The sequence below is a fragment of the Choloepus didactylus genome, chromosome 7, assembly GCF_015220235.1.
Source record: "Choloepus didactylus isolate mChoDid1 chromosome 7, mChoDid1.pri, whole genome shotgun sequence".
Lineage (NCBI taxonomy): Eukaryota > Metazoa > Chordata > Mammalia > Pilosa > Megalonychidae > Choloepus > Choloepus didactylus.
Genome location: NC_051313.1, coordinates 141184315 through 141472672, shown reverse-complemented (window position 1 = coordinate 141472672; position 288358 = coordinate 141184315). Strand labels below are relative to the sequence as shown.

At 38.8% G+C, this 288358-nt stretch overlaps 1 protein-coding gene across 5 annotated transcripts; it reads left to right on the top strand.

The window, feature by feature from the left end:
• The first annotated feature begins 114713 nt into the window (after positions 1 to 114713).
• Positions 114714 to 261566, top strand: HIVEP1 (HIVEP zinc finger 1). Of its 5 annotated transcripts, none has more exons than XM_037842273.1 (10): positions 118313 to 118352; positions 118708 to 118858; positions 121829 to 121971; positions 197812 to 197865; positions 229187 to 235146; positions 239870 to 240003; positions 240717 to 240892; positions 245502 to 245603; positions 257791 to 258302; positions 259856 to 261566. In XM_037842273.1, exons 3-10 carry the CDS (start codon positions 121932 to 121934, stop codon positions 261032 to 261034), a joined length of 8157 nt encoding a protein of 2718 aa, XP_037698201.1. In that variant the 5' UTR covers positions 118313 to 118352; positions 118708 to 118858; positions 121829 to 121931; the 3' UTR covers positions 261035 to 261566. The 5 variants fall into 5 exon arrangements, with proteins under 5 accessions (XP_037698199.1, XP_037698200.1, XP_037698201.1 ...); XM_037842275.1 differs by lacking the exons at positions 118313 to 118352; positions 118708 to 118858 and adding exons at positions 118869 to 119100; positions 119882 to 119931; XM_037842271.1 differs by lacking the exons at positions 118313 to 118352; positions 118708 to 118858 and adding an exon at positions 114714 to 115168.
• The last annotated feature ends 26792 nt before the right edge of the window (positions 261567 to 288358 follow it).

The following is a 288358-nucleotide window of genomic DNA, read 5'->3' as shown; positions in this document are numbered from 1 at the left end:
GCGAGGTCGAAGGCAGGCCCCATTTCCTCACCCAAAATACCACCGGTGGGGGAGGCTTGCCGGAGGAAACCGCCTTTCTCCCAACCGCCCTTTCCTCACTTCCTTATCTTGCCCACACACTCCCTTGTGCCAAGGCCACTCCTGCCACCGCCAGCGCGCATGCACCGTGGCCAGAACAACCCCCGCCCGCTGCAACGGCTCCTGCGTCCTCTCAGAACCAATCCTAGCCCCTCTTCCTTCAGTATTGCCATTTAAGGCTACTTCACCTCCTTTCCAGCCCTGCCCTTCTTACCAGCCTATATAACCTGTGATCACCCCTGAATAAAGCCTCTTTGGCGCATACTCCTACTGGATGAAGAGTGTATTGTCCTTATCGCCGCCCTCCACACCTTGCACGCCTCCCGCCGAGGACCCGGCCAAGTCCTCCGCCTCCCCCTCGCCTCCGGGAAAGAGCCCCCGCCGCCGGTACCCTTTAAGCAGCCCCGAGAGCTGAGGGCTCAGCTACCGGCTGCCCCTCCCCCCAGAAGCAGTAACCCCGACCGCAACTGGTGCCCCGTGTGAGGAGCGTCTCCACACAACAGTTCGGCAGGTCGCCCGCTCGCCCGGACGCCTCTCCAGCTTCCCGTTTCCTCGCCTGCAAGGTAAGGGCCGCCTCTCCTTCGCCGCTTCCGGAGCCGTGTGAGGTTCACTGCTCCGAAGCCGCTCCTCCCTTCCCCCACGCTCTCTTCGTCCTCTTGTATGCGCACTTCTATGACCCCCGTTCCTCCTAACGCTCTCCCTCTTCCCCTCCATTACTTTGCTGTAGTTCTTTGTATCTTTATTTCCTCATTTGGCGCCGTGTGCCTCTTTGCAACCGCCCCCCCTGACTGCTCCCGTTGCCAAAGGGCACTGCTTTCCGCTCTCGCCGTCTCCTTCGGCCTCGCGGCCACGGTTTATCTCATTCTCTCTGCTCGGTAAACAACTCCCCCTCCTCTCCCCTCAGCTATGGGTAATCGTCTATCTACATGCCAGGCACCTCAAGTTCGTGCTCTAGCGGGTCTCCTAGACACGCATCGCTGTAAAGTGTCTGTCCGGCAGCTGCAGATATACTGGGACCTCCTGCTGCCCTTTAACCCATGGCTCACCACTTGCCATCTTTGGGACCCTGTTATTTATGATCATCTTATTGATCGAGTCACCAACGCCATGGAACATGAGAGCAAGTGCTTCCCTCCCGGCTTGCTCCCCACCTTGATAACCATCCGCTCCTGCCTTCAAGGCTTCCTCCCCCCTGATCGAGGCCCCGTTAAATCCAAGGAGGCCCTATCAACCCAGCCAACAGATTCAGATAGCGATATTAATTCAAATCATGACTCGGACACGGAGTCCTTAGTCGAGCAGATTAACAACGCGCTCGAGGTGACTCCCAAAAAGCAAAATAACACTGCGCCACGCCAAGATGGCGAACTTCCTCCTTCTTCTTCCATCGAGGGGAGGAAATGCTCCGGCGATGACATCAGCCCTAAGCTGGGCCGGAAACCGCATACGCTTTACCCCGCCCTTCCACAGGGCGGAGCTAGTCCACCATCTTATGCCTTGGGCCCCGCCCTTTCACAGGGCGGGGCTGATCCACCATCTTGTGTCTTAGCCACGCCTACCGCGCCGCCATCTTGCGACGCTTGGGGCCTCCCACTCCCGCCTCCCCCTTCGGCGAGCTCCCCCTCGGAGCCGCTACCGGCAGCTGCCGCCGCTCCTCCCACCCTGCCAACTAACAACCCCTGGCTGCCTTCTACACCTCAAGGCAACCCTTGGGGCAACGCTCCCCCTACCCCCACTCCCGCGCCAAGCCCTCTACAAGCGCGTCCTCCTTTCTCTCGTGCTTTTCGCTGCTTTCCTCTTAACCTTGCCCCCACCCCACAGAAACCGTACGATTGGTATCCCATTGACTCAGATACTATCAAGCAGCTTCGCAGGGCCGTCAAGGAGGACGGGTTAGGTAGCCCATACGCTTCCCAAATACTGCAGGATCTCGGCATGGACTATTGCATCCCCCAAGACTGGGCCTCGCTTGCCCGTTCCATTCTTAACCCCGGTCAGTTTGTTGACTGGCGTGCTCACTTCCAGGCAGAAGCAGCTAAGCAAAGTGAGCAAGACGCAGCCCTTGGAGTCTATCATCCCCCCGAAGCCTATATGGGCACTGGAGCGTTTCTAAATGCGTCTGCTTATATTAATGTCCCTGCCACCTTCTGGACTGTCCTCAGAGGCATCACCTTACGCGCGTTTGCCAATTGCTCTGCCTGTCGGCCTAATAAATTCACCAAGCTCTTCCAGGAGCCGAGTAAGCCTTTCGCCACCTTTGTCTCCAGAGTCGAAGAAACCTGCGCTCAAAAGGTAAGTGATCCCCAGGCCCAATATTACATGTGCCCATCCTCAAATCCTGGAAAATCGTACTGTAATTCCCCCAACGAGTACTACTGTGCATACTGGGGGTGTGAAACATTAGCCACTGGCTGGAAACCTTCTGTCCCTGACAAATTTCTAAACCTCGCAGTAATCCCGTATACTTGCCAAAATTCAGGCTATCGCTATTTCAACAGGTACCTTTGTCCTAAAAGACTAATGCTCACCATACAAAACCCTGCCGATACGTCTTGGCTCTTAGGTAAAACTTGGGGCTTCCGAATTTGGCTATCGGGGTTCGATCGGGGAACCCTTATATTCATAAGAAAGGAGGCTTTAAACCAACCAAAGAAAAATACTGTTATAAAAAAGCCCTTTAACATTGGTCCCAATAAAGTCATTAACCCCCTTTTTCCACAGCTCTCCAGCCGCACCTTAGTTCCAACTAAACGCACTTCAACTACATCTCAAACACCACCACCCCAGCTTCCTCTGCCCCCTTCTCGTTATTCCTCTCCCCTCCTCAGCCTCATCCAAGCCGCCTTTGCCTCAGTAAACTCCTCCAACCCCAATTTTACCTCATCCTGCTGGCTCTGCCTCTCTACCTCTTCCTCACTGTACGAGCCCGTTGCCTCCAACCTCTCCTTTTCAGAAAGCACAGAAAACAGCCCCTTAGAATGCAATTAGAATACCTCTGCCGTCCCCCTGACCTTTCATTCAGTCTCCTATACGGAAAAGTGCGTCCGCCCTCGCTCCAGTAACTCTCCCGACCTCACTGCCTGTGCCAGCTACTCATTTCCCAGCAGCTCGGCAAAATTTCTCATTCCTCATAACTCCTCCCAATGGCTCTGCTCCTCTACAGGACTTACCCCCTGTCTCAGCACGAATATCATCAGTGAATATAAAGAAACTTGCCTCCTAATTGTCCTTATCCCTAGGGTCTTATACCACAGCGAAGAAGACTTCTTCCTCCGTCTGGAAAAAACTGCAGCTCCTGTCCTTCTGCAAAAGCGAGAGCCCATCACCGTCCTCACAATTGCCTCCCTCCTAGGTCTTGCCGGCACTGGCACCGGAATCGCTGCACTAGCCAGTCAAGGCTCCGCCCTAACTCACCTCAGGGCGGCTGTTAACGAGGACATTCGTCACTTACAAAACGCTATTTACCATCTAAAAAATTCTGTCAATTCCCTCTCTGAGGTAGTGCTCCAAAACCGCCGAGGTCTTGACCTTCTCCTCCTCAAAGAAGGAGGCCTCTGCGCCGCCCTAGGAGAAGAGTGCTGTGTATATGCCAATTCCACAGGTCTCGCCGAGGACAGCCTGAAAAGGGTCCGAGAGGGACTGGAAAAGCGTAAAAGAGATCGTGAAGCCACCAGTTATTGGTCCAGTTTTTTCACTCCCATCCTCCCATATATCCTTCCTTTTCTTGGCCCCCTATTAATAATTATTCTAGCTCTCATCTTAGAACCCTGCCTCATCCACAAAATTGTCCAGCTTGTAAGGAAACAAATGGATGCCATTTTTTCCTCGTTCGTGCAAATCCAGTATCAGCGACTCGCCACCTCTGACGCCCCCCACTCCAAGATGACAGCCAACCCTCCGCGACCTCAACGCCACCGGTCAACCCGCCGACCGTGAGGCCCTTCTCAATCACCTGAACATCGCTCTCGCCTCGAGTTCCAGCTTCTTTGAACCCCTGAACTTTAAACCCCTCACCTTCGCCCAGCCCGCTGCAGCGAAGCCATTGTCAAGCGCCCAGGCACCACACCAACACTGAGCTCCAGCCTCACCGAGCCACCGTCAACCCCTTTTTCCCTTCCCTGACCTCCCCCTTCCCTCACCCTTAGCAGACTTCTCCGGTAAACCTCTTCCTTTAAATTAGAAAAGAAAGGGGAATTGCGGGTTACTGAGCATATACCTCGACTTACCAGGTCTGGGCTAGGGGACCTGCGCAACCCCTAGGGAGGGTAGTGGGTACGGGCGGTCAGTGTCCTCCACAGCCCCCCGGACCTAAGGAAGCGAGGTCGAAGGCAGGCCCCATTTCCTCACCCAAAATACCACCGGTGGGGGAGGCTTGCCGGAGGAAACCGCCTTTCTCCCAACCGCCCTTTCCTCACTTCCTTATCTTGCCCACACACTCCCTTGTGCCAAGGCCACTCCTGCCACCGCCAGCGCGCATGCACCGTGGCCAGAACAACCCCCGCCCGCTGCAACGGCTCCTGCGTCCTCTCAGAACCAATCCTAGCCCCTCTTCCTTCAGTATTGCCATTTAAGGCTACTTCACCTCCTTTCCAGCCCTGCCCTTCTTACCAGCCTATATAACCTGTGATCACCCCTGAATAAAGCCTCTTTGGCGCATACTCCTACTGGATGAAGAGTGTCTTGTCCTTATCGCCGCCCTCCACACCTTGCACGCCTCCCGCCGAGGACCCGGCCAAGTCCTCCGCCTCCCCCTCGCCTCCGGGAAAGAGCCCCCGCTGCCGGTACCCTTTAAGCAGCCCCGAGAGCTGAGGGCTCAGCTTCCGGCCGCCCCTCCCCCCAGAAGCAGTAACCCCGACCGCAGTATTATCTATATAGTGCATAAGAATGTCCACCAGAGTGACCTCTCGACTCCATTTGAAATCTCTCAGCCACTGCAACTTTATTTTGTTTCATTTTGCATCCCCCTTTTGGTCAAGAAAATGTTCTCGATCCCACGATGCCGGGTCCAGATTCATCCCTGGGAGTTATATCCCACGTTGCCAGGGAGATTTACACCCCTGAGAGTCGGGTCCCATGTAGGGGGGAGGGCAGTGAGTTTACCTGCCCAGGTGGTGCTTAAGCCAATTTTGAGTAGGTGTTTTGTCGGTTGCCTCACTTACGCTGCCTAAAAATATCCGGAGTTGTATTTAATTTTGCCTTCCTGCTTGCCTTTGGCAAATAGGGAAAAAAAAAGTTTGTTTACTGTTTCTCTGTATCTCTTCTAACCAATTTACACTCACTATACTTATTTGCATTATTTCCTTCGTTCTTGTATCCCCTATCCTACCTTCCTAGCTATAACTAGGTGGGGTTTTTTTTGTTTTTATTTTTGTTTTTTTTCTTTCTCACTGTAAATCTTTGAGAGTGAGCTTCAGGCAGTTATCTGAAGCCTACTAAGGACAGGTGAGGAATTATGTGTAAGCCTGCTTATTGAAAAGAAAAGAAAGCATGCTAATGTCCTTTTCACATGTTCTAAATGGTTCTTAACCAAGTCTTCAGAAAATCCGCCAAAGAGGGGAATGTATGATTCAGTTTGTGGGGGGCCTATACCTCTGTCAGTATTTGCAAAGTGTGGTTCGTGATATGTTTGCATCAGAACACCACAGAGTGCATGTCGCAAAAACAGATTGGTAGGTGTTTTCCTAGCCTTAAAATCCTAATCTCTAGGAGCATGGCCTGGTAATCTCTGTTTTAATAAATTTCCCAGGTGACTTCTATGCACAGTAAAGTTTGGGAACTCCTACCCTGGGTTTACCCTGTCAGTGTGGAAAGAGGAAAATTCCCTAGTTAATAGTTTTCTCTCACTGTGAAAATCCATTCCCCTAATTTACAGATTATATAGCTGCTTTCAAATGTGAAAGTTATGTGAATAACAGTCATGGGAGGATTTTAACGAGGTGGAGTTGGGTGAGATATAGAGAAAACTGAAAGAATTTTAAAATGCTTTGCACCTGATCGCTCATTATGAAGGTCTCTGTCTACGTCAATTGTTCTTAACCTCGGCTTCATGTTACTTTTTTAAAATGCTGATGTCTAGACCACACTCTAGAAGGATGAATTCAGAATCTCATTGTGAGCCAGGATTGGGGGAGCTCTGGGGGGTGCTGGGGAGGGGGGCCCAAACATCAGTGTTGGGAACTGTGGATGGTCTATGGATAGGAGTTGGTTAAACAAAGACTATAGAGAAGATTATTTTCAAGATTGTAGAGGCAAAGTTAATTATTAAGAAACCACTAGAGCTGAAAATAACACAAAAGAGTAAAAAAAAAAATCTATTGAGCTAGAGATCCTGGTATAGTTGCCTCACCGTAATCCCTAGCATTATCTCCAAAATATCTCTTTTCTCCTAGCAAACCTTTTAAAATCACGTTTTTCTAAGATCTTAAATCATATTTCATACATACTAATTAATATATCCTAATGTCTCAAAGCCATAATCACACAGAAACAAGTTTTATATTTTTTGTGAATATTCTCATTCAATTACATTCATGTCACAGAAATATATTTTTAATTCACTAAACCCACATTAGCGGACAGAAATCAGAGGCAAAGAGTCGGCCTCTCCCAAATCCTTTGCAAGAGGCTGAGGATGTTAGATGGACAAATTCTTGCTGAGGACCCAGTGCCATTAGTGAGTTCATCAGTGTAAAACTACATAGGCAAAAAGACAGCAGAAAATTCACAAGTAGCTCCTGTTCCCAGTGTCGGAATGTCACAGCACTGCAGCTGAGCTGTGGCTCGATTAATTGATTCAGAATATTCCTGTTGAGTAATTGTCTTCTCTAAGGGAATGCCAAAGCTATCTGCAAGTAACTGTCACTTTACATCAAGTATAAATTATGCTGTATAATGGGTTCAGGTGCTCATATAAATTGATTGTCATAAAATCCTCATGTGTGATAATTCAGTGAAATCATGCTGATCAGATGATGAAAACAAAGAGGCAGAAGAGTGACAAGAGACTGAAGGCGATAACCTCCGCAGTGCTGATGAGGAAAACAATGTCAAATAACCGCCACTGATTTATTGCTCACCCAGAGCGGTAATTAGAAGCACCCCAAAAATATTCTCAGGCTCAGCAATGATGTTATGAGAAAACACAAGATAGAAAACCTTCATGTCCTGTTAGTGTAAACTGATTACAACCAATGGTTGATGTGTATCAAAACATGGACCAGGATGTGATAGTGTGTGTACCCTTTGACCCTGTGATTTCCACTTTTAGGAATGTATCCTAAGGAGGTTATAATACAAGCACAGGGGTTGCATGTACACAAGTGTTCATGATACTACTGTTAAGATTAGTAAAACCTGAGAAACATAACAAATATTCACAGCAGAAGGCTGTGGCTACAATAGGTATAATGATATTATGAAAACCTTAAAAATGATGATGCAAATTTATATGCATACATTGATAGTATTGTTAAGATTAGTAAAACCTGAGAAACCTAACAAATATTGACAGCAGAGGGCTGTGGCTAGAACAGGTATAATGATATTATGAAAACCTTAAAAACGATGCGAATTTATATGCATACATTGACATGGAAAGATGGTCAATGCATATAACTGATTGCAAAAAATTTGTAGAGTAGAATATAATGTTATGCTACATTTACTCAAAATTAGATGCATCTACATGTGTATATCTATAGTGTATATTTATGTGTTGTGTGCATATAAATATTTAATGTGTATATGTGTATATAAATATAAAAATGTGTATATATGTGTATGTGTGTAAATAAATATATAATTTATGTGTGTATATAACTATTAAAACGTCTGGAAGAACAGTCATTGGAATTTTAATTATCGTTATCACTGAGTGGTAGGATCTGGGGGATTTTTACTCTCTTCATTGTACTTTTCCATGTTTCTTGAATTTTTACAATGAATATTCAGCATTTTTACAAAAGCAATAAAGCTATTTGAAAAGGAAAAAAAATCATAGGAAATTTTATGCGAGGACAGATGAGGCTGAGGAATTTGAAAAGAGTTTTTATGATTACACCTCCATTCAAAGATGATGATAATGGTGATGATGGAGGAATTGCATAATAATCATGTATGAGAGCAAAACCATTAATTTACAATTTAATGGGAGCAGCAATATGTACCATGCGCTGTAGAAACAATAGTCCTGGAGCTTTCTGTGAGGAGCAGACTTGAAACAAATTAAATAAACAAACATGAAATCATTTGCAAGCAGCCCACTTTGGGGGGATTAAGGCCACTTTTCTGGAGGAAATAGTCTGTGGCCACTGAGAGCTGCAATGTCAGAAGAGCAGGCAGGGTTGAACACTACTCAGGAGAGCTTATCTTGGCCTAGGAAGAGCTTTCCAGAGGAAATGAATGTGAGAGGTGAATTTAAAAGCGTGAGGTAGACAGCTTGTTGGAGGGGAGGCCAAACAGAATATTTCACAAAGCCTAAAGGAAGGAAGAAGAATATTTTTGCCTCAGGATTTCCAAAGGAGAAATGTGAAATGTGTCTCTATTCTGTAGTGACTGCCAAAGTCTGCAGCTTAGCTCTGTCAGGCAGTCATGCGTTCCTTAAAATGCTTTGGCAGGTACATTGTGTAGAAACTACTATTGAGAGCAATCACCCCCAGAAAAATCACATAAGCAAATCCTTCAGGAGTCCTGTGTTATCTCTTTCAGACCTCAGAGATATTTCCAAATGCAGAGCAGAAGCTCTAAAGGAATGGTTTGCATTTGGTACATCGGCCTAACTCCTAGCTACTTAAATGATGTTATTTTGAGGGTATCAAGCAGTTCTTCTCTTCCTAAAATATTCCCCACCAGTCCAATGCTAGAATCTGAATTCCTTTAACTATTCAGTTTTTTGGGGCTATATTGTTACTTCTCTAAACAAGGGTCAACAAAATAGCTTAGGTCCCTTTATCGGAGAATAGAAAGCACTGAGATACAAGACTGTTATTTTGGTGGAATTGTCTGGTAATGGCCAGTCCTTTGGGGGCTGCCTGGCTAGGCCTGTTGTACCACTCACTATGGGATGTAGGTGCAGCCAAGACTATTCTTACTGGCTTTTGCCAATCAAATGCAGAGAAGTGATGTCATGCCAGTTCTGAGCCCGTAAGAGACTCAGAAGCTTCCCCTTCCGTGCTCCCTGGGGAAGCCAGTTGCCATCCTGAAAAGGATACTAGATGCTGAGCTGTCCTGTGGAGAGAAAGAGGCCACACAGAGCAGCACCAACGTCCAGAGGTGTGACGGGAGTCCTTGGGGGCCTTCCAGCCCACGAGCTGCCAGCTGACTATGATGGAGCAGAGGCCCAAGACCCCAGGAACTGAAAAACACCCAGCTGGTCCCTGCCCAGCTTTCTGACCTACAAGATCATGAGAAATAATAAGGAGTTGTCTCACAGAGCCACTGGGGCAGTTTCTTAGGCGGCATAGATATCTGATACATGCACCAGCTCTGACCTGCTTTGCCAGGGGCAAAGCAAGCTTCAATGTCCAGACAAAGCCTGTGACAGGGAAACACAGGTTCTGGCAGATGAAGTCGGGCTAGTGTGCAAAGCCTGGTGAGAGCACGGGGATGTGGGTACACAGCCTCTGTAGCACCTGAGGAACCTCATTTCCTCCCAAGCCTCCCAGCCCAGACCTACTGACAATCTGCATCTCTGACCTTACCTCTCAGCCCACTACTTTCTTGTTCAAATTTAATCCTTCTGACTGGCCAACTCGGATCTCAGGTTTCCAAGGCAAATTCCCGCTTCCCTAGAGATTAAAATCTGGCTTCTCCCTATTCCTGACCCTTTGAAGCTTCTTAATTGCACACTTCTTTCCTGAAACAGTTGACATTTCTATGCCAACAGATATAAGGAATAATGACTCCAACTCAGTATAAAGCAGTGTATCGAGTAATGTGAAATGTGAGTGTGTGGGGTGTGAGTGTGTGCAAGTACTGTGTGAGTGGGTGTATGTGTGACTGTGTGTGAAAATGTGTGCATGAGTGTGTGTGAGTATTGTGACTGTGGGTGTGAGAGCATGTGTGTAAGCTTGAGTATATGAGTACACGGGACGGTGAAAGAGTGTGTGGCTGTGACTGTGTGAGTGTGACTCTGTGTGTGTGTGTGTGTGTTTGTTGGCAGAACAGAGAGTTCCAAAGAAAAGAAGACATTCTCTTTTCTCCAGTGGTTCGAAGTCTACAAAGAGGGAGCCAGAAGCCAACCAAGACACAGTTACCATCCAGCAACATTATCAAGGTAAAATTGTTCTGTAAATGTGCTGTCTTGATGTATTAAAAGTAATGCTCCATCTAAGATGGAATGTCTGCAATTTTCTTTGCTTTTCTTTTGGTGGTGATTAGGTCACCCAGAGAACCCAATCTCTCCCCAGTTGCCCTGGTGATCAAATGCATGTAATTAAAAGCTGGCTGGAGAGAGAAATGAGGGTGGTTCTGTGGCCCCAAAACAGTTGTTTTCTTAAGCAACGCTCATTAGACATTAAATTCACAATAGTTTTATGTTTACGAAGTGCACACACTGGCAGGGCCTTTTAACCAGAGAATTCCCTAAAGGTGAGAGGAGCCTGAAATGTGAGGCCTATGGGAGGTTTAGGGACCCCCAGGAGAGGATTATGGCCAGAGGAACTGATGAGGCCACGTTGGAAATTACCTATTACTGAATCACATTCTTGATTAGATGACCAAGCCCTGTCACAGTCAATTTAGTATTTTCTGTCATCTACACAGCTAGTTCAGGTCACTGGGCCAAAGGATAGGATATATGTGAATTTTTTAAAAAAACAGCTCTGACAAGGTAGAAACAACACAAGTGTCTATCAACAGTTGAGTGGATGAACAAAATGTGGTATAGTATTCACTCACAAAAAGAAGAGACATTCTGATATAGGCTACAAGGTGAAAGAAGCTTGAAGACATTGGCCAAATAAGCCAGACCAAAAGGACAGATACTGTACTATTAGATGAAATGTCAAGAATGGGCAAATTCATAGAGCCTGAACATAGATCAGAGGTTACCGGGAGCTGAGGGAAGGGGAGAATGGGGAGTTTTAGTTTAAGGGGTACAGAGTTTCTGTTTGGGGTGATGAAAATGCTTTGGTAATGGATGGTGGTGGTGACGATGGCACGGCATCATAAATGTAATTGATGCCACCGAATTGAACATCAGGAACGGATGAAATGGCAAATTTTGTTATATACATCTTCCACAATTTTAAAAAATGGCTCTGAAATGCACATCCTGTGTGTGTGTGTGTGTGTATGTGTTGAAGATAATTATGAGGGAGAAAGAAGCTGTGTAAATTTCACATGCCTTTAAAGCAGTGGATCCAGACTCATGTTTTAACCAGACTTTGGAGTCTCCTGAATCTTCCTAAACACTCAGGGAACTAAAGCCCTCATACAGCCACTGGCTTTTTCCCCTCACCAGACGTTCAGCTCACAGGCAAGAAAAGAGGTTGGCGTGTGGGCAGAACAGATACTGCAACCTGCTCTCTCTAGCACAGACAGCCATGGTAGACCTACCAAGGGCTTGGGGTGGATTCCCCAGGGTGACGGGAAGAACCTGGCTTCGTGCCGCCTTGGGATTGAAGCTCAGTTCCACCCACTGAGAGCTGCATGATTTTGAGCAGGTCAGTCTCTAAGCCTCCACGTTCTCACCTGAATAAAGGGGACAATCCCCAGTCCCCCACCCCCACCCCCCGCCACACACACACACACACAAAGGTGTTGCCATGTCAAGTTCTAAAGACGGTGCCTGCAACGTCGCGATCTCTCATTTACCGTCATCGCTATTAGCAGCCTGCACAAGTAGTTGGAAGAATCAGCACCGTCCTGTGCGTTGAGAGGTCCTGGGAAATTTCGCCTCAGTCAGAGGAGGACCCGATCAGTCTGTTCCTCATTAGGGAACTTCTCTGATTTCTCAGGAATTGTCCTTGATGAAAAAAATAAATAAATAAATACAGCATGGCCTCTCCAGCAGTGACCTGTAGTGCTCCCCACCCCACAGAAGAACGTATTGTGTGTGCTCCAAGACATGCTCCAGTCTGATCTGAATCCTGGGGTTCTTTGTGACATACACTTCACTCTTAGGGTGTGTGTGCATGTGCATTATAGTGGGGTGCAAACTTCCTGTATGTATGGATGTATAGCATGGTGTCATGCAGGGATATTTAACTTGTGCATGCAAAAAAACAGGGCTTCTAGAGCTCTCTAAGTCCACTGGAGTTAGTCACAAAATTGTCTTGGTGCATACGTACATATTTGGGGCCAGAAGAGCCATAGCTTGGTTGGCGTCTCAAGAGACTAGAATTAAAGGGACAGCAACCTGGGCCCCACCTTCCACAACCTCTTTCTAGCGTAGTAGGTTTGCTGGAGGCCTGGAGAGATCTTGGGTGTGTCCCATCTTGGGGACCAGGAGAAGCCCTGGGTGGAGAAGCAAAGCCTGAGATCAGTAATAGTCAGAAAACACCCAGGGCTGGGAGTACTGAAGTCTCAGTGTGTGAAAGGTGCCAAATCAAACTTTGCTGACTCACACTTTGCCTCTGGAAGCTGCTCTGGGGTGAACATGCTATCAGAGAATAAACAGTAACTTTGAAGTGCATGGCCTGGTGTGACAGTGAAGCTCAGGGGACTCTGCCCTGGGGTAATCCTGGACAGTAAGGGGCTGCTTTCCAGGCCCAGCTCTCTTTTTCATTTTACAAACCAGGAGATTAGAAGATTAGAGGTTCCTTAGTTGCTTCCAATTCTAAAATGAAATAATTCTAATGATTTCTCAAGTTTTCGTCATTCCCCTTGCACAAGAGGAAAACCTGGTGGAGCCAGGGTTTTGGGGGGGCTTGAAGCTTATATGTTTTGGAGATAGTGTTGCCAGATGATAAAATACAGGATGCCCAGTTAAATTTGAATTTCAGACAAACAATAGACAATTTTTTAGTATAAGTATGTCCCCCAAATTGAATGGGACATACTTATACTAAAAAAAATTTAACTAATTTAACTGATAGTCTTGTATTTCGATTTGCTAAATCTGGCAACTCCCAAGAGCACTCTAAGTAAAAGAACACAAAATTTTGAATACAAAATTAAATACAAATGTGAGGATTTGTTAGAATAAGAAAAGAAATCACAGCAAATTAGCGGAGACTTGAAGATGTATGTACCTTTCTTTGGAGACCTATTTTGGCAACTGAATATCCTACATCAAGTAAATTCACCAAGTAATTCTGGGCAAATAAATCCATGAAGCCTAGGCATCTTGGGAAAATCAGATCTGCTGGGATGTTTACCTCTTTTCCAAAGTTTTCTCTATTTATTTCCCTTTTGAATTTTTTTTACTCTCTTTACTCCGTTCTGGAGTTTGGATTTTTAGCACTTCAGGTTCATGTCAAAACAGATCTTAAATAATGTTTATAAGACAGTATAAGCTTTTCAGATTAAAACAAGTTTAGAAACATCATATTATTCTATTAATTACATGGGTTACTTTGGTAAGTTTCTAGTTTGTACATTTTATGAAGTCTGAAAGGAGAAACAAGGAATAACGCATTTTTCTTTCACATAAATAAAGCTTTTATAGAAGTATTTAATTTTGACTGTAGCCTATAATATATAAAAACATGTGCATATACACACACTTATCTGTATGTATTTAATATATTTCTGAATACCATGCAGAATTATCTTAAAAGCACAACCAATTTTGCTAAATAAAATGACTAGTGGGAAATCAGTCAATTTAGAAAAAATTGTTCTGTCATAAACAAATAAGAAATGTCTGTGGGATAAGACATATGTATATTTAAAATATTTTCCATGATGGGTGCCTGAAACACATTTCTTTGTTCTTCATTTTGAACTTAAATCAGTAGGCTTGACCTTTTTTTTTAATCAAAAGAAGGTATTTTTGAGAATTATTACATGATTTCACATTAGTATATCAGATGTTTTTGGCCTTAAAAATCCTTAAAACTCTTCCTGATGGCACTAGAAATCAACTTAAAATATAACATTGTAGGAAATAAAAATGATTATAGAAGAAAATGGAAGTATTTTAAGATGGCTAATATGAGCAATAGGATGGGGGATGAGGCAGGAGAAGTCAAGTGGACCATGGGTTAAGTATCCAAGAATGAAATCTTCCAAGGGCTGTTAGATTTCGGTTGAGGTGTCCATCTATTTAACCATTTTTGGAAAATGGTTTAAAATGAATTGTGTAATATATTATTAAAGGGTGCACAGTGATCATTGAATCAAGTAATTTGCCATTCTGGAGATTCCAATCATATAATGTCATAATTTGTGCAGCTATTTACTTGCTTTTTCCCTCCAAAATATTTGAGATATTACATTGGCTTCTGTGTGTGTGTGTGTGTGTGTGTGTGTGTGTGTGTGTGTGTGTAGTGATAGTGGTAGGGTTGGTGTGGATACCACATAACTGCTGTAACAACCTTTAGGATATTCATCTTGCTTTTTATTGTATGAATTAACACCAACAATTATGAATTACTAATACTTTCTTTCACTGAAATATTTAACAAGGAATAGAATTATATTGCTGTTTAATAATAGTTATAATTAAATTATAATTATGGCTTTATTAATATGCCATAATTTAACTCTGCCTTTCTTTTTGAAAATGCAAATAATTAAATGCCCAGTAGTTATTTACACTATTTTAAGGTTCTTACTCCTTTTTGCTTTAAATTGGCTTATTTCTTGTGCAGATAATTATGCAGGTATCTTCTATACATGTACATTTAATGCTTTCAGTGATTTTTTTTCTTTAATTTGAATATGCAGCTATGCACATTATCCATGTGAATAGCTTCAGCTAGAGGAAAAAGAAAATAACAAATATTGCCTTACCAATGATTCCTTATTTTCTGACACCATTATTTTACAGCCTAAAACCAATGATAATGGCCTCCTTTTCTTTTAGGAATGTTATCTCTTCACTTGCTATGCTGCTGACAGAGATTTGTTCTTTCTCTAATTGCAACTGTCCCAAGTTTGGTTGTCACTCCATAGCCATTTGTTGTGGTGCAAGGTCATTGTATTTTTAAAACCCTTCTTAATTACAATTATCCAAATTTCCATATAGCAGATTCCTGCTGTATTCTCCAACTTTGCATGATATATCCTACCTTAAATTAGCTGCAGTAAATGATGCTTCACACAAAGGCTTGTATGCAAATTTAGCTGAAGACAAGAATGCCAGAATACATTTTTCCCATCATTTGGAAGTATGAAAAAGTCTAATTGGAAAGTAACTTTTTACACCCACAAAGACTTGTTATTTCAATAATTGGTCTATAAAAAGAATACATTATATAGAATTCAAACACTAAAATGAAACTTATGTTTAGCAATGAGAGAAAGTGTGTATCAGTCTTGAAAACAGGCAAGCTTCATGTTTTGTTTGTTTTCAGAGACAGAGAAATTTATAAATTTATAAATGAATGAAAGCTGCTTAAAGGAGCAGGAAAAAAAATAGTTAAAGAATATGGCAAATTTCATATTCTTCAAATTGGTAAAAACGTTGAAGTGTGACCATCCTAAGTTTAAGAGGACTTTCATACATTGTTGGTGGTGGTAAACCAGAAAAATTACTTTAGAGATACTGTGACAATATTGAGTCATGTTTAAGATGCTCATCATATCCTTTGACCCGGTCATAGTACCTCTTGAAATATGCCCTAGAGAAACTCAAGTCTAAGCACACATGGAGATATGTACCAGAATGGTCATTATAGAATTGTATAAATAGAAAAATACTGCAATGGGTGTTGAACATAAGTGTATAAAAACATTTTAGTATATTCATGTAATGGAATATTATACAGAAGTTAAAATGAAAAAAATGCATGGGTTAATATAGATCAATATTAGAAATACAATATTGAGAAAAGTAAGTTACAGACAGCTATGCTCAACGTGATTCCATTTACATAAAGTCTAAAGCAAGAAAAAAAACAATATTGCATCGGATAGAGATGCTCAGAGCTTCTGTGGCCAGGACTCAGGCATTGTCAAAAGAGAATAAAAACCGCCAGGGACAGTGTTGACCAAGGGCAACGGAGAGATCCGCAGCCATTTGGGTTAAAGCAGGAATTTCCCGGGTGTGGTGGTTCTTTATTTGTAAGGGAAATTCCGAGGTTAATATTCTTATTTAAAAATACATAAGGCTTTTGAGAGTTTTATGTTATTGAAGTTAGAGTTGTGACATTTAGTACTGTTGTTAAAAATAATAATCCAGTCTAAGTATAAGAATAATTTGAAATGGTTTTTATATCTAGAAGTAAATGTTAAAAATCAAAGGAATTATTTTTTTTTCAACCTAAGCTTTAAAATAAAAATGGGCAAATGTGGTCATTAACTGTAAAGATAGAAGAATGTTCAAAACTTCCAAATATAAGGAAAATATCATAATTCTCATCTGGAATATTAGAATGTACCTATTTCGATTGGTTTGTCCCCACGAGAAAGTGAATTAGTCTTTAAATGTCCAGAGAGTTGCAATGAAAGGTCAGCAACACCACTGGAGAACGGCTGGCCGCATCGCAATGCCGAGGTTTAGCACAGCCATAGTCAGAATTGCATGTGGTGTCTGTCAGTGCTGACCGCCAGGCAACCGCACATAGTGCAAAGGCCCAAGTTCCAGAGAACTCCAAGGGGAGTCACGGTGCTCACGTGGCCCGATTATCACAAGTCGCCTTAAACAGAGGACACACGTGAGACTGGCCTGACACTGAGAAACTTTTTTTAAATCAGAAAGACACAACAAAGAGATATATGCACAAGTATAGAGAGAAGAAGCAAATTATCCAAGAACAACAGCAGAACAAGTTACTTCAGTAGAGAATAAGCTATATTTTCCCTTGAGCCATTCTGCTTCTATCACGGAAATGCATTTTTCACAATATCGTAAGCTGCGGCATTACCCCACACACACCCCTCCCCAAAGCACCCCATCTGTTCTCACCCAGTCTATACCTTAGTCACAAGGTCAATGACAGATTTCTTTTACCCCTTTACACAATCTTCAGTGAAGACTCAATAAGGGATGCTCATCCACATCTGACAGCCATTTGACAAGCTAAATCCAGCTGTTATTCCATGACACAACATTCCCTGGAATTACTCAAAACTGCCCACTTCCCAAAGTGAACCATGTCCCAAGATAGTCAGCTGTGTTCACACATTCTACCATCATTTCTACCAATTCCTAGATTCCTTCTTTTATTCCCAGAAGGTGCAAATTCCCATGTAGTTCTGAAGAATAAACTTGATCTCAAATTCAGAACTCATGGAAGTTACTTAGCATGCAAAGATTTGCAAAAGAAGACTCTGTATCTGCATGTAGCTTCAACAACGTGTTTCTTTTCTATAATTCAGAAGAGTAGTATTCAGAACCACTGTTGGTAAGTTTTGTCCACAAAGAAAAACACTCCATTATACTTACACATAAAATCCTGTCCTCGCAGGAAACAAGAAGCCAGATGAGCAGTTCTCAAAGTGCGGTCTGCCAAGGATCCCAGGTCTTTTTCAGGGAATCCACAAGCTTAAAACGGTTTTGCTAATAATACCAAGATGTTATCTGACTTTTTCACTTTCATTGTCTCATGAGTGTACAGTGATGTTTTCCAAAGGCGTGTGATATGGCAACAGACTGGATAAACAAAATGCAGAAGCAGATATGAGAATCTAGCTTCTTTTAAGCCAGACATTAAAGAGGTTTGTAAAAATTGAATATAATGCTACTTTTCTCATTCATTATTTTTGTCTGGGAAAAATACAAGTATTTTCCATTAAAGTACATTATTTATGTTAATGTCATGGTGAGTTATTGTTATTTTAAGTGAATTAATAAATAATTTTTAAAATTTCTCTGTATTAATTTCTAAGAGAGTAAATAGTGATAGATGTATTCTACCTTCAAAATGATTTGGGGGGTCTTCAATCATTTTTAAAAGCGTAGGCTTCCTGAGTCAAAATTTCCAAGGATTTGCTGAACTGCACAAATATTTAAGTACCATATAGTCATCTAGGAAATGTTTTCCCCTTAAAAAAAGGTTTTTCAAAAACATTGTTTCAAAAAGATGGGAGGGGGGTTTCCACATAGACGTCTCTTGATTGACTTTCAGTTAGTTGTACCCGAGCTACTTTTCACCAGCCTCATCTACAGCATCTTCTCTAGCTCACTTTCTGCAAACAAAGCCAAAGCTGAGTGAGGGCCTTCAGGCCAACTATATATTATCCTTGAAAAAGGCTTGCCCTGGGTCCCAGGTCACCTCCAAGTGTGGCAATTTAAGCAACTGCATCCAAACATCTCCCTTCTGTGGTCCTATCTTCTCTGCCTACTGATTGAAATTTCATCATATTTGAGTTCTTCTTGGAGTAAGAGCAGCCATTCCAAATACGTGTCTGGTTTCTGATTGCATAAGAATTACCTGGGACCCTTTATCAATGTAAAAGTTCCCAGGCTTCACCCCAGATGCAAGGAATCAACAGTGCACAGGGCTGAATGGAGGGTGTCCTCTTTTACAAGGTTCGGCCATGATCCCTGTCCCCAAAAGGCCACCGGAAGAGAAAGAAGGGCCTGGAGATAACTCTCCTTCCACATAGGAGCACAGATTAGCTAAACTGTGCCTCAAGATACAGAGAAGTGATTGGCTGGGGCACCACCAAGCTCCTATGGGTGAAGTCAGGCCTGGGGCAGTGACTTCAGGGAAGCCAAGCACACAGGAGCCAGGGCCAGGCCAGTGGGTCAGGTGCTGTAACTTTTGGTTAGGAATGGTGACTGGTAGAAGGGAAAAGAGAGATGGTGATAAAGAGAGAAGGTGATAAAGTAGCGGAAATATGTCAAAAAGGAGGTCCCAGAAGTGCTTAACTATCAACATTTCCCAAGTACAATTTTGCTTAAAGCCAGTTCTCGTTGTGTAGTCAAGATCTAATGTAAACTTTTTAGTATCTAAGAGCCCAGCTCTGATCAAGACTCTCCAAAAAATAGAGATTATTATAAAAGCCAGAAGGAGTGATCGCATAAATAAGACCTAGAAAGATCACTTATATAAGCTATGAAGGTGGCCATGGAAAAAATCAGGTAAAGATCTAAATCAACTACATTTTCACCTACAGATGGTGTTTGGGAGAAGAAACATTATGTTTGCATATTCTCCTGGCCTGGTGGAACAGGGAACCAGAGGGAGAATGCTGGTTATTCCACCATTACCCATTGTTGGGGACCTCATAAAACACCCTGTCAGAAATAATGCCAAAAGTGTTTATAGCACATATTAACCTTTTCTTGGATGTGGATGTCATTGGATTAGAAGTCATTGGAGCTTTAATGCAAAATAGTTTAAGGCATAGCCTGGAGTGAAATCCTCACCCTCTCCCAATCCTTTTAATTATCCTCAAATGCAAGTTGCTTTCAAAGAATGGGCTGACCTGATACCTCCTCCTTTGGTTCCTTCTGTTCTTGAGCACTCTATGAACATGTAGGTCACTCACATATTGATGGTTTTTGAAATAAAACTATTGCATTTCAGCAAGGGGCTAATGAATTTGGGAAAGATGGTGAACAGGGCAAAATCTGCCTTATTGAGATGATTTGTGGTTGCCAGAATATTTTCAACCTTCACTAATTTTTATTGCACAAACAAGATTGAACTGCTCTAGCAAGTCTTACCTGGGTTTTGCAACATATTTACAAGTTGAAATCTGCATGGCAAAGAGCACTTTTTCTACTGAGGGCATCTTGGATAATGAGCAGAGGTAGGAGAAACTCAATTTAGCCCCAGCTGTAGTGCATTTATGAAGTTTCTTACACTCTCTGCCTTGATTTTCCTCATTTTTAGAGATAAGATAGGTGAAGAAAGGAAAAGCAAAATATATTTAACGTATATGGGCCTTTCAGAAGAGGGTCTGCAGGTATAGAATGCCTAATGAGATGTACGATTCCTTTCTCACTGACCTGCTGCTAGGAAGACAGTCCATTGCTCATTTTTGGAAGATATAAGATGCTTTCAATACATCGGGTCTACTTAAGAAATGACCTTTCAGTGTTTTTAGTAGAAGATACTCTGAAAGCCTTCTGAGATGTGTTCAATGAATAATTTTTTTTCAAAGTCAGTTATTAATACACCATGCAGATTTGTAAGACATCACTAGTTTCATAAAAGTATGCATTATCAATGATCCAGTTAGTTAGAACCATCAATACCTCACTCTAGGGTGAGGTATTTTTTATCCCTCTCAGACAATTAAACAATCTTTCACGAGGTGGGTACTCATCAAGTAGCAGATGAAGAAATGTTTACCAGTGCTCTATATTTCCCCCTAATTGGGCTTGACCTGGAAATGAAGTCTTCCAAGTTATTCAACAAGCTCTCCCCAGATTTTACTTCATGTGCTCAAGGCAGGTGAAGTCCTCATTCTATCAGGGACCCCAACCCACATATTAATGTGGAGAGGGTAGAGTGGGATCCCATGGGATGGTGAAATGGACTGCACCCCAGAACCACGTAGCCCAATGGCATTGCGGGGCAAGGCTCCAGTGCAGAACCTGAGAAGTGGATTACCTATCTCTCTTCAGATCATTCTGAAATTAAATTTTTAATTGATTCTTCAAAAATTTAAAAATCTTTCTCCAGAGTTTTTTAAATATTTATTTATTTATTTTTAATTATGGTGAAATATACATAATATAAAAATCATTTTAACCATTTTAAGTGGGCCATTCTTTGACATTAAGTACATTGGCAATACAGTGTAAATTTCCACTGTCTACTTCCAGACTATTATCATCATCATCCCATGCCAAAACTCTTACTCATTTAGCAGTAATTCATATTTCCATCTCCATTTACCCTTGGTAAACACTGTTCTGTTTTCTGCCTCTCTGAATTTGCTTATTCTCAGTATTTCATGCAGGAGAAATCATATATTATTTGTCCTTTTGAATCTGGCTTATTTCACTCAACATGATGTCATCAAGAGTCATCCATGTTAAATTTTTATTTTCTATAGCATGCTATATAATTTAACTTGTATGGTCAGTTTACTCAAACACCACAATAACATGGAACCTTGAATAGGGACTTTGATCTGGTTTGTTTGTACAGGTTAGTGTGAAGCCCTGATACATCCCAGAGTAATTTGGGCAGAGAATAAAAATTATTTGCAAAGCCTCCCCCCACGGGACTGGGGAGAAATGTGGAAACATTAAACTTCCCCACCTGGGGAATTCCTGATGTTCTACCAAGTATTGGGGACTGCCAGTTTGGTAGGCCAAACCCTCGATCTTGGGGCTTGCCCTTATGAAACTTGTTACTGTGAAGGAGAGGCTAAACCTACTTATAACTGTGCCTGAGAGTAATGCCCAGAGAACCTCTTTTGTTGCTCAGATGTGGCCTCTCTCTCTAAGCCAACTTGCAGGTGAACTCACTGCCCTCCCCCCTACAAGGGACCTGACTTCCAGGGGTAAAAATCTCCCTGGCAACATGGACATGACTCCCAGGAATGAGCCTGGACCCAGCATCGTAGGATTGAGAAAGCCTTATTGACCAAAAAGGGGAAGAGAAATGAAACAAAGTGAAGTTTCAGGGGCTGAGAGATTTCAAATGGAGTCAAGAGGTCATTCTGGAGGTTATTCTTATTCATTATATAGATATCCCTTTATAGTTTTTAGTGTATTGGAATGGCTAGAAGGAAATACCTGAAACTGTTGAACTGCAACCCAGTAGCCTTGTTTCTTGAAGACGAGTGTATAAGTATATAGCTTATGTGGTGTTACCACGTTATTGCAGAAAACCTTGTGGCTCACACTCTCTTTATCCAGTGTATGGACAGATGAGTAGAAAAATAGGGATAAAAAAAGTAAATGAATAATAGGGGAGGAGGGAAGATAGGTTGTTTTGGGTGTTCTTTTTTACATTTATTTTTATTCTTATTTTTATTTTTTATTTTTTTTGGAGTAATGAAAATGTTCAAAAATTGTGGTGATGAATGCACAACTATATGACGATACTGTGAACAATTGATTGTACACTTTGGATGATTGCGTAGTATGTCACTATAGCTCAATGAAATTGCAAGGGAAAGAAAAGATTCATCCATGTTGAAGCATGTACCACCACTCACTTCTTCCCAAATTCTAACATTCTGTTCCTGAAATTTTATTTATTTTTTATTATTTATATTTTTATTTTATTTTTTATTATTTTCCAGCCAGACATTCATTCAGTCAGCCAGTCACTCAACAAATATCTAGTGATTATCAACTCAACTTTGGGATGGGAGCACAGTTAATTTCCTCTTTTTATATGCAATTTTATTGAGATATGTTCACATAACATACAATCCTTCAAAGTGTACAATCAGTTGTTCATAGTTGTGCATTGAGAACCACAATCAATCTTTGAACATTTTCATTACTCCCAAAAAATAAAATAAAAATTGGAATAAAAAAGAACATCCAAAACATTCCATTCCCCTCCTCCCCCATTGTTCATTTACTCTTTTCTTTCACACTCACTCATTGTTTTTTTTAACTTTATCAAAAAATTAAAAAAACAAACAAACAATAAAAAAACATTTCAAACAAGACCAAACAAAGGAATCATAAAAATCAAATAACCTAAAGTAACTACATTGCTTCCAGCATGCTCCTACCCTGTCCCAAGAAAGTAGACAGACTATAACCCAACAAAGGAATAAGAAAGACAAATAACCTAAAATAACTACAATTCTGTGAACTTGTTCCTACCATACCCACCAGAAATTAACAAACCATAGTCATTCCTGAGCATTTCCAGAACATTAAGTTTACCCTCCATAACTTATCTGTTCTTATTAGATTATCGTTCCCCCTTCACTATTTGCTGTCTATCACTAGGCCCCCTACATTCTACAGTATAAGCCATTTATTTTACATTTTTCACAGTGTTCACATTAGTGGGAACATACAATATTTCTCTTTTTGTGCCTGGCTTATTTCACTCAGCATTATGTCTTCAAGGTCTTTCTCCATGTTGTCACGTTTCATGACATCATTCTTTCTTACTGCAGCGTAGTAGTCCATCGTGGGTATATACCACATTTTGTTTATCTACTCATCTGTTGACAAACATTTGGGTTGTTTCCATCTATTGGCAGTTGTGAATATTGCTACTATGAACATTGGCGTGCAGATATCTGTTCGTGTCACTGCTTTCAGATCTTCTGAGTCTATACCAAGAAGTGAAAATGCTGGATCGAAGGGTAACTCTATATCTAGTTTTCAGAGGAACTGCCAGACTGTCTTCCAGAGTGGCTGTGCCATTATACAGTCCCACCAACAATGAATAAGAGTTCCAATTTCTCCACATCTTCTCCAGCATTTGTAGTTTTCTGTTTGTTTAATGGCAGCCATTCTAATTGGTGTAAGATGGTATCTCATTATGGTCTTAATTTGCATCTCCCTAATAGCTAGTGAAGCTGAACATTTTTTGATGTGTTTTTTGGCCATTTCTATTTCCTCTTCAGAGAACTGTCTTTTCGTATCTTTTGCCCACTTTATAATTGGACTGTCTGTACTGTTATCATTGAGTTGTAGGATTTCTTAATATATGCATGTATATTACGCATGTATATATATGCATGTAATATATGCATGTATATTTTGTCAGATACATGGTTTCCAAATATTTTTTCTCACTGAGTTGGCTGCCTCTTCACCTTTTTGACAAATTCCTTTGAGGTACAGAAGCTTTTAAGTTTGAGGAGTTCCCATTTATCTGTTTTTTCTTTTGTTGCTTGTGCTTTGGGTGTAAGATCTAGGAAGTGACCTCCTAATACAAGGTTTTGAAGATTTTTTTCCTACATTATCTTCTAGGAGTTTTATGGTACTGTCTCTTATATTGAGGTCTCTAATCCATTTTGAGTTAATTTTTGTGTAGGGTGGGAGGTAAGGGTCCTCTTTCACTCTTTCGGATATGGATATTCAGCTCTCCCGGCCCCATTTGTTGAATAGACTGTTATGTCCCAGTTCAGTGGTTTTGGGGGCCTTATCAAAGACCAGTCAACTGTAGATCTGGGGGTCTCTCTCCGAATTCTCAATTTGATTCCATGCAGTTAATTTCTTAACAGCTAAAGTATATGATTGATTTGTGTGGGATTCTGGACCTTATGTTTATATCTATGCATGTGCTTACTTATTTGTTTGCATATTTGGTTAAACACATGTGAATCATAATTTACTCGAGGGCAGGAACTGTGTTTTACTTATCTTTTACTTTGCCCATAGCCTTGTATAGGTCTTGTAGATAGGAGTTGCTCAATAAATGTTTAAATAATGTTAAACAAATTACATCAACTATCATAATGGAATTGAGGCAAATTATAATTAAAACATATATCCTATCAGTATAAAATTCAAAGTAACAGGAAAATTCTTATAGAAGAAATGAGGAAGGGCATTAACATACAGTTAAGGCAAATTAAACTGCAAATCAGGCTCTGAGCTTCCTGATAGCCAGGATAAAAGGAATATTTGCCAAAGTACATTGGAAATAAGGATTATTGATTCAAAGATGTTGGGTTCTGGCTTTTAAGAAATACCACAAAATATTTTATTATTTATTACATTACAGATCTTTTCTAATTGTAATTACACATTTTTATTGGGATAACTAATATTGATTCCAAAGACAAATTGCATCCTTGTTTTTACATACACTGCATACATGGAGAAAATGGAAAACATATCAATCTTACAAAAAAATAAAAGTTAATCTCTACAAAGTGAAAATTCCTTAGCTTTTTTTCATTTAGAAATCATCAGAGGACTTATTTTACTGTGTTTGAGATTGTGAAATCTACACATAAAATATGCCCCAAACACACCAAAACCCTCCGGAATGGCTTTCAGTTTGTTTACTCAATTCCTAAGACCAAGATCAAAATACCTTGGAGTGAGGAAGAAATGTGAGCATTATGTGTGAAACCCTCCACCTCCACAAGTGGTGCTATAGAATAATTCCTAAGTAAGTAGAGCCATTTGAGAACACTTAAAGGGGGAAATATCTAAGTATTTCAATGAAATAAGAGCTCTGATTGCTAATTGAGGCTGTTTTTCCTATTTCTTTGAACCTCTTGCACATTTACTTGGAGTTGAAGACCTGAGCTCCAACATGGCCAAGTGACTCTAGAGAAGCCACTAACCCACTCCAAGCCTCAGTTTCTTAACCTGCAAAATGAAGATCATAACACCTACCTCATGAGATGGTCATAGAATCGATGCAAATAAATGAGATTACATATGTGGACAAACTTTATAAACATTAAAGATAAAATTTTGGTCCTATTGATTCCAGCATTAACATCAGTTTGTTTCTGAATTGGCAAGTAGGTTGATTTCTTACAACTATGCAGGAGTGATTAGCCAGATTCATATAAGCACAGCTAATTTTACCTGCTGCTGAAGTCCGCTTAATACTTTTTGCTTCATAAATGTGTACCATTTTTTAAAAATTCATTGCGTTCAATGGGTCAAATAATCTGAATTGTAATACTTATTACAGAACTTAATTTTATATTGTAAAAGCTCTCCTATGAGAGACAGTTTGCTGGTTCCTCAGAAAGTCAGGTAAATAATTACCATATGACCTGGCAATTCCACTTCTAGGAACAAACCCAACAGAATTAAAAGCAGGTACTTTTAATTATTAGTATACCCATGTTCATGGTGGCATTATGCACACGTGCCAAAAAATGGAAGCAACACAAGTTTCCAACAGCTGATAAATGGATAAATAATGTGGTATATACATGCAATGGAGTATTATCCAGCTGTAAAAAGGAATGAAGTCCTGATACATGTGACAACATAGGTGAACATTGAAGACATCATATTGAGAGAAATAAGACAGATACAAAAAGACAAATATTATATGATCTCACTGATATGAAATAATTAGAATAAGAAACTCATACAGTCAGAATCTAGAATATAGGTTACCAGGGGCTGGGTTGGAGGGTAGGGAATAGGAAGTCAAGGCTTCAATTGTACAGGAGTTTCTATTGGGTTGATTGTAAAGTTTTGGCAATGCATCGATGGTGGTGATGGCAGCACATTTTTGTGAGTGTAATTAACAGCACTGAATTATATATATGAATGTGGTTAAAAGAGGTAATTTAAGGTTGTACATATGTTACTAGAATAAATTTTTTTTTAAAAAAAGTTCTCCTATACGAAGCATGAATTCACAGGACCTATCTATAGATTTAATACATATGTATGTGACATCATTATGCAGGATAGTTTCACGTGTGAAGAAGTTCTACTTTTTTCCTGAATATTCTTTTCTTGACTTTATTTACACTTTGCCTGGATAAGTGTATTTAGATAGCTTAATAGTTTCATATGATGATATCATACTTCTGAGGTTTTATGAGGAAAACAGAGTATATAATTATTCTTTTAAGTTAACTGGTTTAACCACCCTCAAAACAAAACAAACCAAAATCTCGGAGTCTCACTCTTTTGTAATAGCTGCATCAGCATGTCTAGAAGCTATCAATCAGCAACAATCACATCTCAGATAAACCTCAAGACTAAGATGCAACCAAGGTAATTGGAAGGAAATAATCAGCCTCAGTGGGTATGCAAAAGCAAACCTTTTAAGTGAAGGTAAAGATCACAGAGCTGCCCCCATCCATTTCCTTGGGCTATGTAGCACAAAGTAATGCATGCAGAGCCCAAATTTCCTTTCCAGGCTGGAAGGGGCAAGGCAGCAATCACCTGTGTGATGGAGGCATAATTGTGATAGGGTGCAAAGGACCGAAGGAGGGTGCCCAATGGCAAGAAGGCAGGTGTGGTATTTTGGAACTGTTATGTATCCCAGAAAAGGCCCTGATCTTTTAATCCATTCCTGTGGGTGTAGTCTATTGTTGGTGGGACCTTTTGATTAGGTTATTTCAATTGAGATGTGACTCAGCCCATTCAAGGTGGGTCTTAATCCCCTTACTAGACTCCTTTATAAGAGAATAAAACACATACAGAAGCTAAGAGATGAAATTCAGAGAAGCTCACAGAAAAAGACACAGAAGCTGAGAAAGGAAGCCACAGACGGAGGAGCCAGAAGCTGAAACAATGAAACCCGGGAGAGAAGAACCAGCAGATGTTGCCATGTGCCCGGCCATGTGACAGAGGAGTTGGGTAGTCAGCAGCCTGTCTACAGAGAAGGTATCGTCCTGTTGATGCCTTAATTTGGACATTTTCATGGCTTTAGAACTGTAAGTTGTAATTTAATAAATCCCCATTGTAAAAGCCAACCCATTTCTGGTATATTGCATTTTGTCAGCTTTAGCAAACCAAAGCAGCAGGAGAATGGGGAATTGCCTCAGCCTGATGAGTTCTAAATGGACACCACACCACAGGTAGAACAAGAACAGCCGTAGTGGCTACAGACTTTGTGTGTGGCTCTTTCCCCCACCCATTGATTCTCTTCTTTTGACAATTCCTTCTACAGGGCAGTGGGAAGAGGGTTCTACACTCTACTAAGCCCTCATTTCACTCCTTTGTTCTTTTCCAACTAGGCAGTAATAGCTTGGATTGGAAAGACTTCTTTTTTGTGGCATTTGTTTTTCTTTAACCTACATGCTTGTGGTCAACATATACAAAAAAGCCAACATACATAGTATCTCTTCTAGTATATATGTGTGACTTCTGAAGTGGGTTCCATTCACATGTATAAAGAAAGCAGAGATTAATCATAGTGCTTAAACATCTTACAGCTGGTGCCACGGTGTTTGTATTCAGATTTTTGTATTTCTTAATTGGAATTATTAATCTTGTTGCACGAAGTTTTTCTTTGGCAATAGCAAAAGAAAAAATCATTTATGCTGTTTCACATAATCCCAGTCCCACCACTTACAAGGATCACAAATTCATGAATGCTAATAGAGGTTGCTAAGAAATCATTTTATCAGTAATGCTTATCTCCCACTCTTCAACAATATTGAAGATGGGGTTATATATTTTAGGTTCCAGAAATCACTAAAGATCTGGTCTGAGGGGCCTAAAACTTTATCAATATATTAGTATGGATGAAATATTCATGCTCGTGAATAATCTGTTTGTTCTTATAAGTTTGGCCTCCTTGCAGTTAAGCAGGGCCATGTAACTGTTTTCAGTCAATGCATGTGAGTGTGCCACTTCCAGGAAAAGGCTTACAAAGGCTGTGAACCATACTTCAGCCTCTCCAAAACTACAGGGTTGAGGGAGGTGTATGAGATGGTGAAGAGTTGAGATTGAAGCAGCCTACACTGCAGATCACCACATTGAGCAGAGCCTCTCAGACCCATAGCACATGACATGAGGGAGAAATCAACTTTGATGTGCTAAAACACTGAGATCTTGGAGATGCTTATTACTGCAGCATATCCTAGCTTGCCCTGACTAATACAGATAGTAAGAATCAATTTTTAGTTTTGAGAGCTAAATAAAAATCTACAGGTACACTGTTATACATTTCAGCCTTTTAATTAAAAGCTATGTTTGCTGATCACTGTGACATGCTATGTGCTGTTAAATGTAGTAATGACAAATACTTTGTGTTTTTTCAAACACATTTCACTGGTTAATTGACAATGATACAAGTGACTTTTTAAAAAGCTCTTAGGCTTATATTTTATGTAGAGAGATCAATTTGTCAATTCCCTTGACAAGATATAAATTTTAAGTATTGAAGAGACCAATTAAATGAAAAACTATGTTCATAATTTAAAAAAATAAGTAAACCTTTGTAATGCACATTTACAATTCAGTATTATTGCTCAAATTTCTACTTTTCCATATCACTGATTGATGCCTAGGGTGAGAAAATTAGATTTGATTTACATGCTTTAAGTTATTTCTTGAGATGGTTATTAAAGCTCATGACTGATGAAACAATTATTCCTTAGACTCTGAATCTAGACATCTACAAGAATTTATTGATGATAAAACCAACATTTCTTTGACAGGTATTGGAACCCTAAAATGTGGAAAAGTATGCAGGTGAGCAGTCAAATAGGTTCAGAGGAAGAAAGAAGCGCCAAGATCTAACAAGAGTGGCCTTGGAGGAAGAGGTATCCAAGCTGGCCTTAAAGGGTGGCCAGGGTTTAGCTAGACCAGTAGGAGAGCATCTGATCTGAGCAAAAGTAGAGAATGGTGTATGTTTTGGGGTGGAGGGAGACCAGCCTGATTTGAAGAAGAAGAGAAATGTAGGGGAATAACAGGAGTTATAACTGCAAAGAGTAGTTGGAACAGATATGAAGGACCTTGACTATCAGCCTTAGAAGAGTTCTGGTTACATTCGTGAGCCATGGGTTTCTGAGCAAATAGCATAATCAAAGCTGTGTGGAGTAATAACTAAATAAATAGGCCAATGGATCGATGAGAAATTATCACAAAAGTCAACCACTGAAAAAAAGAGGCGGTGGGTAGTGTGGCAGCATAGTGGGACAGAATTGGAGAGTCAGGACTGGTTCAAAAGAATTTTGATAGGTCTCAATAATTGTAATTATGAGACACCGGAAACCACGAAGGAGAAAATGATAACTTTGCAATATGAAGAGTGAAGGAAAAGAAGTAGGAGGCAGACATAAACGAAAGGAAGGAAGGAAGGAAGGGAGAGAGAGAGAGAGGGAGGGAGAGAGGAAGAAGGAAGAGAAGGAAGGAAGGTCAAAATTCTAGCTAGTTACTATTACAGTGCAGAAGAATTCATTAGTTCTACTTGTATTAGTCAGCATAGGATATGATATCCATGGTTACACATAAACCCTCAAATTTCAGTAGCTTAGTATAACAAAGATGTATTTCTGGCTCATGCTACATATCCAGTACTCACTGGAGGGGTCTCTGTTCCACAGAATCATTGCGGTGTTCCGGCTAACGAATCTACCTTCCTGGGATACTGCTGTCTCAACCGGCGAGCCTCAGCAGGGGAAGAAAGAAAACAGAGAACTCAAAACTCTTCACAGCCTCCAGCGCATTTGCCAGAACCAGCCACATATCTCCAACCCAAATGCAAAGGAGATTGGAAAAGGCAGGGAAGCCCATGGAATATCTGTTCAGCACTACCTCTACTGTGCTATTTTCCCTTCTATTTCAAAAACTAAATTGTTATCCATGAGTTTCTGTCCTGATTTTGTCCCGTCATAAGTTGAATCTATTTCTTTCCACGTTTCCACCAAAATGGAAATGTTCATACGTTCTCAACCATACCCCGGCAAAGAGCTTCACCTCCATAATCATCTGGACAACAGAAATGGAGACAAACAGAATATCTAAATTAGCAATGGTTTTTCCTTGCTGCCCACTGTGAGATTAAGCAATAACATGCATTTGTCATTTCTGCTTTCCTGATGCTGCCGATGGTGTAATCACTGATAGAGGCAGGTGTGACTGAAAATACCAACATGCAACCAGAAAGACATGGTTATGTAGCAGGACATTAAACGTACATTTTCCTAACGTACGTTTTCCTATCTCGGGTTTAAACAGAGACCCCAAAGGCGGAGAATGAGGCAATCATTGCAAATATCCATGTGCTAAGAAAAGGTGCTAGATCACATGAGCAGCCAAATTAAGAGATTGTGAAACTGGTTCTTCCAGCGTTAGTCTACCAACCACCTCCAGGCTATATGAGCCGGCCAAGAATTCACTCCCTCGTTGAAGAGACCAATAGTGAAGTTTCCTTTGGAGAGAGTTGTTGGGGTGCTCTGTGTTTCCCTCCTCCTAATGGGTCAAGGGAGAAGGACATTTCTCTTTACCTCAAGCCAAGTAGGGGGAGGGAACCTTAAAGAAAACCACATGAAAAGCTTGATGTGGGTCTCCTGGAGTTTGGCAGAGTCAGGGCATTTGTCTCGTGCCCTGAAATGTCTGAAGGAAAGAGATGATGGCCAAAGAGGGGAGCTCAGAGTTATCAGAGTAAACAGGACTGCAGAGGAGGGGTTTTCTTAGAGAAGTGTGTGTGTGCATGTGTGTGTATGTGTGTGTGGGTGTGTGTGTGTGTTCCCATAGGTAGAGGACCAGACCACGGTTCATCTTTCAAAGGACTCTACCTCAGGGAATGTTTTGTCAGGGATAAGATGACATTGGCATGAAATGCAGAACCATCAGATGCAGAAGCTCAGAGAAGGGATTGGTTGTTAAGAAGCCAATTAGGGAATCCATCACCCAGTCTATGGACAGGTGAGTAGTCCTCAGGGATGGAGGGGAGGCAGAGAGTTTCCCAAAACCCCAGAAAAGAACCCCCAAGAGAAAGACGCAGCGTTTGGAATCTATGCACCCAAAGGTTGCTCACCCAGGTTAAAACAGTACTAAGCAAGTACTACTTTCATACTCCTTCCTCTCTCTGCACTAATCCTGGGGTGGGGGTGGGGGGTGGGGAGGGTGGGAGAGAAATAGCAGCCAGCTGGGGAGATAGGAGGTGAAAAGCAAAATGAGAAGAAACTGACATGTTTCCTCTGCAATGCAGCTCTGACTACTTTACACCCAAACTGGGAAAGGAAGAGAGACTTTAAATTGCTTGAGAACTTGGTATTTTGGCATCGCACTGGCTTGGACTTCCTATCACCTGAAAGAGACAGAGGACTTGTTATTTATCTGAGACAAATGGCAAAAGCTCTATGACTTGCCAATTCTTTACTCAGGAGTAGGAAGACAAATAAGTCCACAGAGCAAGGTATGCAGAAGCAGTAGTTGGAAAAAGTAAAATTTCTTTCTACTTGCACCTTACTAAGTCCATCTTGCTCCATAAAACTGTAGATACAAACACATCTGTGACACTAATATATATGTCATGGATTGACAAATAATCTCATATTGTCAAAAATTCTAATAGTCTGATGCATCTTTGTAAATTGTTTTCGCTGGTGCTCGGCGTGATGGGTGACTGTGTGTTTAGGAATTTAAAGTGCATGTAATCAGTAATCCATTCATTTGAAAGTATTTAATTGAGTACCTACCAGTGAGCATTTAGCGGTACCCACGAGCTGCAGTAGCATATACAGAAGGCCCCCCCTACTTTTTCAAGGCTATTGCATATTAGTGAAAGAAGCAGACAAATAAATCATCTTAAGGCAGTGTAGTAAGTGCTATAAGAGAAGAATGTCGAGGGTAATACAAGAGCAGAGAATAAGGGCACTTTGCCTATTTTAAAGGATCTAGAAAGCTTCCCTCGAAGGTGATATTTAATCTGGTGTTTGATCTGTTTATTTAACCATTAATCAGAATGGGTTGAAAAGGAGTGGTGGTTATTCTTGGAGGCAAAACAACTTACGCAAAGACATGCAGCAGGAGAGCCTAATTTGCTCAGCTGAAAATTCGTCAGCTTGGTTACATAGCAAATATCATCAGGAGGTGGTGGGGAATGAGTACAGAAATAACTCAGAGCCCAGTTTCACAATAGGCCTTGAGTGTCCCAGTAAGGAATTGGGAGTTATCGCTTAAGCCATGGAGAAGGGTTAAAAGATTTTTCTATTTTTATGTTTATATATGTGCTTTTAAAAATACAGACATTTTAAAAATTAGCTATAATTTCACCATCCAGAGACAGCTACTAAACGTATTTTGCTGTATTTTCTTCCATTATGTACATACTAATAAAATTTTTTATCTTTCGGTAATTTTGTATCCTCCATTTTTTTTTACTTGATGCTATACCATGAGCATCTTCCAAGTCATTACATAATTTTTGAAAATATTTTTTATAAATGCAATTTTAATGTGATATATGCAAACACCATATAATCCATCCAAAGTATATAATCAGTGGCTCACAATATTATCATATAGTTGTGCATTCTTTGCCACAATCAATTTTAGAACATTTTCATTATTCCAAAAATAAAATAAAATAAAAATAATAAGTGAAAATAAAAAAGAACACCCAAAATATCTCATACCCCTTATTATCCCCTATTATTTGTATATTTTTTTGTCTTTATTACTCACTTGCCCATATAATGAAAAAAGGGAGTGTCAGTCACAAGGTTTTCACAATCACACGGTCACATGATAAAAACTATATAGTTATACAGTTATCAGCAAGAATCAAGGCTACTGGATTGCAGTTCAACAGTTTCAGGTATTTCCTTCTAGCTATTCCAATACACTAGAAACTCAAAGGAATAACTAGATAATGCATAATAATAACCTCCAGAATGAACTCTCTGCTCTATTTGAAATCTCTCAGCCACTGAAACTTTATTTTGTTTCATTTCTCTTCCCCCTTTTGGTCAAGAAGGCTTTCTCAATCTCATGATGCCAGGGCCAGGCTCATCCCTGGGAGTCCTGTCCCACATTGCCAGGGAGACTTACACCCCTGGGAGTCATGTCCCACATAGGGGGAAGGGCAGTGAGTTAATTTGCAGTTGACTTAGAGATACAGGTCACATCTGAGCAACAAAAGAGATTCTCTGGGGGTGACTCTTAGGTCTAGTTATAAGTAAGCTTAGCTTCACCTTTGAAGAGAGAAATTTTATAAGGGCAAGCCTCTAGATTGAGGGCTTGGCTTATTAAATTGGGAGCCCTATTGCTTAAGAGAATAGCAGGAATTCTACAGGTGGGGAAGTCTAATAGTTCCACATCATCCCCTAGTCCCTCAAGGGGACTTTGCAAATACCTTTTTATTTTCTGCCCAAAATATTCTAGGATATATTGGGGTATAATATTAGCCTGTACAAAATAACAAGATCTCATTCCCTATTCTCGGTTCCATGTAATTACATTGTTTAAATAAACTGACCAGACAGGTTAAAATAGATAGTGTGCTATAGAAAATATAAATTTTGTACTAAATAAACCTCACTTCCTTTGGTCTAACACAGAAGTTGAAGTTTTAAAATACAGCCAGTATCATCCTTTACCCTGTATTCTAATTTACCTTTGTCGTAACCAAGTCCTAAAGACATGATTTTTAATGAGTGACTAGTATTACACCAATTGAACCCATCATTGTTTTTAAGCCATTCCTTTCCCTACTGACATTTGGGTTGTTCCAAATGCTTTGCAATAAACATCCATGTGCATGAATCTTTGAGTGCATTTTTTATACCTTTAAGAGAGATCCCAATCAATTGAATTGCTAGATCAAAAAGAATAAACTATTTTGAAGCTTTTCATAAACATTTCTAAATTTTTTTTCACAAAATTTATGCTAATTTATACCTTCTTCTCTTGCCTCAGTAGCAGTGTAAACCATTCTCTTTTTCTGTATACGCTTATCAGCACAAAGAATTATTTGCTTTTAAAAACAACCTTCACTGGTTTTTTTTTTTTAATAAAAGTAAACTTTCAAAAAATTGTTTAAAAACTTTTGTTAAATTGTTTATAAAAGTATAGTTTAACAAAAATCCACTCAAGAAATATTGGAGAATATAGAAAAACACAAAGAAGAAAAAAAATAACTTAATCCTACTTCCTGTAACTAAGGACTGTTTGCATCTTGGTATATCTTTCTAGCTCCTTAAACTCTCTCTCTAAATATATTTGACAAAATTAAGACCATATTTATTTATATATGTATATTCTGCCTTTTTATATAATACTGTACTGCAAGGTCATTATTAGTCTTCAAAACATGGCTTGTAAGATCTGTGTGGCATTCACTTATATTAATGGACCATTATAAATAACCATTCTTGTATTACTGGAGAGTTAAATTGCTTCTAATTTTTCATCTTCACATGAACATCCTGTATATACATCTTTGTGCATTCCTCTACTTAATTCCTGAAGATAAACTGGTAAAAGTGGAAAGGTTGTACTTTTTAGGTTCTAAAGAATTGGGGTAGCTGGTGGTGGATACCTGAAACTATCAAACTACAACCCAGAACCCATGAATCTCAAAGACAGTTGTATAAAAATGTAGCTTATGAGGGGTGACAATGGGATTGGGAAAGCCATAAGGACCACACTCCACTTTGTCTAGTTTATGGATGGATGAGTAGAAAAATAGGGGAAGGAAACAAACAGACAAAGGTACCCAGTGTTCTTTTTTACTTCAATTGCTCTTTTTCACTCTAATTATTATTCTTGTTATTTTTGTGTGTGTACTAATGAAGGTGTCAGGGATTGATTTAGGTGATGAATGTACAACTATGTAATGGTACTGTAAACAATCGAAAGTACGATTTGTTTTGTATGACTGCGTGGTATGTGAATATATCTCAATAAAATGAAGATAAAAAAAAAGTGGAAAGGTTGTGTAAAAAGATTTGAATATTTTTATGACTTTTAACTTGCATTGCAAAATTGTTTTCCAAAAACAAAAGTACCCATGAATAGTGAATGAAGAGTTTGCTTCACAGCATTGAGAGACTACCAATAAGTTATTTTTCCTATTTGATATATGAAATTTTATTCTTATTTGACTTTCTTTGATTATTTATAATGGTTTATATTATTTTATGTATTTATATGCCATGTTTATCTTGTCTGTTTTTGAGGATTTGGTGTTATTCTGGTTGATATTCAAAGACTCTTGAAACCATTAAGAATATTAACAATTTATCTGTACTCTCTATTCATTCAGTCCTTTTGTACCTTGTATTTATCTGTACTCTCTATTCATTCAGTCCTTTTGTACCTTGTATTCCCTATTTCTAAGTTATTAGATTTCATTCATGTCTTAATTGGCTTTAACATATCTTTGAATACATTTCTCCAGAAGCGTACAAGGATGTGTTTGAAGCCCTTGCATATCTAAAAAAATCCTGTTGCCATCACATGTGAATGACATCTTCTTTGATATAGAATTCTTAGACCACAATCTTCTCCTTCATATATCTGTAACTATTGCCATCCAACGTAGTGGAGAAAAAGTCCAAGTCTAGCCATTGTATATTACCTGTTTGTTTTTTAATCCTTCAGTGCTTATAGAATTTGTTTTCTGTATCTGTAAAATTTTAAAATGTTACCATTATACATCTAGGCAGAAGTCTTTTTTAATCCTTCCGTGCTTATAGAATTTGTTTTCTTTATCTGTAAAATTTTAAAATGTTACCATTATACATCTAGGCAGAAGTCTTTTTCAGTGATTCTGTTTGGAACACAAGATGGCCCAAAGGGTTGGGAAGGTGGAGGAAATCCTACCCGATAGATGCTCTTTCTGTGTAGTATAGGGCTAGGAAGTCCATCTAATCGGAGAAAAGAGGAAGGTGGTGATGCTTCTAAATTCTGCAAGTCAGTACACAACCCTGCTCTCCGTGCCTGTCAACACAATCTGGGCCTGGGGTTGATTATACGACTCCTATACTCTTTGCTTAGTATAGCCCTTCCAGTGCTTTGCTTCAAATATGACTTAGGTCCAACTCCTCAATCCAAACCTCCTCTACTTAATTCCTTAAGATAAGTAGTCCTTTGCATTTAGAAATTAGTTATTGTTATTTTTCCACATATTTAAGTCTTCCTTTCCCAGACTTGAGCCCAGGAATTCTCTTATGTGCACCTTTCACCTGGTAGATTTTTTATGATATTCATTCTCTGTGTTAAATAGAAAAGACCAACAAATATGATTCACACTGCCAAAATACACCATTGTTTACATTTAAAAATCTCTACCTTCTTTAGATTACTGGTGATAATAATCAAGATAAACTCTTGTTTTAGACTGACCATCATTCTTTGCCTTTAAAAAAACAGTATATATACATAAATGTATATATGTACATATATATGTGTGTATACATAGAAATTTTGGATTTGTTATAGACAAGGAAACCACAAACATAAAAATCTTATTGGAAAATGTGCCTATTCTATTGTAAATATTTTCCAAGAGATTTCATCAGGGATGTAGGGGAGCATACACTTAGTTCTTTGCTGGTAAAATTCCATAGTTGAAGATTTCTGCATGTTACTTGCCTACAACTTTGCTCAATGATAAATATTTAATAAAACCTACTATGTGTCAGGCATTGTGGTATGTGAAATTTGTCAATAGTGGTATCCATATAGATTTTTTTAATTCAATTTTATTGAGGTATATTCACATACCATGCAGTCATCCAAAGTGTACAATCAATTGTTCACCGTACCATCATATAGTTGTGCATTCATCACCCCAATCTATTTTTTGAACATTTTCCTTGTATCAGAAAAAGTGAAAATAAGAATAAAAAATAAAAGTAAAAAAGAATACCCAACTCACCCCATCCCCCACCCTATTTTTCATTTAGATTTTTGTCCCCATTCTTCTACTCATCCATCCATACACTGGATAAAGGGAGTGTGATCCACAGGGTTTTCACAATCACACTGTCACCCCTTGTACACTACGTTGCTATACAATTGTCTTCAAGAGTCAAGGCTACTGGGCTGCAGTTTGACAGTTTCAGGTATTTACTTCTAGCTATTTCAATGCATTAAAACCTAAAAAGGGTTATCTATATAGTGCACAAGAATGCCCATCAGAGTGACCTCTCGACTCCATTTGAAATCTCTCAGCCACTGAAACTTCATTTTGTTTCATTTTGCATCCCCCTTTTGGTCAAGAAGATGTTCTCAATCCCACAATGTCAGGTCCAGGTTCATCCCCGGGAGTCATATCCTGCGTTGCCAGGGAGATTTACACCCCTGGGAGTCAGGTCCCACATAGCGGGGAGGGCAGTGAGTTCACCTGCCGAGGTGGCTCAGTTAGAGAGAGAGAGGGCCACATCTGAGCAACAAAGAGGTACTCCGGGGGAGACTCTTAGGCACAATTATAAGCAGGTTTAGCCTCTCCTTTGCAGTAACAAGCTTCATAAGAGCAAGTCCCATGATAGAGGGCTCAGCACATCAAACTGCCAGTCCTCAATGTTTGTGAGAACATCAGCAACAATCCAGGTAAGGAAGCCCAACACCTCTGCATTTTCCCCCAGCTCCTCACAGGGGCCCTGCATATATATTTTTATTTTCTGCCCAAATTACTTTGCGATGTGTCACTATTTCACACTAACCTATGCAAACCTGCCAGGTCTCACTTCCTATTAAAAGTTCTGTGTAATTATGGTATTTGAACAAACTGTACGAGTTAAATTGTTTAGGAAATATAGATCTCGCACCAACTAAACATCTTTCCCCTTGGTCTCACATGGAATTTGAAGTTTTAAAATGCAATCAGTGTTGTCCTTTACTCTTTGGCCTGATTTGCCCTAGGGCTAACAACTTCTGGTTCATTCATATCTCTAGCTGAAGTCTAGACTCTTTTTCAGCATTTTTAACAGTGGCTGTATGTGCTAATACTGACATCCATATCTGCGAGTTCTATCTCTGAGTTTCAGGTGTCACACAGATACCCAAAGTTCCAGGGATCGATCAGGTTATACACAAAGGGATCAGCATCTCAGAATCTGGAGATAGCCATTACAATTCAGGAATAGATGTGACTGCTGCAAGAGCTTACAATCTAGGGACCGTTACAATAAGGATTCCCCTGATCAGCTGTGCTCCAAGGTTCAATTCTGAGTTTACACATTGTAGTTAGTCCATATTGGTGAGGCATTATAGTGTTTGCCTTTGTTTTTTGCATAGTTCACTCAAAATGCTGCCTACAATTTCCATACACCTTGTTGCATGTCTCACAGCTTCACTCCTTATTGTAGCTGCTCAATATTCCATTGTATGCACACACAACAGTTCACCATTCTTTTCCTCAGTTGATGTACCCTTAAGCCACATCCCCCCATTGCATCCATATAGATCTTTAAGTCAGGACACAAAAGTATGCTACCTATACAATATATAATATAAACCACATACTCATGAACTTAATGTCATGTTCTGTCAGCTGCAATAAAATACTGCCGTATATGAATGATACAATGCTTCATGATTATTACTAGATACTTCAGGGGCTACAACTAATAAAACTCATATTCATCCAAACCACATTTTAGTTTATCTCTTCTCATTGTGTTAAGGTTTTTTTTGCATATTCATTTATTTCATATTATGTACAGCTAATCCATAGGCAGGTGTATGCACACACCCACACGTATCCATGCTTCCTGGAAAAAAAAAAACTGAAGTCCTACATAATTGCATAGCAATCAGAATCCTAGGAGCTCTTTTTACCCACAATGCCTTATGTCTCAGGGATGTCAGTTTTTGTGTTTCCTCATATTTACCCAGCTTATTTTTGTCTATCTAATTCCCACCCCACACCCAAAGGTCTTTAAACAGCATCCAGTTGTTTCCCACCCACTTCATGTTATTCAATCATTTATTCAGTCACTCAACCCGTCAACAAATATTTCCCACATGTCATGAACCAGAGCACTGAGCCTAGAAAGACAAATAAGGCTTTTCTCTCAAGAACATCACAACTCAGTCCAATCCAGGACAGGACAGCTATTTTCCAGTGTCCTGGACATCAATGGTCTTAAGGAAATGGCTGATCTGATCCCTGGAAAACTGCCTCTGGTGACTTCAGCAATAAATCCATGCTATGTAGAGAGAAGGAGAAATAAGAGATGAGCAATAATGGGTTTTATATCTCTGGAATCTGAATCTTAAGAAAGGAGGAAGGAAAGAGTGTAAAAAGGGGATGGTCCAGTATGCCTTGCCATTACCAAAAGTAGTTCCCAAATACCCAGGTCCCTATCTAAGATTCTATAAAAGATTAACTGTTTTATTACATGGAACTTTGACTAGGAAGTGAGATACGGTAGGTTAGTATAGGTTAGAGTGAAATAGTGACACATCCCAGAGTAATTTGGGCAGAGAAAAAAAAATATATTTACAGCCTCCCCAACCTGAGGAGCTGGGGGAAGGGGCAGAAGTGTTGGATTTCCTCACCTGGACTGGTGTTGATGTTGTCACAAACATTGGGACCAGCAGTTTGATGTGCTGAGCCCTGTAATGTGGGACTTGCCCTTATGAAACTCATTACTGCAAAGGAGAGACTAAACTTGCATATAATTGTGCCTAAGAGTCTCCCCCTGAGTACCTCTTTGTTGCTCAGATGTGGCCCTCTCTCTCTCTAACTGAGCCACTTTGGCAGGTGAACTCACTGCCCTCCCCCCTACGTGGGATCCAACTCCTAGGGGTGTAAATCTCCCTGGCTACGCAGGACATGACTCCTGGGAATGAATCTGGACCTGACATCATGGGATTGAGAACATCTTCTTGACCAAAAGGGGGATGCAAAATGAAACAAAATAAAGCTACAGTGGCTGAGAGATTTCAAATGGAGTTGAGAGGTCACTCTGGTGCACTATATAGAAAACACTTTTTAAGTTTTAATGTATTGGAATAGCTGGAAGTAAATACCTGAAACTACCAAACTCCAACCCAGTAGTCTGGACTCTTGAAGACAATTGTATAATAATGTAGATTACAAGGGATGACAGTGTGATTGTGAAAACCTTGTGGATCACACTCCCTTTATCTAGTGTATGGATGGATGAGTAGAAAAATGGGGACAAAAACTAAATGAAAAATAGGGTGGGATGGGGGGAATGGTTTGGGTGTTCTTTTTTACTTTTATTTTTTATTCTTATTCTGATTCTTTCTGATGTAAGAAAAATGTTCAGAAATAGATTGTGGTGATGAACGCGTAACTATATGATCATACTGTGAATAGTTGATTGTATACCATGGATGATTGTATGGTATGTGACTATATTTCAATAAAACTGAATTTAATTTAAAAAAAAAGATTAACTGTTTTATCTTTCAGAAACTTAAATCCACCAGAGTGTTCCTAAGCCAGACAAGTCCTAAAACCGAGAGGCAACAGTCCCTTTAAGATTAACAATCAGATGCAGCCCCCTTCCCCACGCTGTTGACACCCCCTTTCAATATGAACAAGTCAGGGTGCTCACTGCCTAGACACCCCTGAAGATGGAGAAAGAGATTAACTGAGAGGAAGGGGTAGCAACAAACAAGATAAGATTTAACAAATGTCATGAGTACTGAAACTTCATATAATTATATATGTATTTTTGGATGCTGGGGTGTTGGAAAGGCTGGAAGGAGGTAAATGACATGGTGGAACTGTAGCCTACAGCATCGTTTGGGATTTGCTCTATAGCTGCTAGTTGAATTGTGCCTTGAAGGGCTTCACCTTTCTGTATATACCTTGTATTGCATAATAGGGAAGGGACTGAGACTGTGGAATTGTAACCCATAACAATTTTTGAAATTACCTGCTTGTTGAGCTGCATGTACATCAAGAGTTGACACCTTGCTGAATGTATGTTAAATTTTACAATAATGGAAATGGCTGAAGTTGTGGAACTGTGAACCATGACATTCTTTGAAATTTGCTCTCTAACTTCTTGTTAAATCGTGCTTTGAAAATTATCACTGTTATGTACGTATGTTAAAGTTCACAATAAAAAATGCTTTAAAAATAAGGGGGAGGAGAGATGGGCTTCCCTGTGCTTGGAAAGAGAGGCAGAAGAGGTAGGAAAAAGATGGCAGTTCAGGAAGATTCCTCGAGGTTTAGGCAGTCTGAAGCCTGAGGCTGGGACTAAAAAATAAACAAACAGTAAGGAGAGTGGCACCTCAACAATGAAGTCCTTCCTGTTAAGGCTTTCAATAAATCCAGCTGGACCAGCCTCAGGGATTTTCTTCCAGAGAAAGCAAGGGCAGAGCTGGATATGCAAATAAGCACCATTTCATCTGACACGGTGCTCTCTAAATCTTCCCATTATAAGCTGGAGTGGTATGATTCCAGGGATAACAGAGGATAAAACAAACCAGCTGCCACAGTCACCAGGGCTGCTATGACAAATACCATACAATGCATTGGCTTAAACAATGGGAATTTATTGTCTCACAGTTTTGGAAGCTAGAAGTTCAAAATCAAAGTCTCGATAGACCATGCTTTTGCCTGGAGTCTTTGGGGTTCCTTGGCCATGGCTTCTTCAAAGACTCTAGGAAAGAACCCTTCCTTGCCTTGTCCAGCTTTTGATGGCTTGGAGCAATCCTTGGTGCACCTTGGTTTGTAGCTGCATCACTCCAATCTCTGTCCCCATCTTCTCCTCTGTCTCCTCTCTGGCTCTGTTTCCAAATCTCCCCCTCCTTTCTCATATACACAGAAGTTATCAGATTTAGGGCCTTCCTAAATCCGGGATGATCTCATCTCAACTTGACGACATCTGCGAAGACCCTATTTCTAAAAAGGTCACAGTCACAGATACCTGGAGGTTAGAACTTCACATCTTTTTGGGGGACACAACTCAACCCATTGCACTGGGTCAGAAATATTTGGGCTCACATCTAGCTCTGGACACTTATTGAAAATATTGCTAAAGAGGGTATCTAATTCTTCACCAAAATTTATTTCTTTAACTGCATTACTCTTAGTTTTCTTACAGTAACTTCAAGTTTGCACAAAAATAATGTTTGGTTATTTTAATAGTGCCCAGCAGTCAAAATAACAAAGTATCTTAAGCTTTCCGCCTCACAGATAAATTTGTGAGCAGCCTCCCACATACCCTAATTCATTGAAATCCCAAATGTAAAACTTCGCATGATTTTATAGAACATTTTACTTCAAAAAAGCTTTTGTGGTCACTGACCAGATATCCCCGAAGTTTGGGAAAGTGATTAAACTAGAGGAAGGGGCAGCAACAGACAAGATGGAATTTAACAAAGGATTATGAATACTGAATCTCTATATAGTTTTCTTTTTCTTAGTTACTAGGCTATTAGAATAGCTAAAAGGAAAGAATTGAAATGGTGGAACTGTAACCCATAGCATCCTTTGAAATTTCTTCTATAGCTACTTTTTAAATTGTAATTTGAAAGTTATCACCTTTTGGTATATATGTTATATTTCACAATAAGGAAATGGCTGAAACTGTGGTGCTGTGACTCATAATGTTTTTGGAAATTTCTTATATAATTACTTGTTAAATCATACTTTAAAAGATATTATATTTTTATATATATGCTGTATTTCACAATAAGGAAATAACTGAAATTGTGGAACTGCAACCCATAACATTCTTTGAAATTTACTCTCGACTTGTTAAATTCCACAAGAAAGTTATCACTTCTATGTATATATATTATATTCTACAATAAAAAATATGATTTTAAAAAAGTTTTTGATGAAGTTTCCAATGCCATTATTGATGAATATGAAAACTTAAAACTATAACTACACCTGCTTATATTCTCCAATATTCACTTAGACACTGTGGTCCAAGAATGCCCTGAGATATAAGATAACTTATTTTCCTACCTCCTCCCACCAACCCTGCCCTCAAGCATGTGAGATAAATGTAGCACAGTGGAGAGGTCTTGGTTTCCTAGGTAGGAATGTTTGTTGAGGATCTCTAGAAAAACTCATGATAAGAATGCATGTGCACTTTAACTTCTTGTCCCCAGTCAAATAGTTTCTTGAGCCAACATATCCAATGGGATGTCGATCCTCATTGGATGTTATAAGAAGACCGTAGTTGTCTTGATTCTATGTTATCTTTTGTGGACTTCTGTGATTGATCAGCCCATACAGAGTCTGGGATCCTCCAAAGGTAACTTACTGAATAAAGACTTGTGCTGTTACCTGCGGCTCAATCCAGTTAGGAGTAGAAGCTGTTCAGTTCTATGATGTGAGTGGAAGGTGAAGTTCAGCCTAACATGGACCAAAATTGCTGGGAAACCAAATGAAACAAAATCTAGTGAGGGCAAATCGTCAGGCTGCCTAAATAAGGAAAAATAAAGTGTTTGTCAAACTTAATATACAAAGTCCTTTAAAAAAGTTCTCACACATCAATATATACTTGAATTCTTTTCATAAAGCTATCTAAATATGTACAGACATAAAAGTGACAACAAACCTTAAGGTTTATTTATTGAATCCATCTATATAAAACCAGGAAAATTAGTAATTAAATACAAACAAAAATACAAAATTAATAAAATTTCATATATGATTATAATATATATAAATATAAAAATACATATTATATAATACATTGCATGTTAGATAATAAGATTATATAAGCTTATATTTTCTTACACAAATTAAATTATACTTTATATAATAAAATATTTATTTTTAAAATTTCAGTTTTTAAAAATTATAAAATACCAAAGGGCATAAAATGAACTAAAGTTATCCAAATATCTAATGCTTAGAAATCAGCAGACTTTAGCATATTTCTTTCTTCTCTGTTTGAATGCAAAACAAATGTGGAGGAAGGAAATGGGAGAAGCAAGTCAATGCGTAGATGAACTTTTACATAACACCCCACATTTTGCCTGGGAATGTGGGGCTCCCTGAGAAGTGGGACTTCCAAGGCTAAAAGTAAGACAAAGTCACAGCAAACTCAGATGGTTGATCATCCTACTTTCAGTCCCACATCTTATATCCAGCCTTCTCCAAATCCAAATCTCCTGTACTTTTTGAAAAAAACTTTTAATTGTAGTAACCCTATACAACTCAGAATTTCCCATTTTAACCACTTTCAAGAGTACAATTCAGTGGTGATAACTGTATTCACAATATTATGCTACTATAGCCAACTAGGCTGGAACTTCTTTTGATTTCTTTCATCCATCAACACTTGTCATCCAATTTTCCAAAATTTGTTGAAATATTTTAATCTTCGATGTTGCCCCTCTTGTTCTCCTTACTGTCGAAGGTTGAGAACAATGCTTTATTTAAATTCCTTTACTGTCATTTTAATGGGTCTTGGGAAGGAGACAAGACAAACAAGGTGTGCTTTGTCCACCGTTTTGAACCAAAGCTGCCTGGATCTTTTGCCTTTCACATGCCACTATTCCCATGGGTGGAGTGATGATCCAGTCCAATCCTCATGTCTCAAGGAACTGTCCCTGGTACACGTTGGACTTCACTTGTCCTGAACTTATCATCTGCCTCTATTCAGTTTTCTTTAGTTTTTAACAAAGTAGAATGAATTGGCTCCAATATAATCCTAAATACAAACACACACACTGAGTTCACATATGGCATTTGGTTATAAAAATGTTATCCAAATGATATTGAATAGTCATCTTTTTAGATAAACATTAAAATGAAACACATGTAAAATCTGATGCTCATGGGATACTCTTAAAACCCCAGGAATATATCTGCAGATTCAAGAATTCTCAAAGATCATTTTATCCCTGCATGTTCATTCATATTTGTGAGTGCATTGTTTTAAAATATGGAAAATGTTATGATCGTGAGTTGAATTTTATTTCAACTCTGCTAGAATCTTGGCAAGTCCTTTTTAGTATAAATCGTATAAGATTTAATCAGCTGTATTTCAGAGAACAATTTTCCAAGAAATGTTCTAAACAATATGTGATTTTAAAAAAAGTAGAATTTTCACCTGACATCTCATCCCCAGAATCTTAATTCCTAGGCCAAATTTTTTTTTCTTTTGGGATTTGAAATATTATCCACATTCTCCTCCTGAAAATTTTCAATAAATTTTAACAAATTAAATATTTATACCTCTCAGGCATAGCTTTTCCAAGAGCCTTTGCTTACCATTGACAGGCAGACTGTTTTCACAAATGTTTTTACCATAACAATTTCTTGTTTCAAATGTGAAATGGATCAAAAATGAGATTAGTAATGCATTTATAGAATCCATTTCAGCATGTCATTTAGACACGCTGGGGACTATTCTTTTCTCACCATGAGGTCCGTTGATGTTAATAGGAGTTCGGGGAACAATTTAAGCAGGCTGAGTCCCTGTATATTTAGAGAAACTTCCTCATTATGACAGACTTGAAAAGGGCACACAAATAAAAATGTGATCTATTTGGAGGATAATTTTCTGCTCATTCTATTATTATTGCAAATGCGTGTGTTTGAATCAGTTCTTCACCACCTCTCACAATTCCTCTTGGTTGATTCTTCAGAATAATGGTATCTGTTTTTTTCTCTCAAATAGATTTACTTTTTTTATAAACTGTTTCACTTTGTCGGATTGAAAGAAAGAAAAGAAGTGCTATGACAATTTTTTTTTGGGGGGGGGGGCATGGATAAATAAGAAAAAGCATTCAGTAAAATTCCAACCATAAAAAATTAATATATTTTCTGCAACAGATTTATTGTAATGTCTCATGCAAAATGAGCACCCTCTTTAAGAAGGCCACCACTTATTCAGAAGTAAGAATTTTTATTTCAGGATTATTCAAGCAATAAACCCTTCAATGCTTCATGAGATGGCGATTTTATAGCTTTCCTTTTCAATCAAATAACTTGGAAATCATTTCTAGTTCCTTACATAATACAAGGCAAGAGCACATTTCCCACGTCTCTAATTTTAATGTCCACAAATTTCTTGAATCAGGGTAAAGGAGTGTGACTAATTCATATCCCCAGAGGGTGGTTTTGATTACAATCATTCTATATACTCATCCCCATTTAAATATTTGATTATAGACGGCATGAAGTTAAAATACATAACCAAGTGCAAATCGAAGGACAAAAAAAGTCAAAGGGCAGCTGTGCAGTTAAACTGGGGAGTGGCCCCAGCTCTTCACTTTGAAGATAATGAAGGAGAGCTGTGAAATGACTGAGGATGTGTGAGCCTTACGTCTTTTTAACTTCACTTGAGTTAGCGAAGTTCTTCTCCCCCACAGAAGGAGAATCGAGGCCTAACTCCAGCTTTGAAGAGCTCATCAAAGCCCAAAGCAATGGCATATTTGGCCGTTTCCTAGGGCTAGTTCTACCCAAAAGCAAGGATGAAATCTGTCAAAAGTATGAATTAAGACTTAGGAATTAATAAACCACAATTCTCATCAATTCTATCCTACTGTGCACACAAGAATTCAACAGGTAACACCGACTTAAAAAATGAGTTGAGTTCAAAATTACATAGGCAAGTTAATTGCTTGGAAGTATTTCCCATAGAATCTGAGAATCATAGAATGTGGAATTTAGGTTTTCAAATGAGTCCTTTAACCCAAAACATACATACATCATGTTACTAAGAGACCTTAGACCCTGACCATCATTTGTCACATTGTTTTGAAGAAAAACAAACATCATGTTTCAATTTCTAGATGCCAGGGACATTTCCTTCCTCACTGCCATTTTGACAATAAGAGTGAAAGAAAACTCCCCTTCCTCTCCAGTCTAGCATGGAATCCCACGAAGAAAATCAAGATCTTGAGGCATCATTAAAACAGAGATAGCATAGAAAAGACAAAATCCTAAAGGGGCTTAACAATCAGGTTTCCAACACATGAAATAAAATTACCAATTTTCAGTTTCAAAACTTAAATGGATTCCCAGGAAACTTAATATTCTGTTCATCTCAACTTCAGTAATTTCAGTCTCTGTGACTACTCACAAAAGACAGGATGTTAACACTATTTATGAGAGAAAGAAGAAATAAAACACTTCCGCTGTTTCTACTTCACATAACAAGTTCCATAAACTTTAATGACCTCTGGATTTGACTATATCCATAATTGTGGGAATTAGACACAATAATGATGCACTTGGTTCTTGCAATTTCCGGATGATGTCTTAACACCAAATGAATAGGATGTCCAATTTTTCTGGCCTTTGGCCATATTGTATACACAAGACATGCCGACCAAATGCTTTAGGTTTGGCCAGAATGGTCTCACTTGTACAACAACAGTGGTGAAAATATGAAACAATGCCTCTTCTTAGCAGTGACCTGACATCACATTTCCTGTCCTTTCTAAACTCTCCTATGAAATATACACAATATTGAAATTTAGAAGCCTGACATTTATAAATTCTTTCTTCTAGTAATTTGCTTCTTCCCTTTGGCAACTTAATCACTGTGGGCCTGGATTTTCTCATTTGTAAAATGGGAGAAGTGTACCAAATAACAGCCAAGGCTTTTCCAACTGAAAAATTCTGTAAGTTACTACGTATGTTTGCACTAGGATTGATCAAGTAAGTAAATACATTGTGGGTCATGAGACCAGGTATTTCACTTTTGGAGAAAAAAGTTACCAATAAGGAAATGGAGGAGCATAGAATTAAACTGTGGTATTGGATTGAAATTATAGGGATTTCTATGAATTTGTGGTTTTTAATATAGATACACATGGGTAGACACAGAAATAAAGATGTGTGTGCATACGTGGGCTAATATACACACACACATATCTCATAGCTCTGTCTGCTGAGAAGGCTTGGAAGCAAGGACAAATCAGTAGCAATTATTGCACCTGGAGTCCAGATATCGGTTCTGTAAACTGAGGGCCATTCTTCAATATAACTGACCAGTATTCTTCAAAAGCATCAAGGTCATGAAAATAAAGAAAGTCTGAGGAATTGTCATGGGTTGAAGGAGATTACAGAGGCATGACAACTAAATGCCATGTGGGTTCCAGGCTTGGGTCCCTGGACTCAAGAAAAAGGACTCTAGTTGGAAAACTAGTGAATATTTGAATATTGTTTGTAAAGTGGTAATAGTAGTGTGTGCCTGTTTTCATGCATTATGTCCCCCAAAACATCATGTTCTTTGATGCAATATTGTGGGGGCAGATGTATTAGTGTTGATTAGGTTGGAATCCTTTGATTGAGTGTTTCCATGGAGATGTGACTCAATCAACTGTGAGTGGACCTTTTGATTGGATTATTTCTATGGAGATATGGGCCCCGCCCATTCAGGGTGGGTCTTTATTAAATCACTGGAGTCCTATAAAAAGAGTTCACAAACAGAAGGACCTCAGAGCAACTGAAACTGGCATTTTGGAGAGGAGATGCAGCCAAGAGAAACATTTTGAAGACGACCATTGAAAGCAGACTTTCGCTACTCCACCTAGAGAGAAATGTCTGGGAGAAAGCCATTTTGAAACGCAACCTGGGAGCAAGCAGACACCAGCATGTGCCTTCTGAGCTAGCAGAGGTTTTCCGGACACCATCGGCGTTCTTCAGTGAAGGTACACTACTGTTGATGCCTTTGTTTGGACATTTTCATGTTATAAGACTGTAACTTTGCAACCAAATAAACCCCCTTTATAAAAACCAATCCATTTCTGGTATTATGCATAACAGCCACATTAGCAAACAGGAACACATGGTATTGACCATTGATTTTCTCCTTTCACTAATTGCACTATGGTTATGAAAGATACTCACATAAGTGGAAGCTGGATCAAAGTAAACAGGAATTCTATGAATTATTTTTGCAACTTTTCTGTAAGCCTAAAATTTTTCCAATATTAAAAGCTAAAAAAGGCTATAGTTGTAATTATTTATGCTTTCAATTATGGCATTCATCTAACAAATGCTTATCGAATAATTTCTATTTGACAGGCACCTTGTTAAAAAATATCTAAGAAGGCCCAAAGACTGTTACACGCACATTTCCAGTTATTTTAAATAACCCTAATCAATAATGTTAAGTGAGAATTCTTATTTTTCCAGAAATGAGGATGAAACAACTCTTATTGTAATGATGGCATCATGAAAAAGAGCAATAAAGAATAAGCATATTTCAAATTAATCTATAGATTCTGTGTATTTCCGATTTTTAAAAATCCTGACAAGAATTCTCTAGCATTTCATAAGTTAATTCTAAAGTTCATTCAGAAGATAAAATATAAAAGAATATCCATGGAATTTTTAATAACTCACTCTAGCAAATATAAACACATACTTTATAGTAATCAAAGTGGGGGTGATAAGACACAAGAAGAGATCAATGGAACACGATTAAAGGGCCAGAAACAGACTCATCTATATATGAGAATTTAGTACAGATTATTAATGATATTTTATTCTAGCGAAGAAACAGATTTACCATTCAATAAATTGTGGTGGGATACTTTGAATCCATCTGGGGAAAAAAATAAGTTTATTTGATACCTACATGTTCTAGAAACAGGAACTAGCTCATTAACCCAAACCATGGGCAAAAGTGATTTCCAAAGCAATAAAGAGCTAAATAGTTTTTTAATCTATAAAAATTATAGAATAAAATATAGACTATTTTTTATAATCTCAGGGCAGGGAAGGCCTTTCTACACAGGGTAGAAAATCTAGAAGCCATAATAAAAAATAAAAAAAAAAAGATTTAATTTCATAAAAACTATATATTTTTTGTAGTATAAGATACCATTAACAAATGAAAAGATGTGGGACAGGCTGAACAACATTTTAATGTGTATAAAAGACCATGAATTAAAGTACATGTAGAGCTCCCATAAATACATAAGAAGACAACTAAACAAAAATATGGGTAAAGAATATGAACAGGTAATTCATGAAAAAAGACAATGGCACACATGTATGCTTAACCCATTAATAAAGAAGGAAATACAAATTGAAACAATGAGATATTTTTACCAATTGGCAAAAAAAAAAATTGAAGGCTATTAATATTCAATGTTGAAGGTTGTATGGGAAGACAAGTGCTTACATACATTGTTGTTATAATGAAATGTATCTCTCTTTTGACCCAATAATTTCGTTTCCATGAATCTACCAAAAATACTCAAATGTGTACCCTAGAAGCATATAGAGGAAAGATCATTGTGATTGTTATAACAGCAAAATATTGGAAACAACTTCATCATCCTTTAAAAGGGGAACAGTTAAAAAATTATAGGACATTCAGACACATTAAAAGAGAATGAGGTAGTGCTATACGCATAAATTTAGAAAGATCTTCAAGACATTTTCCTATATGTAACAAGCAGGTTGCATATCAATCGATATCATATGATTACATATATATTTGCATGCATATGTATATGTAGACTGAAGGAGAATTAACATATTTTATTCTGTATTTTTTCCATATAATTCTTGGTTTGAATTTTTATACCAGGAATCTATTCATCTACAACATATGTAGCTAAAAAAAAAAGTGAAAAAAAATAAGCTTCCATATGATAGAGAACAGTTCTGTGTAAACATAGTTATTTTGTCCAACTTTTAAGGTCAAACTTAAAAGGGAAACAAATGGGCTAAAAGTAGACTGTGCAACCAAATATATATATTCCTTAAATTAAACTAAGCAATAGATTTTCTTAGTAAAGTTGGAAAATGTGAATGATTTACTCCTAAACACAGCTCACTGAGCTGTAGGTCAGATGAATTGTTGGCAGGAATATCTTCTCAAGTTTATATTTGGAGGGGAAAGGAAAGAGGGGAGAGATGCTGGGGATCTACCCAACTCCCCACAGTAGCCTAGCCATTCATATAGTATGTACTGATGACCAGTGCAACTGACTCCTGGAGTTCACCAAATCAGAACGCTAACTGCAAAACTAATTTACCCATTTGAATGAATTCCTTGTACATAATGGAAATGAATGTTAGACTAAAGGGAGAAGAAAAAAGATATCCTTTTTCTACAAAGCCAGAAGTAAGGAAACTTTGGACATTAAGACAGTAAAAGAGTAAGACCAATGAAGTAACACAAAGCTAGAGGAGATACTTGAGAAGCAATCAATGGATGACAAAGCTATGGTTCTCACCGTTTTAAAGCAAGCATTTGAATTCTGATCACAGAAGTAACACATGGAGAAAATCTAGCAATATACAATTTTCCAGCCACTGACCAGTTGCTCAAACCAGAAAACTGGGGATCATTTTTGATATTTCCCTTCCCTCACCTCCACATCCAGTCCACCACTGCAGGAAAAAACGATTCTGTCAATGCAACTTCCAACATGTCTCTCCACTCTTTCTACTTGGTTCCACCTTAAGGCCACCATCCTGGTCTTGCCACATCACAGATCACCAGGACAGCTGCAATGGCCTCTTTATCAGTTTCCCCAACCTTTACTCCTTCCACCTCCCACCCATCCACATAGCAACCAGGGTGAGCTGCTAAAAATGGAAATAAGCCTTTCCCCTTCTATTTATGACTCCTTACCATCCAGAACTGCCCTGCCGTGACTTTCGAGGCCTAGCAGGGTCTTGCCACCTCCCCAGCCCCTACACCCCTCCATCTTCATCCTACATCCCTCTCCCTGTTCACTAAGCCCCAGCCTTGCTCCCTTTTGCTCCCTGCACCCCTCCACAGAGCCTTCATTGAAGCTCTCTTCCCCAACATTTTGTCTGATTGATTCCTTATTATCATTCAGTTCTCAGATTAAACAGATGCTTTCTTAACCATACGCTCAATCTAAAATGGAACCCGTGGTTCACAAGGCTGTGTGATCTGGGCCCTGCCTCTCTCCAGCCGCGCGGGGCACCCCTTTCGCCGGTGCCCCGCTTGTGTCAACTCACTCCTGTGCTTTCAGATCCTTGAATCTGACAAGCTGCCTCCTCTCTCCGAGACTTTCTAAGCCTGCTCTATCAGCCTGGGATATACTCTTCCGATGCTTCACAAGAACAACTCTTGCCATTTTCTAGATTTCTGCTTATTTATTGAAGATACCCTCCTTAACCATTCTTTTTAAATCCCTCCTCCCTTCCCACCCTACCCCTCTGCCTTCAATCTGAGCCTCTTTTTGGATTTCCTTCCAGCACTGACCATGACTTGTAATCATTTGGGCTATTTTTCCAATTTACTTCTTTTGCACCTATCACTCCCACTAGAATGAAAGCTTTGTGAGAGCAGGGATTCTCTCTTTTGTTTACTCTGAGCCTTCAGAATCTAGACTAGAATCTGACAAATAACAGGTACTAAATAAGTGAGTTGAATGCCTGAATGGTGAATAAAGGAATGTATGTATAAGGTAGAGAAACAATTGAGTTTGGCAGCTCGTTGCAAGTAACTGGATTTGAATCAGTCCCAGAGCTGCATTTTGCTCTGCAAAATGGTCTGCATTTTGCTCTTGCATTTTTTTAAATTAAATTCAGTTTAATTGAGATTTATTCACATAGCATACAATCATCCACAGTGTACAATCATCACAGTGCCATCATATAGTCATGCATTCATCACCCCAATCTATTTTTGAACATTTTCCTTACATCAGAAAGAATCAGAATAAGAATAAAAATAAAAGTATAAAAGAACACCCAAATCATCCCCCCCATCCCACCCTATTTTTCATTTAGTTTTTGTCCCCATTTTCTACTCATCCATCCATAGACTATATAAAGGGAGTCTGATCCACAGGTTTTCACAATCACACTGTCACCCCTTGTAATAATCTACATAGTTATATAATCGTCTTTGGGAGTCCAGACTTCTGGGTTGGAGTTTGATAGTTTCAGATATTTACTTCTAGCTATTCCAATACATTAAAACCTAAGAGGTGTTATCTATATAGTGCGTAAGAATGTCCACCACACTGACCTCTCAACTCCATTTGAAATCTCTCAGCCACTGAAGCTTTATTTTGTTTCATTTTGCATCCCCTTTTGGTCAAGAAGATATTCTCAATCCCAAAATGCCGGGTCCAGATTCATCCCCAGGAGTCATATCCTGCGTTGCCAGGGAGATTTACATCCCTGGGAGTCAAGTCCCATGTAGGGGGGGTGGGCAGTGAGTTCACCTGCCGAGGTGGCTCAGTTAGAGAGAGAGAGAGGGCCACATCTGAGCAACAAAGAGGTACTCAGGGGGAGAGTCTTAGGCACAATTATATGCAAGTTTAGCCTCTCCTTTGCAGTAACAAGCTTCATAAGGGCAAGTCCAATGATAGAGGGCTCAGCACATCAAACCACCAGTCCCCAATGTTTGTGACAACATCAGCATCAGTCCAGGTGAGGAAGTCCAACACTACTGCATTTTCCCCCAGTTCCTCAGGAGGGCCCTGCAAATATATTTTTATTCTCTGCCCAAATTACTTTGGGATGTGTCACTATTTCACTCTAACCTATACTAACCTACCATATCTCACTTCCTATTCAAAGTTCCATGAAATTGTGGTGTTTGAACAAACTGACTGTAGAGTTACACTGTTTAGAAAATACAGATCCTGCACCAAATAGACATCTCTTCCCTTGGTCTCACATGGAAGTTGAAGTTTTAAAACACAGTCAGTTTTGATCTTTACCCTTTGGCCCAGTTTGCCCTAGTCTTAATCAGATCTGCTTCATTCATATCACTGATTTTAGTCTGGGCTCTTTTTCAGCTTTTTTTGTTTGTTTGTTTAACAGTTGCTATATGTGCTAATACTGACATTCATATCTGCCAAGTTCTAGCTCTGAGTTTCAGGTGTCACAGAGATACCCAATGTTCTAGAGACCAATCAGCTTATACACTAAGGGATCAGTATCTCAAAGTTTGGAGATAGCCATTACAATTCATGAATAGATTTGACTGCTGTATAAGAGCTTACAATCTAGGGACCATTACAATAATCGTTCCCCTCTTAGACTGTGTTCTGAGGTTCAATTCTGAGTTTACACATTGTTGTTAGTCTATATTGGTGAAGCATTATAGTGTTTGCCTTTATTTATGGCGTACTTCACTCAAAATGCTGTGTTCAGGATCCATTCACCTCATTGAGTATCTCACAGCTTCACTCCTTCTCATAGTTGCTCAATATTCCATTGTATGCACACATAACAGTTCACAATTCTGTTCCTCAGTCTGTGTTCCCTTAGGCCACCTCCACCCATTGCAAATCATGAATACTGCCTCCATGAACAACAGTGTTTTGCTCTTGCATTTTGCAAGTCTCTGACTTGCCTGGGCTGGGGTCTGCTTCACTTAGTGTTGCCTGGATACGGAACAGCCCACTTCAGAGCTGTGGATTAGGGTCTGACATGGCCCAAGGATGTATGGCTGAGTCTCAAAGTCTCACAAAGTCTGTGAACTCTGCAGGTCTGGGCTACACAATTCCTCTAAGCATTAAATATGAAACCCCAAAGCCTTCCCAGAACTCAGCATGAATTCAGCTACTTCTATTCAAGTTGCTGAGAGAAGATGTGGAGTTGGGTGGCTTAACAAACTGCAGGCCTTATCTTTGAAGGGAGTTATCAAATTGAATCACTGGCCACAATGTCATTGTAGCCAAGAGTTCAATGTAGATCCCTAGTTTTTAAAGGAAATAGGATTTTGTCATTCTCGTCTTAAAATTCTCTGGAGCTTGATTACTCTCAGCATAAGTTTCCAGCTCTCTGCTGTGATTGAAAGGCTCAGCTTGATACAACCTCATCTCCTGCCGCCCTTGAGTGTGACTTTTCTCCAGCCACAGGGTCCTTCTTTCAGTACCCTGGACATACCAAACTCTTCCCTGCCTCAAAGACCTTGCAATGCTCATCCCTCCACCTGGAATGTCTTGTCTTTAACCATCTCTATGGCTAACTCATTCTAAAAGTCAGGTCTCAGCTTATGTGTTCCCTCCTTAGAGAAGCTTTCGTTGACCCTTCTACAAAGAGTGCCTCCCTTGTAACTTTCGATCCTACTACCTGTACATGGTTTAGATCGGTGGAAACTACTTGTATCACCACCCATGTGTTTCAGCTCGGGACATTAACAAATTCCAGCCAGTAACCTATACACCCTACAGGCCACTTAAATTAAGGATGCACAAAGCTTGGAGCACAGCCACTTTGTCACCTCCTGTACCTGAGCAGGTTTTAGGTTGAGTGACCAGGAGCTAGACACCTAACCTTAGTGCATTGTGCCAGTTTGAAACTACTATATATCCCAGGAAAGACTATGTTCTTGAATGCAATCTTGTGAGGGCAGACTTATTATGGGCGGAACACTTTGATTAGGTTGCTTCCATGGAAGTGTGGCCCCACCCATTCAGGGTGGGTCTTAATTAGATCACTGGACCCTTAAGAGAGCTGAGGGCCGACACAGACACAGATACTTGGAGATGCTAGGAGATGCAGACAGAAGGATGTCTGGAGATGCTAAGCTAAGAGATGAAGCCCAGAGCTTTCCCTGGAGAAGCTAAGAGAGAACTGTCAGATGCTTAGAGAGAAACACCCCAGGAGAACCAAACAGAGAGCTGAGAGAAGCTATGAGACTGAAGCCCAGAGACATTTTGGAGAAAGCCATTTTGAAATGCAACCCAGGAGCAAAGGACCAGCAGATGCTAACAGAGGTGTTCCGGATGCCATCAGCCTTTCTTCAGGGCAGGTATCTTCTTGTTGATGCCTTAGTTTAGACACTTTCATTCCTTTAGAACTGTAAATGTGTAACCTTATAAATCCCCTTTATTGTTTTTGGTATTTTGCGTAGAGGCAGCTTTAGCAGACTGGAACACGCATAAAGCCCCCTCTGATAAGAAAGTCTGGCCAGTGGAGCCTCCCTGGGGCTGAGGGACCTGGCAGAGGGGTGTGCTGAAACCAAGCTGCAGTTGAATCAAGAAAGTAAAGAGAGGACAATGTTATGCAGGGGGGAGGAGGGCAAAGGGAGAAGATTTACTGGACAAGGATATTTGAATAGAGGTGATCAAAAGAAGAAATGAGCCAGAATAAGCCAAGAGAATTAGAAAATCTTGGAGACGAAAATATTTTTTGACTACCTACTATGTGCCAGACACTCTTCTGGGTGTTTGAAAAATATCAGTGAACAAACCAATTAGGAGCCCTCATGGAGCTTACATCCTAGGAAGGGGAGATAGACAGTAAAAAGGAAACAATAAAGAACTGAATTATTTAGTAAGTTAGAAGATAGGTGTTAAATTAAAAAATTAAAATAGAGCAAGGTAAAGGGGATCAGGATACAGGAGGCAGACAGTTTGCAGGGTCCAAAATGTTGGTCAAGGAAGGCCACACTGAGACAGTGACATTTGAGCAAAGACTTGAAGAAGAGAGAGTGAGCCATGGGGATACCAGGGGAGAGCATTCCAAGCAGAGAGAATGACTAATACAGAGACCTTATGGAGGCATGATTGAGCATCAGCAAGGTCAGGGAGGCTGGGTGGAGTGAGCTAGGGGGAGACTGGTAGCAAAGGAGGAGAGAGGGGCTGGTAGATTGTGAAGATCCTTGCAGGCCAGTGTAAGGACTTTGGTTTTGACTCTGAGTGAAAGGGAGAGGGGCATTGCAGCATTCTGAGCAGAGGGAAAATATGATCCAGCCTGATTTGTAAAGGATCACTCTAGCTGCTAAGTTGAGAAAAGACTGCAGGGAGGCAAAAGGAAAAGCAGAAAGACCAGTTGGAAGCTATTGGGATGATTCAGGCAAGACTGGAGGATGCCTCAGCTTGGGTGGTAGCAATGAAGGTGGCGAGAAGTGGTCAGGAGCTGGACATCTTTTGAAGATAGAGCCAAAAATTTTCCTGCCCAATTAGATGTGGGGAGTGGAAGAAGAAATGGAATTTATAGTCAACTAACCCGGGGAAGGCTGAAGGTAGGTAAGCAGGTTTTGTAAGGAAGATCAGGAGTTCCTGTTTGGACATGTTGATTTTGAAGTGTGTGGTGGGTTGAATAAAGAAACATGTGTTCTTAATCTTAACCCAAGTTCCTGTGGGAATGAATCCCCTGTAAATAGGACCTCTTGAAGGTATTATTTTTAGTTAAGTTGTGGCCCCTCTGAACAAGTAATTGCGATTACTGGCTCCACAGGAAGGAGCTAGAAACAGGAAATCAGAGGGGAACCAGGAGAGAAAGGAGAGGACTTTGTCATGGGTCAGGAAAGCCAAGGAACCCCAAGGATTGCCAGAAAGCCAGCACCAGAATACCGCAGTCTTTGGGGAGAAAGGGAGCCTTGCCAATATCTAGATTTTGGACTTCTTCTTGGCTCAATTCCATTGAATGGAATTTATCATAGAACCTCAGGCAAACTAAGACAAAGTGCTTATCTGACATCCAAGTAGCAATGTCAAATAGGCATCTCTTATAACGATTGGAGTAGATTGAGTTGTGTAATCTAGTTTGGACATGTTCTTGGTCTTTGTCCACTTTCTGGTGGATGTGGACCCAATGTAAGTAAGCACTGTTCAAGATTTCACTTCAGTTAAGGTGTGTACTCACTGCATCAAGTTGGGCTTTAATCCAGATTACTAGAGCCCTTTATTAGAAGAGTAAAAGGCAGATGGAGAGAGAAGACATGGGGAGCAGCCGGAAGCTGGAAGTCAATAGAACTCAAAAGAGAAAGGAAAAGATGCCAACACATTATGGAGAACCCAAGGAACCCCAAAGATTGCTTGCCAGGCAGAAACTACCAACACTGGGAGGAAGGAAACCTTCTAACATCTGAAACCAAGAGCCAATAAATTCCTGTTGTCAAGCTTACCCACTGCATGGTTTTAGCAGGTAAGAAACTAAAACAAGGGCTCTCTGGAAATACGCATTTGGGAAGCCAGCGATGTGGAACCATCTCCTGAGCCATGAGATAGAATGAGGTCAAACAAGAGAGTGACAAGCATGGAGCCCTGGGGCATGCCAACAGGAGGAGGTCTGGAGAAGAGAAGGGACCCGCAGAGAAGAGGGATTGGGAACAACCAGTGGGGTGAAAAAAGAAACAAGAGAATGTGGAGTCCTGGAAAGTAAGGGAGGAGTTCATCTCATGGATGGAGTGATGGTCGGTGCCAAATATTGCTGGGAAATCAAAAAAGTAAAGCCTGAGAATTGACCATTGCTCAATAAATAAATAAGATTTTTTAAAAGTTTCATGTTTACAGGCACATTTATTTAAAAATGAATGAATTAGAAGACATTAAATAATGCTAAAACATGCCAGGAAAGGATTTAAGCAAGGAAAGTCACATTATTTCACCACAAAAATTCAAGACCACAGATGGAGGTTAACCGCAAGCCAAAACTTGAGCTCTTCTGCTAATTTTCCTAGATCTGGAGAGTTATTATGGTGGAACTTTCTTTATGGTACTTAGCTAGAATAAATAGACAGTAATTGAGGAATTTTACTCTGTGACCCCAACTGTCACATTAAAAAGAAAACACTAATTTAACAAGCCTGATGAATGAAGGCAGGGGGAGCAAAAATCCAAAGCAGCTTGATAATGCTGAGGATCCTATTGACATATTAAGGTGAATTTTTAAAAGTTTTAAATAAAAGACTATCAATTTTGCTCTAGCTGAATTGGAATTCGTATAGTTACAAGGTTAAAACTTCAATGATGACTGTGACAAGAGCAGTTTCAGTGGGGTCATTGGGTGAAGGCCTGGTTGGGTGGGTTAAAGGGGAGTAATTGAAGGCAGAGAGTAATGGCAACTCATTTAAAGAGTTCTTCTGCAAGGGGAGCAAACAAATGGGGCAATAGATGGTTTTTGTAAGGCACGTGAAATAATTCCAGAATAATCCAGTAGAAGGAGGAAAAAGATGACCTGTTTTCTTGGACACTAAACCCCATCTGCTCTGATAGGATTTAGTGTCCAAGAAAAAGGGTCATCTTTACCTCAGAGCTTGGAAAGGTCATGGATGGTAAAGGTCAGTAACCACATGGAGGGATGTAACATGTCTGTAACATTCAACACATTCCCTGTGATGTAGATTATGGAAAGACTGACTGCCTTTCTGCAGTTAGGAGCAAATGTTGTTATGGGAATTTTTCCTTGGAAATAGCAAATGCTCCTTTTTTTAATGTGTTCAGGAATATGTTATCTAGGTGACCTTTTCCTTCATGAGAAGGTGATGGGAACACGTGTTTCTGCCTCCACTCCCCAAGACAGACAGACAGACACCCAGGGACACTGAAGCAATCACTCAGGACCATCTCTGCATGTGGTTTCCATTCCATATCCAAGCTACCAACCTCCTGCTTGGCATCTTCAATCTCAGACTTCAGTCCTTTGGGCCCCTTAGAATTGGCACTTGGGTTCTGGTTCCTGGTTGGATTTCAGTGCTCCTCTCTCCGGCTAGGACTCATCCCCTTAGCCCTTGGCTCCTCAAGCTGCACATCTGCTATTTCCAGCTCCTTAAGGCCTAGCCCCCGATTCCGACTTGCTTAGCTAATGCCCTGGCTGGACCTTCTCCATCATTCTTCAAAAAGAAGTTGATATGTTTAGCAACATCTGGTATTTTGTGGTGAAACACAAATTCCAAATAGCAAAGTGAATTACCACTGAAATATATATACACATATATATATGTAGATGTGGATAATTATTTGGCATAATGTAGCCCAGGCTCATAAATCATTAATAACTAAAAGCCTCCTACTGAGGAGACAAATCACATAGGATGCTGTGGTAGGCAGAATTCCAAGAGTCTCCCCCAGATTTCCAGCTTACCCCATTCCCATCCCACCCCACCTGTGTACACTTCCTGTATACTCATAAACTGTGAGTATGATACTCCCATGATTAAGTTATGTTATATGGCACAGTTGACTTTAAGAAAGGGAGACTATCGAGGTGGGCCTGACCTGATCAGGGGTCCTTTAGAAGCAGACTTTTCTCTGGCTAATTGCAGAAAGGGTCAGAAATTCAAAATACAGGAAGGATTCAACATGCTGGTGCTGGCTTGAACATGAAGGGGCTGTGTGTTTGCAATGCAGGTGGCCTTAGGAGCTGAGGGTGGCCCCTGGCTGACAGCCAGGAAGAAAACAGGGACCTTGGTCCTACAACTGCAAGAAACTGAATTCTGCCAACAATGTGAATGAGTCTGGAAGTAGATTTTTTCCCTGACCCTCCAGACGAGAATGCAGTCTTGCTGCCATCATGAGTTTAGCATTGCAAGACCCCGAGCAGAGAACCCAGCTGTGCTGTGCCAGACTACGGACCTATGTAACTGTGAGCTCATAAATGGGAATTACTTTAATCCTCTAAGTTTGTGATAATTCATTACACAGCAATAGAAAATAAATACAGATGCCATTGACTATACAGTCAAAATGTGGTAGCCCTGACATGCTGAGACCTCTGTCTTGGGACTTGCCCCTGTGAAGCTTGTTACTGCAAAGAAGAGGCAAAACCTGCTTATAATTGTGCATAAGAGTCTCCCCCTGAGTACCTCTTTGTTTCTCAGATGTGACCCTCTCTCTCTCTAACTAAGCCACCTTGGCGGGTGATCTCACTGCCCTCCCACTATGTGGGACCTGACTCCCAGAGATGTTAATCTCCCTGGCAATGCAGGACACGACTCCCAGGGATGAACCTGGACCTGGAATCGTGGGATTGAGAACATCTTCTTGACCAAAAGGGGGATGCAAAATGAAACAAAATAAAGCTTCAATGGCTGAGAGATTTCAAATGGAGTTGAGAGGTCACTCTGGTGGACATTCTTATGCACTGTATAGATAACACTTTTTAGAATGCATTGGAATAGCTAGTAGTAAATACCTGAAACAAACTCCAACCCAGTAGCCTTGACTCTTGAAGACGATTGTATAACAATGTAGATTACAAGGGGTGACAGTGTGATTGTGCAAGCCTTGTGGATCATACTCCCTTTAGCCAGTGTATGGATGGATGAGTAGGAAAATGGAGACAAAAACTAAATAAAAAATAGGGTGGAATTGGGCGGGGGGTGATTTGGGTGTTCTTTTTTATTTTTATTTTTTTTCTTATTCTGATTGTTTCTGGTATAAGAAAAATGTTCAAAAATAGATTGGGGTGATGAATGCACAACTATATGATGGTACTGTGAACAGCTGACTGTACACCATGGATGACTGTATGGTATGTGAATATATTTCAATAAAATTGAATTTTAAAAAAATGTGGTAGCCATGGGTTCTTGGAGATTGGGCCCTGGAACTCCCTCCCAGACAGAGTAGGTACAGTACCTACAGAATGTTGCTACAGCCTCTGAGAAGGGCAGATTCCACCAAATTTTATCCTCTACTCCAAACCCTCAGTCCCCGTTATCTCAGTTTGCTTGTGACCACTCTCCTCAATAACTTAGTTCACCTAACTAGGATGGACATTTTATGTGTTTTGGCTTTGGCTTCTCACATAGATGTTGCTATCCCTTGGATGATCCTTAATTCACACTTTTCACACAAGGACCAGTCTAGCCCCTTGCCCATAACCACCCTCTTTTCCCCTTTCTCCACTCCAGGGCCAGGCTGATGCTCCTTGAACTCAACTCCAGTCCGGATCCAACACACTGGGCTCCTGTTTGTCTGGGGAGAATGGGTGGGGGTTAATGGTTGAGACTGGCCCAAAGTTTACTTTTATGGAAGAAAAACACTGCATATTGCAATAACCTCACAAGACCTGGAACTTCTGCTTCGGTTTTTGCATTAAGCTCACCTCTTCCTTACTTTGACAGAAATTGATACCAACTGCATTGAACTGAAAGTCTAAGATGATGGCACTAGATGTTCCAAATTCATATTTTTTTCTTTCTTCTTTGTGTATCTGATGTTTTAAAATGACATAGAAATTCCTGAATTTCCATATCTAGAAATAGATCATTAGATATTCATAAAACCCTAAAATTGTAGGGTCTTTTTCAATCCCATTGGGCTATGCTAGAATCAGGCCTACTTGAGATGAAAAGGTTCTGGAGACTGTAGGTCAGCTGTTGATAGCGCTATTCGGTGGCAATGAGCACAGCAATAAGCTGGCTACGACCCATCAGTCAGGTACCAAAAGGGACAATCAGTGCTTGGGTGGTCTTAGTTTGCCTGAGCTGCTATAACAAATACCACACCATGGGTTGGCTTTAACAGCAAACCTTTATCCTCTCATGGTTTTGAAGTTTAGATGTCCAAAATCAAGACATTGATAAGGCCAGGCTTTCTCCCAGAATCTGTGGCATTCTGTTGCTGGCTTTCCATAACCCTTGGGGATCCTTGGCTTGCTTCCTTGCTTCCCATCATGTGGCAATGTCCTTAATCTCCTCCTGTGTTTCTCTGACAGCTAGCTTGTTATAAAGCTTCCAGGCATGCAGATTAAGGCCCACCCTGATTCAGCTGGGCCAAATCTAAACAGGATCTTAGAAGACCCTATTCACAAATGAGTCCACACCTTAAATGATAATGTACCCCATTTATAAATGGGTTCACACCAATGGGAATGGCAGATTAAGATTAAGAACATGTCTCCTGAGAGGGTACATAATCCAATGTACCACAGGCAGGAAACACTTGAAACACTCCAAAGTCACTGAGGGAACAGGGCGAGATGACTTCATAGTCTCTTAGATCTCACATTCTATGAGTTGGTTGAAGGCTGAGCAAGGGAATGAGAATATGCATGGCATGCCAAATTGGGATCCCATGCTAAGAGCTACTGAGTTGGCTCATCAGGATCAAACAATAAATGGACTAGAGAGCTAGGAGGGCTGGACACCATGGGACAATTGAGGAAAGCCACTGGAAGTTACAGTGGATAAGGGGACAGGAACTCATAGTTGAATGCCTATCAAGCATTGTCACAAGTTCTTTAGTCCTTTTCCTCTCAACCTCTACATTTTACAGATGCAAAAACTGAGGCTCATAGTGGATAAATAACTCATCTTCCATACATACCTAGTAAGTGACAGAACTGGCTTCTACTGACATCATTCTGTCATGCTGTTTCCTGATGGCTCCTCCCTGGTTTAACAGAAGTACTTCTGAGTCCATCACAAGCTATACTAATTCCATCCAGTGACAATTTCTTGAGTACGTACTACATCCCAGGCACTATACAAGATGCTATGAATATCTACCTCTCTTTGTTCCACAGTTCACGTTCTAGTGGAAACTTACTCTAGAGTGGCACTAATGGTGAACAGGGATTTTTGTGAGCTCTGTGAATAGGATCAAGACAGACACTTCAGGCACACTAAAAGCCTACCATGCTTCAGCAGTGTGTTAAATGCCAGCAATGTCATAGGTAGAAAAGCCATCCTCTTATTCCACAGCTGTGCCAATTTCCTAGCTGTTTCTTCTCTGCGGGAAAGCCTTGGAAAACTTGAAGAATGGTCTCAAATGGTCTCATGAACTTTAATGAGGTATCCCAAGGACTTGGAAAAATATGTTCTCTTCTGAAAGCAAAAGCAGAACAGTCAACCTGGGCAGAATCAACTATCAGCAGAAATAAGCCAAGAGATTTCCAGTAAATACATCGCTGGAGAGTTTGAGCAAAATACAAGCTCAAAAGGCCCGTCTTGGAATCATCTAAAGGAGGCATGGAGGGAGAGAATACAAGTGTAACTGTGAAAGCTGGAGCCTAATCAATGTATCCCGTGTGGGCAAAGGTGTTAGAAGATGATCCAAAGAGAGCTTTAAAGGGGGGATATTATAGTTTAGATCAAGAATTTGTTAGTGGTAACCCAATGTTGTCAAATGAAGCCAGAAATTCAACTCATTAGTGAGGTATAAACACTGGGAGACAAGGATGATTATTTTCCTGATCCATATGAAATCACTCTTAAAATTACCCCCATTCTCTTTATTTCTTATTCCAAGTACATCAGCAATCTTCTGGTTAATTTTCAACTTTAGTATCAGAAATCAGGGCCTGATTCCAGACAAGTTATTAAATTGGAAGTCTCATTCACACATCTATCTTTTATAAGTTTTATTAACATAAGTCAGTTGCAGAGAAGCGCCACGGTCCCTTAGGAAAGATCTTACCAGATGGTAATATATGAACATGGCCCACATTTCCCAGGGTCTGGTCTTGGTTTTGCAGGTACAGAAACTGGATTTTGAAGCTAAGGACCAGACCCCCAGAAATGGGGACCGTGCCCGGGTTTTACCATATCAAGCGACCCTTTCTGAGAGATTGCTCTACCTCTTTCTATCTTCGTGACTTCGCTAATTGCAAACTACCCTAAGAGACAATTCTTTGTAAGTGAGATTACTGACAGTAATGGGCCATGACTAAAATTGATTTCTGTCTTAGCCACTTAAGTGTTCTAAAGTTATCACAAAGCATCTCATCCTGCAACCTCCGGGTAGGATACAACCCCTTAGACTTCACTACCTGTGACTGCTTTTACACTCTTGGATTATATTCTGATTTATTTTTTATGATGTGTTCTTCCTTCCAATGGCCTTTCTTCTTAAAGAATTGGCTTTCTACAACCTGAATTTGCAATCAGAAAAATTAATCTACCTCCAATGAAGCTGAAACCAGTATTTGATTTGCAAAGCCTCTCAAATATGTTTTTCTTGCATCCTCCTGGCCCTATTGGATGCCTGCTATTTAGATTTGAAACAACTGCTTCCATTCCTGTGGCAGGGAATGAAGCTCACACTGTGTGGGGTCTTCTCTTGGGTATCCAAAATGAATCATTTAAGTGGCATTTGGGGGGACATGGAGTCCACACATAAGGGTGATTCAGATTTAAATGTTGAAGAACATGACCACAATAAAAAGCAATGGCTTCAGCAGACTGTGGATTCTGTTTGATAAATACTGTGTCTAAACAATGACTGATGGCACTTATTAACAACCTGCTTGTACTAGTAATACCAGTTCCTCAACTGTGCATCCCTTCAGTCAAGAAAGAGCAGTTGGCTTTATGTCAACACGATAATGAGTGACACTTACTTCAAAGTGCCATTCAGAGTGCTAAGCTCTCTGCTGGTCCTCATACACCAATGAGAGGCAGGTATCATGAAGATCTCCATGTTATGGAAGAGGACACAGGACCAGAGTTCAATAACTAGCTTAAGGTCATGCAAGCATAAATGTTGAAGTGGGAATTCACACCCAGGAAGTCAGATCCCTGAGCCTATGCTCTGTAGAGACTCAATCACACTGCCTCTCACCAGTCTCCTTAATTTATCAGGGATGCTCTGCTCTTCTCCTCTGAATCTCTCTTTTATTTCTTCCAGACAGAATTGATGTTTCTCAGACTAGAGCCCTCAGAAAGCTGACATCAAATTTTGCAATTCTCTTCAACACAGTCCTCATCAGAACAAGTCCTACCCAGGGGTCTGCAGGGAAACTTGAAGCAGTTGGTGTGGCGGATGCTGTGAGTGCCTGGCTATATCCTCGATGCTCCCGAGCTCACCTGCCTTGTAGGATACAAGTCCTGGGAAAACTCTCAGCTCCTCTCTCTTGGTGCTCTGCCTGGGGCTTTTTCAGATGCCCAAACTATGCCAGCTAGCCTGTGAGCATGCTGAGCTGCTGGGAACAGCAGGGATGGACTAGCCCTTCCTGGGGACAGTGTGCCACCAGCAAAGGATGGGAGGTGATGGATAAATTTCCTAACCACTCTGGACATTGCTCCCTTACTGACATTCTCCTTTCCCCATGTCCTCATCTGTCCCTCCTGGAACGACTCGGTAAACTCCCTACTAAGATTTCATGTCTGTTAGCAAACATGATCTTGGAATTCCAATGCGATTTTAACAGAATCGCATCCTTCAGACCAGATGTTTTTTGGAGTATCAAGACGTGTCCAGTGTGGGAAGGTGGGTCTCTGGGCTAACTCCCTAATTGCATGGCTAGCAAACAAGTTGAGGAATCCAAGAGGGACTGGCCAGCCTTGTACAACAGCTCCCTGGCAAATATTACAGATACTGTGTCATTTAAACAACAAAACTGAACAGAATTAGTTTAAACTGAATGCAAGTGTCATTGTTGGCTCTTAGAATAAATGAAATGCAAGTTGAGCAAATCTGCAAGGCAAATCATTTCCTGTCTTTCAGGGGAAGCCACCTGTGGGCCTCTGTTCAATGCTACTGAGCCCTGTCCTCAGAGCTCTTTAAGTAGCAGCACGCAGGTCTCCACATACTTCCCCTTTATACCACCACTGAGATAAATCAAGCGTTCGAGAGCAAAGGAAAGAGTAAATAGATGCTACAAGTGGACTTTGTGAAAGAGGCATTTCACTTCATCAAAAAGAGAAGCAGCCACATTGAACTCATCAGAAAATGATGGAAACATCAGTTGGTCACAGTCCTACACAGCTGGCTTGGGTCTAAGTCATAGACAATCGAGCAAGGACCTTGTTTGACACTTACCTTTAGTAAGCAGAAGTTTGCAGGCACATGGCACCCAAAACTTCACATAGGATGAGGGGGGAGATACTTTCATGTCTGAGGAGTCCTGTATATAAACCGAGCGATATGCAAGAAATTGGCTCAAGAAACTCACAAAGCTAACATCAAGCCCTCAAACCAAATACAATAAAGTGATTCCAAGATGAAAATTAGTGCTTTCAATTTCTCAGAGTAAGTTGGTTTCCAGGGACATGTGTGAACAATAGAAATGAAGACAAAGGAAAATTAAAACAGGGGATGGTTCCAAGTGATAAAGAATGTAAAAAAGAAAGAGTCAAACTCAGCTGAAAAATCAACATGATATCACTTGCACGTAGATTATTTCCCTTAATCTCCTCCTGCCGAGAAAACAATGGAAGGAAAGGAGTGATGGAGGAAAAATGGTCTTAGTCAAAAGGTGAAAACAAAATAGATTAGTCTCTTCCCTTCAATAATAGAAAGAAAAACAAGGAGTCATTGAGAAATGAAAGAAAGAAAAGAAGAAAGAGAGGAGACGGAAGGGAGGGAGGGAGGAAAACAAAAGGAAGGAGAGAAGAAAGCTAGGTGTTTCTTAGTTTAGTTTGGAATGTTACCATTGGAATGAAATCAGAAATACTCATTTTGTTTGTCTACATTTTTATCTATCTCTAGGCGTGTCAGACATCTATTTTTAGGATAGAAGATTCTTGAGGATGAGGATTATGATTTATTTCTATGTAACGCAGGTAATTTGATGGATAAATCTAGAAACAATTCTCTTTGTATTAATCTGAGAAGTTATTGGTTAATTCTTACCCTCTTATAAAGAGCACTGTGTAATTATTTGAATGAATACATTTGAAGACATGAGTGCTGTGAACATATCCCAACTAACGAGGTTTGGATGATGCTATGAAGTGTTATCTGTCAGTGAGTATGTCCATCTGGCTGTACCACAGCTCCAGAGTGACCCAGAAGGAGCACCGTGGAACTTTTCAATGCACAATCAATAGGGAACATAGATAATACACATACTTAAACATGCCAGTTTTCTCCAACTTTAAGTATTAACATTTTAAATCCTTGCCTTTTTGAAAAAAACCTAACTCTGTATATAGGAGTGGAGAGGGGATATATGGGAACTCTCTGTAACTCCTGCACAATTTTTCTGTAAACCTAAAACTGCTCTTAAAAATTCTATTAAAAATATAAACATAGAAATGAAAAGGAATATTGGGTTTTTTTAAAGGAAGAAGAAACATAACATGAAAATGTTTGAATGCTGAAATAGATTGTGTGGTACATAATTAAACCTTTTTAGGCTGTGTAAGTATTATCTCAACTCCCAAAACATGCATTGCTTTTTGTGCGAGGCAGTAGACGAAGCACTGGATGTACGAAAATGAAGGAAGGTTTTTCTCGGAGAACTTACAGCCTGACGCAGAAGACATATTATCAATTTTTTATAAGAAAGTAATAGATGAAGATTACATGTATGTGTGTATGTGTGTATATATATATGTATATAAACACACACAAACACACATATATATATATATTTCTATGAGAGCACAAATAAAAAGATTCAGTAGTGTCTTCCTAAAGGAGATAATACCTGAGCCCAAAGCGGAAAGGTGAGTGATTATATTAGCCAAATGGAGAAAGGTAAGATGTGTTCCAGACACAGGGAAGAGCATGGGCCACCCAGCCTGGGATGTGAGGAGTGACTTTATCCTGACTGGCAATACCAAAGAGAAAAGTGGTGATAACAGAGCTAGAGGGATAGAGAGGGTCAGCCTTATCTGCCCAGCCCAGGGTCTCAGTTCCCTCTGTAGAATGAGCTTAGGTTCAGAACGGGATTTAAATTTTGGATGGTTGTGTCAGTTAGAGCTCTTTGGTCACAAGCAACAGAGATTCCAAGTAATTAGAGCAAAAATAAATGAGTGTGTTGGACAGATTTCAGACAGCTCACAAAATTGAAAGAAAAGTTGAAGAACCAGGTTTGGGTCAGATAATAGCAGAGAAGCTCCAGAGATCCAGATGGTGGGAGGGTATGAAAATTCTCCTCAGGGACCAGCCAGTTACAATTGTGTGCCTTCATTTTTTTTAAAAAAGTATTTATATCAAATAACAAGTATACAGGTATACATAGTTTAAAAAGACAAATGGTATAACCAAGATTGTAACAGCCATAAGAAACTATTATCAACTCTGATTCTTGCTCCACAGAGACTTCTCTTTTCAACTATATTCATGGAGTATTTTTTTCCTGGAATTTACCTTTTTATCTCTAAATAACATGATTATATTGCTTTTCTAGATTTTTCAGTTTGGATGCTATATGTTGACTTTCCACTATAAATGAGGTCAATTTAGCATTACACACACACACACACAAACACACAAACACACACACACACACACACACACACCCGTTCTCTTCCCACATCTTTTTAGCCATCCTTCCAATAGGTTTTAATACAATTTAGGATTATCATAAATATAAATAGCATAATGAATAAATATTATTAATTATAAAATAATATTAATAGATAATATAATAAATCCTATCTTATACTGTTATAAATGCGTGAATGGCTGTTCACAGCCAAGTCCCCGGTGAGGTATGATTGATTACATTTTCATCCTTGTACAACTTTTCATTTCGCCCTGAGTTAATAATTGCTTTCCATAATAGTATGAAACTAACACTTCTCAATAAGGTCAATATATCAAATAGTCTATCCATTCAATTTTCTTCTTTGGTTCCTGTGCCAGTTTGAATGCATTGTGTCCCCCCAAACGCCATTATCTTTGATGCAATCTTGTGTGGGCAGATGTATTACTGTTGATTAGATTGTAATTCTTTGAGTGTTTCCGTGGAGATGTGACCCACACAACTGTAGGTGATAACTCTGATTAGATAACTTCCATGAAAGAGTGGCCCCGCCCACTCAGCATGGGCCTTGATTAGTTCACTGTAGCCCTATAAAAGCTCACACAGAAGGAGCAAGCTTGCTACAGCCAAGAGGGACACTCTGAAGAATGCACAGGAGCTGAGGGAGGAACTGCAGTTTACAGAGACATTTTGGAGACAGCCTTTGAAAGCAGACTTTTGCTCCGGAGAAGCTAAGAGAGGACAAATACCCCAAGAGCAACTGAGAGTGACATTTTGGAGAGAAGCTGAATCCTAGAGAGGAACATCCTGGGAGAAAGCCAGCCACGTGTCTTCCCAGCTAACAGGTTTTCCGGACACCATTGGCCATCCTCCAGTGAAGGTACCCGATTGCTGATGTGTTACCTTGGATACTTCAAGGCCTTAAGACTGTAACTGTGTAACCAAATAAACCCCCTTTATAAAAGCCAATCCATTTCTGGTATTTTGCATTCTTGTAGCACTAGCAAACTAGAACAGTTCCTCTCTCCTGATAGAGTCTGGGGCTCAGTTCTCTAGGACAACTACATCATCATCACCTTAGAACTTCCCATCTCCTTTACTTCTGTCCTTCCTCCAGATCCTGTTTCCTGGACACCAAATCTTTGCTTTATTCCTTTGTTTTGGTTGCACTTGTCCTCTGGGAGCTTTCTGAGAAAGAGTACATGGCAAAGAAAGTTTTTAAAGAGTTTGCCGACCCAAAGATGCTTTTATTCTAGCTCATACCTAATAAAAAGTTTATCTGGGAATAGAATTCTCATCAGAAATAATTTTTTCTTAGAATTTGAGGACATTTTTCCCTTGCCTTCTAGTGTACAACATTGCTGATGAGAATAGCATTCTAATCCATAGTTCTTTGTCTTCCACCTTTTTTATTCCTATAACTTCTCATTTCCGTGGTGCACTGCAACTTCACAAAGCACAAGAATATCTCTTGTTGAGGGTTTTTTTTTGCTTTCATGCTATTTTCATTCTCAAAAGGAATTTCTTTCCATTTTGGCAAATGTTCTCAAATTACTTCCTTGATAATTTCATTGCTTCCTTTTGGGAGGAAGGAGTTTTCTGTTACTGGAACTCCATTAGTTCAGTAATGAACCTTGGGCCCTCTAAGTCTCTCTCTCTCTCTCTCTCTCTCTCTCTCTCTCTCTCATATATTATATACATAATTTTTTAATCATTCTTCTCTTTTCCATCTTGTTCTACTTTCTGAGAGTGTCCTTTAGCTTTTTCTTTCAAACATTCTATTGAATGTTTTACTTCTGCTCTCAGATCTTTCATTTCAAAAAGCTCTTATTCTCTGACTATTTTTTATTTGGAGCAATATGCATTATTTATCTTTTAACGGACACTGAATCTGTAGTTCAGTGCAGGTGGCTGTTTGGCCCTTGCAGCACGAAGCAGCTGTTGTAACTTCCCTCTCCTGGTGAAAGGTTGTCATCTTCTCTGTGGTTACAGTTCTGCCTGTTTATGCCTCCTTTGACACATTTAATTTGTTTCTAGAGTTAAAATAACCATGTACCTCTTTGGCTCTCTACTGACATTTTTTTCCATTCACCTGTTTCTTGCCAAATCCTTATAGTTTCTTGGCTTCCAAGCTAACAACCAGACCAGTAGAAAGTGGCCTTTCAGCAACGTCGCCACCAATCACATTTTCCTCCTCTTTTCTGAGGCAAAGGCCTGTAGCAGCTGCAGCTGGGCTATCACTTCCACTCAGCAGGTTGTGGGAACCTGAGTGTTCAAGCCACTGTTTCCTTGCCTCTGGAGAGGGCAGGCTGCATGATTTTTGTCCTGGCCACTTCCAATTTCAGTCATATCACAAGTCTCAAGTTTTCAAATGCTTTGACTTCAGAAAACCACAGTTTTATTACTTGTTGCTTTTGAGCTTGATGTTTTTACTGAAGGCAAGCATGTTCACATATATCACGTTTTGTTTTTTGACCTTTGTTTCTGCTAAGAAGTTCTTGAAATGATGATTCTTCATGCCATAACAAATCTGGAAAATTCTCAGATTGGTTTCATATTATGAAGAGAATCATGTGCCATGCTCAAGAGATTGGACTATTTTTGAAGGCAAGGAAAATCCAAGAAGGATCTGGGTAGAGAATGACAGACATCTTTCCTTTTCCAGGCCAGGATAAAAGAAGCCAGTTTAAGAAATTTTACCCTAAAGGGGAACAGGAGATGCTCTGGTTGCCATTATTTCTCTCCAAGTGGCTTCGGTGAGCCTCTGGATTCTAAAGCAGTCATGGGGATGCTTATGCTAGGTGATAGTAAGACAAGCTCCAAATTGGTTTCTTTGCTTCATCCAATCCAGTTCATTCCCTGAGTCTGCTATGATTATCCATTTCTCTGCATTCCTGCTATTTCTACTTCCTGTTTGCCCTACTCTCTCCAAGTGGACATGTGGCATTATTCTTTTACCACTCAGCTCAATGATGGCCCTGTGAGAAGAATGATCACTTCCCTCATCTGAGTTGTCTTATATTTAATTAGTTCTCTCCATGAAGACATCATGGTTACTGTATGAGGTCACCACATCTTCAGGGTCCTTTGCTCTGTGCCTCCCCAAGAAAATAGCATGGGACCTGACATTTCTTAGATGCCATAAGCATTTATTGAATAGAATGGAACTAATTGAACTAAATGAGTATAATCTGGCTGTCCATTTTTCTTTCTTCAAGCATTTAAATCCCCTCTGGGGTAAAGAGATAGTGTCAGCATCATCAGGTCAGAGGTGATTGTGGACAATGAAATATCAGAGAAGCATACTCCAACACCCTCAATTTCAGCATTAGTATGCTATACAATACTTCGTAAAATATGGTAACAAGAGAAAACCAGGGAAAGAACCAGTGACTTCCACAAAGCAAAAATCAGGAGAAGCAATAACTTAAATACTGAAGAAAGAAAAAAGAGAAGCATTCCCTACATGCTACCCGTTACCCTGACTCAGTTCCTATCCTTTTCCAAAATTTGCCCTGTATTTTCCCCACCCCCAATGGCATTCTTTTATTTTTTTTTAATCATGGTAATACATATATCACAAAATTTCCCATTTTGACTATTTTTAGGTGTACATTTCAGCGGTATTAATTGTGTTCACAATGTTGTGCTACTGTCAACACCATCCATTACCAAGAATTTTTCAAGACCCAAAGAGAAACTCTCTGCCTCTTGAGCAATAACTCCCCATTCCCCCCTCTTCCCTGCCCCTGATAACCTCTTGTCTACTTTGTCTCTATGAATTTGCTTATTCTAGATATCATAAAGTAGAATCCTGCAATATTTGTCCTTTTGTAGTCTGGCTTATTTCATGCAACATCATGTTTTCAAGATGCTCCCATGTCGCAGCGTCGAACAGACTGTTGCATAAGGCTCTTTCTCATGCACATCACGGCCAACCTTTGGTGAGGCCTGTCTCTTGTCCTGCTGGCAGAAATGCCATTCTTGCCCAAGCCTGGATGCACAGAATTATTCGTTTGGTTGGTGTAAACCTGTTCTTCCTTCACTTCCTGCCTCTGATCCTCTTTTTCTGCATGTTTCTAAGATTCGTTTTCTCTCTTTCATTCTCTGACTTTGTCAGTTTTTCCCTTTCTTTTGATATGCAGTCTTCCATATGATATTGGCTTTCTGTGTGTCAAACTGATTAGTTGGAAAACTCAGCATTTTATATATATCTCATCTTTGCATAATGGGTTCAAATACAATTACAGCAGGTTTAAAATTACCTTATACATGTTAATTAAGAAAAATGTAAATTAGCAACTTAATTTCTCAAGTAGTTCTAAACTTTCAAAGGCAACCATAACTTAGCTCTTCTTTAATTTTTTGATAAATAATTGTAATCCATTGTGGTACCAGAAGGTCTTTTTGAAATTCTTATGTTTGTCATTAGTTCATTTTAAAAAATAAAGATCAAACTGGAGAACAAGAGCAAGGTATGAAATTAGAAAACTCTATATGTAGCAATTGTCTATTTTTCTATTGATGTAATTTCTTCTGGATTATATTATCTATATTCAATATTATATTGTTGATACTAATTATTATTTGTCATATATGGGGCAAAAAAACTTTCCCCATTTGTCACTTGCATTCTAGCTATAAATGACATATTTAAGTTGCAGTTGCTTAAATACTTAGGTTGTTTAATTGATCAATATTGTCCTTCACTGGTTGCCTTTATGTCTTGTATGAGGCAGAAGGATTTACTAAGAAGCTTTCAGCTCCAGGGTCCTTCACTTGCATGGATCCTTTACAGAGTCCTGGGAAAGTCCTAGTAAAGTCTTCACATACTTATAAAAATTTTCAAAAGTAAGGTATTTTAACCACAATCGGTCTCTTTACTATCACCTCCCCTCTGTTACACTAAACTTCTTTAACCAAATGGTGTCAGAGAGACTACAGGCATTTACAGTTTCTAGCGAAGGGAAACTGAGTCCAGAACGCATGTAATTTGAGTTTAGGGGATGTGTTTGAGTGGTTTGCTCTCACGTCTGGGTATACTTCATTTATTACTAGCCATGCGCCTGGCAGTCTCTGCTGCTAATGCATAAAAATCATTAAAACTCGATGATGCGGTGCATTTAACTTTAAATGATTTACCATAAAATTATCTGTTGTATATTTCTATATGATACCAATAGAAAGTATTCTTATATTAAGAAGCAAATTGTAACAAAAACTGAGATTATACTGAAATCCTAATTCACTAAAAGAAAGAGATGCATTTCAAAAAGAGGTAGTGAGTAAGCTTGTGCTGGTTTGAATGTATTATGTCCCCCAGAAAAAGCCATATTCTTTGATGCAATCTTGTGGGGCAGACATAACAGTGGGGATTAAGTTGGAATGTTTGGATTAGGTTGTTTGCATGGAGATGTGCCCCACCCAAATGTAGATGATAACTGATGGGATATTTCCATGGAGGCGTGGCCCCACCCATTCAGGGTGGGCCTTGATCAGTGGAGCCATATAAACGTGCTGACTCAAAGAGAAGGAATTCAGTGCAGCTGTGAGTGATGTTTTGAAGAGGAACAAGCTTGCTAGAGAGGAACATCCTGGGAGAAAGCCATTTTGAAACCAGAACTTTGGAGCAGATGCCAGCCACGTGCCTTCCCAGCTAACAGACGTTTTCCGGATGCCATTGGCCTTCCTCCAGTGAAGGTACCCAATTACTGATGTGTTACCTTGGACACTTTATGCCCTCAAGACTGTAACTGTGTAGCCAAATAAACCCCCTTTTTATAAAAGCCAATCCATCTTTGGTGTTTTGCATTCCACAGCATTAGCAAACTAGAACAGATTTTGGTACCAGGAGTGGAGTGCTTTTGCTGCTGAGTTTGCAAATACCAAACATGTTGGAATGGCTTTTTAAATGCTTATGGGGAAGATTCCAGAAGAATTGTGAGGAGCTTGATAGAAAAGGCCTAAACTGCTTTGAAGAAACTGTTTGTGGAAATATGGACTCTAAAGATACTTCTTACAAGGTCTTGAACAGAAATGATGACTGTGTTGTTGAGAACTGGAAGAAAGGTGATCCTTGTTTTAAAGTGGCGGAGAATTTGGCAAAATTGAGTCCTGGCATCAGATGGAAGGAAGAATTTGAAAGCGACAACCTGGAATACACAGCTGAGGAGATCTCCAGACTACATGTGGAGGATGTACCATGGCTTCTCCTTGCAGCTTATAGTAAAATGCAAGCAGAAAGAGATAAACTTAGAACTGAACTCTTGGATACAAAGAAACCAGAAACTGATGGTTTGGAAAATTCCAGGCTTGCAGGGGGTGGATCCCCAGAAGCTACAGCCCAACATGAGGATGTTACCAAAATGGAACCCAGCCACCATTTCAGTACAAGCCAAGATTGGAGATGGAGTTATCCAGAAAGGATCTGTGGAAAGTCCTATTGTCTGATGGCTTTGAACCCTGTGTGCTTCATGCAAAGCCAACACAATTTTTGCGAGATCTTTATAGACAGAGCCATTGCCAGTCTGGACTGGAGGAGAAAGACAAGGAACAAATTGAAGGAAAAATTTCTTCAAAGACAGAGCCATGGAGGTTGAGGTCTGGAGTCAAGAGGCCTTGGGCTGGGAGAGTGGAGCAGCCCACACGCAAGGAAAGGGTGAGTTTGCCCTGGAGGTCGAGGGTAGGCATTCCACCTCGATGCTCTGGAAGAGTTTTGCCACCCGAGGTCCCAAAGAGGGTGGTGCACATTCCCAGGGAATTGGGGAGAGCCTGGCTGCCACCACAACTGTTGTGAAGGGGTTGAGGGTGTGCCCCAGAGATGGAAGGGAATCCGGGAGCTGCCCCAATGTTTGAGGAGGGTGGGGCCAAGAAGGTGGTCTCTCCAATGTATGGATATGTTGGAGCACTCACCTAAGCATTTGGGGAGGAAACGGCCACCGAAAAGGCCCTTAGGAAGGGTTAGGTTCCTGCTCTCTCAAGCCCCAAGGATGCAACATTGTTCTGTAAATGACTCTCAGACTTTGAAATCTAATGGAGTTTGTCCTGCAGGTTTTAGGAACTGTTTTGGTCCTGTTAACCCTGTTTTCCTTACTGTTTCTCCTTATGGCAATGGAAATGTTTATCCTATGAATGTCCCTCATTTGTGTATTGGAAGCATATAACTTGTTCTAAGTCCACAGATCCAAAGCTAAAGGAAAAGTATGCCTTAGGACTGACCACGCCTATATTTGATTTTGATGGGATCTTGTACTTAACTATTGTTACTGAAATGATTTAAGTTTCTGTGGTATTGTAAGATGAATGTATTTTATATTTGGAAAGAATATGTTTTTCTGGGGTCCAGGGGGTGGAATGTGCTGGTTTGAATGTATTATGTCCCCCAGAAAAAGCCATATTCTTTGATGCAATCTTGTGGGGCAGACATAATAGTGGGGATTAAGTTGGAATGTTTGGATTAGGTTGTTTGCATGGAGATTCGCCCCACCCAACTGTAGATGATAACTGATGGGATATCTCCATGGAGGCGTGGCCCCACCCATTCAGGGTGGGCCTTGATCAGTGGAGTCATATAAACATGCTGACTCAAAGAGAAGGAACTCAGTGTAGCTGTGAGTGATGTTTTGAAGAGGAGCAAGCTTGCTAGAGAGGACCATCCTGGGAGAAAGCCATTTTGAAACCAGAACTTTGGAGCAGATGCCAGCCACGTGCCTTCCCAACTAACAGAGGTTTTCTGGATGCCATTGGCCTTCCTCCAGTGAAGGTACCATCTCTGGTGTTTTGCATTCCGCAGCATTAATAAACTAGAACAAAGCTCTAGGACCGTTTGATTTTCCAATTCATGAGAGGAGTGTATCCTATTAGCCAATTAGAAAAGGATTACATTTTTTCCTGATTTGTCTGGATAGACTGATGTCAACACTGGAACACTAACCATAATGTCAAGGACAATTTGTTAAAAGGATTTTAAGAAGACACCCTGCAAAAGAAAACTTGAAATGTCCCAAGGTCTTCCAGCTCATATATGAAAGAAACTTGTAAGAGGTTTTCCCAAATTCAGCAACAATATTAAAAATTTACATGATATCATTCATAATGTGTTATGAAGCTGTAAGAAGCTTTTCTAATCTATGAATTTCAAGAAAGTGCTTTAAATTGATCAACCATGCCAGGAAAGACTGAATTATCTTTTTATTCTCTCTGTAGACAATGATATTTAAAAAATCATTGGCCTATAAAGAAACAGTCAAAGAAAATATAGCCAAAAATTGTAGGAGGAAAGTGTTATAGAGGATGTTAAGAAGTTATTTAATAGAAATATTATTCTGTTATTTTGTTGGATTTTGTAAAGCTTATCATATTTATCAGCTTTCTTTTCTCATTCTAAACAGATATTAATTTTGTTCCTAATTTTGCATTCATATTTTCACACAATTTTACTTAATAAGGGCTCTAAAACGGATTAAGCTTGGGTCTCACAAACCTGGATCTAATTTTTGTCTCATGCTTAGATAATTCTTCCTGACTACAAACATGACAGATTTTTTATATCCAAAATCTTTAATCGATCTAGAATTTAATTTCAATTTTAGTACAGGGTGGGAAACTTGCCTTTTTTTTTCTAAAATGACTAGCTAATTGTTCCAACACCATTTATTAAATAATATATTTTTTACTATTGTTTATAAAGGTCACTTTAGCATATATTGAATTCTTAAATATGCTTGGAATGCTTCTGGGATTTTTATTCTGGTTCATTGTTCAATTTCAGTACTACTATTTTAATTATTATATTTTGATAAAATATTTCAAAAACTATTAGAGCAAACCTCTTACTCTTAGTTTCTCAAAAATCTCTTAATCACAATTTGTTTATTTTTATAATTGAATTTTGAAATTACTGTCTGGTGTCATAAAAAATAACACTAGAATTCTGGTAAATTTGTAATTAATTTAGCAAGAATTGATATCTTAACTATATTGAGCCTTCTTATCTGTTAAACATCATGTAGTTTTTCTTTTTTTGGTGGTTGTCAACTGTGTCCCTTGGTAAAATTGTTGTCAGTTGTTTCATGGGGATCCGGTACATTTCCAATTAAGTCTATGTCTATGTATTTTACATTTCTGCTACTGTGAAGAGCTCTCTGCTTGATTATTTCTGGTTATTGGAGTCTGTTTTACATATTAATGTGTGTGTGTGTGTGTGTGTGTGTGTGTTGTAACTGGCCATTTTACTGAACTTTTTTATTTCAAGAGTTTTTCAGTTGCAAATATTGATACTCTTCTCTCCTCCTTCTGAATATTTTACAACTTTTTAAGCTTTTCTCCATATATTGGATAAGATGCCAACATTACAAAATAGTAGTAACTGTTTACATCTACATAGTATTTGTGATTTCATTAGGAACACCTCTGAAACCAAGAGATTAGATAGATGATAGATAGATAAATAGATGATAGATCCATCCATCCATACATACATGGATATATATGTGTCTGTCTATCTATCTACTTATCTATGTGCGTATATACACATGAAATGTTGAAAAAACTTTCTTCCTATTGTCCTTAAATGCTTTATCAAGCACAGATGTTGAAATAAATGAGGTACTATTGAGGGGCATCTAATTAGTATGATCATGTTTTTTATCATTTGTGTTGGCATCATAAATTGCATTAATAGATTTATTTATGCTAAACCATCTTTGACTTCAGGAATAAATCTTAGCTATGATAGTAATTTGTTGCTTTATAAATACATCTGAGATGGTGATATTTTACTTAAGATTTTTTTCTCCTCTAGAATCACAAGTGGAATTTAGCTGTAGTTGTCTTTCATTGTGATAATTTTATCGAGTTTTGGTATAAGGTTAAAATAAACTGGGAAGATTTCCATCTTTCTTCATGTGCTGGAATATTTTAAGTTGCAAAAGAAATCTATAATTTCAGTGTTTAAAATAACATCCATAAAATCTTCTGGTTTTGGCAAATTTGGAGGGATAATTATAATCTTTCCAGTTTTATTCATGGTGGATCTTTTACACATTGAGCCAATTTTGGTTATTTACATATTCCATGCAGACCATCTATTTCATCAAGATATTCTAATTCAGTTGCATAAAGTTTTATACGGAAGTTTTTCCCAATGTTTTGACCTTGCATCCCATCAATTAAAAATGTCCAAGTAACCACTCCAGTTTAATTATTAAATAGCAGTATATATTTATTACACTAGCCATGGATTAGATTAATCATAAAACAAATTGATAGTGGCAAAATTTAAAGGATGAGATAAGGATGAAATAAACTCTTTTAAAATCATTTTCCATTTTTAGTTTTTTAATGGAACAAAAACCTTGTCATTCCTCTAAAATAATCTTAATATTAATATTTTCCTGAGTCATGTGATTAAATAGGCTTTATAAGTTTTTAAAATCTGACTTAGGAGGCGGGGCAAGATGGCAGACTGGTGAGCTGTATGTTTTAGTTACTCCTCCAGGAAAGTAGGTAAAAAGCCAGGAACTGCGTGGACTGGACACCACAGAGCAATCTGTCTTTGGGCATACTTCATACAACACTCATGAAAACGTGGAACTGCTGAGATCAGCGAAATCTGTAAGTTTTTGTGGCCAGGGGACCCGCGCCCCTCCCTGCCAGGCTCAGTCCCGGGGGAGGAGGGGCTGTCAGCTCCAGGAAGGAGAAGGGAGAATTGCAGTGGCTGCTCTTATCGGAAACTCATTCTACTGATTCAAACTCCAACCACAGATAGACTGAGGCCAGACACCAGAGACTCTGAGAGCAGCCAGCCCAGCAGAGAGGAGACAGGCATAGAAAAAAAACAACACGAAAAACTCCAAAATAAAAGCAGAGGATTTTTGGAGTTCTGGTGAACACAGAAAGGGGAAGGGCGGAGATCAGGCCTTGAGGCACATATGCAAATCCCGAAGCAAGGCTGATCTCTCTGCCCTGGGCACCTTTCCTTAATGGCCCTGGTTGCTTTGTCTATTAGCATTTCAATAACCCATTAGATCTCTGAGGAGGGCCGTTTTTTTTTTTGTTTGTTTGTTTGTTTGTTTTTTTTTTTTTTTAAATCCTTTTTGCTTTTTCTAAAACAATTACTCTAAGAAGCTCAATACAGAAAGCTTCAAAGAATTGAAATTTGGGCACCTCAAGTCAAGAGCAGAACTAAGAGAGCTCTGAGACAAAAGGCAATAATCCAGTGGCTGAGAAAATTCACTAAACAACACAACTTCCCAAGAAAAGGGGGGTGTCCGCTCACAGCCACCATCCTGGTGGACAGGAAACACTCCTGCCCATCGCCAGCCCCATAGCCCAGAGCTGCCCCAGACAACCCAGTGTGACGGAAGTGCTTCAAATAACAGGCACACACCACAAAACTGGGCGTGGACATTAGCCTTCCCTGCAACCTCAGCTGAATGTCCCAGAGCTGGGAAGGGGGAGCAGTGTGAATTAACAGAGCCCCATTCAGCCATCATTTGAGCAGACTGGGAGCCTCCCAACACAGCCCAGCAGCCCAGAACTGCCCTGGGGGGACGGCACTCACCTGCGACATAGCACAGTCATCCCTCAACAGAGGACCCGGGGTGCACAGCCTGGAAGAGGGGCCCACTTGCAAGTCTCAGGAGCCATACGCCAATACCAAAGACTTGTGGGTCAGTGGCAGAGACAAACTGTGGCAGGACTGAACTGAAGGATTAGACTATTGCAGTCCTTCACGGTTTTAACGTTGAATGTAAATGGATTAAACTCCCCAATTAAAAGATATAGATTCGCAGAATGGATCAAAAAAAATGAACCATCAATATGTTGCATACAAGAGACTCATCTTAGACACAGGGACACAAAGAAACTGAAAGTGAAAGGATGGAAAAAAATATTTCATGCAAGCTACAGCCAAAAGAAAGCAGGTGTAGCAATATTAATCTCAGATAAAATAGACTTCAAATGCAGGGATGTTTTGAGAGACAAAGAAGGCCACTACATACTAATAAAAGGGGCAATTCAGCAAGAAGAAATAACAATCGTAAATGTCTATGCACCCAATCAAGGTGCCACAAAATACATGAGAGAAACACTGGCAAAACTAAAGGAAGCAATTGATGTTTCCACAATAATTGTGGGAGACTTCAACACATCACTCTCTCCTATAGATAGATCAACCAGACAGAAGACCAATAAGGAAATTGAAAACCTAAACAATCTGATAAATGAATTAGATTTAACAGACATCTACAGGACATTACATCCCAAATCAACAGGATACACATACTTTTCTAGTGCTCACGGAACTTTCTCCAGAATAGATCATATGCTGGGACATAAAACAAGCCTCAATAAATTTAAAAAGATTGAAATTATTCAAAGCACATTCTCTGACCACAATGGAATACAATTAGAAGTCAATAACCATCAGAGACTTAGAAAATTCACAAATACCTGGAGGTTAAACAACACACTCCTAAACAATCAGTGGGTTAAAGAAGAAATAGCAAGAGAAATTGCTAAATATATAGAGACGAATGAAAATGAGAACACAACATACCAAAACCTATGGGATGCAGCAAAAGCAGTGCTAAGGGGGAAATTTATAGCACTAAACGCATATATTAAAAAGGAAGAAAGAGCCAAAATCAAAGAACTAATGGATCAACTGAAGAAGCTAGAAAATGAACAGCAAACCAATCCTAAACCAAGTATAAGAAAAGAAATAACAAGGATTAAAGCAGAAATAAATGACATAGAGAACAAAAAAACAATAGAAAGGATAAATATCACCAAAAGTTGGTTCTTTGAGAAGATCAACAAGATTGACAAGCCCCTAGCTAGACTGACAAAATCAAAAAGAGAGAAGACCCATATAAACAAAATAATGAATGAAAAAGGTGACATAACTGCAGATCCTGAAGAAATTAAAAAAATTATAAGAGGATATTATGAACAACTGTATGGCAACAAACTGGATAATGTAGAAGAAATGGACAATTTCCTGGAAACATATGAACAACCTAGACTGACCAGAGAAGAAATAGAAGACCTCAACCAACCCATCACAAGCAAAGAGATCCAATCAGTCATCAAAAATCTTCCCACAAATAAATGCCCAGGGCCAGATGGCTTCACAGGGGAATTCTACCAAACTTTCCAGAAAGAACTGACACCAATCTTACTCAAACTCTTTCAAAACATTGAAAAAAATGGAACACTACCTAACTCATTTTATGAAGCTAACATCAATCTAATACCAAAACCAGGCAAAGATGCTACAAAAAAGGAAAACTACCGGCCAATCTCCCTAATGAATATAGATGCAAAAATCCTCAACAAAATACTTGCAAATCGAATCCAAAGACACATTAAAAAAATCATACACCATGACCAAGTGGGGTTCATCCCAGGCATGCAAGGATGGTTCAACATAAGAAAAACAATCAATGTATTACAACACATTAAAAACTCGAAAGGGAAAAATCAATTGATCATCTCAATAGATGCTGAAAAAGCATTTGACAAAATCCAACATCCGTTTTTGATAAAAACACTTCAAAAGGTAGGAATTGAAGGAAACTTCCTCAACATGATAAAGAGCATATATGAAAAACCCACAGCCAGCATAGTACTCAATGGTGAGAGACTGAAAGCCTTCCCTCTAAGATCAGGAACAAGACAAGGATGCCCGCTGTCACCACTGTTATTCAACATTGTGCTGGAAGTGCTAGCCAGGGCAATCCGGCAAGACAAAGAAATAAAAGGCATCCAAATTGGAAAAGAAGAAGTAAAACTGTCATTGTTTGCAGATGATATGATCTTATATCTAGAAAACCCTGAGAAATCAACGATACACCTACTAGAGCTAATAAACAAATTTAGCAAAGTAGCGGGATACAAGATTAATGCACATAAGTCAGTAATGTTTCTATATGCTAGAAATGAACAAACTGAAGAGACACTCAAGAAAAAGATACCATTTTCAATAGCAACTAAAAAAATCAAGTACCTAGGAATAAACTTAACCAAAGATGTAAAAGACCTATACAAAGAAAACTACATAACTCTACTAAAAGAAATAGAAGGGGACCTTAAAAGATGGAAAAATATTCCATGTTCATGGATAGGAAGGCTAAATGTCATTAAGATGTCAATTCTACCCAAACTCATCTACAGATTCAATGCAATCCCAATCAAAATTCCAACAACCTACTTTGCAGACTTGGAAAAGCTAGTTATCAAATTTATTTGGAAAGGGAAGATGCCTCGAATTGCTAAAGACACTCTAAAAAAGAAAAACGAAGTGGGAGGACTTACACTCCCTGACTTTGAAGCTTATTATAAAGCCACAGTTGCCAAAACAGCATGGTACTGGCACAAAGATAGACATATAGATCAATGGAATCGAATTGAGAATTCAGAGATAGACCCTCAGATCTATGGCCGACTGATCTTTGATAAGGCCCCCAAAGTCACCGAACTGAGCCATAATGGTCTTTTCAACAAATGGGGCTGGGAGAGTTGGATATCCATATCCAAAAGAATGAAAGAGGACCCCTACCTCACCCCCTACACAAAAATTAATTCAAAATGGACCAAAGATCTCAATATAAAAGAAAGTACCATAAAACTCCTAGAAGATAATGTAGGAAAACATCTTCAAGACCTTGTATTAGGAGGCCACTTCCTAGACTTTACACCCAAAGCACAAGCAACAAAAGAGAAAATAGATAAATGGGAACTCCTCAAGCTTAGAAGTTTCTGCACCTCAAAGGAATTTCTCAAAAAGGTAAAGAGGCAGCCAACTCAATGGGAAAAAATTTTTGGAAACCATGTATCTGACAAAAGACTGATATCTTGCATATACAAAGAAATCCTACAACTCAATGACAATAGTACAGACACCCCAATTATAAAATGGGCAAAAGATATGAAAAGACAGTTCTCTGAAGAGGAAATACAAATGGCCAAGAAACACATGAAAAAATGTTCAGCTTCACTAGCTATTAGAGAGATGCAAATTAAGACCACAATGAGATACCATCTAACACCGGTTAGAATGGCTGCCATTAAACAAACAGGAAACTACAAATGCTGGAGGGGATGTGGAGAAATTGGAACTCTTATTCATTGTTGGTGGGACTGTATAATGGTTCAGCCACTCTGGAAGTCAGTCTGGCAGTTCCTTAGAAAACTAGAGATAGAGCTACCATTCGATCCAGCGATTGCACTTCTCGGGATATACCCGGAAGATCGGAAAGCAGTGACACGAACAGATATCTGCACGCCAATGTTCATAGCAGCATTATTCACAATTGCCAAGAGATGGAAACAACCCAAATGTCCTTCAACAGATGAGTGGATAAATAAAATGTGGTATATACACACGATGGAATACTACGCGGCAGTAAGAAGGAACGATCTGGTGAAACATATGACAACATGGATGAACCTTGAAGACATAATGCTGAGCGAAATAAGCCAGGCACAAAAAGAGAAATATTATATGCTACCACTAATGTGAACTTTGAAAAATGTAAAACAAATGGTTTATAATGTAGAATGTAGGGGAACTAGCAGTAGAGAGCAATTAAGGAAGGGGGAACAATAATCCAAGAAGAACAGATAAGCTATTTAACGTTCTGGGGATGCCCAGAAATGACTATGGTCTGTTAATTTCTGATGGATGTAGTAGGAACAAGTTCACTGAAATGTTGCTATAGTATGTAACTTTCTTGGGGTAAAGTAGGAACATGTTGGAAGTTAAGCAGTTATCTTAGGTTAGTTGTCTTTTTCTTACTCCCTTGCTATGGTCTCTTTGAAATGTTCTTTTATTGTATGTTTGTTTTCTTTTTAACTTTTTTTTTTCATACAGTTGATTTGAAAAAAGAAGGGAAAGTTAAAAAAAAAAAAAAAAGAAAAGAAAAAAGACAAACAAGGAAAAAAAAAAAAAAAAGATGTGGTGCCCCCTTGAGGGGCCTGTGGAGAGTGCGGGGGTGTTCGCCTGCCCCACCTCCATGGTTGCTGGCGTGGCCACAGACATGGGGGACTGGTGGTTTGATGGGTTGAGCCCTCTACCATAAGTTTTACCCTTGGGAAGACGGTTGCTGCAAAGGAGAGGCTAGGCCTCCCTGTATTTGTGCCTAAGAGTCTCCTCCTGAATGCCTCTTTGTTGCTCAGATGTGGCCCTCTCTCTCTGGCTAAGCCAACTTGAAAGGTGAAATCACTGCCCTCCCCCCTACGTGGGATCAGACACCCAGGGAAGTGAATCTCCCTGGCAACGTGGAATATGACTCCCGGGGAGGAATGTAGACCCGGCATCGTGGGATGGAGAACATCTTCTTGACCAAAAGGGGGATGTGAAAGGAAATGAAATAAGCTTCAGTGGCAGAGAGATTCCAAAACGAGCCGAGAGATCACTCTGGTGGGCACTCTTACGCACACTTTAGACAACCTTTTTTAGGTTCTAAAGAATTGGGGTAGCTGGTGGTGGATACCTGAAACTATTAAACTACAACCCAGAACCCATGAATCTCGAAGACAGTTGTATAAAAATGTAGCTTATGAGGGGTGACAGTGGGATTGGGAATGCCATAAGGACCAAACTCCACTTTGTCTAGTTTATGGATCGATGTGTAGAAAAGTAGGGGAAGCAAACAAACAGACAAAGGTACCTAGTGTTCTTTTTTACTTCAATTGCTCTTTTTCACTCTAATTATTATTCTTGTTATTTTTGTGTGTGTGCTAATGAAGGTGTCAGGGATTGATTTAGGTGATGAATGTACAACTATGTAATGGTACTGTAAACAATCGAAAGTACAATTTGTTTTGTATGACTGCGTGGTATGTGAATATATCTCAATAAAATGATGATTAAAAAAAAAAAAAAATCTGACTTAGCACTTTGTGATACAGCAAAGATCATTTTTCTAAATTCTAAATTTATTTTGTTATTTATTTTTAAAAGCTGTCCTAGCTGTACAGATACCTCACAAATACACATAGGTCCAAATTGGAAAAAATAAATGTGCCACTGGCAACTTTACTAAATCATTAACATTCATTTTTTTTCAGTCCCACTCAACAATTATGTAGATTTTCATTGAAATACAAATGTTCACCTTCCCTGATGCCAATCAGTTGGTCTTTTAATATAATAAGAAGTTGCTGAATTTCTATATTTTAACAGATGAGTTTCAATACCACAGCAGATGAATACTTGGAATATTTTGAAAACAGGTTAGATCCTTTTGTGTCCAGGTTTTTAGAGTATGCTAAGATACAAGAAATTTTGTAAGTGACAAGTACTGTTTTTAGTGACAAAATCACATAATAATACAAACATTTCCAAACACTGGTTTTCAAAATGTTGTCTCATAGCAAAAGTTTTTTTCAAAAGCAGTTACTTTCTAACTCCTTGTAAAAAGTCGTCTTTACTTATAAGTGGCAGCTAAGTGTGTTAATATTTTTTTCAGTGACTACTGGGTTGATAAACGTGACAACCATCATCTTTCACAGAAATGGTCAGCAATTTGGAGTACTTGTCTCTTCATAAAGAAAACATGCATAACTCACCACAAAAGCTTAACTCAGTGGTCCTCAAATTTAAATATCAGACATCCTCTAAGAGGAAATGAAATCCCATGTACTTCTTCATTGATTTTTATGTTGGCATCTAAAAGTTTTCATCAAAAGTTTATAAACTTGCAAACATGTAATTTATGGAATATGGAAATTATCGACATTTAAAAACTGAAACTTAAATTACATCATATCCAATGGCATCCCAATACCATAGCAAATTGATAGCTACCACATCTATTTTTAAAAATAAATGAATCAGATTGTACTTTATTTTTCCTTTTTCTCTTTGAATTTGTACTTCCATCCCACTTCTTCCCCCTCCCAGAGAATTTATTTTAATGTTTATTTATGAAACCCTATATTAATCAATGATATTTTCTACAATAAAATTTATGCATATAAATTGAAAGTTTAATTTTTTTGAATTACTCATGAACACAAGGCTATGTTAATTGCCTCTTGGATAGAGCCATCATTAAAATTGATAGGAGTACATAATTGGTCAAACCAACATAATTATATTATAGATTTTCATAAATAAATATTAAACAAATTTTTAAACTATTGTAAATAAAACTCTTAATGAGATGAATGGGGTAGGATAATTTTCATGTAGCCATGGATAAATATTACTTATGGCTTGAATGACACAGGGTCCACATCAATTCTATTCATACATTTCATGTTTCTAGGTGTATATGAGAAAGCTTGTTCATATAAATAGATAAGACCAGAAGTTTTGTAATAATAATGCTTGTAAATTTGTTCAAAAACTTATGGATTATATGCCAAAAAGTCACTGTTCCAGTTTGCTAATGCTGCCAGAATGCAAAACACCAGAAATAGACTGGCTTTTATAAAGGGGGTTTATTTGGTTACACAGTTACAGTCTTAAGGCCATAAAGTGTTGAAGATAACACATCAACAATTGGGTACCTTCACTGGAGGATGGCCAACGGCTTCCGGAAAACTTCTGTTAGCTGGGAAGGCAAGTGGCTCGTGTCTGCTCCAAGTTCTGGTTTCAAAATGGCTTTCTCCCAGGATGTTCTTCTCTAGGCCACAGCTCCTCTTCAGAATGTCACTCTCAGTTGCTCTTGGAGTGTTTGTCCTCTCTTAACTTCTCCGGAGCAAGAGTCTGCTTTCAACGGCTGTCTTCAAACTGCCTCTCATCTGCAGCTCCTCTCTCAGCTCCTCTGCGTTCTTTTGAGTGTCCCTCTTGGCTGTAGAAAGCTCACTCCTTCTGTCTGAGCTTTTATAGTGCCCCAGTGAACTAATCAAGGCCCATGCCGAATGGGTGGGGCCACACCTCCATGGAAATTATCCAGTGAAAAATCTTGCCCACAGTTGAGTGATCACATCTCCACAGAAACATCCAATCAAAAGTCTCCAATGCAATCAACACCAATATGTTTCCTGCCCACACAAGCCTGCATCAAAGATAATGGCATTTTGGGGAACATAATATATCCAAACCAGCACAGTCACCCACTAATGAAATTACTTTTAGTAATCTATTTTGACAATTGCAACTCATTCTTCAATTTGTTGAAAGCAAAGCCTTGATATGTTACCCAGTATTAGAGTTTATTCACTTAGGCTTCTTGAGATTTACCAAATAATTATTCTATTAGTCAGCCTTTGCTGGGTAACCAACAAAATTTCATTGGCATATAACCAAAAGCATTAAATTTTCTTCCTGGCAAGTATCAATACAGGGGCAATGCTGCTTCAGGCTGTGGATTAATTCAGTTCTGCTCCATGTATCTCATTCTGGGGTCCAGGACAAAGGAGCACTGGCTACCAAGGCCTGGTCCCCTCATGTCAGAGGTCTTAGCATGAGCTTCCTCTTAAAACCAAAGTTCAGAATTGGCAACCTGCCACTTCTACCCCATTCCATTGGCCAAGAAAGTCAGATGACTCAGGAATGGGATGGAGAAGTGGATGTTTGCTCAAGAATAATCCAATCTATCACACCTACTAGGGATTCTTTTTGTTGTCATGTTGTTTGTTTTTTTAGGGCTTAGTTTTTGCTTCATGGTAATTTGTTCAATACAATATATTAAAAAGCATCAGTAGATTAAGAAGAAGCATGAAGGAAACTTCTGAGATGCTATGTTAGTTTGAAGATATTATGTGTCCCAGAAAAGTCCAATTCTTTTAATCCATTCTTGTGGATTCAGACCTGTTGCAGGTGGGGCCTTGTGATTAGGTTGTTTCAGTTGAGATGTGACCTATCCCATTCAAGGTGGGTCTTAAAACTTTCACTGGAGGCCTTTATGAGAGGATAAAGGAAAGAAAAAGCCAGAGAGCTCAGAGGAGCCCCAGAGAAGCTGAGAGACAAGGACACACCCACAGAAGCTGAGAGAAGCCACTGATGCCAGAAGCTGAAAGCAATGAAATCCAGGAAAGGAGCACCAGCAGACACTCGCCATGTGTCTTCTCATGTAACAGAGTGTCTCACATGCTGATTGCCTTTCTTCAGAGAAGATATCATCTTGTTGATGCCTTAATTGGGACATTTTCATGGCCTTAGAACTGTAAATTTGTAAGGTAATAAATCCCCATTGTAAAATCCAACCCATTTCTGGTATATTGCATTCCAGCAGCTTTTGTAAACTGAAACTGATTCTAGTAATGTTCTACTTTGCATCTGGGTGATAGTTACTCAGGTGGGTTCACCTGGTGATAATCCATTAAGCTCTACATTCATGATTTGTGTATTTTTATGTCTGTATGTTATACTTCAAACAAAAGTTTATTTTTAAAGGAGAGTTGAGAGGCCCCATTCCAATCAAAATGGCGGACTGAGATGCTTCAGGGCTCCATGCCCTCATAGAAGCTTTGAACAATCAGCAAGAATAGCAGAAACTTCTTTCTAAAAGCTCCCCCAAACAGGTAAAGGACTAACACAGTAATGAGGCGATTGTTGAATCAAGAAATAGGCTGCTGAAAAGTGGCAGGCTCTTCAAACTGTAAATTTGTAATGTAATAAATCCCCTTTATTAAAGCCTATCCATTTCTGGTATTTTGCATAATGACAGCTTTAGCAAACTGGAATATGGGTGTTGTAGCATCTATCAGAACTCCTTCCTTTTATGGATAATATTCCATTGTACAACTATACCCCATTTCCTTTATCAACAAATGAATATCTATTGATAGACCCTTGGGCTACTTCCACCTTTTGGCTATCAGGAATAATGCTGCTATGAGTATTTGTGTGCAAGTATCTGAGTCCTGTTTGCAATTCTTTGGGGTATATATGAAGGAGTGGAATTGTTGAGTCGTATGGTAATTTTATGTTTAACTTTGGGGGAACTGCCAAAAGGTTTTCTACAACAGCGCCATCATTTTACATTCCCACCAACAATGCACAGTGGTTATAATTTCTCCACATCCTTGTAAACACTTGTAATTTTCTGTTTTTTTTTATTTTTTTAATCACTGTGCTAGTGGGTATGAAGTGGTATCTCATGATTTTCATTTGCAGTTCCCAGTGGCTAATGATGCTGAACATCTTTGCATGTGTGTTGTCCATTTGCATATCTTCTTTGAAAAAATGTGTATTCATGTCCTTTGCTCATTTGTAAATTATTGGATTATTTATCAAAAAAAAAAAAAAAAGTGGCAGGCTCTCATAGTGCCCTGGTTGATCTCTTCCCCACCCTCCTCAGTTCAGTGCAGAGCTGCCCCACACTCCCAGGGTGGATCCCTGATCCTGGTTACAGAGGGAGCAGAGTAACCCTTGTGCATATACTTGGATTGTCTATATGATTGGCCCAGTCTTTCTGGTGGTGGCCTGAGGGACTCACCATCCCAGAACTTGCCCCACATGTAGAAGGCATCTCACAGAGCTCTCCTACAGAATGTTGTGCTGCCAGGGGCAAGAGATTATCACTGTAGAATACACAGTGTTACAGCCTAGGACCATGAGCAAACTGTTTCCTAAGGAAGAGGGGACAATTGTAACTGTGTAAATGGGGGAATTCCTAGGACCACATGTGCATGCCCAAGACAACAGGCATTTGCAGAAAGAATTGGAGAGGCCCATAAGCTTCAGCCTGGAGCTATTGCCCAAACTCAATGTATAGAATAACCCTGAAGGAAAGCAGTCCCACAGATCAATCTGCAAAGATTGGGAAAGGTATTTTCTTGTTTTCCTTCATTTTTTGTTAGCAATTGGCATTCAAGTAAAGCTCTGTCATAACACTAACATAACTTAAGAAACAGACACCGTGGACTCTATATTCCAGCAATAACACACTAAAATATCAAAATGTCCAGATTTCAACAAAAGATTACAAAACATACAAAGAAACAGGAATTGGCAGCTCAGGCAAAGGAGAAAACTAAAGCATTGGAATCTGTCAGTGAGGAAGATCAGACCTGGGACGTACCAGACATAGACATTGTCTTTAATTCAATTTTATTGTGCTATATTCAATAACCTACAATCAGTTGTTCACAGTACCATCATATAGTTGTACATTTATCACCAAAACCAATTTTAGAACATTTTAAGTACTCCAAAAATAAAATAAAATAAATAAATAATTAAAAAGAATAAAAATACAAGTAAAGAACACCTAAAACATCCTATTCCCCATCCCACTATTATTCATTTACTTTTTGTTCCCATTTTTCTACTCATCTGTTCATATATTGGATAAAGGGAGTGTGAGCCACAAGGGTTTCACAATCACACAGTCACACCATGTAAGCTACATAGTTATACAATCATCTTCAAGAATCAAGGCTACTGGGTTGGAGTTCAATAGCTTCAGGTATTTGCTTCTAGCTATTCCAATACACTGCAAACTAAAAAGGGATATCTATACAGCGCATAAGAATAACCTCCATAATGACCTCTTTATGAAAATCAATTAAGAGAAAACTGTGTAAATTCAATATAATGGATTCATCCACTTTTATAAGTTTAAAGGCAAAAATAAATCTATATACTGTTTCCTATAGGTTAATTTCTAATAATGCAGTGCAACATGTGGATAAAATGGTGTTATTATGAAGGGAAGAGTATGATAAAAACATGGTATTTATTGAATGTGTGTCCATTCATGTACTGGACTTAAACATTTGATTTTTTGGAATAATTAAGTAAAAGTTATTTATAAAAATCTAAGCTTAAATTCATTAATTTTGTTGATAATATGAGCAAATATTTCCTACATGTTTAATGAAAGAAGAGTGTATATACTCCTAAAAAGTTTGCCAAGCAGCTATCATATAACTTTAATTTTTAGCAGGAGACAGAAAATAGCAAACAGTTTAGAAGGTGATATAAATATTTGAAGATATATTTTCATAAAAACAGATTTTAGCCAATAATTGAAGAATACATACCAAATCTATAAAGAAAAGAAATCACATAAACATTTTTACCTGTGGTTTTTATTCAGTGTTACTTGAAAATTCTGGTATTCCTGGAAAACACCCCAGTTACTTGTAAGCAAATGGTATCAATAAACTCTACTGCTTTTTCTTTGAACGTGCTTTTCTTCTCAGTTAATGACCCATCCAAGGGATGAGTATTGAGAGTAGTTGAAGGAAATTGTTTAATTTAAAAACTGAAAGTGAAAAGAAACAACCACTTGTAGCATCAGTATGCCTTACCAACATCCTCTTTGCTTTGCCCACACTAAATTCTCCCTCATATAGCAATGAGTTACTTTGGCAGTCTTGGTGAGAAGTAAGAGGAGGAGTTGTCAAGAAAATTGCCATCACTTCCCTCTCCTTGATATGTCAGATTTCAGAACAATCCACCAAGGACAAAATACTCTCTTTCTAATACACTGCTGTGCCCTTAAAAGAAATATGTATAAGAGGGAAAGACCAGAAGCCCTTTGGACTTTTATTGAACCTTGGATAATCATAAAAGGAGGCTTCTAGATAACATAATTTCCAGAAGACTCTTTGTTTGGTGCCCTGGAGGATCCTTATATTGTGGGGCCATACCCCACCGTGGTAAGATTCAAGGAGGGTAAGGGACAAACCTCTCAGGACAGTCTTCATGATGCTCAGTTAACCTGTCCCGGCTCTCCACCCCCAGGTTCATCATTGGCTTGTGCTTGGCTGGTGCTTGGCTTGTACTTCCCGGGCCCCCATGGCTTGGTGGAGCTAAGGCACTGTTTCCAGCCAATGAGTTGTGAAGTGAATGGTGTATGTCCTTTCCAGGCTGGTGCATTAATTGCCATTGTAACACACTCCAGGGTTCCTTCTATCCTTTGCCATGATGATCAGCAACCTTCCATCCAATGGCTCCCTGGGTTGCAGAGTGAAGGTGACATGATACAAAGACCCAAACCTTCCCAGGCTGAACAAGCAGCATAAGTGAGAAATAAGAGTCTGTGTTTTAAGCCACTGAGATTCTATGGCGGCTTGTTTCCAGGGCATCCAACCATGAAAACTTCCCTTTGTAAAGTGGGAGAAGACCTATTTTGAAAGGGGAGATAGGAAAAAAGAGAACCCACATGATGGGAGGAAAGAGCGTAGCTGAAAGGTGTGCTCTGAAAATTGAGTCCTTTAAACTCGCCATGTTATATACCATTTAACCAGGCTCTACTTGGTCCAATCTGAAAACCACTGGTGTCTCACTTTTCCAGGGCTGCAGAAACAAGTACCGCCTAAAACAATAGCAATGGGTTGTCTCACAGCCCTGGAGGCTAGGAGTTCTTGCAGTGGCTTGCTGGAATTCATGGCATAACTCAGTCCCTGCCTCCCTTCCATGGTCGTCTTCTTTCTCTGTGATCAGTCCTCCACTTCTTTCAATGATACACTTCCTGTTGGATTAGCGCCTGCCCTGATCCAGTTTGGCCTTGTCTTAACTAATATCATCTTCAAAGATCTCATTTCCAAATACGATCATATTCACGAGGCTGAGGTTAGGGCTTGGACATATCTTTTTGGGGGAGAAGGGGTGTGCACAATTCGATCCATAACAACTTGCTTGGAGAAAAGAAAAACTCTTAAATACTTTTCCAAAAGGTAGCTAGTAGATCAATATGGAAAATGAAAGATTTTCATGGTAATTCCCCATCTCATTTCGGAGAATTGTAAAGTGTCTATTCTTTTAAATAACCTGATTTGAATATCATTTGACTAAGCATATATAGTTTGAGTATGTCACAATATAATGTAAGTGAAGAAATATCAAGGGCACCAACCTCAACAGCTCAGCATGGGGAAAACCTGTCTTTCCTCACATACACGTGAGCCTGGCATAAGGATCAAATGAGTGTCCACTGTGAAATCTTAAATTCAGTATTAGGAAAGCTTATTTTAAATTTTTAGATAAAAATCATATGAGGAGATGTTTTAATGTGCATTTTATTTGCCGACTGCTAAGGATCATCCCTTGGGATGTGTCCACATTACTTTAGAGAAAACTAAGAAAGTATTCTTTAACACATTTTAATTAAATCTCTTTTTATTCTGTGGTCAAATATGCATCATCATTCTTAATTTTAGGAATTTGTGACTTTGTTCCTGGTTTTCTTAATGGACCTTGGGAGATATTTATCAATTTTGTTGGATTATTGAAGAAACGGTCTTTTGTACTAATCAATTTTTCTATTCTTCTAATTTATTATTATACTTTTATATTTAGTAATTCTTTTTTCTTCCTTTTCTTAGTTTCTTTTGTGATAGCAGCTTCTTCAGTTAACTACTCAGTTAATTTCATTTCATTCTTTCTGGTTTCATGATAAAAAAACATTCAAGATGATTATGTTCTTTCCTCAGAATATAGCTTGGGTTGTATTGATTAAAAACTGTTTTTCTTATGGTCTAAATACATGTAATTGCAGATTTAATTTCTTTTTTGACTCAAGTGTTATCTGGATGGCATTGTAATATTTCCAAATATTTGGATTTGGGGTAAGAAGGAGGGTTTTTTGTTTTGTTGTGTTGTGTTTTAATCTTCCAATTTTAAATCTGTGTTTGCAATTGCAGCTCTGTGATAAGAAGACCTAACTTACCACTCTTCCTTGGGGGGTTTATTAAGATTTTTCCCAGTGATTAATTTGGGAAATAGATTGGCCTGGGTTCTGTGGGAAGGGTCCTGTTTTTTCAGGTTGAATCACTGGTTCTTTCTCACTAGGTCTAAGAATGGCATAATTCTTAACAACACAATTTTTGTGACCAAATCAAATTAGCTAACCATGGTGTGGGCTCTTCTCTCTCGTGGAAGAGGACAGAATAGCACCTGATTAACTTGCATTTGTCCCTCTGGTTGGAGAGCCAAGAAAAACACAGTACGATGTCTTCCCTTGCATGAGAGCCTGTTCTGTTTTGCTTGGGAGCCAGCGGTGAGTAGGTAGGTAAAGTACAGGTGACTAGCACAATAGAACAGCACGTACTAGTTAGGACGGACACCTGGAGGTTTGTCTTGTCCACCCTGAGGCTGCACCCGCCCCTGGCTGTCAACGGGGTTGGAGTGACCCGGCCTTGGGGGTGGGACGTTGCACAGAGCGGCCGTCAGAAGACACGGATGTTTTCAAAAACAGCTTTGCTCAAGGAAACAAAAATACGGGCTTTACGAAAACACCTGCTCAAAAATCTTGTCAACTAATTATAAAATAATTTAAAAAAAATTTTTTTATTTTTATTTTTTAGGTCTTTTGCACAAGTAAGATAGAGGTAGTTGAGATCATTCCTTATCTAAGACCCTGCCTGGGGGAAAGACCACTGGTTCACAAGCTTAGGATTTCTCTCTTAGCAAGTCATTGAAGTTATGATTTGTGTAAATGGTGATCAATATTATGTAGAAAAGTTGGATTTTGTACATTCCTCTTTGTAAGGGACAAAGTTTTATTTAAATCTGTTAAGTCACCATTAGTAATTATAGGATTACATTCTTTATAGTCACGCTTGTGTTATTGCCTGCCTGATCTGTCAAAGACCAATAGAAGATTTTATTTGAGTTACAACAGTAGTAAAATTCACTGTGAAGGTCAAGTAAGACATCACAGAAAATGAAAACATTGTTGCCCCCATCTGATAGCATTTTCCGCTCCTGAAGTATTAATTTAAAGCTTAGAAATTTTGGCGTGTATTCTTCCAGACATTTCTGCTTTAACAAATGCACACAAATATTGAGTTTTTTAAAAATGGGATCATGCTATAGATATTAATTCTGAAATTTGTTGAGGGAGAAGTTTTCTAATTTTTTATGTATGCTTTATGCAATGCTATGTAGCTTATAAAAGTTTTAAGACTTTAAAAGATTGATTGTATCATTATAAAATAATCTATTTGATTGCCACTTGATGTTTATCATTTTAGATTGATTTTTTACAAAGTTTTGAGACATAATTTACACATAATAAAATTCACCTGTTTTAAGTGTACAATTTAATGGATTTTAGCGTATTTACAGACAGGTGCAACCATCATCAAAATCTAATTTTAAAACATTTCCATCAGCCACATGTATATAATTCCCATCCCCAGCCTTAGGCAACCTCTAATATGCTTTTTGTTTACCTCTGTTTGCCTTTTTCTGGATTTTTCATATAAATGGGATCATACAATATATCTGGCTTCTTTAACTGATCATAATGCTTTAAAGGTTCATCTGTCTTATAGCATGAAATTAGTACTTCATGTCTTTTTTTGTTGCCAAATAGTATCAAATTAACCTTTGCCTAACATATGTTAACCCATTTCTTTATATTTTCCCTTAATATGCTTTAGATGTCTTGTAAAGAGCAAAAGGTTGCATTTTGGTCTTTTATACCCAATTTGGGAATCTTTTTTTTTTCTTTAAACAAGGTGGTTTAATCCATTCACATTTTTATTTTGGTACTAATAAATTTTCAATTCTTTCTGACATCTTGTTTCATGCTTTCTGCTTTATATCCTATATTTGTAAAGAAGATCAGGGTAGCATCCCTGCAAATGCAACCAGCAGAAAGGTCTGACAGTTAAAGGTTTGTAGCCATTCGTTCAGCAAGTTTTATTAAGTGCATAATATTTGTGAATGCTTGTAATAGAGATAAAAATAATCATAATAAATCAGAAATAGGGCATTTCTTCAAAGAGTAGAGTAGTAGGGATGGGAACCATTTGAAAGGTGTTAATAAAATTCCATGGAGAGTGGAATCTGGCAGTGCTTTATCAAAGGGGCATCACCATCTCCAGAGAAAGGTAGAATCTGGAGCAGAGGAGACTGGTGAGGGGTGGGAGGAGATGAGGCTCTTTCAGCCTTCGGTGCACCTTGAACCCGGGCACTAAGGAGGGAAATGCAAGTCAGAACATAGGAATCTTTTATTTAGGAGACAACATGATACTAGAAGTGGATACCTTGCCGTGGGAGCCAAGAAAGTCGCTAAGTTTTGTTCTCCATTTCCTCACCTGTTTAAAGTCTACGATCTCCAAGGTTCATACCAGTTCTAAAAATCCAGTAGGACTTGGAACAAAATACTGTAGTGTTTTAAGTCGTTTAAGAGGGTAATTGTCATAGTTCCATTTTTACAGCACATTGTTGGTCATATCTTTGATTTATTTAATTTATTTGATTTATTGGGAGTGCAATAGCTAATTATAACATTGACGTTTTGGAAAAATAAGATTTGCATTACAACAATGTATTTTGACATTAGCTCCAGGACTTTATACAGTGGAAATATATACAGTGGAAACTTGATAGATATGCTAGAAGAAACAACTCTTGTGTGTGTGTGTATATATATATACACATATATATATATATACACACATACACAAGGATTAAAGGCACTACAAAACTGTACTTATATAGACAGGAAAAAAAAAGGATTTATTTTTTAAAAAATAAGCTATCTCAAGTGTAAAAATGAGAAATATTACAAATAGTGGAATGAGAGAAAGAAATGAGATTTTTGTTGAAATATGTCTGATGGTTCTGTTACGCTGAAAAAAAAAGGAAGTTTCCGAGTTTGGTAATACTCTTTAGTTTTGCCTGAACAAGAATAAAATCAGAAAGAAGTGAAAATTTGAAGTTATACTGAATAAGAACAGAGGCTCACTTGCGTGCCAATTGATTTATATAGCTCACCCTGACTGCAGTAGTCTATAAAATCATAAAAATATATTCAATTATCCTCATTATTCAGGACACATAATTTTAAATCTTTAAAGTGTTTTGATGGTATTTCTGTTACTTCTAAAGGTGTAATTTAAATCTACATTTAAATTAGAGTGAAAAACTTGATGATCTATCTAAAGTAATGATTCATCACTGAGATTTTCTCCAGAGACCATATCCAGGTATATGAAAATATTACCACATCCACATGTATATTAAAGTAAAATGTGTTGTAATTTTACATATTCTCTCACTCCCTCCTGATCTCAGCCCTTCTTTCAAAAGATGAGGAGTCTGTAATTAAGGAATTCTCAAGTTAAGATACTGCCATTTTTCATTAAAATGTAATTTATTGATTTTTCTTATTTCTTTACTCATTGTCACTGACCCATATCCGGACAACAGAAGGAAGGTAAGAGTAATAGAAAAATCTTTCATGTTTGGAAATTCTGTGCTAAAAAAAATGTGTTGACCAACAAGTATTAAGTTAAAGAATAAATTCCTAGTCTGGATAACCTAGCATTTCATTCAGACACAAGTCAAACATTACACAAAGGAGCTGGACTCATTTATTTTTTTTTTAATCAGACATAGAGTTTTTCCTATCCTAAAGCATAATTTGTGTCTGCTGGCAGACAAGTACAGGTAATTGCCTCCAGGTGTTTGCCTGCAGGAAGTCATTGAAATTCAGTGCAAGTAATGGCAGTTTCCTCAGCAGCAAAACTTAACCTGCAGGAACCTCACAGGCACAAGTATATTTTAGAATAGCAATGCTCTACCCAGCAGCTGAAAAGGCACAGATCCAGAATGCCCAGTTTAACAGGGCACAAATTAACTCAATCAAGAACGAGGACACGTTTTTTAACTATTAACAAAAATTTAAGATTTGAAAAAATCTGTTCATGGCTTCTCTAAAAAGTATTTTAAGTTGTTTATTTGTCTTGAAGTTTTACTTGTTTATCGTAAGCGCTAGCAGGCAGTTTTATTTCTTCACAAAGAAAATATTAATTACAGGAATAATTATGCTTTTATTAAAGTTCTGTTGTGGGAGCTCATGTTAAAAAATAATTCATTAATAAACAGTAATCTGCACCCTTTTTTTTAAAACCAGGAATATATACCCGTTGGACATTCAATTAAAGATGGCAGATTAGCCATTGGCCTTTAGCTGTGTTTCTCCATTCAGGGAGATAAGATATTGAAAGCATAAGACAATAAAGGAAACTTTTTTTTTTTTTTTAAAGAAAAAGAACATTTGGGTGAAAAGGAGATTTAAGAAATTAAAAATAGAATAGCAGAAATGAAAACATTCCTTGGAAGAGCTGGAATTTAAATTACAGGGAAATCTTCTAAAAATGGAGCAAAAATGGAAACTAAGGGATAGAAAATAAGACAAATAGAGGATATGTCCAGCAGGTCCAACATCTGTATTATAGGAGTTCTATAAAGAGAGAACTAAGAATACAGAGAAGAGGAAGTCTTCATTGAAATCACTCAAAAATATCTCCCCAAATGCAGGCACATGAGTTTGGTTTTTTTTAATTCAGTTTTACTGAGATGTATTCACATATCATACAATCATCCATGGCGTACAATCAACTGTTCACAGTACCATGATATATTGGAAGCACATGAGTTTTTGGATCAAAATAAATAATAGAGAGTCCAGTACCAGAGATTAAAATTAACCTACACTAAGATACATCCTTGTGAAATTTCAGAACCCTGGGGATAAAGAGAATAAGCTATGAGGTTCTAGGAAAAAAAGATTTCATACAAAGGATTAAGATTCAGATTGGCATCAAATTTCTCAATAGCAACACTGGCAACTAGAAGACAATGAATCAATGTCTTCAAAATTCTGAGGCAAAATATTTCCAACCTAGAATTCTTTATCCAACCAAACTATGAATTAAGTGTGAACATAGAATAAAAATATTCTCAGGCATACCAGAGTCAAATATTTTTTCTTCCATGAGCTCTTTTCTTAGGAAGCCCTTTGAAAATGACCATCACACAGAGAGGAAGGTATGGGGTCCAGGAAATGGTGTGTTCCACGACAAATAGGAGAAGGCAACCCCCAAGATGACAGTGAAGGGATTCCCATGGAAACAGTCAGGTCTAAAGAGTGACTCTTCAGAATACAGGTCAAAAAAGTCAAGGATAGTTTTTAAATAAGACCAAATTAATACTATACTGGAAGAGTTTGAGTGCACTGAGATAATATTTACCCAGCTTAGGTCTGATTAATAAGTGCATGGAAAGCCAAGCAAATGTACAAACTGGGCAATTATGTTCTCTTGGAGAATACAGAAAAGGAAAAATAATCAGAGTCTATTAGGTGTCTTATTATGGCATTCATAATAATGTCTGTAGTCATGGTGATAAAGTATATGTAAACAGTGACTGTTGATCCAACCAAAATTATCTTACATGGGGTGGATGGGGGGGGATTGTAAATGTAACTGTGTGGTGGGGGCTGGAGGGGTGGGGATAGAAGTGTGCTAAGTTAATAGATAACATCTAAAATTGAAAAGTGAAAAGTTAACAGTATGCTTAAGTTATTTAGAGATACAAATGTAAATATTAAAGAATTGGGTAAAAGATTTGAAAATGTTTGCTTCTAGGGAGTGGGAAAAGGTGGGAGTGGTGATGGCAGAGCTTTTTCTCATGACATGCCTATAACCATATGTCTCCTTAAAGTTTGATGGAAAAAAAACCATACTTTAATTTAAAAAAAAAGCTAGGTTAAAATAATAAACTCCTAAAATCTTTGGGCAAATCATTTCAGGTAATATGACTGAGGTGGGTAACTTACCTGACAAAGTTTATACCTCTCATTCATTCATAGTCAATGTATGAATGAACATTTATTAAATGACTACTATACGCAAGGTATCCTGTGAGGCATCATGAAAATGGTAAAGAAGAAAGAATATAACAGGATTTTCTTTCCCATGTTGCTTGCAAAAAAATAGGGAAGATATATAAACATGTCATTACATGTTTAGGTGAATAAATAAAGCAAGGACTAATATAAAGATAGAAAGACTATGTATGAAAATATAAAAGAAACAGGATTAGAAAGTTTTCCTGGTGAATGTAGCAATTTAAATTGAATATTGAAGAAAGAGGTAGACCAATTAGTTGGGACTAACATGGGCAAAATCATAGAATAAAGGAAATGTTTCATCATGTTTGGATGGTTGAGAATCATTCAGTATCGTGGAGGACTAGGTATGAGAATGTTAACTCCAAGAGACCAGGAATGTTTTGTGCCTTCTTCATCTCTGTATTCCATCAACCTATCACAATACCTGGCAGACAATAGACACTCAGTATATATTTGTCCAATGAATGGATGAATGGATGGATATGACTGGAAAGATAAGATAGGGGTTGATAACAGAAGGTCTGGAATGCCATGTTAAGAAATTTAGAATTTAGACTGGAAGTAATAGGCAAATATTTGAGGAGAGAATTGTAGGGTTCTAATTTTGATGGTTGAATTAGGGGTAAATGGTAAAAATGAGAAATGGCAAGTCAGTTGGGGGGAAATGAAAGATAAAGGTCTGAATTAGACCCCTTAGCCACTGACAAAGAAAGAACCATAAGTTATTGTGGAGGCTAGTCACGATTTTATGGAAACCGTACTATACTTGGAGTCAGAAAATCTGGATTTAAATCCTGTCTCTGTTATTTAATGAGTGTGAAAATCTGGAAAAGTCATAGAACCTGTTTTATGAACATCAGTTTCCTCATTAGTAAATCCAGGAATTTTTTTTTTTTTTAATATTCACTTGCCTAAAGGGTATCAGATAGCTTTCAAGAATATATACATATTTTAAGGCAGTGTAGGTTGAAGTAGGGACAAAAGAAGTGAGAGACATGAGAGTAGATAGCTAGGAACGAAGCTAATAATCCGCTATGGTACACAAAAATTAGGTGAAAGCATGTTGTAAACTGTCAAGAGCTATACAAATGTTTGGTATCGTTAACCTACAACATTTCTGATTTCATGGAAGATTGAAAGATGTTGCCTCTGGGTAAGAGGAAAGAGCATTGAGGATGCAGAGGCAATGGATGTAGATGAAGATTTTAAGAAGTTTGGAGGGAAAGAAAAGACCAGAAACCAGATAGTCACTGGGTTGGGGCATTGAGTCTAGGAAAAGCATTTTGAATCCAAGAGGTATTTGGGCAGACTGGTAGCAGGGGAAAGAAGAGTCTATGGGGTAGGAGAGAGAGAGAGTAAGAGAGGAGGAACTTTAATGGGCAAAGACCTTGGAAGAGCTAAAAGGACGTACAGCCTGTGGACAGCAGAAGGAGACAAGTTGGGAAGTGACATAGACATTTTGGAGTATTAGGGAGTTAAGGGACTTCTTTCAATAGCCTTAATTTTCTCAGGAAGATAGTCAAATGCAAGGCAAGAGGGTGGGTCAAGGGACAAGTCAGAAGTTTGAGAAGAACGCCCAAGTCTCCAAATAGTCATTATGGGGTAAACATGCAGAGTCAACCATGAATGAGAAGGATTGTCAGATATAAATTTAACCAAGCTCTCTGGGAGCAAAATTATGTATTAAAAAATTGCAGTTATAGCATAATATAATATGGTGTATAATGCAGCATAACATATAATATAGTATAACATATTGTGCTTTTTAAACCCTTGGTCTTTATATACAATCTGTATATTACAAATAAGGAAATTAAGACTGAGAAAGAAGTAACTTGCCCAAGATCACAGGGCGAGTAGGTTCCTGTCTCACATTATAAGAATTTTAAGAATCATGTTTAGTCATTAGTGGGAGGAAATAATTCTATTTAAGTTATGAAACAGGTATTCTTTCCTGGATTGTTCCTTGGTTGGCAAGGAATTTGAAAAATTAACAGGGCTGGGATAAAGCTAAGATGGTGCAAAATATTGTTTGGGTTAGTATTTATAGCAGGTACATTTTGCAATGAATGAACACAAACTTGGAGTAACTGAAAAAAACTTTAAAAGAGACTATACTAACATAACCAGGTATTAAATATATTTAGAATTACATGTTTGCACAGAAATTTTATTGTCATCTTTCCTACTTTCCAGTGCTTTAATGGGTTAATCCTATCTTGGGGACAGATGTTGAAAGCAGGGGTGTTTATTGTTAGCCTACTCACAATGGACATTTAGTTAAATAGAAGTGAATTTTAGGGAGGCATATTTAAAAAATAAGGAACTATTTCTTGGAGAACAAGAGGCATTTCTGGTTGAAAACACTAGTAGCCAGAAAAATTGAATAAATGTATAAGACAGAGAAAAGTAATGCTCTCTGTCTTTAAAGACATTATATGACAATTGTATTGAGAAGGCAACAGTTTCATAAATGTATATAAAACATTGATTAGAACCCATAGCTTTTTTAAAAATTCAATTTTATTGAGATATATTCACAAACCATCCAATCATCCAAAGTGTACAATCAGTTGTTCACAGTACCATTACATAGTTGTGCATTCAACACCACAATCAATTTTTGAACATTGTCATTATTCCAAAAATAATAAGAAGAATAAGAATTAAAGTAAAAAGGAACACCCAAAATATCTCATATCCCCCATCTCTCCTGTGCCAGTCGGATGTATTATATCTCCCAAAATGCCATGTGCTTTAATGCAATCTTGTGGGGGCAGATGTATTAGTGTTCACTAGGTTGGAATATTTGTATTAAGTTGTTTCCATGGAGATGCGCCCCACCCAACTGTGGATGATAACTCTGATTGGATTATTTCCATGGAGATGTGGCCCAGCTCATTCAGCCTGGGTCTTGATTGAATCACTGGAGTCCTATAAAAGAGCTTACAGAGAGAAGGAGCTCGCTGCTGCAGCTTAAAGAGACATTTTGGAGATAGCCGTTGAAAGCAGACTTTTGCTAGCCCAGAGTTTGCTTGGGAGAAACTAAGAGAACACTCCCAGATGCCTAGAGAGGAACGTCCTGGAAGAAAGCCATTTTGAATGCAGAACCCTGGAGCAGACGCCAGCCACGTGCCTTTGCAGCTGACATAGGTTTACTGGACACCATCGGTGTTCTTCAGTGTAGGTAGCCTATTGTTAATGCCTTTGTTTAGACATGTTTATGGCCTTAGGACTCTAACTTTATAACCAAATAAACCCCCTTTATAAAAGCCAGTCCATTTCTGGTATTTTGCATAAAGGCAACATTAGCAAACCAGAACATCTCCCTGTTATTCATTTACTTTTTGTCCTCATTTTTCTAGTCATCTGTCCATACTGTGGATAAAGGGAGTGTGAGCCAAAATGTTTTCACAATCACATGGTCACACAGTGTAAGCTATATAGTTATACAATCATCTTCAAGAATCAAGGCTACGGTGTTGCAGTTCAACAGTTTCAGGTATTTGCTTCTAGTTATTCTTGTACATTAAAAACTAAAAGGGGTTATCTATGTAATGCATAAGAATAACCTCCAGATTGACTTCTCGACTCCATTTGGAATCTCTCAGCCACTGAAACTTCATTTTGTTTCATTTCTCTTCCCCTTTTTGGTCCAAGAAGGCTTTTTCAATCTGACAATGCCAGGGCCAAGCTCATCCCTGGGAGTCATGTCCCATGTCGCCAGGGAGATTTACACCCTGGGAGAGAACCCATAGTCTTTTTTTTTTTAATTCAGTTTTATTGAGATATATTTCCATACCATACAATCATCCACAGTGTACAATCAATTGTTCATAGTACCATCATATAGTTGTGTATTCATCACAATTTTTGAATATTTTCCTTACTCTAAAAAAAATAATAAGCATAAAAATAAAATAAAAAGTTAAAAAGAACACCTAAAGCATTCCACCCTCCCCCATCCCACTCTATTTTTCATTTAATCATAGCCTTTAATCTACCATTTTTATTGTATCATCTGGCTAATAGTTTTGATTTATTTAATATGTATTTTGAAGAACACTTTCAAAGGTTTAAATAAACATTTAGATTTTAGATTTGTAGTGCTGTTTTTATGCAGGTAATTTCTAGCCAGGATTTCAAAGCAATCATAGAAAATAATTTTTTTTTTTTTGCGTTTTTGTGCTACCTTTTGAAATTTTTCCAATAATCAGATCTCAATATTCCTTAAGAAAAGTAATATAGGAAAAGATTATTTTTTATTTTATTTTATTTTACTGAAATGCAGCAAGGTTTGGGGAAATCAATATATAACGATTGTATGCATAGCACAATCTAGAAGAAATGGGTAAAAGGCACAAATTAATTTTGTTTTCAAATCCATAGTTTAGAATAAGCACCATTACATCAAGCATGTTAGCTAGGATTGAAAAGAGTCTAGAAGATACAATCCGGATTTTGTAACTGAAGGCTTGACTATATTGGAAATAATATGTCTGGTTCTGACAATTCAATGTCAAGTAGGTCATAATGCAAATGGAAAGAATGACGGGTCCCATTGGAGAGAGTGGATTAAAGAAAGTTTAAAAGGTCAGATCCATGACTAAAGTTTACATAATCACAAAGTATCCGATTAGAAAATTCACTAATCTTTGAAACAGAACCAACAAAACCATAAATCTTTACCCTAGAAGGGATTTTGGTGAGCTAGTCCAATATAGTTGCTACAGGTAGGAACAAAAACCCAATAAAGTGTCAATGTTAGCAGAACATCAATAAATGTTCTGCATACAACAACTGGGAGACTTATGGATTTCATTTCCCTGCAAGGATGATTCATGGGTAACATTCTGAGTTGGTAATTAATTAATTCATTAAGGGGGGTGGCTATAAAGAATATTAACAGAGTTGTCTTTTCTAAACAACTTAGACCAGAAGACAAGACAGAGACTTACAAACAGTAAAACAGTAGCACTAAAAACTGCAGTCAACAATTTAAGGTGGAGCATGATTAATTACTTAATTAAGAGCATGCTGGTTTTACATGAGCCTGTCGTATCACTTTATGAAGCAACCAGGAGAAAGCTACAATTCAGCTAGATCTCAGAGAATGGGTAGGGTTTGGATGAGCAAAGAGGAGGATGGCAAGCATTCATGCAATCACAGTGATACAAACAGGAGCATGGGGGAAGTAAAGCACCAAATTTGTTGCAGGGATACTATGTGAAACCATTTAGCTGAAGTGAAGACTTTATTTAGAGAAGGAGCTGAGGATAAATGCTGGAAATTTACAGTTGTATCACATTGCAGTTTGAATGCCAGCTAGGGGATATGGACTTCACCTGGTAGGAAGACAGAAGCTACTTCAATAAGGGAATTACATGATCACAGTCATATTTTTAGATTAATTAGGGTGGTATGCCTGATTAAGAGAAGCTAGAAATGTTTGACCTCTAGCCCTATCATTTGTAAGTTGATGTCATCATGGACAACTGCATTCTTTCTCAGACACCCTTTGCTGTCAATATTTGCAACTCCTGAGAACAATTGGAGTAATCTACTTTTTTGAGCAGCTTTTGTAATAAAGGGTGTACTTGCTTTTTATCTTTAGCAACCTTTTGAAAAGTGAGGAAAAGAAATTTTTAAAATGTATCATGTTGGACCTCTAAGTCTTTGGGTAATAATAATGAAAACCCAAAAATTGTAAGTATGAGAAAAAAAAAAAAGCAGGGAGTTGGAGTTGAGAAGGCAGGCAGAAGAGTGTTGGTTAAGAAAAAACAGAGGGTATTAAAAAATGTGGTTGGAAGCCACACAGAATCATGGGTTATGGGTGACTGTAAAGAGAGAATTCTGATTTTAACCAGTTAGAGGAGAAGCCATTTATATTCAAGAAGACAGGTATCTGGGCAGCACAAACCAGAAGGAAAAAAGAGAGATTGTGTGTAGTATTTTTCATCTAAAGAATTCAATGCACTTGTAAATATTAATAGAAGGCATTGTAGTCAAATTTAAGAGGACAGATGTCCAATTCACAGCTTCCATACAACCTAAATACCATTGCCCTGGGTTTAAGAATAACCTATTTACTTCAAATAAAGAAGCAAAGAAGTGAAAGGAAATAGGTGGAAAGGCAAGTATTTAGTAGTATGGAAATAAATGCTCACATAAAAAGAAATCCAATTCTATATAAGTAAAGATAGAAAGGGGGAGAAAATAAAGAGGCATGGAAGACTAATATAAAGCAGACATTATACATAGTGGAAGACAGGGAAAGGAGCTATTTAGTAAAGTAGTTTTATAGAAGCAGATACCACCAGATTATTTAATCAGCACTCATTGTTCTTCTGTAAAGCATTCCTAGGAGGTAGGTTATCATTATCATCCCATTTTACAGTTGAGGACACTGTAAAATGTTCCTTAGTGCTTTAGCATATTAAACTTAGGTTGCTAATTAGCAATGTATCAAAGCTGCAGTTTGGCCATGATAAGAAACATTAATATTTCTTTTTATTTTCCAAGACCTTTAACCTAGGGAAAATGATGCCTTTGACTTATCTGCTGCACAACTGGTCAACATTCCAGGACTGCTTCTCAATATTGCTGGATATTTTAGATTACCAGAAAAATCAAGCAAGCTTCAAGGAAATTTCAGTAGCAAGAAATCCATACTATTAACATTTCTGTTAATATTTCTGCAGTATCCCCAGAATTTCTCACTCAAGTACGGCCCAACTTTATTCAGGCTTTCCTTATGAATTTGTGACAACAGACACAAATGAAATATTTCATCGTGATGTATTACAGAACGTCAGCTTGGCCTTTCAGGAGTGTGAATCACAGACTACTGTCATCAAATAACTTATGTTGGGGAACTCTTTTGAATAATAATTGGTTTGGGAGGAGACCATTTTTTTCTTAATAAGAAAATCAACATTCATTTGGAGATTTGAATGAAAAAAAAAATTGTGTGAATTAGTCTTAATGACACCTTTAAAATGGATTCAAGATCATCAATAGCTCAGAACAGATACCTAAATGGAATGTTTATCGAGAGAGCAGAAAAATATTCTGGAAGAAATTTCGGAAGCTAACCATCATCCTTCCCTCAATAAAACTTAGATAATTAAAAAACAAAAAACCCTATACTTCTAGAATAAGAAAACTCGGGGAAAGCACTTCTGTTAGAGCAATATCTGATCTAATTTTCTGGAAATCATTTTATTTTGTTCCAGAGGGGTGGACAAGGGAACTTTCTGAGAGAACATGGTTACGAAACTGTTGTGTGATCAGAGCTCAGGAGGGCGGGACTGTTTTGACTTTCTTGTTACTATGTGAGGGATGGAATTTTGCAACCAGAAGGATCCACAGCAGTTGGGAACGACAGTTGAGTAGCTAGCCGAAGATAAAAGCCTGTGTCCTGTTACTCCTGCTCTCTGTACAACATACCACAACGGTGCCAAGATTTCCCACTTACATCAGTATTTTTTATAATTACCAAACCTCACGTTCGTAATCTGTTAACAGCAAAAATCGGACAATAAGCTCTAGGTTGGACGGCCATCTGGCTGGCTTATTCACTATCCACACACACACACACACACACACACACACACACACGATGCCTTATCAGTACTCTTCATTTCCAATCACCTGCTATAAATTAAGTGCCACCTCCTCTTGCTGAAATTAAAATAGCCAAATTTTAAAAAGCACTCAAAGCATGTTATGCTTACCATGAGCTATGCTTGTCCTCTTATTAGCAGCTGAGTCTTTTGCATTCCCTTGTTTGTCTGACTTACTTGCATGTTACTATTACTTTCCTTTTTCCAAAGCATCTGTAAAGTCCATTCTATCTAATGCTCTTTCTCCAACTCTTCCCAAATTGGAAATGGACTCTGGATTCTTAGCTTCCTTGTTATTGGAACCTCTTCCAGTTTGCTAATGCTGCGGGGATGCAAAACACCAGAAATGGATTGGCTTTTATAAAGGGGGTTTATTTGGTTACATAGTTACAGTCTTAAAGCCATAAAGTGTCCAAGGTAACACATCAACAATCAGGTACCTTCACAGGAGGATGGCCAATGGCGTCCAGAAAACCTCTGTTAGCTGGGAAGTCACATGGCCAGCATCTGCACTGGAGTTCTGGTTTCAAAATGGCTTTCTCCCAGGATGTTCCTCTCTAGGCCACAGCTCCTCTTCAAAATGTTACTCTCAGTTGCTCTTGGGGCATTTGTCCTGTCTTAGCTTCTCTGGAACAAAAGTCTGCTTTCAAAGACCATCTTCAAAATGTCTGCCTCAGCTTACAACGGCCATCTTCAAAATGTCTGTCTCAGCTACCGCTTCTCTCTCAGCTCCCGTGCATTCTTCCAAGTGTCCCTCTTGGCTATAGCAGCTCACTCCTTTTGTCTGAGCTTATATAGTGCTCTAGTAAACTAATCAAGTCCCATACTGAATGGGTGGGCCAACACCTCCATGAAAATCATCCAATCAGAGTCATCACCTACAGTTGGGTGGGTCACACCTCCATGGAAACACTCAAAGAATTACAATCTAATCACCACTAATACGTCTGCCCACACAAGATTGCATCAAAGATAATGGCATTTTGGGGGACACAATACATTCAAACTGGCACAGTACCCAAAGACATTTTGGCATAATAGGAACTGCCATGAAAAGAAGATGCCAATAAACTCAAAAACATACATTGAACCATGGGGGAAATGGCATAAAATAGTAGAACAGAGAGTTTAGAGAAGAGAAAAAGTCATGGGTTTAAGAGTTTACCAGAAGCAGCACGGTTCAGTTGCAAAATTCGGTGAGCATCTGAAGAAAACTTAGAACCTCAATACACTTACAAATTCAGAACCTGGGGAGTTTGGGATCTGGTAAGATTTGGGGGTTAACTGAAATATTAGTGTCAGGAGTAGACATTTGGAGTGGAGACATGTTTGCCAAAAAGGGACACTTGTAGACTGACAGGGGGTGGAGTTGTAGAATTGGCAGTTTATTTACAGGAAGGTTGTTTATAACTAATGATCGCAAAGGAAAACTTGAAATACTTTAATGTTGTGTTGAATCCTGTCCTGTCGTCTGATCCTTACACCTAGTGTACCCCTCTGCTGACTTATGGATATAATGCCTATGAAAATGAAAATATGCTAAGGAGGCAACAGTTTGTTGTGAATACCTCCATTTTATATATATGTGTGTATGTATATTTTATACATGCATATGTATATGAATATAGAATAAATATTTTAAATAATTATATAATTTTTTTTACATTAAAAATAATTTTTTAGCCTGAAATCAGATCTTACTAGAGAGGTCATCAAGGTGGGAATTAAATCTCAAAGAGGATAAAGGGAACTTGAAAAAAAACACTATCTACTTCATAACTGTGTATTTAGATTCCATCTGCTAGCCAGGATCCTAGCCTATAGCGGATGAGAACATAAAGGAAAGCTCAGACTTACTGGGAGGTGGGATGGCCCAGGGGTTCAGGACATGGTCTCCTCTGCAGTCAGCAAGTTTCCAGGTGAGGCCATGTCTGGTCGTACTTTAGACATGTTACTTTACCTCTCTAAGCCTGAGTTACTTTAGCCGTAAAAGATGGATAACAAAACAGTACCTGTAGCTGAAGGTAATTATTATTCAAGACAAACTTTTTGCTTTAGAGTAATTTTAAACTTACGGAAAATTTGCAAAGGTAGTACAGAGAGCTCCCATACACCCTTCACCCAGTTTACCGCATTGTTGGCCTCTTATATCACCATAATCCATTTGTCAAAAATAAGAAACTGACATGGGTACATTACCATGAACTAAACTCCAGGCTTTGTTTGGATTGCACCAGTTTTTCCATTAATGGCCTTTCTTTCTGCTCCAGGATCCAATCCTGGGTGCCACACTGCATTCAGTTGTCATGTCACCCGTGTCTCCAAAGAATTATTTCAAGGTTTAAAAGATAATAGATATAAAACACTCTAGGAGTGTGCTCAGCAAGCAGTAATGAATGGGTCAACACGTCTATAGTTCTATGTGACTGGCACTGTCTTAAGCTCTTTAGAAATATCTCATAACAATTCTATGAAGACCCTCATTATGACCACTTCACAGGTGAGAAAAGTGCGGCGCAGGGAAGGTCAAATAACTTCCCGCAGATTATGCAGCTAGCACAGCTTGATTTCAACCCAGGCTTGCCGGCTTCCAAGTCTGTGCTTTTAATCACTGTTGTCGCTCTCTGTAAATGCTTTATGCATGCTGCTTATTATTAGAAGATTCTGGAACTGGTGAATTCACTTCTGGACACCAGGACATTAATAAGTAGTTGTTTTCTTCCTCTAATTCCTTGCCAAGAATATGCCTAAATTTTAACCCTCTTTTATACAATAATTATAAAAACCCAGGGGGAAAAAAAGGTATGGAATGTGGATTGAATTAACTAGGAACACTCACCGGATCACAATTTTACCTATAAATCACCTTTTTTTAACCCTTGCTATGCCTTTTTTTTTTTTTTTACTTTTATACACATTCACACATATTTTTCTTTTTTTTTTTTAACACAACATGCTTAAGCCATGAAACCTCAATCAAACTGTGGCAGAAGACGAACATCTATTTATCTCAGAATGAGGATTAAGAGCCAGCAAAAAGCAATGGAGTTGCTGGTGAGAGTCGGGGGAAGGTATAGACAGAGACGATTTAGTAGCAGGGATAAGAGGAGACGGTAGAAAGGACTGGGAGTTCCCGAGTCCATTGCCACAAGGAGCCAGCTGGGGGACACTGTACAACGCACATGCCCACTCTATATTGCAATCTCCCTGTCTGTAAAATGAGCAGATTCCTTTGAACCCTATTATATAATTTTGAGTCTAGAAATAAAAAAAAAAAAAAGATGTTTCAAGGAAAATGAAAAAGCAAGAAAACAGCCACATTGGTATGAAGTCTTGGGCACTGAACTGGAAAGCAAGTGGGACACAGACTACAAAAAAGCTATTAGCTTGGGACCATTTTGAGGGCAGCTCCCTGCCTAGAGTGAAGCAGGAACTGAAAGGAACTAGCAGTGGGGCGGGCATGTAGTACTTTCATTCATTCATTCATTCGTTCATTCAACAAACATTTACTGTGGGTCCAGTGAGTACCTTACTCCATTCTAGGTGCTGGGGATACAGTGGGGAACAGAACAAGGCCTTTCACTCATGTGCCTCATATTATAGTCGAGGGTTGAGAGAGAATAAACAAGTAAATAAACAAGATAATTCCAGAGCAGTAGATATTATAAAGGACAGTGATAGAATAATGAGCGTAGGGGACAGGGGAGGGAACCCCTGCACTTTAGAAAGGATAGACAGAGAAGGCCTAATTTACATATGCTCAGAATGTGAATACAATGGGGAAAAATCAAGACCCTTGAATCTTTCCTCCATCAATAAAATGGCTTTCTTTATAATGCAGTAAATGTGTATGCCAGAACAATTTTCCTCAGGAGGTTTGAGAACTACTTTACTAGAAATAGAACAGAGTAGGGTATAGAGCAAAGATTTAAGAGTGATTTAAAGCTAATTCTTCCTGCGAATGAGAGAGACTATAAAGGGAAGTCCTTTTGGTCCTCTGAAGCTATGATAAAATCAAGGCAAGCATGGCTCTGTAATATTTTGACTTGGGCAATAGGAAGTTCAGTCTAATTTAGAGCTTTACAATTTCTAATTTTCTTTTGCAACAGCATTAGTAAAATAGTAGTGATATTTCTAATATTGGCTAGTATTTATTGAGCACTCAATCAGTGCCAGGCATTTACATTCAGTAATTCATTTAATCTTCTTTCCATCCCTACTGGGAAGTACTGATCTTTAAAGAGAAGGACTGACCTTACCCCACAATCACACAGCCTCTTCTGACCTTTTCCCAGGTATGTCTGATTCCAAAGCCCTTGCTACTTATTTCACCCGCAGGCACGTGGGAAGCCCCTTTCCTAGATCGATGTTAACTCAGTCTGCAATTCCATGTAAAACATTCCCGCTATGTTAGATTATTACACTTGTTTGTTTACACATTGTGGGGATTATGGATAAATTGGATGATTTTAACTCTTTCTAGGGTTCCCCAGCATCTTACTTCTGGACACTGCTTGCGAGGAATTATTTTAGGAAGTGCAAGTGTCACTTCCACCAACTACTTCCAGTTTTCTTTCACATCTTTAACAGATAGTGCAGCAAAGAATACTCACGAAACATCTCTTATTATTTGGCATTGAATTAGGTGCTCTTCAATGACGTTCAAGATCACACTCCCTCTAAATAGTTTATCCCATCAAGTTAGCAGTATCGACATGAAGCATAAATGTGAATTAAATCAAGCTTCTTAAGGCCAGGCGTGGTTATAACTAACTACATTTTCTCTTCTCCCCCTTAAGCATCAAACATCCCAACTTCCCCATTTTTATGACACAATCTATCAAGTTCTCAAAACCTCGAAAACATGGACACGACAAACTCTCTGAGTTCTTTCTCTTCCTTGCTCCGCAGATGTAGAACATTATAAAGTTGCTGAAATCAGTTTTTCACAAAATATAATCCTTGAGCTTCAAGCATATAAATATTCTCTGTTCACATTATGGATCTACCACTTTCTAGCTGTGTTGCCATAAGAAGATTATTTAGCATTTCTCCATCTCCGTTTTTCACCTATAGTATGGTTTTATGGCGAGGATTAAATGAGTTCACACCGGAAAGTGTTGGGAATAGACTGGCAAGTTAACTGCTAATTACTACCACCACCGCAACTACTACTATTCTACTACTGCTGATATAAATACTTACTGCCATTTTTGTAACCAGTCTCCGTATCTTGTTCTAAATTCATCAGCGACAATAATTTTCCTTAAAAAAATCAATCCCAGTCCTGATGTTTCCAAATGACTACCAGCTGTGGGCAGTATCATGTCTAAATTCCTTCCTAATACTGCCCTAGACTTCTCCCCCATTGTCGCCTCCCCATTCTAACTGTCTTCATGGCTCATTACTAGAGAATCCATTTTTCTCATTTGCCTGGGACAGTCTGGGCGTGTGCCTCCTCGTATGTATACAATTATTAGCAGCGCCCCTTTCACTCTGTAAAGGGTCCTGGTTCAGATGTTACATTTATTTATGGGCTCACCCTATTCATTCCACATTTGCTTAGACTTTCTGCTCTCGACAAGACAACCATCACACACAGTTCTCTTGCTGTCACCTTCAAGCTAAATTTTTCTTGCCTGGAATGCTGATCTCATACCATTGCCAAATCATGAATTTTGTTGCCTGTAAAATTGTCCTCAGAACTCACCCTCAGGAGGGGACTTTCTCTGATAATCCTGTCCTTCACCCAATCCAGAAACATCTCAGCAATCATGTCAATAACTCTGTATAACTTTAATTGGCTCTGTTTATAAGCTTCTTCTTGTATCTTTTTCTCCCTCTAGGTACTTTTCCATGTGTTTATTCTGTTTCCATTAATTTGTTAACTCCCAGAGGACAGGGCCTTAACACAGGTTGGTGTGTTATGGGACCATAATATGCGAGCACAGTTAGGGCTGATGGTGGACCCTGCAGTCTTTATTACTAACCTGTTTAAAAAAAAAAAAAGCATATTTTATTAGTTCTTTGTTAGTGATGGCCCCGAGATTGCTAATCTATGTAAAAATATATCCAGTTTCTGCTAGTGTCCAGATAAATAAAATAAAATCAACAGTTACAAGCTTTCCATAACGTGAGGGGGAGGGAGCAGGGATGTCTGGCTCTATAAGGGACTCTTTGGCATATGTAAGGCATGTTGTTATGGAGTCTATTTTCTTAAAAGGTATATTCTTGTCTCTGCAAGGCTGCAGGACTATCTCAAAAGGGGGAGAAAAAAAAACCAGACTTTCGAAAGTGAGACTTAAAAACCGAACGAAGCCTCAGAAAACATGCAACGCCACCATGTTATAAGTTTGTGCTAAGGGCGGAGGTAAAATGGATCTAATTTGGGAGGCCTCCTTCCATGTGTCCAACAGAAAATACGACAGGATCCAACTATCCCGGATTACTAGATAGGCTGAACATTCGTTTCAATTTAGTGCCTTTCTCTCAGGTAACGATGGGAAACTGGTGCAAACGCTTCCTTCTCACTGCGGGGGTAGGAAGTGGGAACGCTTTACCGTGACCACCTGCTTCCCTCGCTTGGAACAAGCCTAGAAATTGCCAAATATCTCTATCACTCTCGGCGCAGAGCCCACAGCATAAACCAACGGAGGCGGTGCACTAGATAGCATCAAAGCCCCAGGCAGGGGCCCGCAACGGGGGTGGGGGGGCAAAAGCAGCCGAGGGAAAGAAGCGCCTCCCCCTAGCATTTCCTCTCACGCCCACTTCCAACCTAGGAGGCTTTTGGTTTCAGCTTTTGTTGTTTTTAAAATTAAAAGTTAAACCCAGGAAGCTTTGGATCAGACTTTTTTGGGTGGCAGTTCGGGTAAGTTTTTCTCTGGGTTCTTTTGTCTGGCCCCCGGCTGGGGAGAGCCTGGGGCGCGGGGCGGAGTGGGCAGAGTGTTGCGGGGCAGGGTTTGTCGCCGGGCCGCGGGAGGAGGAGGGGATTCGGCCGGTGGCGGGGGAAGCCCGGCGCGCCGCGGAGGGCGGGACGGGCGCGGCAGGACCCGGCGCCCGGCGGGAGGAACCTCCGGGATCTCCGCGTGGCGGCGGCGCTGCGGAGCCGCGCAGGGCGGGGGCCGGGGCCGGGGCCGCGGGGCCGCGCCAGGGGGGAGCCCAAACCTGCCAGGCGGCCGCATGGGAACCCGGGCGCCCGAGGCGCGGGCAGCTGACGGCGGGGCCCAGGGTGCGGGTGGGGGGCGCGGCCGGACCCCGAGTCCCCGCGACGTGGCTCCAGGGGGACTTGCCGCTCTCAATGACACTCCCCTCACTGGTACCCACTCTCCCTAGCAGATCTCAAAGGCGTTCACGCTGCCGTATAGGGCTAGAGCCCAGGGGACGTGGGTCCCTAGGAGAGACCTCCGCCCCCTCCTCCCCCCCACTTTGCCGTGTATGGTCACCCCTCCCCCATTGTTCCCGGATTTTTGACAGTTGAAACCGCAGTTCACCATTCACATTTATCTCCTTTGGCTCAAAATAAGCAGATACAGTTCTTCACCTTCCGTGTACAAGCTACATTTAGAGAAACTATATTTAATTTGTCGCAAATTAAGGCCAAACTATTGGATAACTTAGCAGTATTTCCCTGCGTTCTGATAACCGGGAGGTTAGAATTGTAGGAAGCAGAATTATGACAGGAAATTGCATTTAGAAAATCCAAAAACTTACTAGGAAACAGTTCTACGTTGCATATATTTCAAACAAAAGTTTAATACTGGGTTGCTGCTCAAGAAAGTTAAATTGATTGTGGGTAGTCTAAAAAAAAAGTCCTTTTACAAAAGTTAAATGTCAAAATCTATGATAATTCAAAGTTGCATTTTTATTTTAGTTAGAAAGTTCATACCAATGCTAAATTCTATATAAAAATTGTGTTCACAGTATAGATTCCTGTTGTGCTCAACAACTATTGGGGTAAAAATGTATTCATTCAATTAGTATTTTTGACTTCTTAAGTGACACAAAGCCTTAATAAATATCAAGCTACCTTCATCTTTATGCTCTGACAGATTATTAGATATATCTTCACATTAAAATTCATGTTCACTTTTTAATTCAAATAACCCAATTGGGAAATTATATTACATACCTTTTATGACGGCAACCCATTAGATTTCATTTCATAAAAAAGAGATTATTATATAACATTGAAAATACAGAATGCATTATTCCATTGCTTGGTTGGAAGTATAGTGTGTTAGACGCCATTTCAAATTTAGGCAATTGTTCAGTGATCTTTGCTCTTATGACCAAATTATTTTTTAACGGACATATTTTCCCCTTGTCATTACATGGCATTAGTTTGGATTTTAAAGTCACCACCATTGAGTATTCCATTTAAAAATCATCCCGATTTTGGTGCTTTGAACTTTTCTTAACTCAAATGAGCCAGAGGTAGGATTTCCTTAGGAGATTTTAGGGGTCAACCCTAGCAGGAAAAACCTAGGCGTTTTTGTGGAAGCCCCAGGGAACAAAACAATTCAAGGTTGCGCAGATGGCTGACTGTCTTAGTGGGTGTATGATCGTTGAGCATTTTTATTCCTTAAAAGGGGAAAAGGGTTTAATTCAACCCTAGAACTTTTTCTGCATCAAAATTTGTGGGCTACCTTATTCCTCCCAAGTTGGGCTGGCACCTTAAACCAGTCACTCTTGCCTGCTTCTTTAGGGGTACATGTGGGATTTCTGAGCCCCAAACTCCTACCCTTCCTTAGGTCTAACCCCGAAAGCCTTCTCTGTTACCCAGGTCCAGTTGCTTCTGATTTCTTTTCCATAGATTTCCTCTCCTTGCTTCCTCTGCTGCTTTCTAGCAGCCAGGGTCAAATTCTGGTTTATGGTAATTACTCCGTCTTCCCCTTTTTCTCTTCGCTCGCCAACCAAGAACCGGGTCTGCTGCCAGGCCGGACCCCCATTTCCTGCCCCCGGAGTCCTCCCCTACTCGCCCCAAGCTGTCAGTCGGGCAGGCAGGGGTTAACTGCGCTCGCAGCTACGGCTCTGGGAACCACCAGCGGGCTCTGGAGCGGCCTCTGGAATAACCTTGGCTTTCCTCGCTCTTTTAATAGAACATCCGCCACCAAAAAGTGGTTTCAGTTCAGGGTTAATAATACGTCCCCTTCCACCCTCCAAACCAACACCTCCGCCTCTCCGGTTTGTTTTTTTTTAAGTTGTTTTTCAAAGTTAATGAGTTTCAAGTTTCACAATGACTTTCCCCTTCCCTCTCTGCGTTGCTGAGGAAACCCCCTTGGGGTCCCCCTCCCGCTCTCCGTCCACCCCTCCCCCACCCAACCCTGGGCAGGGGGCGGGGCTGGGAGACCCCATGACGTCAGCGGGCCGGCCCACATCCTGCTTTAGAAAGTAAAGAGACGGTAAAGAGAAACTGCGGCCCCGCCCGTGCCCGCCCCTCTCCCGGGACCAACCGCCCCCAACTGCGCGACCAGGCCAGGCCTCCCCGGGGCCGCGTGACCGGCCGGGCCCGCCCCTCCGCCCCCGCCGGGCGCGATTCCCGAGCAGCCGCGACCCCGGTGCCCGCCCCTCGCTGTCCCTAACCTCGCCCCTCCCCCGCGGGCCGCCTCCTTCCGTCTCCCTCTCCATCGGGTCCTTGCGGCTCCCCTGCGGGGCGGGGCGGGGCGGAGCGGGGCGGACGGGGGCGGCCCCCGCCGGGGAGACCTGGGCGCCCGGCTCCACGCGAGTGGGGCCGGGACACCCAGCGTCCGTGCCCCAGGGAAGGGCCTGCCCCGCTGGGTCCCGGCGCCCCGGGCGTCCCCCCGAAAATCTGCCCCCCCTCCGCTCCGGGGCAGGCCACCCCTCCCTGCCCGGTCTCCGGCGGGGACGCCCCCTCCCCCGCCCGCGCGTCGCCGGCCGCGGCCTCCCCGCCTCCCGCCCCCGGGGATCCCCTGCCGCCCCGCCCACCCGCGGGAAAGCCTCCGACCTCCGGCCTCCCTCCCCAGGCCGCCCGGCCCGCGCTCCTCCCGCCGTCCCTAAGACGCTAAACGTGCACTACTCTGCCCTGGGGAGAGGTAAAGCCCACTGCCTCCGCGCCGCCCTCCGCTCCGGCCCCGGGCCACCCGCCCGCTGCGGTGCGCGCCCCTTGCCCCCCGGCCCCTTGCCCCCTCCCCGGGCGGTGACCATGCCGGGGCTCCGGACGCCAGCTGGCGGCGAGCGAGCGCCCCCCACCCCCTCGGCGCCCCGGCCGCGCCGCTCACCCCCCGCCCCCCGGCCCGCTCCCCTGTTTAATATTTCAGCTGGATGGTTCGGTGCCAGTCGCCGGCCTTTGGTGAAGCTGCTGCTGGGGCGGCGGCGGCGGAGGGCGGCGGGCCGGGGCCGGGGGAGCGGGAAGAGGAGGAGGTGGAGGAGGTTATGTTTGTGTTTGAGGTTGTCAAGTGAAGGAAGGATCCCGGCGCCGCCGCCGCCGCCGCCGCCGCGCGGGGGTCGCGGAGACTCCGAGCTGCGGCCGCCGCCGCCATCAGCAGCGCAGCGCCGGGGCCGGCTGCTGCGGCCGCCACTCCGGGCGTCCTGGCCGCAGGTTCGACGCGGGCTCGGCGGCGGGGGCGCTGCAGCTGGGGCGGGAGGGGGGAGGCGCCGGGAGGGGCAGGACCACATCCCCTCGGCGGGCGGGGGCCGGGGGTGTGCGGCTCGCGTGTGTGTGTGTGTGCGTGCAACCGCCGACCTTGCAGAGGGGATGGCTGCGTGCGAGGGACACTGCCCACTTTTGGGCGCCCTAGCGTCGCGCGAGCGGCCCGAGCCGCGGTCTTGCGAGCGGAGCAGGTACGGAGGGAGCCGGCCTCCCCGCCCGCGCGTTCCAGCCGCGGACGCCTTTTGCAAAAGGGTGGGGGGTGAGCGAGACCAGGCCTCGGCTTCCCAACCTCGGGCTTTGTCGCTTTCTTTTTCTTTCGTTCTTTGCTCCAAGCGCCTTTTTACCCCTGGGCACCTGGGTAGTTTCTTTCCGGGTTGGGAGTGAGCGCCTGCAGCAGTTGGGAGGGGGGCGGTGGGGCTGGGCACCCGAGGGCTGGGGCTCGCCTTCGGGGTCAGGCTGGGGAGGGAGTTGCTGGCTGGAGAGGGGAGGGGGCTGCTGCGGCGCTGGCGGCGAGGAGGAGTCTCCGGACTGCCGCGCTCTCCTCATCTCGTCGTCGTCCTCCTCCTGCTCTCCGCATCCACTCCAGGCTCCTTCCTGAGCTGGCACTTCCATTCCCCCCTCCTCCTGGCATGCGAAGCGCTTTGTTCAGTGCAGCGTTGCAGAGGGGTTTTCCCAGGCTCCGCCCTCCGCATTCATTCATGTTTTTTCTCCTTGCAACTGTCTTTACGCTTTTTGATCGTGTCATGTTTTTGCTCCATGTAGTATTTATTTCTTTCCTGTAAAGGACGGCTTATCACTCGTCCTAGTCGCTACAATGCTTGGAAAATACCCACTTCCTCCCGTAAGGATTTAAACATGGGCTGGACAGCGGGTAGGCAGTGAATGGGGTAACAGAAAGCTATTACCGATTGGGAATTTGCATATTTTACATTTATGCTTCGGATTGCATGGGATAACATGATTGAATTATAGCTGGACTTCATGTTTTAAAAACTTCCAAATATCGTGACTATTTTTAAACGGTAAGTTTAACAAGGAACGTAGTTAATTAAGCATTCACAAAATTTATTTGGCCCTAACATCTCTGAATTCTCTATTGAAACAGAAGCCTCCTAACTCCGATGGTAGATGCTTTTTTAGTGCAGGAGTTGAGAAACCATATCTTTAATAGATCATTTAGCACAGTGCTGGATGACATATATAGTTTTGGACCATCAGATTTCATTTTCTTTCTCATTCAGTTAAAAAACCAATTGCAAATATTTTTGTGCAGTGTCAACATGCAGGTTTACCAGAAATGAAATACTAAAGTTAACTGTAGCCTTCCTTTCCCTCTGCCCCTTCCCTGCTATAATAAAACCATACATTTCTAAAATCTCATACCAGGATATTAGACATATTCCTTCCTATATAAGTTTTTGTAAGGAGAATTAATATTTGGACATCTTTGCATGTCAGGCAGTGGGCAAAACGTATGCATTGTTTAGTCCTTAAAACAACCCAATGAAGTGGATACTATTATTTCTTAGTTTAACAATTGGGAAATCTGATCTTTAGAGAAATTAAGTAACTTGAGCCTGCTCCCAGCAGTAAAGGGTAAAGCCTGGCTTTGAACACAGTCTTGTTTGACACCAAAACATGTCATCATGACTTGCTCTACAGCCTCTTGACAAAAATCTGAGTGTAGGTATTATTATGTCCACTGAGGGAATAAATGCTGGGAGCAGTTGAGTGGATAGGTGCCACATTCTTTAGTTACTAAACTTGGGCCAGCTGCTTAGCCTCTCCATGCCTTAGTTTCCTTATCTATATAGAATGGATAAATGACAGCGACTTTACAGTTCTTGTTAGGATTAAATTAGGTGATGCGCAGAAAGTACATAGGCACACAGTACATGCTCAGTAAGTATTCTGTTGTTTCGTCTACAGTACCAGCTCTGACAAAGGTTTCAAACAAAGCATTCTTAATCTATTCTTAGGTCATTGTTTAGTGATTAAACGTTACTTTATGTTTGCAGTTGTCATTGTGGGCTTTGCTTCTCAGCTTTACAATGGAAAGTTAAAACTAGGACTTTAATTCTAGGGTCCTTGAGAATCTTGTGGAAGACAAAAATGAGATGGTGGATTTAGGAAGATGGGTAGTTAGGTTAGATTATTACAGCTTTAGCTTGTTGTTCTTGAGACAACTTTTTTTTTTTTAAATGTGCAAGTCAGGACAGACCAGGTGATGCTGCAGTAACAAATAACTCCCAAATGTTAGTGATTTAAAACAACAAAGGTCATTTTCTTGTTTATGTTGCATGACCATGGTGGGTTAGTGGGAGCTCAGCTGTGTGTTGTCACACTCACTGCAGCAGTGCCGGTCCCCTTGGCAGAGGGAAAAGAGAGCTCAGGAGGATCTTCCTTTGATAATTAAATGCTCCACCCTGGAAGTGATGTCTTTTTCTTCCACCCACAGATCAACCAGAAGTAGTCAAACAGTTCAGCTAAACACAAGGTGGCCAAAAGTGCAATCCTGCTGTGAGTCTAGAAGGGAATATTTGGGAAGCAGCATTCATAACAACCACATATAAATGATATGTATAATTAACTCTGTCAGTTCAAGATGAATGAGTCACAAACCTTGTCCTCAAAGAGCTTTGAATGGACAGACATGTACTACTTACAGTATAACCCTTTTATAGCCTGATGTACTTTAATTGTACCTGGTAATGTTATTTTAAAACACAATTCAGTGGCAAGGCTCAAATACTGGCAAAACAATCTGTCCTATGTTTAATTAACAGTAAAGTAACGTACTGTAGCAATGCCCAACTCGGTTACCTTACCTTGAGTTTAGGTTAATGCTGTACTGTCATAACTTCTGAAGAATCTTTTTGGAGGTAGTAAAATGTGGCTTTTGATTTTTCTCCTTTTCAGCGCGTGGATTAATTGATGTACCTTGAGTTTATGGAGCTACCTTTTTGTGACCTGCTTTTTCTTCAGTTTCTAAGAGGAAAACAGTGCCCCTGAATAGAAGAAGATGCCTCGTACTAAACAGATTCATCCCAGAAACCTAAGAGGTAAGGCTCTCCATTTTTCTTTTATTTCTTAAAAGGAAAAAAAAAATCATTAAGTTGTAATAAAGTATCTCTTTGTTGACTGGGATGGCAGGACTTCAACCCCACTTCAGAGCAAACCCCAGGAGCATCAGATCCGTTTCTCCCTTGTTCACATCCACTTGTCCTGCACAATTCCCGTCTCTGAGGAGATGCTTAATAAAAATTTGTTGAATGGATTAATTGAATTTGACAGGATTACAATGCCTTCCCAGCCATTAGCTGTGGGTACCAAAGGACAAGATGTACTTTCTCTCAACAGGAGCCATATTTGGGTCACGGCATCTGAAGTGAACCCAAGGGTAAAGGGTTCTTTGCCGTCTGTGTCACCATCGATTAGATACTTATTTTTCTCACCCCTCCCCCATACATCTTTTAGGATTTATTTCTGTGCTGCTCTGTAAGTTAGGTTAACAAGTTAAGAGGTGAAGAGTTGTTGTTGATGTTTACTCAGACAATTATTTGCAGAACTCGGGGGAAAGTGACCTTTTTTTCCAGAGGAATCAGTGAATCAAAAATATGTATATACTATACATTTCACACAAAAGTTTGAAAATGAGTGTTTTCCCTCTAACCAGGAACTGATATTTTGTTATTAGAAAAGTGAGCTTATTTTAGCTTACTTATTTTGTTTTAAACAATTTGTTTTGTTTTAATGTGTGTTACCAGCTGGGAATTGCAATCTTTTACATTTAACATTAGCGGATAAGAGGGTAGCAATTTTAAGTAATGAATTGGTAAGGCAAATAACTGCAAGCTGAATAAAGTATTTTGTATTTAGCATTACAAGAAAAAAAATTCTCAAATACATACAAGAAATCACCTAAGACCCAAATAGAGTAATTGAAAATGTTCCTTTGTTGAGATAAATTTGATCAGTCCCCTTAGGTGATATCTGAAAATGTGATCAATTTTGTGACCTATTCATATCTGAAAGCAGTTTTTTATTTCCTGCTAAAAGAGAGTACGAGAATTCTCTGCTGGCGTAGGTGGACGCCTGGGCCCAAGATCAAATCGACGATTAAGTGTTGTGTGTTAGTCTGATTTTTCAGAGTCCTATAGAAAATGATGAAAATTGAATGCATTTGCATGTCTCCCTCACTAGAATCTGACCTCCCTAGAGACTTTGTGTCCTTCAGTGCTGTATGCAGAGCCTCCAGACCCAAGGGTGCCAGCCCAGGTGGGTGCTTGGAGCCCTGGCCCCTGCCCTGTAATTCACCTGTCTGGAAGGGACTGTTATTCTGATTTACACGGAGGCACCAGATAGGTTGGCAGCTGCTGTGGCCCTAGCCTAGTTTCTGGCAGCTAATAACAGATATTGTTGAAGGAATGAACATGAGTGAGCTGAAACTGTTATCACTAGGTCATAAATGTTAAACATTTTTCATATTTAAACTATGTTTTTTCTGATAGTCTAGATAACATGACTATCCTGAGAAATAGAATTTGTAGACCATAAATGCTTTTCCTTTCTGTATCAAATAAATGTTCAACTCAACAGATACTTGTTGAACACCTTCATGTGCCACTGTACTAGGTGTTAGAAGTAAAATGGTTGTAAAAACACGCATCCTGAAAGCTTTATGGAGTCGAGGGGTGATAGTTGGGCAAACAGAGGTTTGGAAATAGTGGAGGTGGGCATTGTAGTGTGTTCTGGTTGTGGGGGACGGTGTGGAGTACAGTGGGGGGTGATTTAGGAAGATAAAGTAATACCTGAACTTGGCTTTTAAGGCTGAGACATTACCCAAGAAGCTGACCAGACAGAGTAAGGACATCTGTCTCATCCTGGGGTAGGAGCTTATGAAATAACTTGGGGAGTCATGGCTACTCTAAGTTATTTCCATTGGAGCATAAGAAGTTAGATTCTGGGGTAAAGGAGGGAAGGAGAGAGAAGTAGAGATTGCAGCTGGTGAATTAGGAGGATTTATCATGAAGGCCCATCAAATTTAAGTGTAAATGTTATATGTAGAGTCAAAAGTCTTAATAGGAAAACCTGCTTGGTTTCTGAAAGTAAAATGTTTTCAGAGTGTTCCAAGAGAACTTCAAATACATTGGATTCTGGCCCATCAGCCAGAGTCTAGAAAGTTCCCTGAGTAAGGCATGTGAACTCTCAGCCACTAAAGAAAAGATTGACATGGACCAGCACAAGACAGCATCCTAATGTGGTGTTGGTGGGACCACCAGACTCAGCAGGCGCGGGGAGCAGAGTGACGTCTGTCTGGGAGTGGAGGAGGACCTCACGGAAGAGGTGGTACTTGAGCCATGTGAGCACACTCAGCTGAGATGGGGGAAGGTGAAGTTGTGCCACCTGGGAAAAATGGAGGAAGCAAAAGCAGGAAAGTGCTAACGTGTAACAATCTGTTCTATTTTGCTAATGCTGCTGGGATGCAAAACACCAGAAATGGACTGGCTTTTATAGAAGGGGGTTTATTTGGTTACACAGTTACAGTCTTAAGGCCATAAAGTGTCCAAGGTAACACATCAGCAGTCAGATACCTTCACTGGAGGATGGCCAATGGCGTCCGGAAAACCTCTGTTAGCTGGGAAAGCACGTGGCTGGCGTCTGCTCAAAGTTCTGGTTTCAAAATGGCTTTCTCCCAGGACGTTCCTCTCTAGGCTGCAGTTCCTCAAAAATGTCACTCTTTAGTTGCAGTTGGGGTATTTGTCCTCTCTTAGCTTCTCTAGAGCAAGAGTCTGCTTTCAACGGCCATCTTCAAACTGTCTCTCATCTGCAGCTCCTATGCTTTCTTCAAAGTGTCCCTCTTGGCTGTAGCTCCTCTTCAAAACGTCACTCATAGCTGCACTGAGTTCTCTCTACCCCTCAGCTCATTTATATGACTCCACTGATCAAGGCCCACCCTGAATGGGTGGGGCCACACCTCCATGGAAATATGTCATCAGAGTTATCACCCACAGTTGGGTGGGGCACAAAGAATTACAATCTAATCAACACTGATAACGTCTGCCCATACAAGATTACATCAAAGATAATGGCGTTTGGGGGACAGAATATGTTCAAACTGGCACACCACCTTTAGAATTCCCACTTTCCTTCGAAAAATGTATTTGAAGAGTCTATCCTGAGGGACAATTTTGTGGTTAAAGTAAGCAAATAAATATTGGCTACTGAACTTATTATTTTTTAGCATTTATTTTATATTTGTGCTGATTTGGAATATCATCTTTGTTTCGCTGTGCCTGTCTGCACAGAAGACATATCTAATAAAATGGATGAAACACGGAGATAAGAAATCAGAAAACCAGAAAGGGAGTCACAACCCAGCTTGCTGCAAAGAGCGCAGTGCTCAGACCATTTCCTCTGTCAGGCTCGGGGTTTTCTTAAGCCTAGCACCTCTTTTTAGGCTTCTTTGGAAAATTGTTTGTGATCTATTTGTCTTGTATTTGGTAATTAAGTCAACATTAAAAGATTTATACTTTAAAAAAAACTCAAATTATATGTTAATTATGCTTTCATGGCAGTGTTAACTCTTCTAATATAGCTGTCTTTGATTTATCCTTGGATCTTCTGCAAGGGTGGGCATATCCCTGTGGCTATCCAAAGCCGCAGAAGAAACACAGTGTGGCTTTCTGGAATGTGAATTTTACTTGGGGGAAAATACATCCACACACATATATATATGTGAGGGTCTGGCTATATGCGTATGTACATATACACATGTTGAAGTATTATACGAGAATTAAAAAGTACAATACAGGGATCTATCATGGAGGAGTATGCAGAATTGGCATGAATTTTAAGGTGAGGTTATTAGCCCAGGCTACAATCTCCTAAGGAGACAGAATTTATACTTCTCGGCTATTAGGAATTCTTTGGTAGAAAAGTGTGAGAAGGACTGATATGTCATATGCAGGGAATAAATTTGGGGCCTAATGAAGAGAGTTAGACCTGGAAGAGTGCCCTGTACAGTCTGTCAGTCTGTAGGACTGGGGTTTTGTGGGGTTTTGTGTCTTTGGTGCCTGTCTCTCGTTTGTGGAACCCAGGTGGGTATTGCTTAGTACTGACAGATCCTTTGTGCAGTTGAATAAAAATGTCTGACAGGATTTGAGCACAGCCCTTGGTGTCAAGAAGAAAAGCTTGGGGTTGTCGGTTTGCCACCCTATGCAGGACCCCAGGGCCACTGCCCGCTGCCTCCTTGGTTCCCTGCTGCCACTCTTGGGCAACATGGAGTGGAGGCTTGCGGGGCTCCATGTCAGTCCTCTAAAGGTAGCGGGCGTCTTTGCGCTGTGCTGGTCATCATTGTGAATTTGCTTCAGAGCTTTTGTGAAAAAGAAGTAAGTTGCCTACTTTAATTGTACGTGGGCCTAAGGTTTCAAAGACTTATTGTTGTCTACTTTAAGACTGGAAATGAGTGTGGAAAATATTAAGTAGTAACCTTTTGCAAAAGCTATTACGAGAATTTGGTGTAGCCGTTTATTCTTTTTTTTGGTGGAGTGCATTTGGCTCTGACACACGGCAAAAAAAGAACTTTTTTCCCCTCTGAGAGCCAGCTTTATTATAATGGAAAGTGGTGGTTAGGAAGGAGATCAGATCACAGCTACTGTCTTAGTTCCCTCAGGCTGCTATAACAAAGTATCACAAACTGGGTGGCTTAAAACTACAGAAAGTTCTGTCTGGTGGTTGCAGAGGCTAGAAGTCCTGGTCGAAACTATCAGCAGGGCCTCGTTCCCTCAGAAACCTGTAGGGGACTGTCCTTTCTTGCCTCTTGCTAGCGTCTGGTGTTTTCTGGTAATTCTTGCTGTTCCTTGGCTTGCAGCTGCAGCATTTCAATTCTGCCTCTGCATTGTATGTCCTTCTGCCCCATGTCTGTCCCTTTTCTTTTAAAGACACCACTCATGTTGGATTAAGGACCTCCAGTATGACCTCATCTTAACTCATCACATCCTCAGAGGCCCTCTTTCCAAATTAGGTCACATTCTTGGCACCAGGGCTCAGGACTTGAATATATCTTTTTTGGGGACACAGTCCAACCCATAATAGCCACAACTGACACATGTGGTCTGGGGTCCAAAGTCTCGAGTGTGGCCAAGGAAGCTTTCCAATTTGGCTGCCTTCTTTCTCTACAGTATCTGATGAGTAGTCGCTGGCCTTTTCACTTACCTGAGCTCAGCATGGAAATCCAGCCTTTCTGGGCTTGTTCTTCTTTCTGGAAGGTCTCCCCAAACTCCACCCCATCCACCTCCCACCATCCCAATTTCTACTCTCCAAAGAAGGTGTCTTCTTCTCTCTTCTCCCCCTGTCAGATCCACCCCGTTGAGTTGGAAACGCTTCTTCAGTTATTTGGTAGCTGCTTGTTAAGAAACCCATTACAATGTAAAATTTTAATTGCCTGAACAGATAAGTCAAGTGGTGATTATTAACTTTTGTTTTACCTGAGGTTTCAGCATAGAATTCCTCGAGTTGATTCCTCTGCCACGTTTAATTACTCGTTTAATTACTCGAAGGGTAAAGAGCTCCGGCTCAAGCTATCACGCTCCGGCTCAAGCTGTCGCGCTCCGGCTCAAGCTATCACTGACTAGTTGTGTAGTCTCCGGCAAACTGCAAGCGCTGGTTTCCTCATCTGTAAAATGGAGATAATGTGTGAAGATGAGATGACGTGATCCATGGAAAGCACTTGGCATAAGGCCTGACGCAGAGTAAACACTCAATGCAGAGGCTATCGCTTTTCATAAAAAGCTGGTCTATATTGAACTCGTGTGTTGCATGTGCTTTGTAAACAGAGGAATACCTGTATTAACAGTTGCATTTGGATGCTGCGCAAAGGAAGCTGCCTCTGTGCTCCGTGTTGATAGCTGACACATGCTGTTCTTGGAATTGGGATTTGGGAGCGAGAGGCTCGTGCAGAAAATAATAAACTGGGAAAGAAAATTCTTACCCAATGGCTGCCTCCTTTACATGTAGCCTCACTCAGACCTCACCCGGTTTTTTTTGACGTTGTTGAATGAATTTGTTCTGTTTTCATCTAGATCTCAGGAAACTGAGATCTTCTGTTTTGTTACAATTGAACTGCTTTTAAAAATGTTGACGTCATGGACCATGAAGGGTTGAAGTGAAGTGCTCTTGTCATCACTTATGTTTTAGGATCTGAAATGGGTACCATCTCTCCATCCCCTGCTCCCTACCTCTGGGAGACCAGAAGAAACACAGTCGGGGTTGCGGGATTAATCTGATTGAGATGAATATTTTCATTTGCTTATCAATGTGTGGGCTCACTCTAGTGATTATTTTGTAAACTCATCTAACATGAATAATGTTATGTAGGGAATGTCTTGGTAAGCTTATATGTAGAATAGGTTCAATTTTGGTGATTTCCAGTTGGAATTCCAGCTGTTTATGCAGGGATTTTCAAATTTGAATGTTAGGTCAGCATTTCCACACTGACAGCCTTCAAATTTGAGGAGTCAAAAATCTTGAAGGGAAAACAACCCTGTATCTTATTAAAAAAAACAAATCTGTATATGACTGTAGCTAGAAGGGAAATAAGTAATACCTTTAAAAAAAGCTTTTGCTGATATAGGTGATAAAGCCATTGTAGTTATTAGGAGCTATCATGTTCACATTATTTAGTTTGACAAGTATAAAAATATGAGAGTAGATTTAATATAGCAAGCTCCCCTTCCTTTTTTTTTTTCCGCAGATAATTATTTTCCAGCTCATGTTGAGAGCTTATTTGATGCTTCTTGAATGCTTATTAACACTAACCAAACCTTTATCTTTTTAAAAGAAAATACAAAATGTAATAATATGATTAATCAGAGTAATTATTTTATTTTAGAACGTCTCTGTGCAAAATATGTTCTGATGAAGTATAATTTTATCTTGCCATAGAATAGAAAAATATGTAATGTGCATAAAATTGCCTGTCATACACAAATATTTTTAAGCTCTACATTTAGAATGCAATGTAATTTGAACAAGCCTGGGCTAAAGTCGATTCTTATGTTATGTGGGAAAATACTGTATGAATAAATTAAGTGCTTTATTTTTTCTAATTACATATTTAATTCTTCAAAGACATTTTAGTAAAACTCTTTTGCATAAGTGATTGTTTACCAATTACAAATGATGCTAAAGTATTTTTAAATAGTTTTATTGAGGTATATTCACATACCCTACAATCATCCACAGTGTACAGTCAACTATTCACAGTACCATCACCAGAATCAACTTTTGAACATTTTCCTTACTCCAAAAATAAATAAATAAATAAATAAATAAATAAATAAATAAATGTAAAAAGGAACACTTAAAAACATTTCATCTCCCCCCCATCCCATCCATTTTTCATTTAGTTTTTGTCCCCGTTTTTCTACTCATCTGTCCATACATTGGACTAAGGGAGTGTGAGTCACAAGATTTTCACAAATACACAGTTACACCATGTAAGCTACATAGTTATGCAATTATCTTCAAGAATCAAGGGTATTGCATTGCAGTTTTACTGTTTCAGGTATTTCCCTCTAGCTATTCCAAATACACCAAAAACTAAAAAAGGATATCTATATAGCACATAAGAATCCCCCCAAGTGACCTCAACTCCATTCGAAATCTCTCAGCCACTGAAACCCTACTTTGCTTCACTTCGCTTCCCCCTTTTGGTCAAGAAGATATTCTCAATCCCACGATGCTGGGTCCAGGCTTATCCCCGGGAGTCGTGTCCCACATTGCTAAGGAGATTTATACCCCTGGGAGTCAGGTCCCGCGTAAGGGGGAGGGCAGTGAATTCACCTGCAGAGTGGGCTTAGAGAGAGAGAGGGCCACATCTGAGCAATGAAGAGGTTCTCTGGGGGAGACTCTTAGGCACAATTATAAGTAGGCTCAGCCTTTCCTTTGCAGCAGCAAGCCTCATAATGGCATGCCCCACGATCAAGGGCTCATCCTACCAAATTGTTAGTCCTCAGTGTTTTTGAGAATATCAGTAATAACCCAGGTGGGGAAGTCCAACAATTCTGCATTTCCCCCCAGTTCCCCAGAGGGAATCTGCAAATATATCCTCATTCTCTGCCCAAATTACTTTTGGGATGTATCAGAATTTCACACTAACCTGTACAAACCTACCAGATCTCACTTCCTGTTCAAAGTTTCATGTAATTACAGTGTTTGAATAAACTGACCATACAAGTTAAATTATTTAGTGTGCTGCAGAAAATATAGACCCTGCACCAAATAAACATCTCTTCCCTTGGTCTTACACGGAAGTTGAAGTTTCAAAACATAGTCAATATCCTCCTTTACTCTTTGGCCTGATTTGTCTTAGTCCTAACCAGATCTGTTTCATTCATACCTCTAATTGAGGTCTGAACTCCTTTTCAGCTTTTTTAACAGTTGTTGTATGAGGTAATACTGACATCCATATCTGCTGAGCTCTAGTTCTGAGTTTCAGGTGTCACACAGATACCCAAAGTTCCAGAGACCTACCAGGTTATATACAAGGAGCTCAGCATCTCAGAATTTAGATATAACCATTACAACTCAGGAGTAGATGTGACTGCTGGTTAAGAGCTTACAATCTAGGGACCATTACAATAAGCCTTCCCCTGATAAGCTGTGCTCTAAGATTCAGTTCTCAGAGTTTACACATTATAGTTAGTCCATATTAGTGAGGTATTATAATATTTGTCTTTTTGTTTCTGGCATACTTCACTCAAAATGCTATCCTCAAGATCCAGTCACCTAGTTGCATGTCTCAGTTTCATTCCTTCTTGCAGCTGCTCAGTATTGTATGCATACACCACAGTTCATAATTCAGTTCATCAGTCAATGTACCTTTAGGCCACCTCTGTCCATTGCAACTCATGAATACGGTGGTCATAAACACCAGTGTGCAAATGTCCATTCGTGTCCCTGCTCTCAGATCTTCCACATAAATACCCCATAATGAGGTTGCAGGACCTTATGGCACGCACATACTTAGCTTCTTGTGGAGCCACTACACTGTCCTCCAGATAGATTACACAATTCTACTTCCCCACCAACAGTAAATAGGTACATCCCTCTCTCCATGTTTTCTCAAGCACTTGTTTCCCTCTGTTTATATTTTTCCCTGCAATTTTATAGAGATATATTTACTTACCATAATCATCCACAGTATACAATTAGTTGTTCATAGTATTATCATATAGTTTTGCATTCAACACCCAATCAGTACTTGAACATATTCATTACTTTAGAGAATTTTTAAAAAGAATAATACAAAAGATTAAAAAATATTAAAATATCATACAATACAATATAATAAGGTCAGACAACAATACCACTGCCAAGAATCCCATTCCCCTCCTGTATCCCCTGCTCATATACATTTAGCTTTGGTATATTACCTTTACTACATTTAATGAAAGCATATTACAGTGTTACTGTTAACCATGGACTCTAGTTTGCTTTGATTATATTTTTCCCCAGTACCATCCCTTTTTCAACACCTTGCAAGGCTGACATTCATTTGTTTTCCCACATGTAACATTTTTATATTTGTACATTTAGTCACCATCATTGACCACTCTAGGTTTCACTAAGTTATACAGCCCCCATTTTTATCATCTGTCTTTCCTTCTGTTGTTATACTTGCCCTAGCACTCCTCTTTCAGCTGTACTCATAGACATCTTTGTTCAGTGTACTTACAATATTGTGCTACCATCACACAGTATTATGCTGTCTATTTCTGCATCTACACAGTCAATCCCGCTGAACATTCTGTGCTCCTTCAGCATCAAATGCCTGATCTCTACCCTCTTTCTATCTCCTGATAACCTGTCTTTTGAGCTTTCGACTCTCAAAGTTTGCTCATTAATGTTAGTTCATATTAGTGAGACCATACAGTATTTGTCTTTTTGTTTCTGGCTGACTTCGCTCAACATAACGTCCTCAAGGTTCATCCACGTTATTGTATGTTCTGTGACTTTGTTTTGTCTTACAGCTGTGTAATATTCCATTGTGTGTATGTAACACAGTTTATCCACTTGTCCATTGATGAACATTTGGGCTGTTTCCATCTTTTGGCAATTGTGAATAATGCTGCTATAAACATTGTTTTACAAATGTGATTACATAGCAATTATGTGCCAATTACAAAAGATGCGAAGTATTCTTATTAAGCACTTTTTTAACATTGTTAGCCATTATTCACTATCGCATTAAAATTATAGTCAAATAATGCCCTTTCTTCTCAGTACTCAAGTCATTCTTTCACAAGGAAGGTATTTTTGGTCCTTAAGGCTTATATTTGGTACAGGATTGCATTAATTTTGACTTTTATTAAAAAAATAATGAAAAGTTCTCTGAAGTTCTTACAGAGTTCCTAAGATCAGTTTCATGCTACAAAATGTTTTAAGGCTGTTCTGCTGTGCAAAGGTATTTTAAAAATGTATCGCAATCACAAAACAGTTGGCTGCCCTGTAGTTAACTAGAATAGCAGTTACTGAGTATGAAACGGAACCATAGTAGTCTGAGAGTTATAAGGACTTAATTGACGGGAAGCTTGATTTTTATGGTACTTGGGTGCTCGCGTGCCTGTAATATTTCTGTGTGCTTACATAGTGTATGAATTTTACCCAAACATAGCTATTGTTTTGCACTTTGAAGTGTGCTTATGTATGTCTATCTCCCAACTCTTTCAGATTCGCCAGTGTAGAAAAAGATAAAATCAGCATATAACTGCTTAATAGTTACAGTATCCAAACAGGTTATACATATGATCGGGGCAGTGTTTGATATCTTAAAAATAAATAAAGAAAAATGAGCTGAGCTGATACTCAGGTACCTGGAAGTTGTGGCGGCTAAATGGGGCCAGGGGTTCCCCTTTGGGCGGCTCTTTCCTCCAATGCCCTCGGTGAGGATGGTGAGGATGAGTGAGTGTTGCAGCTAGAAGGGGTTGGCCTTGGATGTCCTTGAATTCAGTCTCCTCATTTTACAGGTCAGAAATAAAGGTGCCCTGAGAAAGTTAAATAAATCAACTTAGAGCAGCTCATTTATGTCTAGGTGGCAGAGTTGAAATGATACTTGCGGAATGTTCTTTCAGTTTATTTATTTATTTATTTGGCATCAGACTGCTTCCGGGAGTTATGTATGATTTGTTGTGGGCTGGTGGCAAGAGGGAGGTTGATTTATATCGTTTTAATGATCAAAAACGCTAACCTCTCCACAGGCCTGAAGTTGGCTCTATTCACAGTACTTTCTATATGTTCACTCATTTAATCCTTACAACCACGTGAGGTAGCCACTGTTATTATCTGCATTTTATAGACGTGGGAGTGCAACACGGAGAGTGTCTCAGCTGCCCAGGGTCACACAGCAAGGCGTCTCCAGAGCCTTTGCGTTTAACCTTCGTGCTTATACTTGCTAATGTTGGCAACAAAAAAATCTTTTCCTGGTTACTAAGAGTTTGGAAATGCTGTCCATCCCAGTTACGAAAAAAAGCTTGTTAAGTCCTAGCACATAGAAGCCGAGGTTACTCAGGAGGTCAGAATTTGAAGGATTTTTTTTTCCTCCTGTAAGTCCATAATTGTTGAAAATTCATCTCAGAGTTGTGTGTGTATGTATTGCTAAGTTGGAATTACTATCACAGAGAGTCGGGGAATTTCCAAGCACTTCAAGAGAGAAGAATAATTTTTCCATCAAAGGTGCTTGCTCACATGCTTTGCTTAGTTGAAAGTAGAACTGTCTTACTTAGAATGGGGAACAGCAGCATTTCAATGGGAGTTTCAGTGTAACGGTAAAAATTTCAGACATGAAGACTTAGAAAATGTTGCTGGGAAAACTCCTGTAAAAACATTAAAATTCTGAGTTAAATCTGGAAGAAAACAGTCTATAATTTTTCTTCCATGCAGTAAGTGTAGAAAACATAACAGTATTTTATCTCCACTTGCAGCTATAGAGAAAGGGGAAATGGAGAATAGCTTTTAAGGGATCAGAATTAAGAAATTTTGTTCATCTTCTGTTTTAATCCTAAGAACAGCGAAAATGTTAGTAGACTATGCTTAGAAATAAAGCCTTGTACCTGCCCTCTAAGAGATTACAATCTAATATGCCCCATGAAATACACATGGAAAAAATCTAAGAGCAATATAAAGCAGCAGATAAATCATTTCAGATTAATATGGTACATATGCCCTATGGCCTCCCCAGAGGGAAAATTTAGCAAAAAAAATGATCTGAATAGGATAAAATCAATCAGGATGAGTTAATGTTTTTCTCCATGAAAACTAGAATGAGGAGTATGGGGATCGGTTTTGACGGAAGGGTAGATTGGCCAAGGAAAGAAGTTGTTTTGAGCCTTTGGCAGAAGAAAGAATGAGGGAACAATCATACAGAATTAGTTGTCAGTCCAGTTTGTTTGCTTAGACTGTACGTCTCATCTTGATAAACTCGAAAACCTATAGAGAAAGAAAAGGAAAGGAGACTTTTAAAACTTGATATGTGTAGTTTCTATTTTTTGTGATTATAAGATTACCAAGTTAATTTATTTTATACTACCAGGTGGGTGTATAAAGTATTTGAGGATCTCTCAGAAGCCCAGGACTATCTTACAATACTTTGGAGTTGAAAAACAGCCTCCATCTAGGGTCAGGGTGATTTGTTGGCATCCAGGAAATAGGATGGTAGGTTAAAGGATTTCGGCAGTCTCACCCTCCCCACCCCTCCCCAAAACTCTTCTTTATGCATATCAACAAACCAGCAAAAGAGTAATGTGTAATTGTGAGCAAATAACCCTTAAATTAGTTTCTTTGTGGAGAATAAGACATGGGAGTGGGCAGGACTGAGGGGAAGATGCTGATATATAATTTCCTTTGTAGCTCTAACTAGCTGTTATTCTAGGGCAGGGGTCCACAGACTACAGACTTAGGGCCAAATCCAGTACGCCACCTGTTTTTGTGAATAAAGTTTTATTGGAACACAGCCATGCCCATTTGTTTACATATTGACTGTGGCAGAGTTGAGTAGTTGCATATGGTTCACAAAGCCTGAAATATCCTGGGACCAAGCCATGTAAGTGATACTTCCTATTGACACATTGTTTTATAATTTGTACTTACATCTTTGGGAACTTGATTGAACTCCTGGTATGTCTGAATTCTCAATATTCCTGGCAGCATTTTGTTTACTATCCTAATATTATTAGGATGTTATTTCTGGTGGTGTTGGGGTAATGGAAGAAGAGTGATTAGAAAAAATGATACTTTTCCATTCCGGTTTTGTTTTACTTTATATTGAAGTTTAAGTACTCTATGATGAAGGGTAGTCTTGAGTTGACAGTAGCCAAGTCGTTGGAGAACTCCTTTTGAAAGCAGTGTTCCTTCTCCACAGGCAGGCTGAAACATTAGCCTCTTTATTGTGGGACATGCTGCTGTCAACATGGGGCTCAAAAATAGTATGAACATCAATAACTGTTTCCACATTTCCTTTCAGGGTGAAAGGAAGAGCCTGTAGTGGTCATGAAGTAAGGTGAAAGCAAAGGGCCAACTTGGCGCTATCACTTAGCACCTCTGTCAGAACTTCTCTGGGCTCTGCTGTCATGTGTTGGACATGACATGGATTTAAACAGCCCTGTCCCTATCTTCTAGGAAATTTATAATTTGGGACAAACTGCCCTGGTTTACATGTGAAAGTCTGGACAGCTGTGCAGACATTTGACAGGTGAACATATGAGTAAACGTTCAATTACTCTATATAAGCAGATGTATGACTGCATAGCACGGGGGTTAAATGCATTATTTGGCTTTCTCTGTGTTGATGGTTAAAGTCGATCTGCTTTGTTTTTTTTTTTTTTTTTTTTTTATCTTCATTTTATTGAGATATATTCACATACCAAACAGTCATACAAAACAAATCATACTTTCGATTGTTTACAGTACCATTACATAGTTGTACATTCATCACCTAAATCAATGCCTGATACCTTCATTAGCACACACACAAAAATAACAAGAATAATAATTAGAGTGAAAAAGAGCAATTGAAGTAAAAAAGAACACTGGGTACCTTTGTCTGTTTGTTTCCTTCCCCTATTTTTCTACTCATCCATCCATAAACTAGACAAAGTGGAGTGTGGTCCTTATGGCTTTCCCAATCCCATTGTCACCCCTCATAAGCTACATTTTTATACAACTGTCTTTGAGATTCATGGGTTCTGGGTTGTAGTTTGATAGTTTCAGGTATCCACCACCAGCTACCCCAATTCTTTGGAACCTAAAAAGGGTTGTCTAAAGTGTGCGTAAGAGTGCCCACCAGAGTGACCTCTCGGCTCCTTTTGGAATCTCTCTGCCACTGAAGCTTATTTCATTTCCTTTCACATCCCCCTTTTGGTCAAGAAGATGTTCTCCGTCCCACGATGCCGGGTCTACATTCCTCCCCGGGAGTCATATTCCATGTTGCCAGGGAGATTCACTCCCCTGGGTGTCTGATCCCACGTAGTGGGGAGGGCAGTGATTTCACCTTTCAAGTTGGCTTAGCCAGAGAGAGAGGGCCACATCTGAGCAACAAAGAGGCATTCGGGAGGAGGCTCTTAGGCACAACCATAGGGAGGCCTAGCCGCTCCTTTGCAGCAACCGTCTTCCCAAGGGTAAAACTTATGGTAGAGGGCTCAACCCATCAAACCACCAGTCCCCTATGTCTGTGGTCACGTTAGCAACCATTGAGGTGGGGTAGGCGAATACCCCTGCATTCTCCACAGGCTCCTCAAGGGGGCACTACATCTTTTTTTTTCCTTGTTTTTCTTTTTTATTTTTAACTTTCCCTTGTTTTTTAAATCAACTGTATGAAAAAAAAGTTAAAAAGAAAACAAACATACAATAAAAGAACATTTCAAAGAGACCATAACAAGGGAGTAAGAAAAAGACAACTAACCTAAGATAACTGCTTAACTTCCAACATGTTCCTACTTTACCCCAAGAAAGTTACATAATATAGCAACATTTCTGTGAACTTGTTCCTGCTATATCCATCAGAAATTAACAGACCATAGTCATTCCTGGGCATCCCCAGAACGTTAAATAGCTTATCTGTTCTTCTTGGATTATTGTTCCCCCTTCCTTAATTGCTCTCTATTGCTAGTTCCCCTACATTCTACATTAGAAACCATTCGTTTTACATTTTTGAAAGTTCACATTAGTGGTAGCATATAATATTTCTCTTTTTGTGCCTGGCTTATTTCGCTCAGCATTATGTCTTCAAGGTTCATCCATGTTGTCATATGTTTCACGAGATCGTTCCTTCTTATTGCCGCGTAGTATTCCATTGTGTGTATAATCTGCTTTGTTTTAATGGAATTAATGACACACGTGTGATGAGTAACATGCTCAGTAACATGCTCAGCATTTGCTCTAACATCTCGGACAAGCAGGAGTTTGCAGTAAGTTTATTTGGTGATATGATCTTTCATGGGAAGATTATCTTTTCCAGTCTCCAGACATTAGTTTATTGCCTACTCAGCCAAACCACTGCACAATGTGTTTTTTTTTTTTTTTCTTCACAGCTTTATTAAGATACGATCAACATACCATAAAATCTACCATTGCAAGGGTGTAATTCAGTGGTTTGGGTAAACCTGGAGAATCGTGCAAACTTGACCACAATCCAGTTCTAGAACGTGTCTATTACCCCCCAAATTCCCTCGGCCAGTTTGCAATCGGTCTCTGTTCCCACCTCAGCCTCAGGCAACTATTGATCTACTTTCTGCCTTTTCTTGACATTTAGTATAAATGGAATCATGCAGTATATAGTCTTTTACGTATAGCTCCTTTCACTTAGCGCAGTGTTCGTAAGATTTATCGTAGCATGTATCAGAGTTTTTGTTACCTTTTATTGCTAAATGATATTCTCTTATATGGCTATGCCACGTTTTGTTTATCATTTCACCAGCCGATGGACATTTGGATTGTTTTCAGTGTTTGGCAATTATGGACAATGTTCCAGTTGGCAGTTGTGTACAGTTATGAATAATGTTCTTATAAGCAATTGTGTACTTCCAGTCTGCATTTGGGTGGAGTGTTCTATAAACGTTGGGTCAGTTGGTTGTTAACATTTATTTTATCTGATATCATTATAGAGATGCTAGCTCTTTTGTGGTTACTGTTTACATGGTACCTCTTTTTTCATCCTTTTACTTTGAATTTGTTTGTTTCTTTGAACCTATGGTGTGTCTCTTATAGACAGCATGTAGTTGGATCTTGCTTTTTTTAATCCAGTCTGACTATCTACTTTGGGAGCAGGGTATACATTCAGGTGATTATTGTAATTGTTGATTTATGTCTGCCATTATGCTATTTCTTTTCTATCTGCCTTGTTTTTTTCCTCTCCGAACCTCCTTCACTGCAGCCTTTTGTGTTAAATATTTTTTTAGTGTATCATTTTAATTTCTCTCTCTCTTTTAACTATACTTCTGAGTCTAGTTACTGAGTTTTTTCTTTGTGGTTGCTCTAGAGATTATAATGTGCAACTTAACATATCACAATCTGCTTCAGAATAATACCGAATTCTGGCAAATATGGAAACCTTGCTCTAATATATCTCTTTGTTTTTCCTCTTCCTTTATGCTATTTTTGTCTTATATAATTTATCTTTATATGGTATAATCCCAACTATACAGTGTTGAAATTATTGCTTCATAAAATTTTGTCTTTTAAAGAATTTAGGAGAAGAAATGAGAAAAATATTAATATAATTTTGTATATTCCTATATATTTACCATTTCTAGCACTCTTCATTTCTACCTATGGATTCAAGTTACCATCTTGTATTACCTCCATTCAGCCAGAAAGACTTTGTAGAGTATTTCTTGTAAAGCAGGTTGGTTAACAATGAATTCTCTGGTTTGCTGGTTTCCCCCCTTTCTTTTAAATCAAGGGGGGATTTATTCTTCCTTCAGTTTGAAGGATAGTTTTCTGGAGATAGAACCCTTGGTTGACAGTTGTCTCATTTTTCTTCTTTTCTCAGCAGTTTGAATATTCCACTGCCTTCTCGCATCCATTGCTTTGGATGAGAAGTCAGCTATTCATTATCATTGTTCCCCTATATGCAATGAGTTGTTTTTCTCTTGCTGCTTTCAAGTTTTTTTCTCTTTCAACATTTTTACTATGGTGTGCCTAGGAGTGTATCTCTTTGTGTTTACCATACTTGTGGGTTTGTTGAACTTCCTCTGTTTTGGTATTTTTGGTTGTGCTTTTGCTTTTTTAATTAAATCTGGGAAGTTTTCAGCCATTATTTCTTCAAAAAATTTTTCCACCCCTTCTTATCTCATTTCCTTTATTGGGATTTGCATTACACATATTTTGGTATTGATGTTATTTCACGGGTCCCTGAGGCCCTGTTCAGTTTCTCTCAATCTTTTTCTCTCTCTTTCTCAGACTGGACATCTACTAAGCTATCTTCAGGTTTATTAAGTCTTTCTTCTGCCAGCTCAAATTTTCTGTTAAGCCCCTCTACTGAATTTTTCCTTTTCATTTACTGTTCTTGTCAACTGATTTCCATTTGGTCTTTTTTAAAAAAAAAAAAATTTCTCGATCATTATTGAGGTTCTCTGTTTGTTGAGTATTATTACCATATTTTTTTTAAACATGGTTTTTTTCAGTTCTTTGAACGTGTATATACATATAATCATTACTTTGGAGTCTTAGCCTGTTCAGTCTAACATATGGGGACATTAGGGGAAGTTTTTTTTCCCGATTGTGGGTCACACCTTATTGTTTCTTTTCATGTCTTCTAATTTTTTTGGTGAACACATTTTAGGTAATTTATTGTAACAGTTCTAGATACTGGCATTTTCCGCCTTGAGAGTTCTTATTTTTATTGTTGTCCGTTTGTTTAGTAATTTTCCAGGTTCAAATCTGTGAAGACTACCCCTAATGTGTGGCTGCTGAAGTCCCTGCTCAGGTGTTGTTGTTTGTCCATTTGTCTTCTTGTTTCCATTTATACACTTAGCTTTCTAGGGGCCACCACTGTGTCTGCATAGTTTTGTGTTCAACCAAATATTGATTGGAAGTTGACCTCAAGTAAGTAAGCTTTCACTCTCTGCTAATGGATCTGTATGTGGCTGGGATGCACATTAAAATTTCAGGCAGTTTTCACATCCCTTCTGGCAATTCTCCTCAGTTGGACCTTCCTGCATCTTCTCTGTGTGTGCGTGCAGGCTCTGCCAGCTGGAGGGTGTGGTTGGCACGCACCCGCTGTGGGCTAAGTGTGGGTAGTTTACCAAGTGCCCCTGGTTGTCTCACCTCCCAGAACTCCTGATTCAATCCCTGGAGTGTCTGTTGCTTGCCCCGAGTAGTACCTCAGTCCCAGGCGAGGAGAGCCTCTGGCTTTCACTCTTTTGCTTGCTACTGGGACTGTCATTTTAACTGCTGGTGCTCCAGATCTGGCGAGCTTCCTCTACCAGCATCTTTGAGGCTCCTGGTTCCCTCAGCCTGCCCCTCTCCAGGTGAACCATCACCAGCAGAGCTGGGGCGGGTGAGGGCAGCCCCTGGCAACATAACAGTGGACTTAACGCTGCTCTTCCCTCGAGTCCATCGTGCGTGTAGAAATGCTTCCCAGTTGGTGCATGGCTTTGGTTGATTTCAGAGTGCTCAAACAGTTGTTTCTGACAGTTTTGTCTACGCTTTACTGTTGTGTTTTGGGGAGAGGGTGTGTCGACCTCCTCAGTTTGTCATCGCTCCATTTCCCTTTGATGCATCAGTGAATGCCTGAGCAGCTGCGGCGGGCAGTGTCCCGGGTGCTGAGAGTACCATCCACGTGCCTTCCCAGCTAACAGAGATTTTGCGGACACCATTGGCCATCGTCCAGTGAAGGTACCCATTGTTGATGTGTTACCTTGGACACTTTATGGCCTTAAGACTGTAACTATGTAAGCAAATAAACCCCCTTTTATAAGAGCCAGTCCGTTTCTGGTGTTTTGCATTCTGGCAGCATTAGCAAACCTGAACAGGCTCGGTATCTCTTAGCTTTTCTCTCTCAGCTCCTGTGCATCTTTGCTTGTTCTCCCAGAGTGTTTCTGTCTAAGGATCTGGGGGTCCTCTCTTAGCTTCTCTGGGGCAAACTCTGGGCCTCATCTCTTAGCTTAGCATCCACAGACGTCTTTCTGTCTATATCTCCAAGCGTCTCCAAGCATCAGCATCTGTGTCTGCTCTTGAGCTCTCTTAAGTACTCCAGTGAAATAATCAAGATCCACCCCAAATGGACGGAGCCCACACCTCCATGGAAATTATCTAATCAAAGGTCTTATGCACAGTTGGGTGGGTCACATTGCCGTGGAAACATTCAATCAAAAGGTTCTACCCAACAAGATTGGGTTAAAAGATCATGACTCTTCTGGGATCCATAACAGTTTCAAACCGGCACAGTAACCTTCTCTTCACCAGCTTATCTGCTTCTGTCTTTACCTATATTTGCTTCTTAAGTGTTCTTATCTTTTTCTAGAATAATTTTGGCACTTTATCCTGTAATTGAAATGTACAGTATATTCTTAGAGTACATTTTGTTTGTATGGTTTTTCCCAGTATCCCAAATGTTCCCAATATTTTACACTGATTTCCTTTCTAAAATCTAAATTTTATGTACTTATAGGTGACAATGAAAATGTTGTACTGCCACTTTATGATGAATGAGATCATCTTGAGGGGAGGTCTATAAAATGAGAGAAGATAGCATATCTATCTAGGCACTCTCAGGACATCACAAGGTCTCTAATAGAAATTACCAAAGATTTTTTCTGAGAGATTATCTTGTATCTTGCCAGACCAAAACCCATTCTGTTCAACCTCCGAGGCGCTCTCCTATTATACTGAAGTTAAGGTGGAGGAAGCGGTAACTTTGGTTACACGAGGTTTTCACTGTCATCTTTGGTTTGGGGAAGAACATGATTGGATAATGGTCCATTCAAGTCCTTATAATAATAGCAATGCTTTCATATGAACCTTAGAACTTAGAAGTTAATAATTCCTCTGATCACTTTACAATAAGGCAGAGTACCTTATGTCAGAGTATTTTATCAAGATTTTTATTGAAATTCTAAGCAGTACTGCTTTGTCCGAAGCCTTTAATTTTTTCCTGAGGAGTGTATGTGCTATGGATAGTGTGTTTGTCAAGAGTCATTCCTGAAAATAAAGTACTTGAATTGTGTAAATTCTGCCAAACTTGAGGACTCACAGTTTATCCATCATAAAGTGAAATCATTAAGTCCTTGATCACAGGGTAGACATGCTCTTGGAGCTGCTTGACAGACAGCCACATTGCACTTGGAGTTACAGCAGTGAGCTGCCTGGAATGACATCCGATTTAACACCTTCAGTAACGTGTACGATATAACCCAAGTGCAGTAGTAAAATAAAGATTTTCTTAAACATTAAGTGGTCTTTTAGCACCTGTGTTTGTTGCAGAAGTAAGGTGTGGAGTTATTTATGCATGTCAGTCTGAATCTTGTACCTCTGTTAAACACTGATGTCAATGTGGCTCTTGAGACAGGTTTGTAACAGGTTTATAAAAGTGATTATGCTTTCTCCTTGAGGCTTTAATAACCATAGTTTTGGTTATAGTATCTATGATAAAAAAAACTTTTTTAAGAAGAGCTGTATTAAATGAAATAAAGTCTGTAGACTTTTTATTCTTTGTAGATGGGATATTTTTTCTTGTATACTTAACACGTTTGATCAATAACAGCCCAAGGCACTGGGCTTTCTAAGTGCCATGGAGGATACAGAAATGTCTCGGATGTAAACCTTAGGCTCGGTGACCCTACAGCTCAAGAGGAGAGAGAAGCCAAACACAGAACTATAATAACAAGTACAAAGTGATAAGAGACTCATGCCGGAGTGCCAGGAGAGGCTGAGAAGGGAGGCAGTGTTTTCTAATTCCGTGGGAAAGCACCTTCCACCCCCAAGAACTCTCTTTACTTTCTCGGCCCATCTCGAACTAAATCTCCAAGTCCTTGTTTTCATGCATACAACCTGAACATATATTTCTGTGTTCACCTCATCGTGGGAGCCTGAACAAGAGGCAGGAGGAATTTAGGGGGTGAGAGTCTTGGTTAAGGAGAGTTTCTTAGACAGATTTTGTGGTTTCTTGACTTGTGGTCTGGCCCAGACTGGGCCTGGCATCCTGACCTGGCATTCCCTGGGAAAGCCCTGTGAGTGCGGGATCTCAACACACACAGATGGGAAAAAGTCCCTTGGGTATGCTGATGAGCTGGAATCATGTTAGATTTGGGGAAAATACCATTTGTGTGAATAAGGACCTCGGTACCAAATGCACGAAGAGCTACTGACACCTCATGGAAGTGAATATTATTATTTTTGGTTACAGAAAATGTGTGTGCATACGTACCAGTGTCTGTATATGTGTATGCACAAATATGTATGTGGTCTCGGCTAAAACTGATCTAGGAGTTTAATCTGTGACAGTGAAAGCTATTCAGTATATTCTTACGTTATTTGAAAAGTAAAGTAAAGATGGGGTGTTTCTATTCAGTGGAGTCACAGCCTAATCTTTTCAGAAGTATCCAGATTTGTTCTGCAGAATTTTGCTGATAGGATTTTACTGAAAGTAAAAACAAGGTAGCATTTAAATAATGTACTGTTTTTTTTCAAATTTATGTGTATTGCTCTTTTCAGAAAAATTGTGCAGTCCTGCTTTTTTTAAAAGAAAAAAGTAGAACGATTCAGAGGGGTGGAGTGTAGGATCCATTGAATTTTTCTAGGTAAATCTGCTTTCAATGAAAAATAGCACATAGTACATTTTACTTTTCATGTATGCACATCAGCAGAGTTGGTTGTTTCCAAAGGCTCTTTCTAAACTGAATCCATTTTCTAACATTTACAATTCCAGAACTATTCTTAGATACACACATACACACAAAAATAGTAGAGAACAATCATTTAAAAATAGTGTTAGGATCCTCCGAGTAGGTGCTTGAGGGCCCAAGTCCTGGCATCTCACCCCACAATTCAAAATAAAATTTAAAGTGTGTCCTTATAGAAAATCAAACTATAGAAAAATTAGAAAATGAAGAACATCACATCTCAGACTTCTGGAGAAATTACGTTCTCAGGTTTGGAGAATTAGAAGTCAAGTAAAAAGCATGACTTTTTTTTTTAAAGTATCTCAAAGCTGATAGAGTTAATAAAAGTAGCTTATTCTAATATATAGGAAAAGACAATAGGGAATTGTGGACAAAGGGAATTGTGAATGATAGAGTAATATGTGGAAAAATTATCCTCAATAATAAAAAGTGAAAATGAAATAAAGTGGAGGTAAGTTTTATTTACCAAATCAGTCATTGTTTTAAAGAAATAACTACCCATACCTGCTGAGGTTACGTAAAAACAGTTTTATTCATTTATTGGTGGTCGTATAATAGAGCTTTAAAAGGGTTCATATTCTTTGACCAAGTTATTTTATTTCTTAGAATTTATCCCCAGGAAATAAGTCAACAGAAGCAAAAATATACTTGCTCAAAAATACTCATTTTAGTGTTACCTTTAACAGCAAAATGTTGGAAGTGACCTAACTGCCTTTTAATGGAGGATAGTAAATCAATCCTGTGAAGAGCCGACATTAAATATGATTGTTTTTGAGACTGTGTGGGAAACATGAAAAATGCCTGCTATATGTAAAAATAATAGACTATACAGTTAGGTGGTCTTTTTGGAAATGCTACTATTAGGGTGGCAGAAACATGAGAGAAATTTAAATTATTTAAATTATTTCAGACATTGCTTGAGCATTTGCTATGCCTACCAGGCTGTGTTCCCAGGCACTGCTCTAGACCCTGGGGACCCAGGGCTCCTCGGGTGATCTGGTGGTGCGGAGGGCACATAAACAGCTATCAACACAGTTGGCAAGAGGCAGCCTTACAGAGAAGATGATGCACGAGCTGGGTCTTGGCCAGGTCGGAGCAGGGGCAGTGGTGCAAGCACGTGAAGGCAGGGTGTGAGTGCTGGGGGCTGTCCTGGGGGCTGTGTGTTCTGACAGGGGCCATCCTGTTTGTAGAGTGACCTTGACAGGGAGGGGCAGTGGTGGTGGGGATGGAGTGGCTGGTGGGTCATGGAGCCCTGCGTATGTCAGGCTGAAGATGGAGAAGGACTGCCCCATTTCCCATCCCTCGGGCTTTTTCTTTCCTCAAAGTACAGTATTCATCATTTGCCTTGTTAGTCGTGCCCTGTTCTCTCTCGTAATTGCTGAGCGCTTTTGGTTGCCTGGCTCTTCAGTAAACACCACTGAAGTGCACAGAATCAAAACAAATACTCGTCTGTGTAAATTCTTTGTGGGAGGGCAAGTGGTATGTCTACTGTGTATTTGCTGTTGTGGTCATTCACATATTTATTGATCAGTGATGATTTTCCTGAGACCATACAGCGAAATGGCGGCAAGAATTACATTCTCTGACATGGATCCATGAGACCATATTTCTTTCTGCATTTATTGCTGAGCTACAGTTTATGGCTGAATATAAATGTATCTGTGCATAATATAGTTTTATGTGAGTAGGAAACTAGTTTCATTGGATACTATAGGAAAGACTTTTGTGTATGAAACAAATTGTAGTAGCATGGGTGTTTTGCTGTGTGTGTGTTTTTCATGTTCTTCAACATTAGGTAATCTAAATGATGAATTCTGTTTATTTTTTTTCTTCTTAAGCATCTAGTGTAGGAAAAATTAAGGAACATGAGATATCCATTAGACATTAATATCATGCAAATTCATTTTTTTTTTTGTTTTCTTTTTCTTTTTTTTCTTCATTATGTTTTAATGGTTTGATCTATTGCTGTTCTTTCTATTGATAGCAAATAAATAATTATTAGACCCACTGTTAGGTCTTATTTAATGCTTTCATAAATAAATCTAGATATTATTGTTTCTCAAATGTGTTTTTTAATATTTGAGAACTGTATTTTGGTGTGATTGGGTTCCTTTTTTTTTTATCCTTTGTGTTTTATTTCATTCATTTAAAGACATCCTGAGAAGGGGTCCATAGGTTTTACCTGACTCAAAGGTGAGCACGTCACCACAACAGGTAAGAACCACCCTCCCTGTCCCCTACACCTCAAGGCCAGGAGGGAAAGGTTCTAAGATGAACTTCAGGAATTAACTGATAGATTTATGAATCCCTCCTCTGCCTCATTACTTATCATTTCTTGGTCTTTGTTATGTATTTATCTAAGCTAAAAGGTTTGAGGTCTGTCCTTGCTTACTTCAACTCAGAAAATTCTGAGGTTATTTTGAAAATCAGGATTGCCTCTTTCAAGTTGGACCCCTCAGCCAGCTAAGCTGAAGGAGTGTTGATGTATTTGTCCTTGCGTGATACACTGAAAGGGAACAAGGCCTTTATTTGTTGAACAAACACATGCACGTGTCGAGGGGGCATTGTTTTTCGTTCCTGTGCCATTTAGATTTCTTTTGTTAAAAGTCTGCCAGTCACCTTTGGTTGAAACCAAGACTGTTACCAGAGATCACGCTGTGAAGTAAAAGGACAGTGCACTTAATTCTTTAGAAGACCATCCAGAGCTGTGTGGAAGCTGACCTGGTAAACAGTCCTCTCTGTGCTTTGGTTCTAGGGATCCCCTGTTGTTTCCCATAAAAGTGATGTTCTTGCATTTTGGAACTGGTCTCTGTCTCACCCTTTAACTTCACTTCCGATAGTTCTTTAAACCTCATCTGTTCCACTGGTTTCAAGCTGGTGAGAAGGCCATGTGAGTGAGTGTTCTGGTTTGCTAATGCTGCCTTTTTGCAAAACACCAGAAATGGATTGGCTTTTATAAAGGGGGTTTATTTGGTTACAGAGTTACAGTCTTAAGGCCATAAAGTGTCCAAGGTAATGCATCAACAATCAGGTACCTTCCCTGGAGGATAGCCAGTGGTGTCCTGAATACCTCTGTTAGCTGGGAAGGCACGTGGCTGGTGTCTGCTCTAAAGTTCTGGTTCAAAATGGCTTTCTCCCAGGACGTTCCTCTCTGGCTGCAGTTCATCAGAAATGTCACTCTCAGTTGCTCTTGGGGCATTTGTCCTCTCTTAGCTTCTTTGGAGCAAAAGTCTGCTTTCGACGGCTGTCTCCAAAAGGTCTCTGTAAGATTCAGGCTACTCCCTCAGCTTACGTGCATTTTTCAAAGTGTCCCTCTTGGCTAGAGCAAGCTTGCTACTTGTTTCTGAGCTTATATAGTGCTCCAGTAAACTAATCAAGGCCCATGGAAATTATCCAATGAAAGACCTCAACCTCAATTGATCACATCTTCTCGGAACCATCCAATCAAAAGTCTCCGACCCAATCAACACCAATAGTTTCTAGCCCACACAAGACGGCATCAAAGATAATGGCGTTTTGGGGGACATAATACATCGAAACTAGCACAGTGAGTGTGAGTGTGTGTGTATGGGGGATCCTGGCAGAAGCTTGTAATAAAGTAGGAGTGTATAGTTGGGGTTCCTATTTGCAAAGAACAGAAACAGACTTCAGCTCAGTCAGAGGAGGAGTTCGTTGGAAGGGTATGGGATAGCTCGCATAATCGACAAGAAGGTGGATATCTGGGTTTTAAAAGACATAGGAACCAGGGGAAGGCTTCAGCCAGAACATTCAGTCAACACAGAGTCCTGCTGGGGGCCCCGTGTGTCTTGGACCAGCTGTGGGGTTTGGGGAGCACCGGTCTGCAGGAGCCCGTCCTTGTAGCACCAGAATGGCCCACGGGCCTGGCTTCTCTGCCCAGGGAGAGAGGATTCAGGCTCCAGGCAGCCAGAAGGGGATACAAACAAAAAGACAGACGTTTTTGCTGATGGAGTCTGGAGTTCTTGACACGACTTACTGTTTATGTGTTTGAGGTGCGCCTGCTCTTCTGGGAGGAGGGGTCTATGGTTTTCCTTAGAATCCTAACAAGGCCTTTGATGCAAAAGGAATTAAGCGACACTCTGTAATAAAGAGATTTAACTGTTGGCGCCTTTGCTTTTCCACCAGGTGGTGCAAATCTTTTATGATGTTCTCAGAAATTAAATCCTCTTAGAAGATAAGAAAATTAAAAATGAAATCATTCTCCCTTTGAAAATTAAACTGTTTTCTCTTTTTAAGTTTAGTCCTCCCATACAACAAAGAAGGATTCTTGAACTGAGTGTTGCCGCCTTTCTGTCTTTAATAAAGAAATATGTGGATTTACATCCCTTTTAAAATAGTGATGGTAGCTTTAAATTATCCATAGATTTTTGAGACTGCTTCACACTTGTTTTGTTTTGTTTTGTTCTTTCCCTGGAAAGAAATTATTAACTTGGAAAAATAGCAAGATATTCAGTGTACTGATTGTTTCATGTTCTTCATGGAGCTAGAAATACTCAGCTTTCATAACTGAAAGAGAATTGGTATGGTTTAAAATTGTAAAAATAAAAGTCCGTTGCAGCACATGTCAGATGTTTTATCTGTCATGTAACGTGGCCTCAAGAGACAAGTAGAGCTGGGATCACCTAACAGGAAGGAAGGCTGTGAAAGGGACAGATGCCTTGACTAGATTTTTCAATGTGTGTGGTGGGATCCTTTTAATCAAAATATAAACATTTCATTACCAGGGTAACAGCCAGGAAGAGGGAATTGTGAGTTCAAGTTGTTTTAGAAACGTGGAAGTTTTTCTAGCTTGGACGTGTTTTGAATACATGTGAGAAAAGCATTTGTTGAATACACTTAACTAAATTTAGTTAGACATTACACACACAGTGTTAGCAGAGCAGCTTAAAATGCACAGTGGTAGCATTAATTTTTAACAATCTAGAGGTTGTTGAACATTCAAATTTGAAAATCTAATAGTTTGGTTGTTTATACCACTGGTTAGCTAGTAACAGTTTTAATTAATAACCTGACCACAGTTAAAACAGTCCAAGTCAAAAAGATAGCCTCAGGTTCCATGTGGTGTCATATTAGAGTTTAGGTGAGAACTTGTTTAAATTAGTTCTTTTTTTATAGTATTTGCAGCTATACTTTTTGAGTGTGATCTAGACCAGTGCTTTATGGACTTTTATTCATTATTCCCCTATAAGGAGAAAAATTTAATCAATTAATTTAAATTTAATTTGTCCTGAATAAGAGAAATTAAAAACTAAAGAATAAGATTTTGTTGGTTAGGATTGAGCTTTGCAGGGCCACAACCATGATAATATCTAAGATTTTTTTCGCTCTCAAGAATGAGTTTTTGCCCCTTTGGTGGTGGTGACAATGCATCTGTTGAAAAAGCGTCAGATGGGCTATACTGTACTTAAAACCATTTCTTCATTTGCGGCTTGTCTGTAATAAAATGAATACCTATACTTTGCCTCTGGAAACATTGCAAGTTGCTCATGTGGTATATTTTTGGTAAGGATTGGAAAATAAATATGATTTTCAATTGTACCTTTCTGTTTTTCCTTGAACCCAGAGAATGATGTTGATGGTACTAGGTTCCCTGCCTCCCAAACTCTCATGCTGCCTTCAAACAATTTAATTTGGGGAGACATTTTCTAGGGTTAGATGGAGATGAGTGAACTCCTATATTCTCATTTCCCATTTTGATTATACCTTCTTGGTCTTGTATTTAGAAGAGAAATAAAACAGAACTGTGTTTTCATCTATTTTGTCATAAAGTTTATGTTTTTACTGAAGAATGAAGTCATGTAAACAATGGAAAGGATATAACTCTCTTCTTCTAATATTATAAAAAAGTAGAGTAGAATATTGAAAATGGATTTAGTCTAGTTTTCTCATTTTATACATATGAAACTCAGCTGTCAAAGATGACTTAGAAAGATGTAACTGCTAATAACTGTGTAGTATCTCAAACCTAGATGTCTTGACTTGGAAAAAGCAGAGTGTAGCCCTCTTTAGGGGTGGTAAAGGAAGTCTAATTTTGTTTATTTGGAGAAAGGATCTAATTGATGGGTAGTAGACCTGCAATCTGTCTGTTTTTCCCTCTCTGAGCTGTTAACAGCTTGTTGCATCCCCTACAAATATAGTTGTTCAGTTGTATCTGTTTTTTAGCAAGACACACACACACAGGTTTGATCTTTTTTTTTCTTTTTTCTTTCTTTTTTACCAAAATGGTGGGATACTATATACATTAGAATTTTGATATGGATATCCTTGAGGTCATTACATTTAGATAGTAATTCATATTTTAATTAGTTACATAATCGATACTATGAAGACGAATTTATCCAATTTATTCGATTATTTCTTTGATAGAACAAATTAGTAGATTTTGTTTTTGCTTCTTTCCTTTTTGTTTTAATCTTCCTTTTGTTTTATCCATTACAAATGACTGCAGTAAACATCCTTGGCAAGCATATTATTTATTGATGTTTTTATGCTTTTACTTTTATAGGATAGATTCCCCCAAATTGCAATTACTAAGCCAAAATTTTACATTTTAACATTTTAAATTTTAATAGATATTGCTGGATTCCTTGCTGAAAGTTTTCTGTCAGCTTTTCTTTCTCCTCTTTCTCATTACCTTCACCAGCACTGGGTTTTTATTTTTTGCTAATCTTAATGAGTTAAAAAAAAGTCTTGTTTTACCTTTGTACTTCATGTATTTATTACTGGCCATTTGCCATTGATCCTCTATGTAATGCCTTTTCATATCCTCTGCTCACTTTCTCTTAGATGTGTGTCCTTCCCTCATCAGTTTGGAGTTTTTTTTGTTTGTTTGTTTGTTTTTCCCCCTATTTGAGGATATTAACACAATGTCAGTCATATTATTTACAAATTTTTCTCAGAGTATATATATATATATACGTATTAGCTCTGTTTATGGTGCCTCTTTATCATACAGCTCGTTAAATGGTCAAATTTGATGAAAAACATCTTTCCTATTCTAACTTGTGATTATACAAATATTCTCCTAAAGTTTCTAATAATATTTTTAGTAGAGATACCATATTTTTTCAATTTCAAGATGCAGAATTTTTGTTTTTAACACTTTAACATCTCTGAACTTGTTTCTTATAATAGTGTACCATGGCTTAACTAGTAGTGTTTTTTCTTTCAGTGGTATATAAAATTATGGTTTGTGTATGATTGATGTCTTGGATCAATATAATGTGGTATTTCTTGCCTTTAGATTTTTAATCCATTTGTACTTATTTTTGTGTCTATTGTGAGGAAGAAGTCTATTTTTTTTCCAGAAATAAAGCCAATTGCTTGGGATTGTTAATTAAAGGAAGAATCCTTTTCTCACAGACTTACCATATGGTAACTTCCCATATATACTTAAATACCTGGTCTGATCCTTTAATTTATTTATTCATGTGCTAATACCAGGATTCCTGTGGAGTTTTAGATTCCAAGAGGGTGAGTTTGACATCATGATCCTTTTTATTTTAAACCATTTTAGATGTTTACTTTAAATATCCTAACTTGGTTGTAAAGTCTCTAGTTTGCCTATTCTCTTTCCCCCACATGGTTAATTAGGCAGTATTTTGTGTGATATTTGTCTGCAGGTGAGCGTTGACCCCACAGTGTTTCCTGTTTTACTGGTCTTTGTCTCAGCTCCTTAGGCTGAACATACCAGAGGTTCTCACAGAACTGGACACTCACCAGCCTCCCTTTGCCGGATTATTAGTGGCGCCTCTAGAATTTTTATTTAGAGACTATCCTGGGCTTCGTGGGATTTCCAGCAGCCCTGATGTCTGTCCTCAAAATGCCAGTGGCCCCTCCTTCATGACGACAAACAAAAATTCCCACACGGTTCTGCTTGAGGATAATCTGAGCCACGGATGGCAGGGGCAGGAGTGAAGGGTGTATACGGTTGCATATGGATGGGAGTGAGAATATGGGGGCTTCCCATTGTCTAGTTTGATAGGCACCTGGAACTTTCCAGAAGAAGTAGTTTCAGGGTCCTTTTTAAATGTGTTCTGAGGGTGGACCTGCGCTAGTTGAGGCCACTGTTGTAAAGCTCTGAATGGTATCCAGGGCAATGGGGTTCTGGCTTCTGGAGTAAGAATTCTGAATGAATCCCCCACCCCCACCCCATGGAACATTGTTATATTCAGTACTTGGATTCTGTGTTAATATTATTTTGGAGGCAAACTTGGAGAATTGTATGGGCTGGTCCAAGACACCAACTAGCATGCACAATTTTGTTTCTAAGGGAAAATACGTTCTTATTTTTAAACACTGAGCATTTTAGTTGAACTTCAAAACTGCCACTTTTTTTTTTAATTCAATTTTATTGAGATATATTCACAAATGATAAATCATCCACAGGATACAGTCATTTGTTCCCAGTACCATTATATAGTTGTGCATTCATCACCACAATCAGTTTTTGAACATTTTCATTATCACACACAAAAAAGAATAAGAATAAAAGTTAAAGTAAAAAAGAACACCTAAAACATCCCATTCCCCCATTGCTCCCTTTTATTTATTTGCTTTTGTTTTGTTTTGTTTTATTTTTTAAATTCAGTTTATTGAGGAATATTCAAATACCATACGATTGTCCATGGTGAGCAAAACTGCAACTTTTTAATTTGAGACTCTGTGGAGATGCCATAGAGTAGCCCTGGGAGATTTAGCTGTCCCCACCCCCACCCCATCCCATCACCTCATCATCTCTCCTAAACCACTTAAAATACACATACACCGAGGGCAGCCCTGTGCTTCCCATGCAAACGTAGCCTCAGGTAAGTGCCCAGCAGCCTTGCGTCCATCCCTTAGCGGGCTGATCCTGCATCCCCTCTACATAGACCTTTCAGAGCCTGCGGTGCTTACCTGTGAATCCTGCCATGGAGCTAGAGTGCATTTGCCCTGTAAGAAAGCCCAGACTTATTTTCTGGTTACAGGGCTTCTGCAGCTCCTGGGATGAGTTGCTGAGAACACCTAGCTGATGAGATCAGCAGGGCCGGGAAGCTGGGGCTGACCCTGGCCCTCTTTTAATGCCTTCAGCTCTGCGCCTCACCCTGCTTGTCTCTTGGACATTTCTGTGCACAGTGTAGATCAGAAGTTAGGCTGGGTGCAGGCGTGGGTGCATTCAAAGAAATCCCTCGCCTGCCTTAGCAAAGCGGCCGGCACCTGCGGCCTTGGAGGGTCCCGTCCATCACCTGGGAGATGGGGGAGCCTAGCTCCCTGTAAGCTCTGGTTGGGACATGCTAGATTAACCTGAAAGGAAGGTGGTGCATGTTGAATTTATGGCGACACATTCGAGGAAGTTTCTTTGGTTTGTATAACTCCCTTGGTGTGTCATGAGTCGGACTTATTTTTAAAGGTGCCAGGAGGATGGGAAGGTGGCCCAGGGCCCCTGCACTGCTGAGCTCCAGAATGCAGTGTGGATGGCATCCCCTGGAACGGTGCAGTGGGGACAGCCTTGAGCCAGCCCATTACTTTTCTGCTGTAAATTTAGGTTGAATTAATGCTTATTACTGTAAGGAAGCGTAACCCTCCAGGCTAAAAGGAACATAAGTTAGTGTTGATCATCCCACCCGTGCCCAGGAAAATCGTCAGCAGTGGTGTTAGTCACCTGCAAGTATCTTTTTATAACAGATCTCAAGTCTAATTTATTAACAATTAAAGAATGCATTATAATTTTAACAGTGTGTGCCAGTTAAAACGTTTTTTGTAGCATCCATAGTGGCGCAAATATATGTAATAAAATTTTTGATACTAATGAATATTTACAAACATTGGAAAGTCATGCTTTACAGTTGTCTTTTTTTTTTTTTAAATCTTGCAGAGCAAGAATACTTTGTTTTGGATTTCTCCCTCCTCCCTACGATTGTCTTTTAAATTCTACCAATCTGAAATCCAACGATTAATTTGTATTTTTAATACTTGAAATTTCTTTTTAACAATGAATATGATTTTCAAAAGAATGCTAAGTATTTTTTTTTTGTGAAACATCAAGCCAAGAGATGAAATATATGTCATTTAAATTGCCCAGAATTCACTGGAAGAATTTTGGTAACTTTAACAATATAGAAACTGGAAAAATTTTACTGTGTTGGTGGCTCAAGTGTGTGGATTACCTCTGTAGATTTTATAGACTTTAATATTGTGTTCAAAAGGTATTTTTATGTATTTTCAACACTTTGATATTCCAAGCTTGAGTAGTAGTCTCAAAATTAACCGAATGGCAATAGTGTTTTGCCTATGTTATTAAGGACAATGAACAAAATTTATTGAGTTCTTACTGCATGTCTGGGCCCGTCCTAATCTTGCTGCCTGCCTTAATTCTCTGTAACAATCCAGTACCATGTTGGTGTTGTCCCCATTTTAGAAAGGGGAGAACCGAGGCTGCAGACGTGTGAAGCCTCAGTTTCCCCAGGGGGCGAGTGGCAGGGCAGAGACTGGAGTTAGAATTCTGGTCTGTCTCACCCAAAGCCTTACACCTCATCATGCTGCTCCCACATGTCCAAGAGCATCAGATGCTCTTCAAATACTTGTAGCAAGAATTTGTAAATTAAATATAGGAACTTGATTCTGAATGCCTGGGAGATGTGTGTAGGTCTTGTGAAATCTAACGTGGGGGGCGTGTGAATGTGAAGTATCACCCTGCACAATGATGTATCAGGAAGCTGAAAGGCTGTGCAGTCTTAAATGAGTAGAGGCACTCTGCCAAGTTCATTGTTAAAGGAATCAGGAAGTTGTACAGTTGGCCAGCGGGTGGAATAGTTTTTTTTGGAAGGAATCCTTGGGAAAATGAAGGAAACGGATTTTATTGAATGCTCACTTGATTACTCTGCTAGGCACTGGCCACATGCAAGGCTACCTCCTAACGCCTCCGCGTTGGGCCGCGGGTTCCAAATTGCCCCGGGCAGGTGGAGAGCGTAGTCATTGAGTGGTCACCAGCACATCTCCATGGCATCTCATTGCAGATCGCTGTGACACAGTTTGACTTTCCCTTTGGCTTTTGGGGTGGTGGTGTATCCTTTTCTTTCTTCTTTAAATTTATGAAGACTTGGGTAGTTTTGTGGGAGCTGCTTCATTCTTACTGATGTATCCATCAGGAAGCACTTAATTTTCCGGTGTCCCCGTTGTGTAAGAGGTCACCTGCGGCCATGGAGCGCTCAGTTTTCTCGTGAGCCAGCAAGGAAAGAACTTAAGACCCTCACTTTGGGTTCATTGCATTTTTCTATTCGGAAATGCATCCTCCTGGCCTTTAAAAAGTTTTATAAAAAAATTTATTAAGGTGAAATTCACACATCATAAAATTAACTATTTTAAAGTGAACAGCTCATTTGCATTCTGTACATTCACGATGTTATGCGACCATCAGCTCTATCCAGTTCCAAAACATTTCCGTCATTCCAAGGGAAACCCCATACAAATTAAGTAGTGTCTCCTCCTTCCTCCCTCCCCCCAGTTTCTGGCCCCCAGTCTGCATTCTGTCTCGATGTATTTACGTATTGTGGATAGTACATACAAATATGCGACCTTTGGTGCCTGGTTTCTTTCACTTAGCGTGATATTTTCTAGGTTCATCCATGCTGTGGCATGTATCAGAACTTCGATCCTTTTAGTGGGAATAATGCTCCCTAGTGACGCTGGACCACATTTGTGTATCCGTTCATCCACTGGCAGCCATCTGGGCTGTTTCCAGCCAGGTTTTGGCTCTTTTGCACAGAGCTGCTATGAACATGCAGGTACGTGTACTTGTCTGAGTCCCCATATTCAATTCTGTGGGGTCCTCCTTGCTTTTTAAAATCTGAGCTCTTGAGCAGTTTATGTAGTTGTGGGATGCGATAAGAGACACTCTAGAATTTATATGTGAACTGGACGTTTGGCCTGCTGTCCCTGTTTAGCAGTTAGGATTCCTGGAGCCTCCTTTTCTTTACCAGCTTTTGCACCCATGGGCATTTTCAGCTTTTTCAGGGTTTTCCGTGAAGCAGCTTTCCCCATTTCTGACAGTTCTTTGCCTGCCTTAAAAAGTCATTAATTCTAGGTATTGTGGAGTCCAGTGGGGAGAGCAGGTAGGTCACGGCAGAGCAGACCGGCCCTGGAAAGGGATCTCAATGTTGTCCATGAAAAGAGCATTTTACAGAGGCCTGAAAGTCAAAAAATTTCCCCCTTCATTGGATGAGGAAATGAAAATTGCTTGAACAAAGAATTATCTGAACTTCTCTGAGCTTTAGTCATCCATGCATTAAACGATCATTTAGGATCGAGAACAGATGGCTTATTTTTCCAATAATCCGTATCGTTCTACAAGCACCTTAATAGCTTTCAACGAAAAATGTCCACCAGCTTTCCCAAAACTTTGGGGTTTCTTTCTTTGTTTTTCTTAGTAATCCAAATGTTATTCACAGGATATTTTAAAACATGCATGGTAAATATATTGTTGATGGGACGTGGATACTCTCCCTGGGTGAACATTCAACTTGTGCTGAATTATGTCCCAAATAGAATGCTTGTTTTTAAAAATGCCTTTCCAGTTGAGTTGTAGAACTCTAGTGTTTAAAAAAAAGATTGTTTCCTGTTTAATAGTGTTTAACTCAAAATGTCCTCAGTCTTTGTGAACCTGAGATGCAGACTTATTTTGTAACTCTTTCTTTCTCCTGGAAAGAAAGAGTCTTTCTCTTTAGAATAAAAGGGTGATGTGGTTCTTTCTGCTCTGAAACACTTTTGCATTATTTTCTCACCACGAGTCTGCTCAATTCAAACCAAAATCAAACCTCAGAATGTTTATATGGTTTATACTGAGCACACTGGCCACTTAATGCATTTTAATAGGGTTGTTGTTAAAAGAAAACACTATCAATATTTATTCACTGTGTATTACAAGATTTTGGATTCCACCATATAGTTAGCTCCTGGTTATCCAAAGGAGAGTAATTACAAACTAAGGTGGGGGTGATTTCTCCCAAACCAGATATTATGAGGTTTTGATTATCAAATAATATGAGCACCCATCAATGGGTGCTAAGACGTAAAAATGTAGACGTGGAAATTTGGGATTAATGGTATTTGTTAGGGCAGGATTCCTCCGTATTGAATGTGAAAGGTGTCCTGAAGGTGTTCTTTGCTCTCTCTCCATCGCTCATATTTGGCAGCTCGGTGGGTGGTCACCCTGAGGGGGAGGGGCACAGTGGTACTGGACACCCGCAGTGTGCAGAGTGGCACTGCCGGGACAATGTGTTTGGTGGAGTATGTAAGGGAAGGGGCCATCATGCTAATTGCTTCTCTGTATATGACTGTAGAATATTAAAAATCTAACAAGTGCTTTTTGATGTATAAACTTCATTCAATTCTCTGTTCAGGAATCAACATAAGTAGCCAAAGAAGATATTTTTCTTCTCATTCAGGTAGTTAATGCTATTTATTTGCAGAAAAAAAGATAGAAGTACAATTTATAGAAGACTTAGGGTTTGTTTTTTTCAAAAACAAAACAGTAAAACAAATGGAATTTGTGGAGTTCTAAGTGATAGATTTATAGTTTTCTGACAAGCTTGAGTTGCTTTGTTAAACAAGCTTCCTTTTTCTAGCATGCCGTATTTGGGATTTCAGCAATTTCTATTATGTAATGAAGGAACATTTCTTTTGTGAAATGTTGCTTCCTTTTTGGATGTAATTGTTTAATGAGGAAGACAGTTGAAATTTGACTAGCCAGTTTGGAACATTATAATGAGGATGGAAAACAAGCTATTCACAGGGAGAATGCTTCCGTCTGGGGGGCTGCTGGCTAAAGTGGGCTCTGGGGGAGGCCTGAGGCCCTGGACTCCCACCTTGCTCCCCTGTGCCTCGTCTGATCACCTGCATCGAGGCCTCTCGCGTCTCTAACCTGTCCGCAGACTGACAACATTACTGCCCCTAATCTCCAAGGCACGGACTCCTTCAACCCAGTTCATTAGGAAACCCCAGTGGACTTCGAGTCTGACTTCCCCACCCACTGTCCGTGTGATAGATGAGCTTTTACATCCTCATCTGTTAAAGGACCGGCTCATGGCTGTTGCAGAAATTAAAGATGGTGATGCAGACACGGATCTAGCAGGAGGGCTGAGTCTGAGTTCCCTCCTCCCAGCCTTCCCGGGAGAATTGGGAGAATCCGGAGTGGCTTCCTTTTCCCTTTGGGATGTGCCGTCTGTCCTGGCGCTCAGAGCTCCCTGCTCTGACCCTACCAGCTGCCCCCAGCAGCTACTCGCCTTGCAGCCTCTGGCCCTTCTGGGCCACTTGCTTCATCAAACCGACTGCTCCTTCGTGGTTTCAGGCCCTTGCTCCTGCTTTCCCCTCAGGCAGCGCTGCACGTGCTTCACTTTGTCTCAGCCTATCAGGGTTTTGTGTCGTTGAAGCCCAATTTGAGTGCCACAAACTCCCAAGAAACCGTGTCCCATTGCAAAAGAGCGTTATAGTTGCCCACCCTTTATAAACACATTTCACAAGTACCTCTTCATTTGTGCATATCGTAAATATCTATTAGCTTTTTTTTCCCACCATGACTAGCCTAATATTTAATTTGTCATGGTATATTTTGTCTAATTGGTTTAAAGTAATAGAATACTTTACTCAGTACTGATGTGGTAAGGATGTATTTTTAAATTATTTATTGAATGCTTGAATACATAACCTCTACCATGTTCCCCACTGCCCAGAGACACCAGCCTTTCTTAAGAGATGTTTTTTAAGGTGCTGTTCTAGTCTTCATCAAAGCCATCTCAATAGTACTCCATTGTTTCTTTCCTAGTAATAATAACAATAACTGATTGAAGAATGTAGCACGTATTTAGGGGCACACTGTGTTCTGTCCTCTGGGGTGAGCTGCTGAAGTGTGGCTCCCCTGGCATCGGCATCACCGTCAGTGAGAGCTGGCAGACGCATGCTTAGGAGCTGCCTGAAGTCTGCTGAATCTGGACCTCTGGCTCCACGTTAGCCAGCTCTCCAAATGATTCTCCTGCAGACTCAAGTTCCAGGGGGAGAGAGGGAGACTAGTTTGATGCAAACCCTGTAGCTTATTTTTACAAACTGCTTTATAATGCACAATACACGTTAATATACATGCCCTCATTTTGATTTAGATCCTCTGGGCAATTTGGTGTATTACTGAGGTTGGGTTCGGAGGGGTGGGGTGAAGGAGTTGGCAGATGAAAACTGTTTTTTTCATCTTGTATTGTTTTCATGTAATTAGAAGGAAGAGGGTGGTTGGGGCAGTCTGCTGTAGTCTTTAATATTACACCAGTTATAGATTTCGGTTCAGCCAAAAGCAGAAACATTCTTTAAAATGCAAATACATAGTCAGGGAGACCAGTCAAAAGTTGTTTTTATAGTGATTTGAGTAATCAAAATATAGAATATCGAACACTGAGGATCCTAGAGGATTCCCATCTTCCCCTTTCCTTTTGGGGGTTGTAAGGAGGGATAATGATCAGCCACTAAAAGACAGCTCACCATCAAGGTGAATCACCTTGGCCTGACGTATCATATGGACAAATACGCTGAATCATGTCACATTCTATTAAAAAAAGACATTATGTGTGTGTGTGTGTGTATGCACATATATAATTTAAAATTTTGTATAATATTTTTGCTATTATGAGGAATTTCAAGCATAAACAGATAGACTGTTCTGATGAACACCCATGGACCTATCACCAACTTGACAATTATCAGCACCTGGGCAATCTTATTTTACCTCTACCCTAATGCACTTCTCCCTCTTCCATATTATTGTTTTTTTATTTTATTCTGAAATAAATTCAAAGTTATAGGAACAGTTGCAAAAACAATACTAACTCCATACACAGAATTCCATCATACCCTGACCCCCCTCCCCCAATAGCTCAATCCACCAACTTTAACATGTTGTCATATCGCTATTTCTTTCCCTCCCTCCCTATCTATCATCCATCATCTATTGCTCTGTCTTCTGAACATACGAGAGTTAGCTGCACACATCCTTGAACATACACTATAATTCACATATACAATTCCCATGAACAAGAACATTCTTTTATGCAATTCCATTAAGCGCAGCTAAGAAGTACAAGAGATTCAACAATGATACAATGCTTACATTCTGTATTTTCTTTTCCTTATGTCTCAACTGTGTCCCTTTGAACCACTTGTCCTCCATCCTCCAATCCCATCCAAGTTCATCCTTAGCATTCAATTGTCGTCTATTTAGACTGTCTTTTTTTTTTTTTTTTTTTCAATTGTGGAAACATATATACAGCCTAAATCTTCCTATTCTGCCCCCTCCCTAGCCTTCCATTAGTGGGATTAATCACATTTAGAATGTTGTAATGCTCTTTCCCACCATCCATTACTAGAAATTTCCCTTCACCTCAAACAGCAACCCTACACTCATTTCTTAACTCCCCATTGCCCCTTCCCGCATTTCTCTTAACCCATACTCTACTTTTCATCTCTATGGTTATATTCTCTGATAATTTCTTTGTGTTTACTGTGGGGCTTAAAATTAACCTCTTAAATCCATATCAATCTTGTTTTTCTTTGATACCATCTTCACTTCAATAGGACACATGAACTATGTTCCTATACTCCTCCATTCTCCCACCTTTATATAGTTGTCTAAAGTTACATATTTTACATTGAGTTCAAAACCACTTATTTGTCCTTAGAGTTTGTGTATTTTATATCATGTAGGAAGTAAATAGTGGAGTTACAGTTCAAAAATTATTGACTTCTATTTGTATTCCATTGTGGTTGGAGAATGTGCTTTGAGTATATTCAATTTTTTTTTTTTTTTAAATTTCTTGAGGCTTGTTTTATGTCCCAGCTTATGGTCCCTTCTGGAGAAAGATCCGTGATCACTAGAGAAAAATGAGTGTCCTGGTGCTTTGGGATGTAAGGTACTATATATGTCTGTTAAAATTCTCTATATCTCTTTCTCCTTTCTTTGTTTCTCTGTTGGTAGGGCTCCCTTTAGAATATGAAGTAGGGCAGTTCTTTTATTGGCAAAGTTTCTCAGCATTTGTTTGTCTGTGAAAAATTTAAGCTCTCTCTCAAATTTGAAGGAGAGTTTTGCTGGATAAAGTATTCTTGGTTGGAAATTTTTCTCTTTCAGAATTTTAAATGTGTCATGCCACTGCCTTCTCACCTCCATGGTGGCTGCTGAGTAGTCACTACTTAGTCTTATGTTGTTTCCTTTGTATGTGGTGAATTGGTTTTCTCTTGCTGCTTTCAGAACTTGCTCCTTCTCTTCAGTATTTGAGAGTCTGATCAGAATATGTCTTGGAGTGGGTTTATTTGGATTTATTCTATTTGGAGTTCGCTGGGCATTTATGCTTTGTGTATTTATATTGTGTAGAAGGTTGGGGAAGTTTTCCCCAACAATTTCTTTGAATACTCTTTCTAGACCTTTACCCTTCTCTTCCCCTTCTGGGACACCAATGAGTCTTAAGTTTGGAAGTTTTATTTTATTTATTGTATCCCTGAGATCCATTTCGATATTTTCGATTTTTTTTCTCCATTCTTTCTTTTGTTCTTTCATTTTCTGTTCTGTGAACTTCTAGGACACTGAGATGTTGTTCAGCTTCCTCTAGTCTTGTATTGTGAATATCCAGAGTCTTTTTAATTTGGCCAACAGTTTCTTTAATTTCCATAAGATCTTCTATTTTTTTATTTACTCTTGCAATGTCTTCTTTATGCTCTTCTAGGGTCTTCTTTATGTCGCTTATATCCTGGGCCATGGTCTTCTTGATGTCCTTTAAATTCTTTGCCATGTTTTCATTCCTCGATTGTAGTTCTTTGATTAATTGTGCCAGGTACGTGTTTCTTCCGATATCTTGATTTATGTGTTTGGTGTTGGATTCTCCATATCGTCTGGTTTTATCATATGCATTAAGATTTTCTGTTGTTTTTGGCCTCTTGGCATTTGTTTTGCTTGATAGGGTTCTTTCAAGTTGTAAAGAAAAAGGGTTATCGATCTAATTTTTCAGGAACACGGTTTGGTGACGTACACTTTCTCTAACTAACCAGCAGATGGCGTCTGTGAGTCACCTATATCCCTCAAGTCAGTTCTCAACCTTGTTCCTGCAGTGTGTGGGTAAATGATTCTTGTGGGTTCAGTTGGAGAACTCAGTTTGGGTGTGTTGCTGGAGCCGTCCGCCCTGAATGTGGGGCGTGTGTACAGGTGGCCAGGGAGGAAGGGCAGTTTTAATATTCAAATCCCCCAGGTTCCCGGAGATTCAGAGCCGCCGCAAGAGTCTAAGCCTTCATTTAATTTCAGCCCCAGACCCTCTCTGTCGCTGACCCACAAACCACTGGACTTGGCGTAGCGTCCCTGGGTTCTCCGAGCGGGTCCCCCCTCCCAGCCGTGATCCTCCAGGAGCTCAGCCGAGGGAATGCCGTGCTATGTCACCAGTGCGCGCTGTCCCTCAAGGGAAGCCCCGGGCCGCCTGGCCATGCAGCAGTGCGCTCTCAGTCTGAAGCAAAAATTGCCGAACAGAGCGTCTCAACCCCCTCCTCCTCGCACAGTTCCTCCTTCCCAGCTCCAGGACAACTGGCGGGGCTCTGGGCTGTGGGCACGGCCCCGGGCAGGAATTTAACCAGCCCTCCGGGGAGCCAGCTGTGAGCCGCGGGGTTTCTTTCTGCTTCCGGCTCTCCCCTCCATTTCCCCGGCCCTGAGGGTATCTGCAGCGGGCTGTCTTCCCGGCCAGTCACCAAGAGGCCGGCCCAGCCCCCTCTTGCTGTGTTTTACTGCGTGGTTCCCACTATTGCAGCTGCAGCCATTCCTTGGTCCCCCCCCCCCTTTTTTTTTTAAAAGAGCCTGTCGGTCTCCAAACGCCGAACCCTGGCTTCCCCAGACCACCGTGCGGCTGCAGGTCTTCCAGCCAGTTTACTCATTCATTTCAGAATGCAAACTCCCGGTTTCACCAAGTATACGGCCCCTCTGGAACTAGGAGACCTCGTCCAGCTGGCGCATCGCTGTAACTGGTATTCTAGGTCACTTTCTGGTTTTTAGCTAGTGTTTTTCACGTAGATGTTTTTTCGCCCTGTCTCACCTAGCCGCCATCTTAGTTTCTCCCTTCCATATTATTTTGAAGAAAATTCCAGACGTTTCATTTCACCTGTAAATGTTTCAGTATGTATGTATATGTATTTCCAAAAGGTAGACAGTTATAAAAAATCCGAATTCCATTATCACAGCTATAAGAAACTTAATATCAACTATCCAATGTTCAAATTTTCCATTGTTTCATAGTATTTTTTTTTTTTAACATTTATTGATTTGAGGAAGAAAACAGAGCTCCCAGATTGAAAATGATTGATATGTTTCTTAACTGTCCTTTAATCCATAGGTTTTCATCTTTTTTTTTCTTGGAATTGATTTCTTGAATTAATTAGATTGTTTGCTGTACACCTTCCCTGAGTCTCTATTTGGCAATTGCGTCTCCAAGGCGTTGTTTAACATATTCCTTAGTCTTCTGTATTTTCGATTGTATGTGTGTGTGTGTGTGTGTGTGTGTATGTGTATGTGTCTACTTAAATAGGTGGTTCTGGCTTCTTCTAATTTGTGATAATGGTAGCCCTTGATGCTTAATGCCTAGGTCATTAATTCATTAGGGGATACAAATGGTGATATTCTAATTCTGGCATTCTTTCTTCATTTATAGAAGTCTCCCAATTACAGTAGAAAACCTGTTTTCATCTACTATTAACCCATGGTACAGTTCTTCTAGGAAAGGTAGAATGAATGCTTGATTCTTTCCTATTATTTATCAGTTTTCAAAATAATGAGTTGGTCCCTTACAGTCCTCCAATTGTATGACCAGAAATTTTTTTGTATTATTATGAATCCATGAATCTACCATATTTGATATGTTTCAGTCCAGTGCAGTTATTATCATTATTGAAACTCAGTTGCTCTGTATTTGGCCAATGGGCTTCTCCCATTTGACTCCTTTGATACACCCAGGAACTTTTAAATAACTTCCTCTTTATCGGGTTTGACAAGATGCTCCACACTCATTTTGTACATTTTCCTTCCCCAAACCTGGAATCAAACATTTCTCCAAAGTGCCATGGTGGGGGTGGTATTTGAGGGGCTAGGGGATGGGCGTGTCCTCTGCTTTTGTTTCTGGGCTTTTTCCATAGACAGAGCTTGTATGTTTATGTGTGTGTGTGCACACATACACAAATATAATTTGACATAAAAATCAGGACAACAGGGTTTTGACTTAACTTCTTTGGTCCTGTACCCATATTGCCTTACTTCCACAATGATAGTCTTTTTTCTCAGTGACTCCTGGGATGACAGAATTACTTTATCCCACAACAGTTTCAGAATAATAATGCCAACCCAAATATCAGTATATATTTTTTTGCATATTATTTTGTCCTTAGGGTATTTTCCCACTAAGGATATACAGTTGAATTATTGTGTTTTAATGTAACTCATTCCTCTCTGTGTTGTTATGCCACAACTTGGTACATATTGAAATTCACCTGTCACTTTTTTTTTCTCCCAGGCAGTTTTTATTTAAAATTTTTGTTCCATAATTACATAAAATTTTATGTGGTTCCAAAGTGTAATCTATAAACCAAGGTATAATCCAAAAAGTCTTGCTTCTTCTCTCCTCCAGTATATAAGCATTAAAGAAAAATGTTTTATCCTTCCGTTTTTGTTTTTACTCTGTGTGGGTATATGCTTGTGTGTGTGTGTGTGTGTGTGTGTTTGTATATATAGAATATAATTTATAGATGAAATATATATGTTTGTATATATCTATGTGCATATTGACCCATATTTTATATTTCTAAAGGAAAGGAAGCTAGCCTAGTTGCACTTTACATATTAGCTAGCAGACTGTAATTTTTTTTTTTTCCCTGAGGCGGGGGAGACTGTAGGTGAGGAGGGTACATGAAGTGGGTATTACTAAAAATTACCTTATTAGTGGGATTTAATTTTTTTATTGGTTGTTTTAACCTTCATAAGTTCTTATTTAGTGTGTTTTTTACTTCTAGCTTCTCTTTCCATTAATTACTTGTCCATAATTGCACTTCATCGGTCTTGGAAGAGAATTCTGTGGCTTTCTGAAAATTTGTTCTTTTATATAAACTTTTATATAAACCAGATGAGTTATAGGGGGAACTGTCCCCTCTGGTTTCAACATGAGATCAAACACTGTGTGGAGGTACTTTCCAGATATGTAAAGCATGACATCTTATGCAGTCAGCCAATACAGATTTAAGAGACTGCAATAGCTGCTGCTAACTTGTGAAGCATGCCCTTATGTTTGGAAATTCTGGCTTCCATTTGTACGCAGTTTTAGATAAATAAAGAAATGGCTTCTGATGGTATCAAAATCATGGTATACCATTCAGATTATGAGTTTATTTATTCTCTTATTTTAGACTGTGCTTTACCTAGCAAGGACCCCTGTCTAAATATGAAATGTGTCTCCATAGAAGCACCAAAAGTAGACCAATATATGTTTTAAAGGACCAACTAGGGAGAGCTTTGTATAGCATGATACAAGAGTTTAAGTTTTTTATTAATATATTTCAACTTGCTTACACTTAAACAGCATTATCTTCCCTTTAAGTAAGTTTTCAAATTGTGCTGCTCATAGTATATAAAAGTTAGAGTTGTGCCAGACCCTTATGTATATAAAACTATTTGGTCAGTTTAAAAAAATTGATACATTAAGTGAAAAGGAGAGTAAGAGTTAATTATACTGAATGTTTGAATCTGGTATATAACATCAGTTATCTCTTTCTGGAATTAACAACTGTATTGCAGAGATGATGGTACTTTAAAATTTTTTTTTTTTAATGAAAGAAGCTAAGGTTTGAGAGTTAGAGTGGCTTGCTTGTTTGATATCATGCAGCTAGTAAGCGGAAGAACTAAGAATTGAGCCTCAGTTTGTCTGAAAACAAAACCCTTGTTATTCTCGTTGCCCTCTGTTGCCTCATCTTACTTTCTTTTCTTGTCCTAAAATGAAACCCAAGTGTCTTATTTTACCAGACAAAGACAAAGTAATCACTTGCCAACTAGAAATTTTAGTTGATGTAACAATTGTTCTTATTAAAAAATGCATGTGAAAATGTCAGTGTTACCTCTTGAAGACTTGTAACAAATAGTCAGAAAGTAATTTCTTGGGGGTAGGAGGGTTCTCATCACCACAGTTTAAAAAAATTGTTTGATTTTCATTATCAGAAAAGCTATTTAGTTCCTGTAATTGCACTGTGTGCCTGTTACACTTTACAGCTATAGTCTCCCACAGCCTGACTCCCGAATCAGAAGATTTTTCATGTAGCCACTTTAGTTCATGTCCCCATTTGAGGGAAAACCTAAAAAGTCATGTCTGTAGTATGTAACTTCATGGTTTTCTCCCTCCTGGTCAAGTTAGAAGGTAAAGTTTACTAAGGATAACAATGAGAGAAGCAGCATAGTAATGTATTCTAAGCTATAGAAAAGAGGATTTGTTATAAAAAAAGATTATTAATTATAAATTAACCTGAGTGTTAGGATATAACAGAAAAACAGAAATAGGTGCTTGCAAGTCCTAAGGGAAACCTAAGAGTATTCAGTTACTTTAATGTGTCAACTTCAATGCCAGTCTAAGGTATTTTGGGATATTGTATTTGTTTTACTCATTTGCCTGATGACTGTAAATAACTGGATTGATGTCACAGTTTATGCTGCGGAAATTAAGGTATAAAGGACAGTCTATAGTTCATCTTTTTCTCCCTCTCTGTAGGGAGATTTACAAGGAAATAAATTATTTGTTAATATGTGTTCATTGCAGAAAATTTGTAAGATTAGCATATAAAAATTATAGTCACTCATAATTGAACTATCCAGAAGTAACTGCTACTAATGATTTGATATAGTTCATATATATGTATACAGGTATATATGTTTATATATCTATATATATATAGACTATATACACATGCACATTTATATACCTACACATGTGACACAGTTATATAAGTTTTAAAACACAAAATCATATAATATGTATTTTTTTGGTGTTCTTCCCTTAATAATACCTACTGTTAGTATTTCCTTATGTCATTAAATTCCTTATAAACTTTAGTTTCTAATGACTACATAATATTGCATCATATATGACTTTAACATGATTAACATTATTTTATTGTTGGGCCATTAGTTTATTTCCTTTTTACCTAAATATTATCCTGGAACCTCTTTTTTTTTTTCACTTTTCTAATTAACTTGGATGATTTGATGGCATAATATGTTATCTGATCAAAAATGTCTTGCTTCTTGTTTAGTAAAAATTTTGAGACCCTGATTCAGGATTCTATTATTTCATTTTTATATCTATCCTGCAATAATTTGAAGAAAATGTTTTAATTGCTCATCTATTTTAGAAAGTTATTTTTGTTAGTTTGATTTACTTTCACTCTTTCATGAAAAAAGAGAGCAAGGTGCCTGCCCTTTTAGAACTTACTGCCTGGTGGGAAAGTGTCATAAATTCATAAGTTTTTGTAAAATTACACTTGTAAGAACTGTTGCAAAGCAAAAGTTACAGTGTGCTATTAGAATATGTACTTGGGAAATCTAAATTAGAAATAAACAATTCTTCAATTAAAAATACACTGATTAAGTTTATCATCCTTAATTGTTTCCATTTAAAGTAGAAAACTTTGGTGCTTTATCTAAGGAGCTGCCATAAGCCAAGAAGGTATAATATGGACACTTTACTTATATGTTTTCCTTCAGTAAGTCCCCAGTCTAAAGGAGAAGAAATCATTAATCCTTTTGGTAGAATGTTTGATTTCTAAGTGTAAATTTTTTTTGGCTAGCATTTTGGGATGTACCTTGAGTTATTTCAGCCAGGATTCTGGATTTGAAGCATGACTTAAAAGCATTCACACACTCACAAAGCAAGTTAAACACAAAATCAACAGAATGATATAGGTAAACTTGTGTTCAGTCCATTAACCTCAAGACGAAGGTCCTGTAAAGCCAATACTGTTTAAAAAGTTATTATAGTGAGATGTGGAAGGACATTGTGCATCCTGTAGGGGGACTGTGCTTTGTGGAGTGCATGTGGAAAGGATGGGTTAGTATTTGCACTTGTTATTATATATTTGATTGCTCAGCAACTTGGATAGCAGAAGTCATAGATCAGAGTAGAGAAGGCCCAAGACCATTGTTTTTGGGCTGCAGATTAGATTTAGCCTTGATCTGGTGTAAAGACTGGAAGAAAAGCTAAGATATAAAGGGATTATTTAATGAAAACCCAAAAGTGAAGAATACCAAGCAGGATAAAATCTTAAATGCCCTTGAGATTTATTTGGAGGAGAAATAGGATAAGCAAATCTCTAATGGGTTAACTGGGCAATGTGAAAGGATTTGGAGAGGAAGGAAGTGTCTTGATTTTAAATTACAGTTCTTACCCATCTTACCATGTTGTATTGGAGCCTTGGACTGAGGGAGTGTGGTATTCTTTAAAAGAAAAGATTGTTTAAAAAAAGGTAGAAAATATAATAGATAGCCCTGTTTCCTTCACTTAGATTCACACCTGTTAACTTCTTGCTACATTTACTTTATCTCTCTATATGTACTGTTTTTTGTTTTGTTTTGTGGTGTATTTGAAAGGATAACTTGATTTTTATAAGTTCATTCTGTATTTAGCAAGTTGCTGAATTCTTATTCTCTCCTGCCAATTTAGTTTGATTTTCTTGGATTTTTCTAATTATATTATTGTATCAGCTGCAAAGATATAATTTTGTTTCTAGCTTTCCAATTTTTATACCCCTTTAAAATTTTCTTATTTTATTGCATTATCCAGATTTCAGGTGAAGTGTTGAATTGCATTACTGGTAAAGAGTAAACTTCAGTGGGTATGCATCTGATCATACACAGTTAAATATGATGACTGCAGTTAGCTTCTCATGGATACACTTTTCAGAGTTTCAGAAATTACCTTCTAATCATAACTTTCTGCTAGGAATGGGTATGGAATTTTTATCAATCTTTTAGCTTCTATTGAGATTGTTTTCTTCTTAAATCATTGTTGTAGTGAATTTTTGGAATAGGTTTTCTGATGTTAAGTTATTCTTGCATTCCTGAAATAATTCCTCCTTGTAGATAATCTTTTTTTTAATTAAATTCAGTTTTATTGAGATATATTCACATACCATACTGTCATCTATGGTGTACAATCAACTGTTCACAGTACCATCATATAGTTATACATTCATCACCCCAATCTATTTTTGAACATTTTCCTTACACCAGAAAGAGTCAGAATAAGAATAAAAAATGAAAGTAAAAAAGAACACCCAAATCACTGCTATTTTTCATTTAGGATAATCTTTTAATTTATTTCTGGTGTTATTTATTTTAAGTAGATCAGTGAATGTTGATGCTTTTGTGACTAAGTACAGATGCCTTTAAAGGTGTTGCTTTTATAGATTTTTTATTAATGACGTATTTCCTAAATCAACAAATAATAAAAGTATAACCATTGTTGCTGGAGAGCCATGGAATTCTTTGTTAAAAAGAGGTCCTCACACTGGAAATGACTGGGAATCAGTAATCTTGATACTTAGAAAACAAATCTCACGCTCATTTTTGCCTTCATTCTGGCCGTTTGGCATCTGAGTCTGTTTTCTGGAAGATGATCTTGATGTTCATCTGTACATACTGCATTCTCAGATGGAAAAGGAACTTTGAAAGTTTACATAGGTTATGACCTTCTGCTTTTTGTTATAGAAGACTTGTAGAAATGATGATTGTGTTCCAGTCTCATGAAATAACTCATTCTAAAGTTTTACTGTCAATTGGGTATTTCCTGTCTCATGCACCGGGACATTCTAGTTAATAGTATTTTCTAGGGTGCTAAGGGTAGGTTATGATGCTTCTCCTTTAAATAGTCGATATCACAACTCTTTCTTAATACCTTACAACGGTAAATATAAAATGCAGTAATTCTTTGGGGGACTGGAAGGGAGTTGGTATTTTGTCATCATCTGTCTTAACAATCAGTCATCATTAAACAGGGATTGTAAAATGTGAAGGATATTAGGTTTAGCATTCACAAATCCCTGAAGCCAGCATGCTGAATTGTCATGTCTCTCTAGTGGGAGAACAAAGTAATCTAGTACTTAAGATTTTCTCTTATGATTATTTGTACCTATTATATATATATATATATATATATATATATATATATATTCATTCATTCATTCATTTATTCATTTACTTACTAATACTTCCTTACTTTACTTACTTACTTACTTATGCCTCAGTATCTGGATTTATTACTTTTCCCTTTCTACAGAACCCAAGAGGCTTGTGTGTATATTGTAGAAAGAAGATAATTTTGAAACAAAAATGCTGCCCTAATGTAAGGGACATAGATCTGAGAGCTGTTGTTGCATTTGCCTGTGGCAGTATTGCCAGTGCTTTGGAAAGTGTGTAAAATTTATAGGAGTAACTCTGAAAATCTTAGATTTCGAAAATAGTATTCACCCAGTCATGTGTTTTGAGTAATAGAAATAGTCAAAAGTCAGCTAAAGGAGGTAATTGGTGGTGTAAATTAAGTTATTGCCCCCCCCCCAAGTTGAAGTTAATAAATAAAATCTCAAAACTGTAGCTCTTAATAGCTGAAAGGAACCTGGAGAACATTTGTTCAAAATATTTTTCGGCATTTCTGATGGGGCAAACAGTGTGTGGGATGTTAGGGATATAGAAATGAATAAAATAATGGCTCTTGCCCTCAAAATGTAGCCTGGAAAACAGACACTTGAGCAAATAACTGGACTTTGGGATATTAAGTTCTGGAATGGACCTTTGGGCAGGTGGAGGATTTTCCACACTTTGTAGGCCTGGCTCCAGCTGCTGGTCAGCAGCCCTGGTGCTAGCAGCTTAGCAGTGGTGGGCAGACTCCTGGGTTCTTGACACCGGTCTCCATCACACTGGGTTGACCTGTTAGGCTTTGAAAAGGAAAAATTCACCTAGTGTTCCAGTTTGCTAGTGCTGCTGTTAATGCAAAATACCAGAATAGATTGGCTTTTATAAAGGGGGTTTATTCAGGTACAAATTTAGTTTTATGTGTCCAAAGCAAGTCATTAACAAGATGATACCTTCACTGAAGAAAGGCTGATGGCTTTTGGAGCACCTCTGTCAGCTGGGAGGGCATGTGGCTGGCGTCTGCTGGTCCTTTGCTCCTGGGTTGCATTTCAAGATGGCTTTCTCCAAAATGACTCTGGGCTTCTGTCTTCACTTAGCTTCTCCAGACGTCCTTCTGTCTGCATCTCCAAGTGTCTCCAAGTGTCTGCAAACATTTGAGTCTTGGCTTAGAGTATCCTGTGGTGTTTTTTATCTCTTAGCTTCTCCAGAGCAAACTCTGGACTAGCATCTGGAAGCATCAGCAGCAGTCTGGGCCTGTCTCTTTTTAAAGGACTCCAGTAAACTAATCAAGACCCATGCTGAATGGGTGGGGCCACACCTCTATGGAAATAATCTACTGAAAAGAATCACCTCAGTTGAGTGAGTCACAGCTCAATGGAAACAACCCAATCCAAATATCCCACAAGATTGGATTAAAAGATCATGGCTTTGAGGGGGGCATAATATGTCTAAACTGGCACACTTGAGCGACTTTTGTTTGTTTTTTAAAGTAGCTTGTATGTTGCAGACGGGTGATTAAAGTAGCAGTTAACAGCTATTGATACATAGACAGCCCTATTTTCTTGTCCCACACTTTTGGGGGGTGGAGTATAGAAACTCCAACTGAACATTTAGGACCAAAAACAATGAATAATTGAGTAATATTTAATTTGTGTTGTGTTATCTGAAATCCTATACTCTAACCATAGACTTTGGGATGAAGGCTTAGCTCCTTTTCCTGGTGCTTAGTCCTTCCTGATCTTGCCTCTTCCCCAGCCCCGTCCCTCCAGGGCTCCCTGTTTCCTCCCTGGAGCTTCAGAAGCACCGAGCACATGCCTAGGGTTTGCTGCACTCGCCATGTTGCTTCCAGCCTTCATGCTGTCCCTGGAATCTCTGCCCTCCTTCAGCTGTGGACTTACACCTCATCCCAAGATTCCCATTCCTGGCTCATGTCTGGGAAGCTTTGCAGAGCCCTGGGCTGGGCTGGGGAGAGCTCCCAGCACCCCTGAGCTGTCCTCCATGAAAATGCCATAGCAGGCACTAGGCAAATGTTTGCTGCATAGTTGAACGAATGTTTGAAAACTGCTTTTATTCATGGGGCAATTTTTTAAAAACTGTGTGCACACTCAGGTGCAGTTTTTTTTTTTTTTTTTAATTTATCAATTATTTTTACTCTTAGTAATGCTGTTGCATAGTTTTCCATGTAAACATAGCTGTTTTGGCTTCTAATTTCTTTGGGAGAATACATTTTTTTGGAGGATAGTAAACCCATCACATTTTTATTTTCCCTCAAGGTGAGCTTGCTCCATGCTGTTTTAATTAGAATTTTTAGTATTAGGCAATAACATGTTGGGTGACAGTTTACAGAATTTGGTATTTGGGGGCATCCCATAGATTAAAACACATATTTTAAAATTTGATGTTTGTATACTTATCAACTGTTCTTAGTCATGGTTTTATGGAAGGGGGGTTGCCTCTGCTGTCTAGCTCTGGAGCCAGGTAAGATGAAAACTATCCTTTATATTTGTTTCTTTAAAATACATCTAGGAAAGGCAAATGTTCAAGCAATTATAATATAAGCTAAACCTGATAACAGGTGAAGGATTATCTGTTCAGGTTTCCCTCCTTCAGGATTAATAGATAGTTGACTATTTGGTTAAAAAAGTTAAAAAAAATTTTTTTTAAAAAAACCTCAACTTTAAAAACAAATGTGAACCTGCAAAAGAATGCATATTAAGTACTGTTTCCTGTTAACCATAATGGATGGCATCTCTTTTTCTCTCTCTGTATGTGTGTGTGTGTATTTGTCTCTCTCTCTTTTGTTTTTGTTTTTTTTTTTTTTTTTTTGAAGAAAGCCAAATTACAGGATAGTTAATATCTTAAAGGAGTCTTCTCTCAGATACTAGGATGGCCAGATACAAAGGAGACTTGCTGAGATACTGGCTCGGTAAATGTAACTCAGCAAATCATCATAATCTCTGGATGTCTCTGTCACGTTATGTAAGTGGTCCCACAGATGGATTTTTTAACTCTGATTTTTCCTAAGTTGCTTTCCCAGCCCTCACACGGTCGGGAGGTATTGTAAAATCCCTAATAGTAAGAATGCAGTACTGTGACTTTAAGAAGGAAATGGAGTAGGGAGGGAAAAGGGGGATGTTTTGACTGCTGACATTTGTGGCCTCTTTTCATTTGCGTAAGAGGTGGACTGGCTTTCCTGTAGCCGCGGTTGCCATGGCGAGGTAGTGGGGGAGGACTCCTAAGACCGTCGCCTGTGAGAGCGATTACGTCTTAGAACTGCTTCTCCAGAATGTGACCTGCAGGGGCAGGGAGCTCAGGTGTGCCGCAGCACAGATACGGGGGGATGGCTGACCTGTCAGTGGCTGGTAACGTGGCTGTGCTGGGGACAGACATGTTTGGGGTAGTGCATGCCAATGATGTGTGTGAAGTAAAGGGATCACAGCTTCGTATGTATTCCCACCCATCCACAGGATTTCTTACACTCTGGATTTGATTAAAAGAGTTTAAACGTGTTAGACCAAACGTATACCCTAGTTGGAAGAAGAAACCGACAACCTTCAGTCGGCATGTTTGCATGTAGATAAATGACATAAATAGCAAGTCAAATAAATTATAATGGGAATAATGCACTGAGAAAAAGCTAATATGGTAGGTTAAACTGTAACCAGAAATGGATGTTACTCACCCTGCTGTCATGCATATAGGGCTGGTGTAGAGGAGTGCAACAACGTAATGGAAGAAAAATGAAACAATGAAAGTTGGAAGAATTTTTCTACATAAAGCATAGAGGAAAATCAGTTGTGTGTTTTGCAGATTAATATGCTTGTATTTTAAGCAATGAATTTTAGGAATTTTGATCATTGCTCTTAATATGTTTTATTGGAAATAATTTTGCATCAAATAGAAAATTATAGTTAGATGAGTTCACAGTGTGATTATTTCATGTCTTTTTTTGTTTTCTAGAAATACATGGTAAATTGAATATGATGGTTATATTAATATTTTCGTTTCTCACGACTGTCTTGTGGATAACGTCTTTGTTTAAAAACCAATTTGATTAGTAATTTTAACTTAAACTCCAAGCTACTGTTTGAGATACTATTTCTAAGTAAAAATTTACCAGATATAAAAAAACTGATTTAGCTTTTCTTTTTCCTGATGAAATCTGAATGAGAACTGAATATTAATATTGCTTTATAGTAGTTGAGTCAGAAATGCTATAGGTAAGAGAATATGTTATAAGGTTTTCACACTCATTGACTAATGCATATTACAACTTCACTTAAGAATGACAATTAGTTGACTAATTTAACCTATGAAAGAAGTGCCAAGCCAAGTGTTTTATTATTTTTTTTTAAATAAACATAGTGAATGTAAATCTAGACAATAATAATGTGTAGTACCACTGAAAAGATTTGTGGAGTGTAAAAAACTTATTAGGGACTTAACTTGGAAGATGTTACTTCAAACTAAAGTATTTCAGAAATGTTCAATAAATAGTCACATAAATATAAATATATTTATATAATATAAATACATTTGTAGATAAAAATATAGATAAATTTATAAATAACATAAATATAAACATATAATAAATATTCCTTAAATGATAACTTTATTCGGCTCTCTAAAAGCTCTTTATTTTTAAAATATGATATTTAAAGCATGACAATTTATTAGCTATTAGACACAGATATTGATATAATTGACATTTCATTATTTTTTCTGGATGTTTAAAATTAATTCACAGGTACATCTATTCAATGAGGAAACCAAAATTACTTAGTTTTCTCTTCTTGTCACTCAAACAGGCCAGTGGGTATGGGGCATAACATACTGAATATTTGTTAGGTAATAATACGTAATCTTTAATGAGTGCCAACCATATGCCAATACTGTTCTAAACGTTTACACACGCTGTCTGTTCTGAATCTCACCCTACTTTATGTCTCACACCCATTTTACAGATGAGAAAACTGAGGCTCAGAGGGTGAAGTAATTTGCCCAATGTCCGAGAGAGGAGAAGGGGTGGAGCCAGGGTTTGCACCCAGGAAATCTTCCAGAACATAAAAATTCCTAACCACCACGCTTCACTGATTCTTGCATATACAAACTGTAAAGTAGCCTGGCATGGTGGAAAGAGCTTTTGAGTCAGGTATACTGGGATGGAATCCCAGCCTTTACATCTTAGCCTAGTGACATACTGGAAGTTGCACCTCTTCATGCCTTGATTTTCAAATGGGCACTGAATGATAGAACACACGTGAGTAATTTAATTATAAGGCTAAGTGAAGGCTGCCTCTTACAGTAATAGTTATTACTAATAGGTATTATTGATAATGCTAAACCAGAAGATAGTAGTCTAAATTATGTTTTTTTTCTCTGTTTGGAAATAGTTGAAAGAATAAAAGGAGGAGAAAAGAGGATATGATTAAAGTAACGTTTAACCCTTTATCAAAAATTTATTGGTTTACAGCAGGGCTTCTGAATCTCGGCACTATTGACATTTTGAGCTGGATAATTCTTTGTTGGGGAGGGGGGACTGTCCTGTGATTGCAGGATGCTGAGCAGCACCCCTGGCCCCCACCCCCTAGAAGCCAGTTGGATCCCTTCCCCTCAGTTGTGACAAACAAAATGTCTCCAGACATTGCTTCATGTCCTCCAGGAGTCGAACTCATCCCTGATTGAAAACTACCAGTGGAGTCATATAGGCAATCAATAAGTAAGTAAACATAATATAATTACTAACTGTGATGAGGACGTTGATGGAAAAGACCAAGATGTTCTAAGTGAGAATAATGGGCAGGAGGAGCTTGGCTTTTGTCAGATGGTGTGACTGCTGCGTGTAGAATGGGTCGGAGGGCAGGGATGGAACAAATAGACACGGTGGCCTGCAAAGAGGCCCAGAGGGAGCTGGGGCTTGGCCCAGGACGGTGGAAGTGGACACTTGGAGAATTTTTTGGAGGTCGAATCTCAGAGAGTTTGGGGTTTGCCTGAGTATTCCATGCCTGACAGCAGGGAATAAAGAACGGTGAAGGTTTTTGGAAGCTGACACTGGGCAGCCTGTGGGGTGGACTCACCCACCAGGTGATACCACCTGCGTGCTAGTTTGGCCATGCAGGGGCTTCACTTGTGTTTTGTGGCAAAGTTGGAAATTACCGAATGTCCTCGACCTTCATGAATATTGGAAACCAGGAGTCTTAATTCTGTGATGGTCAAGTGACTGCCATGTTTAAACTTCAGTGATGTGCCTTGTTTTACAAGTTAGGTGGGTTCTCGAGAAGTGAGAGATCCAACTTTGGCAGGTGGCTTGCCTCGGTACCTGTTATTCCTGCCCCTCCTTACACCTAGCCAACTTTCTATCCTTAGGCCCAGAGCTTTATCCTCCAGTGCATCCATTTGTAAAGCAAATCATCTGTAGACCCCAAACAGTTATCTTACATTTAAGTCACAGTTTAAAGTTTACAGATTTTGTAAAGTAATGCATCCCTATGGTGTACACATAAATTTAATAAGCAAATGGTAGTGGCTGAGCATTCCAGGGCTTTTTCTGTGCCTTACAGGACTCAGGGAAACCAGATGGAATTTCTCCCTTTCTCCACAAATAACTTTACCAGGCTATTTTCTGGAGCTACTTCAGTGAAATCATCTTAAGCAGGACTTAATGATCTTTTGTTAACAGCAGTGGGTTAAACCACCAAGAGTTGTAATTGCAACTTAAATGCTAGCATTATAAGATTTTCATGTCAGTTATCTCAGCAGTGGTGATAAAAACTTTTTGTCCCGACAAAATTATATTGGTGATATTGTGTATGTCTATCTGTGATTTCTACCATAGTAAAATGGAAATTCATTTTTGGATTTGTTGGTTCTTATGTCTAGCCAAAGGGAAGACAACCAGAGAGGCTACCGTTCCTGACAGCTTTTTGAAGTTTCATTTCTTGCCCCCATCCCATCAAGCCACACATGTGTTCCCACTCCATTTCTGTTTGGATCGGTTAGATCAGTTATTGGGTGCTTTGTTTTCTTCTGGGAAAGGATTTTTTCAGAACAATTTTCCATCCTGAGTATTCTTCCCAGGGGGCCTGATTGAAGTCGTTGAGACATTTTAAGTCTCTTCTTTCTCTCCAACAGATACGAGTCCGACCATCATTTGAACACACACTGTGTCTAGGGTTGTGCAGGTGCTGTGGAGACCAGTTTTCCTGTCTTCAAGTAACTTAAAAATCTCAGAGCTGAGCACTGTATAGACAATCTCAGGACTAAAGGCCCCAACTAGTGGATCAATGGGATATAATTAAATACCGTATTATGTGGAATCGACGAAGGTCTGTGGGATTTAGAGGAAGGGAAGAAGGTATTGCGTTTCTAAGTTTATTAGTAAACGTCTCTGGGATCTGGGAGTTGGGATTTAAGCTTGGTCATGAAAGATTGGTGAAGTGTGGATAAATGTCAGGGGCTGGCATGGAATAGTGAGCAAGACAGAGCCTCATCATGGTGCTTAGGACTGTGGGATGCCTATCCAATAAGCAGTTTAGGGCTCTCTCTGTCTCTTCCTCTCCCTCTCTCTCTCTCTATCTATCTATCTATCTATCTATCTATCTATCTATCTATCTATCTATCTATCTCTCCCCCTCCCTCTCTCAAAGCCAGAGGAGTCAGGATACTGTTGGTGCACATTACTATGCCCCATTTGATATGGGGGTCAGGGAAGGGCTTCAAGAGCATGTGATGTTGAAGCTCATACATAAAGATGAGGAATTGCTGGGTCAGGAAGGAAACCCCCTTAACTTGCAAATGATGTGAATGATCCAACAAAGAAATACAGCCTCGTGTGAAGAAGTTCACGTCAAGTTCTGGAGGCAATCTGCCTGGTTTCAAACCTGGCTCTGTGACTTAGGAACTCTCTGAAGCTTATTTCTTTGTAGCGTAGTTCAGTCATCTGTATAATGGGGATCAGGGGTGGCCCCTTCTCCTAGGAAGGTTTTTTGTGAATTCGGTCACATGACAGCCTCAGAACAGTGCCCAGCACACAGTAAGCACCTCCTTTTTCTACTTTTGGTAGATCATTCCCCAGCAGGGCCTTGAAGATGGAGCAGGGGAAGCTGAGGGTTTTCCAAGCAGGCATGAAAGGGATAAGGGGGGTACCCTGGGGAAGAAGGAGCCTGTGTGTTTGACACATTGTTGGGAGGAATAGGAAAGCTAAGCATTGTGGGGACCCTCACAGGTGGTTTGGCTCATTCAAGAGGAAAGTTTTCCAAAAAGGAGATTTTTCTGATGGGTGGAAACAGGTAACTGTTTTTTCTCCAACACTTGTAGGAAATGTGTGTGTTAATTTAACATACACTTGAGAAAGCTTAAGGAATAGTTAACCTGATTAACTGTCCCAAATAATTGCATCATGGCTGGCCTTCATGAACTACAAAATTAGAGCTTTAACCTTTTTAACTCCAGTTATATTTTCACCATGAGTCACCTAACTTGGTCTAATGATACAGTTGGTCTCTAAAGCGAATGCCAGCAGCTGATAAATGGCCAGAAGCTATTTTTAGTTGGACAAAGATCGGATCCATACACATGAAATTACAAGCCTAATTACTGTTATTTTTGGTGGGAGTCCTTGGAAGTGTTGGAGTGAGCCGAGTACTTCCTTTATGAAAGAAATGACAGTTCATTATTTCAATTCTGATGATTTCTCAAAGTGTATGAATTTTTTGTGCCTGGATTATAAAGATTTGGATTGAGCATTTTATGCTTTGTAAAATTTATCATAAATAAATGTTTGTTTAGAACCACTTAAATGTACTAAGGGCCCAGTGCTATCATTATCTCCTATGAGTTGTTATTTTAAGATAACGTTGTGAAGACAGAGGACATATATATGTATACATAAAATGTGATGGATATATTTCAAACAAGACACTTTTGAGATACAAATACATACTTCATACACATACACACACACACAAAATGTGTGGACAGTTATTTGATTATTTAGGCTAATTGCCTCAAACAATAATACAAATGGTCCTCAGATAATTTATTTTCCAAAAATATACCTTAATGTATCTTAATTGGATATTTGGTGATGTGCTTTGTAACTGTTTGTTAGTACTTTGAAAATCAGTCTAGGGAATTTATCTCAGTTTGTTGGCCAGTAATAAAAAGCCAACTTTTCAATTAAGAATTGGCTGATAATATTGTGGCTAACCCATTGCCCACCTATAAATGTCCACATTCCTTTACCATATTCTGTTTTTAATGAAGTAAATCACTTAGTAGCTAATATCTATTGCATTTAAAATTATAGCATAGAAAATTAATAATTGGAACTAATCGTGTTTTTAACCTAACCCTATTTATCTCTGTGAAACTATGAAAAGTTTATCAACTTTTCTCATATGAATTCTTGAATGGAAGGCCGCTCTGCTGGAGACCATGTTTTCACTTACAGTAAAGAAAAAATATTAGGAGTGTGTCAGTGATGTAGTTTAAACCTTTTTGAGTTTGGATTTTTGAAGGGTATCTTTTTCTTGTTATCACATTTCAATTCTTTCTGCCTTTGAGTAACCTCACAAAGTGTAGGGCATTATGGTTTATTGCATGTATTTGATGCCAGTTTCAGGGCCAACGTGGACGATTATTGGGCCTCTCCCTGCGGAGTGTCTGTCCCTGGGCCCTGGCAGTGGGGAGCTGGCCGCCTCATCCCTGCCCGCAGAGGGGGCCTGTGCTGCAGTGAGGAACAGACCTTTTTTTGAGCAGGTCATTTGTCACCATGAGATGAGTTGGCTGGTGTGGCGGGTAAAGCATAAGCTATATGATGCTTATAGGCCCCTGGCTCAGCCTATAGAATGTCAGGCTCTTTTGGATTATTTTGATTGTGACTCTTCACATAAAGATGATATCTGTGGTTGACGATTAAAACTGTTAAGACTTTGTCCATTGTTTTCTCCTTCTCTTCCCTCTACCACTGGCTTTTACATCTGCATATTCTTTTAACTTTTGATTCTTGCCAGTGAAGGGGCTAACCTTTGGAAGCGATGCATATTGGACTATTTTGAGATGAAAGAAAAGACTTTAACTAATCTCCAAAATATTTTTACTAACACATTGAACCGAGTAAGTTAAAGGGAAATCAAGGACAGAGAATAAAATTTTATAATTATAATGGCATTGTGCTAACCAGTAAATGTTAAAGTATTCTCAACTTGGAAGGAGGAAACAGGGATCAAATAATTCGGAAGCATAGAATAAAATACAGAGTTTAAGTGAGAACACTGAAAAAAGAAGCTGAGCATATCGATATACACACATGTTAATACATACATTAAGTATATAAGCAAGTGAGCACTTACATACTTTTAGGGAATTGAGGCACTCAAGTTTTGTTTTTGATTTGGCTGTCCATATTTATTCCATATTTTTTAAAAAATGAGTAACATCTTCAATATGAGTAACATGTACACTTAGTTTTCTGAAAAATCAACTGGTAAAGAAGCATACACAATGAAAACACTGGCATTTTCCCCACTTCCTACCCATGCTTTTTCTATCAATTTCTTGTCACTTTTTTCTGGAAATATTCATGCAGATATGACAGTATCATTCTTTGAAATGTGTACACATGCACACAAAAACTGAATTATGTAATATATAAGGTTCTGAACCTCTACTTTTTTCAAATTTAGGACCCTCATAATCCACAAGTCATTCCCCAGATCCCTGCGGCTAAGAGCTTATGTTAAAAAGCAAAAAAGCAAAAGCCAAAAAGCCATACCAGTAGGAAAACATCTACAAATGAACTGACCACTTATAAATTTGGCTGCCCTCAAACCTCCTGCACTATTTTAGGTTCTCATTCATTCCCACACTTCCAGTCAGTGTCCTCATTAGTTTCTTGCTGTTTTTTTTATTTTCTCACATATAATAATAGTGTTATTTACAGGCTTTGCATTTGAAACAGTTTGAGAGCTAAGTACTTTCAGTGTTCTCCAATGACCGAACATGATCAAACACAGACCAGAAATTGATGAAAATGAATAAGAAGTTCCCAGTCTGAATGTCCAGTCTTGACCATTAGCAGTCAGTGGTGAATTAACTAATGGTTGCTGCTCTCTTTCAGCTTCTCTTTGAAGCATCTCTACTGGAAGAAGCCCCCATCTCCTCAGCCTCATCATGTTCCAAATTCATTATCATGTCTTCCTGTTGACTTGCCATCATTAGGAGACCATTTCTGGCTCTTCATTCATTCACTTAGTGATTAACTGATTCATTCCCAGCGTGACAGGGCGCGCACTCTGTTCTGTGTGTCCGTTTGTGCTGGGTGCTGGATGTGCAGGGTGAAACCAGGCTGTTTATCTTTATAGAGCTTAGACTGGAAACATCATTGGCCTGAGTTCTCTGTGCCATTTTAGACTCTGATTGCCTCCTTGTTATGCTAACTTTTCAGCACAGTCTCCTCACCATGTTTTCCTCTCTCCTTTCATATTTTCTGCCATGTGGCATCTCCTCTTGTACTCTGTGTCCTGCTCTATAGCTTTCTTCATGCTCTCTCCTCACAGAAGCTTCTCCACCGCCCTTTGAACTTAAGTCAACTGTCAGCTTTCACTCATTGCCAACATTTAATGGGATGAAAGAGAGCAAACTAATGGTTTATTAAAAGGCACTTTAAAAGAGTGCTTTCAGTTTTTCAAAAGATTTTCATAGCTGATAAGATACTTGCTATCTGTAATGTATATTAGAAAACAGAACAAACCATCTACTCTATTTCAGTTTTGTGATTTTTCTTTTTAAAAGTTCACTTCAATCTAATATTTTAAGACTTATTTAACATAACGTGAAATAACTGAAAGGAACTAAGATTCAGGGTTGTATGAGTTCATTATTCATGGATGGCCTTGGACTTGGGGCTGTTTTTAGATGGGTAAATATTTTTCTCATTTGTTGTACTTCGACTTTAATATAAACCCTGTAATACACGGTTGTTGCTTTTGCTTTAAACAGTCCAATTGTCTTGTAAAGGATTGAAGAAAGGAAAAATACAGTCTTTTATTTACACACATAGATACCCTCCCACCTCCCTCCCTCCTTTTCTCCCTTCTTATAAATCAGGGGTTGGCAAACTTTTGTTTGTAAAGGGCCAGTTTGTACGTTTTAGACTTTGCAGGCCACATGCAATCTTCATCACATATTATTCTTGTTTTTTTCATTTCTTTTATATTTTTTTGAATGTTGGAAGCCCTTCTTAGCTCCACAGCCTTACAAAAACAGGCTGTGGGCTGGTTTTAGCCTACAGGCTGACCTCTGCTAGAGAGACACGTTTTCATCTGTTATCAGTTCCCTTCAGCCCGAATCACCACTTTTAGCATTTCATACAGTATTGGTAACAGATTTTTTCAACTTTGATTTATCTGAAAAATATCTTTAATTTGCCCTTCCATGTTTTTCCCTGTTGCTCACATGATGAGAGTTACTTTTTTTTTAAGAAATTAATAGACTTTGTAGAGCAGTTTTTGATTTATAGAAAATTGAGCGGATAGTACAAAGAGTTGTCATGTACTCCTTTCCTGCTGCCCCCTGCATTTCCCCCCATTGTTAGCATCTTGCCTTATTGTGGTACCTTTGTCACAATTGATGAACCAATATTGAGACATCATTATAACTTCAGCTCCGTCTATACGTTAGGGTTTACTCTGAGTTGTTCAGTTTTATGGGTTTGACACAATGTCATGTATCCACCATCACAGCATCATATAGAATAGTTTCACTGCCCTAAAAATGCCTTGTGCTCTACCTCTTAGTCCTTCCCTTCCCCAACCCCTGGCAACCACTGATATTTTCACTGTCTCTGTAGTGTCGCTTTTCCAGAACGTCATGTATTTGGAGTCGTACAGTATGTAGCCTTTTCCGACTGGCTTCTTTCACTTAGCAGTATGTATTTAGGGCTCCTCCACATCTTTTCATGGCTTGAGGGCTCATTTCTTTTTATCACTGAATACTTTTCCATTTATGAGTGTACCAGAGTTTTTTTATCCACTCACCTGTTGAAGGATGTCTTGGTTGCCTCCAGTTTAGGGCAGTTATAATAAAGCTGCTATAAACATTTGTGTTCAAGTTTTTGCGTGGACATCAGTTTTCATCTCATTTAGGTAAATATTTGGGTGTAATTGCTGGATTGCATGGTAAGACTATGTTTAGCTTTGTAAGAAACTGTCAGATCTCTGCCTTGGCATGACTTGAATTCCAAGCTCTGTGTCCTGTACTGGGTAGCTGCCACAAGTTGCTCAGCTTGTCGGCCTTCCTTTGGGTGGCTTCCCTTGGGTTTCTTTGAGTCAATCTAAATGAGTAGCTATTAAATCTTGGGGAGCCCCTGCTATCAGGGAGGAACTTAATATTAGGCAGATGGTTATCTAAAAGATCAAGATACTTTGGGCAGCCTCGCAAGCTGGCAAGGTGAAGGAATAATACAATGCTATGATCCTTTTGGTTCATGAGTTGGGCCTTCCAGGGTGTCTGGCTGTAGGAGAACTGGTGGGAGAGCTCTCCACTGAAAAGGGTGATGGTGGTTTTTGTTAACAAAAGTAGATTGATCAAGAGCGGGGTGTATACTATGAGAGTTTTTCTTCATTGTTCTTTCTTTTGCTGTTGTAAAAGTTATCACTATTTACTGAGTATTGTAGGTACTTCTGTATTAATATAGTTTATTTGATTTATATGTTTTCATCTCCACTAGAAACTGGGTTCTGCAGGGAAGACACTGTATCTAACTCAAAGCTTTGCACTTGGTAGGTTCTATAGATGAAATGAGATGTACAAGCTCAAGGCCTGCTGGACTGATACTCCGTCATTTTTTCTTTCCTAGATCCTCTTTTCCACTCTGTAAAGAAGTTTTGAATATAATTCGACTAGTAAATCAAGAAAAGTGAGGGATTATATATTATAATTACCTAATTTTTTCCTTTTCTTTTTCTCATGTGGCTAAAGAATAGATTGTACTAATAGTAGCTACATTATTATATTATTTAGGGAAAAATTAAACAACTGGAAAATGAAAATAAGCAAAAAATAATAATAATGTCCAGTACCACTGCTTTGGATCTTCATTAAAAAAATGCAAAAGAACAGTGATGAGTGCAGGTTAGATCAGTTATCAGGGATTCTTAACCTGGGATCTAAGGATCTCCATAAAGTGGTGCAGTCCCTGAAATTGTATGCAGAATGCATGTGTGTGTGTGTGTCTGTCTGTCTGTCTGTCTGCCTGCCTGCCTGCCTGTCTTACTTTCTGGGTGAGGCTCTACAGTGATCATTAGGATTTTTTTTTTTTTTAAATAGAGACATTTTGAAGTTTCATTTTCTTCTCTTTATTAACTAGTTTTATTTCTATTGAAAAAGTGATAGATCGGGTTTGGTATATAATAGAGATGATCTAATTTATCCATGTAGTTCTCATGTCATTTTACTTTGAAAAGTGTGTGTGTGTTTGTGTGTGTGTGTACATATAGAAACATGAAAAATAGCCTGGAAACTACTCTGCTCTAATGTTAACAGTGGTTAATTGGGAAGTGGCAATATCATTTTCCTCTTGTACCATATATTGTTATTTAAATTTCAAAAACTAAAGTAAATCTCACAAGAGTTAAATAATTTAAACAGAAAAAATAGTCAAAAAAGTACTGTGGTTGTATGTCTTTCTCACCTGATCTCCTAGGGATGCCAGCAGCAGCAACTGGACACCCACACACACACACACTCTCTCATACTCGCACACATACACACTCATGCTCATTTTTATGTTTGGACACAAGTGGAAGTGTACTGTATACACTGTTCTCCTTGGGGATTGGTTTCTTTAATTTTTTTATTTTTTTGCTTTGTCTTTTTAGCTTTGTGTCTTGGAGAACTTTCCAATCTTCAAATTCTTAAAGAGGGTCACTGACTGCCGGCTCCCCCTCTCCTCACTGACAGAAGTTAAGAACACTGGATATCATATGTCTAGAAATTATTTTTTATTCTTTTTGTTACCCTTTTCACCTTTGGTGTGTACAACCCTGACTCCTAGTGGTAGTTCAGTCAGAAATCATTTAATTCCCTCTTGGCAGATTATTTCTAGGAGCAGTGGCCTTTATTGAATGCCTGCTCTGTGCTGGTCCTTTAGGTGCTTTGCCTCACTTATCTGAGACTGCCGTGTATCATTTTGTGCTTATGATTATTAATTGAACTATAGCAATTCATTTGTAATACTTTGGTAATCCTTTTTTTTTTTTTTTTTTAAATTTCAGACTGGGCTCCTTTTTTTGTTTCTTTTATTAACTTTTGTTATGGAAAATATTAAGTGATTAAAAAATAAAATAGTGTAAGAAGCCCCCATTTGCCCATCATCCAACTCCAGTAATTAACTCAGAGCCCATCTGGTTTTACTTCTAACCCTTAACCCCTTTCCCCTTCTTTTATTGTTTCAAAGCAGAGCTTAGACATCATACTATTTCATTCCTGTTTCATTCTGTAAGCTCCAAAAGACAAATGTTTTTCACATAATCATGATATGTTTTTAAACAAACAAAAGCAATTCCTTATTAGCATCAGTGTTTAAATTTCCAGTCATTTCCCATGTCATAACTTTTTTTTTTCTTTTTAGCATTTTAGAGTCAGGACAAATAAGGGCAACATATTTTATAAGTTTATGTGTCTTTTATGTTCATTTGATCTATAGGTATCCCTTCCCAACAAAAAATTTTTGTTTGCAAATTATTTGTTAAAGAAACTGGTTGGTTGTCCTGTAGAATTTTCCATTTTAAATAGTCAAATATATAAATGTAGTTCATTGAAAATTGTTTCAACTTGCAACTTTCCTGTGTCCAGATATCTCTTAGATGTCATCAGATTGTATTTGAACATGTATTCATGGTCCAACATAGTTCTATTTATGTCTTTTTTGTGTATGCGTTACATTTTTATAGATTTGAAATATGGGGTGCTTTTTGAAATAAAAGTTTGTGTGAAAAAAATAAGACAGAATCAGGTAAAATTATTTTAAAGACAACTTTGAGAGATGCCCATGCCTTTGCAATAAATAATGAATGTCTTGTGTCTGCTAAATCTGTAATAGGAGCTCAAGGAAGAAAAATTTTTGTTTCTTTTTAAATTAGAATGCATTCAACTGCTTGTCATCTAGAAAGAGGCCTTTCAGAGTGTCTGTGATGTGAGTATGGATATCTTGGAGTTTCAGTCTTTCCATAGAGATGGAGCTTACTGAAGGGAAACACATCAACCAGGAGGTCAGGCTTGAACCACCTCGGACACAATGTCCAAGGCCGGATATTTCTTTTACTGATGTATAGTTTTTTCCCTAAGCAAATTATCTGAACCAGTGTGAACCAGAATCCCATGCAGTCAGTCCCCAATTACGAATGGATTGTGTAACACAAACTCAATTTTAAATCTGTTGCTTGGAGCTCAGACCGTGCTGTGTCATACCTGATTAGGTTTCCAGCCTCGGCTACAAAACATATCTAATATGTAATGTTTCTAGACTTTACTGTAAATGGCAACATAGAGCTCCTCCTAGTTGTGACATTGTTTCCAGAGGGACAGTTGTGAGAACTTGAGATGCCAGGCAGGTGCTCCCAGGCCACGGCTGGTACAGAGTGCTCGCCGGAGTTAGCTGTAGTAGCACGTGATGGGGCAGCTTCTGTAAGGAAGGTGCTTCATCGGCTAATGTGCCAGACTTATTGGGGCCAGGTGAGTGGGTAGGGCTGAGATCTCAATGGGCAGAACACAACTGGGAGGTCCTAACTCTGAGCTGTTTCCTAGGTCTGTAGTAGAAAACTTAAATGCTGACATACGATTTACCATACACTGACAGTGCGTGCAGTTAGAGTTCTAGAAGAAATGGAGCTGTATTCTTCGCTTTCTAGTCTTCTAGGGCTCTGAATAATCCTCTTCCTACCCAAAAGGGGTTTGGATAATTGTTGCCACCATTTCTTTCCTTCTCCCTTCACATTTCTAGTCTTCATCCTTTCTTCTTTTTCACTTCTGAGAGTATGGAGTTGTATTTGTATCTCTCGTACTTTGAGATGGAGTGTTCACCATCCTGAGTTGACGCCATTTTGGTTACAGTTCTGTCCCCACCCAGAGAATTACTGATTCTGAAAAGGATTACAAAAGAAGAGACTGTTTAGAACAAAAGATGATTAAGAGGTGTAGATGCATCAAACTAAAGGGGTAGTTTTTGTAAATGTTAACTGTGGGATTTATATCTGCCAAGCAGTGCTGATTACCTCACTGGCCCTAGAGAAGGAATGTGAGAGATGGGATCCAAAGGACTGAACAGGTTAAAAAAATTAGTGTAATGCTAATTTAAAGTTTGAGAGTGTGAAATAACAGGGTGTTGTCATGTTTCTGTATTCCTTGGTTGGTACCCCCATTGTCTGTTTCTGCTGAATCCTCTGTCCTCTGCTTGAACAGCCCCATCCAGAGGACAGACATCCTCCTTATCAGGTCATGTTCCCAGGAAACACTGGCATATTCAAATGGTCTGTACCCAACCCCCATACAGTTAGCACAGTTCCTGACATGCGGTAAGGACATAAATGTTCTGATGGTGACTAAGTCGTGGGTGCGGCTCCAGGGGAGAGGTGAGGAGGCTGTTCAAGGATTTATCAGGCACGGCAGAGGCTGGCAGTGTGCAGGAGGTCAGGAAACCAGGGGTGATCGGCTGGGGAGAGGAGGTTGCCTTGTGTCTGAGTCCTTCCCTTTATTGATTTGTTTATTTTAAATAAGAGGGCTGGTGGGGAGAATTGGAGGTGCCTTTTGGTGACAGGGAGTGAGGCAGATAGCCCGCTTGGCAAGCCAGGGGAGCATGCCAGTGATTGTTTCTGTCTTTGAGCTCCACCACCTCCTGGTCTTTCCCAACTATGTGTACGTCTACATCCTCAGCCCCAAAATCGGGGTGCGTATTATGTGTGTGTGTATGTGTGTCCATGCGTGTGTGCGCACACACATGAAGCCATTAGTGGGTTATTAACTGGGCTCAGTGGACTCTGGCATTTGGCCTCTCAGAATAAGAATGCTCTGTCTTCATGATCCTTTCCCTCACTGCCATAGTTGCCATGACAACCTGCTTCCATTGGCCCGCGTCAGAAACCATCGATGGGAAGAGCAATCCCAGTTGTCATACTCTAATAATATCGCCTAAACCACAGTGGGCAAAGCGTTTTGGTGTGATCATTAGAACACTGTATCAGTCCATGTCTGTTTTCAAGCATCTTTATAATAGTTTATGTTTAGTTTTTTTTTTTTTTCTTCTGAACATTGAATTTTCACCTGGAAAATTATCCTCTAGTTTAGGGCTCACATTAGTAATATTCATTTGATCTATTTTTGGTATACTACTTATTAAGAATCTGTGCTTTGGCTTTCTGTTTTACAAGTGTAATTTAATCGAATGTCCTTAGCCATGAGGAACAATTGAACTTTTCCTCCCTTGTCTTCCTTAGATAAGACAGAGCGCTGCTGCTGCTGCTGCCGCCTCCACTGCCTTTAAAACACTGCCTCAGAGAGTGGACTGAGGAGCCTTTCCCCTACTGCTGGAGTTTTATACAATTTTGAATCTTGATCTGATAATATGTCACTTAGGGAACATCAATTCCCAAGGTTGGCTGCACATTGGAATCACCAGGGAAACTTTAAAAACCGCTGATGTAGTTGGAATGGGCTGCAGCCTGGGTATCAAGGTTTTTGAAAGTTCCCCATGTGACGGTAAACACAGCAAAGTCTGGGACGTGCTGTTTTAGGGGACACGTAAAGGACCGGCACACTGGGACCTGGAAGCGGGGTGCTGAGGGAGTCAGCCTCGGGCCGTTACTTTGGCAACCGTCTAAAGAAGGAACTTCTCTATTTCAAGCTTTAACCCCTCCGCTGGACTGCTGGGGGTTCCAAACCAGCATGAGGTTTTAGGAAGGAGACTTTGGGAGTTTGTTTAGCTATTTTTTTACTTTTTAGGAAATACGTGCTCAACCATAAAAGCCAGTGGTCTTCCTAGCATCCTCTAAACACACAGAGTTTATTAAATACAGGGGCTTCACACAGTTCTCAGCTGTACTGAACAAAACTGAGTAAACTGGCTGCGAAATGAGACCAGGATATATATATATATATATATATATAAAATATATTTATGATTTGTCCCTTAATCATATATCTAATTATTAGATTAGATATATGATTAAGGGACAAAAAAATAAAGCTTTTAAATTATTGCCTTATTGATGGCATCATCTACTCATTTGACAATTAAAACTTTTGTCTTCTGTGGCCAAGATACTTTTTGTTTCTCCTAATTTTTTTAGCTGTTACTGTTTTGTTTTGTTTTTTTCCCTGTTTCTTAGGTTTCTTTTCCTCTACCTGCTCCTTAAAAATTGAGGCTACTTCTCTTCCCACCAGTGATTCTTAACCAGGAAGTAAGTGGCCCATCAGAACAACCTGTCAAAAGCTCTTGGGCACCATTCCTGTAGTTTCTGATTCAGTAGGACTCTCTAGAAGCATATGATATATGGTTCTGTAATAGTCTATCATATGGAGGCACCATAACTTGTTTAACCATTTCTCAAATATTCATTCATTCAACAAATAATTTATTGAGCACCTGCTATATTCCATGTGCTATTGATCAGTTTCTTTTTTTTTTCTATGATGAAAAGCACTGTGGTGAATAGCATTTTTTTTTTTTTTACTCCTTTCATAGTCTCGATAGAATTCCAAATGTTGAATTACTGTGTCAAAGAGAGAGATGGTTTTCAAAGATCTTGATGCCTATGGCAAAATGAGTCCTCAGAAAAGTTCTATTTTGCTTCCAGCAATGGCATGGTATGGTTTTAATTTCCTCTTATGTGAGAAGGGGGCTTCCAAATCCTGTATCTCTGTGCCTGTGTTCTCCAGATTTACGGACCTGAACGGCTCTGAGTTTCCAACTCACTGCCTGGTTTGCTGTGCCTTCACTTTTCCGACTTCCTCACGTTTCACCTCCCTGAATGCCCCCCTCTCCCTGTGACTGGATCGCTTGTCTCCTGTTTATCTTCAGTCCATGTATTATCTTTTCCAGGAAGGCATTTCAGCAATGGCCACATTTCCCCCCTCGGTGCTCCCTCAGCCCCCTCTGAACACAGTCAGGCAGTGACCACGCGGTACAGGAATTCCTAGAGGTGAGGTTGGTGCATCTTCACGTATCCTCAGTGCCAGGACACAGGCACTAATGTATCATGAATGGAATGGAGCACATTAAAGCATTTACATTTTAGAAATTATCCTGAAGTCTTTCAGATGACTGGGAAATTGGGAATTTCAGCTCTATAGCCAACAATTTGAAAAAGATAATTTTGGAATATTCTTTTTATTAAATTTAAATAGGATTTCTTTTGATACTAAATTTATTTATAATAAATGTTTTAGTATGTGGAGAAGAAAGTATGAATGATAAAATGAAAGCTATCTGTTTTAACATTTTGGCCGTGTGTGTGAACGTATGTATACATCTGTGTGGCACAAAATGTTTAGATATGCCTTTATTTCATATTGTATACCTTAAGCATTTTTCCCATCAATATGAATTTTTAAAAAACATCTTTGGTGGCTAAATAATATTCTATGGAAGTACTATAGTTTATTTAATCAGTCTCTGTTCTTTTACGTGTACACTTGCCCCCAAATTATTGTTACCGTAAATGCTGGAGTAAATAATACACTAGTAATTCATTTATTAAATATTTGTTGAGGGTGTAGTGATGTAGGCACATACACACTCTACTGAATAATAAAGACTTAGCCAGTTTGTACACTCACTTTCCTCATTAAACTATCAGAATACACTGGGGTCGATGCTGCTCCGGGGTTAGGACCGTGTCCCCGGACAGCATGGAAGGGAGGCTGGGGTGATGTCAGGGAAGCTTCTGGAAGGAGTGCTGTTGCCCTGAGATCCAGGGAATGCACAGGGGTCAGCCGGGGCAGCAGGAGCAGAGATATGCTTATTGGCTAATTTCTTTGTTTGGGGATGTTTATTACAATAGCACTTGGTTAATATGATAAAGAAGAAACTTTTCTATTCATTGTTGAAGTTTTCTTCTCCTTTTCGTAACACCACAAATAGGTGTGATTTAATCAAGTGCATTTTGGACACTATTTAAATGACCTTTCTCCCCACCTCCCTTGTCCTATCAGTATTAAAACCCTAACAGCATGTTTCCTAATATTGAAACATCTTTGCATTTTATTTTAAATCTTACTTGGACATGGTTTTAAAATCTTTGAATATATTTCTTGAAATACATTGTTAAATCCACATCCCTGAGCATGATTTGGCTGTAGGTTTGGTTTTTTTGCCCCTTTGGTCAGGTTTTGATATCAAGTTCCCACGAGCTTTATGAAGTGGTTTAGAACACCTTCTGTGTTATTCCATGGTCTGAAACAGTTTAGAGAATGCTTCCTTCCTTCCTTTCTTTAACACATGAGAGGGTTTGGTAGTAAAACTGTCCTAGGCATGAAACCTTTAACCCTTTAAGAAAGGTATTTCTGTGGTTATTCTTTGATGAGTTTCTCGGTTAAATCCATGGTTGTCATTCTAATCAAGTTTACTTCTTGGATCACTTTTGGTAATTTTATGATTTCCGCAATTTTTTACTAGTTTATTGTAATTTTCAAATTCATTAGCAAAGAGCTGGGTCTCTGATTTTTTTCTTCACTTATTTCAGGCATTGTTTTTCAACTTGAAATATTACTGGTCTTGATTGTTACCTTCAACATTACGAAGCGTGTCATCTTACTGAAAGACAGTTCTAGCAACGTTTAAGATGTCTCCTTGTAGGTTAAAACATTTCTTGTCAAGGTAGATTAATTTATCTGATTTAGAAGTGAAGGCTGGGAATAATCTTCCTTTGAAAGAGCTGGTGTAAATGGCTAAGTGTATGGGATATATTGTTCACATTATGTCACTGACATATATTTAGTCTTAGTGCAGTGGCTTCAGCAGTTCCCAGCAAGAGTAAGGGACTCTTGAGCTGATGTATAATGAGGGGAAGGAGTTAGGCTTTATTCAGAAGTATAAATAGAACAGTCGCATATGGTGATTTTTTCCAATCAGATTGTATCTCTTTCAGTAAACAGAGGTGCCTTTTACAGTTCATTAGGATCTACTTCATAACATTTTACTGAAAGAGATTCCAGTTTGTAAAGTTGGGGCAGAGGCCACATGGTGCCTCTCAGAGTGGCAAGAGTGAATTCCAAGCCCAGGGAACTCAGGTAGAGATCGTGGGAGGCTTCAGACACCGAATGGGTCAAGTGCTATCAGTGTACTGATGGTTTCTGTATTAGTTAGGGTTCTCTAGGGAAACAGAATCAACAAGAGATATCTATAAATATAAGATTTTATAAAAGTGTCTCACGCAACTGTGGGTATGCATGAGTCCAAATTCCGTAGGGCAGGCAGCAGACTGGCAACTCCAATGAAGATGTTCGATGAACTCAGGAAACACTTCACTGTTTAGCCAAAGAAGAAGTGTAGGTCCTCTGTGTTTCTCCCTTAAAAGTCTTCAACTGATTGGATTAAATCCAGCTGATTGAATTCTCTCATTGTGGAAGACACACCCTTTGTTGATGTAATTAGTCACAGCTGCAGCCAGTTGACTGATTTCATAAACCAGCCTTCTGGTTTATTAACCAGCCACAAATGGCCTCGCAGCAATGGTTAGGCCAGTATTTGCTTGACCAGACACCTGGACACCATCACCTGGCCAAGTTGACACATGAACCTAACCATCACAGTCTTCCAAATGCTGAAATCATTTACAGTGTTGAGGGGGTTAAATGTGAGCTCCTTCAGTGAAACTACCCAATACCACTTTTTACTTGGGGTGTGGCTTTTTTATTTTTGTTTTTCAGAGTGCATCGGTGCTTGTCTGTGTCCCTTGGCAGGGTAGATAAGCATTTAAATCATCAGTCACAGGGGTCCAGCTTATTGTCCTTATCACTAAGGCTCATGAGATACATAGCTACGGAGAAACAGGTGCTGCGGACAAGTTTGGTGGGACAGAGAAGAGAGGAACAGCTCTGAATGAGGGGGTCAGGACAGGGCCTACTAGAGGAGGCCCCCGAGAGCAGGGGTGCAGTAGGAGAGGCATTCTGGGAGGAGGAGGGAGCTGCTGCCAAGTTGGGGGGATCCCATAGAGCCTGTGCTTAGGTGTGGCTGATGCTGAAAAGGAAAAGAGGGTGGGGATGGCAGGGATGAGATAGCTACGTCAATAGTAACAAGATGCTCTTGTTAAGCTCACTGGGGGATTTTGGGCTTTATATTTACCATCAAGTTGATATTAAAATGATTCTTTAAAGCATACAATAAATTGTAAGCCCCTCCAGGAGAACCAGTCTATCTTCTTTGTACCTCTGACTCTTCCCATTGCTCCTGACAGAGGGAAGGTAGATAGATATTCAGTGGAGTTAAACCCACAGCTTTTGTTGAACCAAATCCTAACAGTTGTGGTTGGTCCTCAGAGTTGTCACATATGGATCACAAAGCTCTTGCGGAGTGGCATTGGCGCTTTTGAGATGGCAAAGAAAGCCCCACATGTTATCATTGGGGGTGAAAAATGGGTCAAAGAGGGCAGGAACTTCTTGTGAGCCCTTATTTTAAAGATTGCTTTGTTTTTATAATTTTTAATTATCCAGCAGCCTTCCAAGGATCCAAAGAGAAAGCTTATTTCTTAAGACCTCCAGGATTTTTAATTTGTTCGGTGGTTTCAGATTGCGTTTCACAAATAAAGGGGCATTTTCTTTGTAATTGTTTAGGGATGATGAAAATGAAATATTTTTTCATTGTTTTCTTGTACAGAGTTCTTAAAATAAGTAAAGCATTATGCAAGATTGTCAAAATGAATTTTTCCATTCATTTCCATTGGCAATGGATTGCTACTGAATTTTTTTTTCAGAGAAAGAGGCACTATAATCAAGAACAGTGACTTGGAGTTATGTATCCCAGAAAAACATGTTCTTTAATCTTAGTCTATTCCTGTGGGTTTGAACCCATTGTAAATAGGACCTTTTGATGAGGTTACTTCAGTTGAGATGTGGCCCAACTGGATCATGATGGGTCTTACTTAATCCTATTACTGGAGGCCTCGTAGAGGAGACCACAGAGAGAGAAGCCACAGGGAACAGCCAGAAGCTGGAAGTCAACAGAGCCCCGGAAGAGAAAGGAAAAGATGCTGCCATGTGCATTGCCGTGTGACAGAAAAGCCGAAGAACCCCAAAGATTGCCTGCCACACAGAAGATACCGACCGTGTGAGAGCCAAAATTCCCACTGTTAAGCCATCCCACTTAGCAGCTGAGAAACTAAAACACCAAGTATTAGAAGTAGTTGTTAGGCAGGAGCCTCAGATGTTCTGTGACAGTCTTGATTAGTGCTTGACCAAGGTGTTAGCAGAGATGACATTGCTGGTGATCTTTCACTTTTCTCCCAAGTCTTTTGTTTTTAGCTTTTATCATTAATGTGCATTCATTTCTGCATTTTACAGGAGAAGAAAAACCTGAAAAGGTGTATACATTTTTATCAGTTGCAGAACCAACATATGGCTTATTTTGTACCCCTCTCCTAGCTTGTTTGCTCTTTTAGTCACTCACACCTCTGGACCTCTGGGAAGAGGTGGGCCATCCATTTGATGCTGGAATCTTTTCCAGGCAACAGATCCTCTGAGTGCAGTTAGTAAAAACGGAATGAATTAGTGTTACATCTTAACTAAATACAAGAACTTGTTACTTACTTTGGATTTAGCCTCATAGCATAAATGTCCATTTTATGTATGTAAGTGTGTTTATTTTTAAGTAACAGCCAAAGAGCAGCTACTGTTTGTTTATTTCTGAATGTATAGACTTTGGTAAAATTATTACCCCAGAGAACAGTGACGTTGAAGAGGGCTTCAAGGGGATGGCTCAGAATCTCAGATTCTAGGGTTCTGCTGTCCCATCCTTCCCCCCACCTCTCCAGCCCCCTATTAAGGCTTATAATGAGAGATGGTGTAGCTGGCAAATGTCAAAAGTATGGTAAAAAGAATGTGTTAAGAATTGTTCCTTAGATCACTGATTTCCAAATTGCAGGTTCTACAGTCTAGTAGTGGGTCATAAAATCACTGGAGCTGTTCAGAACAGCATTTTTCAGTTTTATAGGAAAGGATAAAAAGTAGAGTATGGGTAAGTTTGTTTTGGGATTATGTACATGTAAACGTGTAATGGGTTGGAATGTAAACATATTCCTTGCTATGGGTCATAGTGAAAAAGGTAATATTACTTTAAATATCAGCAAATTGCTGATATTTATGCATATCAGCATAAATATGCTGCATGAACCAATTAAGAGCATATAATAAATGACTACTTTCACTGTAATTTAGGGCAGTCTCTTCACAACCGATCATATTTTCCCAGGGCAATTATAAACCACAGGTTAAATGTAAACAGCAATTTTTATAAAAATTGTCTGAAGCAGACACTTTCAATAACAGCTGTTATGAGCTCTCTAATTAAAGATTGTGTTTTCCTGTTGAACTGGAGCACCAGAGAAAAGCATTTACATGGAGGCATATGCCTGATGGAGTAGAGGTCCTAAATCAGTAGTCCAGATTTATATGCTGTTATTATCAGGAGAAAAAGCTCACATAATGGAAAATGTTAAAAACAAAGAGTGTAAATGTTGGACTGAGGAAATTTTTGTAAGAATTTGTTATGTTATAGTGCAAACAGAGGGTGGCCAAACCAAAATATACTAAATAGCAGCTATACTTTTGAGTATTTGTGAAATCATGAGTTTTTGTTGCTTGGAGCGGCAATTGATTCTGTTAATAAAAAGTTGGTTTTTATTATTTAATGCCAAATTATGTGTGTGCATAAAGTTTATTAAGCACAGTCATTTTTACCACTATGGATATATATAATGTATGCATATATGTCATTTATCAGTCTTTGGATGAACAGCTGGCAGAGAAATAATAGTGCCTTGGTAACAAAACTCCATTCCTATTTAAATTAGGTGACTTGTTTATTTACAGTTTGAGCATCTGCAGTGTACTTAGCATATCCTACCAAAAATGTGGCCCTCGTCCTTGTGTTCCTTGCGTTAACGTAGACTGTATCCATGCATTTGTTATTTTTTCTCTTTGAAACAAAATTACTGCTGAATGCAGTACCTACTTCCTGACTTTCCGATACGCGGTTTTGTGGTGCTTTTTTTTTCCTTCAGGATTTTCAATCTCATTCATCATTTATTGAGAAATAAAATTTGTAAATGAGAAATATTGTCTTTTTTCCAGAGGTTGCCTCTACTCCAGATCTTATTCTGGGTCTGGTAACAGGCAGAAGATAGGACGTTCCCGAGGGAGTATACTCATCAGGACTAAAATGCAGTTGTTTAGACAGTTGCTGAGAGTTCTATGTCTAATATTTCAGGCTAGCTCGTTCCTTTGTTCTGTTGTTCCCACTCTGCCTCGGTTTGTCAGGCTGGTTGGATCAACGTGCCATTAAAGGAAGTCTGATCAGCAAATTCTCTGGATTTTACCGTGATGCTGATAGGCAAGGAGGATTCAGGCAGACCAGAGGGTGAAGGGCCCAGGGTGGGGTCTGTGCCTTTTATTTATTTGGAGTAGGATGCCATGTTGGAGGGCACATTTCCCATGGCGAATACTGGCAGATCAGGCATCGGAAAACAATTCCTGGTGCTCATAGTGTATGCTGGAAGGCAAAGGACCACTCACCTACATGGCTGAAGTAACAATATTGTGAAAGCATTTTAATCTAAATTATGTTTTCATGGCATTTTGTAAAATGTTACATAATTATTGGTACTGTATTCAGTTCAGTACAAACTAGGTACCATGGGAATTTTGTAAATTTTACCATTATAGTAAGTACTTAGACCAATGCATGAAATTTGATGTCATAGTCATCAAATATGTATGTCCTTTTAAAATTTAAATTAATTTATGCCAAAGTAGGACATGCACGTATTTACAGCATTCATCTGTGCCGGAAGCCTCAGATCGAAGAACCAAAGTGTCTGCACCCACACTTGCCAACCTCCCCCGTCCGCTCCGGAGGCAGCACTTCCAAGGAATGTTTTGTTAATCGCTGCTTCTGGGTTACACCTTTGTATTTCAAAACTGTGCGCATGGGCAACATTTCTGTAGTTTATTGGTTTTGTGCAGTATCTCTTGAAAGCAGTATTCTGCTTTCACACTTAAACAGATATTCTATTCCTGTTATCCAGGGTTGGCAACAGTAAATGCTTTCATGCTATTCAGCTTCTCCTTTCCTTGTTTTCCATCCTTTCTTTTCTTTCTCCCATACTTGCTTTAGGTCTTAGGCCCTCTGTAAACTTTGCTTAGTCTTCTTTCTAAACTAGTAGGCATTTGTTTTATCTTTCAAACAGGAATCCCTATTGAACACTCAGGTGTCTTCATAAGTAAAGTGTTACTTTTAGATAACTTTATTAGGCAACTAAACATTTTTTAGCTATGGTTCAGTATTTTAAATGCACTAATTATTTGTATTATGGAAACATTCACTGGAAGTTGTCCTTGTAACTAAGAAATGAGTAAAAATAGAAAGATAATTTTACTCTAATAGTTTACATAAATTTATTTCATAAAAAATTCATTCAAGAAGTATTTATTACTATATGTCAGGCACTATTTATAATTAGTTTATTTGCTCTATTGTATTTTTATTTGTTTCTCTTGAACTTATTTTTTCTCTTTTTTTTTTTTAGACAAAATTGAAGAAGCACAAAAAGAACTTAACGGGGCAGAAGTTTCAAAAAAAGGTAAGTTAAAAATAAATCCCAATATAGACTTTATTCTTGCAGAAATCCCTATACAGATACATTATAATCCCAATCAGTAAAAACAAATCACAAAATTAAAAATCACCTTGAGCCACTTGGTATTTGAAAAATTGTGGACTTTGCCTTATGAAATGTTTACATAACGCATTCTGTAATTGTTTCCGACATATTAATATATTCCTGGTAGGAGTGTGAAAGCTTGCTGTGGCTTTTTTGAAAGTCTTGTTTATGAGATTATCTGATTACATAAAGGATGCAAATGGGTATGTATTCACCCACGTGTGTGCAAACGTGAGATAATGTGATGTAATTTTTTGGAGTGAAAAAAACTTGTGAACAACTAAAACAATCTAATGCCAAGTCAGTGGAAGAATCAATGAATGAACTGTAGTACATTCATATTTTGGAATGCTATGCAACTTTAAAAAATATTAATTCTATTTCGGTTGACATTGATGATTTGTTGATAAATGGCAGAAGTGAAATTGCAGTGTGGCATGTAAAATATGATACCCTTTTTGTTAAAGCAAATAACAAAGTCATATATTTACATATGTGTATATATGCATGGTAAGTATGTAAATGCATATGCATGTGCTTATATGGGATTAGACAAAGTATAAAGGTTTTATACACATATATTTAGAGTGGTGGAGGGGGAGGCAGGGTGAGATGGTTTAACTTCTTATATGTCTTGGTGTTGTTCATTAGTTACAATAGGTATAACTTTTTATTAAAAAGAAAAACTTGAAAGGAAAAAACGGGTTTTCATTATAGAAAGGATATTGATTATTTTTCTAGATAATATAAACATTATGTTAGATTTATAACAGCACAAGGGGGAGGGAAAACTAGTGAGTTGGGTAGTGTTCCAACAGTTTCTTTGAATAAATAAAATTGTGTTCTTTTAATATTGTGGGAAAATAGTTGAAGTTCTCTTTATGGCATGTAGCTGTCATGATTTATTATTTATTTTTCACTGTTAAACCTTCTAATTACAGTGGAATATTTTGGCAGAATAATTTAGCCAGCCATGTAGGATTCTGATGAAAGTCTCTCTCTCTTTTTTTTTTTTTTTTTTTTTTTTAGTATGATTTAAATCTAGTTAGGTTACTGCATAGGGGTCTTTACAGGACATAATTTCTTATCATCCAAGTTCTCCATCCCTTGGACCTGCCTGTGTTAAGACTCTGAGATTGGGGATGGTCTTAATAGCTCTGTCCTGATATGCAGCTACTTTAAAGTATCTGCCTTCATCTTTTCTCCTCCTTCTTCATGGGGACTCTAGAAGGCCCATATCATATCTGACCCTTTAGTGACATTCTTGCTAAAAATGAAAAAGTCCAGAAAGAGTAGAGAAGCCTCCACTGACACGCTGTCCCTCTGAAAGGTTAACTGAAGATCCCTCCCCCAGGTTGCTGCAGGCATCAGGCATCTAAGACAGTGGCTCTAAGAGGCCCTACTTTTTTTTTTTTTTTTTAATTAAATTCAGTTTTATTGAAATATATTCACATACCATACAACTATGGTGTACAATCAGCTGTTCACAGTACCATCATATAGTTGTGTATTCATCACCCCAATCTTTTTTTTTTTTTTTTTTGGCTTTTATAAAAGGGGGTTTATTTGGTTATTCACTTACAGTCTTAAGGCCATAAAGTGTCCAAGATGAGGCATCAACAATCGGGTACCTTCACTGGAGGATGGCCGATGGCATCCGGAAAACCTCTGTTAGCTGGGAAGGCACGTGGCTTGTGTCTGCTCCAACTTCTGGTTTCAAAATGGCTTTTTCCCAGGACATTCCTCTCTAGGCTGAAGGTTCCTCAAAAATGTCACTCTTAGTTGCACTTGGGATATTTGTCCTCTCTCAGCTTGTCTGGAGCAAGAGTCTGCTTTCAGTGGCCGTTTTCAAATCATCTCTTATCTGCAGCTCCTGTGATTTCTTCAAAGTGTCCTTCTTGGCTGTGGCAAGCTCGCTCCTTCTGTCTGAGCTTATATAGTGCTCCAGTAATTTAATTCAGACCCACCCTGAATGGGTGGGGCCAACACCTCCATGGAAATGATCCAATCAGTGTCATCACCCACGGTTGGGTGGGGTGCATCTCAGTGGAAACACTCAAAGAATTACAATCTAATTAACACTGATAGTCTGCCCACACAAGATTATATCAAAGATAATGGTGCTTGGGGGGACATAATACATTCAAACTGGCACAATCATGAACATTTTCCTTACATCAGAAAGAATCAGAATAAGAATAAAAAATAAAAGTAAAAAAGAACACCCAAATCATCCCCCTTCCCACCCTATTTTTCATTTAGTTTTAGTCCCCATTTTTCTACTCATCCATCCATACACTGGATAAAGGGAGTGTGATCCACAAGGTTTTCACAATCACACTATCACCCTTGTAATCTACATTGTTACACAGTCGTCTTCAAGAGTCAAGGCTACTACTGGGTTGGACTTTTTAAACTTCATTCGTCATAGCCGGCATTTTTCACACCTAGTAATGGTCTCTAGCTGCTTCACCTAGCTTGTCTTCCTTTTCCTTCTCTTACTCCTATGGAAAAGAGTTTTAAGAACAGTGAATTAAATGCCTGATAGGAAGGAGGAAATGAAACAAAGGTTCCAGAAAAAGCAATTGGATAATGAGGTTCATATCGTTGAGTGGGAGGCCTGTGGCTGCACTTACTTTAGACCTAGGCTGAGTCCCAAGTCGTCATTGTTCTGTGCCGTTCACTGCTCAGATTCACCACTTGGCTTTCATTTCTACACACAAATTCTGGGTAAATTAAAAAGAATATAGTTTTCCTCTCAAATGTAAATAGGGAATAATACCAGTTCCTCTTGAACACCATGCCGTAAAATCTTTAAGTAACAGAGGTGTCGAGATTTCTCAAGTCTTCTCTTGCTGAGGTTTCTATTTTATTAAAAGAAATTAATGTCTTCCTTCAAAGAATATACCTTATAAAACGAGAGTCTTTGGTTGTTTTTATTGATTATCTGTCATGAGTCATCTCTGATAGATTATGTTTTCACTTCTTTTCTGACATAATTTTGGCTTTAATTCTTCCTGAAAGTTTGACCTACTCTGGCTTTTTTTCTATAGTGATAATGGTTACAAGGCTTTCTTTCCATCAAAGATTCTGTAGTCCTTAATTTACTTGAAGTTTTTTCCCCCTTTTCTCCTGTTTTTAGTCACTAAGACAAAATACTAATTTATTCAAGAGCATCTAGCCTAGTGATAGGCTCTTTAAATTAAAAAAAGAAAGAAAGAAAACCTCATTGATAGATTCAAAAAATATATATATAACATTTTAAAGAAAGGTTAATCTGGTTAATGTAATATGGTGGCATAGAAACTGACTTTGCCCACCACACACCAATAGAATAAAGAAGTGCAATGAATTATGTTAATGCACTTATTTTATTCCTTATTTCTGCTTGTGAATGAAAATCTCATGACTTTAATTTGATTTATTTTTATTTTAATTAATTTGGGGGTAAATGCAGCATTCAGGATTTCAGTTCTTTGCAATGTCTTTATGTTCTGCCTTACCATGCTATCTACTTGTTCCTGACATGTACTGTGCTTAATGCTGACTCCATTCAAAAAATTACTGAGTGTGATTTAAATAAAATAAACAGTGTATGTCGCAGATCTAGTAATGGAATATATACAAAATAAATGGGAAGAAATACATAGATCAATTAAGAGAGCTTTTACCTACTGTCTCTTGAATATACTTTAATTTTAATACTTTGTTTTAAATTTTTGTTACATCATATTGATACATATAAATTAATGTATCCCCAAACTTTGTGTTTTTTTTAGTTTTGTCTGATTTTGAGCTTTAAGAAATGAAATGATGTATGGTCTTCTGCGGCTTTTTTCATTCGATATTGTTTCTAAAATTCATTTGTGTTGTTGGCATGTAGCTATTTCTTTTCATTGTTGTTATGTTTCTTTGTGTGAAATGATTTATTTTCCATTCCCCTGTTGATGGATTCCTTCTTTTAAGCTATAACAAACAATGCAGCTCTGAATAATCCCATATCCTGATAAACCTGTGTGAGTTTTCTAGGGAATACTTTGGGAATATGGATGTTCAGCTTTACAAGATGATGCTAAATTGTTTCCAACAATGGTGGTATCAGTTTACACTCCCACCTTTATCCCTGTCTAAAAATTCATTTTGTGCTGTCCAGTACAAAATGCCCAGTATTGTCTGTCTTTTTAATTGTTTCCAATCAAATGGGTATAAAATAGTATTTTTTTCTGCTTTTGTAGCCTGTCTTCATTAATATTCCGCCTTCCTGAAGTGCTTGCTAGTATCTTTTGCCATTTTTTTAAATTGTTAACTTTTTCTTAATATTCTTTGGATAGCATTCTGTTATCTATTTTATGTGTTTCTGTTTTCAGCTTAATTTTTCTTTCTTTAAAGGGCCTTTTGGTAAATAGAAGTTCTTGATTTTAATATTCTCAACCTATTAGTCTTTTTCTTTTATAATCGTTTTTTGTTGTTTCTGGGTGGGATGTGTGGGGGGGGGTGGTGGGTTTTTTTTTTTTTTATGTCTTACAGTTTTCTTTATATGAATCTTGTACATAATTTGTTGGATTTATTTCTTGGAACTTTATATTTTGTTAATATTGTTGATTTGTTCTTTTGTTAATATTGTTTTCAAATTCTTATTAGCAAATAAGAATGCAGTATGTTTCTGTATACTGATCTTATATCTAGCCACCTTGCTGTACTGGTACTCATTCTGAAAATGTGTCTGCAGATGCTTTCAGAGTTTCTTATAGACCGTCTTGTAGTAAGTCATATCAGCTGGGAGTAATGAAAGTTTTGTTTCTTCTTTCTTTTAAATCATTGTTTCTTTTATTCATTTTTCTTGTTTCACTGAGTTGGCTCTAGTAAAATGCCGGTGGAAAACAGTAGTGTTGGCATCCTTGTCTTGTTCTTGAATTTTAAGAGAACACACCTAATATTTCACCATTAAAACGATGTTTACTGTCTCTCTTTGGCAGGGGTGGGGAAAGATCAGTTTATTTGTTAGTAGTTTATGAGATTATCTTCTGTTTTTGATTTGTTGATTTTTAAAAAATATTGTAAGTGGCTAATTTTTTCAAATGGCTTTTTTCTTTATATGTAGAGATGATCTTATCCTCTCATTCTAATGTTAAATCTCACTTGCATTTCTTTGATACCAATTTGGTCAAAATGTTTAGTCTTTTTAAACACATTGCTAGATTTGTTTTGGTAATATTTTGTTGAAGAATTCTGCATCCCTTCTCAAGAGATATTGGTCTGTATACTTTTCTTATAATTTTCCTTGCTTGATTTTGCTTAAGACTGTATTAGCTCAACAGAATGATCTCAAGGCTGTATCTCTCTTCCCATGGAAGTGATTGTTTAAGATTGTAACGATAGCTTTCTTGGCATATCTTGGAACATATTTTGACCTGTGGGGGGAAGTGGAGGGTAGATTTTTAACTACCAGTTCAATGCATTTAATGATATGGACTGTTCAAGCCTTCTCTTTTCTCTCCAATCAGTTTGGTAAGTTTTGTTTTTGTTATAATTTAGCCATTTCCTAAGTGTTCATATTTACTGGCAAAAAGTAATTTATAGTATTATCATACTCTCTTCAGTTGCTGCGGGATCTATAGTTGTGTTCCCATTGTTTAATTGCCAGTATAGTTCATTTGTGCCTATTCTCTTTTTCTTGATTAGTCCTGCCATAAGTTTGTCCATTTTACTCCTTTTATTGTACCAACTGTCCGATATTCTGTGTTGTGGCACCCTTGTCAGTTTAATTAAATTTTTTTCTTTTTTATCTTTTCCCCTCTTTTCCTTTGAGTCTATTCTGTTATTCAAACTTTGAGTTTGAAGCTTAGCTCATTCATTTCTTAACCTTTATTCTTTTTAAATAGAATCACTTAAAGCTATTAATTTCCTTCTAAGTGTTAGCAATACCATATAGGTTTTTATAGTTACTAGTTTCATTAGTTTCTATGCTGGTTTCTTTGACTCTAGTGTTAGAATTTTTTCCCATATGGATGAGGATTTTATTTCTGGTTTTATTAGTGATTTCAGACTTAAATACTTTGTGATGTTAATTGTTTTTTTAAAAAAACCAGTTGGGATTTCCAAAATTATTTATTCTCTGCTTTTGAATACTATGAAAGCAAAATTTTTAGGGAATGTTCTATGAAAATACTCCTAGATTTTATGTAAGAAATTTGGTATTCAGCATTTTACAGATGAACTTACCATATTACACGTGAAAAGGGTGAAGTTAAAAATTGTTGAATAACCATAGCCAAAGGCATGCAGCCAGAAAGTGGCATAAGGAGGATTCAAGCCCAAGCCTTCAGACTGCACTTTTCTAATATCATTCTGCACCATAACTGGATAAGAGTGGTGTTCTACTTGCCCTGGATTACAAGTGGTTGGCACGGTTAATCCTATTCTAGATTACCCTTTGAGTGATGAGATTATGATAACAATCACCTTCAAAAACCCTGGGATGATTCATGAAAAAGAATCCTTAGGGTTCCAACAGTGAGTGTAGACAAGGATAGGGTTTTAGGCCAGGTTGCAGTGTGACCTTTTTCAGTATTCTGTCTCAAACTACAGAACCCTGAAACACCACCACTAGCAGTTTCTGTACAGCAGCAGTGCTATCACTTTGATATTATATACTGCAGCCACTGGAACATTTTTATTTAAAAAATAGTTTTTGTTAATCATCTCTCTTTGCCATGCATATAAGTAATAGGTCCTATGTATATGTAAGTTGTTATATGGGTTAAGAATGATGTTAAGCCATCAGTGCTGGGGAAATAACTGAATGACATTCAGACTTTTCCCCAGGAGTCAGTTGGCAAGTAGGGTCTTTGTTACCATAGGAAAGATGATGCCCTGCGATACCCTCCTGTGGCCTGGGGGGCTTGAGGAAAGTTAGGTTAAGGATAAAATTAGACCCCGTAATTCAGCAGTGACAGAAAACTAGATAATGAGCTCTATAATTAGTGTGTAAACGAGAAAGCTAGAGTTTGCTCACCTATTTTCTTAGATTTTTTTTTTAAAGCTCCTTTATAATGTGAGCTTCCACAGAGTGAAAAATATGTTGATTCCTGTTGTTTTCTTTTATAAATACCACATGTGGTATTTAAAAATTAAGTGAATGCTGATTTGGAATAATATTTATGGAAATAAGGCTTACACTTTAATGCCAATAATACACTCTTCCATAAAAATTCTAAGTTCAATAAATAATTTTTAAAAATACAAAAGTATTCTTATAAATTAGGTGGAGAGGTTGAACTAATCTTTGTGGCACAGTGGAGAGGTTGGACATATATATATTTTGATTAAAATGAATAATGTTAATACAACAAAAGGTAAGATAAAAATGCTTTAAAACAGTCTGGGAGAAAATATGTGTGATGAAACAGAACCTGGTTGTCTTAGTTAAAATGTTATAAACTTGGAATAACATTAACATTTTACAAAATGAAAGTTCATGATTGATGCAGCCAGAGGGAAGGCTAGTGAGATGTCTGAACTGCGGAGTATTTTTAAAGAAATACATTTTATTATTTTAGTATTATAGAAATGCTAAATAGTTTAGTCTTCATTTTTGGCAAGTTGTGGTCCTTGGGTTTACAAATTAATTACTGGAAGGTAGTGTATTTTATGGGCCTGTTTAGTGGATGTTTCTTTTAAATGAAAATGTTTATAAATTCAATTCTCTTAATGTTAAATGCCCCTCAAAATTCGACGTGTTTTCTGTCTAGTTGTTAGTTCATGCATTTATTCAATAAGTTCTTATTATGCATCAGCCATTTTTTTTTTTTTTTTTTTTTTGCCTTCAGAAATAGAAAAGAAAAAGTCTAAACTCTAAAGGAACCCACGCTTTTGCTAGCTGAGAGGAGGCTACTTTGGCTTTAGCTCTTGCCCACCTTATCATAAAATTTAAATGACAGAGTGAAAACTCATAAGATCTTATGTAGACTGGTAACAGTGCCTAACAAATTCTCCTTGAGAAAACAAGATTTTCTGTTTCTAAGAAAATAAAAGTCATCTTTTTCCTTTAATATCTTATTACTTAGAATTTCAAATGTAAATATTTGGGTATTATAAAGTGTTTCTTAGTAATAGACAACACTATGAGCTCGAATTACAGGAAAATTAGTTTTGTATGTGTTAATTATTTGTGCCATGTGCAAGAGTTAAAGGTTTCATATGTCAACCCTGTCAATATTTGGGGATTTAAAAATACCTAATCCCAAGAGAACATTGCCTTTCAGGTAGACTGTGCTGTTTTACAAAAATTTGCATAATGATGAGTCAACAAAAGATTTTTTTAGTACATTTGTGTAAAATAAATGGCTTTATTCTGTTTTCACTGTGTTTAAATGCAAAAATCTAAAACCTTGCTTCCTACAAAATATGAGAGGCAGAAACCCTCAAGATTTCTGAACAATGGTCAGTACTGTGTACTGAGCCATTTATTAAATTAGAGACTTAAATAGCTAATATGATTTTAATTTTATGGGATAATTCGTAGAAAGGCTTGTGTTTTATTTTTTTGAATTTTTGTAGTATATTTCATTGTCTTCAAAGTACTATTGACTGTAAGATGAACAATGATTTTATGCACCATTAAGAAAGAAAAATGTTATGGCCAATTAAGTTATGACACCATGCTCTTATAATTATTTAAAGATGCATCCTGATTCAAAGAGATTGAAATGTGTACAAAACGTTTGTCTTACATTCTGTTAAATACATGTTTATGTCCCCTGCTTCGTTTTGTGTTGAGAGATGTGGTAGTTAAGATCATAATGTATGAATTTCACCTGCCTTGAGCACAGGTTCCTGGAGGACTTTGAAAATCAAAGGGATAGATCTTATTCTGTTATTTCTATTGGGGATTCATGGAAGAATGACACGGGGAAAAAAAAATGCAGCTTTTTTTTTTTTTAACTTATTCTTTCGGTTTCTTGTATAATTGACCTCATGGTGTATCCTTGGTATTTTCTATATAAATAATGTTACAGGGTGACTTAAACGAATAACATGTGTTGCTATCTATGGCTTTTCTCCAGCTTTGCTGCTGAATTTTATATGTATAGGGCAAATTAATAGATGGAAAGCTCGGCCATCTATTACCTATGTAGAGACTTGTTCTTTCTCTCAAGTTTCTTCACATCCGAGAAGGCAGTGGACATGTTGCATGAAACTGAGGAATATAATTCGAAGGGAGAAAGGATACAAAATAAAAGTGAAGGGAGGCGGAATAAACTGAAGACAGCTAAACAACTGTGGTGAGAAATTCTAGAAAATAAATTAAAAAAATAAACGAGCAGAAATTACAAAGCACCATTTCACCAAAATATGGTATTCTTTTCTTATTCTTTCACTTTTCAGAATATATCTTGTGGGGCTATATTGTATGTAAAAAGAACATCAAAATGGAGGATAACTTAAAAGTTTGCTCTAACCACCCAACTTGGGATATAAAACTCTTTCATTCAGTAAAAGATTTGAAAGCAGCAAGTGAGTCTGTGGATGAGTGAGAAGGTAGAAAGAGGACAAAAAACATGTAAATGAAAACAAATGCCTATAGTAAATGTTCATACATATATTTATATGTTTAGAAAAAATTTATACATTACTGTATTAGTTAGGGTTCTCTAGGGAAACAGAATCAATGAGAGGTGTCTCTGACTATCAGATTTGTAAAAGTGACTCATGCAACTGTGGGTATGCACAAGTCCAAATTCTGTAGAGCAGTCAGCAAACTGTCAATCCATGGAAGATGTCCGATGAACTCCTCAGGAAATGAACCGGCAGCTTCGACGAACTCCTCAAGGAACGCTTCACTGGGCACCGAAGAAGTGAAGGCCCTTTATCTGTCTCGCTTATAAGTCTTCAACTAATTAATTGGATTAAATCCAGCCAACTGCATTCTCTCATTGTGGAAGGCACGCCCTTAGGTGAGTCATCAGTCACAGCTGCAGTCAATTGACTGATGATTTAATAAACCAGCCTGTTGGTTTATTAACCAGCCACAAACATCCTCACAGCAGTGGTTAGGCCAGTGTTTGCTTGACCCGACAGCTGGGTACCATCACCTGGCCAAGTTGAAACATGAACCCAACCATCACAGTTACCTATATATACATTTATGCATTTTTATATACATTATACATATATCCACTTAAAGATAGGAAATAGATTTGAACAGACCAAATCAGAGATTATACTGGACATTCAGTGGGTGGCATGGGAGAAGATGGGGATATTTCTAAGTCCCCTGCTCGGCTGAATGTGTTCATTATGGTAGGTGCACCACCTGACATGTTCTTAGCCACCTGGTAAATATTTCACAGAATCCTTTAGTGTCTCTCCATGGCTCTTCATATGAAGACCAAACTTTAGAATATGGCCTGTAAGGCCCTCACCTCACCACCACCACCCCGCCCGCCATACTGTAATTCTTCACATTGCCTCTAGTTCCATTTTTCCCACTCTCATATCCCCGTGCCCAGTTTCTGGTGCCTGCAGTAGGTATTTGGCAAATATTAATTGAATACGTGAAGATGGGGGCATGAGTGGGTGGGTAGGTGGGTAGAGAAGGATGGGTGGATTCCTTGACGTAATGGGTAGGACTTTTAAAAAATGTCTCCTATTTTATTTCTTCTATTTCTCAGGTGTGGTTAAACAGATTTTTTTTTTTTTTTTTTAACCTTTCCTGCTGTAACCCAGGTTTGCATAGCTGGAGTTAATTGTTTCGTTGTATTAAATTATCTGGGGCAGTGATATAGTCAGATAGTTTGTGTATGTAACTCCAATAAAAACAAAGACTTCATTCTCTAACCTTTAATAGAGACTGTGGCCAGCTACTACAAGCTAATCCTTATGACTTATTTGAACATTAAGATTAAGATTATGATACTCTCAATATAGTTACTTTATAATATAATAACATCTTAGTTAACCTGGTGGTATTGGATCTTGTGATGCCCTGAGGACCCCAAATTTCTGAAGTTTTAATAGTACAGCCCAAGAGCCTCATAGTAGAAATGTTTATCAAATAGATGTCACATTTCCCTGTTTTGGAAATAGACAGCAATTGCCCACAATTTAAATTCTTTTCTTGTTGATCTAGGGTCAGTTGTGCAACCAGATCTCAGGGGGGGGTGGTGACAAAGAGAAGCGAGTTCCTGATTTGTAACATGGTGCAAATAGTTCCACCATGGCCGATGTCTAAGCCACCAATGGTGGTGACTTGCAGAATTCCTGAATATGTAACAGGAACTGTGTCTTCAGCACATTCTGGCTTAGAGAAATCAATATTATACGGTGTTCTTTTTGTGGATTCAGCTCTAGGAGGAGAGACATAACATTAAATAGGTCCTCACTCTAAGTTTAGTCCTCTTAAGGCTTTACCAAGGCCTTTGGAATCTTTCTCATGAAAGTGAAGCAAAAGGATATAAATTCGAATTGCCTTCAGGGCAAGGAAATGTGACCATTACTTTGTAAAACTGTTTGAATCAAAGACTGAATTAGCTTTTTACCAGGTGATTTTCTTTTTTTGTTTTTTTTTTTTGTTTTTTTTTTGGTTTTTTTGTTTTACTTGATTTTTTTTTTTTTTCATTTTTATTGAGATTGTTCAGATACCTTACAATTATCCAAAGATTCAAAGTGGGCAATCACTTGCCCCTGGGTACCCTCATACAGCTGTGCATCCATCACACTTAATTTTTGTTCAATTTTTAGAAACTTTTCATTACTCCAGACAAGAAATAAAGTGAAAGATGAAAACAGAAAAAAAGAAAAGGAAACTCTAAACCTCCCCTATCCCTAACCAACCACCCTCAATTGTTGACTCCTAGTATTGATATAGTACGCTTGTTACTGTTTATGAAAAAATGTTGAAATACTACTAACTGTAGTATATAGTTTGTAATAGGTATATAGTTCTTCCCTATATGCCCCTCTATTATTAACTTCTAGTTGTATTGTCATACATTTGTTCTGGTTCATGAAGTGATTTCTAGTATTTGTACAGTTGATCATGGACATTGCCCACCATAGGATTCAGTTTTATACATTCCCATCTTTTGACCTCCAACTTTCCTTCTGGTGACATACATGACTCTGAGCTTCCCCTTTCCACCTCATTCACACACCATTCGGTGCTGTTAGTTATTCTCACATCTTGCTACCAACACCCCTGTTCATTTCCAAACATTTAAGTTCATCCCAATTGAACATTCTGCTCATACTAAGCAAGTGCATCTACATTTCTTCCACAAGGCAGGAGGGAGAGTCAAAGAAGGTAGAGAGGCAAAAGAAAGAGGAAACAAAAAAATGACAGCTAGGAAGCAGCAAAAGGAAAAATAACCTTAACTCAAAGTAGAGTAAAGAATCAGACAATACCACCAATGTCAAGTGTCTAACATGCCTCCCCTATCCCCCCTCTTATCTGCATTCACCTTGGTATATCACCTTTGTTACATTAAAGGAAGCATAATACAATGATTCTATTAGTTACAGTCTCTAGTTTATGCTGATTGCATCCCTCCCCCAATGCCTCCCCATTTTTAACACCTTGCAAGGTTGACATTTGCTTGTTCTCCCTCGTAAAAGAACATATTTGTACATTTTATCACAATTGTTGAATACTCTACATTTCACCAAGTTACACAGTCCCAGTCGTTATCTTTCCTCCTTTCTTGTGGTGTCTCACATGCTCCCCATCTTCCTCTCTCAACCGTATTCATAGTTACCTTTGTTCAGTGTACTTACATTGCTGTGCTACCATCTCCCAAAATTGTGTTCCAAACCACGCCCTCCTGTCTTCTATCACCCTGTAGTGCTCCCTTTAGTATTTCCTGTAGGGCAGGTGTCTTGTTCACATAGTCTCTCATTGTCTGTTTGTCAGAGAATATTTTGAGCTCTCCCTCATATTTGAAGGACAGCTTTGCTGGATATAGGATTCTTGGTTGGTGGTTTTTCTCTTTCAGTATCTTAAATATATCACACCATTTCCTTCTTGCCTCCATGGTTTCTGCTGAGAGATCTGCACATAGTCTTATTAAGCTTCCTTTGTATGTAATGGATTGTTTTTCTGTTGCTGCTTTCAGGATTCTCTCTTTGTCTTTGACATTTGATAATCTGATTATTAAGTGTCTTGGCGTAGGCCTATTCATATCTCTTCTGTTTGGAGTACGCTGCGCTTCTTGGATCTGTAATTTTATGTCTTTCATAAGAGATGGGAAATTTTCACTAATTATTTCCTCTATTATTGCTTCTGCCCCCTTTCCCTTCTCTCCTCCTTCTGGGACACCAATAATACGTACATTATTGTACTTTGTTTCATCCTTGAGTTCCCGGAGATGTTGCTCATATTTTTTCATTCTTTTCTCCATCTGCTCCTTTGCGTGTAGGCTTTCAGGTGTTTTGTTCTCCAGTTTCTGAGTGTTTTCTTCTGCCTCTTGAGATCTGCTGTTGTATGTTTCCATTGTGTCTTTCATCTCTTGTGTTGTGCCTTTCATTTCCATAGATTCTACTAGTAGGTTTTTTGAACTTTTGATTTCTGCCGTATACATGTCCAGTGCTTCTTTTACAGCCTCTATCTCTTTTGCAATATCTTCTCTAAACTTTTTGAATTGATTTAGCATTAGTTGTTTAAATTCCTGTATCTCTGTTGAAATGTACGTTTGTTCCTTTGACTGGGCCATAACTTTGTTTTTCTTAGTGTAGGTTGTAATTTTCTGTTGTCTAGGCATGGTTTCCTTGGTTATCCCCAGGTGATTTTCTTAACCCTGCAGAAATATATCAGAATATTGGATTTTCTTATCAGTTGTCAGTGATCTTGTTAGCAATATTTGGATTTTTATCTTTTGCCTCTCCAATTCATCATTTTTTTTTTACAAACCTTATTATAAGACATTAAAGCAAGTTACAGAAATAGAAAATGTGCCTGTTTCATAACATCTTATGTCAACTGTTGTCTTTTTTCTATTACCTCCTTTGCTAGCCTGGCTGTAGTGTAGTCAAAGACAACCTGTGGGGGTACAAGGTTGCTCTTACCACTTTCTTTGAGGTGCTTGTTGGAAGCCAGGCAAAAGTGAATTTATCAAAATGGTAAATACAAGGTTAATATAGCAGATGCTGTAAATATACACTTGTTCTCCTATTAGCTTCTTTAAAAGACACACATTATATAAAGTCTTAATTATAATTTTACAGTATATTGTTGGGGCTTAACATTTATGGATGTAATAGGTGTAATAATAATACCACAAGCAGGGGAACAGGGAATAAAGCTTTATAGGAGTAGACTTTCTGTATCTTACTGGAATTGACTTGGTATAAAACTGAAGTAGATTCTGATAGGTTAAGATGCATATAGTAAGCCCTAGAGCAACCACAAAGGAAATAGTTAAAAAATATATATAACAAAAAAATCATTAGAGAAATTAAAACATGACATTAGAAACTATTCACTTAATGCAAAAGAAAACAGTAGAGGAATACTAGAACAAAAAACCACATAAGACATAGAGAAATACAGAACACACAAAGTAAAATGGCAGATATAAATCCAACTATATCAATAATAGCATTAAATGTGAATGGATTAAACAATCCAATCAAAAGGCAGAGGTTGTCATAATGGATGAAAAACAAGATGCAACTATGCTATCTACAAGAGACACACTGTAGATTCAATAGTGTAGATAGAAATAGACTGAAAGTACAGGAAGGGAAAAGATAATGTCATGCAGGAAAAGAAAAAAAGATATTTCATGCAAATAGTAGCAACCACAAGAAAGCCAGAGAGACTATACTATCAGACAAAAGAGACTTTCAAATAAAAAAATGTTACTGGAGATAAAGAGAGACACTGTATAAAGATAAAAGGGTAAATCCACCAGGAAGATAAAACAATTATAAACATATGTCCAGCTGACAACAGAGTCCCAAAATACATGAAGCGAAAACTGACAGAAATGAAGGGAGAAATAGACAACTCAGCAATAACAGTTGGAGACTTCAATACTTTTTATAATGGATAGAGCAGCTAGACAGAAGGTCAGCAAGGAAATAAAGGACTTGAACAACACTAGAAACCAACTAGACCTAATAGACATCCATAGAACACTCCGCCACAACAGCAGAATACACATCCCTCTCAAGTGCACATGGAACATTCTCCAGGGTAGAGTATATTCTAGGCCATCCAACAAACCTCAGAGAATTTAGAAGGAATGAAATAATGCAAAGTGTGTTCTTCAACCCAATGAAAAGAAATTAAAAATCAATAACAGAAAAGTGCAGTCACCTGAAAAACTTCTAGTCCTCCATAATCCCCTAGAAGTAGGAGAAATGGCAATCAGCAAAGCAAGGCCTTTACTGTACAAGTGATTCCAGTGATTTGGACTTTTGAAACGAGCAGACTAGGAACACTTGTGCTGAAATTGATACAGATAATTATTCCATATTGGAATTTACATCTATATATGAGGACACTAAATGATAAAGGCACTGGAAATGCTTTCTTTGATACAGAAATACAGCTTATTGCTAAAAAAAAAAAAAAACAAAAAAAAAAATTGCATTTCCTGCCAAGAAAAAAAAAGGTTTTTCAAAAACATCTCCTTAAGTAACCAAGCAAGGTCGAAGTATAGTTAGAGGAAACTGACAGAAATGAAGGGAGAAATAGACAGCTCAACAATAACAGTTGAAGATTTCAATACTCTACTTTTTATAATGGATAGAACAGCTAGACAGAAGGTCAACAAGGAAATAGAGGACTTGAACAACACTAGAAACTAACTAGACCTAATAGAACAACTGTCTCCTCTCTCTTTTTTTTTTTTTTTTTTTTTTGAATAAGGTAAAGCGAGAGCTTTTCAACAGCTGGAACTGCTAGCATGAAAATGCACTTGTGACCCAGCATTGACACCTCATTCTACTGTTTCTTAAGGATGTACTCATAAAAGAGATGGACTATTAAATTGTTTTTTATTTGTAATATTTTTTTGTTAGTTTAATTTTCTTTATTTTAACAGTGTTTATTTTATTTAAATAGTTCTTAATTTTATTTCCTAATAATTAGAATAACATTAGCATTTTAGAAATTATTACAAAACATAAAATAAAATGTTTATAATTTTTTTAATTTGAAGGTATTAAATATTTAGTTCCACTGACTTTTTAACAACTCAAATACGAGTGCTAATTCTGGCCATTCCGTGTTACGGAAAATAAATGCTGAAATGCTGGTATAGCCATTTTATTCTAGTATCAATAATAATAATAATATCAACCTCATCAATAATAATGAGCTAAAATTGGAGTTCTGGGAACCATGCCAGGCTCTCTACATGCATTATCTCAAATAATCCTGACAAACAACCCCACGAGGTGCCATTATCTGCATTTTACAGATGAAGACGCAATAACAGAACTTACCCAAGGTCACATAGCTAGTAAATGGCATAGCCGGGACTTACACCCAGGCTTCCTGTCTCCAGAGTTCACTAGAGGACATATTTGAGCAGTGATGTTTTGGAGCAAGAATGAGCACAATTGGTAACTGGATGCGAGAGGAGGCTTTGGAAGTTGTCTGGATGGCAGTGCCAGACCCTGAGAGTGCCCTGTAGGTTTTACTCTTTTTTTCCTGTGTAAGACTTAACTGACTGTGTTAGGTAGCTTTCCATACATTTAAAATTCTGGAAGTGTTTGTATGAGTTCAAGTTTGTGTGTTTGAGAGAGAAGAAGAAGATGTATCGTCTTGAATAATGTTTTCTTATTTCTTCCTCAATGAGAGGCCTCTTCAAATTCTCACGTTCTTGGGTCAGTTTCTACTACAACTTAAGTTAAATTCTACACACCACTCAAGGGTTCAAATATATTAAGATAAAGTATAATATTCATATAGTTCAAATATTTTTCCTGTTTTTATATCTTATCCTTTTTCATTTCTAAGAACATTTGTTTATTGATTAGATTGACTTTTTTATTAAATTGTCTTCAATCTACTTTGGAATTTTATTTTTATTTCTGAATTTAATTTTGTGTATTTTTTTTTTCCTGTCTTCTTACAGTCTTGTTTCTCTGAAGTCACATATTGGCTGCTTGGCAAGTTTTCTTTTATATATAAAAAAAGTTCTAGAAGTATGCATTTGCCTTTGAGTGATTAACCACACAAATTTTGAGTACCTGATTTGTGTCTGTTATGTTTTTATCTGGATTGTTTTTAATTATTGTTAAATAGTCATATATTATGTTTTAAATTTACTAATTGACATTTATGGGTTGAGTATTTCATTTACATATTTATTTCTATGAGAAAAATACATGCACATAACATTTAAAAATACAGAATAACTTTAGGTGATAAGCAGTAGTCTTTTTTTGTCAAAACCTAAAATTCTTTTTCTGCTTTCAACTTTTTTTGCTGTATCATAGTCTGCCAATGATGAATTCAAGATTTCCTTGTATAATTGTTTTTCTATTTCTTTTGAACAGTTTTTGCTTTACATATTTTTTTATGTATTTGCTATGTTAAACAAGTTTAATAATGCTGTATTTTGCTATTGGTAAAAGGTTAAGCCTAATGATTCTTTGTCTTAAAAATGGGTTGGGATTGACATCAAATTCAACTTATTTAACATTTTTGCTTTTCTTTTCATGACTGATACTAAACTTATCTCTTGTTTTCTCTTACTTGGATAATTCTTTCATTAACAAATATTTCTTGAGTACCTACTAAAGGCTGGATAAATAGGGATAAATAATAAAGACATCTTAGAGAGTTATATCCTGGTTGGGGATATTGTCAGAAACATGTAAACAGGCAGATAGGGTGTTTTATACTGTGGTCGTTGATAATAAAGGAAATGAGCAGGGTGGGTGGGCAGTAGGCAGTACAGCAGCAGCTGTCATAGGTAGGGTGGACAGGAGTGGCTTTTTCCCTGGAGGTTACATTGGTGTTAAGACCTAAAGGTTGAAAATGAGCCAGTCATTTCAAGAGTTGAGAGTAGGGGAGGGCCTTTACAGCTGAGAAGATGATGAGAGTTTGGCTTGTTTGAGGGTCAGAAAAGACACTCGTTTGGCTGGAACATAGTGAGTAAAGAGGAAATGGTAGAGAAGGAGGTTGGAAAGGCAGTTATGAGCCAGATGACCATTCAGTCTTTTGGCCATGTTAAGATGTTTGAATTTGATTCCCTGAGCAATCAGAAGAACCTGTAGATGAAGGTGGCTTCCTGTTGCTTGCTGAGTTCCAGCCCTTCTGCTTTGCATTCAGTGCCCAGAATGACTGATTCTAGAAGATCTTTCCAAATGTATCTACCACTCTACTGATATTTGAACCACAAAGTTGACTGTCACTGTTCTTTATGTGTGTCTTAGGCATTTTCCCTGTATGCCTTGTTCATGCCGTTCCCTTAACTTGGAAGGACTTCCCTCCACCTTTCAAGAACTTTAAGGCTCAAGTCAGTCACTGCTACCTCCGTAAAACCTTTCCCAGCCATTTCCTCACCTCCATCACGAATTGTTCCCACATCTGTGTGGTAGCTTCCAGTTCATACGTCTAGCTTATTTATCTGACTTGCACTTTCCATTTTTCTCCCTGCTGACTTTTACTTCTTGTTTAGAAACATGCTCAACCTTTCCTTATCCTAAAGAAACTTTCCCTTAACCTCCTCTTCTCCTGACACGGATAACTTACCTTTCTCCTTTCCTTCACAGCCAGATTCCCAGAAAGCCGTCTGTGTTTGCTGGCCCTTAGGCTTCACCATGCCCTCTCACCTCACTCCTTATTCTTTTGTGATCTAGTTTTTACCCCCAGGACCTCACTGACACAGCTCTCAGAGGAAACGATAGCCTCCTAATTCCTGTGATTGCCAAACCCAGTGGCCTTTTGTTAATTTTCATCCTATTTATCTGAATATAATGTTTAACCCTATTGGTGACACTTACATCTTAAAAGTCTCTAAACCCCAACTTCCTGGGCACGTTGCTATCACATATTTTGTCTTATCTTTCTGATTACCCCTGTGTTCCTTCTCATTTCTAGTTCATTCCTTAAATATAGGGATGACCCAAACTTCTAATGTCAGACTCCTCTCCCGAAGTATTCTCTCTCTGGCTTACCATTTATGCACTTTGACAGAAACAAACATCACTGTCCTCGCAGAGCTATGCTCTAGCCCAGACAACTCGCTAGGGAAAGGGAAGAATCTGCATGTATATTTAATATATCATAACTTTTCATAGTTACATAATCTCCATAATTATTTTATATGGTTGTATAACATTAAATATTAAGTGGCCCTGCCATAATTAACCTAACCATTTCCCTATTGAAACCTTCTAGTCCTGGATTCCTAGCTACAATGTACTGTTCTCCACATGTATATTGAGTTTGAGATTCAGTGGAATGGAAAGTGAATTTTTTTTTCTGCTCCCAAACTGGCTTAGTTCTCCCAGATACGAATGGAAAACCTTGGCACAATGTTTGGCAAACCTTTCTCAGGCTCTCTTGCTTTTTTATTAGCTCGGAGGTATACTATCACTACCTGAGTTGGGGGTAGCATTTTAACTTTTGCATGAACTATCAAACTACTACCTAAACTGCTGGAAAAGTCTTCTAACTCATCTCTCTACCTCTGATCTCTTGACCCTTTGACCCAACATACATTCATGTTCTCAAATGTTAGAGAGCAGGTGGTCTTGTGCTCCCAAGACCCAAAAGAGATCTAAAGATTTTCACAATGATATGTCTCTGAGTACATATAGAAAAGAGATGGTATCACCTTCAATCCAGGCATGGATTTTAAACCCACTTTCAGGTTATCGTGTACTGTAACTTCCACCCACCTTGGGAATATTCTTTGTCACAACCTAGCTAGCAACCCAGCTGGCTCTCCTGTGCCAGGGAATCTGCTTGTGTTTTATCTGGTATATTCTAGAAATAATCCTAGAAACCAGTGGTGGTCATATTCTGTACTCCTTGGTGCTCTTCTGTAAGGTAATATAGGAATTCTCAAGATTAGGCTTGTGCCTTGGAAAATAAAGTGACCAGTAGTACCTCAGGTGCATAGAACCTAGGAAATATAGCTCATGTGTCCCCAACCATTCCACTTTCTCCAGTCAAGTGGTCTTTTGTGATCGTATCTGTACTTGGCTGCCTATCTGATAGAGAACTCTGGCTTTTTTTTTAATAAAGCCTAACAAGTCAAAAATTCTGTCAGTGATAACACTGTTGTAAGTGTGATTTCTGTCTGTTAAATGAATTCCTTGCTGGATTCCCGATCTGTCGATGTCCCAAAGTTTCTGAGTGATTTTCAGCCATTTCCAGCTGCACACTGAACAGTTAGAGAATGTAATTTTCTGCAGTTGGCTGACTCCTTTTTCGAACCCTTGCTTCCTTCCGAGCCAGACTATACATTCTCCCTCTGTGAGGAGAGACGGCTGTGTTTCATCCCTAGTGTTTACCAGGCATGTCCAACCCCGGTTTGATAAACTGGAAGCTCTGCAATCACACAGTGGTAGCTGCAGAGCAGCCTCCTTGTTCTGAGACAGAGGTAGAGGGGTCAGCCTAGATGAGCCTGGGGTGGGCCTGTGCCCGTGGCTGGTGACAGAGTTGGAATATTAAAAGGCACCAACCTTGGACTGCAGTCTTGGACCTATCTCATGGTCTGTCTCTCTCTCTGCTTCCTCTAATGTATTTTCAGGTTCATCTTCACCAACACCACTACAACAATTGCCTTTAAAATTACTGTAAAGCTCAAGTTGCTCATGATGAACAGCTCTCCCCCACCCCCTCCACTCCAGCTCTTTTTCTGCTTTGAGACCTTTTCACCTACACGTCCTTTTAACACTTAGCCTATGGCAACTGCCTGTCAGGTGTTGTAAATAGGACTACAGCTGTTTGGTGATTGTACCAACTCCTTCCTTTGGATAAGAGGACAGGAGAAAATAACTATAGTCACTCACTAATGAGTAGAAGGGAAATAGATCAAGATCAAGGTGAGTTTAAAAAAACTGTCCCAGATTATCATTCTCTGAAGACTTGAAGGTCTGCCACCTCATATTCTAGGGCATTAGTTCCTGGGGGAGGTTTTTAGCCACAATTCCTCACCAGATGGTTTAGAACTTTCTGTGTACTCCAGTCCCAAATCTTAGGAACCAGGGGCTGGAGAGTGGCAGTCAGTTGTGAGGCATGCAACATTGCAGCAATTCCACCACTAGAATGATAGTCTGAGGTTCATCTCACATATGGCTGGCACACTCCTTCTATTTATTTCTGTCATCCCCTCCAACATCTTCTCTCCCATCCAACAGCAACAGTAAAAATCCTTGAATTTAGAAACTGATCCAGTGCCCAGGTTTATCTCCACTCCCTCTCCCTTCTCAACCATCCATGATAGAGTAGGCTTTACCCCTTGAACAACGTGAACCCTGTTAAAGAAAATCCAACAAAATCTTAGAAGAACAAACACAACGCAGTAAAAGACTGTTTGTTATGAGAACATATTCTCAGCCGAGTGCTACCCGTTGCCATTCCCCACCATCCTAGGCAATAGGAAAGCGAAGAGAACATGAAAGGACAGACCAAAACCTCAGCCTTAAGGAAAATATTATTTCAGAAACAGAATTGTTTTGTGAGCATAGAGCTTAATGAGTAATGAATTTATTAAAGCAAGACCTCAAACTTATTAGAAAACAATAAAAGAAGATGAAATGGGAAATATGGAACTAAGGACACAAAGTGAGAACAGCACCACATCAATGCGTCACTAACGAATACATTTGAAACAGTAAGGGATGGAAGAGCCAGAAAACTGAATTACTGACATAGGGGAGAACTTGAGATAATTATAGAGAAACCAAAAAACAAAAAGATGGAAGCAATTTAATCACTGTAAGACTGATACAACAAGATAATTGATGTATCTGAAGTAAGAAACCCTACCCTAAAGAAACTACAAACCCTAGATGACAATTGTCAGTTTTCATTTTGTCCATTTGCCTTTATGAGAGGCATAAAGTACATTCACTGACTTTTATATTCATCTTGAAGAGGGGAAACCAGTGGGCAAAGATCATTTTATAAATGAGTGGATTGAAGAATGAAAGATTTACTCAATGTCATTTTGTAAAGGTTGTCAACAATACAGTTTTTTTGCCCTTCTGATTATGGGGGGTAAATGTGTCTTTAGAGGACTAGTGTGCATTCTTTTTTCATTAAATTAATGTATTACAGCACAAGTACTAATGATGCAAAACAACTAGGATATGTTTTATGTAAATTGCTATTTTCAGTAAATGCAAAGTAATTTATTATGGCGTAGACATTTTGGTCTAATACGAATTTCAGATATATACTTTGAACAGCTGTTTGAGTATGATAGGGAATTAGCGTATTTGGCTTTTTTTTTTTTAATCTTCATTTTATTGAGATATATTCACATACCACGCAGTCATACAAAACAAATCGTACTTTCGATTGTTTACAGTACCATTGCATAGTGGTACATTCATCACCCAAATCAATCCCTGACACTTTCATTAGCACACACACAAAAATAACAAGAATAATAATTAGAGTGAAAAAGAGCAATTGAAGTAAAAAAGAACACTGGGTACCTTTGTCTGTTTGTTTCCTTCCCCTGTTTTTCTACTCATCCATCCATAAACTAGACAAAGTGGAGTGTGGTCCTTATGGCTTTCCCAATCCCATTGTCACCCCTCATAAGCTACATTTTTATACAACTGTCTTCAAGATTCATGGGTTCTGGGTTGTAGTTTGATAGTTTCAGGTATCCACCACCAGCTACCCCAATTCTTTAGAACCTAAAAAGGGTTGTCTAAAGTGTGCGTAAGAGTGCCCACCAGAGTGACCTCTCGGCTCCTTTTGGAATCTCTCTGCCACTGAAGCTTATTTCATTTCCTTTCACATCCCCCTTTTGGTCAAGAAGATGTTCTCCGTCCCACGATGCAAGGTCTACATTCCTCCCCGGGAGTCATATTCCACGTTGCCAGGGAGATTCACTCCCCTGGGTGTCTGATCCCACGTAGAGGGGAGGGCAGTGATTTCACCTTTCAAGTTGGCTTAGCTAGAGAGACAGGGCCACATCTGAGCAACAAAGAGGCATTCGGGAGGAGGCTCTTAGGCACAACCATAGGGAGGCCTAGCCTCTCCTTTGCAGCAACCGTCTTCCCAAGGGTAAAACCTGTGGTAGAGGGCTCAACCCATCAAACCACCAGTCCCCCATGTCTGTGGTCATGTCAGCAACCATCGAGGTGGAGTACGCGAATACCCCTGCATTCTCCACAGGCTCCTCAAGGGGGCACTACATCTTTTTTTTTCCTTGTTTTTTTTTTTAAACTTTCCCTTCTTTTTTAAATCAACTGTATGAAAAAAAAGTTAAAAAGAAAACAAACATACAATAAAAGAACATTTCAAAGAGACCATAACAAGGGGGTAAGAAAAAGACAACTAACCTAAGATAACTGCTTAACTTCCAACATGTTCCTACTTTACCCCAAGAAAGTTACCTAATATAGCAACATTTCTGTGAACTTGTTCCTACTATATCCATCAGAAATTAACAGACCATAGTCATTCCTGGGCATGCCCAGAACGTTAAATAGCTTATCTGTTCTTCTTGGATTATTGTTCCCCCTTCCTTAATTGCTTTCTATTGCTAGTTACCCTACATTCTACATTATAAACCATTTGTTTTACATTTTTCAAAGTTCACATTAGTGGTAGCATATAATATTTCTCTTTTTGTGCCTGGCTTATTTCGCTCAGCATTATGTCTTCAAGGTTCATCCATGTTGTCATATGTTTCACGAGATCGTTCCTTCTTACTGCCGCGTAGTATTCCATCGTGTGTATATACCACATTTTATTTATCCACTCATCTGTTGAAGGACATTTGGGTTGTTTCCATCTCTTGGCAATTGTGAATAATGCTGCTATGAACATTGGCGTGCAGATATCTGTTCGTGTCACTGCTTTCCGATCTTCCGGGTATATACTGAGAAGTGCAATTGCTGGATCGAATGGCAGCTCTATATCTAGTTTTCTAAGGAACTGCCAGACTGACTTCCAGAGTGGCTGAACCATTATACAGTCCCACCAACAATGAATAAGAGTTCCAATTTCTCCACATCCCCTCCAGCATTTGTAGTTTCCTGTTTGTTTAATGGCAGCCATTCTAACCGGTGTTAGATGGTATCTCATTGTGGTCTTAATTTGCATCTCTCTAATAGCTAGTGAAGCTGAACATTTTTTCATGTGTTTCTTGGCCATTTGTATTTCCTCTTCAGAGAACTGTCTTTTCATATCTTTTGCCCATTTAATAATTGGGCCGACTGTACTATTGTCATTGAGTTGTAGGATTTCTTTATATATGCAAGATATCAGTCTTTTGTCAGATACATGGTTTCCAAAAATTTTTTCCCATTGAGTTGGCTGCCTCTTTACCTTTTTGAGAAATTCCTTTGAGGTGCAGAAACTTCTAAGCTTGAGGAGTTCCCATTTATCTATTTTCTCTTTTGTTGCTTGTGCTTTGGGTGTAAAGTCTAGGAAGTGGCCGCCTAATACAAGGTCTTGAAGATGTTTTCCTACATTATCTTCTAGGAGTTTTATGGTACTTTCTTTTATATTGAGATCTTTGGTCCATTTTGAGTTAATTTTTGTGTAGGGGGTGAGGTAGGGGTCCTCTTTCATTCTTTTGGATATGGATATCCAACTCTCCCAGCCCCATTTGTTGAAAAGACCATTATGACTCAGTTCAGTGACTTTGGGGGCCTTATCAAAGATCAGTCGGCCATAGATCTGAGGGTCTATCTCTGAGTTCTCAGTTCGATTCCATTGATCTATATGTCTATCTTTGTGCCAGTACCATGCTGTTTTGGCAACTGTGGCTTTATAATAAGCTTCAAAGTCAGGGAGTGTAAGTCCTCCCACTTCGTTTTTCTTTTTTAGAGTGTCTTTAGCAATTCGAGGCATCTTCCCTTTCCAAATAAATTTGATAACTAGCTTTTCCAAGTCTGCAAAGTAGGTTGTTGGAATTTTGATTGGGATTGCATTGAATCTGTAGATGAGTTTGGGTAAAATTGACATCTTAATGACATTTAGTCTTCCTATCCATGAACATGGAATATTTTTCCATCTTTTAAGGTCCCCTTCTATTTCTTTTAGTAGAGTTATGTAGTTTTCTTTGTATAGGTCTTTTACATCTTTGGTTAAGTTTATTCCTAGGTACTTGATTTTTTTAGTTGCTATTGAAAATGGTATCTTTTTCTTGAGTGTCTCTTCAGTTTGTTCATTTCTAGCATATAGAAACATTACTGACTTATGTGCATTAACCTTGTATCCCGCTACTTTGCTAAATTTGTTTATTAGCTCTAGTAGCTGTATCGTCGATTTCTCAGGGTTTTCTACATATAAGATCATATCATCTGCAAACAATGACAGTTTTACTTCTTTTTTTCCAATTTGGCTGCCTTTTATTTCTTTGTCTTGCCGGATTGCCCTGGCTAGCACTTCCAGCACAATGTTGAATAACAGTGGTGACAGTGGGCATCCTTTTGTTCCTGATCTTAGGGGGAAGGCTTTCAGTCTCTCACCATTGAGTACTATGCTGGCTGTGGGATTTTCATATATGCTCTTTATCATGTTGAGGAAGTTTCCTTCAATTCCTACCTTTTGAAGTGTTTTTATCAAAAAGGGATGTTGGATTTTGTCAAATGCTTTTTCAGCATCTATTGAGATGATTAATTGATTTTTCCCTTTTGACTTGTTAATGTGTTGTAATACATTGATTGATTTTCTTATGTTGAACCATCCTTGCATGCCTGGAATAAACCCCACTTGGTCATGGTGTATGATTTTTTTAATGTGTCTTTGGATTCGATTTGCAAGTATTTTGTTGAGGATTTTTGCATCTGTATTCATTAGGGAGATTGGCCGGTAGTTTTCCTTTTTTGTAGCATCTTTGCCTGGTTTTGGTATTAGATTGATGTTAGCTTCATAAAATGAGTTAGGTAGTGTTCCATTTTCTTCAATGTTCTGAAAGAGTTTGAGTAAGATTGGTGTCAGTTCTTTCTGGAAAGTTTGGTAGAATTCCCCTGTGAAGCCATCTGGCCCTGGGCATTTATTTGTGGGAAGATTTTTGATGACTGATTGGATCTCTTTGCTTGTGATGGGTTGGTTGAGGTCTTCTATTTCTTCTCTGGTCAGTCGAGGTTGTTCATATGTTTCCAGGAAATTGTCCATTTCCTCTACATTATCCAGTTTGTTGCCATACAGTTGTTCATAGTATCCTCTTATAATTTTTTTAATTTCTTCAGGATCTGCAGTTATGTCACCTTTTTCATTCATTATTTTGTTTATATGGGTCTTCTCTCTTTTTGATTTTGTCAGTCTAGCTAGGGGCTTGTCAATCTTGTTGATCTTCTCAAAGAACCAACGTTTGGTGATATTTATCCTCTCTATTGTTTTTTTGTTCTCTGTGTCATTTATTTCTGCTTTAATCCTTGTTATTTCTTTTCTTGTACTTGGTTTAGGATTGGTTTGCTGTTCATTTTCTAGCTTCTTCAGTTGATCCATTAGTTCTTTGATTTTGGCTCTTTCTTCCTTTTTAATATATGCGTTTAGTACTATAAATTTCCCCCTTAGCACTGCTTTTGCTGCATCCCATAGGTTTTGGTATGTTGTGTTCTCATTTTCATTTGTCTCTATATATTTAGCAATTTCTCTTGCTATTTCTTCTTTAACCCACTGATTGTTCAGGAGTGTGTTGTTTAACCTCCAGGTATTTGTGAATTTTCTAAGTCTCTGATGGTTATTGACTTCTAATTGTATTCCATTGTGGTCAGAGAATGTGCTTTGAATAATTTCAATCTTTTTAAATTTATTGAGGCTTGTTTTATGTCCCAGCATATGATCTATTCTGGAGAAAGTTCCATGAGCACTAGAAAAGTATGTGTATCCTGGTGATTTGGGATGTAATGTCCTGTATATGTCTGTTAAATCTAATTCATTTATCAGATTGTTTAGGTTTTCAATTTCCTTATTGGTCTTCTGTCTGGTTGATCTATCTGTAGGAGAGAGTGATGTGTTGAAGTCTCCCACAATTATTGTGGAAACATCAATTGCTTCCTTTAGTTTTGCCAGTGTTTCTCTCATGTATTTTGTGGCACCTTGATTGGGTGCATAGACATTTACGATTGTTATTTCTTCTTGCTGAATTGCCCCTTTTATTAGTATGTAGTGGCCTTCTTTGTCTCTCAAAACATCCCTGCATTTGAAGTCTATTTTATCCGAGACTAATATTGCTCCACCTGCTTTCTTTTGGCTGTAGCTTGCATGAAATATTTTTTTCCATCCTTTCACTTTCAGTTTCTTTGTGTCCCTGTGTCTAAGATGAGTCTCTTGTATGCAACATATTGATGGTTCATTTTTTTTGATCCATTCTGCGAATCTGTATCTTTTAATTGGGGAGTTTAATCCATTTACATTCAACGTTATAACCGTGAAGGCATTTCTTGAATCAGCCATCTTATCCTTTGGTTTATGTTTGTCATATTTTTCCCCTCTGTCTATTAATATCCTTTATTGTACCCATACCGAATCTCTTTAGTACTGAACCTTTCTCCAAGTCTCTCTGTCCTTTCTTTGTTTCTCTGTCTGTAGGGCTCCCTTGAGTATCTCCAGTAGGGCAGGTCTCTTGTTAGCAAATTCTCTCAGCATTTGTTTGTCTGTGAAAAATTTAAGCTCTCCCTCAAATTTGAAGGAGAGCTTTGCTGGATAAAGTATTCTTGGCTGGAAATTTTTCTCCCTCAGAATTTTAAATATATCGTGCCACTGCGTTCTCACCTCCTTGGTGGCTGCTGAGTAGTCACTACTTAGTCTTATGCTGTTTCCTTTGTATGTGGTGAATTGCTTTTCTCTTGCTGCTTTCAGAACTTGCTCCTTCTCTTCTGTGTTTGACAGTGTGATCAGTATATGTCTCGGAGTGGGTTTATTTGGATTTATTCTATTTGGGGTTCGCTGAGCATTTATGATTTTTTGTATTTATGTTGTTTAGAAGATTTGGGAAGTTTTCCCCAACAATTTCTTTGAATACTCTTCCTAGACCTTTACCCTTTTCTTCCTCTTCTGGGACACCAATGAGTCTTATATTTGGACGTTTCATATTATCTATCATATCCCTGAGGTCCATTTCGATTTTTTCAATTTTTTTCCCCATTCTTTCTTTTATGCTTTCATTTTCCATTCTGTCATCTTCAAGGTCACTGATTCATTGTTCAACTTCCTCTAGTCTTGTACTATGAGTGTCCAGAATCTTTTTAATTTGGTCAACAGTTTCTTTAATTTCCATAAGATCATCCATTTTTTTATTTAGTCTTGCAATGTCTTCTTTATGCTCTTCTAGGGTCTTCTTGATTTCCTTTGTCTCCCGTACTATGGTCTCATTGTTCATCTTTAGTTCTTTGAGTAGCTGCTCTAGGTGCTGTGTCTCTTCTGATCTTTTGATTTGGGTGCTTGGGCTTGGGTTATCCATATCGTCTGGTTTTTTCATATGCTTTATAATTTTCTGTTGTTTTTGGCCTCGTGGCATTTGCTGAAGTTGATAGGGTTCTTTTAGGATTTGTAGACCAATTGAAGTCCTTATCTCTAATTTATCAGATCTACAGCTTCGTGGAGTACACTTTCTCTAACTAACCAGCAGGTGTCGTCCACGAGCCACCTGTTCTCCACAAGCCAGTTCTCCCCTGCTTAGCCTTTTTGGTGAGTGGGGGAGTGAGTCTTGTGGGGTCCAATTGGTGTACCAAGCTTGCGTGTGTAGTTGGTGTTGCCTGCCCTGTATATGGGGCGTGTTTCTGGGCAGTCAGGTGGGGGGGGGGTGGCTCTAACAATCAAATCTCCCTGGTGATCCTAGAGTTTTAAAGCTGCTGCAATAGTCTAATCCTTCAGTTCAGTCCAGCCACAGTTTGTCTCTGCCACTGACCCACAAGTCCTTGGTATTGGTGTATGGCTCCTGAGACTTGCAAGTGGGCCCCTCTTCCAGGCCATGCACCCCAGGTCCTCTGTTGAGGGATGACTGTGCTATGTCCACAGGTGAGTGCCGTCCCCCCAGGGCAGTTCTGGGCTGCTGGGCTGTGTATGGAGGCTCCCAGTCTGCTGAAATGATGGCTGAATGGGGCTTTGTTAATTCACACTGCTCTACCTTCCCAACTCTGGGACAATCAGCTGAGGCTGCAGGGAAGGCTAATGTCCACGCCCGGTTTTGTGGTGTGTGCCTGTTATTTGAAGCACTTCCGTCACACTGGGTTGTCTGGGGCAGTTCTGGGCTATGGGGCTGGCGATGGGCAGGAGTGTTTCCTGTCCACCAGGATGATGGCTGTGAGCGGACACCCCCCTTTTCTTGGGAAGTTGTGGTGTTTAGTGAATTTTCTCAGCCACTGGATTATTGCGTTTTGTCTCAGAGCTCTCCTAGTTCTGCTCTTGACTTGACCTGCCCAAGTTGCAAGTCTTTGAAGCTTTCTGTATTGGGCTTCTTAGAGTAATTGTTTTAGAAAAAGAAAAAAGGATTAAAAAATAAAAAATAAAAAAAGGGCCCTCCGCAGAGATCTAATGGGTTATTGAAATGCTAAGAGACAAAGCAACCAGGGCCATTAAGGAAAGGTCCACAGGGCAGAGAGATCAGCTTTTCTTCGGGATTTGCATATGCGCCTCAGGGCCTGAGCTCGGGCCTGGGCTCTGCCCTTCCCCTTTCTATGTTCACCAGAACTCCAAAAATCCTCCGCTTTTATTTTGGAGTTTTTCGTGTTGTTTTTTTTTGTATGCCTGTCTCCTCTCTGCTGGGCTGGCTGCTCTCAGATTCTCTGGTGTCTGGTCTCAGTCTATCTATGGTTGGAGTTTGGATCAGTAGAATGAGTTTCCGATAAGGGCTGCCACTGCAGTTCTCCCTTCTTCTTCCCGGAGCTGACAGCCCCTCCTCCCACGGGACTGAGCCTGGCAGGGAGGGGTGCGGGTCCCCTGGCCGCAAAAACTTACAGATTTCGCTGATCTCAGCAGTTCCATGTTTTCATGAGTGTTGTATGAAGTATGCCCAAAGTCAGATTGCTCTGTGGTGTCCAATCCACGCAGTTCCTGGCTTTCTACCTACTTTCCTGGAGGAGTAACTAAAACATACAGCTCACCAGTCTGCCATCTTGCCCCGCCTTCGTATTTGGCTTTTCTAATCTACAAATAAGTAATATAAGCCTGAATAATTTTTGCTTATACGCCCAAGGATCCAGCAAAAGGAAATAAACTAAATTTGGAAAGTAATTATTGCTTAAAAAATATGGTAGTTAACGGAGTTGTGGGGGATTGATGTCATATAAATGCTGATCCATTACCAGCACAGTCAGGAATGGAGATGGAGGTGGTTTCGTCTCTTATTCCCTGCAATAAGTTCTATCTATCTATCTATCCATCATTAACAACAAAGAAACAAAGTTGTTGAATATTTTGTTCAGTTAAAATGGTGCTTTTTTTTTTAACCTTGGGCCATTATGACATGATGACTTTTTCTTTTTATTGGCAAAGAACTGCAAATAAGTGGATTATTTTACTTTCACATTTCTTGGTTCATTGATATAGTCGCTATATTACCAGTACTCCATGGTACTATATTCTGATATATCATGATGATCAGATATATTTGCTCTAAAAATGATTATACAGTAGTCTTTTTTTCTTATAAAAATATCAGTATTGCATATTTAGATGCCTATTTAGAAATATGCTGAGAAGTTTGTTTTGAAAGATGTTTTAATGTGATAAGACAGCCAAATACCTAGCATGAAAAGGTTAAATTTCCTTTTTTGTAGGCCAGGCTTTTTAGACTACTGTGTGGACAGAGTCCTTGGCTGTCAGAGTAAAAGGGGGAGGATAATTGGGCTTAGAAAGAGGTGGCTCTAGGACTCTAGTGTGGGATAGGGGGTCAGGAGAGGAACATTCTAAAAATGCATGCTAAGGTCTCTGCATGACTGTTTAGATTTTGATTAGCAACCTTCTCAATCTGGCCAGAATGTTAGAATGCAGTTTTATTAAAATTGGCTTTCCTTAAACTACCTTCTTCGATTGGCCTGACAACCTTCATGATAGTAAACTTAATTTTAAAAAAACTATAATTGGTGTGTACACAATTTTGCTAATTGGTTTTCTTTCTTCTTTTTTGAACAGAAATCCTAGAGGCTGGCATTAAAGGAACTTCAGAATCACTAAAAGGTGTGAAAAGGAAAAAGATTGTAACTGAGAATCACCTGAAAAAAATACCAAAATCCCCACTGAGAAATCCTCTTCAGGCAAAACATAAACAAAATACAGACGGACCGTCTTTCCCTGCTCTTCAGAGTGCTTCCGAGTCTCACAAGAAACAGAACCACATCCTGGTAAGAAATGGGAAGCAGTTTACCAAACAAAATGGAAAGACGCCTGGAATGATTGCCGAAGCCTCTCCACCTGAAGACTCGGTCTCCCCAAAGAAGCCCTTGTTTTTGCAGCAGGCATCTGAGTTACGCAGATGGAGGTCAGAAGGCTCTGACTCCACCAAGTTCAATTTCCTAGACGGAAAATGTGACTCTAGTTCTTTGTCGAGTAAAACCAGGGCTGACGATAGTGAATGTGTCTCTTCTAATTGTAGTGCCACTTCCTCCTATACTAATACCGCGTTTGATGTCTTACTGAAAGCAATGGAGCCAGAACTGAGCACCTTGTCGCAAAAGGGCTCATCTTGTGCAATTAAGATAGAAAAACTGAGACCAAATAAAACTGTACGATCACCTTCTAAATTAAAAAACAGTTCCGTGGATGTCCCCCGTCAGACGTCACAAGAATGTGTGGCCGAATCACAGTCCTCTCCTTGCAGCTCCTACACAGTGCATGTGTCTGCCACTCAGAAGAATGAGCAAGCAGCAGCCCAGCCCCTTCCTCATTCATATACTCAGCACGAACACTTTGTTTCTAACTCCAAGCAGCATAATCAGCCGCTTCCAGGGTGTTCAGGTTTCATAAGATCACTGACGAACCTGCAAAACCAAGAGAACACCAAGCTTGAACACGTTTATAATATAGCAGTGACGTCGTCGATAGTTCTAACTTCACCCACCAGTAGAACTCAGGTTATTCCTCAAAACCAGCCAATGGATTCCACTTCACCTATGTCAGTAAGTCCAGCCAACTTGACACAGCCCCCCGCCACGCCACTTTATAATTCAACTCCTATTGCCTCTGTCGTGAATCACAGCGTGGAACAAATGTGCAATCTTCTTCTGAAAGATCAGAAGCCAAAAAAACAGGGAAAATACATCTGTGAGTACTGCAATCGAGCTTGTGCAAAGCCCAGCGTGCTTTTAAAGCATATCCGCTCCCACACTGGAGAGCGGCCCTATCCCTGTGTGACCTGTGGGTTTTCATTTAAGACTAAAAGTAATCTGTATAAGCACAAAAAATCCCATGCACATACCATCAAACTGGGACTTGTCTTACAACCAGATTCTGGTGGTGTGTTCTTATCAGAGTCCCCAAAAGCACTTAGCATCCATTCGGATGCAGAAGATAGTGGCGAGAGTGAGGACGAGGGCCCGAGTGACGAAAGGCACAACGACCCAGGCTCCATAGAATTGCAGTCCGTGCAAATAATGAAAACAGTAGCAAATGCCGAAGCTTTACCCAAATCAGGTTTTATCCCAAGCAATCCAGATCATGTGGTAGGTGACTTTTTACTACAGGAAAAATCTTCAGAATCACAAGCTGCGACAGAGTTACCAGAAGTTGTGGTCTACCCTGCCACCGTGCCCCCTTTAAGAACTGACAGTCCCAAGGTTACACAATCCATGCCTGAACTTTCTAACGCACAGAAACAGCAGGACCTTCAGCTAACCAGGGTACTGTCAAATTCAGCCTGCGTGTCCTCCCTGGAGTCCAGTGAGAAGTCCTGTCAGAAAGAGGAGATGAGTCAGGCAGAAGGAAAACAAGAGTCTTACACAGGAACGGTACATGCCCAGCTACAACGGCAGCAGGCTACCGATCACTCGCAAGAGCAACAAGGAAAACTTCTGAGTCCACGAAGTTTGGGAAGTACAGATTCCGGTTACTTTTCACGTTCTGAAAGTGCCGATCAGACAGTGAGTCCGCCAACTTCCTTTGCCAGAACGTTACCCACCACCGAGCAGAACTCAAGTAATAAGAATAATGGGCCCTCCACAGCTCTTATCCCCACACAGGCACCTCCTGCTGTACCGACAGGCGAGAAGGCCCTGTTCTTACCAGGTCAGGTGCGCCCACCGCTGGCCACAAAGACCCTCGAGGAGCGGATATCAAAGCTGATCTCCGACAATGAAGCCTTAGTAGATGATAAGCAGCTGGACAGCGTAAAGCCTCGGAGAACCTCTCTGTCGAGACGGGGAAGTATTGATTCCCCCAAATCGTACATATTTAAGGATTCTTTCCAGTTTGACTTAAAACCAATGGGACGGCGAACGAGCTCAAGCTCTGATATACCAAAGTCCCCCTTTACCCCTCCTGAGAAGTCGAAACAAGTTTTTCTTCTGTCTGTACCTTCCCTCGACTGTTTACCTATCACAAGAAGTAATTCTATGCCCACCACAGGTTACTCGGCAGTCCCCGCGAGTATAATACCTCCGCCGCACCCGCTAAGAGGAAGCCAGTCTTTTGATGACAAAATTGGCACTTTTTACGATGATGTCTTCATGTCAGGCCCGCACACTTCTGCGCCCCAAAGCGGACACCCCCGTACCCTTGTCAGACAGGCAGCCATAGAAGACTCCTCAGCAAATGAAAATCATGTTCTTGGTGCTGGACAGCCCTCGGATGAGAGCTATCAGGGATGCAATGCCTTGAATGAAATTGCATCAGCAAGGAGCAAGTCAGCGGCCCAAGGCCCAACTTCTGAAAAAAAGAAGTCCCATCAAGGGCGAGGGACAATGTTTGAGTGTGAAACCTGTAGAAACAGGTATAGAAAACTGGAAAACTTTGAAAACCATAAGAAGTTTTACTGTTCCGAGTTACACGGACCGAAAACAAAGGTGGCCGTGAGAGAAGCTGAACACAACAGCCCCACGCCCAGCGGGCCGCAGCCTCAGATTCTGCACTACAGAGTAGCAGGTCCTACGGGTGTCTGGGAACAGACGCCCCAGATCAGGAAAAGGAGGAAAATGAAAAGCGTTGGAGACGACGATGAACAACAAAATGAAAGTGGCACATCACCAAAAAGCTCAGAAGGTCTTCAATTTCAGAATACCCTGGGCTCCACTTCCAGCTTGTCTAAACATAATGCCGGAACGGGCAGCCAGCAGCCTAGAAATACACAGCTGCAGAATGCACAAGGTCAGCTGGTTGCCAGAGGTGCCAACCAGACTATTGATCCAAAGCTGTCTACTATCGTGGAGCAACAAATAAGTGCAGTTGCCCAGGAAAAGTTAGAGTTGAAAAGACACGGAGCTGGAATCTCAGTAATACAGCATACAAACTCACTGAGCAGACCCAATTCATTTGACAGGCTGGAGCCTCTTGAGAGAGGTTCCCCAGTTTCTCTCCAGGAACTGAGTAGAACAGTGAAGCCTGGCACTCTGAAAGTCCTAGGAATTTCCCCAGAGGAAAGTCATCCTTCTCGGAACACCTGTCCTCCTCACCAGCCTACATTATCAGATGCTCTTAGAGGACAACTCCAGAAAAGTTCCAGAAAGATTTCAAGTGAAAGAAATGTGTTGGGACAGCCTTCAAGGCTTGTTCGACAGCACAACATCCAAGTCCCAGAAATTCTGGTCACAGAAGAGCCAGACCGGGACCTTGAAGCCCAAGGGCTTGATCAAGAAAAGTCAGAAAAGTTCAGCTGGCCTCAACGGAGTGAAACCCTGTCAAAATTGCCAACAGAGAAACTGCCACCCAAAAAGAAGAGGCTTCGTCTGGCTGAGATGGAGCATTCCTCAACAGAATCTAGTTTTGATTCCACGCTCTCCAGGAGTCTAAGTAGGGAGAGTAGCTTATCCCACACTTCAAGTTTCTCAGCTTCGCTAGACATAGAGGACAATTCTAAAACGGAGGTTTCCCCCAAAATTGATTTTCTAAATAAAACAGAGTTTCTTGTGATTCCAGCCAGTTCTAATACACTCATTGTTCCTGGAACTTACCGGGAAATGAGACGGGCTGCATCAGAACAGATTAATTGCATGCAACTGTCGATGGAGGTCTCTGATTTTAGAAGTAAATCATTTGACTGTGGAAGCATCACACCATCCCAGGTGACACCACCTGTTCAAATGCAGCCTCCAGCAGCCCCCTCTGGCATGGCAATTACCGGGCACGTGCCTCTCTTGGAAAGAAGAAGAGGCCCACTAATACGGCAGATATCTTTAAATATAGCTCCAGATAGCCACCTGCCTTCTGCAAACCTATCAACTTTCCAAAGTATTGCTCAGCCAGGTGTGAACCCAGTGCCATTTCAGGGGCTTCAGACTGCTTCTGTATCTTTAGCAGAGTTTCCCACGAATACTTCACTTTCCCAGACTCAAGTTAAGGATCTGCAAACAGAAACTTCAAATCCCACCCCTACTAGCATCATTCCTGTTCAGCCGCTTTTTGGTATCAATTTGTTAAATCAAATCCATACACCCACTAACCACCAAAATACACAGACAACTCTGAAAGGGGCTACCCAGGGAGACAAACCGGATCTAGGTCCCACTTCATGTGCATCTTCTGAAAGTGAGGATTGCTTTGCTCCCAAGTACCAGCTCCAGTTTCAGGTTTTAACTTCAAGCCAGTCTTGCTCTTCTAATCCTGTCCGTTCTTTGCCCAGTCGTCTTCTCTCAGATCCAGTTGGTGCGGACCATTGCACGACCTCTTTAGCATTACCAACCAAATTAGTAGATACCATGTCTAATTCCTGCTCGCTGCCACCACTGAGACCCGGGCCCCGCAGCAGTCAGGGGCCGCAGGTCTCCTCATCCTTTGCGGTGCCCGTGCATCTTCAGAGTCACGTTCCAGCTTACTGTTTCGCCACAGTCACGTCTCTGCCACAGATCCTGGTGACCCAAGACCTACCAAGTCAGCCAGTTTTCCAGGCTAATGATATGATAGTGCCAGTCAGTGAAGAACAAAATTCTGTGCCAAAGTCACTGGAGGATCACCAAAATGCTTTGCCAAATTCAGAGAAAGGACTCATTTGTGAAAATGTTTTTTCAGAGATGGGCCAACCTTCTTCTCTGTTAGGATCCTTACCTGTAACTCAGAAAATGTCCATCAGTAGACTTTCCCCCCAACAAGAATCTGCAGCTTCGAGTAAAAGGATGCTCTCCCCAGCAAACAGTTTAGACATTGCCATGGAAAAGCACCAGAAGCGGGCAAAAGATGAAAACGGAGCTGTTTGCACAACAGAGATAAGAGCATTAGAACCACTGAGTTCAAGAGCCAATGAGGTTAATAAGCAGAAGAAGCCTGTCTTAGTGAGGCAGGTTTGTACCACAGAGTCCCTTGAAGGTGTGATATTGGAACAAGATGTTTTTTCTCAACCTGAAGTTAGTAGCGAGACTATTAATTTGACAGCTGTTATACCAACTGGTAATTCTGCATCAGGACACCTGAAGCCTGGAGTTACAGAACCTGTCAATGAATTGCAAGAATTTGAAAACATCAAGGCCTCTGCCTTACTGACTCTTAGGGTGAGAAATTCCCCTGTCCCTTCAGAAAAGACAGCCATTGCTCCTTTGAAAAGTATAGATAATAACCAAGAAAGGAAGTCTCTGGTGGGTGGAGACAAAGGTGGCAAAGTGAACATCCAAGAGCAAATTAAATTAGTGACCCCTCTTTCAATGTTTACTGCTGGAGACCCACAGCAGCCTTCTTTTCCCAGTCTCAAGACTATAACAAGCTTTACGTGGTGTTATCTGTTAAGACAGAAGTCCTTGCCTTTGCCTCAGGGTGACCAAAAGACTTCAGCATATACGGATTGGACAGTAAGCTCCAGTAATCCAAATCCACTTGGTTTACCTACAAAAGTTGCTCTCTCACTCCTAAATTCCAAACAGAAGACTGAAAAGTCACTATACTGTCAAGCAATAACTACCCATTCCAAATCAGATTTGTTGGTCTATTCAAGCAAGTGGAAAAGCAACTTAAGCAAGGTACTTGGAATATAATTTATCTTCAATTAGGTTTGCACAAAGTAGTTTTAACATCTTGGTGCCTTTTAACTATTTTAATTAGAAATATGTATTTTAATTTTGAGTGACAAATTGTGCTGTATGTGTGTAGTTATTTGAAAGAAAGGCTGACATGTTAAACCAGGAGTTACACTGATGAGGTTGACATGAAATCCTTGCAGTGATTCTCTCTTGAAGTATTTTGAAATTGATAACTTGTCCTGAGCACTTATTTTATTTTATTTTTTTCTCAGTGAAACATTTAAGTCTTTACTTAATGGTACAGATAAGCATGATTTTACTTTGATCTTTCTCTTATACTAAGGGTTTGTTGTTATCGTTAAGTGGGAGGAGATCATGTTTATGCTTTGTCCCTGCTAATACAGGGAAACAGAGATGTGGATAATCAAAGCATGTCATATTTCATTTTGAAATATAAGCAGAGAGTCATTCAATGCTTACCTTATGCATCCCTAACCGCCCTCCCCTTCCGTTGGTCCCAACTCTTCCAATATTTGAGAATCATCTTAGTGCTAGAGAGAAGATTCAAAAATAGCTAACTCATAACTTGACCATTAAGTTGATTTGTGCAAGGTGTATAAAATAATTTAAGGTCATAAAGCTAGTTTTATGTAATTTATAGATCAGTCGCAGCGTTATTGGACTTATAAAATGGAGGAAAATCCTCCAATCATAATGAATGAGGAAGTAAGGGTATCATGTTGGACTCTGGGCATTCAGAATTATAGATTAAATCCTTGTCCTCTATATTTTTACAAGCATTTAAATACAGGGTCATAAACATATATATACCTATCAATAGGAAAATATGGCAGTATCAGAATTATAATGGAAGTATGTACAACTTCTAACAGTAGAGTCTCCAACACTGTCAGTAGGTTGTGGACGCACGGGTAGAGGGAAGATATTCCAAAGGAGGTGATATTTTAGCTGTAGCGATTTTTTTCAGGCAAACATGAATGAGAAATGTTAATAATCCGCTGAATATGACATCAAAGAAAGAACTTGGTTCAGTGAAAGAACTACAAGGAGTCCCTCATAGCTAGAGAGTGTTGCTGAAACAGTAACATACTTAGGAGTTGGAAAAGTAGGTAAAGACCAAAACATTTGCATGGTGGGGGAGAGCCATTGATACTTTTTCAGTGAAGGGGTGTGCATCAAAAATATTTGTGGAATTTATTTTTTAAATGCCCAGACTCTACTGTAGATTGACCAAATCAGAATCTTGGAATATAGGACCTGATTATGAGTATTTTACCAGAGCTTCATTTATTTTCCTGAAATGTCTGTGAAAAGCAGTTCTCCTAAAAGACAAAGTGCTTTAGTAGAAACATCTGGAAATGCATATCCAGATTTGGCTCTCAGGGAAGAGCTCCAGTTGAAAGGTGTGGAGATTCTTTAGGGCACAGGTGTGATGAATGAGATTGTTTGGGGAGAATGTAGAGAAGCAGAAGAGAAGAGGGCCTAGAAGGGATCCCAGGAGATCATCAGTATTTAAAGATTGAATGGATGAAGATCAGCATAGGAAACTGAAAGAGATGGTTCATAGAGGAAGAAAACCAAGAGAGAGTGGTATCATGGAAGTCAAGTCCTGGTGTTTCAGGGAGGGCTGTACAAGCAGAGAGGTCAAGTAGAGATGAAGACTAACAGGAATCCTTGGAGTGAGCAGTTCTAGCATCACTGAAATTTGAGTCTACGGTGAGTGGCCCTGGAGGATTGTGTACTGGCTTGATTGTCACCCACAACCTAAATGTTAATGCCTTTATGGTTCAAAATGGAAAAGGACAGATAGATGCTAAAGGAAAAATGTCTCTATGAGAAACAAATAAAAAATATATAATGCCATAGAGTAGTCTAGCATGTAAGACCTAAGGAAATAATAATGATTTGGGCATTTTGCCCATCAATAACTTGGGTGAATAGAAGCCAGATTACAGGAAGCTCCCAAGGGAATGAAATAGTAAGAAAATAAACAAAATTTAAATAGAAATTTGATACTGAACAGAAGGTAAGAAATAGGATTGCTGTTAAAGACATTAAGTCCAGGACAGGCGTGTGCATATATTCTACAATGTGGTGAAGGACTGGTATGTTTGCCAGGAAAAGACGAGGAGAAGATTTCATTTTTACCTCTGCAGGCATCAGTATTATAACCTCTTCACACTACCCTTTTGAGAAACATGGACCAGCCAGCTTTAGTCCTGTCTTTGTAAAGATGGGTTTTCTGGGGTAGTTAGGTCCTCCCTCCATAATGCATATACTCTCTCATCATGTACCATGTTAATAAATCATCCTGTAAGGGAGCTGTCTACTTGACCATGCAATTTTTTTTTAATTCAGTTTTATTGCAATATATTTACACACCATACAGTCATCCATGGTGTACAAACAACTGTTCACAATACCATCATATAGTTCTGCATTCATCACCCCAATCTATTTTTTGAACATTTTCCTTACACCAGAAAGAAGAAAAATAGCAATAAAAAATAAAAATAAAAACACCCAAATCACCCCACCGTCCCACCCTATTTTTCATTTAGTTTTTGTCCCCATTTTTCTACTCATCCATTCATACACTGGATAAAGGGAGTATGAGCCACAAGGTTTTCACAATCACACTGTCACCCCATGTAAGCTACAGAGTTATACGATCATCTTCAAGAATCAAGGCTACTGGGTAGCAGTTTGATTGTTTCAGGTGTTTACTTCTAGCTATTCCAATACATTAAAGACTAAAAAGTGATCGCTGTATAGTGCCTAAGAATGCCCTCCAGAGTGACCTCTCGATTTCATTTGAAATTTCTCAGTCACTGAAACTTATTTTGTTTCCTTTCGTTTCCCCCTTTTGGTCACGAAGATTCTCAATCCCATGATGCTGGGCCCAGGCTCATCCCCGAGTCATTTCCCATGTAAGGGAGAGGACACTGGGTTTACCTGCCAAGTGGACTTAAAGAGAGGCCACATCTGAGCAACAAAAGAGGTTCTCTGGGGGAGTCTCTAAGGCACAACCACAAGTAGGCTTAGCCTCTCCCTTGCAGCGACGAGCTTCATAAGGGCAAGCCCCAAGATCAAGGAACTTGGCACACCAAATTGCCAGTCCTCAGTGTTTGTGAGAATATCAGTAATAACCCAGGTGGGGATGTCCAAGATTTCCGCATTTTCCCCCAGCTCCTCAGGGGGGCCTGCAAATATATTTTTATTCTCTGCCCAGATTACTTTGGGATCTATCGCTGTTTCACACTAACCTGTGCAAACCTACCAGATCTCACTTCCTATTCAAAGTTCCATGTAATTATGGTGTTTGAATAAATTGACCGTACAAGTTAAATTATTTAATGTGCTGTAGAAGATACATATCCTACACCAAATAAACATCTGTTCCCTTGGTCTCACACAGAAGCTGAAGTTCTAAAACACAGTCAGTATCATCCTTTACCCTTTGGCCTGATTTGCCCTAGTCCTAACTAGATCTGCTTCATTCATATCTCTAATTGAAGTCTGGACTCTTTTCCAGCTTTTTTAACAGTTGCTGTATGTGCTAATACTGACATTCATAATCTGCTGAGCTCTTGCTCTGAGTTTCAGGTGTCACACAGATACCCAAAGTTCCAGAGACCGACCAGGTTATACACAAAGGGATAAGCATCTCAGAATCTGGAGATAGCCATTACAGCTCAGGAATAGACGTGACTGCTTTAAGAGCTTGCAATCTAGGGACTATTGCAATAAATGTTCATGTAATTTTTTTAAAAGAAGGTTTGTATAAAAGAAGCCCTTGAATCTTATGTTGAATTCAAGCAGAGATCTTGAGTTTCAGCCTTTGCTGTTAGCACTTGACCTTGGGCAAGTAACTTAACCCAGGGCTGTCTTTCCTCGTTGGGGGTGGTCTGCTTGTATGCTGCTTCCCAGGGATGTGGTGAGAATGAAATAGGATGATGCAAAAAAGACGTTGTAAACTGTGTGGTTTATCAAAAGGTAAGGCGTATTATATTGTTTCTATAGGAAAAGCACATGTGAAGTATTGTTGTGATGTTTGTTTTTTCCCAGGCATTTAATTTAATTATCATTAGTCAGAACCTGACCTGTCATAGATCCACAGTTAGCAGTATACAAGCAACTTTTGAGAAGACTTAGAGAGGAACCATAATTGCAGGAAAGGAAGAATAAAATATTGAGAAATGAGGCCTCTGATTAAACTTAATAGTATACTTAATTTGAAGGAGATTTAGTCATGTTTCTTTCAGATATTATAGCAAGGGGATGACTTGCTCTTTTCCATTTCCAGAGAATAAACTATAAGAAATATGCTTCAGCTCTAGTGTGAGTGGTTGGTCAGACAGAAGAAAGAATAGTCTATTTTAAAAAGTCCCTTTCATCACATATGGAATACCAAGGTGTGTGGGACCTTGTAAACTCTTTATTTGGAAGTGGCAGTGGGCTGTAGTGGGGTTTTAAAATAGCATAGAATTTATCAATTTTCTATGGTTTAGATAGATATGTTAAGGTTAAAGGAGGAAATAAGGCAAAGGACTTTGAAACCTCTGGCTTCTTTGAAATGCATTTCATTAATTAATCACCCCTATGCACTGCACTCTGCCTTGTTTGATCCAGTGAAGCATTAGCATGTTTGTGTTTTCAGTTTTATTAAATTAGTTTCTCTTTTTTTTTTTTTTCCTTTCAGAGAGCATTAGGTAATCAAAAGTCCACAGTAGGTGAATTCAGCAATAAAGATGCCTCTGAAATTAACAGTGAGCAAGATAAAGAAAATTCCTTAATCAAAAGTGAACCAAGAAGAATTAAAATATTTGATGGAGGGCAAGTACAAATTTTACTTTTTAAATGTACATTTAAACTTACTTTTTAAATGTACATTTGCTTTCATGTGAATGAAGACTTTTCAGTGCCAATTTATACAAATGTTGCAAGGTTTCTTGGCTTAGTAACAGTATCTTCATGACAGAATCTATGTTAGCATTATGTTAATTCCATTTTGATGTAGAAAACAATGACTATTTAGGAAACACTATAGGGCAGCTAAGAACTAAGTTTTCAGAGTGAACCCTGCATTTCACATTGGTGTGCAATGAGTGACTGGGAAAAGCGGCTCTGAGATAGTAGATTAATTAATTATTAATTAGTTAATTGAGTATTTGATGTTTCTCTGTATTTTGTTATGAGAAAAACAAATTATATAAATGTCAATTTTAGTTATGGTGAAGCTGAGAAATATTTCAGTACTTATAGTTGCATTGTGATTGAATTTAGCAATAAAGAAAACTTTTAAAGTCCTGATGTAGAAACAGGGAAATACTTTAAAATTAGAACTGTTTGATTAGAATTAGCTATTAGCATATTAAGTGTTAATTTGAAAAGCTGTAATATTCTGTTACTTATATGTGTATAAAATTTTTATTGCTTAAATCTAAAAGTTGTGCCATGTTTTATTTTTTTAGGTTGCATTTTAATCATCAGTATTTTCTCAAAGACATAGTGCCAAATCTCCCTATTAATTTTTTTCTTTAAATTAGATATAAATCAAATGAAGAGTATGTATATGTCCGAGGCAGGGGAAGAGGAAAGTACATTTGTGAAGAATGTGGAATACGCTGTAAGAAACCTAGCATGTTAAAGAAACACATACGAACCCATACAGATGTCCGCCCCTACCACTGCACTTACTGTAACTTCTCCTTTAAGACTAAAGGTATGAGATGCCCATTGTTTCACAGACCTTTTTTAAATGCATTTAGTTGGTAGAGCTAAGACCCAACTTTGCATATTCTTTGACAAAGGATACAGTAGCTTAAATAGACTAATATAAATTACATCTTGTCAACATCATAATCTTATTTTCTTTATATGTTTCTAAATCCCTTTGAAAAAAGGTATTTAATTACACACTTTTGCAATATATATAATAAATCTAACATTTTAAAAGGGGCAACTGACCGTTTTTTAACTTTTCTCCCCAAATTAAAGTTACGTAACATGATGACTAATACATTTTAAAAAATACTTGCTTTGGGGCTGAAGAGGAAAGGAAAATTTTGTGATCACATGGAAATTCATTTGGGTGCTAAAAGATTAAAGAAAGATATAAAATAAAACCACAGTAATCTTTTGTAATAATTATACTTACGCTTTATTATCTAATTTTAGACCTGTATAACCATTTCTTTTTCTGATACTTTTTTTTACCCAAATACTGTTGCATTAATTTCAGCTTCAAAATTTTTCTAAATTTTCTATTTAATATGTTTATAAAGAGAGCTCAGAACTATTCAATAAAATTATATTTAGCACCCTTCCTGTTTTCTTTATATGTTTTTATTTAAGTTGTAAGGCTTTATTATAGTGGAGAGAATTCACCCTCTACACATTTCCTGTTGCATATGACAAATACACCACTACAAAATTTTTGCTTTCTCCATTAGACTCCTTTTCATCAATCAGAATATAATAATTAGTTACCTGAATTTTTACTTTTATATACTATCCTTAAAAAAGTTAGAACCTCTTTAAAACAAAGCAATGTAACAATAAAATTATCTGTCTGATAGGTAGTATCAATAAAAAATTGAGTCATTCATTTTTTTAATGGAAACTATTTTTATCTTTCTCCAATAACGTGCTTTTTTTCTGTGTTGATTGTGTTCACAGTTTTTGTTTAAAGGTTGATCAACTCTTTAGCAAAATTTATAACATTTTTGGCTAGAAGTTAAACATTTTATTGGTTTCATTGTCATTTAAAGAGCATCACAATATGTGATAGCTAAATAGCTTCAGTTTATCTCTCCTTAAATGCCAATAGTACCTGAAACAAGAATGATGGAAAAGCAAAATGTTCTTTCTCAGATAGCCTTGAGTACTGCCAAAAAGTTCCAAGAAATCACAAGGGCAGGGAGGAAGAGTGATTCTGTAACTCTTTGATTTGCCTAGAATCTCCTTCTGGAGGTGGAGGGTGTGCCCAGGTACGCTTTTCTAGACTTTGCTAAGATAAAGGGCTTTGATCTTTAGGTCCAATTTATTGCTTTTTGACTGGTTTTCATCCCATGGGTAAGAAATGTCTATTAATCTGTAATATGAGGCCAGGACTATATTTAAAAGGCTGATATTACTAATAAAAGATTACCAAGTACAAAATGGTGTCACTAAATACAAGAAGATCAAGGTATAATGTGAAAAGTTCTCAATAGGCAAAGGAAAAGGAATCCAGGGTATTTTTAAAATTGTAGTCATAAAATAAAGGCAAGGCAAGGAAGGAAAATAGAGATGTGGAAAACTAAATGAAGCTACAGAGATTTCTTGGCAAGGAAAAATATTATGAATCACCAACTGAAATAACTTGAAAGAGCTTAAAATAACTTAGCACGTAGGGAAATAAGTTGAAATAACATGATGTAAAATTTTAGATAAATGTTTATTAATGGTGGAAAGAACATAATCACCCCTGGAGAAATTATGTGTCAGCAGTTTTCATATGTCACATTTCCCTAATGTGCTGCATACCTGAATTTACACTAAATTTTTTGTTTTGTCAGATAACTCATGTAGAATTATATAATATGTTTATTTAAAAGAAGCCAGCTAATGGGACTGGTGAAGAAAATATTAGAAATTTAGTAGTTCCTTCTTCTTGGCATGATGGTACTCTTTTGTATATCAGCTTCCTGTGAGAAGTCTGTCCTTTGTGGCTACGTAAAGCCAATTCCACGGCACCTTTCAAGAGTAACTAAATAACAGTGAACCTGTGTTCAGGTTAGGCTATAGATTTTGTCTTACTCTGATTTGCTTTGTTGTCCTAGCCAATCCAACTTTAATTCTTAATGAGTGTGTCTGGTTACTAACTGAAGAAAATAGTGATGTATTGGCATGCTATTTAGGAATATAGTACACAAAGATCTCAAAATACTATTGAAAGAATGATGTGTTAGAAATTGATGTGCAAGAAATTGATGCTTCTGATGGTAATGCTTATGAATCTGTACTTCATCATTTGTCCTCTTAGTTTATTTTATGAGTACATTTGAAAATAATTTTAATTGATTTGTTTTCACTGCTCTAAAGTGTAGTCAGCAGAAACTATTCAGTGAGCTTGCATCTCTGCAGGATTTAGTACCATCTGTATCACAGAGAGCTAGACTCTTTATGTAGCAACAGGAATCCAGAAACAACGCCACTCAAATACTACCCAGAAGATTAAGATAAATGTTTATTAAATCTGTCTAGAAATTTATCTATTAATACCTAAAGTTGATAGCATTGCTAGGGCATATTTGCATTTAAAAAATATGCATACTTTGCATATTGTAAATGCAAATGGTTTTGTTTATATTAAGTTATTTTAAAAGTTTGTTAAGAATAAGAATTCAAGTTATGAGAAAATATGCTTATTAGAAACTTATTGTTCCCAGATTTGCCTGGTTGCAGCTATACATTAATTTCCTTGAAAGCAAATAACCTATTATGCCATCTCTATAGGGAACAGAAGCTTTCTGAAAGAGAACTGTTAGTGAAACTTGTAATTTGGTTAGTAACATTATTACTTTATTGAAATCATTTTTGTCTTATAAATAGAAATTTTAACCACATGAAGATGGCCAAACTATGTTTTACAACTTGTAATATGTAAATTTTGAAGTATACAGAAGAGTAGAGATTTGTATAATGCCCACAAATATGACCATCATCTTTTAATAATTGTTTGCATTTTGCCATATTTGCTTCATAATTTTATTTATTTATTTTTTATTTAAAGTAAATTTTGGACATGGCCAAACCATCTGGAATCAGGTGTTATCTTCAGATTCACAGAAGTCAGGGTTTCAAGGATCTTAGATGTCAGCTGGTCCAGCCACCCGTCTCACATTTGAGTTCTTTCAGCAGTCCTCCGGGGTGCTGGACAGTTGGCTCATACAAGAATATACTATCTAGTACAAGGATCAACTTGTACAGTTGTGACCAGTTCCCCCTGGCTAAGTTCATTTTTAGCGGAACTGAGGCTCCGTGAACCTATCAGTTTTGCAAGTCCCCAAGCTACCATAAGCTGAACATCTGGACCAATGTCTCAGACACTTGTTAGCTCTTTTAAAGGCTTATTCTCAAATACTAGTCTGCCTCTGCCCACCAAACTAAGCATTTAGGTTTTGTTTACATGTTTTTCCCAAAAGGTCATTTGCCCTTGTCAGTTGTTTTCTGGCATTACCTATTTAGGCTGCTTGGCATCATCCGGAGAATCTGCGCTCCACCGTGACATTCCTGGTCACCTGAGGAAGGCTTGCCCATTATTTCTTGGTTAAGCTAGGAGTCCGCATAGAGGTTCAATACACCAGAGGAGACACACCTTTAGAGACAGATACTTTTATGAGACTGCTACTCAATACAGTGAACTGAAACGACTGCAGGAAATGCATTCTCCAGTTCTAGACACACAGAAATCCTCTTTATACTAACCCAAAAATAGCTCTTAATAGATAGTCAAGCTCAAAATTAAGAAAGGTAAATTACCAGGTACCAGCAATAGAGAAAAAAATTCAAAGCTTGCATGGTGAGCAGAAGCTAAAAAAAGGAAGTTCATAAGGGGTCAAAACCAGGTTATGTGCCCAAATACCTGGGGTTTTAATGCTTGTCCTGGGATAGAGTCTGAAGTCCTTACAGAAAGCATGGCTCTCCTGTCCAGTGACCTTGGGACATGTGGGGAAAATCTGTTGCCTGCTAAAAAGCAAAACTCGATACCTATGTCATAAAAAAAAAGAATCAGTGGTCTGAGACCAATGCAAGCAACCTTTAGGGTCCCAGGGTCCCAGGCAGAAGTAATTGGAAAGCCGCCTCATGGAGATATTTCTACACCCCAGGGTACCTGGGACTCCCATAGAAAACAATATTACTGAAGAGAAGCTTACAGTAAGAATTTGGAAACAAGCAAGGTAACAAACTACTTATGAGAGCCAGAAGACACAACTAATGCAAAATTAGCAATCCAGGAGCTACAGATTATAGTGCACTATGAAAGAGACTTTAAAATAAATATATGTAAAATGTTCTAAGATACAAATAAGGAAAAAAGAATAAAAACCATAAGGCAAAAATAGACATTATCAACACAAAGGAGGCAAATTTTAAAAAGAAATTATTAATAAATAATGAGATTGTTACAGCATGTATATCAGTATTTTTGTTAGAACTTTAATCATTGTAATTGTATAACCACAATCTGTATTTTTGCTTGAAATAGGAATGGAATTTGCCAGTCTTAACAAATGCAGTAGAAAAATAATACTATGTAAGCTTAGTAAACATTCTTTTCCCTTAAGGCAATCTGACAAAACACATGAAGTCCAAGGCACATAGCAAGAAATGTGTGGATTTAGGCGTCTCAGTAGGTTTAATAGATGAACACGATACAGAAGAATCAGGTAAGGCTTTATTCCGTATTTTTCATTAATGCTATTTGCAGTGTGTTAATGTTTTGCATCCATACTTTTCTTTTCATTCCCACTGAAATTGCTTTGTTCCTCTTCTCATTACCTCTTGTTTATTCCATGCAATAAACTCCTGATCAGTTTTCTTACTTCTAATCTGTCCTCCTTCCTGCTCACATAATCCCCACTGACGTTAATCTTCCTGAAGCATGTATCTGATCATATTACTCTCCTGCTGAAAACCTGTCAGTGATGCCTGTTTGCCTACCAAATAAAGTAGGAACCACTTGGCCTTAGATTCTCAAAGTCCTCTGTAAACTGGTGCCTATCTGCCTCTTCACTCTTACTTCTCATTTTGCTTTTCCGCCCACCCTAATGCTTGGCTTTCGGTTCTCCACACTTGCGCCCTCCCGCGGTGCAGTGCACATCCCTTCTCTCCTCACATGGACTGGGCTCCAGGCCTCCACTCGGGGAGGCAACTTCTCCCTTCTCTGAATTCCAGTAGATAGTATTTTAATTTCCCTCTCTGAAAGCATTTAATCGCTTTCTGCCTTATTTTGTGGTTAGTTACGTGGTTACCTTACCTCCCTGCCGAGATTCTCCATCGCGTGCCTGGGCAGAAGCGGCTGTGCACGGGGCCGGCACTGTGCCCGGCTGCTGCTCCGGCAGTTTTTGTGGAAGGTCGCTTTTGTTGGCTTCCCCAAAAAGCCAACAACAAAAAAAAGTTAACCTGTTGTTTTTTAACAGTGTTAACTCAACAGGTATAAGTACTTAATCTCTAACCTGTTCTGAGGGAAAATAAACCTGTTTATCTGTTCCGGCTTATCAGAGAATGGAAATATCTAGACTCTGTTAGGATTTATCAAGGAGAGAGAGAAAAATTTAGAAAAAAACAAGTATCTTGCTGTTCTAAAAATTTTTTAACTGTAAATTAAATATTTTCTTGTTCTAATTCACATTAGATTGGTATAGAAAAAATTTCTGAAAAGAAAATGATGGCAACAATATTACAAACGTAGATGAAAACAAACAAAAAACAATGCATTTAATCCCACTTGACAACCAGAAACAGCCTAAATTAATCAACTGGAATTTATTTCTAAAATTGCAAAAGAAGTGACTTACGTCTTTAGTGGTGCAATTGGTATCAATCAGTGTTTTAAGCAAAAAGGAAGAAATGCCTTTAACCCTTTTTTGGGAATAAACTGATGTATTTTTAATAGAATAAAAAATAATCACATCGTAACAAATTTAGGAAAAGAGCTTTTTTGTGTGTTTCATGGACACTTTGATGCTTGGATACATATTGGGGAGGGCAATATCAAGACTTAAAAGTGCATGTCACTTTTAACATATGTGTAACCTTTTTGTCCTATGAACATATTTAATAAAAATTGAATTTTGAATGGCTAGGAATTGAATTCTGTTCCATTATTGGTATCTTTGTTCAAAGACACTTAAACATTTAATAAAATTAATTTAACTATAATCCACTTCTGGTATAAACAGTTCATTCTGTTTATTTTCTGCTCTTAGTAATCACACAAAGTAAAGGTTACGGTATGAAACACTGATGTCTGAAATGTGTAAATATAAAAGGCACTATTATATACCTTTATGGTTTACTTCTTCAAGAAGATGAATCTTAAACAAAAATAAACTGTCTGTAGAGACTTCTAAGTTAAGGGAAGGTAGTAATTATATTCTGAATTTGCATAGGAATATTAAGTGTCCTTCCTATTATCATGCATTGTTTTGTTTGGCTGACCAATCGACTTACCTATGTGGCCATTCATTTCTTTTTTCTCATCTCATTCCAAAAGCATTTAAAGCAAGTCTTAGCATATAAATCAAAGTTGATAGCCTAATTCCCTATTCAGATAAAATCTTGTGATAATATTTGGTCGTTTTACATGTTTTCCTTTCAGTATGATTTTTTAAATTACTATATTTATAGGAGTAGTATGCTTAAGTTTCTTCATGATTTACATGTAGACTATAAGCGGATTTTGCCAACTGCTATATTACAAGAGGCCAATATTTTTTATTTATATACAAATAAAATAAATATTCTATTGCTTTATTATAGGTTTAGAATGTAGGATTAAATGTACTAAATATTTATTGTTTTAAACAAATGCTTATTTTCCTTTTATTACTTCTATTTTAAAAATATTTTGAGATTTTTTTAAAATATAAGAATGCAAAGAATTTTATTATTTGAACTCATGTATTCATGACCAGAGTTGATTATAAACATTTTCTCGTATTTGCTTCAAGTCCTTTTCATAAATACAGTGCATTTTTAAAAAACAAGCTAAATAAAACATTATACATGGGGCCAGTTTCTTTTACCTGCCATTTCCAGTTCACTATCTTCCATGCCAAAGGCAAATATTAACTGGGGTTTACAGATTTTTCTTTCAGTTCATTTAAAATAGATATATATGTATATATATATCCATGAATAATATGTTTCACTTGTGTTTGTATTTTGAATTTACATATATGATACCACTTTATATATCCTAGGAAATTAACTTCAATTTATAATTTCAAATTGACCTTCAGAGAAGACTTAACCAGTCATGCCCATTCTTAACTGTACCTAATATTGTCAGAATTTAAATTTTGGGCCAATTTGATGGATGATGGTTTGTTGTCTTAATTTGTGTTTTCTTAATTGCTATAGTAAGGTTGGGTCTTACTTTATTTTATTTTATTTTTACTTTTTTTTGTGGAATATAACATATATACATAGAAGTGATAACTTTCAAGTGCAATTTAACAAGTAGTTAGGGAGCAAATTTCAAAGAATATTATGGGTTACAATTCCACAGTTTCAGTTATTTCCTTATTATGAAATATAACATATATACAAAAAGGTGATAACTTTCAAATTACAGTTGAACAAGTAGCTATAGAACAAATTTCAAAGGATTTTAAGGGTTACAGTACCACCATTTCAATTCTTTCCTTCTAGCTATTCTAGTACCCTAGCAACTAAGAGAAAGATTTCACTCCATTAAATTGATGGTAGTGAGAATTTTGCTTAGCATTATTCAGGTTTCCGTGTTTGTAGGGGATAAAGCCTAGAAGACTGCAATATGATGCTGTGCATATGGAGGGTGTGCTATTTTCTTGTCTAACACCAGGCTAGAATATTCTTTGTCAGTCTCCTTTGCTTGTTCTTCCTTAACTCCTGAGCCTCTAAATGGTGTAGTCCAGGGCTATGTTCTCAGATCTCTTTTCTTTTCAGACTATACGCCTTTCCTAGATGACCTCATCCAGTCTTCTCCTATGGTCGTCTGCCCTCTATGGGCTGATGACTCCCAAATTCATTCCAGACTTGCATATCCATCTGCTTACTGACCACCTCCACTTAGATATCTAATAGACATCTCAACTTTGACATGACCCAAACTCCCGATTTACCCCACTTCAAGTAACCTCGCTTCTCCCACAGTCTTCCATCTTTGCAGTTGTTTGACCTTAAAACTTTTGAAGTCATTCTTGATGCCTATCTTTCTCTCATTTTCCCTCCAGTTCACCAGTAAATAACCTTTCATCCCTTCCTTCAGAACATAATTTGAATCCACCCACCTCTAACCACCTCCGCCATCCACCCTGGGCAAAGTGGCCATCTTGTCTCACTCGCCTGATTGTAGCAGCCTACCCACTGGTCCCTGGGGTTCAGCCCTGCCCCTTTACAGTCTGTTTTCAGCACAGTAGCCAAAGTGGTCTGTTAAAAATCATGTCACTCCTTTGCTTCAAACTCTACCCTGGTTTCCTGCCTCATTCTGAGCGATGGTCTGCCATACCCCATGAGTTCTGTGGCCCCCTCAGCCTTCCTCACCACCATCTCTTGGAAACTCATCCTCACTCCTTTCTCCCTTGCTTGCTCAACTCCAGCCACACTGATCAGCTTGCTGCTTATTGAAACACTCCTGCCATGGGGCCTCTGCACTCATTTCCTCTGTTAGAAATGCCCATCCACCAGATAGATAACCTACCCTATCATCTCCTTCAGCTCTTTACTCACCAGGTTGCCTTATCACACAGGCCTCCCTGAACCTCCCTATTTAAGAAAGCACCCCACTCACTCCAGCCAACAGTACTTATGGCCCTTAGCCTGCTTTATTTTTCTCCATTATACTTAGCACCACTAGAGACAATATATGTGAGTGATTGTGTGTATATGTGTTTATCTGTTTCTTCCAACTAGAAAATAAATTACATAAGGATAGGGATCTTGTTTTGTTCACTGCTCTATCTCCAGCTCTTTCTAATGGTACCCTGCAGGTAGTAGATAGTAAATATTTATTGATTGAATGAATGACTGGGGGAAAATGCCCTACAGTCTTTCAGGAAATAATTTGTTATTATTTTTAGAATTTTATGTTTTAGTTTTCCATCTAAGGGTAGATATAACATAATAGTTAATGTCTTTACCCGTAAATAGTGTTTAAGGTACATGGTCCAGGTCGATCCAGGTATCATTAAAGTGAGAATGGGATTTTGTTTGTTAATTTGTTATTTTTGCTCATTGGATCAGAAGACTAGGAGATAATTTATCAGACTTTTCCATTTTCTCATCTTTGGTAACGATCACTCCAGATTGTTAAAGATCCATTCTATTTTTCAGTAGTTCTAGAAAAGGTAAGTTTATTCTTGTTTGGAATGATTCATGTATATACGTAGCGCTCCAACACCTGTTTGCTCTGTGCCCCGGTCACTGCCTCCGGGGACTGCCAGGTCCGTGGCTGTGCTGTAGGGTGAGCACGGAGCTGGCAGGGTCACAGCCCACGGCCGAGGACCAGGCAGGCCTCAGGGAAGGAGGGTAACGTCCAGGTCATTGCTGAGGGATGATTACGGTATTCCAGAAGAAAGGCCAGAGATGTATTTATCCACACATTGCTTCATTCTGTTCTGAGGGAGTGGTGTGGGCAGAGGCCCAGAGGTGTGAGGAGAGAGGAGGAGGCGGCTAAGAGTGTAAATGGGCCACAGGATGAGGGAGTTGGTCAGGGAGCACACCTGGGGAGCAGGGAGCACACCTGGGGAGCAGGGAATGCTGTGCCAGGGAGCTTCGGCATGGGAGGCCGCCCATGCTGGGTTGAAACGACTCACTTATGTATAATCAGTGTCTCTGCTGTGGCAGGTTTTTCCCCAGTTCCTTCGTGTTTTCATGCTTGACAACCATTATTTCTTAGACATAATCTTTGTAGTACTTTTAATCTTCCAAACATCCAATGGCATGTATAGCGTTCCTTTGATTAACAAAGTCTGATTTTTTGGGTATCAAAATCCTTTAAAACCATTGCCTCTTTGGGAGTGCATATATCTGACTTTTATCCCTCATTATTTTCTCAAATGCTCTTGAAATAAGGAGTCAAAAGGTAACAGGGCTTTTTATCTGACACCCTGGAATTTTCACTGTTGAGATATTTCTTGCTGCTACTGCTGTTTTATTTTGTAATAGGAATTTAAACAATAACGACTCAAAAAAGCATGGTTTCATTTAGTGGATTGTCCCATTCAGCAGCAAAAAGATCAATTGGTACCATAGAGAAGAAGCCTTTTTTCTGGATGGATGAGCGTTTTCTGTAGGCATTGTACCTCAGTTTATGCTTCGTCATCCTTCACTCTCTACCAGTGTGGGTGAAAAGTCTGGTATGGTTTTTCCCATGCAACATCCAGTTCTGTATGCATACATATAAATGCATAATGGCTGATTTGGAAATCTTCCTCTTCGTTTATTAAATCAGGCATCATTTCCCCTGGAGTGAATTCTGCTCTGGCCTGGCATCACGGGGGCACAGAACATTCCTCATGGAATAGACTGTCCTGAAAGAGAAAGACCTGATTGTTCCTACTTTAGTTGCTTCTGTGAACATTTCAAAACTTTGCCCTTACCAACTCTCAAAGTATGCTATAAGGAGTAGCAACATATGTTATAAAGTTCATTTTATTACCAACTTTTATTTTTCAAGGAAAAATGAAAATCATTAGGCATATATGAGGAGATGAAGTGGCTGACTTTTAAATTATGAATGAGAATAAATATTTTCAGGTGTCACATTTTAAATTCTTGAAGTGCCTCTCTATGGTTGGAACAGAGCCAGGGGGTCCTCAGGCTGGTCCCGTTTGGGCAATTTTCTGCTCAGTTCTGCTGCCCACTTCGTCCCCTCACGGGAGCTTCCCTGCCCCCCGATACACAGGGCTCAGGCTCCTGGCAGCAGTTCCTCTGACGTTTTTGCCACCACTGAGATCCCCGGCCCATTCCTGACATTCCTGTCTGACGAGTGTGTTCTTCGTTTTCTTGTTCCAATAAGTAAGCTGTAAAACTATATTTGTAACGTAGAGTCTTGCTGTCTTCTCTCTCTGATGGTGAGCAGCTTTACCAAAAGGTTTTGTAGTATTCATGGGGTTCTTGAGATCATGCCTTGTATTCTTAATCTAACACAAATCTAATAATATTCTGTCTGCTGCCCAGCGTCCACTTATCGTATAAGGTGCCACGGCAGTTTTCACAGTTGGCTTTCATACCTGTACGCCCAAAGGCAGTGATTACGTGGCTTTCTGATGCTTTTCCTCATTCCTTCACAGCCGCAGTTATTGAGGGAAATCTTGTCTAGCTATGTGAATGTTGAAAATCTTAGATAACTGAGTAAATGGCATCAGCGGAATATCCTCTATCACCTACATTTTCCTAAATACGGTTGGTTTGTCATTTAATTGTAATAGATTACAGAAGCCTACTAAATAATAAAACGATTAAAGAAAAATAAGTAGCCAAATTCAGGAGCCAGATGTCTTTTACCATAAAGCATCAAGTCTTGATCAGAATGGAAATGTGTAACACTGCATCCTCTCTGGATATTGAGTAAAGTTCCTACGTGGTTTTGAGAGCCACACTTGCTTCTCATCAACAGCGTGGGCATGGCGTTGGGGTGGAGTCCTAAACTACCCTAAGATTGGCACCCGTTTATAAAGGGCAGACAGAGATGAGCAATCAGTGACGGTAGAAAATGTGAAATTGCCACATAAAGTTGAATCTTGATTTATCTGAGGAGTGGGAAATGAGATAACTCTTAATAGGAAGGTGGTATTTGGGAGACATGATTCTAAATGTACATGGAAGTCACAGCCACCTGCCACACTGGCATCCAGAAGGAAAGCGTTGAGGGGTTTATAGGACAAATTTAAGGGCTTAATCATTGAAATGTTCTTTTCTGTGTCACAGACAACAATCACCACCAAAAATACCGTCTTTGAGCTTTCATTTGTTCAATAAAATTTCTGACCACTCACTAATTACCAGACGGTGTTAACAACAAAGCGGCACAGCATAATATTCATTTTTTAAACATCGTTACCATTGGGTGGTATCCTGGTCAGCTGGAGGCTTTCTGGGAGCTGGCCCAAGTCTTTAACTGTTTGTTTGCAGCTAGTTATTCCTTCCTATCTGCCTTGCTTCGTTTGTTTTTCACCAGAGGTTTAGTCCAGATTTATCCCTTCTTAACTTCAGTGTTGTCTTTTCCTGACCTTCTCTTTTAACTTTTCTGTTTTTAAAGATCTTAAACCTGTTCTCTACCAGGCAAACCACCCCAGACTCAGAGTGTGATTCACCAGCTTAATGAGCGTGTTCCCTGGTTGATAGTTACAGGATTTATTAGAGGTTGACATGAAAATGGTGTGATGAAGGACCAAAGCCATTTGATCCTTTTCATTCTTTACTACCCTTAGTAGCAGTGGGTTGGAGAGCTGCCCATTTTATTCTTTAACAAATGAATTCCTGCTCTCATTTGCAGATGAAGCAGATGTAGTGATGTTGGGGAAAATTTATTTTTAACTAAGCAGAGGGAATTACAGATTTTCCTAAGCCAGCAATTAAAATTTGGACATTTGGCATTTAAAAGAAAGAAGTTTCCAATTAATTTAAAACTAGCACCTCAAGCTGTAATTACAATATATGCTCATGAGAAGTGACCCTTCCTCCAAGCCCACTGCACACTCCGTTGTATTCATGTCATGGAGAATTATATAATCTCAGGAATTTTGTCCGTGTTCTTAGGGTCTTAGTGACTGCATTTTAGTTTTCTGCTTCTGCATCAAAAATCATGCCGCCACCTATTTGCTTTACATGCCTTGATCCAGAGAATGTTTTTTTATCAACAGTATGCTGGCTTAATATGTACTCTCAACTGTCAAATTAGGAGAGCAATTTAATAGGGCAAAGTGCAAATAGTGACATTTTCTTGATGTAGTTCAAGTATTTATGATAATATCTGTAAGAGGATGATGTTTTAACACAATATTTAAAACCTATTACCATATTTACCCTTAAAATATTTTACGTATGTAACTAGAGCGAAGAAGTATTCTTTCTAAATAAACATCGAGAATATTTTCAAATCATTAGGATTTTCATAAGAAACATTACTACTCTCTTTAAGGAACATTTCCATGGCACAATATGAAGCTTTAGTAGGTCTTAGGAATTGTGTTTACAATAAAGCAGTGTTCATCTCATTAATAAACGACACAGATATGACACCTTTTTGATTCACTTTCTAAAATTAGCAGACATTAAACTCTGGCTCATTATGTTCTTGATGTTTTCATCTTTAAGAAAAAAATCCATTACAGCAAGAGTTGCATGCTTTAAAAAAAAATTCTCCCCCAGGTTGCTGTTGTTTGGATTTCAAAGTAGTATTTCTAAATGTATGCGACCAACAAAAAGGGACAAACCACCACACCAAAAGAACGGAAATTAGTGAGTGTGGGGAGGACCGGGGGAGGGCTGCTAATGCCGCCATTGAGCGGCGCCTCTCGGGGCTTGCCTGGGACTGCCTTTGTCAGCCAAGTCCTCCAGCAGGTGTCACTGTCAGGCAGGGATGGTAGGGCAGTTTGCAGTTCATCCCACCAATCATAAAAAGATGATTTTCAGACCCATCTTTAGGGAAGCTGACATAAATTTATCAAAAAAATTTACTTTTGAAAAAAGTTTATTGCTGCACGGCAGTTCTCTTTTCCCCTTGAATTGAAATTCATAGAAACTAACTTAAAGGAATTAATCTTTCTTTAAGATTTATATTGTTAAAGCCTCAATATATTGTATTGGAATGATGACAGGATTCCTAAGTGCATAAAAACCCTGTTTCAAATTCTGGCTCTGCTACTTTCCAGCTATATGTAAGCTTATAAACTTGTTTCTACAAGACGGGTTTGATATCAGCTCAGTCATGGGAGTGGTTTTAGGTTTAAATATGATGCTTTAGTGCAGGCATTGGCAAACTTTTTCTGTAAAGGGCCAAATAGTAAATAGTTTAGGCAATTTGCAGGCATATGGTCTCTGCTGCAGCTGTACAACTCTGCACAAAAGCAGTAAGCAAAGGTGCATGGCTGTGTTCCAATAAAACTTTATTTGCAAGAACAGGCAGTGAGCCAGATTTGGCTTTTCAGGCGTAGTTTGCCAAACCCTGATATAGTAGGTACTCCATAGAGTACAGTGGCTTTTATGTTATTAAGTAACATACAGTAGCAAAATAAGCACTATCACAAAGTTGAATATGATTAAGTTTGGGGGATAATTAACAAGTCCTTTGTCTGGTACTCGCTGGCTGTGTGATCATATACAAGTCACTTTTCCTGTCTGGATCTTCTGTTACCAGATCGTATGATTCAGTAGTAGTAGACTTCTTTGGGGGTTAAGGTAAGGGATCAGGGGGTCAGGATAGTAGTATAAAAGGTTTTTATTATCATGAATCCAAACAGAGAGCAGAGTTGTTGGGGCTTGGTTTTGGTGCTGAAGATATTTAAAAGGATGCCATTGTCTTCTGTTCATTTAAGCTATCCATTTTTATCAGTTCTACCACTTCAGAGTACTATCAAATGTTTGACAGATATGTAATTAGCCAAAATTCATTTGCAGGATTCCAAACTTTGATAGTAGTCTTCCCCTTCAAGAACTTCCAGATACAGTACATTCAGAGAGATAAACATTGTTCTCTCATGATCTTGGTGAAATAAAACTGTGGAAAGGAATCCTAGTCCCTGCTGAGTCCTCTCTGAGTTACAGGCATGTGGCTCTTTCCAGGAAGGAGAAGGGAAGACAAAAAGGTGAAGGGAGAAGCCACCCTGTGTGTCTTCCATTCCCAGCATTTCCAGTCCTGATCTGAAATCTGGTATGATCAAGGCAAAAATCAGATTATAATGGAGCCAAATAGCTTTACACCACTCCCTTAACACTTGACTTTAAAAAAAATATATGGTGTTCTTTTTAAATTGTTCATATTAAATAGCATACATTGAAAATGAATTCAGGATGTTTCCTGAATATATGTAAGTTAATTAAAAATTTCAAATGTAACTAATTATTCTTAAACTTCCATAGTTACACTTTTTGTGAAATTAAAAAGGTTCAGTTATTAGTTTACATCCTTCTTGGGGATGGCATTTTATATGTTCAACTATCATAATCCAGTAATTACTTGAAACTTTTAATGCCTGTATCAAGCACATTTATAATGTAGCTTACTGACTATAATTTATTGTTGCCCTTTTTTCAGATCATTCTATAGATTTTTAAAATATGACCTCTGTGGAATGTTTAGCACCTACTCAGGAGACAGACAGACCTGGGTTTGAATCTCAGCCCTGACCTTTGTAAGCTATAGGCCTAACATTTAAAAATAATTAATAGTATTTTTTAATTGTTGTAATCACTCACTGAGAAAAAGTCAAGTCCTTAAAGGAGCCCTTGTTTTAATTGTGGTCAAATAGTATTGGTTTGTGTGCACTGCTAAACCAGGTCCTCTTAGAGAATACAGGGCTAGAGCCAGGGAGAGCCATTTACTCATTTACTTATGTACAATAGACTAGGAAATGCTGGGCAGAGGCAAAAAGAGATGCCAGACAGGAACAGTAGTAGGTGGTAATAATTTAAAACATGTATATAGTTAGGGTGGGTTTGGGAGAAATGTGCTGTGCTTCTGAATTAATCCAGAGAAGTGTTGGAACTGATTTCAAGAATCAATTATTTCCTATTCAATAAGAGAGGAGAAAAAATTGCTTATCAGAAGGAAAAGTCTTGATTTGGAGGATACGGGCAGTGGGGAGGTGGATATGGCACAAGCTTGTCTGAACGAGACAGAATATTGGTATCAAGAGAGTAAAAGAAACAAAGACCCTGTAGTAAGATAATTTTAGTCTTACAGAAAAGTTGCAAGAATAGTATAAAGAGTTCCTGGATACTTTTCGCTTAGCTTCTCCTTGGGCTGAAAGCTTAGATAACCATAAAACATTTGTCAACACTAAGGCATTAGCCTTGGTTAAATATCACTAACTATAGTACAGAATATAATTGGATTTTCGCCAGTTTTTTTCACCAGCCTCCCTCTATCCGGGGATCAGTTCTGGAATCTCACAGTGCATTTCCTCAGCATGTCTCTTTAGCTCCCCCCAGTGTGTTCCTGTGCCTTTCTTGTCTTTCGTGACCTTAACTTTTAGTTAGTATGGGGTATGGGTTGAATCGTATCATAGAAAACACTGATGGGAAAATTTAACACCTCTCTTAGCTAAAAGAAAAGAAAAATAAGAAAAGGGCTTAAATATTAGGTGAATATCATTACTTAGAAGGCAACTGAAATATGTCCAAAATACTATTCCAGTAGTAAGGGAAATTACTTTGCTCACAAATACCAAATGTCATCACTTTTCTGTTTCTGTTTGTTCAATACACGGAAGATACAGAAAGATAGAGAAAAGGAGCTTGGGAAAAAGAACTGTGTTAACTCTTAGTTTATCAATTTTTTTCCTATAGCTCAGTTTTAATTTGGGGGATTTCCCAAGTGTAGAATTTGAGTAGTTTCCAACAACTGTCTTTATAGAATGCCCTCTGCCAGCCTCTTCCCCTTTTGAAGCTCCTTTCCTGTCTCCATCCTTAACAAACAGCCCTGGCCATGCTATTATTAGTGCCCCATTTCTCTGACTTTCTGTTGGACTTGCTGTCATTTCTTCTCCATTTCATTCTCCTCAATTAGATCGTATCCTTTTTGTTGCTAAGGTCCTTGTCTTATATATTCCTCACGGTTCTACCAAGCTTATATAAAATAAAGGACTGCCTTTTTCCCCACTCACGAAACATTCTATAATGTGCCCCCTTGGTTCTTTTTATTAGATGAAAAACAAAGATTCAGTTTTGAGCGCTCTGGCTATGACATTGAAGAATCTGATGGTCCAGATGAGGATGAGAATGAAAATGAAGATGATGACGAGGACAGCCAGGCCGAGTCGGTGTTGTCAGCAGCCCCCTCGGTCACGGCCAGCCCACAGCACCTTCCATCGAGAAGTGGCCTTCAGGATGCCGTAAGTGCCGAAGAGGAGATCAGGACCAGCAACAGCTTCTCTGCAGTGCACCCGGACCCCATGGACATCCTGCCCAGAGCACTGCTCACCAAGATGACCGTGCTGAGCACAGCAGAGTCGGCCTGCAGTAGGAAGAGTGGATCCCTAGAGAAGGCCAGGCAGCATGCCACAAAAGAGGAAGACGAGGCTGTTCCTCATGCAGCCTCTACTAGGTTGCCCAAAGATGCTCCCAGGTCCCCCTGGCATCAGATGTCTGTAGACTACCCTGAATCAGATGAAATTCTGCATAGTTCTATGGGAGCAAAAGCTATTGCTTTCACACAGGTAAGTGACTTTTTTGTTGTTGTTTTTTAGCATATTACATGTGGGAAACTCAGTGGCATAAGAGAAGAATGTACTAGCAAATTAATTATTTGTGGCCAAATCAGTTTGTATAACTATATAAAGATTTTTTGTTATATTTAGGAGCAAAGAGTATTCACGTCCTTTGGATCCTTATTAGGTATTTTTATCAGAGTTCACGTACTGTAAGTTGGAAAGAACCAAATGGTTCTTGAAAATTAATACCCTTTATTTATTTATTTGAATTTGAAATAAAAAAAATGTTTGCTTCAAATGAGAAAATGAATCCAGGACTTTATTCCATGGCTGACCCCAAGTTGTTTTTCCACTTGTGTTGAAGTGATGATATGGACTAAATTATCCATATATTTTGCACTTTTCCCCCATTAGCAAGACAGCTACCAAATCCTATGGCAAAGCTAATGTGACCTGAAAAATGAATTGAGAAGCTCACTTTGCTTGAGTGATCATATTGCTGTGGCAGCTTGCAAAAAGCTCCTGCCCAAGACCTAGCTCAGGGCCAGACCCAGGCCTCCGGGAAGGCCTATAAACGTGCTCTAAATGACTCCTGATTTTACTCCTGTCTCATGAGGAATGGTTCATTCAATTTGTAATTCATTCTTCTTTCATTGATAGTTCTCTAGTATGTGTTGAATTAATGGGATTTATTTCTAAACATGGCATATTTTGTTTTGCTGGGTAAAAGCAAAGAAAAGTAAGAGAACTATAAAAGCTTGGATTTCTGTAGACTGTCTAGCTTAACTTAATATATCTCTCAGATATCATCAAGAGAAAGCTAATATTTGGATAAGAATCTTGAAGTAGAAGGAACGATGGGCAAGATTTATCTCTTAACAATTGTATTTCATTATTTTAATATTGGTCATCCATGCTTTAAGCAATTCTCTTCCAGTGTCTTCTCCTTACCTATCAATGCCTAGAACCGTATTTGGTTTTTAGTAGACATTTTAGAACCTTACTGAATATGTAGATAGAAGAACATAGATGGATGGACATGAACAGAAGACTATCTATGGATCTTTTCTTAATGACAACTCTTTATTTCATAAATGAATATGAATTTTTTTCCTGTTAATTTTTCCTCCCTGAGTTGATCCTCTTAGCCAACTAATATCTCAGTGACTCCTTATCTATAAAATGCAATGAGCTAGTGATGCCAGTAATAACAGCAATGATAGTGACAATATAAAAGATTTTTACAGCACCTCTGAGGGTTATTCTCAGGATAAAAATGAGGTGATATCTAGGAGTTTGTTTGAAAAATGCCAAGTACTGTACAAAATATGTTGCTGTTTTTTTGTTCTAGAAAACAAAAGGGTTAAGATGTAATAGTTTTCAGTTGTGAATTTATTATCAAAAATCAAAATATAACTATAGCAAGTATATAATTTTTATAAAATACAAATGTGCACATTTTTTACATCTTCAGGAAGAGCAGATTTTGCACTAGCATTTTAACTCAATCTTTAAGAAAGCTTTGCAACATAAAAGGACTGCTCGCTCTTGTCTTTCAGAATGCATCATCTGTAAGACTGCCTTCTGCAGCCGAGCCCGTTCCCCAGCCAGCAGTGGGGGATCCTTCAGGGGCCTCTCCTCATCCCCACACTCAAGAACAGAAGCAGCAAATGACTCTACAGCTGACTGCAAGCCTGCCCTCTCCCCAGACTCATTTGTTTAGCCACCTTCCCTTGCATTCCCAGCAGCAGTCCAGGACACCTTACAATATGGTTCCAGTTGGAGGGATCCAAGTGGTCCCCACCGGCCTCACATATTCCACGCTTGTACCCATTCAAGCTGGGCCAATGCAACTTACAGTTCCGGCAGTCAGTGTGATTCACAGAACCGTGGGCACGCCTGGGGACACGATCACAGAAGTTTCCAGCACCACAGATCCCACAGGAGTGTCTGAAGTAAGCAGTGTTGTGCCATGTATTCCCATCGGCCAGGTCCGTGTGCCTGGCCTCCAGAACCTCGGTACTCCAGGCCTGCAGCCACTTCCGTCATTAAGCATGGACGCCGTCAATATTTTAGGCCTGGCCAATGCAAACATTACCCCACAGGGACATCCACCAGGACTTGCTCTAAATGCTGTAGGACTGCAGGTCCTAACCGCAAACTCTTCCTCACAAAGCAACCCCACCCCTCAGACACACATTCCAAGTCTCCAGATTGTTAACATCGCATTGCCTACTTTAATTCCTTCAGTCGGTCAAGTACCCGTCGATGCACAAGGAGCTCCTGAAATACCAGCTTCCCAAAGCAAAGCCCGGGAGACATCACACCCCAAGCCCTCATCGGGAGCCAGTGCAAATCAGGTCCGCAGGGCTGAATCTCCTCAGGGGTCCCCTCAAGTCCAGCAGGAAAATGCAAAAAAAAGACTAGACCCCCCTGCCCCCGCAGGTGACCGGGTGAGGCTTGATGGCCCAAAGGAAATGGCCACGGACAAGGCTGCCTCAGTCAATCATGTGAAGCCAAAGCAGGAGCTCGCCTCTGTCCAGGGCAAGCCAGTGTCCGCGTGTGAGCCTCTGCTGGCGGCCCAGGCCGACGTCTGTGCAGAGCCCGCGGGTCGCCAGGCTTTCTCTGCAGACGGACAGGCGCCCCGGCCCACTGGGTCATCCCGGAGGCAGATCACCATGCAGTTCAGTGATGCGAGCAGTGATGACGATGAGGACAGGCTCGTGATCGCAACCTAGTGGCTTTTGTATTTTTATTTTATTTTTATAACACTTAAAGGTTTTTTTTGGAAACCCTCCTTTCCTTAAGCACATTTTTCTGACATAAACTCATTACTAATCTTTGTGCAATCATGAACTTTTGACCAATAATTGTTGTTTTGTGTCAGCTCCAACCATTTTTGTACATGTTGTATAGACAATTGTGCCTTTTAGGAGTTTTATGTTTAGAAATGTACAGATTGTTGAATATCTATATACATAAAATATATATTATATATGTATATTAAAACCAGGTAGTTATTTGTGTTTAGTAAGAAAACCCTGTCAAATAAATCAGATGATTAAATTATATGTTGCACTGTTAAATATGAATTTTTATGGTTGTGGGGCAGAGTTTCTGTGTACAAATTAGTATGTAAACTCCATATTTATTGTATTCAGACTAGTCTTTGAAAATGGGTCTGTCCTTCTTGTGTAAGACAGTAACTTTACACTTCAGACAGATTTTCTGTTATGAAATGTTTCAGTAAAATGTTGTCTACTGACTTTACCATTGTTTTACTTGTGCCTTCTTTATGCCATCCAATGATCAGTAATCTGTCTTTTGAAAAATAGCACTAGATCACACATTTTGCACGTTTGCCCTACCCATATTTTTGAGAGATGGGGGCTTTAGTGGAGTGGTTTCTCCCACATGAAACTAACCTGAAATCCACATAAAAGAGCTGTTTTTCTTATTTCTGAGGAATAATTTTGTAGTTGTTAGTTTATTAAAAGATTCAGTATTGAAGAACATTTTTTGATACGTAAATATAGAATGTGGTCTGAAACAGGCAAAACTCCTCCTAAGTGTGAGTACAATAATTTTTGGTAAAAGTAAACTAAGCAACAGTCTTCCTGAGTGCTTGGCTTGGACAGAGTCCCTGTGACCCCACTCCTCCAGCTCTGACTACAGATCAGTTCGCTGGAGACGGGCTCTGCTTCCTCCCAGCCTCCCAGGCCTGCTTGTTCCACACAGAGAGGTCTGCCTGATGCCAAATTACAGAGGATCCAAAATTTACATAAGAACCAGATTCAGACTTTGAAATTACTTAAGTGACTCTGTAGAAATGATTCAATCCTACCTGGGCAGTTGCACTCTCTTCACTCATGCAGAAAAAATGGGGGTGGGCAGTGGATAGTGTGGCAGTCGTATGCATTACCACACAGCACTGCAGATGCTCTCTTAGAAAATGTGTTAACTTTGGAATTTGAATTACACTGCGCACATCATGCAGGGATTTTTTTAGAGGCCTCTAAAAAACCTGTGTGGAGATTTAAGGGGTATGATGTTGAGACAACAGAGCATGGGGGGACGTCTTCTAAGGCACTTGGAGTCTCGCTGCCAGCTGGTCGGCTCCTGTTTCATGCCTGTGACTCTGGGAAGGGCACCTGCCATCTCTGGGCCTGCGTCACCCAGTCTCAGTCATCATCTCCAGGGTATACTGTGGCTCCGGCAGATCTCGGCATCTGTGATGCTCTAGAAGTACGCTCCGATTGACATCGGCACTTTTCAGAAACAAATTTCCACGAACAACAAAATTCTCAAAAATAGTAAAACTACATTTTATATTCTGGAATAGATTTGAAAAAAGTTCCTGAGACTTCTATTACAGGAATTACATATACTGCTCTAGCAATATAATTGTTGAAAATGTAGTCCATCATCTGTCAAATTTCTCAAAATAACTTCATGTCTTGCCTTTGCATTACACTTTTATTACCTAAAATTTTCAAGCAGTATAAGAAATATGCTTAATTCTATAATCATATTTTAAGTATATATGTTTTCCCTAAATTCAAAATTAATGCTCAGAATTTCAGCATTGAATTTTTTTTTAAGTTTGTATAGAACTTTCCTAATTTGAAGAATTCCTATATTCAACCAAAGTCTAAATGTTTGGAATATTTTATAATGCTGTAATGTACCTTAAGCTTATTATGTTTGCTTGGCTATTCAAGAGCCATTGTATTTTATACACATATCTTAAATATTCGTTAACTATAATGTTTTAATGTTTCTTTTAAAATCTTTTGCTACTATTTGAAAGATGCTTCTAAATAGGAAACATTACCAAAATCTGAGCCATTATATTTTGAAATGAACAAAGCACATAAGGAATTGCCATATTTAATTATGAACTGTTTCTCCAAAGTCATCTTTCCCTGAAGAACTACGCATTTGATGTTCCCAAATACAAAGAACTTGCAAATAATGTAATTTAGAGGACTGGGGAGACTATTTGACTTTTATTCTGTTGTACTGTCATAAAAATCTCAAGTCAGTACAGGTCTAGAGCACAGTGATGTAGCAGATCTATTAAATAAATTATTGGCACAAAAAAATGAAAAGCATAATGGGAACCAATTTCACTATCAGTCTTGTATGAATTCACTGCAGTGTCACCATCAGAAGTATTGGATGTAGCCGAAGACCCAAAGGGTATTTGTCTAGTTTCTAAAGGTTAGTATCTCTGCTTCATGAAAATTTGTTATACATAAATCAAGGACATTCAAATAACTTATTTTCATTCCCCACACTCTAGGCCACAAAAATAATGATTTCTTTCAGAAGGCTAATTAACAGAGAATATTTAATGTAGAGGTTTTGTTTTCCTTTTCTGTTTCATAATACAACCATGATTTTCTTTTCACAGAAACAGCAGAAATAACACTTCTCATTAGTTCATCCTTGACCTGAATAAAAACAATGGCATGTAACAAGGATTGTGGGAATTAAGATCATATTTTTGTAGGAGGACTGTCAAGATAGTTAATATTTCTTAGGTCAAAATATAACATCAGAGCTCTTCTTGACTTTTCTGTGTTTAAACTTACATTTTGAAATCAATTTTAAGCAATGCCAAAGGTTACTTTAATTACAGTAATTTTATTTCAAAAACCATCTAAAAGTTCTAAACATAAGACATTAAATCTCCCTAGGGCCAGAATCTTCTCCCAACCTGAACTCCCATGACTTTGGAGAATTATCTACTTAATATTCAAAGAAGATTCTTGGATATATATTTGTAATACTTTAATGACAGTAACTCCCTGCTCTCATTATCAAAAAAGAATGGAGAGGACAAATGTAAAGCAAGAATAAGAAAATACTTTACAAATTGTATAATCGGAAAATCACGAGGCATTTACTTTACAAATATGCTATTTGAGTATTTAGTTCCTTACACACACACACACGGTTCATCTAAAACCTTGCCTGTGCAAGTTCTCTACAAGGTACAGTAGGCATAAAAGTTAAGCCAGAGACATAACATGCCCCAGACACTGGCTATCCTCTGAATCTGGCTTGGGCCCGAAGAGGACTCTTAGGCCTCTGAAATCCAGTAATGATTTAAGACCCAACTAACTCCAATGCTATACAAGATACAGGAGAAATAGAAGGCAAGCTTTCTACCCAGTTTAAGACTTAGGGTATATAGAGAATGATATTAGACCATATACAGCTCAGAAGCCACTGACCCAAGCATTGTGGGAATTAAGAAAGTTATTGTCTTAAGTAATCAAAGAATGATTTGTGTATGCTGGGGATAGCTGTTACAAGATTTGGGACTTTAGACTGGAGATGATGCCAACTGGTGGAAGGATACCAGCTGAAATGAGAGTTACTTAAAATTGTGCCAAGGGGATCCATTCAGACAAGCCACAGATAGTTATTTAGCACCAACAAGGTAGAAAGCACTTTGGCATAGAAGAGCTACGCAAATGCAAATTATATGGTGTCTCCCCTCCAGAAGCTTAAGTTAGAGTAAAGGATTAAACACAAGATGCAGAGTATCTTGAGTGGCATAAAGGTGGGACAACCAGGTGCAGTCACAGTGCAAATGAGAGCTGCTGGCCGAATGAAGAGGGAATGCCTTACTGAGAATGTGGCATTTAAGCACGGCCTGAAAAGGACATGGTTAAGGAGAGACAGTAGATGGGAAGGATATTATAGATAGAAGGAATATGGAGGGGAACCATCATTTATCCCTACTGTGTGTCATTTATAATATCATTTAATCCTTCCAAGCCGGTATTAGTCTCCCCATTTTACGAATGAGGGGGCTGCATCTCACAAATGTTACAAACTCGTCTGCAGGTGCTGAGCTGGCATACGAAAGGATTGTACAATGCAACAGCTATAAGCAAAGATGCAGGAAACATGGAGTATGGAGACAAAGGGAGTAAACAACATATTTGGGATTTAGCAGGACATTTGGTAAAGTCATGACATGGAGAACAAAGGCTAGATTTAAGGAACAGTAGTGCTATACTGGCTTTTCACATGGAAGGGACACCTTTATGGGATCAGAGTAATTTAAAGAAAGGAGCACAGACCTTGGATTCAAAGGACCTTCTTCATGTCATTTCTTTAATGTGCTAATAATTTATGAGGGGGAGTAGGAGGTGGTTCAATAACAGGACAGCAAAAGAAAGGAGAGAGAAGTAATGCAGGGAAGGATGGAAAGCAGACCCAAGTTAGCCACTACCAAGCTGGCCACAGTATCTTTTCTTTTTAACTGCTGGACTCAATAAAACCATAGGAGACATTTGTTGATGACCCAAATAGATTCAGGTTCAAGATCCAAGAAGATTTGACTAACTGGGGAGATGGGCTGGATATAAAACAGAATTTAACAGGAAAACATAAGCTCTGGCACTTGTGATGAAAAATTAAACTGTACTTAAAAAGCAGTTTCCATTATACAAAGCTGCGTATGTGTCCTGGCCCCACCCCCCCCCAAAAAAAAGCATAATCTTGGGGATGTTTGAAGTACATTATTTAGACCCAGGTAAAAGATAGCCATGCTCTATTCCCTTGTGATCAGAGTATCCTTGGAGTATTTCTCCATAACTGGATTTCTGGACTCCAAGTTTGAAAGAGGATGGAGACAAATAAGCACATTTTGAAACCACTGGGCACTGATGGCCAAGCCTCAGTTATAAGGTAGGGAGGCAGGACAGCCTGGCTCATATGATATGAAAACCAAGAAAGTGTCTTAGTAGAGTCACAAACAGCAGAACTAATAAGAAGTTGTCTTTCAGTGGGATACAAAGAGTTCTTGGGTTATGAAAGAAGAAGGAAAGCCATTGTGGGGGAAATTCTAAGTCCCATTAACTTTTTGTGTAAAACCAAGATTAACTGCACAGCAAGCAGGTAGTGGGAATCCATGGTTTGCAAATTAAAACTAGTATTTGCATAATAACCAGACACAAGCACAGAGGAAAATATTTACAGTGAGACTGTAAGATTAAAATTCTAGCCATATTCACGCCAATCCTATAAGACGTATCAGAATCAGTCAGGGAGGAAATGCTGAATTGTTATTCCCTCCACTTTATTCTAAACTGAGCTCTGAAGGAGCACCACTCCCAAGAGGTTGGATTTTGTGGACTGGATCTGCTCAGGGAAAGCAAATGGAAATGCTTAGAGAAGTCCAAGAGTCCATCAGTGATCTGGCCACTGGGCAGATGTTTCTCTGAAAATCAGGATTCAAGTCTTGCCCATTTTGTAGCTTGGGCTTTTCAACATAAAGTGAAAAGCCCCCCCCCCCCCCCATGTCATTTAATAAGTTTTGTAATTACTTTGCTTTTCCTTCTCTAAGATGTTAGGGTGGTCTCATTCTGAAACGCCTGAGGGTTTCCTTAGAATTAAGGGTTTACTGCAGTGCATTGGAGATTATTCTTTTGAGGCTCTCCGTGGTATCAGGCGGAGGTGGGGACTGCATATTGGGGTAGTGATGGAAGAACCTAAGTTAAGGATTTAGGTGAGTTTTTAATTTACTTTTTCTACCACCCAGGCCATACACCTGGTTTTGGAAAGAAATAACTGTTTTAGGTAATTATTATGAAATATCAAATAAATATGAACGTTTCCTGGATTAAAGGGATATAATAAACCAATTTTCAGAATTCAGTAGATTTTCTTACTTAAACCAAGTTAAATAGATTTAGTAACTTAATTAGATTTAAGTTTTGAGATTATATGCAGGTCATGCTCCATGGGTTTGATAGCAGTAGAGCAGATTATGAAAAAAGCACATTCCATGTAATGCAGTTTTTCTCCCTCTAACAATGACAACAAATACTATCTGATGTGATCCCCATTTTCTGGTTGAAAGAATTACTCAGGGTTACAAAGCTAGTTAAGTAGTGAAGGTGGATTTAAAATTAGGTCTGTTTTTTCCACTGTGCCAGGCTGCTTTTCAGGAATGATTTGAGGTAATTGGGTTGTATGGTATTCGTTCCTAGGTGAAAGTCTACTTAGTATTCATAAAGCATTCCATCTAAATTTCCTACTGAAATGAGTATGTCTAAAGTCCATATATAGTTGTATAGAAAATAGATTTTTTATCACCTTTTGCAATACCCTTCTCGTGGTTATTATAAGAGGAGCTATAAAAATTTTTAGTGAGGAAACATTTAATTTAAATAGCAGGAGATAAAATGGCAATCTAAAGTGACAATTCTAATCAAGCACAAAACAAATAAATTCCAAAGTGTATCAGTTGTCCATTATGAAACAATATTTAGAAAAATGTCCTTGTGACATGTTTCAATCCTATGATGATAAAAGTTAGATTGAACGGAGGAAATTTGCACATGGATTCATACTGTTTGGAGAACAGACATGGTTAGAACACAGCATAACATAATATTATAAACTCTGAGTCTCTTCCTTTTAGAAATATGTTCTAAAAGAAATAGAGCAATTTTTGAACACTTTTGATAGAGGATAAAGTTTAAAACATATTTCTCCTATGAGATGGGCATCAAATTGTACTGCTTTTTTATTTAAATGTAAATAAATGTATTTAAATGTAAGTAAAGATAGGACTTTGGAAGGAAATGGAGATATTTATAAACTCTATTTACAAAAGCAATGAAAGACAAAATGATTCCATATCTCAGAATAAACCAACAGAAGCCGCTATATAGGACCTACCCTGTTTATTCTTCCCCTTCTAATTATCACTTTTGGTTTCAGGAATATAGAAGTGAATAATTAGATATTTTTAATGATGTACCTCTATTTGTGGGTTTTAAATAGATTTAATGAAAACAATAGACATTACTATGTAGTTGGTTTTGTTTGACACAAGACATCTTCCATTCATTTGTTTTCAGTTACTTGAAAGACAGTATTTTTAGTTATTTACCTATGAATGGTGCCAAATGAGATCTAAGGAAACCATGTTAGGTGACAGATAACAAGGCTTTACATTCCTCAAGTTCAGTCATGGAAAGAAAAGCCAGCTTTGGGATCATTCAATTAGCCAGGAATGTTTAGTTTTCTTTGGTAATAGCAAGGTTTATTTTGCCCAGTAGGGTCAAATGTTAAGACTGGTTTTGATGCAGAAGTTGCAGCCTTTGAATTGAATTATTTAGGAATATCTTTACACAGGGCATAGTGAGGATTTTCAGTTATTTCAACACTCAACTCATACTTGCTATAAACAGTGTACAATTTCATGCAAAGAGAGTCTGTTTGTTGATAATAAACTACATACAGTCCTAGTAATTATTGATTGAAAGGTCCAGTTTTCATTAAAAGTATGTTAATTAATCTGATCAAATAGCTTACATCACTTTGTAGACTCGAAGGGGGTTCCAAACTTTTGAATTCATAATGCTGACAATAAGAAATTAAATTTCAACAACTCATCAATCTACAAGGAGAAAAATGAGATCATTATTCTTCTGTTGGAAATAGTTGGAGAATGTTCAATACATGGTACATCAATCCTCTTTGATGATTAGTAGCCCAAGCTGCCTCCAAGTCAGTCCTTTAAGGCTCTTTAAATAGAGATAAAGATCAGACCTGATACATGGCCCCAAGGACCTATGCTGGAAAATGTTTTGTTTGTTTTGTTTTGTGACTAAACAAATTCCTGAAAATGCTTTGTTGTCATTTTCTAAATCCTTCAAAAAAAAAAAAGAGGAATTTGGAAGACAAAATAGGTTCAGGCGTCAAAACATTTAAAGTTTTTGCCATAGGAAGATTCACACATTCTTTAGAATTTCAACTGGAAATAGAAAAAATATTTCATGCAAACTTTCATTATCGTTTCTTGGAGGCACTTAAAAGCTTTTGTAGCTGTTGTTTTTGTTGTAGCTATTTAAATAACTCTTCAGCAGCCTTTATATGATGTGTAAAACCTGCACATTTCTTTAATTCACTCATAGCTAGGGGCCACTGGATCTGTTGCCTGGACTGTGGTGTACATGAACTTTAGTTCAATCTCTGTTCAAGGCTCATTTTAGTGGCCATCAACTGTACCCCTAATTGTTATAAATTGTCTCACAAATGTATGACCAACTGGGGTGCAGACAAGAGAGAACAGATTTGCAAAAAATATTTCAAAGCGCTTAAGCTACGTTGCAACAATGTTGTTGTAGATGATACTGATATTTTATATTTTATCTGTCTGTCAAATCAAAACATAAGCTTAATTTTGGGTTCATACTTTTTAAGTATTGTGTATGGAAGCAAGAAACCCAGTGCATAAGAACAGATTGGTTAAGTGAAAATCCCAGGTCTACAACTTACCAGCTAATGGTCAAATTACTTATATTCTGGCTTCAGTTTCTTATGTATAAAGGAGGGCAAAGTGAGCACTCACCCTAGTGGGCTGTGTGAAGATTAAAGAGAGTATGTAAAGCAGTTAATAATTCCTGGTGCATAGTCAAGTCTGAATAAATGTTAGCAAGAATTATTAGTGCTTTTTTCCCAATAATTTTGAATACTTTGCAATAGGACAGGTACTAAAATTCATCCAACAAATGCTTATGTTGCACCTGCACGGTCACAGTCAGATTTTTTCAGTAACTAGGTTTAAAAAATCAATTAGATTGGAATAGCTAGAAGTAAATACCTGAAACTATCAAACTGCAACCCAGTAGCCTTGACTCTTGAAGACGATTGTATAACAATGTAGCTTACAAGGGGTGACAGTGTAACTGTGAAAACCTTGTGGATCGCACTTCCTTTATCCAGTGTATGGATTGATGAGTAGAAAAATGGGGACAAAACTAAATGAAAAACAGGATCAGATGGGGGGGATGATTTGGGTGTTCTTTTTTACTTTTATTTTTTATTCTCATTCTTTCTGGTGTAAGGAAAATGTTCAAAAATAGACTGGGGTGATGAAAGAACAATTATATGATGGTACTGTGAACAGCTGATTGTACACTATGGATGATTGTATGGTATGTGAATATATCTCAAAAAAACTCAATTTAATTAAAAAAATCACTCAGATCTTGTTTCAAGGCTGTGTTTTGCTTAACAATGTTTTCTAAGTGTTTTGCAGAAAAATCAGAGATGACAGAAGAAACAGAATGAATAAACTAAACAGGACATCTCTGGCAGCTTAAGTGGACGTCTCTATTAAAAGTTAGAAAAAGTGACGGTATTCCTGCCCATTCTCAAAGAGAATGGCAAAAAGACTGTGTGGGATATTTGCAGATAAGGAAGCACATTTGTGGGGCAAGTACTCACCTCCCCAGTCCTCCCTGTGGTTGCCTGTTTTATCCCCATTTTGTAGATAAGGAAGTTCAGGGTTGAACCTAGCAGGGAGTGGGCATGGAGGGGAGTTTTCTTCACACAGGACCAGAGCTGGGCCCTCACGGAGCCAAGGCTGGCCCAGAGACACCACCTGAAGCTACAATGAGTGCACGGTGCAGACTTAGGTTGGTGCCTTTTGCATCTCTCTAGGCTGGAATTGGGGCTGCTCTCTGTTGCCTGGCAACCTCAGCATTCCTCCCAGTTGTGTTGGGAGGATATCTGAATTAAGACAGTTAGGCAGTGGTTGGGAACAGTTGATAGAGAGGTATATGGTTTGAATCTAGGTAATTTTATTTTATATTTTTTTAACTCTTGAATTTTGTCTATTTCCTAGGGCTGCAGTGACAAGTACTCCAAAATGAATGACTTAAAACAACAGTAATGTATTTGTCTCCCAGTACTGGAGACTAGACGTCTGAAACCAGGGGTCAGCAGGGGCGGGTTGTTCCTCACTGGCTCTCTCCCTGCTTCTGGCAGTGGCTGGCTGGCTGTCCATGGCGTTCTCTGCCTCCATCATCACAAGGCACGCTCCCTTCTGTCTGTCTCTCTGTGTCCAAATTTCCACTTCATATTAGATTACGTGCCCTCCCTGCTCCAGTATGACCTTATTTTAACTTGCCTAATTCTATCTTAATGACCCTTTTTCCAGATAAGGTCTCATTTCAAGGTACTGGGGTAGAGAATTTCCATTTATCTTTCTGGGGGACACATTCAATCTATAACAATGGTGTTTTTAAGAATCATAGAATTTGAGCTGTTAAAGGGAAACTTAAGCAAATTCAGCAATCTCATTTTGGAAATGCAGAAAATGATGTGCAAAGAGAGTAAATATATTCACTGAGAAAGAGACAAAGTGGCCACATTCATCGGCTCTGGAGACACGCTGCCTGGGTTTATGTCCTCTTATGTCCTTCCCTTCTACTTACGAGACTGCTAAACTTAAAGTCATTTAAAGCTATATAACCTCACAAAAGACAAGGTATTGCCTGTACAGTGTTTAGTAAAGGGCCTGGCTTGCAATAAACAGTCAATCAAAGCTCTCTTATTAGTATTATTAGGATTACACTTATTTTTGTTACTCTGGGGAAACCAAAGTTAGAAATTTGAAACTAGATGACAATGTCTGACAATCAGGCATTCCTTTATGCTCTGAACTTTGGACTCTACACTACAATGTGTCTTTCTAATGTGCTAGGCTAGATGATAGGGAGAATTTTTGTGCTTAGCAATTTTTAAATTTTAATTTGTAAAAGTCTCCCAGGTCAGTATTTGAAGTGCTTGAGGGAATTAGATTATAAAATTTGTGCTTATAATATTACATATTTAATATAATTTGATTACATTTATAAACAATGTTTAAATGAATTTAATATGTTGGATTTATGTTTTTGTGACTTTAACTTGAAATGCTTAAGATAAGACTTCAATGTATAACTATAAAGAGGAAAACTATAAATGTACTAGAAAAATTATAGGATACCATCTGTATGACTAAAGGTAGGAAAGGGCTTTTAAGTAAAATCAAAACAAAAATCATGAAGGCTTATGAATCCACGCTCATTAAAATGTGAAACTTTGATGTTTCACATTTAGTACACAAAAACATTAAAATATTAAAAAGACAACTGAGATTGGGAAAAGACATTTGCCTTATATATCTAACAGAGAATTCCCATTCAAACATATCTTAAATATGTAAGAAGCCAGTAACAAAATGTTGAACACCCCAGTAGAAAACCTCAAAAGGTAACAAAAAGTAATTCATAGTAGAGGAAATACAAATGACCAAAAAATTTATGAAAAATATACACATTTACTAGAAATCAGGAAAATGAAAATAAAACTGAGGCTGTTTTTCTGTAATCAGATTGGCAAATATTAAAAATCTAGTCACCACGAGTGTGGGTGGGCTTTGGAGGAAGCAGTGCCCTCAGTCATGGCGGGCAGAAGTCTGAGTTGCTGAAGCCAACAGGGAGGACAATTGAGCAGTATGCATTAGAATTAAAAATGCAGGGTCATGTTGTAGTAGTCCCCACTTCTCCTTTCAGCCCTAGAGAAACACTTGCCAGGAGGACATGGAGAAAAACTGGAAATACCAAAACATCCTTCAATAGAGTGGCACCTAAATAAACTACAGTATTTTCCTTCTGTGGAATACCAAGTAAAAGAAAAGCATTAGCTCAATATGTAACAATGTGGATACATCACCAAGACAGATCTTGAGATAAAAATAACCAGTTGCAGAAAAATACATGCAATATGATACAAGTCACATTAAAAATACACAGAGACGTAAACCAATATAATATAGGCATATGGATTTATCCATCTTTAAGTAAAAGCAGAGGAAAGGGTATGAAACGAAATACACAACTCACAGCACTGGGTATCTCCAGGATGGAGCTGAGGATTTGGGGCCTGAGAAATCAGGGGATGGTTGGGTTTTATGGGGCCAACAAATAATATCCAAGTTGAGAACAAATTAATATGTAGATGGAGACCAAAATGTCAGCTTTATGACTGATGGAGGCTATGATGGAGCAGGTGGTTTAGGTTCACAAGCAAATGGGCTTGCTGCTGTCTGGTTACTGTACTTCTCCATCCTAACCCCCACAGGTCACTTCCCATCCCCTCCCCTGCACATCACCCCTTCCCCACCAGGGTATGCCTTGGGACAGCCTACTGGAAGGAGAGCTCGCTTCTGTATAACCTCGCCTTGGTCAGAATCAGAAAGGAAAGTGAAGGCACTGATTCCTCAATCTCTTACCTTTTAATAGATTGGCTCTGCCTAATTTAAAAATAAGGGCCAATAGCTGCTACCTACCAATTAGGTAACCCATTTTTCGTCCTCTGGGAATTGAGGATGAAAGGGATGCAGTAGAGCAGCACAAGACCAAGACTGTTACTGTAATTACAGTTGCTATTTTTACTACACATTACTGTTGCTCCTTGAGGATAAATGTTTCCCCTAACAGTATTACTTATAAGTAATGTTTTAATGCTTTTAAAAAGGAAACCTATTCATGTAACACTTGTATAATAAAGACAAAATTTAAATAGAAAATTACAATGGATATAAAGTGTTTCTCGCAGTAGTTATTTTTAAGTAATGTTTAAATGCTATAACAAGGAAAACATAAGGGTAAAGTCATGAAATAAAACAAAAATTAAGACAGAAAACAAAATAGGAAATCAAATAGCTATGATGAATTTTTTTACAAAGACAAGAAAACATTTCTGTGAAATATAAAATTTCAATAAACTTTATATCAACATCAATATATACAGTCAAGATACTGAAAAATGTTTGTGAATAATAATAATTATTAAAACATACTGAACACTTTCTGTGTGCCAGGTACCACACTAGGCACCTTTTTTTCCCCATTAAATCCTTAATTAACACAATGAGGTCAGCACTATTGTCATTCTTCTTCTCTGGAAGCTGAGGCTTAGAACAGATGAATGATTTGTCCAAGGTTCCAGAGATTTTGAGCCCATTCAGACTATGTATTTAAATCCTTTGTATTTTCACCCATATTCTCTTTCAGCTCCCAGGCCATCATTGGATAGGATGAATTATATGCACTTTAAATTGAAATAATTAACTTATTTTCCTGACATCTACACATGCAGTGACTCACAAACTTGAATCTTCATTACTTGAAAAGAAAGAGTTCTTATTTTTATAAACTATAATTATATTATTCAATATTTTTAGAGAAAAATGTATCTATTTATCCTAGGTATTTAATAACCACCTACAGATTTACTCTAATTGTCAGGTTCTCCACAATTGCTATTGTTTTCCAAATTTTTTAACAAGTGATTATAAATAGATGTTTTGGTTTGAAAAATTAGAAACATATCCACTGTTTCCTGTATTTCATAAACACCATTAATTTCCATTCATCAAAATTTCCATTTGAATACTGAAATAGCTTTAGGCCACATTCAGGGCTTAAGTCTATTGGAAGAATGCACAAGTTAATTTACCTTTTGGATTATCTTTTGGATAACCTCATATCTTACTCTGTAATGTTAGAAATTTACATAAATACATGAGCATAAATTTGTTTTTATTTCCAGCAACAGATCTTTTCATATAAATGCTATTTAATGCTGAATGGGTTTGAAATGATATATCAAGTACAGATACAAACATGTAATTTCATTAGGATATATATAGCTATATAGTTACTGTTAAGCGTCAAACTGCACTGATGGCAGTTTGGTCAGTGTGATGGCTAATTTCATGTGTCCCCTTGGCTAGGTTATGGTGCCTAGTTGTTTGATCAAGCAAGCACTCGCCCAATTGTTACTGTGAAGGTATTTTGTAGATGGATTTGCATCTATAGCTAGTAGGTTGCATCTACAGCTGACTGCATCTACAATCAACAAGGGAGAATGCCCTCAGCAATGAGAAGATTTGAGAAGTCAGTAAGGGAAATTTCTGTCTCTGCTTCACCCAGCCAGCTTCTCCTGGGAAATTCAACTTCACCTTCATTGGAGTTTCCAACTTGCAAACTGCCCTATGGAATTCAGACTTGCCAATTCTTATAGCTGTATGAGTAAAATACCTATAATAAATCTCTTAATATTTACACATAAATACACTGTTGGTTCTGTTTTACTGGAGAACTCTGACTAATACAGATTCCTAGGCCAATAAAGCTATGTCCAGGTAAGAGCTTGATGCTCTCAATGTGCAGATCACTTTACATTTCCAAGATTATGTCTGTTTAACTTGGCTCTTGAACTTTACCCATTCTATTATTGCAGAGAAGAACTGAGGTGATTCAAAAGAACAGTAGTTAGAGACTTCCAGGAGATTCTTGAGCTAACAGAAATAAATTTAAATGCTAAAGTATTAATACCTCAGTAAAGTCCATATGTGAAAATAAGAATATTATCCTGGATGCCGTTGTGCTAACGCAAGTGTGCAAGGGTGAGAGGTTATATTTGTCAAAGTGTAGATCTGGTTCTTCCCAAGTCATAAAAAGCGGCAGCTGACATCTTGATGACTCACCTTGAAATGAAACACCCCTCCCCCCCACTCTTTTGATAGAGGTAATGCAGCCTGTAGTACAGGCAAGAGAAGCTACTTTTGCATCTGCCAAAATAGACTGAGATTATGATCAGAGTAAGATATAGGAGCTATGGAATGCATCATGTTTTTTCTCCCCAAAACTGATTCCCTGGATATTGAAATGCAATTACTCTGTAGTTTATTCTCAGCAACTAAGATCAAGCAATTAGGCAAGCCCATACAGGAGGGCCAAGGCTTCCAGCACTTCCTGTATTAAAAATAGAAAAAATAGATACCGTGCAAAAGGAGAAAGCAATTACAGATGCGGATTAAAGCAAGTATTTAGAAATCAGTTTTAGGAACTTGTCATGTGCATAAGTCAAAGAGAAAACAATTCATACATAATACCAGTGCCATTTTTTTCCTTTTGTCCATAAAACAAAATTTTTCTTTCCTTTAAAGAAAAGAAAAAAATTAGAGCAAAGAAAAAGTATATGAAGCATCACACTCATAAATTTCTTCCTTATGCCATGCCTCAGGCTATGAAGCAAAAAGATAAGAGTATTGGGTCCACAGATCATAAAATTAGCGGAGAGTTGACAACTCCAAAAGATCTGTTTTCCCCATGTCTTCCAACTAGAAGCAGAAGTTTTGACTGTTAATTAATGTGAATTCAGGTATTTTCATAGAGATCTCAAGTAAAATTTCACTTTAGTTCAGGCTGAAGGAAATGCCTGTTTCTTTGGAGAGGAAGGATGACGTAGGAGAGGAGTCCTGGACAAGTCGCTGGAAGTCGTGGTTCTCTCCCCAACTCTACTCAAATGTTCTTTGTGACTCGGTATCTCTGATCTTCCATTTCTTCCTTTTTAAGGAACAATGCATGCCATGCCTGCCTCAAAGCCAATGAAAAAATGTACTAAAATCACATAATAACGTACATGGTACTATACAAGTAGAAGTTGTCACTATGAACCTAAGAGTTTCTTTGTGACACCTAATGGGTGTGACCCTGCATGTGTCGGTTCAGATGGTGCTCTCCTGGGTGGCTCAGGAAAGGATGCACAATGCAGCACAGGAGATCAAATGTTTTTAAAGTGAAAATGTAAAAATGATGCCAGCGACCAAACTGCAATATCTTATTAGTTATGGGGGAGTCTGTGTGGCAGAACATTTAAAAGTGGAAAACTTACATAAAGAAAAGAAAATATACTTTCAACTAGAGCAGCCAAAAGAAAAGTTTTTTTTTTTTTTCTTTTTAATCCAGGAAAATTTCAAGCTAGAGGAAACAAAAGGAAAACAATTGATAGCAAAATACCTTTGGGAATAAAACTAAACTTTATGCAATTCATTTTTAGGGCATATTAAACATCTGGCTGCTTTGTAAATGGAAGGGCTTTGCCACCTACTTGCTATTTGGGCATATGAATTGCAGTGTCCTAATCTGTAAGAGCTGGGATGGTGAGTTAATACATCCTGCATTGCTCTGACAGATAAATGACATAATGTGTCTAATGTAATATGCTACAGGTATTCAATACATAATTCTCTTCCCTTCTCTCTCTCTTTTCCTTCCCCTTGTAACAAAAGAAGTGGTATATAACTTTGTTCATAATATTACCTGTTTTGGTATGCCAACAATCATAAACCTACTTTCAAATAAAAAAAAATTTCTAGGTTAAGCATGGAGGTGGAATGTAGATTTGTGGTTGCTAGGAGCAGGGAGGGTGAAGTGGAGAGCCACTATTTAATGGGTAGGGGAATTTCCTTTTGGTGTAATGAAAACGTCTGGAATGAGAGAGAGGTGGTGGTTGCACAACATTGTGAATGTACTAAATGCCACTGGATTGTTCCTCTTAAAATGGTTAATTTTATGTTATCTCAATTTCAACTCAATAAAAAAATAATGATTTTTCAAGTAAAAATGGAACCAAACTGTTGACCTTTAGAGGCATAGCAACTCCAGTTTTAACCATTTTTAAAAGCAGGAAAATGCAGAACAAACAAACCCATAAACATGGTAAAACAAAGCTGTTGTTTTACTGGTCATAGAATCTGCAGTATTAATCAGATATATTAAACACTCAGAGGGGAGTTGAGAAAGAGAGAAGGAGAGAGAAGGGGGTAGTGAGAGAGAGAGAGAGAGAAATAGGGAAGCACGTCCATAAAGTAAAGCTGGCTTCAGCACCCTCTTGTGTTTACTGAATATTCTGTACAAAAATCTGGTTGCAAGCTGCACTATGGAGCTGTTGGAGATGTGCTTTCCAGCAATCATTCAGATAAAATCCCTTATTTTTTAGACAAAAAGGTTAACTGAGAGCACCTAGTTTTAATCACTTAATTTAATCTTTTCCTATTAGGACTATAATTCTGATTTCTGGATTCCTAACCTTTTTTGCCATCTTTCATTGTTTTTCACATTTATAAGATATGATCATTTATTTATTTGGGCAGTTATTTAAACTCATTTTTGGATCTTGTTCAGCCACCATCACTCAAAATCACAATATAGCACATACCTCCTATATACAGATATGAATCAAAATTGGTTGTATCTTAATAATTTTGTTCCATTTCTTGGCATTAGAGATATACAAACAAGGGGTGGAATCTATGCTTATGTTTTTCTATGTGAAGTGAATAAAATTTGAAATATAAATAGCTAACAAAAATAAATTCAGAAAATTTTCAGATTATCAAACTCAATATTGCTTCAAGAAACTATAGCAGCGGGGCTTCTAGACCAATCACATTTCTTATTTTGGGGAAGAGTGAGCTATTTCTCAGAATTTAAAGGGGGACTATTAGACTCCTTCTGTCAAGCCACTTCTGCATAGGGAACTCGTATAAATGTTACCGGGTTGCTTTTCCTGCTTGGCTTCAAGAGACTCTATGCAGAGTGTTTTTGGCAAAGATCCTACTTTTGGATCTCTCAAAGCTTTTGCATTGAGAATGCAGCTGATACATTTGTCTCTACTTTGTGGGCTGCTGGAAATTTCTAGAATGTTAGCTCCAAAAGGTTTAGAATTTAATGAATTTAAGAACTTCTGGCAGAAGAGTAACACACTTTTTTTTCTCATCACTGTCTTACTTTGCCAGGCTGTTATAACAAGCCTCACACAATGGGTTGGCTTAAATAACAAGCATTTACTGGTTCATGGTTTTGAGGCTAGAGATAATGGCAAGGCTAGCTTTCTCCTGGCATTTGTATGTTCTGGTACTGGCTGCCAACAATCCTTGGGGCTCCTTGACTTGTGTTTCTGCCTCCTGTCACAAGGTGATGTCCTCTCCTTTCTGGCTTCTGTGACTTCTGGGTTTCTCTTTATAAAACTTGCAGTAACACAGATTTAAGGCTCATCCTGAATCGGTTGGCCATGCCTAAACAGGATCCTTCCAAGACCCCACTCACAAATTCACACCCTGACTTGCATTAACGTACTCAAAGATACTATTTACAATGGGTTTACACCCAAAGGAGCATGGGTTAAGATTAAGAACATGTCTTTTCTGGGGGACATGCCTCAATCTATCATGATCACATACAATTATAGTTATCATCACACTAAATACAGACTGAAACAAACTTCTCTTCATTCCTCTATTCCAGAACTGCATGCAAAGAAGTTTTCTTTGATTTGTATTCATTCCATCTCTTCAATTGGCATTCCCAAACAATCTCATTGTTCTGACAGGCTATATTTATACTTTAATTTCATTCTGATCAGAATAATGAGTCTATTGAAGGTTTTATCCATTTCCCCTTTTCTTAGCCTCTAAAATTTCAAATGTGGCCCCTTTGAGCATCAATTTGTTTTGACAGACGGAATTATTTTTAAATGCATATTATGTTTCTGTGAAGCTGTTAGAATAGAAAAATCTCTTCACACTCAGGAGTTTAAATTCCACCAATAAAATAAAAACTTTTATAAGAGATTATTTAATTGTAATATTAAAGTGGAATAATTCAGCAGTAAAGGGTTCAAGTATATTTATTATTATTTTATTGCAATGTTAAAAATATTCCCAGGACAATTCAATATTGACTTAAAAAGGCAAAGCACGGTAGGTCTTTGAAATATTTTTACAAAGTTTTCGGATAAAGATTATCCACTTAATAACTTCTGTTTTTAACTTTATATATGCATATATTTTTATATATATATTCTCTACAAACATACACATTTAGAAATACAATTTTTGGTATAAACATTTTGGTCTTAAAAGGAAGGGACTTCTGGTTCTGGACATGACAAAGGAACACATATTGGATATACCTACCCAAAGTGTCAATTAGACAAAATATATGAAATAACTGTGTTCAGACCTTCGGCAGTGTGCCGGTTTGGATATATTGTGTACCCCAGAAAATACATGTTCTTTGATGCTATTTTGGGGGGTGGTGGTGGTGGTGCAGACTTGCTAGTGTTTTGGTTAGAGTGGAACCTTTTGATTGAGTGTTTCCATGGAGATGTAACTCACCCAGCCATGGGTGGGACCTTTGAGTGGGTTATTTCCATGGAAATGTGGACTCTGCCCATTCAGTGTGGGTGTTTATTGGCTCCCTGGAGTACTTAAGAGAGCTGAGGAGCCAACACAGGTGCTGACACTTGGAGACACTTGGAGATGCAGACAGAAAGATGTCTGGAGATGCTAGGCTAATAGACAAAACCCAGAGTTTGCTCCAGAGAAGCTAAGAGAGGACCCCCACATGCTTACAGAGAAGCGCTCTGGGAGAAAGAAGCAAGGATGCATAAGAGCTGAGACAGAGGAGCAAAGACAGAAGCCCAGAGAGATTTTGGAGAAGGCCATTTTGAAACCAGAACCTGGGTACAAAGGACAAGCAGACGGCAGCTGTGTGCCTTCCCAGCTGACAGAGGTGTTCCAGGCGCTTTGGCCCTTCTTCAGCGAAGATATCCTCCTATTGATGCCTTAGTATGGATACTTCTATGGCCTTAGAACTGTAAATCTGTGACCTAATAAATTCCCCTTATAAAAGCCAATCCATTTCTGGTATTTTGCATAATGGCAGCATTAGCAAACCGGAACAGGAACCATATACACATCTGTGATCCTTGAGAGAAGGGAAACACACAAATGTAAGACTGATCATGTAAACTAGATACATTCACCTCAGACTTCTGCAGAGCACTTTCAAGGAAGTTAAACCCACATTGAGATCAGTGGCTTTGCTGGGTGGAGGAAACAGATATCAGAGCTTGTGTTTGCTGAAGCAGCTATAATTTATGGAGAAGGATACCCAGAGAAGAGAGAGCCACACAGAGAAGTAGCTCTAGAAATCCACACACCAGTTCCTTTGAGTTGTTGGCTGAATACTGACCTGGGCACACACAGAGTGAATTCCATGAATATTCACAGCAGTGTGTTTCATGATAGCCATAAAACTGGCAGAGAAGAGGTACTGAAGGGCTGTGAGTCAAACTGGGATCCTAGATGTTCCATAGTGCTGGGACATTAGGGTTCTAACCAGCTAGAGTGGAGTGACCTCACTGAATACCCCAGAAAAGCCACACCTTAAGAGTAAAGCTAATAGATCAATTAATAAATGGCAAAAAGATTTGAATAGACATTTGGTAAAGAAAAAGATACAGGAATGGCTAATAAACACATGAAAAGATGCTCAATTTCATTAGTTAGTAGGGAAATGGCAAATTAAACAACTGCTACACACACACTGGAATAACTGTAATAAAAAGACAGACAATACCAAGTGCTGATGAGGATGTGGAGAAACTAGAACTGTTGTAAATTCTGATGGGAATAGAAATGGTACAGCCATTTTGGATAATATTTTGGTAGTTTTTTAAAATGTTAAGCATACAGTGTATCATATGACCTAGCAATTACACTTCCAGAAATCTATGCAAGAGAAATAAAAACACATGTCCACACAAAGGCATGTACATGGATGTTCACAGCAGCACTTTTTATAATAGCCAAGAAACTGGAAACAATCCAAATGTCCGTCAGCTGGTGCAAGAATAAACAAAATGTGTTCATCCATACAATGGATTTGTACATCGGCAATTAAAAGGAATGAACTACTGATAAATGCTAAGTGGACCGAGCTCAAAAACATGCTAAATAAACAGTACTGCTATTCAGGTCTACAATGGCTGACAAGGAGGAAAGTGTTAAAGTGATACAGGAGTGACAGTCGCTTTGAAAGAAGTGATCATGCTTGCTAACTTGGATTTTGTAATAGCAAATGAAGGGAACTGTTGGCATAGGAGGACCCTAGACATGAAAAGGGTACATTTCGAAGTTTTCAGAGATACGATGGGTGTACTTCCAAGCTCGAATATCTAACAGAAAGTGTAACTCAAGACAGGTGGAAGGTAAGGCTTTAAAAACAAACTTATACTATAATTAATGGCAATGATGAAAAAAGGAGGGAAGCAACTGAAAAAACAAAATGAGGTAGAGTTGCATTTATTCAAGGATGAATGCAAAACTGGCACAAACCCACTATAATAATATAAGGAAATTTAATGCCCAGAATGAGGCAAATTTTTTTTTCCTACCCACAATGACCTTTTTTTTTCCTCTCTCTCTTGCAGGCCAAATCTGCTAGCTAAGTTCTACCAAGAAGTAAAGAGACCAAAGAATTAGAGAATTAGAATCTATCCTTGGGAAAAGAACTTGGGAATCCAAAATCGGGAAGAGGAAGTATATGTTAGAGTCTCGGTAGTAGCCAAAGTAGACTATTTTTGTGGTTTGTGGGGGCCCTAAAATTGGTACCAGATGATCTAGAGAAATTGGAGAGACAGAGCTGGGACCGTCAGTGGATCCGGGTGGTGAGCTCATATTTCTCTGGGAAGGACTGGCCTTGACTTCTCCCTCAGGTAACTGTGCTTGTTGAGCTTGTTGCTTTTACTGAAAATGCTTGTAGTTTTGTTTCTTGAATTTTGCTTGGAAGTTCTTGAACGAAATCTATAGTACTGTTGAATGTATGCCAACTTTTGAGGCCATTTCTTTCTAAAGACTGGAGTTTTGAGCTTGGGTTTTTTATCAAACAATATCTCTAAATCTCACAGCTGCTTCTTGGTGAACACGGTTTGTTTCTTCCATGGATGACTCTGGTGCCTGCACCTTTAATGACATCCCATGAGTCTGGCATTCTTTAATCCTGTTTTATTCATGTGTTCATGTCCGGTGACTTGTCATTATTATTTTTTAAAGTTATGAATAATAAAAAATGTCTATTAAAAAAACATGCTAAATGAAAGAAGCCTGATGCAAAAGACTACAATATTCAATTTATATGCAATGTCTAGAGAAGGCAATTTTATGGAGTCAGAAAACTAGTAGTCTGTGTTGCCTAGGTATGGATATAGGAGCAGGAATTAAGTGTATATGGGGATGAATGACAATTTTGGGAGCTGAAAATACTCATAATTAGATATAAATCCAGACTCTCAGCATTTGCAGTTATAATATCCAACATGCAATAAAAAGTTACTGGACATGCAAAGAAGCAAGAGAATATGATCCATAACCAGGAGGGTGGGGAAATAATCAGGAGAAAGAGGCCCGAAATGAGTCAGATGATGCTGAATTAGTAAACAATGACTTTCAAAGAGCTATTGTAAATTTGAGAATTACAAGGAAATATGGACATTATGGATGAAGAAACAGTAAATTTCACCAGAGAAATTGAAACTGTACAAATTAACTATGTGGAAATTCTAGAAATGAAAAAAAATGAAAAATTCACTGAATGGGTTGAATAGCAGACTGGAAAATGCAAAAGAAAATCTCAGTCGACTTAGAGACAGGGCAATAGAAAAATCTAAGTTTAAGCACAGAGAAGAAAGAGTTTTTAAAATTGAAGAATTTCAGTGACCTGTGAGACATTATCAAGGGGTACAATATATGTGTGAACTAGAGCCCTAGGAGAGGAAAGCCAGTTTGGGACAGAAAAAACAGTTGAAGAAATAATGGCTGAAAATCTTCCAAAGCTAAGAATGACTGCTGGCTTACATGGTTCAAAATTTGCTCTATAGATACTTCTTAATTATACTTTGAAAGTTATCACATTTCTGTATATATGTCATATTTCACAATAAGGAAATAACTGTAAAGATGGAATTATTTCTTTGAAATTTGCTCTCTAGCTACTTGTTAAATTGTACTTTGAAAGTTTTCACTTTTCTGAATGTGCTATATTTCACAATAAAAAATGTAAAAAAAAAAAAACAATGCAAGACAACCTACAAGGAAATAGCATCTTTAAAGAATTGAAAGAAAAAATTTGTCAACTTATAATTCCATATCCAGAAAAATTATACCGTAAAAACGAAGTCTAAATAAAAACATTTTCAATTAAACAAAAAGTTGAGATAACATATCACTAGCAGATCAGCACTACAGAAATACTGAAGTTATCCTACTTTAAAGGAAATGATACTGATAAATCTATTACTCATGCAGCTCAAGAAATTAGAGAAGGAATGGCAAACCAATAGTAAGCAACAGGAAGGAATTATAAAGATGTAAGCAGAAATTAATGAATTGGAAAACAAAAATTATGGAAAAATTGGTTAGAAAACATAATGGAAAAATGACTCAATTTATAATAACTATAAAATACAAGAAATAAATTTAACAAGAAATGTAAATGATTGATAATGGAGAATCTTTCAAATGCTGAGAGACATAAAATAGTATCTGTCTGAATACAAAGATATACCCTATTCTTGGACACAATGATTTCAATATTGTAAATCTCAATTCTCTCTAAATTAAATCATAAATTTAATGTGATCTCAATACAGACACCAGAGGAAATTGTTATTGGAGCTAAACTAATTGTAAGTTTGGCAGAACAATAAACAAGTAAAGATAACCAATGAATTTATGAAAAAAAGATTAATGAAAGATGTCTATCCATACCAAATATCATAAAGAATAATCAAAACAGTATATCATTGGCACATACATAGTCCTTTAAATAGGCAAGACTAGAGAATATGAAATAGACTGGAAAAATATATTAAATAAATATTTAGTATACAATAATGTTTGAATTTCAGATTACTAGCGATTTGTTGGATTATTCAGTAAGTAGTAGTGCGGAAATTTGGTAGTTCATCTGGAAAAAGTAAATGTGAATTCTTGCCTTACTCCTTTTACCGAAATAAATTCCAGATTGATTAAATATTTAAAGATTTTTTAAAAATCCACAGAAATAACAGAAAAAAATTGGATGATTTTTTTTAATATGAAGTAAAATTCCTTTCAAAACAATACAAAATCCAGGAACTATAAAAAATGCTAATGAATTTTATAACATAAAAATAAAAAGAAAATTCCACTTGGACTGGAGAAAATACCTGTCAACTAAAAAAAGCTAATAATTCAATGAAAAAATGGGCAAAAATATGAATAGTTCATAGAAATATAAATACAAATGACATCTACACCTGTAAAAATATTATACTTCATTCATAAATGAAATGCCAATTAAAACTACTATACAGATGGGCTGAGCCCTCTACCATGGGACTTGCCCTCGGCAAGACTGTTGCTGCAAAGGAAAGGCTAGACCTGCCTATAATTGTGCCTAAGAGCCTCCTCCCGAATGCCTTTTTGTTGCTCAGATGTGGCCCTCTCTCTCTACCTAAGTCAACTTGGCAGGTGAAACCACTGCCCTCCCCCACGTGGGATCTGACACCCAGGGATGTAAATCTCCCTGGCAATGTGGGATATGACTCCCGGGGAGGAATCTGGACCTGGCATCGTGGGATGTAAATCTCCCTGGCAATGTGGGATATGACTCCCGGGGAGGAATCTGGACCTGGCATCGTGGGATGGAGAACATCTTCTTGACCAAAAGGGGGATGTGAAAGGAAATGAAATAAGCTTCAGTGGCACAGAGATTCCAAAAGGAGCCGAGAGGTCACTCTGGTGGGCACTCTTACGCACAATTTAGACAACCCTTTTTAGGTTCTAAAGAATTGGGGTAGCTGGTGGTGGATACCTGAAACTATCAAACTACAACCCAGAACCCATGAATCTTGAAGACAATTGTATAAAAATGTAGCTTATGAGGGGGTGACAATGGGATTGGGAAAGCCATAAGGACCACACTCCCCTTTCTCCAGTGTATGCATGGATGAGAAGAAAAATGAGGGGGAAAAAAAAAGGCACCCAGTGTTCTTTTTCACTTTAATTGTTCTTTTTCACTTTAATTTTTATTCTTATTATTTTTGTCTGTGTGGTAATGAAAATGTTCAAAAATTAATTTTGGTGATGAATGCACAACTATATAATGATACTGTCAACAACCGAATGTATGCTTTGTATGACTGCATGGTATGTGAATATATCTCAATAAAAAAAGAAAACAAAAAATCTACTATACACCATCCTCCCCAAAGGATTACAATATAGTATTTGATAATGCACTATTTGACGGAATATGTGGAGAAACAATGAATTCCAAGCATTGTTGATCAGAGTAAAACAACTATTTCAAATGACCTGGTACTATGTCTTAACATTAAAAATGCATATATGGTTGGTCACAAAGTTCCATTCTAGAGATTTATTCTTACTGATATATTCACATGTGAAAAAATTTGAAGAATGATAAATATTGTGTCACTATGTATAATGGTAAAAAATGTAATCAAGCTAAATAACCATGAATAAGGGACTGATTACATAAATTATGAGATATCCTTTCCATGGAATTCTATGCAGTCACTGAAAAAGAAAAATAATGAGGCAAATCTATATGTATGGATATGGAACAGTTGCTAAAATATATTAAGTAAAAAGGAAAGCAAAGTACAGGACATTGTGTATGGTACACTGCCCTTCGAGAGAGAAACTATAAATATATATACCTCCATCTCCATCTCCCGTCCCTCTCGGCTAGACATATGTACCTCCTAGATAGGGGACCTACGACTGGGGGCAGGGAGGAATGGGAGAGGCTGACTTTTCGCTCTGTAACCTCTGGTTTCTCTTAAATTATTTACCATTTGTATGCACTCCTATCTTTAAAAGACAGTAGCAAAAATTTTCAATGATGAATAAAGGAAGGGGTAGAGATAGAAACATTTTAATGTCTTTCCATTGCACCTAGAATAAAAGTCAAGCTTCTTTCCAGAGCTTCCAGGGCCTTCCTTGAACTGACTTTTCCACATTTCTTCAGTCATATCATTCCTTTGTCCTTCTCACACTATGTAGTTTCCAGCTATACTGACCTTCCAGTTCTTGAACGAAGTCAGTTTCCGCACTTCAGTCTTTGCACTTGCTTTCCTTCAGCCTGCAAGGTGTTCTCTCCATCACTGTTAGGGCTAATTCCTTGTCTGCCTCATCCTCTCAGCTCTGGTGATTAACTCTTCAGAGAGGGTGCCCTCAACCAGCCACCCTAAAGTACTGTCTTTTTTAAGTAGTATTTTTTTGTGTGTGTGGCACCCAAGTCCTTCCAACCACACTTATCACAAGTGGTAACATTTCATTTCTTTATCTGTTGACTTGTTTAGTGTCTTTCTACACGCCTCCCTGAGACTGCAAACTCCTTGAGATATCATTTCAATTTATTCTCCTCTCAACACCTAGGATAGTGCCTGGCACATTCCAACTTGGTTGGAATGCAAGTTTGTATCAAATTAATTAATTCTTTGATTAAAAAAACAAAAGTTTTGTAAATGTTAGCAGAATAAATGTCTTACTCATTGGCATATATATGTATATATATATATATGGCCCTTGTTTTTTTAATATTTAAAACTCTCATGGTGCACAATATTTTCTAACACTCAATACACTGAACTTCCAAGCAGAGCTTGCATACTTGTTTCTCTCAGCAATCTAGCACTTTGTTAGCTAAGTCAGAATAAAAAGAACAAAGAAAATGGAATAGCAGCTACCAAGTGGAATAAATCCAATAGTAGATTCTAACAATCCCCAAGAAGTAAGTCTATTTCTCAAAATAACATTTCCTACATCAGTAAACTGAGGCAAGTTGGTATATGGAAGACATGGAGCAACCAAACCTACTTAAAAGGGCTATTCTTTCATCTATATCAGTTTATTGGAACACCTCCCATTGTAGACAAATCTAAAAAGAAAACAACAAAATACAAGAAATGAACAGTCAACATCATTGGATTTGTTTTGCCAAGGGTGAACACACAGTGTGGTTACAGAGCTGAATTTTAATAATAATTAAATAATTAATAACAGTATCAATATAAAATGATATAATGCTTTTCACATTTTAAATTGTTCTCATAACTGTTATCTCATTTTATCCTCACTACAAACCACAATAGAGGTTATTTTGGCCCATGCTTTTGTGAAATCATAGAATTTTAGATCTGAAAAATTTACAATGTCATTTAGTACTACTACTAATTTTATAGCTGAGGAAACTAAGGCCAAGGAGTGTTATAAAGTTGTGTCCAAGTATTAAGACATTTAGGGGCAAACATACCATCAGAATGCAGGTCTTTGTGGGCCATTGGACAAGGACTAAATAGGCTTCTGCAACATCTTAACACCATAAAAATGCCTTTAAAATGTACACTTTAATTAATTTATTTAAACAAATTACAAGTTTTTTTTAACATGGAGTACAATGAAATAAAAAAGATCACTCACATCCCACCACCCAAATAGAACATTTTTATTTTGGATATTCTTTTCCAGTAACTTGTTTTGATTTTCATGT

What these genes read in the sequence shown, in the direction of transcription:
- HIVEP1 (XM_037842271.1), top strand. Translation starts at nt 121,932, where the DNA reads ATGCCTCGTACTAAACAGATTCATCCCAGAAACCTAAGAG. An exon ending in GGAAAAGCAACTTAAGCAAG is followed by an intron (nt 235,147 to 239,869) that starts GTACTTGGAATA and finishes TTTTCCTTTCAG; the next exon opens with AGAGCATTAGGTAATCAAAA. An exon ending in ACACGATACAGAAGAATCAG is followed by an intron (nt 245,604 to 257,790) that starts GTAAGGCTTTAT and finishes TCTTTTTATTAG; the next exon opens with ATGAAAAACAAAGATTCAGT.